This window comes from Halichoerus grypus, chromosome 13, assembly GCF_964656455.1.
Source record: "Halichoerus grypus chromosome 13, mHalGry1.hap1.1, whole genome shotgun sequence".
Taxonomy (NCBI): domain Eukaryota; kingdom Metazoa; phylum Chordata; class Mammalia; order Carnivora; family Phocidae; genus Halichoerus; species Halichoerus grypus.
Window position 1 is genome coordinate 39,822,284 of NC_135724.1, and position 288,358 is coordinate 40,110,641.

Genomic DNA, 288,358 nt, shown 5'->3' on the forward strand with positions numbered 1-288,358 from the left:
ATAAGTTCCAGGTGAGAATATTGTCTCTCTACTACACAATAGTGTTGTACTCATTTGCTAGGGCTGCCGTAATAAAGGATCACAGTGTGGCTCAGAACAAAAGTTTGTTGTCTCACAGTTCTGGAGCTAGTAATCTGAAATCAACGTGTTGGCAGGGTTAGTTCTTTCTGAGGGCCCTGAGGGAAGAATCTGTTCTTGGCCTTTCTCCTTGGTTTGTAGATGGCTGGCTGTCTTTGTGTCACATGGCCTTCTCTCTGTGCATGTACTTGACTTCGAATTGCTCCTTTTTTTAAAAAAAAGATTTTATTTATTTATTTGAGAAGGGAGGAAGAGAGAGAGAGAGAAAGAATGAGCAGGGGGAGGGGCAGCGGGAGAGGCAGAAGCAGACTCCCTGCTGAGCATGGAACCTGATGACATGGGGCTCGATCCCAGGACCCTGGGATCATGACCTGAGCAGAAGGCAGATGCTTAACTGACTGAGCCACCCAGGTGCCCTCCCTTTTTTTTTTTTTTTAAGATTTTATTTAAATTCAAGTTAGTTAACATATAGTATATTATTAGTTTCAGGAGTAGAATTTAGTGATTCGTCAGTTACGTATGACACGCAGTGCTCATTACATCAGGTGCCCTCCTTAGTGCCCATTATGCAATTACCCCCCACTTTCCCTCTAGCAATCCTCAGTTTGTTCCTTATAGTTAAGAGTCTCTTATGGTTTGCCTCCCTCTCTGTTTTTATCTTATTTTATTTTTCCCCTCCCTTCCCCTATATTCATCATTTTGTTTCTTAAATTCCACATATAGAGTGAAATCATATGGTATTTGTCTTTCTCTGACTGACTTATTTCGCTTAGCATAATACACTCTAGCTCCCTCCATGTTGTTGCAAATGGCAAGATTTCATTCTTTTTGATGGCTGAGTAATAAGTCCATTGTGTATATATACCACATCTTCTTTATTCATTTATCAGTCAATGGATGTATGGGCTCTTTCCATATTTTGGTTATTGTGGACATTGCTGCTATAAACACTGAGGTGCATGTGCCCCTTCAAATCACTGTTTTTGTATCCTTTGGATAAATACCTAATAGTGCAATTGCTGAGTCATAGGATAGTTCTATTTTTAACTTTTTGACTAACCTCCATACTGTTTTCCAGAGTGGTTACTTATAAAGACACTGGTCATACTGGATTAGGGCCCAACTTAATGACCTCATTTTAACTTGATTACCTCTGTAAAGACCCTATCTACAAAGCTGACATTCTGAGGTTCCGGGGTTAGGATTTTGACATATAAATGGGGGGGGGGCACAATTCAACTGATAACAAGTGTTATTTTCCAAACTTCCTGAGAACTCTTACAGAGCCCCAAACAAATTATATATATAAAACACACACACACACACACACACACACACACACACATATATATAAAGTTTATGTTTAAAGTGTATAATTTGATGTTTTGACTGTGACATATGTCTACACTCATGAAACTATCACCAAAATCAAGATAATGAACATATCTTTTACCTCCTTCCACCAAGATTGGCCCCATCGTCAATTCTCCTTCCTGTTCCTCCTCAACCCATCTAACCCCAAGGCAACCACTGATCTGTTTTCTGCCGCTGTAATTAGTTTTCATTTCCTATAATGTTATACAAGTGGAATCATAAGTATGTACTCTTGTTTGTCTGGCTTCTTTGACTCGACAGAATTGTACTGATATTCACCCATGTTGTAGTCTGTGTCAGTAGTTCATTTCTTCTTATTGCTGAATCATCTTCCAATTTTTGGATATACTGCAGTTTATCCATTTACCTGTAGATGGACATTTAGGTCATCTCCAGGTTTGGCTATCATAATGTGGGTATCTATTAGCTATGAACTTTTGTGTATAAGTCTTTCTATGGACATACGCTTTCATCTCTTAGTAAAGTGCCTAAGAGGAGAGCGGCTGCATCATAGAGTAGGTATAAATTTAACCACTTAAGAAACTGCCAAAGGGTTTTCCAAAGTGTCTGCGCCATTTTATATTGCCACCAGCAGTGGATGAGAGGTCTGATTCCTTTACATCCTCACCAACACTCAGTATGGACAGTTTTTTAAATTTAACCATTCCGATTGGTGGGGAGTAGTGTACTCGTCATGGATTTAAGTGGTATTTCCTTCATGCATAATGACTTTGAACATCTTTTCAGGTGCCTTTTGGTCATTCATTTAGAAAAGCTGATTATGAAACAAAATTTCTTAGACAAACTCAATCTTGAGTTTATGTTAAAACTCATAAATTTGCTCAGGACAGGGAGACAGTAAAGTTCAAAAGAGAGAGGGAGAGAGAGAGGGAGGGAGAATGGAAGTATTAAATAGGTGGGAAAGAGCATGATTACATACATAGCTAATGTTTTTCAAAGTAAAAAAAAGTCTGCAGTTTCATTTCACATCATGACCCTGTCAGTAGGTACAAAAAAAAGCCTGGGACAATGTGATCCCAGATGCCAGATACGTTGTCTGCCAGACAAGAAGGAAAAACCACCTCCAAGCAAACGATGAAGGTACATCTGTGGTGCTAATCACTGGAATAACAAAATTTCATCCCCCGACGGAGGTGCTGATTAGTCCAATCAACCTGAAAAGGTGAAATGGGGTGAGCCAGAGAGCAGAAGCAGAGCACCAGGGAGTGCAGCTGAATGTGAAACAGGCTATTGCCTGCAATGATTATTTTTCCAGGATCCAAACGAAGCCGCAGAATACGCAGTTCTTCTATTTCCGGATTTGGGGACTATTTTTTTCCCCTTGATGCCATCAAAGAGTATGGGAGAGTTTAATTGTTTTAAATAATCAAGTGAGGGGTGTTGAGTTGCTGTGGATTGTCTGGGGGAAGGATGCCTCCTCTGCAAAGAGAATGGTATTGGGAGAATGAGGCAGGTGAACAACGTGACAAGGTAGCGAAAAGATTTTTAAGAACAGGTCCCGTTTAATTTTTAGCTTTTGGAATTGCTGTCTTGTCAATACCTCTGTCAACCCCAAATGCCAGTAAACTCTGTTATACACACGAATGCCTTGTTTCAGTGTGTGTGTGTGTGTGTGTGTGTGTGTGTGTAAACCACGGGCAAGAAGCTGAATCTGTCATCTAGCCTGGCACACAGGAGGTATTTTTGAGAGTCATGAGTCCTGCCGGAGCAGGAACCATGAGCCAGAATTGCCCACGAGAAGAAAAGCCCTGGAGAATCTGCAGGAACTCTTGGAGACCATTAGACCTCCCACAAATGTGGGCATGTAGATTTCAACTAATTTTGTCTAAATCTTTAAAAACAGAGTGATATTTGGCTTTTATGATTATTGTGCCATGATAGTCTTGTGTTGGTGTCAATTCTTAGTGTGATAAGTTTGTTTTTTTTGTTTTGTTTTGTTTTTTTAATGTAACCGCTCTATGCTCAATGTGGGGCTTGAACTCATGATCCCAAGATCAAGAATCACATGCCGTACCAATGGAGCTAGCCAGGTGCCCCTATTTTAAAGAACATTAAGAAGCATATTGTTGAAGATGCAACTTTTTTGGGCATGTAAATCCTGCAACTGTCATAATCATTAGTCTCTGATTTACTTAAACTCCTGCGCTAGGAAGGGTAGCCCCAGCTTTGGATCATTTTTCCTCCCTCCCCTCCAAGAGCATCCAAGGACCTGGGCTGCGGTCCATCCACTGTGGCTTTCACTGGTCTATTTGGCTGACAGGCTGGCTGCTGTTGGGGCCCCCCTTCTCCCTTGGCCCCATTCTTCTACATTCCTTTGTCCTCAAGCTGAGGACCTACACGTTGACTGACTACCTGACCAGCTTCCTTTCCCTCTCTTACCATCCATTGCTTCTAGGAGAATTAAGGAACAGGTATAGGTTGAAGCGACCTTGACTGATCTGGTTGCTAGGGCTGCATGAAAAGACAAGGTCACTGTGTGATATGTATCAGTCTGAGAAATACTTTGTGATGATTCCATTTATCGTAATGATATTTATTTATTTTTTTTTTTAAAGATTTTATTTATTTGACAGAGCGAGATACACAGTGAGAGAGAGAACACAAGCAGGGGGAGTGGGAGAGGGAGAAGCAGGCCTCCTGCAGAGCAGGAAGCCCGATGCGGGGCTCTATCCCAGGACCCTGGGATCATGACCTGAGCCGAAGGCAGACGCTTAACGACTGAGCCACCCAGGCGCCACCTATCGTAATGATATTTTAAAGAAGTGATAAGGCCACAGTACTGTTCTCTGTACTGCATATGTACAGTCCTTGAAACGTATAGCAGATTAAAACTTCTGTGGGTCATAAAGCATTTGATGACTGTTTATGCTGATTTTACAAAGACAACTATTCCAAGTTGAAAACACTTGATGAGCCTTTGGGTCATTGACTCTGAAATTTGGGAAATAAATAAAATCTTTCTCAAAAACAAGACCAACCATAATGAAAAGACTTGTGTTAAAAAGAAAGAAAGAGGATTTCTGCTTGTAGCTATGTTGGAGTAATTGGTACCAAATTCGCCCCCTTGCTGCAACAAATGATAAAATTGTATGAGGTAACAGTTCTAGGTACTAGGTAAGAGGTGTGCAAGACTCTGATCCCTGAGATAAGGAGAAGTCATGAGGTGAGTCCTATATGCATCTGAGGTCTCTATTCAGGGACAATTTCCAGTCTATGGCCTAGGACGGTGGAGACTTAACAGAGCATAGTGGTCTTGCTGAGTTAAGGAGGCAGAAATCCGAGTCTGGGGGCCACTAATGCAGCAGGAATTGGCAGGGCACGGCACTGGAGAGGACAGAGCTGTGCAGAAGGGGGCCGGAAACGTGTTTGTGGGATCCCTGTGAGTCTGTCTAAAGACAGGGCTGTACATGCACCAGTTGAGAATTGGGAAGGTTTACCAGGGAGTTGCTGGTACACAGTTAAGTTTGGGACAAGGTTGTAAGAAATCAAACATTGGAATTCAGCTCCAGTCAGAGTAGAATGACACCCATCAAGACCATGTCTTAGGAGTGAGGAGCATGTTCTAGAGCAAGGCCTATTCTAGATCACTCTAAAAAAAACCCATAAGGGGAAGGATTATGGGACTGGGGCTTCTCTTCACCTCCACCCTCCGCCCCTAGTCCCCTATCCCTGGGGCTGTTTATTTGAAAAGAATAATAAAAGGATTTAAAAAAAAACCCATAAAACCAAGCCTTGTCAGGGAAGCCTGGCTGGCTTAGTCAGTAGAAGATGTGACTCTTGATCTCAGGGTTATAAGTGTGAGCCCCATATTGGGTGTGGGGATTACTTTAGAGAAAAATCTTAGGGGCACCTGCGTGGCTCAGTCGGTTAAGCGTCTGCCTTCAGTTCAGGTCATGATTCCGGGGTCCTGGGATCGAGCCCCCCATCGGGTTCCCTGCTCAGCAGGGAGTCTGCCTGTCCCTCTCCCTCTGCCCCTCCTTCTGCCCACTTGGCCTCTCTCTCGGTCTTACTCTCTCTCTCAAATAAACAAATATAATCTTTAAAAAAAATCTTAAAAAACAAAACAAAAAGCAAGCCTTGTCAAAATCTACTGGGTAGACAGAGTTTGGCATTTGAATCCTGTGTGGGCATGGTATCTTGGAACTTTCTGCAGATCTGCTCTAACAAAGCCTATACAGTTTCAAGATGGCTAATGATAATTAACAGCCTAATAAAACATACTTTAACATTGTTTGGAGAGTGAGATAACAGAATCCAGAATCTATTAAATGTCTTTCCAATAATATCCACTAGACAACAAAAGAGTTACCAAACATCCAAAGAAACAGGAAAACATGAGTAATAGTTAAGAAAAAATAGGTAATAGAAATGGACCCTGAGATAGTCCAGACATTGGATTTAACAAACACTTTAGAAGCAACTCTACATATATATACAAATATATATTCGGAGACTTAAAGTCTTAATGAATGAACAGAGAAATGGAAATTGCATTAAAAAATACAAATTATAGAATGGAAAAGAACAATAACTGAAATGAAGAATTCACTCAATAGTCTTCAAGATTTTTTTTAAAGATTTATTTATTTTAGAGAGACAAAGAGAGAGCACGAGAGCGCATCAGCTGGGAGAGGGGCAGAAGGAGAGAGAGAATCTCAAGCAGATTCCCTGCTGCATGCAGGGGCCAATGCCGGGTCCGTCTTACGACCCTGAGATCATGACCTGAGCCAAAATCAAGTTCAACTGACTGAGCCACCCAGGCACCCCCACTCAAGAGTCTGAATAGCAGATTAGGGTTGGTAGAAAAAAGGGTCAGTTCATATATTAGTTTTCTCTGCTGCACAGAACTGTTGTGCAACAAATTATCACAAACTTAATAGTGTAGAACAACACCCATTTTATTATCTGTTTCTGTGGGTCAGAAGCCCAGGCATGGCCAGGCTGCATTTTCTGCTCATCATTTCACAAGGCTGTGATCAAGGTGAAGGTCGTGCTGTGGTTCTCAGCTGATGCTCAGGAGCCATTTTCAAGCTCATGCACGTTGTTGGCAGAATTCATTTCCTGTGAGTATTGGACTGAGGTCCCCGTTTTCCTGCTGCCTATTGCCTGGGACTACTCTTAGCTCCCAGAGGCCACCTGCAGTTCCTTGGCATTTGGCCCCCAAACCAGGCTGCTTGTTTTCTTCCCGGTAAACAGGAGCACCTCTCCCTGATTTCAAATATCTCGCTTCCTCTGTCTCTCACCTGTAGATCCATATTTAAAGGGCTCATCCGATTAGGTCAGTCCCACTTAGATAATGTCCTATGTTAAAGTCACTGGTAGACCCTAATGACTACTGCAAAATCCCTTCACTGTAGCACCTGGATTAGTGTTTGACTGAAGGACTGGGAGAAGGTGTGTATACACCAGGCGTTACCATTGCACACTGCAGGAAGAGCTTGTAGCTCTCTTGGTATAATGGTGCCGTGATGAAAATCTTCACTAATGACACTTGATAATTCCCTACAATTTGGAATTTCTTATTTTCTTTTTTTCTTAATTTGGCTTATCCCAGAAAGTGCTGACCTTCCTATAGTTTTTATTAGGAATTACAAATATCCTAGTCATTTCCAACCACTGTTGCTTCTGTTAATATGACGAGAGCAAGCATTGCCGGCAATAATCTAGAAAGATTTCTGTCCATTCTGGAGGGCTGAATCTTGAAATAAATAGTTAGATGGATCTGCCTGCTCCAGATAACTATCTATAATAATATCTGAAGACATTTTATCTTTTATGAAGATCAAAAGAGGATTTCTGAGATTGAAGAACCATAATTCCCTCACCATACATTAATACGTAACTATCATGGATCCAAAGATGCTGCATCTCCCACTTGTATCCAAGAGCTCTCCTCTCAGTGGTCGCCATCTGGATGTACCCTACGTGTGGTTGGAGGAAAAGCAGCTTCTGGCATTACCTGGGAGCTTGTTAGAAATGCAGAATAAAGCCCTACCGAGACCTGCTACATCTCAATCCACATTTCCACAACATTTCCAGGTGATTTATATGCACATTACAGTTTGCAAAGCACTGTTCCAGAATACTGGGAAAGAGGACATTTGATTCATGTGTATTCTTTTTTTTTTTTAAGATTTTATTTATTTATCTATCTATTTATTTATTTATTTATTTATTTATTTGAGAGAGAGAGAGAGAAGCAGACTCTGCACTGAGCATGGAGCCCGACAAGGGGCTCGATCCCATGACCCTGAGATCATGACCTGAGCCAAAATCAAGAGTCGGATGTTTAACCGACTGAGCCACCCAGGTGCCCCGGATTCATTCATACTCTTAAATCATCACCTGCTTTCTCTTGCTTCTGACTATTTTCAGCTCTGCTGTGGCCAAGTTCACTTCCCCACTGGTAACTGCTTGGAGCTCCTGAGCAACAGCTGGAGGAGGCTGTTCCCTCCACACATCCAGAGCTTCGTTGCGTTTTCTCAGTAGTCCAATTGAAAAGTGGAAGAATGTAAATCCATCAAAGGTGGTCTACCTCGTAGAACCCTTCAAATCTTAACATCCCTTACCTGTCCTTGAGTTCACATCCCTTTCTGAAGGGGTCTTCTTAAAAGCCCACACCTTTAAGAAAACCCCAATAGGGACAGATGATTTGGTTCTAAGTTGCCTGCTCCTTCTCATCGACCTCCATCTTGCCATCCAGAGCATACTGTGGGATGTGGTAATCAGCAGCAGAGTTCCCAAGTCAACCTAGTCCCTCTTCAGTGGCACCAGTGATGGGGTGGAGCTGAGGAATTGGAATTTGAGCAACACAAGCCAAGGTATACTCTGCAACTCTCAGCCCCACAGACCCGTCAGCTGTGGGCTTTGCCGCTTCAAGTCCAGTCCCCTCTGTGGTCTGTAAGCCAGTCAGACACTGATAAAATCAGCTCTCCACCCTTCCAATGGGTAACTATGACTAGTTAGTAAAGTTACTAGAGACTAGTAAATATGTCTTTTACACACACACACACACACACACACCCCATGCTCCCAAGAACAAACACTGGTTCTCACAGACTTGCCAGTATGAATCCATACACCTTTCCTATCTACAAAATACTCAGCATGCTTGTTCCAGCCTACACTAGAGTCTGAAGGAGTAAACAATGGAGGCTGCTTCCCTTTGTTCTACTTGTTATTTTTGGACTCTATCTTGGAATATATTCAAGAGCAGAGCACCTAGTTATACTCACTTGTAAGCTCATCAAAGGCCCAGGAGATGCTCTAAAATGAAAGGGTGTTTTTGTTTTCCTATTTTGGGGGTCATGTCAGACGCTCATGCAATTTTTAGGGTCAGCTCTGTAAGAGCAAGAAATCTGGGGTGGGCGTCTATCAACCTCTGGCCCCCAAAGGTGTGGGAGAGGGCTTGATTTTCACCCTCCTGTTGCAAAGTAATTTTAAAGAAATGCAGTTCTAACTGCATTTGGAAACCAACTTCCAATTCCACATCATGAAAACTCTCAGCCATTGTGGCTAAGAAAATGGTCAGTTTTCCATTCTGGTCTGTATTCCTTTTTTTTTTTTTTTTTTAAGATTTTATTTATTTATTTGACAGAGAGAGAGACAGCAAGAGAGGGAACACAAGCAGGGGGGAGTGGGAGAGGGAGAAGCAGGCTTCCCACCAAGCAGGGAGCCCGATGCGGGGCTTGATCCCAGGACCCTGGGACCATGACCTGAGCTGAAGGCAGACGCTTAATGGCTGAGCCACCCAGGCGCCCCCGTATTCCTCTTTTTTGACTCTACTAATATTTTCCTGTTTCCCACATCATTCCCTACTCTCAGCTACACTAATGTATCACTTTCTTGTATTAGGTCTCTTTACTACAGAAGTAAACAATCCACTATCTGTAACTCCAGTCCAAAAAAAAAAACCTCTTAAAATGAAGCCCATTTGGCAGCAAAACTGCCCTATTCTAACCTAATTTGACTGTACAACCATGCTTGAGCACATGGGAAGCTATGCACACTCCTTACCATTTAGTGTGAATATCAGTAATAATTCACAGTAGGAGTTTTAATGTGTTTGATTATGAGCCATTGCTAGGGATCTTATTAGGAATGTTCTATATTAGTTGGGTTTTCACTGTATTCCTTTGTAAAATCTGAAAAATTCTGAATACTGAAACACAACTACCCCAAGAGTTTCAAGTAAGAGATTATGGATTTGTATTTGCAGACAGTTCTTAACCTTGACATCAGCAAATACTAACATTTACTTTAGGAACTGAATCTTTATCTTATTTTTACTAAGAAGTCTTTGCTTCTCTCCAATATGCTTTTCAAAATTCTAGTTATCTGGTTCTATATTTAAGGAGTGACTGACTGCTCAAGGTCAGTCTTCTTGTGCCTACGAACTCTTTCTTCTGCTTCTAAGTCTCATTATATCTTTGTGGGGAAGAATAATTTCTGTCAAGATCTGAGGTATAAGCAGGGTTTCCTGTTATACAAGCCCTAAATATGTCCCTGTAATGCCATTAACCCATTCTCCTAGAGTAGGAGCTGAGAGGTTTACCCTGTTGCATTCACAATGGTGTCAATTCTCAAATCGGGATTCTATTAAAAATGTAAATATTTTCAAGTGTCCATCGACAGATGAATGGATAAAGAAGCTGTGATACACACACACACACACACACACAGGAATATTATTCAGCCATTAAAAAGAACGGAATCTTGCCATTTGCAACAATGTGGATGGAATTAGACAGTCTTATGCTAAGCGAAATAAGTCAGTCAGAGAAAGACAAATACCATATGATTTCACTCATATGTGGAATTTAAGAAAGAAACAAAAAACAACCAAGAAAAAAGAGAAAGAGAGAGAGAGAGACAAACCAAGAAATGGGCTCTTAGCTATAAAGAAAAAACTGATGGTTATCAGAGGGGAGGTGGTGGGGAATTGGTAAAATAGGTGATGGGGATTAAGGAGGGCACTTGTCCTGCTAAGTGTTGGGTGATGTATGGGATTATATTGGGATTTAAAATTAAAAAAAAAAAAAGTAAATATTGACAATCCTAAGGAGGGAGCACCTGGAAATCCAGTTTGAGGGAGACTATTAGTGCTTCAAATAAAATATTACATCATTGATGACTTTGTTTAACATTGAAATTAATTAAAAACATGTTTTTAATTAAATAAATGCCAAGCTGAAGCCATGCTGATGAAGAGGAGCATAATATACCACCCCAAAATATGCCACTTTGGCATATTGATTATTTTAAATTAAAGTTACTTGAGAAACAGCTGGTATAAGAGGGATACTCGGACTCTCCTCTGTCACCCTGACAGCAGGGAATAAATCTCCCATGTGAAGACATTCTCCCTATACCAGGAGGGTGAAAGGCATCCTTATCACCAGAGAGAGGGAATTCAAGGCGAAGGTGGCTGTATAAACAAACCTTGTTACTTTCTCATTAATTTGCTACCCCAAGCCCAAACTTCTTTGTCTTGTCAATCCTTCATAAATATATTATTTCTTTGTCTAAAAGGTATAAAAGCTGCCTGCTTTGGTCACCTCCTTGAGTCTCATATCTTTGGGGCTCCCATACATATGAAATTAAATTCGTTTTTTACCCCTGTGAATCTGTCTTACATCAATTTAATTATTAGACCAACCGAAGAACCTAGAAGGGAAGAAGGAAAAAGTTTTTTCCCCTACAGTCTCGGCACCCAATTGGAGCTGTCCCCTAGCTGGACATGCCTTACTCCAGGGTTACTGTAGCTGCAAGTTCCTGGAACCCCTGACAAGAGCCAGCAGAAGGTAAGAATTGGTACCATGCCAGTCCCCTGGATCTCTGCCTGCAGTCTGATGGATGTGAGAGTGGTGAGGGTGCTTTTCTTTTTCTAAATTTAGATTAGCAGGAGAAAATATTTGTGGGAACTAGTTCTTTGGGTGTAGCAACTCTGGTAAAGATTTGTTATGAGTACTCTTGTTTTTTATTGATCCCTTTCCACCCAGAGAGGGACATTTGTTTTCCTTTGTCTCTGACTGTTGTGTCATTTGTCATAAGGAGGAAAACCATGGGGTAGAACACAGCCATAGATCCTATAAGCCTCTTGTTCAAATTGGCCTCCCAGACGAGTTCATGGTTCTCACCAAACTGGTGTCAGTTTAGGCAAACTTTGCTGTGGGTCCCCTATGTAAAAACCCGGTGGGATTTTCTTTTCATCTGTTTCTGTCCTGAGAATTTGGCTTTGTGACCAGTGAGAACATTCTCTCTGGTTTCCACCATCTGGAAGGTGCATGTACTGGTGTATATCTGGTGGCCAGTTGAATAGACGGAGTTTCTGAGCCACGAAGTCGCAAGCATCATTCTCTTTGGCAGTGCAGCTCTCAGGGAAATTTGTCATAAAGGGTCTCAATCCATAGGGGCCTTTGTTGTCTCAACCTTAGTTGTCTTATTAGTGCTGGAAAAGTTCCATTCCAACAGCACCTGCCTGGTGTCACAGAATAGCAGCTTTGTGACTGGAGGCGTTTCACATTCCTGTGAGAGACAGGACGCACCATTTCCACTACACAATCCTTACCACCGGTGACAATGAAGGCCCTTGTTTCTGAGGCTAAATCTGGGAGTGAACTTTCTGGGTCTTGTGAGGGTGACATCTTGTGTACTCACCTTTGGGGACTCCCCTTAAGTCCACGGTTAAGCTGTAAAAAAGCTTATTGGTTTGAGTCTCTACTGAGATTAATAGATCCTAGTTGTCAATGGCCAGATGATGGATCCTTTCCTTTTCTTTTTTTTTTTTTTTCAAAGACTTTATTTATTTATTTGTCAGAGAGAGAGAGGGAGAGAGCCCAAGCAGGGAGAGTGGCAGGCAGAGGGAAAAGCAGGCTCCCTGCTGAGCAAGGAGCCTGATGCGGTACTCAATCCCAGGACCCTGGGATTATGACCTGAGCCACCCAGGCGTCCCTGATGGATCCTTTCAACTGAAAGAGAGCTCTCATCCTGAACAATTGTCTTATTGGTATCCATGGGAAGACCAAGTTGAAAAGTGGATACAAAGGAATATGATGGCTAGCCTTAGGCACTCTTTGAACAAGGTGAAAGAACAGAAATTAAACTTAGAACAAAAAGGCCCTTGTTTCTGAGGCTAAATCTGGGAGTGAACTTTGATTGAAACTTTGAAGTCCACATCCAACGTAAATTCCCCTTCTTAAAATCTGGCCCATCTCCCCAGCATACTTAACGCTCAGTACTCCTTCACCTTCCCCAGAAAATCCTTTAAACACCCAGCTGCTGGTTCTAACTTCCCTTTCCCTGCAAGATTTACAGAGGATACTCCAGCCTAATCTCTAGGTCCCGGATGTCCGGGTTACTTGTGTAAGTGCTGGAAGCCAAGAAGTGAATTTAGCAGAATCCCCTGAGACAGACAGTAAAGCTGCTTTGCTTCCTTAAGGCCCCTCCTGTTTTCCAGGGCTCTCTGATGGGGCTCTGCTAGCTTCGGGCCTTTCTTTGCAATGTCTTTGCAGATGTATCCTGGGCCCCCACTGCAAACAATTCACATCCCGTGGACAGCAACAGATCTTTTACCTTATAAAGCCCCTTTCTGCCACTTTCAGAAGGCCCTACCAAATTTAAAGAGGACTTAAAATGATGAAAGGCCATTCACAACCCCACTCACAGGGATCTTGTTTGGCTGCTAAAGGCTGTTCTTCCCACCCATGATTATGCTGTAGTTATCAGACAAGCCGGATGACACCCTGGGGTGGGGTGTTGGGGGGGACCCCTCACAATGGAAACGTGGCCAGAAATTCTCCCAGGTCTTCCTGCAAATGACCAGGAAAAGGATCAACTGGAGGCCGATGGAGAGGGGCTATGGGGAACACCAGCAGAGGCTTGCCCTCTAAGGTGCACTGGGCCAAGGTTAAATGGTAGGTGCAGAAAGCAGGAGAGCAGTAAAGGCCTTTGATGAACGCTCTATACAGACTTTTCAGAGGCACACCGCACGACACCCTGAAGCCCCAGAACACAGACATCTTAGAATTTCCGCCTTAGTAGGAAACTTTCTCCTGGATATAAAAAGGCACGTTCAAACTAGTGTGGTTGGGTAGGCGAGTCAATCTCTCAGCATTATAGCATAAGCAGCCACCCAACTCTTAAAAGAGAGCTTGCAAAAATACAAGAATTTGTATTTTTTACAATTCTTTATTTACAACTTCAATCTTTAGAGAAGCAAGAGCCTAACTCTCAGAGCAACTCGAAAGCCACTCAGACCCTTTCCTGTTTGCCTTCAGATCTTTGCAGATATTTAAAATATCAGGACATAAGGAAGTACAATTGTTCTGCACTTACTAAAAAGAAGAAAACATTTAAATAGTAACTACCCTAGACTTTTTTTTTCCTTTCCCCCCACCCACTAGACTTCTGATAATAGACAAATATATCCCCAAACTCCTAGGAGAAAACTTACATTCTTTCCCTGTCCCTTGAAGATGTAAGTCTTACCATGTCTTTAGAATGTAAACACACAGAAAGTAGCTAAAACACTGTCCCCCCTCCCTGCCAGGGACTGGAAAAGAAAAGTCAGGGGGTGGGGGGAGGAGCCTTTTAAAAATACAAACTGCTACAAAATCTCCTTTGCCCAAATTTAGTCCACACCCTCCACGAGATGACTCCTCAAGGACAAACACAAATCTTAAAAGTCTTCTCCAGCAGTATTAGTTAAAATTTTTAGCAGGTAAACTTACTTTGTCTACCAGAGACACACTTAAAAACTAATGGGTTTTGTGTTGTATCTGACTCATGGCTAAAGTTTTAAGATGGAAGCTGTAAGGTCGCTCTTTATGTATCTATGTATGTCTATGGATGTGTTACATATGTGCTATTTTTCTACCTCTGGATGGCCTTACCAAAATTAATTTGTAAAACAGCTCTATTTGTTTGGTTTGAAGGGCAAGCGTTTATATGGACTGGGTATTCCAAAACTCGCAGAAACACAGAAACTAACCCACATGTTATTCAAGTTTGCATGGTCTAGGATACTTTTCAGTAAATAAAAGCTAACATATGTTTGTTGGTTTAATTAATGCAGGCATGTCTTTAGAATTATCAACATTAAGTATAATACATTTATTCTATCTAGATTTACTAAAAGTCAAATAAGGTCATGTTATCTCCGTTACAAAATCTGCCAGCAAGAAAAATAATTTAAAACGATGGCTAACTGCTTTAATGTCTCATGAAATTTTCATGAGGAATCTAAGTATGACTGTTAAGAACAAGTGAATTTGGGGCCCCTGGGTGCCTCAGTCAGTGGAGCATCCTACTCCTGGTTTGGGCTCACATCCTGATCTCAGGGTTGTGGGATTGTGCACCAAGTAGGGCTCTGTGCTCAGCGGGGAGTCTGTTTGTCCCTCCCCCGGCCTCCCCCCGTCCCTCCCCTCTGCTTGTACTCATGTGTATGCACTCTCTGATAAATAAATAAAATGTTTTTTTAAAAAAAACAAGTAAATAAAATAGATGTAAGTAGGATAAGAGTTCTTGGGTGAACTTTTCAGCAATGATTGTTTTATGACATTAAGTAGTTTCCCAAATCTCTTTGTAACTTACACCCTTAGGGTTTTGCTGAGTTAAATTTTGGGGAATTCACTGAATATCTAGATCATTTCCAAATAAGATAAAATACAGAAACATTGTCATTAAACATGAGTTTATCTACTTTTGGCTTCTTATTGCAGAGGAACTAAAGATACTTGGATCTGTCAGTAAACAGGTCTTGTGTCACATTAAAAAAGATGGTGCAGTGAGAAAGTGTATGCTTCTCGAAGTTATGAAATGTATTCATAAATTTGCCAACCTAAAGCACGCTAGCATAACAGTTCACAATTGCTTAGTTTTTACTAGAAATTAAGATTTCTAAGGTTTAAGAACTAATTAATATATGTAATTAAAGCTACTAGAAATAATGAGGGAGACAACTCTGTATGCAAAGAAATAAAATGTGGTTTTCGCTGATAAAAGTTATGAAGTACGGAGATGCATTTTTGTTAAGGGAAAAGAAAGCATTCTTGTCTTAAGAGAAAGCTGGTTATTTCAGAATGGGAAACATGAAAATAAAGGACCAACCATGGACATAGAAAGTTGCGAGAGGGAGAAAATGTTACCTTGTATAATTAAGCTGGCTAAAATGGAATGGTTATAAGGGTTTTAAAAATAAGCTTTAACATCAGTAGTGTACTTACGTAACACTGGAACTTAATTCTCTTTCATTGCTGAAAGGACAAAGCTTTCTTGGACGATTGATCTGCTCCTGATACGATATTTGATTACTTTTAAGTAATCTGCCTAGAAAATGAAGATTCTATGTTTTATCAAAATAATTGCCTTTGCTTCTTTGTCTTTAATAGCTCCTAGATTACTTGGGAAAACTGAGTCTTCTCTATTAAGAGAGCTAAGGTGTTTTGGGTTGTTTTATTTTTTCCCAAATATGTAACTTTCTGTATTTGCCTGAAGTCTTTGTCACTTTGGTTAAATGGGTAACTAAGTATTGTTTCACAGTGACCCATAATCCTATCTAATCAAATGTTTTAAAAACCTTGTTGAGGGGCACCTGGGTGGCTCAGTCGTTAAGCGTCTGCCTTCGGCTCAGGTCATGATCCCAGGGTCCTGGGATTGAGCCCCGCATCGGGCTCCCTGCTCCGCCTGCTTCTCCCTCTCCCACTTCCCCGTTTGTGTTCCCTCTCGCTCTGTCCCTCTCTGTCAAATAAATAAATAAAATCTTAAAAACAAAACAACAACAACAAAAAACCTTTGTTGATATTTTTGACAAATGTTCCCAAATCGAATTCTAATCTTTTTGACCTGGAACTATCCTTAATTGTGAAGACCACAGGTAGTTTGAGATGGCTGGGGCAGGGAGTGCCTTTGGAGATGTGTTGGCAGATAGGCCCAAGGGTCATAAGACCTCAGATCAAGAGGAACCTTTGTCATTCAGGTGGAAAACCATTTAAAGATTTAAACATGGGGGAAAATGTGATCAGATTCCTTAATAAGATAATTGCCTTGGCTCCAGAGAGGAGGACAGACCGAGAAAAGGCAATGTTATCTCCCTCATGGGGCGGTGAGAATCGCTCTTTAATAAATGCTAGAAAAGGCATTGTGTTTTTCACAACATTCCAATTGCCAAAACCTCAACAGAAGGGTTATGGTAAAAGTGAAAAGTCAATATTAGGGAAAAATCAAAGCAAAACAAAAGAAAACAAAATATATCCTTCTAGCCCAAACAGTGCTAATATTTGTAGACAACAAATTTCTAATGAAAGTCAACGCTCTAAGAATCAATCTTAGTCTGATGTTGGAAACTCCTATATCTCTATGAAAAGATTTTATTTCTTTTCACTAAAGCTTAAAGAGGACCTAGGGGTTCATATGATTCATTCAGAAGCAGCTCACTACAGGAATGTTTTAGGGTAATGGAGAGTGAAGCTGTATCATTTGACTCCATTTACAGCAAGCAGCGCACATGGGGAGGGGGGTTACACAGCCTGATGCTGTGACCCACTTTGTAGTGGAAGCGCTCCATTGTCCTGGGAGCAAGGTTATTTTTGTTTCCTCTCATCTCGTAGCGATATACATGGAACACAAGCATCTGCTGCTCCTGAAAACATCCGGACAGTCCTAGGGCAAGAGGGGCTTCAAGGTTATTTAATTTAACCTCTTAAAACCTCAGACACTTCTTTCCCCAAGTCAAATTTCATGAAGTGTACAGAATGTTTTACCTTTTACCCAATTTCTCCTAACCATCACTTTTTTTTTTTTTTTTTTAAAGAAAATAATCCAAAGCCTAAGTGGCTGGCTGGCTTTTGTGTTCCTAGATATAATGTTTGTTTTGTTTTCCTGAAAGATTACACTAAAATATACTTTTTCTTGGGATATGTATGCTAACTTAAAAAAATTATAATTTTAAAAAAGCTTCAATAACATTTCCTTAGGAAAACAACTGGGAGCACATCATCATGGTATCCTTGGAGAAGGTTATGTCCATCCCTTTTAATATCTAGGGATTGGTTGATTTTTAGGATTGCTGGATTAGTCTGGTTTTAATTTTCTCCAGCTCGTTTAGAAGAAGTCACCATGCTTGTTTTTTTTTTTTTTAAAGATTTTATTTATTTGTTCATAAGAGACAGAGAGAGAGAGGCAGAGGGAGAAGCAGGCTCCCCGCTGAGCAGGGAGCCCGATGTGGGACTCGATCCCAGGACCCTGGGATCATGACCTGAGCCGAAGGCAGACGCTTAACCATCTGAGCCACCCAGGCACCCACCATGCTTGTTTTAAAAGGAATCCTTCTCATATCTCAGGCAGTCATCGTGTGGGAGTTTATTCAGATCACTTTTGTGTTTGATTTGACGTGAAGGTCTGTGGTTCATCTAGCAGCATGAGGCTATGCAGCATTGCCTGGTATTTCTGCAGTAGGGAAAGTCTTTTTCTTTCTCTCATAATATGTAGTTAATAATGATAAACTTTACCTGGGTATTTCTATTGATAAGGAAAATCTGTGTCCTAAGATGGCCGACCGAGCCAGCAAAAGAGTCCCAGTCCTTGCCCCGGGGCTCTTCCGGGTCCTTCTCCCTGCCCCGTTTCGCGCATGCGCCAGAAGTGCCACGTATGCGGAAGTAGAAGTGTATAAATTGTCCCCTTTGCGCTTGGGGCTCAGACCTTTGGAGGTCCCTCTCCTCTGAGCCCGCCAGCGTTAAATAAACCTCCTATTCTCCAAGAGGTCTGGGTGCCGCTTGGGGTTCTTCCATTGGGCAATCCAGTCCAGGTTCCGTAACACTATAATAACACACTAAAATAACGGTATAGACCACAAGTAGTAAGGAACAAACTTTAGAACAAGACGCATCCGTGTTCAAATCCTAACTCTACCACCACCAACTTACATGCCATCAGGCAAGTAACCCTTGGGCTTTTCATCTGAAAAATGGTGTGATTTCCGGGGCACCTGGGTGGCTCAGTCATTAAGCATCTGCCTTCGGCTCAGGTCATGATCTGAGGGTCCTGGGATCGAGCCCCGCATCGGGCTCCCTGCTCTGTGAGAAGCCTGCTTCTCCCTCTCCCACTCCGCCGGCTTGTGTTCCCTCGATCGCTGTGTCCCTCTCTGTCAAATAAATAAATAAAATCTTTGGAAGGAAAAAAAAAATGGTGTGATTTCCGCTACGAATGTTTGTTTTGAATTATTAACAAAATAAAATACCAAATGAGGCACCTAGAATGGCATCTACTAATGATAGGATTTCTTTTTAAAAATTTTTTTTAAAGGTTTTACTTATTTATTTGAGAGAGAGAGCATGAGCTGGGGTGGGGGTGGGGGAGGGTCAAAGGGAGAGGGAGAAGCAGATTCCCCACTGCGCAGGGAACCTGACATGGGGTTCAATCCCAGGACCCAGAGATCACAACCTGAGCAGAAGGCAGACGCTTAACCGACTGAGCTACCCAGGCATCCTTCCCAATAACTTTCTAGTTTGCAACTGGATTTTGTCCAACCTTTACAATGTTGATTCTATTTTGATATTTTGGCTACTATTTCCTTTCAAATACTGAGTCCTTCCTTTCTGGTCTTGATCTGTTATTTTGATTTTTCTCTAATGATTTCACTGTTTGGGTATAAGAATCATACTTTATTTCGTCCATTTTATTCTCCCTGCTATTTTAAGTCTCTTTTTCTTCTTCACTGGTTATGCTGATAACTGTGATCAAAGTTTCTAACTTTAGACATCAAATTTCACCACTTTCCCGGTCAGGGCCTCTCAGGGTGAACTTAGAATCAACCACCAGCTTTATTACAAGTGTTCTTTTCTTTTTTTTTTTGGTAAAATATATTTGACCTCACATGTTTTTATTGAAGGATGACTTCGGATGATTTGCAACCTTTACCTTTTTTTTTTTTAACTTTTTATTTTTAATTTTAAAATATTTTTCTGTAGATGTCTTTTTTTTTGGTCGCTCATATTCAGTATGATTGTTTTTCTCGTGTGTTATATTCCCCCCAGCTTTACTGAGGTATAATTGACAAATAAAATGGTCAGATATTTATTTATCTATATATTAAGATTTTATTTATTTATTTATTTAGAGAGAGCGAGAGCAGGGGGATGGGCAGAGGGAGAGGGGGAGAGAGTTTCAAACAGACTCTGTGTGGAACCTGACACAGGGCTTGACCCCACGACCCTGAGATCATGACCTGAGCCAAAACCAAGAGTTGGATGCTTAACCGACTGAGCCACCCAGGCACCCCAACTGTCAGATATTTAAAGCATACAGCGTGATGGTTTGATACACAGCTAGGCTGTGAGAGGATTCTCCCCATCAAATTAATGAACACATCCATCACCTCACGTATTGACTTTTTGGTGAGTACATTTAAGTTCTACTCTCATCAGCATTATCAGCTATAGTCACTATGTTCTACAGTAGATCCTCAGACCTTATCCATCTTGTAACTGAAAGCTTGTACTCTTTTCGAACCTCTGCCTATTCCCCACCCCTCACCGGCCCCCCAACCCCTGGCCACTGTCTTACTCTGTTTCTATGAATCTGACTTTTCTTTTTTAGGTTCCACATATAAGTGATAGGATCCAACATTTGTCTTTGTCTGGCTTTTTCCACTTAGCAAAATGCCCTACAGGTTCATCCATGTTGTTACTGTTTTTAAAAGACAATCACCACCTAAACATTTCCTGGCATCTGGAAATTAGAGCCCAGCAGGTGGGACCTAAATGTCCTGGTCCCTTGTGAGGCCAGTCTCTGAATGGTTATGCATATAAAGGAAACACAAATGGGGCTCTATGCAGGTCTTTACCAAACATCTCTTGAGAATTTGGAAGCAGGAAATTTATATTGTGTTTTAATATAACTGCATTTAATTTTAATATAATTGTATTTAATTTAAATACTAATACTAGCATTTAATTTAAATACTATACTAGTATTTAAATAACTCCCTGCTCCCCAAGTTCCAAGCTCCACATAAGCTCTCCTACTCACTCCCTCCCTTCTCCTTCTCTCTAATCTGTGTGCTACCCCTAGGCCACTAAACTGGTTCTCCCTTTGACTCCCCAGTACCCACTTTGCTAAGCTCTTCCCACTTGCCCATATTTCTCCATGGGTATCTCCACACCCTTGAAGAACTAGGTTTTAGTGCCAGAAAGAGGAGAGGCTCATATGACTATTCTAGGGAGAATGGAATGACCTTAAGAAAAGCATCAAGCTTCAATACATTATGTGACAAATAATTATTAAGTGTACCAGGTACCAACAATAGAAGATGTCTCATCCTTTTTTCTCAAGGTTCATTAAGAGGTGAACATTGTTAGGGATCATTATACTTTTCAAGAAACTTGCAGTCTGATTTCAACTGCATGTCTGTTTTAATTGTTATGGTCTGAAATTACAGCAGGGTTCATGAGAAAGAATTTACAACTAACTCTCTGGCTCCACATTATCGTCCTCTGTGCCATTGAATTATAAAATGTCATAGAGCAATTATTGTGGGATCTAGTAATGAACTTCATTTGTAATGGAGACATTTCTTAATGACTGATATGTTGCAGTCGGTCTTGCTGATGATTCTGGAGGCTTATAAGCCTTGAAAATTACTTGAGAAATAGCATCGACTTACTTTAGATAAAAATATACTTCTCTTCTTGCCTGCACATACAGAATTTATGCTATATTTGCAAAATTGAACTATGGTATGAAATGCTGTATAACATGTTTTTATTATACGAGAACAGACTGCTCTTCTCAGTCACTTACAGACAGAATTTGTGTCTTGTCAGCAGATGATGTGAAATTGATAAAATGTGCTTCAATCATACAACCCAATCAGTGTAAGAGAGATTACTAGATTCCATCTGTTTTATTACACAGATTACTCTGCCAAGAGGAAGGAAAGTAGTGGAGAAATTTGGGGGAGAATGCATACCAGAAAATATTAATTCAAGGACATAGTGTGAAGGCTCTGTAGAGGGAAATGAGGGGGGATAGGTGCACAAGAGGGCAGAAAATATAGCAATCATGCAAATTGGGAAATGTCTGTGCGCTAAAAGAAATAAGTGAAGAAGAGGCAGAGGAGGCCGCTACCCAAGGGAAATAAGACATTATGTCCTAAAGGGAGTTCGCATGGAATAGGGGTGCAGCTCTGAAAAGTAAAGGGAATCCTCTAATCATCAGGCTGATCAAGGGGCAGCCAGGGTGATTGAGACATTGGAGCAGTGCCGGGAATCTACTCTCGCTGGACCAGAGTGGGAGGCCCACAAGATCACAGAGCTCCCCATGGTGACAAAGTCTGAGCAAGTCCTATGCAGTGAGCTGAACTAAGCTATCAGGCACCCAGCCCTCTGATGCAATGGCCAGCTTTAATTCCCATGCTCCATCAGCTTTCTCTCCCTTGAAAATGTCCCTTTTCACTTCTGCAACCAGACATACCCAATCCCCCCAGATCAATTTGCCCCCCAAAGAGTGGTGGATATGGCACCTGGAATTATTCCTTGAGCAACAGATGGTTTTGATAGAGCATGGGCAGGAGGAGGTGAAGAGATTTTAGTGTGATTGGGGAGGTAGTCAGTAAACTCCCAAGCTTCTGGTCACCCTGTAATCTGCAGACTATCAATCCTCACCCCAGCCCTGAGCCCCAAACTATTGCTGATTTGTATCCCTGGGGTGGGGATCAGTGATGGGGTGAGGAGTGAGGTGACTCCTGATGGAATTAGGGAAGGAGCCTACAGATACTGATGGGTCAGAGAGAGGAATAAGGGCCACAGCTGGGATAGGACTGATCCCAATTTGTTGAAGATTAGGTATGGACTGGGGGCCGGGAGTGCTTGGTAAAGTTCTGTACTTAGCATGGAGCAATTTTTTTAAAAAGTGATTTTATGTTTCAGCAGGAACCTCTGATCTGGCAAAATGGCAAAATGTATCCTTTGGCAAAATATCTGCAAGCAAGGTCATATTTTGGGGGCAAATCTTGTGGCAATTTCGAGAGGAACTGAAAGAGGGAAAAGACAGACTCATTAGAAATATCCAGATGTGAAGTGATTGGAGTTGAACTGGAGATCCTACAGACGGTGTGATAATAATGTGTCTAAATGATCATTAAAAATATGAAGATGCAGAAACCAGATCTGGCAACTCCCCAGTGCTGATTCGGGGCTCAGTTGGATCATTGAATAATACAGATTCCTGGGCTCCATACCAGAAATGCTGATTCAGAGGTCTGGGGAGGGGCCTCGCTGGTGGTCCTGATGGATGCTCAAGTTTAGGAGCCAGTTACCAGCAGCTCAGAGGTCCCCACCTTGGCTTCACGTTACAACCACCTGATGAAGTTTAGATGAATGTTGCTGTTGAAACTCCACCCTATACCATTTAAATCAGAATCTCTGGGAGGCGCTCAGGCATGGGTATGTTAAAAAAATATCTCCCAGGTGATTTTAATACATAACCCAGATTGAGAACCATTGCTCTAGACCATAGTGTGGTTGTACTTCAGACTTGATGCTCTGAGAACCTAGGCAAGAGGCAAGAAGAAGCATCCTCCCAAATAATCATCTGGCTGATGATAAGCTACAGTAAAATATCTGGCATTTATTACTATTATTTTTAGGAAGAACATAAAACAGATTGGGAAAAAAAAGTAGTTGAATACCTAATTCAAGATATCAGGGTAGTGACATCTAGTGTTGAATTTAGATGCTTATTCAGAATTTCAATAATCTCCCCTCCCCACCTTGGCTAATATCATTTAAGGGAAAGTACAAAGAAATAATTTCCAGTAGTCTTTTAATCCAATCTTTAGGGCAAAAGTAGATGATTTGGTGATTGAATTGGGGTGGGGGGTGGTGAGTGGGGGTGTGCCGATTCAAGAAATATAATTATTCTTCTTGCCTTCTAGTAAATTGGAAAAAAAAAAAACAAAAAACAAAAACCAAAGCAGATACAGGAATTAATTGAGGCTTACAGAACAATATCAAATAATTATCCCCAAATAATTATCTGGTATGCTGAGTTAGAGTAGGTCTTCTTATACTCGATTTGATGCCAAATCTAGAGCTTTCTCACCTACTGCCCTGACTGAAGGTGTAGATACTCACCTCTGCAGGAAGACAGATTCCCAGCTTGTCACATAACCTGGGGCACTGCAGACCAGAGTTTGTTGGCCCCCAGGCCCTCCTCCAACAGCAGGTCTAAAGCCCTCCCTGGTGCGTTCATTGCTGGCTGTTCATGCTCACCAGTGAACTGAAGGAGAGATAGAGAACCTTCAGGAAGACTGAGAAAGAACCACAGGTGAGCCCATTCTTTGCCCCCACCAATTCCAAATAGGTAAGTCTGTCCTTGTTTCAAGGCAAGCAGGGAATTAGAGGCAGGGGCAGAGGCTAGAAGACTTTTTCAGTACCTTTCTTTTCTCTTTAAGGAAATAAGAGCAGCAAGAAAATACACATTCCCTTTCCCCCAACTGCACTTTATATTTTTCTGAGCAAAAGGTATCATTTCTGAAAAATAATCTCCTTTATACTTAAATGATGAGAAAATAATAAACTCAAACTCTTTTTTGCATTTTTCTGGACTCTCGAAAAGCTGTTGCAAATTGTGGAAATGTGTATAGAGAGTATACAATAGAAGGCCTTAATGAAAATGTATTCTAGGGGCACCCGGGTGGCTCAGTCGGTTCAGCATCTGATTCGTGATTTCGGCTCAGGTCATGATCTCAGGGTGGTGAGATTGAGGACCCCCCACCCCGTGTCTGGCCCCATGTGGGGCATGGAGCCTGCTTAAGATTCTCTCCCCCTCCCTCTGCCTCGCCCAACCCCCAGCTTGTGCGTGCTCTCTCTGTCTCTCTAAAAAAAAAAAAAAAAGTATTCTATTAAACGTGAGATTCCTATAACGGGGCGGGGGGGGGAGGCAATTTGAGAATAAAGGTCCAAGAAGGATCAGCACCATTTCAAGTAGGATGTAGGCTCCCTATTACAGAGAAAGAGTGAGGGCCACATGGAGATTACAGCTTACGGGTAGAAATTTCAAACTTCCAATGGTCTTTATTTTTAACAATGATTGTTTGAGTTGGTGATCAACAAATTCTCCATTTTACTTAACTTGTAACAGAGATAAGCCATCATGAAATAACTTGGATCTTAATTTTTTATGCTGAGGAACAGAACATTTTGCTAATTCTATAATCATATCAACAAACAAATTAGTGTTTATTCAATTTGTTACAAAATTTGGGATCTCACTTGAGCAGCTGGCTGTCTTTGCTTGCCAAATTAATTGTAACGGATGCTCTAATTTCCTAGGTAAATGAATTTGAAAAAAAAATCTTGGATTAAATAGCTTTGTGACTAAGAGGCAGAATTATTAGGTTACCCTGTTTCAGGTACCTGGGAAATCCCATATGGGTACTGGAGCTCCATTAACAAATACCACTTTATAATGAGACCTTCTTTGGTCATCAGTCAGCTCCTAAAATTAGCTGGGTGAGGCAATTTGAGTATATGATAGCAGTTTGAATTTGAGGGCCAATGCCACATTTGATAAGTAAACAAGGGACTGGATTTTCAGTTCCTATTTTTAAAGGATTGGAAGGTTAGGCATGTCCTGGCAGCTCAGGTCCTGAATGCCTGGCCAGCCCACTTCTGATCATATTCAGCTGTTCCCATAAATAAAGAAAGCCCAGTGGCCTTTCTGGGACAGCCTATGGTAATATAACACGGCCATCACACGTGCTACCCTTACCTGTTGAAGAATCGGAACCTACTTATAAGCAAAATAGAAGAAGATATCAAAAGGGCTATTTTTAATAACGATATTAGAAATAAGACTGTCTGATGTCAGTAGTGAACAGAATCTAAGAACCCTCATTTTGGGGCCAAGTTTACTAACAGTTTCAAATCTGCCCGCTCCACGGCCTTTCACTAGCACATGCTGCTCCCAGATAGTCTCTGTAGGCACAAGCTCTCCATCTGAGTCCCAGGTTTGAGGATATAAACCCTTCCCAGGGAGTCCACAGCATGCCTTCCAACCCAGGGCCTCACTATGCCTTCCAGGTAGCAGCCACTCCTTCCAGAAATCCTCAAGGCATATGAAAATGGAGCCTGACCATTTCTTTCCTGTTCTGGCCAGTAACTAGTTCTTTGAGATGAGAACAAATCACTAGCAATGCAACTATTCCATCAGGAGACTTCTAAAAACTGCCGTCTAGGGGGAAAAAGGCAGTGTTGATAGGTGATCAAATAAACATCTTCCCCATGACCACTGAATATCCTCTGAAGAAGCAATAACAGAGCAGAACATTACAGCACAGCTGAAGCTAACAAAGTCCTCAACTGCCCACAGTAAACCACAAAGATTTTCCAGATGAAGTGTGATCTGAACTAAAATGAAAGAAGACTCCAGACAGTAAGTGGAACTAATATTGAAGTCCCAGCTAATTCCTTGAAGCTTAGGGGGCAAGGGCTGGATGCCTGGATAGGTTTTGGCAAAGATAGATAGGAACTCCCCTGAAGTTTTTTTCCCCTTTCCTTTCCTCTTTCTTCTTTCCTTCCTTCCTTCCTTCCTTCCTTCCTTCCTTCCTTCCTTCCTTCCTTCCTTCCTTCCTCCTTCCTTCCTTCTTTCTTTTTCATTTTTGAGAGAGAGAGAGATGGGGGGAGGGAGGGGTGGAGGGAGAGGGAGAGAGAATCTCAAGCAGGCTCCACACTGAGCGTGGATCCTGATGTGGGGCTCGATCTCACAACCTTGAGATCATGACCTGAGCTGAAACCAAAAGTCGGATGCTTAACTGACTGAGCCACCCAGGTGCCCCCTTTCTTTCTCTTCCTTTCTTCCTTTTCTTTTTTCTTTCTTTCTTTCTTTCTTTCTTTCTTTCTTTCTTTCTTTCTTTCTTTCTTTCTTTGGCTCTAGGGTTTATTAAGCTGTGCCTTAGTACAGGCACTGGGGCTTACCCATGGGGCTCTTGGTATTTAAAAAAAATTTTTCCCCTGAAGTTTTCTTCATGACAGATGGCCAAGAATAACAGAGTTGGAAGACAAACATTTTTTCCAGTTTTAATGAGGGATAATTGACAAGTAAAATTATAATAGATTTAATGTATACAATGTGATTTGATATATGTATACACTGTGAAAGGATTTGGAGAGTAAATTTGTCCACCAGACAGTGTTGGAAGTAAAAAGGGCTCCTTAGCCAAGCTAGGTCAATCTTTTCTTTTCCTTTAAACCAAGGCAACAGGGGTGCCTGGGTGGCTCAATCATTAAGCGTCTGCCTTCGGCTCAGGTCATGATCCCAGGGTCCTGGGATCAGGCCCCGCATTGGGCTCCTCGCTCTGTGGGAAACCTGCTTCTCCCTCTCCCACTCCCCCTGCTTGTGTTCCCTCTCTCGCTGTATCTATCTCTGTCAAATGAATAAATAAAATCTTTAAAAAAAAAAAAAAAACCAAGGGAACAGTCAGAAAGAAATGCCCAAAGACTTGAGGAACACCAATCAAAGTCAATAGCCCCCAGAGAATGCTTGGAGTGACCACCTGCAGGGGACAGGTAGTGTGAGAAGAGAAGGGAACAGGGAAAACCAATCTATATGACATCTGAGCAAACCCCCATGAGTTACCAGCACCCTTAGAACTCTTGGTGGTTCTCAAACTCTGTGTCACATGGGAATCATCTGGAGAAACTTTATTTTTTATTTATTTTTTTTTTTTAAATGGTGTTTTTTTTTTTTTTTAAAGATTTTATTTATTTATTTGAGAGAGAGAGAATGAGAGACAGAGAGCATGAGAGGGAGGAGGGTCAGAGGGAGAAGCAGACTCCCTGCCGAGCAGGGAGCCCGATGCGGGACTCGATCCAGGGACTCCAGGATCATGACCTGAGCCGAAGGCAGTTGCTTAACCAACTGAGCCACCCAGGCGCCCTGGAGAAACTTTAAAATACATGTTCCTGGCCCCCATCTGAAGAGGATCTTGATCAATAATGAAGCCTTACAAATATGCTTTTTTGTTTTTTAACCAAGCGCCTGATGTTCTACCAGCCACACTTGGGAAACACTTGACTGTTTATTTATTAAAATGGGCAATACATGAAAAATAATGAGATATTTGAGCAGGACTAGCCATCGGAGGAGATGAAGCTAGACAGAGCCAATGGCCACCAAAGGACCAATTTTGGAATCTAGAAAATGAACAACCCCAAAAGTATGTTTTAAAAGACAGGGAATGGAGACTTTGGGAGGTGAGATAATTTGTTTAAGGTCATAATGCTAGTACTGGGGCCAGAATTCCAGCCAGATTCGTGAATCTGGAGGGGACAGAGATTCCAGTTTTCCTCTGCAGTGGGAGTGAAAGGGATGAGACTGCAAGCAGCAGAGAAGAAGCCGGAATCACCCAAGTCCAGTAGAGAGGGGAGGCATCCAGTCAGCCCCGCTCTGTTGCTGACCCCAGGGGGCACCATTGGCATGGGAGAGGTGCTCCCCACACAGAATGTAATACATGGGGGTGGGGGTGGGGAGGTGGGGGGGGAAGAGGGGTCTGTTTTCAGTAGGAAATTAAGGAGGTGAACTCCTGAATGAGACACCCATGTCTGGTAAGAGATGCTTATATGTCAGATGTTTGTAAGTCAAAAACTGCCTTACAAACTTATACACACACACACACACACACACACTCACAAAGTTCTCCATATATTACTACATATATGTGTATATACATATACTATATATATACTATATATATATTAGAATATAGAGTAGGATTATTTGACTTCATGCTTTTTCATAGACCAAATTGTGTTAGGTCAAGTGATAGTCTCTCCCCAGAAGTGCATTTTGGACCCATCATTCTGGTTTCATTGTGGACAAATGCAGAGAAAGGCAAGCCTGGAGACAGGAAGGATAATTAGGAAGGGGCTGAAACAATGATGTTCAGGCCTGATCTAGGGCTGGAGGATTTGACAATATTTAGGTAGTGAAATAGGACAGACTTGAGACATTGGATATGAAGGCGACAAGGGAGAAGAGTATAGGATGCTTACTGGCATCTGGTTAAGCAGGTGATCGGGAACACTGATGAAGGAAAACTTTTGGAGGAACGATGGTGAGTTCACTGTTAGACATGTTGAATCTGATGCAACCAGGGAAGATCCAGCAAGCCTGGAGGTCAGTGGAGAGCCCAGAGTTGGAGATAGGGACCCAGGTGTCACCAGCATACAGGTGAGACTACACAAGGAGAGTGCAAGGAACCAGTGTTAAGAGTTAATAGAGCACACAGTGTCTAGGAAAGAACCTTGAAGATGAGCAGCCTTTAATGGTCAGATAGAGAAGATCCAGTGACAGTTTATGTACTGGAAAATCAAAGGGTGTGTCTTTCCCTGGATTTACAAAGTACGTAAACCCATCTGCTCCTGGCTACTTAATACTGTTCCATGGTGACTGTACAATGAACATAAAATAAATTGCTTCTTCCTCTTTTAAATCCTTATTGCACTATGTCCTCATGTAATAATTTGTGAAGAATTTAACATCAATCAAAACAGGATTAAATAAATAGTCTTTGGTGACTTTTTAGAGAAAGCTTTTACAGGTTATGAATATTTGCATTGATTTAAAATTTTTTTATTGCACAACAACAAACTTCAGCCAATTTTATTGTTTTAGTTAACCTTAGTAACTTCGTTAAACTTTTCATATTTTGAAATTGTCAATAACGAGAATGCTATCATTTTCTAATGATGCCATCTAATGCCATCATTTTCTAATTTTTTCAGAAAAAAATACATCTTAGTTTTTAAAAAAGAAATTAGTTGGAAGCAAATGTGAAAAATATTATTTTTTTACAGTGATTCCAAACAGTTTAATGTAATTCCAAGATAAAGTGTGATTACATTTCTACACATATACAATATGCATATGTGAGTTTACAAATTTTAATTAATAACTCGTTTCACCTCAGAGACCAAAAAAATGATCAAAAAGGAACTGTGAGTAACAAGCTATAACATAGTTCACCACAATGGGACCCCCCTTTCTCATCCTACAGTTAGTAATATTACAATTAAAATAACTATATTCTTCTATAATTTTTTCTGTTAAAATCATCTCATAAATTTACAATGCTATTATCAGTTTCCAAGACCAATATAAATTCACTCCATTTTTCTACAACGAAAATGATTATTAATTTAGAAGCACACGGCATCGTGATGAAAAACACAAGCATTTTAGTAGCAAGGACATGATCAGTTAAGAATTACTTTTCTTGTAAAACATTCTAAAGCCAAGTAAAATATCCATTCTTATAACATACCTATGAGACTGTGTAGTGGTAGAAACGTGTTTGTTGTATTGTTAAATTATATATTTAAATTTTGAAAAAGTAAAGTTTAAAAAATTGTTTATTTTCCATTTTTCATGATTCAGCTACAGCCTGCAGTAAGAACGTGGGGTTAAAAAGTCCTGTTTGGGTCCATTTTGTGTGTGCCCGAATTTAAAATCCAACCCCATGATTATTATGTAATTGATTTATATGTCAGAGGCTATACTCACAAATATAAATGAATAGTGATTCTACCATTTTATTCTCTAGTTTTCTATCTTTGACCACAATTGAGTAATAAAGTATCAGTGTTTCATTAGTGACTGAAGATCTACTCTCCACTCTGAATATGTGTGAATTGTTTCTGAGCGATCTCAGTACAGCTGTGGTTCGTTCAAGCTCCGACTCTTCCTGCTGAAATAGCCACTGACTATTGCGTTCCAGTGTTGTGGGAACCCCCGCTCCCAGCTGAAGTGAGGGCTTGTGGCCAGGGGAGAACCAGCCTGCCAGCAGCCTTTTCAGGCCTGCGCTGATGATGGAGGTTGGCCGGGGAGGGGTTCACCACTGTCACGACAAGTTCTCCAAGTGGCCTCTAGAGGGCAGAGAAGTCTCAAGCCCGCGAGTAATTCCGGGCAAACAGCGACCCAGGATTCTGCATCTTTTCTTTCATAATGTGTGCCCTTTTATTTCATTTCAAGTTGATTTGTTTTCAGGATCTATGGTACCAAATCGCAGAGTGAGAGAAGGGTAGTCTTATTCCCCAGAAACAGCCAAAAGAACCCTCTATACCCTTCCAGAGATAGTTTATGTGCGTGAGTGCGTGCGTTTACCTGACTTCCTCCCTCCTTTTATCCGAGTGGTAGCATCTGAACACCCTATTCTGTGTCTTGAATTTTTTTCAGTGCATATTATCTTGGTCAAAATCCAATGTAAGAATATAGAGAGCTTTCTTGTTGAGGCTGCAAATTATTCTAGCTATGGGTGTGCCATAATTTTTCAAGCAATACTTTGGTAAAGGGCATTTAGTTGTTTCTGCAGTACGACGGGACCTTGTATGTGCATAATTTCACTTAGGCACTGATTACATCTGTAGGTGAAAAACAGGGATTGCCTCATGCAATTATGGGGGCTGGCAAGTGTGAAATCTGTAAGGCAGGCTGGCGGGCTGGGGACTCAGGCAGTGGCTGATGTTGTAGTTCTGAGTTTGAAATTTGTAGAGTAGGCTGGCAGTCTGGGAACTCAGGAAGGATTTTTAAAAAATTATATGGCTAATTTATTCATACATTCATTATTAATTCAGCCAACAAATAGTTAATATGTTCCAGGCTCTGTGCTAGGCATGGGGTACATAATGTGAACAAACACAGACTTGGGCCCTGTTCTTAAGGAGCTTTCGTATACTTTTGACAAATCTGTCACATTTCTGGTAGTTGCTATGTTTTCCTTCCCTGAATCAAAGAGACACTTGCTTTCTCTCTCCTCATCCTCCTCCACCCTTATGACCCCAAATTGTTTCCCACTGCTTTACTCCGGCCAGCAATCCTCTTCAGAACAGTTTAGGTGTGTGTGTCTCCTTCCCCACCCCCCCTTACTCTATCTCCCCAGCTTTCATAGATGGACAGGGCTGCTGGATGGGTTCTCCACTCAGAGGCCTCTGCCAACAGGAATGCAGTCCGCCAAGATCTGAGTACTGAGTCCCATAAGCCCCGCCCCCTTCTCTGTCTCTATCTCACCCCCAGTGGTCCAGCCCTGCAGATTCCCCCCAGTGATCCTGTGAGGTGAGACCCAAGTGGGCCTCCCGGGAAGGGTCCTGCAATGTTGGCGAAGTTGGATGCCCACCTTGGGCTCCCTTTTTCCCACTGGAGAACATACACTGAGGGGACCCTCTTGGTGTGGCGCTATGCTGGCCTCGGGGAGGGGCCGTATGGTCAAAGTGAAATTGCACCTCTTGCCCTTCTATTATGGTCCTTCTCAGTCTCTGTAGTCCATGGTGGTGCTTCAGCCTCACTCACCCCTGGGTTCTGGGATTTTCACAATGTTGTCTTGCCTATGGGTAGTTGCTGGTTGGGGTTTTTCGTGAGGGGGTCTAAAATCAAGAATGACCTATATTGCCCTCTTGATGACATCACTCCCCAGGAAGGATTTCTATGTTAACAGTCTTGAAGCAGAATTCATTCTACTCTGGAAAACCTCAGTTTTTGCCCTTAAAGTCTTAACTGATTAGATGAATTCCACCCCATTATCAAGGGCAATTTCTTGAAGTCAACTGATTGTAGGTGTTAATCATGTCTACAAAATACCTTCGCTGCAACATCTAGATGAATGTTTGACCAGATAACTGGGCACTGTAGCCTAGCCAAGTTAACACTTAAGATATACGCATCATATCAAGTTACTCTCCACGGAGGCTGAATAGATTTACTCTCCTACCTAGAATATTTGAGAGCAGCATGCCCAAGGTAGCATTAGAAGATATTTATCAAAGCATTTTGAAAGAGGTTCTGGTTTGCTACTTAAACCACCTTGTGCTATTATACTAGTAACAGCAGTAGCTAAATATTATGATAGCTATGATATTGAACTGGAATTTTTTTTTTTTTTTTTTTGGTTCCCTTTAAACTTTAAATTCCCTCTGAAAACAATGTCTTTCTCAAAGAAATCTTTCCCTCGGGGCGCCTGGGTGGCTCAGATGGTTAAGCTTCTGCCTTCGGCTCAGGTGATGACCCCAGGGTCCTGGGATCGAGCCCCACATCAGGCTCCTGGCTCAGCAGGGAGCCTGCTTCTTCCTCTCCTTCTGCCTCTCTCCCTGCTCATGCTCTCTCTCTCTCTCTCTGTATCTCTGTGTCTCAAAATGAATAAATAAAATCTTGAAGAAAAAAAAAAAGAAATCTTTCCCTCTAGGACACTGCTTCCTCTGCAGGCTTCTCAAGGAGAGTGCTAAGTATCTTCTTTGCGGTCCTTTGTTTCTTCAGATGATTTTACCTCCTCCCTAAACACCCACTCTTGAATACCATGTCACCAGGCTTTTCAATCACTTCTCTTCCATGTTGGTGTTCATTACCAACCCCCAGATCGCATTCTCTCATTTCTCTGTGTTTTTCAGTTCCTGGATCACTGTTTGTCTCTTTTATCCTAGTCAACTCTATCTCTGTCTATAGGTCTACATTTTGATATCTACATAGGTGAAGCTTTCACATTCTACTCTGGTTGAACTGGATTTGTAGGGGTAAAGATCCAGGCAAACAAGGTGGGAAAGATCATTTTAGCTAGAAAGAGGAGCTTATATAGAAGCAAGAATGTGAAATTAAGGTTTGTGCATAGAGAACTACCGAGTGAGATTCTAGTTAAGTAGGGGCAAGATTGTGACCGAGCGTAATGATCATAATTTATTTAGACTATTGAGTAGGTGATGAGAGTCATGAAAGATTCTAAGGGTAGGAGTAACAAGCTAAAATGTGTGTTTGTAAAGATAACTCCCATTGTCATGTAGGTAGGTGGGAGGGAACTGTTACCAGAGATTCTATCAGGCTTTAAAAAGGTGTATCTCTTGGTGGCATATTATTTCTTAGATTGTTTATTTGTTCATTGTGCCACATCCTGGATTTGGGAGACGGAGAAAACTCTTCCTGGTTGGCATTGTCACCACTGTCTCCGGGGCTAGAGTTATGCTCCCTGGTGAAACATCTCCAGGGGACCCAAAAGAAGTTAGGTAGGTGAAGTAAAGTAGCTCTGTGGGTCCTCTCCTTTAAACTGAGTAGGACTAGGGGAGAATTTCATTTGAATTAATTTGAAGATAGGGGTTGAAAAATATAATGTAGTGTGTAAGTGTGTAGTTTCGGAGCTGGAAACCCTGCGTTTGAATATGAGGTTTGTTTCTTGTTGGCTGTGTGATCTCGAGGAGCCACTGACTCTCTCTATGCCCTTTTCCTCATATAAAATATAAAAATGGGAATAAACATTGCACCGTTGCCACAGTGTTATCATCTGAAGTACACTTAAAGCAGGGCCCAGCATTTACTAAATATTACTGAGTGCTAGTACTGTTACCTTTGTTTATATTACTTTGTGGTAAGACTAATGCTTTGGGAAAAATCCTTTGTTTAGTATTTCAAACTCCCATTTGTGAAGCATGATTGAAAAAAATCATTTTAGTAGGTTGCTATAAAAATTAAATGAAGAAGAGGTAGAATATAATGTTGCAATAACAAAATCACATTTATATTAGCTTTGTTGCTTTTTAACTTCATATAGAGTAAAATGTTTGTTTCCTTTGTGCGAGTGAGTGTGTGTGTGTGTGCGCGCGCGGCGTGCCAGTAAAATGCATTTTTACTCTAGCTCACATTAAGAAAAATTTTAAAACACTGTTGCAAAAGAAGCAGTGAGGCTAAAAACCCCAGACACTGTCAGAACAGGAGATTCCCAAATGTTGCCACTTGTTTGAGCCAGGGAGGAAGAGGACAATTCTTAACACCTATGTCTCTACCATTTTGCTGTAGGACCTTCCTGGGATCCTTGACTGATAAGCAGAACGTGAAAGGAAGCTCTTTCACTTGCATCGCTATCAGCTCTGTTATTCCCACACCTGAATTCCCAAGAGTTGTACCAGCAGAAAGGCCAGGATTTATCTCCAGCAGATTTGGGAGTCTCAGTGCTTAGAATTTCTAAAAGCCCTCCCTCCTCCTTCTGTCCCCATTCCTGAGCGTCCTATTTCTTGTGGCAGGCTATGCCTTCTGCAGTCCTGGATGTCTGACCTGTCACTCCCCGAGCGCATATGCTCTTTGTTACCTAGCAACTTTGACTGCCAAGCGCAAGACTCGCTGATGACCAGTCAGCAGCATTATTATTATTCTTGGTACAATACCAGAATAAATCCAGTGAGAAATTTTCCTCAAAAGAGAAAACACACTTGCTATATTGTTTCAAGTCCAGTGTATGCTGATTTTGGGGTAAGAACAAATATTTGTTGTTTAAATATTTTATTTTGGTAAGTGTACGTTTGCTACCATAATATGGATCTGGAAAAGAGTCTGGAAGTAGCTTGTGAGGCCATCTGATCTTTAAACCTTTCGTTTCCACGTAACCCTTTTATTTCTATGTCAAATCAGCCAACACATAAGCTCATAGACTCTATTGTTATCAACTCTGATGTCTTTTTAAATGCAAGAGGCTGATGTTTTAAATCTCGTCAAAAGAGTTCCTTGGGGCACCTGGCTGGCTCAGTTGAAGAGTGTGCAACTCTTGATCTTGGGGTTGTGAGTTCAAGTGCCATGTTGGGTATAGAGATGACTAAAAAAATAAACTTAGAAAAAAAAGAATTCCTTGAGAAAATAATTTTTTTACATTGCGTTCCCTGGTCAAATATGGACAATAATGCTTTAAGTTTATTGTGCTTCAAATTCCTGGTATGCTTACAAATTCTCAATCTCATTACCATGAAAGAGTAAAAAAGGAAAGATGATACCAAATCTAAGTATTTGGTGTACTTTTCCATGCAATATAATGGTATTATATATTTTTCAGGAGTACTATTCAAGTGTTTTAGAGATTAATAGAGAAAGTTACTTCCAAAATGATTTTAAATCTGAGTGTCTCTAATGAGAGTCAAATGTCTATGATAATAATTCATTCACCCAGCTATAACCTAATAAGGATGAATTGTTTAGTTATAAGAATATTCATTGATTTACAACATGATGCTGAGCATATGCTCTCATCCTGTGCATCACATGTTGATTGAACATGATATCAAGCCTGAAGTGTCTGAAGTGGGTACCTTTCAATCAACTGTCAGGATTCAGGAATATTATAACGTTCAGTATATTAATAGCTCATAGAAAGGATTAAACATGAGACACGTACTAAAATGGACAGATGGTGCTATAACTCCTCTACTTGTTTTGGAAATTCACTTGAGTAGTTGTTATTTCTTAGAACTGAATGAGTCTCTTCTGGTAGCACACGAACGTTCTACGTAATTGTGGATGTGTGATGGCTTGGGCACCTTCAAGGAATTGCTCTCAATAGCAAAGAACTTAAGGAGCTGGGTGCAGAGGCTCCTCAGCTTCTGCCACCACCTCCTGGCGTTCAGTTGGGGCAGGGTAGCTGTCTCTCCTTGGCAGCCCAACAGCCTAGGTATGTGGTTTCTCCCCACTTCCTCTCCTTCTCCAGCAGTAACCCGTCTCTGACCCTGTTCACTGCATTGCAGCCCTTGGGATCAGATCAAGTGCAGAGCTACTCATTTTTGTTACTGTGAAGAAATTCCAGAGTATGAGCTTGGTGGTTGAGGTAAATTACAGGTATAGTATCTCATTACTCCCAGTTTAACAACAGTTTTGAACACAAAACATTCTTTCAGGCATTCTCTGTCATCACTCTCATTACCAGTCCCAAAGCCAATTTCTGAACTATTTTGGTTCTATCACCCACTTCTGAAGTCTCTCTCAGGCCCCTAAGTATCTGGGGACTTGGGGTTTTTTGAACTCTGGGTCCCAGGTCTGCCCCTTCAGCTTCCTAGTTACTTGGTGGCTTAGAAAGCTGTGAGTCAATAGAGTGGTAATTGGTTAACCATACTTTGGATGAGAAATTCTTAGAAGCTCTTTGTCTCAGTTTCTTTCTTTCTCTTTCTGTCTCTGTCTTATGTTGTTCCCACCCTCTTTCACTTATAGCACTGAACAGTTGAATGAGCATTATAATTGGAACCCAGAAGACCTGAGTTTGGATTCTTAGTTTGCCATTTACTAGCAGGTTGGCCTGGGAAGTTTAAGTCTTTGAGCCTCAGTTTTCTTATTGACAAAATGGGGAGGCTCTTTGCCTTTCTTACTTTATGGGGTTATTGTGAGGATCAAATAGCATAATGAAGGCCACAGTCACGTGTAGCTTGATATTTGCTTTAGGGGACTGTGATTCCATCTAAAAAGACTGTTCTAAAGGTGATGAAGATTTGGCTAAGAACTGAAACACTACCCAGAGGCAGGTGAATTAATTATGATCAATGGTTCCTAAGTCTTAATGAATATTAGAGTTATTGGAGCCAGAGGGGGCCGTCTAGGTGGCTCAGTTGGTTAAGTGTCTGACTCTTGATTTTGGCTCAGGTCATGAACTCAGGGTCAGGAGATCAAGCCCTACATCAGGCTTCACACTCAGTGGGGAGTCTGCTTTTCTCTCTCTCTTTCCCTCTCCCTTTATCTCCCCACTCGAGTTTTTGCTCTCTCTCTCAAATAAATAAATAAATAAATAAATAAATAAATCTTTAAAAAAAAGAATTATTGGAGCCAGAAAAACAGTATTTTTTAAAAAGATTTTATTTGAGAGAGAGAGAGAGGAAGGGGCAAGGGGCAGAGGGAGAGAGAGAACCTCAAACTGACTCCCAACTGTGCAGAGCCCAACGCGGGGCTCAATCTCATGACCCTGAGATCATGACCTGGGCTGAAATCAAGAGTTGGACACTCAACCGACTGAACCACCCAGGCCATAGGTATAGGATTTTCAGATACAATCCATATTGCATGGCATATGGGACATACTTCTGCTAAAAAAATTATTCATTGTTTACCTGAAACTGAAATTTAACTGAGAATTTTGTATTTTTACTTGCTAATACTGGTAGTCCTACACAGGTAATTCTCATGTGCAACTCCTTTAGAAACTACTGACCCAGATCCTGAGTGGGGCCTGCCATTAAATGAGGGAAATGAGCTGACTGCCTATAAGGCAGGATTTTAGATGCTCTAGGGAGATGATGATGGTCTTTTCCTATGAGAATAAGAAATCCTGCCTTACCATCTCTTCTAGGCTTGACATTTCATTCTTAGAATTTTACTTTATTTTATTATCTTATTTTTTAAACAATATTTTATTTATTTATTTGTCAAAGAGAGAGGGAGGGAGAGAGTGAGCACAAGCTGGGGGAGTGGCAGGCAGAGGGAGAAGCAGGCCCTCTGCTGAGCAAGGAACCTGATGTGGGACTGGATCCCAGGACCCTGGGATCATGACCTGAGCCAAAGGCAGATGCTTAATCTACTGAGCCACCCAGGCATCCCTCACTCTTAGAATTTTATACATTATAAATGTAAACATCCTAGGGAAGGATAGAAACTTCAGGTAAGTATCCATTATTTATACGTTACTGTATTTGAACCATCTAACCATAAGTTTTTGAGAGTGAATAAAGAGGATATGAGGCTCTGACCTCTGTGGAAAGGGGAGGATAGTGGCCTGACTTACAGTTCCAGAGCTGGGGTGTGGAAGAGGCTAAGGACACACTTTGCCTACTCCCCAGGCCTGTCCTGGATCTGACTTGTTCTCAGTTACAGTGATGCCCAGCCGGATGAGTGGCCTTTGCGGCCTCTCTCTGTTCAGGTGGATGAGAACTGGTAGAAATGGGCCTGGGGGGAGCAGTTAACTTTAGCACTGCAGTACCAGTTGGTGAATCATGAAAGGTGACAGAAAAATATCCCAGATTTTCCTGTTGTTCTAGTTCAGTGCTGTTCAATAGAACTTTCTAGAATGGAAATGCTCTGCACTGTCCATTACAGTGCCCACAAACTACATGTTCCTACTGAACACTGGAAATGTTGCTAGTTCAACTAAAGAACTGACATTTAAGTTTTATTTTATTTTAATTAAAATTAAAATTAAAATAGCTGCATGTGGCTATTGGCTACCATATTGGACATGTGGTTTATGGGCCAACATCAGCCTATACTATAGTCATTCACCAGCCAGCAGCTTGTGGGCCACATAGACGCATTTAGTTTGCACAGTTAGAAAAACAAAAAGACCTGATTTAGTTGCTAACATTTAATAACTGGCAGATTTTAAGTGAAAACCTAAATTTCTGGCTTCTTTGGAAGATAACAAAAGCCTGGCAAACAAGCCAACAGTCCTCAAGGCACTAATTAACTTGAGCTTATCAGTGGTTATTTTGCTTTTGTTTTACTTTATACACCACCTGCTTTCAATATCTGCCTAGTTGCCACAGGCATTTGATTTTGGGATCCCTGTTTGAAAAACAATGATGAGGGGCGCCTGGGTGGCTCAGCCATTAGGCATCTGCCTTAGGCTCGGGTCATGGTCCCAGGGTCCTGGGATAGAGTCCCACATCGGGTTCCCTGCTCAGCAGGAAGCCTGCTTCTCCCTCTCCCTCTCCCACTGCTTGTGTTCCCTCTCTTGCTGTGTCTTTCTGACAAATAAATAAAATCTTTTAAAAAAAATTAAAAAAAAAAGAAAACAACAATGAAGTTTCACCTTTATGAAAATAAATTAATTAAATTCCTAACTCCGAGATGCTTTTTGAAAATATTAATTAGAAGGTGCCCTGATGAAAGAAGAGGCCCACGTATAGGAAAGTGGGGGCTTCAAACTCTGTCAGAGTAGGACTACATGCTGGAATCATTATGTTCTAAGCAGACAACTTTGGTCCCATCCTTTTGTCTCTGAGAAATTCTGTTTACCCATCTGTAACAAAAGCTAATTATAGTACTTACCTTATAGTATCATTATGTGGCTTTACCACAATGAAGTATATAAAGCACTTAAGATCTATGCTTAGTAATAAATTAAAAGATTTTAAAAATAACACTTTCCTCTGAGTTATAATTTTTATATTTAGATAAGAATGTCAATTTTTAAAGAATCTGGGGAGACCTAAACAGTGCTTGGAAACAATGCACTTTTTTGTTAATAAGTAAAAAATAAAGTTCTGCAGCCTATATAGAGGAAATAAAAGTTTCTTTTTATATGTTTTCAGGCTTAAACTCATTGATCATAATCTAATATACCCTACAAGAAAATAACTGCATTTTGAGCCTGTCAAGATGAAATTGACTCATTAACACACTTTCCCTGCTTAGTGGCATAGTTAATTTGGAATTGGAAAGGAGCCAAAAATAGACAAAGAAATCAAATTTAGATGAAACATAACATCACCAAAAGCCCTTAAAAATAGGGCAATGAGGGGCGCCTGGGTGGCTCAGTCGGTTAAGCGACTGCCTTCGGCTCACGTCATGATCTCAGGGTCCTGGGATCGGGCCCTGCATTGGGCTCCCTGCTCAGCGGGAGGCCTGTTTCTCCCTCTCCCACTCCCCCTGCTTGTGTTCCCTCTCTCGCTGTCTCTCTCTCTGTCAAATAAATAAATAAAATCTTTTAAAATAAAAAAAGTAGGGCAATGAATGCAAATTTGAGTGTAACAAAGGGAATTAGGAAGGAGAAAGGGAACGTGATTTTCCTTAAAGATACTACATCAGGAAAGCAAAAGGAAAGAGGATGTACCATAGAGCTACAAAAACAATGGCAATGCCAAACTATTGCAGAAATCCAATGGTAAATAAGAAAAAGACTTTATGCTATAGTTTATGTCTACATCATCAGTTGAAGTGATGGCCAACAGAAGGTGTATTATGACTTTTAATGTTACTGATTTTGGAAAATGGCAGGAGTTTAAACTTAAGTGACTATAATCCTCTTAGGGTATCTGGTTATGAGAAAAATGCTTAGGAAACAAACATTCCAGCATGGAGAGCTAAATGCAATGGGAACAACCAATCAGGGCTCTGCTCTCAAAGAGTTATCATCAAGTTGGGGAAATGTAGGAGAGAACAGAGGCTAATGTGGGAGATAAATGATGACTGGTAAATTTGGAGATGCATTATATAGTCTTTACTTTTTAATAATCCCATTTCTTTCATTTTGAAATGGGTTTTGAAAGATGACTAGATGAATAAGAGTTTACTTGGTGGACAAGAGGTTCAGAAAGTGATTCTAAGCATAAGGTTCTGCATGTTCAAAGGCTCAGAGACAAAATAGTATAAAAAGATGGAAAAAATTTTATTTTCCAGACTATGGTACACAGAGAGAGTTTGTGGATGGCTTACATCAGTAGCAGAGTTGTATATTAAACATTTTGGAATTTTGGAAAGGAGAGGGTAACATGAGGGAAAAAACTGAACATGACAGTGAAATTGTGCTTTATGTGTGTGATCTTTCCTCTGTACTACCCCCAAACTTTAGTAATCTTCCTAGGCTTAAAGATGCTTGATATTTGGGAATTATTTGTGGATACCAGTCTTGGGGAAGCTGATACCATGGGACCAGGGGCAAGAGGACAGACAAAAAGAACCACCAAGACCACTGCTGATGTTATATCATTTTTGCATGAATTTTAAAAAGATATCTCTTTGGGACTGGGTAGTTCATTTGTGAAAAAAAAAAAAAAAAAGAAGCCTTGCATCACCAAGGCAATTGGGGATCTCCTTTTGATCCTCTCACAGCAGGATGCAAAGCTTTGAGGGCAGAGTGCTGCTGGATTGCAGTCCTCACTTGTACCTCCTTGGCTGGATGACCTGCAATACACAGCCTGCACAACTTGATATGGCAGCCCCAACCATGAGGAACTCTGTATGGGATGGGAATTCACAGGATATATGGGGGGGTGGGGTGGGGCTGACTATTATAGGTCATAAAAGTAGGTTTAGGCCAACATCACCTGATCTCTAAAGGATATGGGGACTATATTATGTGTACATCGTACAGAATGTTCAGAGAAGTCTGAGCAGATTGGTAATTTTGGAAACTACAGTTGACCCTTGAACAACAGGAGTTTGAACTGCACAGGTCCACTTATACATGGATTTCTTTTGATAAATACAGTACCATAAAAATATTTTCTCTTCCTAATGATTTTCTTAATAACATTTTCTTTTCTCTAGCTACTTTATTGTAAGAATACAGTATATAATACATATAACATACACAAGATGTATTAATCGACTGTTATGTTATTAGTAAGGCTTTCAGTCAACAATAGGCTATTAGTTGTTAAGTTCTGGGAGAGTCAAAAGTTATATGCTGATTTTCAACTGCACGGGGGTCCGTATCCCTAACCCCTGTGTTGTTTAAGGGACAGTTGTGTATTTTTATTTTATTTTTTTAGAAGATTTTATTTACTTATTTAGAGACCATGAGTGGGGGATGGGGTGGGGGGAGGGGCAGTAGGAGAGAGAGGGAGAGAATCTCAAGCAGACTCCTTGCTGAGTGTGGAGCCCAACATGGGGTTTGATGATCTCATGATCCCAAGATAATGACCTGAGCTGAAATCAAGAGTTGATGCTTAACCAACTGCACCACCTAGGTGCCCCAACAATTGTGTATTTTTAAAGGAGTGTATTTGTTTCCTAAGGCTGCTGTCACATAATTGTCATAAACTAGATCGTTTAAAACAACAGAAACTTACTCTCTCACAGTTCTGGAGGCCACAAGTCCAGAGGTCTGAAATCAGGGTTCAGCTGGGTTTGTTCCCTGGTGGCTTGGAGGGAGTATGGATACTAGCAATACTTGGATTACAGACATGTTCAATCTTCACTTCACCGTTTCCTCTGTGATAAGCACACTTGTCATTGGATTTAGAACAATGCAGATTACATTTCCAAAAACCTTTTTTGCAAATAGGTCACATTCACAGGTTCTGGGTGGACCTATCTTTTAGGAGCCACCATTCAACCCACTACAAGATGAGTTGTGGTAAGACGTTAAGCCAGTGAGTAGGCAGGAACTTCCCATCTGATATTTTGAGATCACTGCATTGCTTGTTTAGATCAGTTTATTGTTCATTGATATTCAAATATTTGTCACTTACTTGCTGTTTATTTCAGCCTATGCAGTCTTTCCTCATTTTATACTTGTGTGGTTTGGTTTTATCCTGACAAGGCAACTGTTTTAATCAGAAAAGCACACTTTCCATTTACTCATTTCTTATTTCCTAAAGATGAAAAGTCCTTGAGTTGCTGTTGGTAGTCTTTGAGTTTGAGCCTAAATTTTTCTACTTGCCTAGAACTTGTTTTAAATTGTTGGTATCCTAGAGACATCATTTTCCTACTAAAGTCTTTGTGGATTGACTCACATTGAAGTATTAAAACCCTTCTATAATTAATGAATTCTCTTCAGCCCTCTGTGTTTCTGAATAACATATAGTATGTAATGCACCTTCAATGAGAAAGGTTCCAGTGAGATGTGTATTTACTGGCTATAAATGCTCATTGTCACATATCCCAGTGCCCATGGTTTTTAAATTAGAATAAAGAAAAGCTCTTTTCCTGAAATGGGGTTAATTACAAAATGAAATAAATTGTTCTCTCACAGAATTAAAGAATAGTAGAGGTGAAGGTTTCTATAGATTAGTCTTAATCTAGCATACACATTTTATAGGCTAGGAAGCTGATGCAGGAGAAACTGACTAGTCGAAGATCACCCAGCTAGAGAGTAAAGATAGAGAATGAGGTCTAGAGCTGGTCCCATTCACCTTTATTGCTTAAAGTTAAATTTGCAACAGTTTTGAAAATTAAGTACATAGGTAGAAACCCTGATGAAATGAAAAATGTATTTAAAATAGGAGTTCCTATTTCATAATGATGCATCTAGAAGGACAAACCTAGGCTCATCTTTTTTCAGTTGCTTATTCCTAAACCAGAGGATGGCCTCTCTTCTACATTACCATCACCATTTTCCATCTTTCTAATTAAATATATTAATTGAATAAATGCATTCTTTGCTTTATGACATTATTTTGTTTTTCCTTCTGCCAATATTTCCCAGTATCTTCTACTGATCTCCTTTCTTGTCATAGTTTCCTTTAACTTTATTTTTTTCAAAACTCCAATATTTTACTATTTTTCCTTCCATGGAGTAAGTGGGAAAGTCAGAGGCTGGGGTGAAATGAAGAAGAAAGGGTGGGAAGAATAAAGGGAGAGAGAGAAAAATAAGATTATCTCTTTCTTTCAAATTATTTTTTATTTATTAAAAAAATTTTTTTTCTTAAAAACTTTATTTGAAAGAGAGAGAGCAGAGCTAGAGAGAGAGAGAGAGAGAGAGAGAGAGCGCATGGGCTGGGGGGAGGGGCAGAGGAAGAAGCAGACTCCCCTCTGAGCAGGGAGTCCGACACAAGGCTCCATCCCAGGACCCTGGGATCATGACCTGAGCCAAAGGCAGATGCTTAACCGACTGAGCCACCCAAGCGCCCCAGATTATTTCTTCCTAACTTTCTGTTTCTTTTGTTTTCAGGTGTCAATACTTTTACAAGGTTTTGCACACACAAAAAAACAGAACTAAATGTACATCAATAAGAAAATTGTTAACTAAATGGTTCTCAAAATTTGGTCTGTATCAGAATCTCCTCTGAACCCTCTTAAAAATATAGATGTTTGAGACATTGGGGAGGGTATGTGCTATGGTGAGTGCTGTGAATTGTGCAAGACTGTTGAATCACAGACCTGTACCTCTGAAACAAATAATACATTATATGTTAAAAAAAAAAAAAAAGATAGCAGGAAGGGAAAAATGAAGGGGGGAAATCGGAGGGGGAGACGAACCATGAGAGACTATGGACTCTGAGAAACAAACTGAGGGTTCTAGAGGGGAGGAGGGTGGGGGGATGGGTTAGCCTGGTGATGGGTATTAAAGAGGGCATGTTCTGCATGGAGCACTGGGTATTATACGCAAACAACGAATCATGGAACACTACATCAAAAACTAATGATGTAATGTATGGTGACTAATATAATAAAATAAAATTAAAAAAAAATATATATAGATGTTTGAGTCCCATGCTGGGCCTTCTGAATCTAAATATGTATAAGCTGGACATTGACAGCAGGATAATTACTAAACTTCACAAGAGTGTAAGTAATGTAAACTGAAATGGGCTAATTAATGCTTTAAAGTACTTCCTGATGAACCAATGTGAAGGAATGCTATATAGCTATCAAAAAGGATAATAAGGTAGAGCAATATGAATTGACATTGATAAATGTCCATAATCTGTTGAGTGAAAGGTCAGGTTAAAGCATGATCAGGTTTAAGATGATCTCATTTATTTTTTTAATATATATCATATACGCAATGTAACATATGGCACTCTGTAGCATACTTTGTTATGTGTATGCATGTAAGTGTAATATCCGAAAGAACAGTGAACAGCATCCTAAGTTGTGTTAGAGACTTCCACTTCCACTCAATATATTTCTGTTTACAAATTTCTATAATGAGTCTATTATGAACTATGCATAATTGGGGGGAAATATTAAAATAAGAAACTGCCTAGGAGCTCCTGTCCTTAAATGACAATGACAGGGAAGCTTCTGAGGAGGCTTAACTTAATTAATACCATTTAAATAATTTACCACTGTGAAAAATGTTTTATTCATTCCTTTCCCGAGCTTACTCTTTTCAAACATTCTAAATTACAGGCAGAACATGTTTAACTTAGCTCGTAAATTAACCTCTTCATCTAGACAGGGAAGAATACAAAATTCTGTGCCTACCTTTTTCATTGTGGTAAAAGCTGTAACTCTTAGTGAGGCCAGTTGATGAGCATCTATGAATGAGAAAGAAAGAAAACGATCATCTTTCAGCCAGATACCTTGTTTAGGTAGGTGCTAGTGAAATATATTGCTACGTTCTAACACTAGAGTGTCTTGGAACATGAGTGAATATTTTATTAAAGAGGGAAAAAATAGGTTCTGGTTTCCTAGGTGGCATTAAATGTTAAAAAAAATAAATATAAAAATAAATCAATTAACTATTTCTCACAGATAAGGGTGTGGTTAATCGATTTGGGTCCCTTAGTAAAAAGTTCAGAAGAAGTTGACTTTCATATTTTTATTTGCAAGGAAAACAGTTTCCCAGACACTATGCTGTGTAGCCACTCTTATGAAGAGAGAAAAAATATAGACAAACAGTGCCTGTTTATGTTTCTTTGCAGTTTCTTTCTTCCTTGGATCCATCTCCCTTGCATAGACCAGGGCACATGAAGAAATGTCCACTCAAAACAGATGTTTGTTGATAAGCAATTCTTGCACTTTAGGTATATCAACATGGCTAGTGTTTTAGAGTTCTCACGGAATATTCAGTAACCTTCTCTTCACAAATTCTCCGAGTTACCTTTATGATGCTGCTGTTATTTCTTATTCGGTCTGTTTACGTACTTCCAGCTTAGGGATACTAAGCCAAAAACAGGCTTGAGCATATTGTTACTGGTTATTAATATCAACATTTCTAGAAGACATTAATGTCAGTCATAGGAATAAGGAAATATACGGAGATTCTCTTGAAGTTACATAAGGTTTTTGATAGCAAATGTGTTGTGTATAAGATCTATACACCAACATTATACATATAACACATGTACAGATACACATATATATACATCTAATACATTTATATGCACATATGTGTGTATTTCCTCTGTGAACAGTGTTACGTTCATTCTATAAAGTCAGAGGAATTAGGATATGAAACTTAATGAAACCTAATATTTATTGAGCATTTACTATGTTCTAGACTTGTGATTTAACCATCATAACTACCTGTCTAAATATAATTTTTGGGGTGCCTGGGTGGAGCAGCTGGTTGAGTGATCGACTCTTGGTTTCAGCTCAGGTCATGATCTCAGGGTCATGAGATTGAGCCCCGTGTTGGCCTCTCTGCTCAGCCCAGCATCTGCTTAAGACTCTGCCCCTCCCCTCTCCGTGTGCGCTCTCTCTCTCAAATAAATGTCTTTTAAACAAATAAATATAATTTTCAAGAAACTAAAAACATGATTCTCATTCCAATATAGGATGAACATATGCTAAAGATTTATTAACTCATTAATGAACAAATCGGCAACATAATAAAGTGGTTCAAAAAGTATTTTGAGGAACCGGGTGTTTAGAGACACATAAGAGGAATGTTAGAATAAGACTGATCTTGAGGGCAGTAAAAGAACATCACCTTTGGGGCTATTTTTCTACCTGACAGAAATTACGTGCTGTTCCACTGTATCTACCTTCAAGTTAACATGTAACTCCACAAAGCCTAAGATCTTAATTTACGTACAAATCATACACAAAGTTCTGTATGAAAATCAAACAAAGGAATGTTACCCCAGATAATGAAATAATCCGTGAATAGGCTGGTTCAACAATGCCCCAGTATGACATTGAAAGTACACTCTGCACTTTCTCTGCCTTATAGCCAAGTGTTACATACTATCTTTTAACGTACTCTATTGTATAAGTACTTTTATTATTCTCATTAATTTGTTAAGAGTTAAGAAAAAATATCAGATTCATATATGCTAAGTCACATATATTTTACAAGGCAGTAAAAAGATCTGAGTTTGAGGTCAGCTCTACTCTATATTCCCATCTATAAACTGAGAATAGCTATATTCATTTAGCACCATATTTATTACTTGACTTTTGTCTTATTTATCTTATTTGACTGATTTGGCATTATGCTGTATCTGTGATTTTTAAATGACAATTTTATTTTTAAATGACATTTTAAATGACATTAAATGACATTTTAAATTTATGCCAAATTCTTTTGGGAGGTGAACAGAATATTACTATAGTTATAGCTATAAAGATTTAACTTTGAATGCCTATGTACATTTTTCTATACATCTCTTATATCTCTCTCAAATTGTATATTAATCACTAAACATGTGACTCTTTCCAGTCCCCCAAACTCTGGGCTACTCAGCCCAATTGATTATTGTGTGTATTGTACAAATGAGGTCTTTAGAGGTTGCTTAACTTTAATATGAAAAAACTCTTGAATGGCCATGGCCTGCATCCCTAAGCCAACTGGTTAATTCACAAATATCTATTATTGGCTAGGAGAGAGCAAAAAAGCCTACATACATGTCTTCTAAAGATGTAACCCATCATCAGTCTCAGAAAAACAAATCCAGTGTGTTTTCATACATTTTGTCAGTTTTTGTAAATATCCTAAATCCACTTGAAAATGTTTAATTTTTGCATTTATGTGGTCTATATACTTCAATAAAAGCAATTTATTTTTTAAAAAGAAAGGAAAGCAAAGCAAATCCAAATGCCTGTTTATGAGAGTTTATATATTTGGAAAAGACATAACAAAAACTATACTAAGAATAGATACAGGACTTTCTTGAAATGAAAAAGGTGTCCTGTGCTCTTTTGTGAAAGATCTTGGTTTTGCTTAACCAATTCTATTATTCCTATATATCTTGAAGCCCTCTAGGTTCTTCATATTAGTAATTAATTGTAGAATTATTATGAATTATTATTATTATGTGTACCTGACAGTCTGACATATCATTTACCACAAAACTTTTCTAGGACCAGTTTTTTATATTCAGTTTTTGTTGCTGTCATTAATGTTGTTTTTGCTGGAAACAGAGATAACAAAGAAGGATTAAAACTCTGGGCCTGGATACATGATTTATTATGATAGAAAAAGTCTGATTGCCTCTTCTGAATCATAACGCACTGGCTATCAATTCCCAGAATAATATTTAAACCTCTTAACCCTGCTGATATGAAAAAGAGCCAATGCAAAGCAGTTGAGCTCAGAGCTTTACATATTTCTCCATATGAATTCTTAGACATCTGCAGAATACCTGAGTCAGACCTGTCCTTGAATACATTTATTTGCTTCTCCTCGAGTTCTATATATATCACACAGCTCCCCAGGCATCCTTAGAGCTCTAGCTGTTTAGGCTCACTTGTTTCTCAAAACTGGCTTGGTCTCCGACCTCAAATATTGCGAAAATCAGCATCCCTCCTACATTACTGAAGACTTTCTAGGGGCTTATGTTTTCCCAAGTCAGATTCTGCCCCAATTTCTGGTTTAGGATGAAATGCGTTTTTTATGTGTGTGTGTCTGGCTAACTGTAATTCTTCTTTATTCTCAGTCCTAAAATAGCCCAAACAGGAAACAGAGTCCTATCCTTTTAATCTCTCCCACCCGCCCTAACCACATACCATAAGTACAAGCAGTGAATATAGTTGGTTTTTCTGAAGGATTGAGGTAATACAAAACTGGGTATTAAGAGCTTGTTCTTAGAGTTCTGTGTCATTCTGGTCCTTTTTTCTCCTTAGGTCTTAGCTATCCGGCATTTTCTGTGCCCTTTGTATCTCTCCTCAACTTCATCATTTCGTCACTGAGCCAGGCTCAGTCAGTAGAGCATGCACCCTTGATCTCAGGGTTGTGAGTTCGAGACCTACATTGCGGGTAGAGCTTACTTAAAAAAAAGTTCTTCCTGCTTTCTACTCATTCCTGGGTTCCCTTATCCTCTTCAAATTATTCTTAACAGTTTCTTTTTTTTTTTTTTTTAAGATTTTTTTTTTTTTTTATTTGAGAGAGAGAGAGAGAGAAACAGCATGAGAGGGGAGAGGGTCAGAGGGAGAAGCAGGCTCCCCGCTGAGCTGGGAGCCCGATGTGGGACTCGATCCCGGGACTCCGGGACTATGACCTGAGCCGAAGGCAGTCGCTTAACCAACTGCGCCACCCAGGCGCCCTATTCTTAACACTTTCTTTTTCTCTCTCCTCTCTTTCTTCAGCCAGGATGACCTATCAAGATGCTTGCTAAACAAGAGTGTTCTCCCTAAAAGAAATTCTGCCACCAGCTAGTTTTTAAATTGAAAGAATAATATATGCGTAAGGTTACAAAACTGTCAACAGTAAAATAAAGAATGCAGAGAAAACATGATTTTTTTTCCACCTCATACTGCAAAGACCCCATTCCCATGGTTGTCTTTCTCAAAGAACCCTCATACCAGATTCTTGAGTACATAAGTACAAGTATAGTCGCACTTTTCAAAACAAAGTGCTGCATATCTCCCATTTCCCTCTCCAGATCAACTCTCTTTCTTTCCCTGCTCGGAGCTCCATTATGGATTAATCCTCAGACTCGCTCACCTCTGGCTTTGTGTTGGAAGATCTAAGGGGAAGAGAGAGGTGGGGCCATGGCCTGGCATCCTAGGTTCTCCTTGGTGGCTCTTTCCAACTACTTTCATTCCAGTTCTGGTAACTATGACTTTCTGCCATCTCTTCAGGTCTCTTTGTGGTTATAATGCCTTGGATTATCTCTAGAGGTTTCTCCACCACACCCTCCCAAATTTATTAACAGTCTCCTTTGAGAACTCCTCAGGTTATCCAGTTTGAATGTGACCTGGTGGAATCCTAAAGATATAAATGGGACCACCATTTACGCAGTTTTCTGGAGCTTAGATGTCAGGATGTATCAACTCACATGAAATCTACCTTAGGCCTTTATAAGCATAGTATTGAATCACATATCACACTGCTGTAATTTATTTACCTGTCCCTGAATGTTGGCAGTTAGGTTATTTCCTGTTTACGACACGGATGCAAACATATAACCTTGTGTTTATATTTTTGCACTTATGTACAAATAGAACTGCAGAATAATTTTTTAAAAAATAGTAACCGCTGTGCCAAAGCCTATAGGCACTTAAAATATTAGTAAATGCCAACAATTGCCCCCTTAGAGATTTGTATTAGTTTTGTACTGCCTTTGATAATATCTTGCCAATACAGTTAATTCTTTACCAAACCCATTAAGTGAAAGGTGGTATTTCATTGCCATTTTAATTTGCATCTTAAGAATTGTGAGTGAAAGTTTAACAACTTTATATTTAAAATTATTTTTTCCCAGAAAGCTCCTTTCCCCATCTCTTATTGATATATAAGTGCTTTGATTATATATTAAGGAAATTAATTCTTTGTCTCTTTCATGCATTTCAAATACTTGTTTTCAGATTATAATTGATTTTTAACTTTGCTTAGGGAACATTTCCAATGAAGAAAGTTATATTTGCTTAGTAACACTTCTCAACCATTTTTAAAAATGTCTTTGTTAGAAAGACCTTCCCCATCTTGAGACAATTGAAGGATTCTCCTTGTTTTCTTCAGTATTTTTATAGTTTTTACTTTCTATACTTCTATGTTTAAAACTTTGAACTCTGGAAATTTTTAGCATAAAAAATTAAGTAGATCTAGTTCCTTCCAGATGTTAGTATTATTCCTTCTCCTTTTAATGACTAATCTTGCCCACTTCCCATGACTTCAAAAATGCCACCCCAATGCCACTTTTTTCAAGATTTTATTTTTAAGAAACCTCTACAGCCAGTGTGGGGTTTGAACTCACAACCCCAAAATCAAGAGTAGCATGTTCTACTGACTGAGCCAGCCAGGCACCCCAAAAATGCCACTTTTATATATATATTGAATTTCCATATTCATTTGAATTTAATTCTGAATTTCTACTCTGCTTTATTGTTTTGGCAGCTGAGTTTATTAGTTGTAGTAGTCTGTATTGATTCAATGGTCATAGCATTCCTCCACCATCGTTTCTTCATTCAGCTCTTTGCTAGTTGAAGTTCTCTATACAGCAGATTTTTCAAGAAGGGGCTCATGGGAAGCATACTTTTTGACTTCTTCCACATTTGAAAGTATCTGTTGCCTTTATGCTATGGGTATAACAGTTTCTATGGGTATAAAATTATTGCATGACATTTGTCCCCCCTGGTGATTTCTGAAAATTATTATAGAATTCAACAACTCAGTAGAGAAGTCTGGAGCCAGTTAATTTTTTCCCTGTTGTAATGATTTGACCTTTTTTGCTCACATGTCGAGAAGACTCTTTTTTGCTGTTTACTGAGTATACTGATCAATGTTGATTAGTTCGTATTAATTTTTCTTCTGGGACATGGCATGAACTTTGAACATGTTGACTTAAGTCTTCAGCCTCCTTTAAGATGGTAGACTGAGTTCACAAGACAGAGGCATCCCTTCCATTGTAAACACTTTGAAAAAATCAAAAAGAAGACTAGAAAAGCAACGTAATGGCTGAATTGAATATCAGCTGAGGCTCTAACTCAGAATGAAGCAGACTCAGAGATGAAGAGATGGAAAACTGAAAGACAAATTAAAAGACAGGCAGGGGGAATGGGAAGATCCAACATATGCCAAACAGACTTCCTGAAGGAGCACATAGAAAGAACGGGGAAGTAGAATATTCAGGGAGCTAATGACTGCAAATTTTCCAGAACTTAAGAAGGACATCACATACTGAATCCCTAACAGTATAAATAAGAACATATTTCAAACACATAATAATGAAACCACAGAACATCCCCAAAGAGAGAACATTCTAATAGTGATGAAGGGAAAATTATCTACTAAAGAATGATAATCAGTCAAATAGCAACCATAGATACCATAAGACAATAACCAATACCTTCAAAGGCTGAAGGAAGAATCACTGTCAACCTATAATTCTGTGCCAAGCTAGCAATCATTTAGCAAAATAAAGTCACATTTATACACACAATGATTGACAGCTTAATACCACAGACCCTTACTGTAAGGACTCTAAAGGATATATTTAAGCAAGAAGGAACATGGACGAAGATGAAACAGCAGATGCAAGGAGCCATGGTAAGAAGAGAAATGGGTAAAATATCTCAGAAAAAAATATGTAAGTATTAATCCTAAAAACAGCAACAACAATTTCTTTAAAAAAGACATTTGATGGGGTTTAAAACAATGAAAATAAAATGGTAGGCATGGCATGTTATATGGAAAGTAGGCTGTTTAGGGAGAAGTTAAATTGTTCTAGATCTTCGAGAAAGAGACACTGATAATTTTAGAATTACTTAAAAATAATAAAAAATTTAATATGTATGTTGAAAATTTGAAGGTAATCAATAAAGTTATAGAAACAGAATGTAGAAAACAGTAAAGGGGGAAACGTAATGAAATAAAACTTGATTAATCAAAATGCAAGATTTGATAGGAATAAAGAAAGTCAAAAAAAATCTATAATGAATAGAGATATTCTTTCTTTTTAGTTTTTTCATTTATATTTTTGAATTTTTTTCTGTCGCATTTATTCTGTTTTCTTCTTCAGCAACACCAAATGTGCATGTGATGAATTCTATTGCCCATCTTTCATATCTACTTTTCCCTTTATTATTTCACTTTGCTCAGTTTTTTTAAGCTTGTTATCTCACATTTCTGTGTTTTCAGCAATATCTGTTATTCTGTTATTTCTGCCCTCCATATGGATGATTTTTGTGATGGCATTATTCTTCTCTTTCATTTTTCTCCTGAGCTCTGCCAGATTATTTTGCATCTGCTTTCTTGAGCCCTTGTATCTCTCTCTCTATATATATCCCAGATAAATGTGTGTGTATAAAAATTCTTTGGAATTAAAAAAAAATTTATCTTGACCTCATTTATGGTATAATCTTTCTGGTATGCGGTTGTATCTACCTTTCTTACATCATGTTCTTTTTCTTCTTGGTTTTCTTGTGTTTTATGGTGGCCCCTTCTTGGCTATGTCTGTTTGGAATGAAGTTGTTCCCAGTCTGGTAGGTAAGGGCCAGGGAGTGCCCCCGCGGGTCAGCTGCATTATAAGACGTTGCGGATGAAAGCTGTTTTACCACTTTGCCCTGCGGCATAATTCTAATGCAAGTTAGGAGAAGTTGCACTGGTTTTTCATGAACCTCCATGTGATACAATTTTCCACGATATTTACCTTTGACTTAGCTTTCACAACCTTCAACGTATACAAATTGGCAGGTTTTGCTTCCACAGGATACATTGATAGCCTGCTTCTTAGAGAAATGGTGCGCCTGTGCTTTGTTGGTTGAATACTTCCCCTGCCACATGGTCAATAGAGGGGAGAGAAGCTCCTTAGGCAGCCTAGACACCACCTCTCCTTCCAGAGGAGATGGTGACTGTTTTGCTGCTCAGAGGCCCCACCACTGAGGGAACTGGGCGCTCTGAGAGCTGTCCCAATGGACTGAGTAGGGACTCGCTTATAGCATTCTCCGTGACTGACGGACAACATTCCCAGGCTTTCTTCGTATATCATTGTTCAGAATTTTAGGTATTTTCTTGATCATTGAGGCTTTTTCTTGTACTCCTTGTTATTTTCAGTTGATTTCAGGGAGAAGAGGTGGCAGAGCTATTTTTACTTCATTGCTTTAAACTGGAAACCACCTTTTGCCAGCCTCGCTTTTAATAACAAGTCACCTCCTGCTACATGTATACTTTTATTGTTTTAGCCCCTTTCTCTGTAGGAGTGGAGAAGGGCTTACCAGAAAGATTTTTCCTAAAAATAAGGAAAAAGTCACTCCCATCTTACTTTAACGAGACTTCTAATTCACCAGATCAATATTCCCTCTCCACTGTATAGCCTGGTTCTTAACACAGGAGGAAGGCTCCCAAGAGACTTTAATGTTATCTTACAAGCAGACCTGGAACTCAAGCAAGAATATTTAAAGTTAAATATCTTTATTAATCACAATGCAATTCGTATTGGTAAAATTATTCCACTGATAACAGTTTAAAGACATATGGGGTCTAGGGATGATTGGTAAGTCACATGTGGAGGGGTCAAATTTATTTGTTATTTTGTATTATCAGTTTCACATTGAATGCCCATTGTTTTGATAAAGTGGGATTTTAGGTTAAGCTATTTTTATCATACAGCAAAAATAGGGAAATTTTTTATTGAAGTTATTCTAAGAAAACTTACAACAGGACCAGAAACAAAACCAACTCAGTAATAATTGCCAGTTGCTGCAAATGATCTGCATGAACAAAAGTCCTATACATGCTTTTCATTTGACCAGGGGTATAGCCAAGGGCTCTAGGGCTCTGAAATCACTTCACATCCTCTCCTTAGTACCTTGGCTCTCTCAACCCACTGTCGAACCTGGAGAGACTTGAGCAATCATTCCCCACCTAGTATACCATAGTCCTGAGGAGGATGGTGTGTTCAAAGTTGTCCAGTCTTCCCTGGACACATCTATGTTCTGGGTAAGCGAAGGAGTATTACGCTTGGTGCAAGCAATGATGCTTCCACCTAGGAAGGCAAGTGTTGTTTATGAGTGCTGACTTTTTCTACCTCAGACGTTTTAGCGAACTAGTCTAGAAATGCTTCCTGTTTACTTTACCTCTTCCTGAAGGAAAGACTTTCTTTATTTAAGGATAGATTAATCTGTTTTTCTCACCTTGACAGTAACCATATTTTTCATGCCTTGTCAGATGAAGAATACTAGAAATATTAATTGGAAGTGATAATAAATATTATAGTTAGGGAGTTGTCCTTTGCTTTGGAAGCAAATTTACTGCTGTGTGTCCTATCTCAAACCATCTATTTTTGGAATAAGTGATTGTAACTCTCTAACCTGGTCATTCTCCAACATTCATGGTCACAGTCAGGGAGAATCCACATCTTTATAATACTGAATTCCTCTTTCCATTTCTTAAGTCTTCTTTTTGGTCTCCATTTTTCTGGAAGCAAATTTATTTTAATAAAACACTTGATTTTGAATAGGAGTTGCGCTCATTTTCAAATTGGCCCTTATTTTAGAAGCTTTGCTTTTTTGTTTAATTAATTAATTAATTTTTTAAAAAAAATTTTTGAGAGAGAGAGTGCGAGGAGGGAGGGGCAGAGGGAGAGACAGAATCCCAAGCAGGCTCCACACGCAGCGTGGAGCCCAAGGTGGCCCAAACTGAGGACCCTGGGATCATGACCTGAGCCAAAGTCAAAAGTCAGACGCTTAACTGACTGAGCCACCCAGGTGCCCCTTTTGTTTATTTTTTTTAGAACAGTTTCAGGCTCACAGAAAAATTGAAGGGAAGGTACAGAGATTCCACCATATACCCCTGCCCCCACCTGCATAGCTTCTCCCATTGTCAACATCCCCCACCACAGTGGTACATTTGTTACAAGTGATGCACCTACAATTGACACATCATTATCACCCAAAGTCCATAGTTTTTACATTAGGGTTTGCTCTTGGTGTTGCATATTCTATGAGTTCGGGCAAATATATAATGACATATATCCATCATTCTAGCATCATATAGAGTATTTTCACTGCCCTAAAAATCCTCTGTGCTCTGCCTATTCATCCCCTTCCCCCTCCCAACCCCTGGCAAATACTGGTCTTTTTACTATTTTCATAGTTTGGCCTTTCCAGAATAATCATATAATTGGAATCATACAGTCAGTAGCCTTTTCAGATTGGCTCTTTCACAAGGTAATATTCACTTAGTAATGCATTAAGGTTTCTCTATGTCTTTTCATGTTTTGACTGCTCATTTCTTTTCAGTCTGGGATAATATATTCCATTGTCTATGGGCTGGTTTTTGTGTGGACCTGTTTTCAACTCCCTTGGATAAATATCAAGGAGGATGACTACTGGATTGTATGATAGGAGTATGTTTAGTTTTAGTTTTTGCTTTTTAGAGAGGGAGAGAGAGGGGAGGGGGAGGGGCAGAGGGAGAGGGAGAGAGAGAATCTTAAGCAGACTCCACTCCCAGTGCAGAGTCGGACATGGGGCTCAACCTGAGTTAAAATCAAGAGTTGGATGCTCAACCGACTGAGCCACCCAGGTGCCCCTGGATTTTAGCCATTCTGATAGGTGTGTGGTATCTTGTTTTAATTTGCATTTCCGTAATGACATATGCTGTGGAGCATTTTGCATATCCTTATTTGCTATTTGTATATCTTCTTTGGAGAGGTGTCTGCTAAGGTCTTTAGTACATTTTTAAATTGAGTTTTCTGTTTTCATATTATTGAGTTTCAGGAATTCTTTGTATATTTTGGATAACAGTCCTTTATCAGATGTATCTTTTGCAAATATTTTCTCCCAGCCTGTGGCTTGTCTTCTCACTCTCTTGACATTGCCTTTCGCAGTGAAGAAGTTTTTAAATTTTAATGAAGTACAGTTTATCCATTATTTCTTTCATGGATCATGCCCTTAGTGTTCTAAGAAGTCATCACCATACCCAGGGCATCTAGGTTTTCTCCTATGTTATTTTATAGGAGTTTTATAGTTTTGCCTTTTACATTTAGGTCTCTGATCCATTTTGAGTTAATTTTTGTGAAGAGTATAAGGTCTGTGTCTACATTTTTTTTTTTTTTACATGTGTATGTCCACTTGTTCCAGCACCATTTGTTAAATACCATCTTTGCTCCATTCTATTGCCTTTTCTCCTTTGTCAAATATCAGTTGACCATATCTATGTGAGTCTATTTCTGAGCTCTTTATTCTGTTCCACTGATCCAGTTGTCTCTTCTTTTGCCAATATCAAACTGTCTTGATTACTTATGGTAAGTCTTGAAGTTGGGTAGTGTGGGCTTTCCAACTTTCTTCTTCTTCTCCTTTAATATTGTGTTGGCTATTCTGGGTCTTTTACCTCTTCATATAAAGTTTAGAATCAGTTTGCCAATATCCATAAAATAACCTGCTGGGATTTTGACTGGGATTGCACTGAATCTATAGATCAAGTTGGGAACTTGGTAGATCAACTGAGATCTTAGGCTGGATGTGGGTATTTCTCTTCTCCCACGTGGAAGACTAGAGCTGACTGGAGTTGGGAATTTCCTTTCCCCTAGGTCAGTTACGCTCTGATAATGCCCCAGCAAGTTGGGCTGTGGTTAACTCACAGGTTAATATTTGTGTGGGATAAGTTGATTGAATTTTTCCCATTTTGTAATATAATCAGGTACATTACATTTCCCACTTGCTACTTGCCTTTATGATATTTTCAAAGATAGAATATGCTATGTGTATAACAATACATTTATATATTTAATAATCTATCATATTACCCTGTTAATAGGGTTTTTCTCTGGGTGCCATCATATGTTAATAGGGTTATGCTCTGAGTGCCATCATATGTTTAACCCATGAGGTACTAGGGGACTACACTGCTAACAAATGTAACCAGTGAGTGATATCCCAGTCATCCTGAGATGAGTGGTTCTACAATGTACATTGTTTTCTCTGCTCTAGCTTCTCCTGAATTTTGAGTTCTGGTAAATAATTTTGACATAAATCGACTTCCAAAGTTATGGTGCCACAGTGCTTTACCTACTACAAAGGAACAAGGAGGGTCAGAAGCTAAGTTAGAAGACAAATTTTCTGGTCACTTGTGATGATTTCAAGGAAACGCTTGAGGAAGCAGAGAATAAAGAAAATTAGGAGATTGGTAGAAGTCTTTTTTAACATTTTGAAGAATATATATATATATTTTTTAAAGATTTTATTTATTTATTTGACAGAGAGAGACACAGCAAGAGCAGGAACACAAGCAAGGGGAGTGGGAGAGGGAGAAGCAGGCTTCCTGCTGAGCAGGGAGCCTGATGTGGGGCTCGATCCCAGGATCCTGGGATCATGACCTGAGCCGAAGGCAGACGCTTAATGACTGAGCCACCCAGGCGGCCCTTGACGGATATCTTAAACATTGCTAAAAACGGAGAGGATGGAGAAATTGCTTCAGTATGATACTTAAAATACTTCCCCATAGGAACTATAGGACCTCATATAACTAAGTTCAGTTAGAGCTCTGATTCCTAGGCATGTATCTCCAGGCTAAACTGGTTAAGTGTGCGTATATTGTGTTCATTGGCTCTTTATTGATCTTCCCTATTAGATCTAACAGGTTTTCCAGTTAATGCTTTGTTTGGTGGTCACAAAGCTATAAATAGCAATAATTTTTCTCACTTTCTTTTCACTGTTTTTACCTCTTCATATTCTCATCCAAGTGCATTGCCTAATTCTTGCCTGTCCATGTCTTATTCATGATTTGAATGAGGATGATTCTACATTAATCATAAGGATGCCTCCTGGTCTTTAAAAAACAAGAACAGGGGCACTTGGGTGGCTCAGCTGGTTAAATGTCCAATTGATTTCAGCTCAGGTCTTAATCTTGGGGTCCTGAGTTCAAGCCTCATGTTGGACTCCACAGTGGGCAAGGAGCCTACTTAAAAAAAAAAACAACAACCATATCCTCTTATCTCTATTTTATGAAAAGTTTTAACATCAGAAATTGCTTGATTGTATCAAACGCTTTTCTAGCCTTTATAGGAGATATTGTATGCCAATACATTTTGAAAAATTGCTCAATCTTGTTCTTAGTCCTTAGGAAAGTGAATATTAAAACCAAAATGAGACACCACTATATTCAACCTGAAATGCTAATATTAATAGGGTTGATTACACCAAGTGTTGGTGAAAACGTAAGGAACTTGAACCCTCAAACACTACTGTTGGGAGTGTAAGCTGGTAAAACCATTTTGGAGAATTGGTTGCCATTATATTATTTCTGAAATCTGAGCATGCCCATATCATGAAGTCAAGAATTTTGACTAGTAGGCATATAGCCAACAGAAATGCACAAATTTTTGTTTATAATGTGTGCATTATACTAGTTTTATTTGTAACTGGATCAAACTGAAAAGCAATGTCATTAACAAATAACAGGATAGGTAATTAAATTGTAGTATATTTATACAATCACCTACTTGAAAATAAGATACTAAATTTTTTTCTTTCGCCTAATATGTTGGATTATGTTAATAATTTGCCTAATGTTGCTAGGTTCTTGCATTTCTGGGACATTCCTTATTGGTCATGGTGAATTGGTATTATTTGTACTTTTTAGGCTGAAAAGACTGGCTTCCATCTTTCTTTTGGTTAACTCTGACATATTTAAATTTATGTTTTTACGTCCCTTATTACAGTGACTTAAATCCTTCCAGTGACTATGAACTTGTGAATTTTAGTTTAAGTCAGGATGTCAACATTCCCAAATTCCCTTTTCAGACACAGAAGCACTGAAATCCTTTATCAAATTTACCTGAATCTTCTTTCTCACTTCAATATTTAGCCATTTAAACTCTAAAACTAGTTACCCCCCCCCCCCGCCCCGCCCAGGGTAATTTAGTCATTAAAAGAATAGATGGAGAAAATCCTCTGAGCCTTGTGATGTTAAACAGGATAAAAAAAAATGGATAGACAATTACCTACTAATGTCCTTCATTAAAGGTTATTCCGTATTTTAAATTCTATTTTTTTATTGCTTTTGGCTGCCACAGGTATAAGATTCTTGATACGATAGAAGAACACTTTAATAGTACACTAGCTTTTATCTATGCATTTTATCTTCTACTTTTATGATTCATTCACCTATGAAGATGGCTCTTTTGATAAAATGCTCTGGGTAAGTTAAGGTGAACCAACTTGTACTCCTTGTTACACTACCCAGAGGAATATATGTAATTATGTAAAAGGTTAAGAGTGTGTTGATTTATTCATTCAATAATTATTTATTGCCTTGTTTTTATACAAGGTTCTGGGCTACTACTGTGTATCATCAAAATAGAATAATGTTCAGGAAATGATTTTTTCAAAAATTAAATGGCTGAGGATGGGCTATTTTGACTACAAAAAGCAGAATCTTTTTAACTGTGTCAAGTAACAGGAGTGGTTTTCTTTTTTCCTTCTTTTTAACATGGATGTGTGTATCAGTAAGAAAGGTATCTCTCAGAGTTACTCAGGACTGACTGCTGTTTAGAATTCAAGGCAGCTCTGGGGATGTGGCTATTGTTTTGTCTGTTTAGTAGCCAGGTTTAAGGACTCTCTCCAGGGCTGGGTTGCTCAGCTGATATGTACAAAGCCCACATGTCCTATGCATCTGGTTTATATGTGTGCTGATACTTGGATTTCCCTCAGCTTTCAGGGGGCTGCATGGGACCTGGGAGATGGAAACCTCAAGCAGGAAGAGGAGCCTCCTACGTCCACCCTGATGGGTGCTGAAATCACATCCCTTTCCATGGAAGGCACCAGGAGCTACCATGTATGTGACTCAGCTGCTCTTTCAATCTCCTGTCTTGGCTTTTCATTGTCTGTTCCCCAACCTTTAATGTCCGGTTTTCCCAACAGAATCTAATTCCATCTGCCATGGGCAGAGGATTTTCTCCATCTATACTTAGCCTGGGGGCTAAGTCAGGGGCATGGCCTGGAAGCTCAGAGTCTCTTTAAGGCAAAACTAGCCATCTGTTGAATAAATCAACATTATGCTGAGAAAAAGAAGGGATAAAGCAAACACAATCTATTAATTTTTCATTGTGACTTATCAGTTGCTTGAGCCAGAGGGGCTTTAACTTTATGTACCACGTAGTACAATCAATATACTTTGTGACACAGATGTTGGAGACAAAATCAGTAAAGATAGTTTGAAAGATGGAGAGCACCTATTTATTTCTAGAAAACTTTGCCCTAATAGGCAAAGCAATCCCTGTGAAGACGGGAGCTGGTGTGGTTTGTGGAAGGGACACTGGAAGGCTGCTAACATCTCAGCTCTCTTTTCCCAGCTCTGCTGCTACCTCATTACCATGTGAACTCAGGCCACACACTGTACCTGACTGAGCTGTAGTTCCCTCATCACAAGTGACATAATAATACTTGCTAAATGTATGCCAAAGGGATTTTGTGAAAATGATGGGAAGGTGGTTTGAATATGCTATAATGCATTCTTATGATGAGAAAGAATGATTTTGGATTTCAGATGCAAGGGTTATGCAGTCTGAGAGGAGTATGAAATTGGGGCAACTGCTGAAGTAGGGATTCTTATCACTTCAGTGGTTTTCTTTTTAAATTTTAACCACAATACAGTATTATTATAAAGTTTATATTATTTCATATACATATGATTATTAAAGTCTAGCTTTAAAGTGATTATGTTTGCTCTCAAATGTAAGACATTCATTTTAAAGTTTCTTTATTATAACCTAAATAAGATATAGGGACTAATGTTTTTTTCTCAGCAGACCTCTAATTACATTTATCATGGAAATCAGTGGGAAATGGGCTTTATTTAAGGGAAGTTTCTGGGGGCATCTGGGTGGCTCAGTCAGTTAAGCATCTTGATATTAGCTTGATATTAGCTCAGGTCTTGATATCAAGGAGGTGAATTCAAGCCCCATGTTGGGCTCAAAGAAAAAAAAAAGTTTCTGTGCCACAATAATATTTTGGAATATTTATTCCATTTTATAGCTCATGCCACAGTCTAACTCTTATACAATCTACATTTCAATTACGTAAGTAAAAAAAAAATTCAACTGTCTAAGCATAATTCATCAACCCAACAATTTTCTTTAACTGAATCTCAGGTGCTGAGACCCTGTGTTTAAATATATAAAATTACTATATTTAATCAGTGATTGTAATATGGAGGTCTGAACCCTAACTAACCATAAAAGTGAGGTTTAATGTGCTTTCTTTCATTCCTTCCCCCCCCCCATCCAATTTATAGGGAAAAAAACTTACTGATTTTTATACTACCAAGGTTGTGAGCAAATCCAAAACACTTCATGGATATTGTTTATCCTCACTCAGCACGGACCAAGTATAATGTCATCCACCTCATCAAACAAGTACATTTTTCTTTTTTGTTGTAATCACAATCTCAGTAATATATTTCTGATTAATATAAATAGAAAACCATTAGTTAAAACTTAACTTACTCAATTTGATACTGAAATATTCAAGAGCATGGGGGCCTTCGTAGACAGAAAACAGTAAAAGGAATACATGATAGTAATAAATATAGAACACAGCAATTAAATGAAATTCACTTGTGTCTTACTGTTGTATATTTTGTCTTATTATTATAAGTTTAAAGTCTTGTTGATATTATTATTGTTATTTTTTAAAGATTTTATTTATTTGACAGAGAGAGACACAGCGAGAGAGGGAACACAAGCAGGGGGAGTAGGAGCAGGAGAAGCAGGCCTCCCGCGGAGCAGGGAGCCCGATGCGGGGCTCGATCCCAGGACCCTGGGACCATGACCTGAGCTTAAGGCAGATGCTTAACGACTGAGCCACCCAGGCACCCCAGTCTTGTTGATATTATAAAACTAAACTTTGATGTTATAAAATGAAACTTTCTGCAAGGCCATTCCTCTGCTATGGACTTTACCTGGCTCCTGAGGAAGTATCAGTTGATAATCTGGTTTGGAAGGATTTGGTTAGCGTTCCTTGAGCTCTGAGTATTTCATGGATTTTGGCTTTACAAATGGGCTGAGATCCTGAGGCATCCTTCAGACAGCTAGAAACTTCATGGGTGACCCAGTAGGAAATTTGGTTTTTAAACAGAAAGAGACCAGCATCACCCTTACTGTTGGCAGAGTGTGATCTAAAAGAGAGATTAAAAAAAAATTAACAAATATTTGAATTGTGCTTACTAGGTACCAGGCTCCCCCAAACTCTTTAGAGGCATTAACTCATTTAATTTAACCCTTACAACAACCTTAATAGGTAGTATGATTATCTTTGAGGTCACTTGATCAGAGAGTGATTGGGATTCAACCTTAGGCTCCCTGGCACCAAAGGCTTGGCTGCCTCTGACTAGTGATAAGAGTGCTAATGGGTGTACCAACTGAGCTGGTTTTCTGGTACACTGCTTTACTCCAAGGGAGAGCCAACCAGTCTTTTTCTTTTTTCTTTTTTTTTTAATTTGAAAATTTTTTTCTATAATTGATTTTTTTTTTATTGAGGTAGAGTTGATATATAATCTTACATTAGTTTCAGGTGTACAGCATGATTCAATATTTGTATACGCTATGAAATGATGACCACAATAAATCTGGTTACCATCTGTCACCATGCATAGTTACAATTTTTTTTTCTTGTGATGTGACCTTTTAAGATTTACTCTCTTAGCAACCAATTAGTTTTAACAAGTACTGTGGTGAACTTGAGAGAGTAACCATGGCAGTTGTCTCTGCCAGCCAGGCACATCTATACACAGATGTCAGATTTCTTACAATAAGATTAATAATCAATTTCTACGATGTTAATACTTCCCTCTTAGTTACATAATAAACTTTCCTTATAAAAAGCCAGCCTTGCCTGAGACCTGGCCATTGCTAAGCCAGCATGGTGGCTGAACTCATGGGAATAGAGTGATGAAAAGTCAGCAGGGTCTGAGAGGGAAACTCTTTGCTTCCAGACCATTCATGGATTTCTTTCTTTTGTATAGGTATTTTTTTTTTTTAAAGTGTGGTTTATTTTCACTTAAAATTGCTCCATTTATATTTCACATTCCCCTTACGTATCTAAAAATGTTACAGAATAGTGTCATTCCCTTTCACATTAAATATCCCCTCAGCCAGGGAATTCCAAAAAAACTAAATATTAAAAAATGAATTTGAACTTGGCAATTCCATTCAGTCAACTGTCTAATGGGATATGAGGAAATCTCTTATGTGCCAAACATAGTGCTTGGGATTTTACAGTTACCCCATTTAACTCCACACACAGCCTTGCAAGGTGGTCTCACATCCATCATTTGAGGGCCATGTAGAGAGGCTTGCAGAGGGTAGTAGCTTGCCATGAATTTCACAGTTAATAAAAGACCGTAGTGAATTATAAATCCAGGTGTTTCAGCCTCCATGTAACATAGTACTATTTAAGAGACGATCCAAGGTATGGGTATCTTGCTAAGAAAGTACCAGATTTGCTGGCAATCAAATGATGGGTCAACACCACTGCATCTGGAAATACTGAGCAAATAATGGCGGTGGGGGCATCCAGCCACTTCCCACATGATTAGTTGAACCACCTTCACACTCACGTTGGCAAACTGTGAGATAGCTAAACTAGGGCTCCGGACTAATTTATTCAGCTAGCAGGAAGAAGCAGTTTTTGAACAAAGGGGAGACCAAGGCCTAGGAGTGGAATTAAAACAATTTGCCTATTGAAGCTGGTTGGTGCTGCAGTACTGAACGGCCAATTGGCTGCACAGAAGTCTTTTCCGCCCCGCCTGAATGGATAGAGCTACTGTAGGACTACCCAGGGCTCACCTTCAGATGAGAAGGCGAGTCCCATTATAAGGGATATATGTAGATCCGTAACACATCCTGGCAGTATGTTTCTGTAAGAAGTACGGGATGGAAGGTTTCATTAATCTGGGACGAAAAAAAAAATCTTGTTCCCGGAGCGTGTATTTTGGGAGGAAATTACACCATTGAAGTCCCCTCCTCGAGATACCCTTTTCCCTCCAGGTACATCATCCTTCTTTATCGATCCCTAGGAGGGAGTGCGTACCCGGGGCTCAAGACCCGTGCCTCGGCTCCGAGCAGCGCGGCTGGCGCTGGGGTCCCGGGGCTAGCGGGGGCGGCAGTGACGCAGGAGGCGGCCGCGGCCCAGGTCGCGGCGCGGGGAGGTGGTGGGGGGGAAGAGGGGGCAGGTTGCTCGGCGCGGTGCGGCGCCGGCCAATCAGGAGGCGCGGTGTTTGGGGCGAAGGGAGGGGAGAGGGCGGGTGGGGGCCTCCAGGTTTTCTCGGGTGCCCGGGCAGCGCCGCCTGCAGTTTCGAGCACAGGCGCGGAGCCCCGCGGGGGTCTCCGGGCGCGCCCGCCGGTTCCGGTTTTCCGCGGCTCCCCCGCCCTTTCAGGCCCGCCCCCTTCTGCGACCCAGACGCGGCTCCGACGGCGTCCGGCCTCCTCCTCTGCGGACTCCCCGGCTCTGCCCGCAGCGCGAGTCGCCCGGCCGCTCAGCGCTTGGTGTCCGGGGGCGGAGTGGGGGCGGCGCCGGCGGGGGCGCCTCGCCCTGGGCCGGCGGCGGTAATGTTGCTGCGGTTGCCGCCCTTGCGGCCGGGCGGGCAGCTGGCCGTGGCAGGAGCCGGAGTCGGAGCGCGCTCGCCGCTAGCCGGGACGCCGCCCTCGCCTGCGCTCTGCTCCCGCGGCCGCCGCGGGGCGCCGGGGCCCGGCGCGGCATGAGGAGGAGGCTGCGCGCCCGCGAGCGCTCAGCTCCTCGGCCCCCAGGGCCCCCGCGGGCCCCCGCGCGTCGCGCGCGCCGACTGCGGCCCCGGCGCCCACGCTAGCCCCGCGCAGGCACGAGACGCCGCGGCCGGGACGAGGCGGCGGCGCAGGCCTGCCGAGCGCGGGCGGGCCGCCTCCTGAGCGCCGGGGCTTCGCGTCCAGGACCCCGGCGGACTAGGGGAGCCCGGGCGTGCTGCAGTTTGCTGCCCCTCTCCGCAGGGGCGCCGCGGCGCGCAGCCCGCGCCTCTCCCCACCTGCAGCCCCTCCTCCCGCCGCTGCCGGGCGGATAAAAGGCGCGTCCTTGCCCTTCCAGGGCCTCCTCAGGTCCAGCGGTCCCCGGCCCTCCCCTCCCCCCCGCCTTGGCTCCCTTTTCCCTCCTCCACCCCTTCCTCTTCTCCTCCCGCGCCTCCCCTCCCCCGGCTCTCCGGCCTCCCATTCATTCCGTCCGCTCCCTCCCCATTCCTCCTTCCCGCTCTGGCCCTCTCCCCTAGGTCCTCCCCGCGCGGACCCCATTGCAGTCTCGGGGTTCTTAGCACATTCGTGGAAGTTTAGGGCCTGGATGGTGCCCCCAAGTCCGGCTTGAGAGCGCAGCCTGAGCTGCTGGCCGGGAAGAGGAAGATGTCTGTGCTCAAGCGGATGATGCGGGTCTCCAATCGCTCCCTCCTCGCCTTCATCTTCTTCTTCTCCCTCTCCTCGTCCTGCCTCTACTTCGTCTATGTGGCTCCGGGCATCGGTAAGCACCGAGACACACCCTCCCTTCCCACGGTCACACCGAAGGAAATGCAAGATCTTACTTACGGGATTTGGAAGGTGCATAAACAGGGGCCCCGCAGAAAGCATTTTATTTGAATTTCAGACGTGTCAGATAAACTGCTCGGGGCATGGCTTTGGTACGTGAGTTTCGTTTGTGCCGGTTTAAATAACTTAAAAGACTGCATTAAATGGACGTAGCAAAATTAGGTGTGGTGACCCCGGATGTCCTGGTCGCTTTCTTGAGTATTCATGACAGTTTTATTCATTTAATATCACGTCTTTAAGCTTAAACTCGATGCTTAATCGTAGTTTTATTCAAACACCCTCAGATATAATAACTGGTTTAAAAATATGAAGGAGAAACCAACACCAGGGAATGTGATTGAGTTCAAGAATGTATGTATTCTTGTGTTCTAGGTCACTTTTTTAGAATGGGGTCAGTGAACATTTGTGCCACACTTCAGGAATTTTTAGGCGATGAGTTTTCTTGTGAAAACAGTGCTCCATTCTTCAGTCTGCTTTTCAAGGATAGGTAGGCTCTGCTACCTGTTAGGATGATTTCTGAGATAATATAATGATTAAAATGACAGTTACACAGGATAGTTTGTAGTTTAACATTTTAACCTATTTATCATATTTTGGGCCAGATATACTTTTTAAATAATCTACTTGAATTGGTTTATTTAATATTCTAATTACTCAGTCCCCTTTGGTTGAAAAGGTGCCCCTTGGGCATTCTAATGAATAAAAAATAAGAACTTCATATGGATATTAAAACACATCGCATCTCCAAAACTTTTTCTGAGTTTTTCCTGGTTATTATGTGTTTAATGTTAAAATATTTGTGGTATATATTTAATGTTAACGTATTTAGTGTAAAGTGTAAGTTTAATGTTCCCTTAGTAATAGTGTGTATCTCCTGTTATTTCTTTTCAGACACTAGTAGTCTTTTGAGCCAACCATTTCTCCCTGGGTCAGCCAAAAATGTATGGCCTCTTATACAGTGAAAACACGTGCAGAATTTTGAGATGGAATTAGTATCAGGGCATTGTCTTGTGTGATAACAGATTATTGTAATGAATTGCAGGGGAGAAGGAAGATGCAAACCTAGTGGAGACTGTTGCATTTCCTAGAACAGAATTACTATGTGACTTTTTCGTGATTAAATTTTTGGATTCAAGTAAGATGCATAAACTAAGGTAACGATGCTTGAGAAGACATAAATTGTTGAAACCTTGATGTATTCCAGAATAGGAGTTTGACGTTAAAGTTCAAACAAGTATGAATATTTTAAGATACTATTTTTCTTTAATGCAGATTTTTCTTTAGGCAAAATAAAAACCCCTGGAAGCCTGTAGTAGAAATGACAGTGGTAGTTCAGTGGACTTGAGAGCAGTTAGCCAAATTATTTGGGTGGCTTTTCTTAAAGTCCTCTGCAATTTTGGCAGTCTTATAAATTAACTCTTCATTCTACAGCCGTTTTTACTTTGTCAGGTAGCTCTTTAAAGGTTGGAGATCTTTGGGTGATGTTAGTTAATCAGACATTCAACTTTGAAAGGTTTTGCAGAAAAAGGTTTTTTGCAGTTAGGTAACAATGTTTTTACCCTCTTGGTATTTTGGGTAACTTGTTGAAGTTGTGTTACTCAAAAAGTTAACCAAAGGAAATCAGAATTCTGTTACTTGGTAGTCCTCCTTTTTTTTTCTTGGTGCATCAATATATTATCTGTAGATTCTTAAAATTCAGTTGATACGAAATACTAATACGTTTTTCTCACTTATGTATAAGTTTAATGTTTGCCATAGAATAATCACTGATATGTCATAAAAATTTGGCAATTTTCTTATGGCAATTAGGTTGACACGGTTTAAGCTACTGTTTTTGTGGGTCTTAAAATTTATAACTTAAAAAAATTGATTAAAGCCAGTAAGGAGAATGAAAACCAAAACTTATAAAGTGCTATCAATTTGTTAAGCTGTATCTATTTCCCAAAGCCAGTATTATTTAGCAGAAAAAAAAGTCTCCTTATTTCTCTTTTATTGGGAAGCAGTTTTCCAAAAATCACATGTTTGCCTGAAAGCTCAAACTTTATCATTGGCAACAAATACTGTCAGTTTTTGTTTTTTTGTTTTTTTTTTTGAAGTGCCTGGCTCACTTTGTTCATTTTTGGGTAAATGTAGGTCAAATACAGGAGTTTAAATAACCAAATTTGTCAGTTCTTTAAAGTGAAAGTGATAGTTTATGAAAAATACGGCTAGTTCAGCTCATAATGCAAAATCAGTGCACAAGTTGATTTTCAGGATAACCATAGTACATTGGTGTGCTACAGAAATGCTTTATGTACGCTTCCCGTTTCATTACAGATTTCTTCTTCATGAGATATACCCCAAACTAACTAAATTCTTATAACTAATTTACATTAGATGTACAGAGAAACTTCTTGAAAGAATTCATCTTTACATCTTGGGGCAAAACTTTCTTGTGACTAAAATATACGTGGTGTAAGAGAGCACTTTTTATTTATCCTAAATAAATGTTTCAAATGTCTTCTGTTAGAAACTCCATATTATTCCTATCCACATCAACCTGTTGTGTAGACATTAATTTTGTTTTCCTACATTTTCTGTCCAGAGACCTATTTTTGTCATGCACCTTCCCCCAAGCAGTCCTTTTCTCATTTTTAGTCCCTCTTCCTTAGCCTTCTTCACCTGTGTTTCTCTCTCCCTCTCTCTCTCTTCCCTCTGAGCAGGCAGTACCACACAGTTGTAGACAGCGTAGTCTGTTTAGTTTTTAATGTTTTCTCATGTTCAACAGTTTTTTGTCTATTTCGGTGTTACTCTACAATGAGCCCCATCGAACTCAAAGCTCATTATTTTAAGAATAATTTGAAACATTTTCCTTGAAATTTCTAATTCATGCAGGAAACGCAGGGATAGTCTTTATATTATGAACTTTAATAACAAGGGAAACTGGTCTGCAGACACCCACCCCCACAGGAAGGCGGATATTTTTCCCTAGCCCACCTGGTACAGTCAGGAGCCATTAGTTGTTTCTCGTTCTCTTTCACCTTTGTGCATGATTGCAAAAAAATGAGTGCAGTTTCCCCCCAAGGTCTTGACATGGCTGGATTGAGAGTGGAATTCCATTTAGTGTTTAGTTTCCAGTGCAACTTCCAACACAATATATTACGTTTTCCTGCTAAAGCATCATAGGAGAAGATGAACTTATGACTTATGAGTTCATTCAGCAAACACAAGTGGAGTATCACAGATAGGCTGGACATTGAAGATAGATGACTAAGCCACAGTTACTTCCTTCATGCTACAATGGGAGGAGCACCAGGAAAGAGCTGTAGCCAGTCCTTGGAACGCCTGCATTGTGGAGTGAGGGCTGGTTAAGGATTTCCAGAGGGAGCGGGCCATTGAGGATGAAGATTTATCTGGACTAAGCAATGGGACAGCATGGCCAGCATGGTACTTAGAAAATAGGAGTATTTTTGCGGGGCGCCTGGGTGGCTCAGTTGGTTAAGCAACTGCCTTCGGCTCAGGTCATGATCCTGGAGTCCCGGGATCGAGTCCCACATCGGGCTCTCTGCTCAGCAGGGAGTCTGCTTCTCCCTCTGACCCTCCTCCCTCTCGTGCTCTCTCTCATTCTCTCTCTCGCAAATGAATAAAATCTTAAAAAAAAAAAAAAAAGGAAAAGAAAATAGGAGTATTTCCATCTGGCTACCACTTAGGGTATGGGGTGGCAGATCAGCCAGGTTGAGAAAAAGTCTTGGGACTCCCCTGCCCAGCCTAGTGTTTTGGTGTTGAGGTCCCTAAAATTCCTGGCAGAAGCTGGTCTTAACTCACAAAGGTTTATCAAAGCTGTCTATGATTAAGAAAAAAGTTGATGTGCCTCTAATCAACGGGTTAGTATTGTGGAGAAGATTGCACAACTCCATTGGGAGTGGGGTTTCACATCTTTGTGACTCACCAGAGGTTTTGACCTTTCCTAGATGTGCTGACAGACCGTTTTATTCTTTGAGTAGAGGTGGAATCTGGTTGGGGCACTTTGGTCTGGATTCCTATGGGCCCTTTAAGGAATTACCTGGCAAGTGCTTTGTTATTTGGGCCTCTAGGCGGTTTGTGCTCTGCTGGTATTGGTGTAGCTAATGGGTGGTCAGGGTGTGTGGGTATGTGTAAGGGTAGGTGTTAGGGGAGAGGGTGGCTTAGTTAGATCCTTGCTGAGAGTCCCCTGACATTTTGCCTGGGTTTCTCTGGGCTAGCTCAGAAGGTGGCAAGTTGCCCTGCAGCTTTCTTATCATAGCCCTTTAGCCTCCTGGCCCTGGCTGGGTAAGCCTGGTTGTGTTCTTTTTGAGCTGTTACAGTTTGCTTTGTGTTTCAAAGGTCCTTTGGTTTTTTTCCTCACCAAGTTCTCTGACCTACATGGCTCCTTTCAGGGGTTCTTTTGATTTGGGTTTCTTTCCTCTGGGCCTTCCTTTGCCGGTCACTCATCCAATGCTCAAATTTTTGTCCTGGGAGTAGTAGGAAACATCAGAAGTTTTGGAAAGGGGAATGATGCAACCCTTTGTTTTACAGCATTTCTTTTAACATGGAGCATGGTGATAGAGGGCAGAACTAGCGGCAAGGAGACCAGGTAGGAAGTTATTTCAGTAGCTCAGAAGATTAGAACCTGATCAAGGTCATAGTTGGATCTGGGCAGAATTGAGCGGATCGGAGTAGTGACATTGAAGGAAAGGGAGAAGCTATAAGATGATGCTTGTATTCTAGCTTAGACAACCAGGTGGCTGGTCGTAGGGAATAGAGAAAGGCATGTGCTTGGAGGGAACTATTTTGGTTTTAGAGAAATTGAGTTAGGATGCCTGTGGGATATCCAGGAAGAACTTGTCAATAGGTAGGAAGATGGACATAAGGACTTGGAGCCCAGGAGAAATGTCTGACAGGAGAGAGATTTGGCTGTTTTCAGCAGGTAGGTGAATGGTCCTTACTTATTTCTCTCCCAACACACCTGAATGATAAAACTAACTCTGCAAGCAGAAGTGACTCACTGAGTCAGTTACTCTTAACATGGGATGATAGGGGTTAAATCAAAATATAGAGGAGGCCCAAGTATACTTTGAAAAGTTTCCCAGGAGACTCTGTTACCCTTTTCATTCCCCAGTCCCAAATAGGAAGTCATTGTGGTTGTCACCATGGGAATTTTGGGTGGCCACTCAAGGAGAGCTTGTGGAAGTTGAAGAGAAGGTAGCCATGGATGCAATCTAACAGTTTAGGGCAAGTGGAGAAATAGGAACAGGAAAATGAAGGGAAAGTGAGATCATATGAGTGAAGTGAGGCCTTTGTGAATGAATGAATGAAAGAAAAATGATGATTAGCAAGACAAGTGTTGACATGGGTTAATGCTTGGAAGGAGAATTACCAGTTTGGTAAGTAGGAGGTCCATGACAGCTACTCCAAGAGCAATTTTTGTTTTGACTGGTCAGATAGCCTTGAGTTGGGTAGTATGTCAGAGGTCACGTGAAAGTGCCTTATTTAGTGGGAAGTAGGGCAAAGCAGGATCTAAGGAGCCTTACAAGATGGGAAGACCTGAGCTTACAGAAAGGTTTAAGGACTGAGGACAGGGTTTGAAGATTTGAGAAAGGGAACAGATTACGACATGTGATCTATCTAGGAAGACTTCATTTATTTTTTCATACAGCAAATGTTTGTCTGCAGAAAGTGCTATGGTTCAGCATCGAACAGGATCCACATGGTCCCTGTCTTCATAGATCATATGGACAATTAGAAATCCTCACAACTGAAGGATAATATTCTAGAGTAGAGTGAAATACCATTTGCTATGGAGGCGCGGGTTGTGGGGTGGCACTAAACCGGTTTAGGTATTATGGAGAAGATGAAGCTGAAGCTGAGGCCAGAACCTTAAGTTAGGTAATTAAAAGATTGGCTTGGGGGAAAAATATTTTATGCAGGAATGGAAGATTTGAAGGTTAAGAGGTGAGGGAGAAATGGAAAGTTAAACAAACAAACAAACGCAGGGGCTAAAGCATAGAGTGCAGAGGGGAGTGTGGGCTGAAGCCAGAGAGATGAATATGGGTCTAGTCGTAGTGATCCTTGTGAACTGGGTGTGAGAACTTGGATATTAGCCCGAGGACAATGTCAAACCATTGAGCTTAAATTTTAAGTAGGAGAGTGATGCGATCAGATTTTCATTTCAGAAATATTTAGGTGGTTCTGGTATGAATGGATTAAAGGGAACAAGATTGGAATCAGTCAGGGAGAGCAGGTAGAGAGAGTGGGATCAAGTATATAGGTACATTAATTTTGGAGATGGGAGAAGAGGACATGACGATGTTTGCGGTAGCAGGGCGCCTGGATGGCTCAGTCGTTAAGCGTCTGCCTTCAGCTCGGGTCGTGGTCCCAGGGTCCTGGGATCCAGCCCCACATTGGGCTCCCTGCTTGGCGGGAAGCCTGCTTCTTCCTCTCCCACTCCCCCTGCTTGTGTTCCCTCTTTCGCTGTGTCTTTCAATGTCAAATAAATAAATAAAATCTTTTTTATAAAAAGATGTTTGCAGTAGCTAAAATTAGACAAATATGGAGGAGGAGATTGAGGGAATTCATACTTGATTAGGTAGGTATCTGAGTTATCTGTTGAGAGTGAGGGGCTCAGTTTATTTGACCAAATCTTAGTATAGAGTGAACTATTTCCTAACCTAAGTTAAGAGATTTGGTTTCTGCCTTGGTCCACACTAGAGTAAAGAATTGTTGAGTGGCTGAATGTTTCTGATTAAATCACTTCTCTTGGTATGGCAGCTCCTTTGTTCTCTTACCACCTGACTCATCAATACCATTGGGATGTTATATGTTAGATACCTTGGGAGAATATGGAGGGATGGGTTGGGAATTAGAAACCGTAGAGAAAATTGGATTGGTCGGTATATTAGTTATCTGTAACTTTGTGAATTACCCCAAAATGTAGAGGTTTAAAAGAACAAATATATTATCTCATAGATGCGGTGGGCTAGGAATCTGGACATGGTTTGGCTGCATGCCTCTGGTTCAAGGTCTCCCACTAGGTTACAGAGTCTTGAGTGTTGATCAGGGTTGTGGTTCACCCATGTGGATTTGGGCAGGATTCAGTTCCTTGAGGGTTGTTGGACTGAGGGCCTCAGTTCTTTGCAGGTTGATAGTTGGAGGCCTCCCTCACTTCTTGCCACATGGACCTCTCCATAGGGCAGCTCCTGACCCCATCACTTTTGCCATATTTTCTTTTCTTTCTTTCTTTCTTTTTCTTTCTTTCTTTCTTTCTTTCTTTCTTTCTTTCTTTCTTTCTTTCTTTCTTTCTAAGATTTTATTTATTTGAGAGAGAGAGTAGAGCGAGAAAGAGAGCACGAGCAAGGGTGAGGGGCAGAGGGAGAGGGAGAAACAGACTCTCTGCCGAGCAGGGAGCCTGATGCGGGCCTCGATCCCAGGACCCCAGGATCATGACCTGAGCTGAAAGCAGATGCTTTACCGACTGCGCCACCCAGGCATCCCTGCCCTATTTTCTTAGAAAAGAGTCACTCAGTCTAGTCTACATTCAAGGGAATGGGAGGCATTCTTAGAGACTTCTGACCCTAGTCAGATTGCCATTCTTGAGCACCATATGTAACTCAAGCTATATTGGTTCAGTATAAGTGAATCTAAATCCTGTGGACTTGTGGGAAATGCGGTATTTTTGGAGGAAAAATGGATTCATTGAAATCTGACAATGCTAAATACTATTCTTCATGTTATCCTTTCATGAATAAATTTGAGGTCTATTAAACAACATGGCAGAGGGGTGCCTGGGTGGCCCCGATGGTTAAGCATCTGCCTTCAGCTCAGGTTGTGATCTCCAGGTCCTGGGATCGAGCCCCACGTCGGGCTCCTGGCTCAGCAGGGAGTCTGCTGCTCCCTCTGCTTCTTCCTCCTGCTTGTGCTCTCTCTTTCTCAAGTGAATAAGTAAAAAAAATCTTAAAAAAAAAAAACACAACATGGCAGAATACAAAAAGTGATATATGTATTCTGCAGCAGTGTTTATCATACTGCCTTCTAATGTTTATGAAAGGCAAAAATAGCCATGTCTGTGGATACTTTTAAAAGAGAAACCCTTAATCTAGGTTTGTAGTCTCTGTATGGTAGGTGTGGTAGGTATTCCAAACACTAGTTGGAATTTAGCTGGGAACGGAATGGGTTTTTCTGTTGAGGCAGTGTTATATAGGGTGGATAATTTCCTAACCCATCCCGTGGCCAGCCTGTTTATCACAGAATGTACTACAAAGCTTATCAGGGCACTTGGGTTTATAGACCTTCAGCTCTGGTAGTCAGAGCTATGGCTGCCGGTCTCCCCACCAGAGCCTCTAGGTTTGATCCTCTGTTCAAGGGTGCGGGGCCTTGGACACAGAGGCTGTGGTGTCTCTGGAGCCAAAGCAAAGAAGTTCCAGGAGAAAGATTCCAGATGTAGCCCACTGCTTTGTCCACTGTTGGAGCTTCATAGAGTTGTCCCTGCCACACCCCCAAGCCCCATGCTCATGGAATAATAGCCTTGTTGTAAAGAGAGAGAAGGCAAGACAGCCTCCCAACGATTGTCATTTGCCCCAGTCTCACGTGTCGTTGTTGGAAGAGCTGAAGTAGGCAGTTTTTTGGAAGAGCTGAAATGTACACCTTGGGGTAGCTGACTCTTCCACTGTGCCGGAGCTGAAGGCCCTGGTCATTGTTGCCCTGGAAAATGACTCGGGGGAAACATGAGCTCTCCGCTCTTTAGGTTAAAGGAACGCATAGAAGAGAGATGAACCTTTCTTTGGATAGCGTCAGATAGCAGTGAGGGTAGTTACAAAGAGGCAGATTTTAAGAAATCAAACCCTTCTAACTGAGCTATAAACAATGAAATACGTGCCTCAAAGGTGCCTCATCAGGCCGAGGGTAGATGACCACCTGTTAAGGCTGGAGAAGGTGCTCGGGAGACTGGATAGACTTCTGATAGCCTCTTAAACTCAGTGATGCTGTGTTTAACTCGGCAGCACCCTTGCTCACCCAGCCTAGAGGCAGACCTGCTCCTCCACCCCCACCCACACTGCCTTTTGTGACTCCCTTTCCCTTTCAAGCCTGCGTTTCATGTTTGTCTTAACCTCAGTAAGTGGGGAGGTGGGGGGGGGGCTGCACTGAGACAGTGGAAAGGTGCATTGCAGTGATTTGTCTAGAGCTTGGTTTTCCTGGGTCACATTTGGGAGTTCCCAAGAGCATTGATTTCCGCATTTACAGTATTCTCCTGGTCAATTTTCCTGCCGCCTTAGACCAAGCTGGCATGTTGTTAGCATTACCTCTGACTGCAGTCTGCTGGGTTAACCAGAGCAGCCTGCCCCTGTCATCGCTGCCGTCCTTTCCCCCCTCTTTTCCCTCTGATTCTGTTTCTCTCTCTTTTTTTTTCTTTTTAATTTCTGGAGGACACGGTAATTTAGTATTTACAAGACTGTTTCTTTCCATTTCTGCCTTTTGTCAGAATAACAACAAAGAGAATACTATACAGGTAATGTGATTTGAGTTGAAGATGAGGCCAATTCAAGGTTGAAGTAGCTTTTCTAAGGAAAACCTACTTACAAGGCCATTAACATGGCTTTGCAAAATTAAGAGTTTACTCTAGTTAGTACTAGAGATTTTTACTTCATGTCTTGGATTCACTAGAGAATTTCAGGTAACACCCCAATTTTATTTTTCTCTAGTATGTGAATCCTGTGTCGGGCCACCTTGATTTGTACGTTTCGTGAGCATACTTGTTTTCGGTCATACCAGAACTTGGCAAAGTTTGGTTTAAAGCTACAGCAAAAACGCTCCTCAGTTAAAATAGGAAAGCTAGCTTAAAGGATGTTCGTCAGCAGTTATATTTTTGGCTATGTGGCACAGCAAAATGTTTAGGAAAACATACTTAGTAATTTTAAATCTGAAATTTATAATTAACTTTTTTTTCTCCAGAGGCGTAATAAATATGGCTTTTTGCTTTCATCTTTGTTTTCATGATTAATTATTTGAGTTAGTAAAAGTCTTTGGCTCCACCAAATCATTGTGTGATACCATTATAATAGGAGGTAAACATAGATTCTGCTATGTCTGAATGAACTGTGCACAAATTAGAAAGCTGTGTAAAGAGGATTTATTTAATATAAGTTAAACTAATATAAAAGGAAGATTCTACTTTTTTTGCTTGTGACAAATGTTATGTTTAAAGAATTACTACAAGCCGTGTTTTTCAAACATAAATGAGCTTAAGCCTTACTTAAGGTGGTTTGCATAAATAAACTTATTTCCTAGGTTTTATTACCAGAGATGCTAATCTGATTTTGGTTCATTTTTAATACACATCCTAGGTAATTCTGGACCCTGGGAACTTTATTTCTGACAAATACCCCAAATGGTGGGTTAAAAAAAATCAAGTGCTAGATAGGTTTCTTTTTGGAAATTAATCATCTTAGATCATTTGCTCTTTCATAGAAGTAACCTTACTTTTTAAAAACCAGGATTAACTTGTTTGTAGCATCATGTTTTACTGGAGCTAGAGATGGCTGTCATCGTGAAGAATTTTTTTCCTACAGAATAGAAATGGACAGAATGGACAAAACATTCTTTAAGACAACCAGGATCACGTCTTTCTTTGTGAGTGTGCAGTGACTCTGTGATTGAGTTAGAGGTTGATCAGAAACTTGTTAGTGTTTCTAATTATTAGAAAGACACATTGTAATTTACTTAATAAGATCAGTAAAAGTGATTAAAGCATATAGCCCTGCATGTTAGCCAATGATTTAAAAACATTTCCTATAGCATTTGGCTAGAAAAGTCCCTTTGTAATATTGTTACAGGTAAGTAGGTATATGAGATTTGTTACTGTAACCTGTCATCTTGATTGAAATATTGTGTCTTGTTTTTTTGTTTGTTTGTTTGTTTGTTTTAAAGATTATTTGTTTATTTGACAGAGAGAGACACAGTGAGAGAAGGAACATAAGCAGGGGAAGTGGGAGAGGGAGAAGCAGGCTTCCCCGCCGAGCAGGGAGCCCGATGCGGGGCTCGATCCCAGGACCCTGGGATCATGACCTGAGCCGAAGGCAGACGCTTAACGACTGAGCTACCCAGGCGCCCCGTCTTGTTTTATTTTTAAATATTTGAGGCTTGCTAGTGTTAATGTGACTTTACTGAAACCATTATATATATATTGCCTTCCTGATAATTAAGTTAATAGCTCAGAAATTATGACTTCTGCAATTTCCAGTTTGACTCAGAGGAAGAGAAATTGGACTTTATTTTTATTTGAATCAAGAGACTTAAGGCAGAGAATTATAAGGTGCCTTGTTTATTGATTTGAAAATATGCTCTGGCTTTGGAAGTCTTTTTTAAAAATTTTATTTGTTTGAGAGAGAGAGAGCTCGTGCATACAGGGCGGGAGGGCAGAGGGAGAAGGAGAGAAAGGGAGAGAAAGTCTCAAGCAGACTCTGCACGGAGCCCATCGATCTCACAACCCTGAGATCACGACTGGAGCCAAAAGAGTCCGATGCTCAACTGACTGAGCCACCCCTAGCTTTGGAAATCTTTGAAATTAATTTCCCACAGTGTCCCCTTCTCTCCTGCTTATTTTAGAGTCATTTTCCTTTCATAAAATAAATAAGTTGAAATATCAAAAGGTATTTTAATTGTGAAACACAAGAAAATCGGGGATGATTGTAAAACATGTAGTTCATATACCACTTTTTTTCTCATGTTAGAATTCTTAAGAGGATAGAGATTCATTTCACATTCACCTTATGTACTCTGAAATCATTAATTTTCAACAATTTTGTAATGTTTTCTGGGTATGTTTATTTATGGTTTAATCTTTTAGTCTGTAATTTCATTAAGTTTCCTTACTGACTGGCTTTAAGAAAATCTATTTAGTTGCCTGTATTCTTCTTCCTCGATTCCTTCATTTCCTCCTAATTATACCTTTCTACCGTGTGGGGTGTAATGCTTAACTCTTCAAGCTCCTGTCCTGCTTTAAAGAAACAGGTGTTTATTTTAAGGGAATAACAGTGAACTAACACATGACGGAGCAGATCGATATCTTGGGTTAGATAGTGTTTTCATATTGCCAGGTTCGGAGTCTATTTTTAGAATTATCAGCTAAGTGTAAACTAGCCTGAACTGACAGTCTGATTGTTTCGAAAGTACTTCTGACGTTTTAGGCAGTTTATGCTTCTTCAGGATTTTAGTTTTTACAGAGGAACACCCCAGACACCTTAGTTTCTGGTACTGCTCAGCAAACGGTAGGCATTCAGTAAATACCGGTTGAGCAAACACATGTCTCCACCTTGAACGTCTTTAATAAGACTATTGGAAAAGTCCAATTTTATTTAAAAATATTTAATTTTGATCAGTATTCAAACACAAATAATCTCCCAAAAATAAAACTGCTAAACTGCAGAGTGGAAATGGTGAAAGCACCAGTTGTAAAGAATTTCTTGTTAATTTTTAGTGTCTACGTCAGCAAAGCTGTAGCTGTTGGCTAAGATCTGAAACAGATCTATACTGTATATAATCATGGAATTCATTATTCCTTGATAAAATGGGATTCTGAAGGCAGAATTGTTTCATTCTCTTTATTCATCAGTCAGCCCATGACTCACTTGAAAGATGGGGGGGAGGTTATTATAGGTTGGTAATTATTTGCACTACAGATTGCCTTAAGCCCATACCTGGCTTTGAATTATTGTCACCGTGGTCAGATACTCTGCTTTTAAATAGTACTTTGACATAAAGTGAATCGTTTGGTTTACAGCCTGGCACAGCCTAGACATTTGTTATTATTTTGTTTTTAACCCAAGCAGTACTTTGGTCCTAGGCAGAGTGCGAGCAATGTTTCATATATAGTCTGGCCTAATCCTGGGGCTTACAGCATTATTACCAGAGATAATATGTTTAGCTTTACCATCTTGGATGAGTCATTTTTGGGAATTAGATGAACAAGGGATAGATGTGAGTAGAAGAAAACCTTTAGGCATCTGAAACAGATCCTTAGAAGATTATTGTGAGTTCAAGAGATTCAGAGATACGAGATTCAGATATCTATAGTAATATCCAGGGGCATGTATAAGTGGTATTTTGCTTTTTTTCTACATTGTTTCTTTCTTTATATGTTCTGTAGCTGATAAGGGAAACTGCTTTCTCTCCTGTAACCTTTTAGTGCCCCTACTGATTTCCTCCTCCTCCTCTCACCAGTTGAGATCTGGCTTATCCCTCCTTTCTCACTCCCTCATTACTTTTTACAGTGAAGATTTCTCTCTCTCTCTCTCTCTCTTTTTTTCTTTTTTTGCCCCTCCCTCTCCTCTATGACTTCCAACCATTGCTTCTTCCAAATTGTTGCCCCTCAGACATTGGGACCTGTACTTGAATCCCAGTTTTTCTAAATTCTATCTATGCAATTTACTTCTGAGTTTGTTTTCTGATCTTTCAAATGGGGAAAAATTATACCCACACCATGTGGTGGTATACTAGTTTCCTGGGACTGCCATACACATTACCAAACACGGAATGGCTTAAAACAATAGGAATTTATTATCTCGTAGTTCTGGAGGCCAGAAGTCTGAAATCAGGTGTTGTCAGGACTGTGCTCCCTCTGGAGGCTCTCGAGGGGGATCCTTCCTTGCTGTTTCCAGCTTCAGGTGCCTGTTGGCATTCCTTGCCTTTCTAGGCTTGTGGTCACATCACTCCAGTTTCTGCCTCCATCTTTACATTGCTTTCTCCTGTGCCTGTGTGTGTGTGTGTGTGTGTGTGTGTAAAATATCCCTTGCCTGTGTGTGTGTGTGTGTGTGTGTGTAAAATATCCCTTGCCTTTTCTTATCTGAACATTTGTCATTGGATTTAGAGCCCACCCAGATAATCCGGGATGATCTCCTCATCTCAAGATCCTTAATTACATCTGCAAAGACTCCTTTTCCAAATAAGATAACGTTTTCACAGCTTCTGAGGATTAGGATTCACATATTTTCTTTGGGGGGGGGTGGGCCCATTCAACCTGCTACATACAGGTGGTTTAAGAATTAAATGAAATATAATTATATGTATGTGTATTTAAATATATTTATACATGACCAATGTAGGTACTCAATAAATGTTAATTCATTTCCCTTCTCTTTATTTTTTTAAAAAATTTTATTTGTTAGCTCATGCACGCACACATGTGTGCACACACTCAGGGAGGGGCAGAGGGGGAGGGAGAGGGAAAGAATCTCACGTGGACTCTGTGCCGTGCACGGAGCAATGTACAGATGGAGTCAGAGACCGGAGTGATGTGACCACGAGCCCAGGAAGGCAAGAAATGCCAACAGGCACCTGCCCATACAGGGGCTCAATCTCATGACCCTGAGATCATGACTTGAGCTGAAACCAAGAGTCGGACGCTTAGCTGACTGAGCCACCCAGGGGCCCCTCCCTTCTCTTGAGAAGCCTCTGCCTGCCGATATTCTGCATCCCGGCATGATTTTGGCAGTTAGTACAGGCATATCTCATTTTATTATGCTTCACTTTATTGTGCTTTGCAGATAACAAATTTTTTATAAATTGAAAGTTTGTGGCAATCTTCTATTAAGCAAGCCTATTACTGCCATTTCTCCAACAATATCTGCTCACTTCATGTCTCTGTCACATTTGATAATTGTCGTAATATTTCAAACCTTTTCATTATTATTATATATGTTATGGTCATCTGTGTTCTTTGATGTTACTATTGTAATTGTTTTGGGTGTCATGAACTGTGCTCCTATAAGACAGCAAACTTAATCGATAAAAGTGTGTGTTCTGACTGCTTCGCTGACTGACCATTCCCCATCAGTCTCCCTCTCCTTGGGCCTCCCTATATTCCCTGAGACACAACAATATTGAAATTAGGCTAATTAATAATCCTACAGTGGCCTCTAACTGTTCACCTGAAAGGAAGTGTCACATGTCTCTCACTTTATTTATTTTTTTAAAGATTTTATTTATTTATTTGAGAGAGAATGAGAGAGAGCACATGAGAGGGGGGAGGGTCAGAGGGAGAAGCAGACTCCCTGCCGAGCAGGGAGCCCGATGCGGGACTCGATCCAGGGACTCCAGGATCATGACCTGAGCCGAAGGCAGTCGCTTAACCAACTGAGCCACCCAGGCGCCCCACATGTCTCTCACTTTAAATCAAAAGCTAGAAGTGATTATGCTTAATGAGGAAGGGATGTCGAAAGCCGAGATAGGCAAAAGGCTGGGCGTCTTGCATCAAACAGTTAACCAAGATGTGAATGCAGAGGAATGGTTCTTTTTTTTTTTACATTTTATTTATTTGAGAGAAAGACAGCAGGAGCAGAGGGAAAGAGACAAGCAGACTCACTGCTGAGCAGGGAGCCCAATATGGGGCTCGATCCTAGGACCCTGGGATCATGACCTGAGCCGAGGGCAGACGCTTAACCGACTGAGCCACCCAGGCGCCCCTACAGCAATGGTTCTGGAAGGAAATTAAAAGTGCTACTCCAGTGAAGCAAGTGAAAAAATCTTATTGCTGAAGTGGAAAATGTTTTAGTGTTTGGTTAGAAGATCCAACCAGCCACAATTATTTCCTGAAGCCAGAGCCTAATCCAGAGCAAGGCCCTAAATCTCTTCAATTCCATGAAGGCTGAGAGAGGTGAGGAACCTGCAGGAGAAAAGTCTGAAGCTAGCAGAGGATGGTTCATGAGGTTTAAAGAAAGAACATGACAGAGCAAGGTGGAAGCAGCAAGTGCTGATGTAGAAGCTGTAACAAGTGATCCAGAAAGTCTAGTTAATTAATGAAGGTGGCTACACTAAACAACAGATTTCCAATGTAGACAAAATAGTTTTCTGTTGGAAGAAGATGCCATCTAGGACTTTTATAGCTAGAGAAGGGGAGTCAGTGCCTGGTTTCAAAGCTTCAAAGGACAGGTGGACTCTCTTGTTAGGTAGGGGCTAATGTAGCTGGTGACTTTAAGTTGAAGCCATTGCTCATTTGCCATTCCCCAATTCTTAGGACCCTGAAGAATTATGCTAAATCTACTCTGCCTGTGCTCTAGAAATGGAAAAACAAAGCCTTGGTGAGAGCACATTTGTTTACAACATGGTTTACTGAATATTTTAAGCCTACTGTTGAGACCTACTGCTTAGAAAAAAAGGTTTCTTACAAGATATTACTGCTCATTGACAATGTACCTTGTCACTCAAGAGCTCTGATGGAGATACACAATGAGGTTGGTATTTTCATGCCTGCTAAAACCACATCCATGCTGGAGCCCATGGGTCAAGGAATCATTTTGACTTTCAAGTCTTATTTAAGAATACATTTCATAAAGCTTTACCTGCCATACATAGTAATTCCTCTGATGGATCTGGGCAAGGTAAATTGAAAACCTTCTGGAAAGGATTCCCCCTTCTAGATCCCATTAAGAACATTTATGATGGGAAGAGGTCCAAATACCAGCATTACCAAGAGTTTGGAAGAAGTTGATTCCAGCCCTCATGGATGACTTTGAGGGATTCAAGACTTTGTGGAGGATGTCCTGTTGGTGGCCGTCAGGCAGTCTGGTCCTTGTCTTCCATCTTCCCTTGTGTGGCCACGTCAGGTCCTCGTAGTTGTGACCTGCTCTCCCTTGCATCTCTCCAGACCATAGTCTTCTAACCTTATCCTTCTGGCACTTTCTCACTATTGTTAACATTGCCTCTCATCTTCACAAGGACCTCGAGTCCTCTCCCCTCTTTTCTTCTGTTTTTTCACACCATCCATCCACTTAGACCTTTACAAATTATTTTTCACTCCTGCCAAACTCTACTCAAGTCAGATTGTTTACTCCTGGATGTGCTGTGCACCCGTGCACCCCAGAGCCTCTGCTTATGCTGTCCCCTCGGTGGAAGTGTTCTTTTCCATCCTTCCTCCTATTTCTTTCAGTGCCTTAAGTTTAAATTTACTCTTTCTTCCCTCTTCTTAGGCCACAGTCATGCTCAGGTTTCTCCTGTCTAAAAAAAAAACTTCCTTGACCTTGCTGTCACTTCTCTTAAAATTGCTTTTACTTTGTCACTATCCACTTTACTCTTTCCTACTTGCCTTTTGTTTCCATTGCTTTCCAGAAACTCTTCTTTTAAAGATTGACAGTGATCTCCTAACAGTATTTTTAAGAGGCTGCATTGTATGGTGGTAAAGAGCTAGACTGCTGGGGCCAGCCTGCTGGCATTTGAATTCTGACTCCACCACCAACTAATAATAACTATGTGACCTTGAGCAAGCTACTTAACTCCATGTTCCAATTTCTTTATCTGTAAAATGGGGATAATATTAGTACCAACATTATAGGGTTGCTTGTAAGGATTAATTAGGTTAGTATATGTAAAGCTCTTCTAAGGTTGCCTGGCAAAGAGTATGCACCAAGTATTAGTGTTTTATTTTTTTAAGCTCTTATTTTTTAGTCTTTTTAGCCTCCGTGGTGTTTGATATGGTTGACCATTTCCTCTTCTTCACTGTGTTCAAGCTCAGGCTAAATTCATCTTGGGGCATTTTATCTTTGTGACCCTCTTTGTGGTCTCTTTCCATGTATCTGAACTTCACTTTCTTACACCTTTTCTGGATAATTTTTCCTTATGGTAATTCAGCACCATAGTTCCCACTCTTATATGAATGTCACCCCAAATTGTATTTCTTGCCCTTCTTTCTTAGCTCCAGTCCTGCACTTACAATGTACCTATCCAACATAATCTCCCTCTCAAAATCAGCTCCTCGCTGGATTACTTTTTGTTAACGGACCTGCGGCAGTGTATCATAGTATTGGGACCAGGGGGATGTTGTGTCCGAGGCCTTTGAAGCTCAGGAAAGCTTTCTAGATCAGTGCAGACTGGCACATTCTCCTTGTCTAGGATACTTTTTTCACTGAACAAAGCTGGATGTGGAAAGGGATGGGGAGACACAGTACTAGCAAGTGCATTCCTCATTCCTTAGTTTTCTTAAGTGGAGAACGAGGCAAGTTCATAAATCGCTTACCTCACAAACCCGGGTAGGATGCCTAGAAGCTCTTGTAAACTTGATTTTTGAGGGTTGTTTTTTTTTTTTTTTTATAAGTTGTAGGTATCTCCCACCCCCCAAAAGCAGACCTAGGTAAATAAGTTAAATTTATGTCTCACAAAGCAGAGGCGTATAGCAAATTAACTAAATTAGAGAACAGGGCATGATTTTAATTAAGCAGTGGTAGTTTTTAGTGTATTTCTGAGTTGTCTCAGTACCAAAGGGCAAAGCTGAGAAAGATTTCCCTGTTTTCTGAAATGCAGTTTCTTTTACTTGGAATAGAAATTTTAGACAAAGATTTCCTCTAACTTGCTGGCTTGCCAATAAGATGTTACATTTTATATTAATGGTAATTAGCGGTCATATAGTTATTTGAGTGTGGGTTAACAGTTTAGGGTGTTTAGAAATCAGACAGTTGGAACCATTCTCATGCTGGGTTAGTGTGCCTTGCAACACTTGGACACATTGCATTCTTCCTGTTAACAAGGACTCTATTTAAACAAAACAGCTTCGTTCCCTAATGGGTTTTGATCTTTAGGGATTAAACTCATGAGGACCATTAACCTAAGGAGTGTAACTCAATTAGCTGTAAATGATTTAAAATAAACTAATAGATTCTCATTTTGGAGAGCTTGGTGTCTTGCATTCCTTAATTTTATCTCCATCCATCTAATGAATAGTAAATGCATTCTTTTGGTAAATGGTTCACCATCGTCACAGTTGCCATCAGTCATCATTTTTTTTTTTTTTTTTCCTGTAACAGGTTTGTTACCTGATGTTTTGGAAGTTTTTAGGATAATTTGACTTTGATGATTCTTATCTATACCAGATCTTTCTTTGCTGCTTAAATCTGACTTGGCTTCATGATGTCAGACAATATTCTTTATATGAGTAGGTGTGTTAAAAATTCCGTTTCCAGGACACGTGGAAGTGCACTGATGTTCTTACCTAGCAGATCCTTGCTTGGACCAGTATTGTTTCCAGCTGCTTAGTTCTGCTGCCTCATGATAGGTCCTCTCTACGGTTTGGTGCAGAAAAAAATGTTACAAGATATTAGATCACTGAGAACAAATTTCATATATAACTTTAGGATTCAATGATCCAAGGTGTTGTAAAGCAGTAGGCATTAGTTTTCTATTTGATGGTTTTCCCTGCATCATTTCAGTTGAATTTTAGATCTTGGCTTTTGCTAATGTTAGTTGGCTTTTACTGAATGTTTTCCTACATTTTGGGTTGGCTGTTCTTTTTGTTTTCATTTTTCACTTTGTCTCTTTTCTTCTTTCTTTTAAAGTCCACTCAAGAGCAAAAATGTAATAAAAACTTGCATTTGTAGCCCCATGGGTGTAATAAATTTAAACCTAAACAAGTTATATCTAATTATAGGTAGGACTGCTTTCTAGAGAGGATGTAGACACACTCTTAAAAATGATTTGAGGTAAAACTTATTTGCAGCTTGGATTTCTATTTTCTGTTATGGATTGACTGTAAAAGGGGAAGTGTTACTGTACTCTGCTTCTGTATTACTTTTATTTATTCTGTCTTTTGTACTTTGAGCAAGTTAAAATTTATGTAAAAAATGGCAAAGGAGAGGTGTGCCTGAGTGGCTCAGTCAGTTAAGCGGTTAAGCAGTTAAGCATCTGCCTTCAGCTCAGGTTATGATCTTGGGGTTCTGGGGATGGAGCCCCTCATCAGGTTTTCTGCTCAGCGGGGAGCCTGCTTCTCCCTCTCCCTCTGCTCCTCCCCCAGCTCGTGCCTGTGCACGCTCACTCTCCCTCTCTCTCTCTCTCCCTCTCTCTCTCTCTCCCTCAAATAAGGAAATAAAATCTTTTAAAAAATGGGAAAGGTGGTAGTAAACATCACGTTTTGCTTACCTCTGCAGCATCTCAAGGAAGTAGAGCAGGGCCCAGAAAATTAGTTGGCATTTCAGATTTTTTAATTTAGCATTCATTTTTTGAGAGTGTCATTACAGTGTTCAGGGGCAGCTTATTTTAAAATTGAAAGAAGTCATTAACTGAGACTTGCAGTTTTTTGGTTTTGCCATGAAAATGATCTTCCTCCTCTTGAATGAGTGGAGTTTATGATTTTTTGGCTGTATTCTTGGAGAATTGAGAGTAGAAAGGCCTTTAGAGAACATCTAATGCAATACCGACTTTTTAGGTGAGGAAACTGAGATTCAGCGAGCTGTCCAAAGTTATGCATTGTGCTCACAGAATCAGGACCGAGAAAGAAAGGATCTTTTGATTACTTCTGTGCTTCTCTGAGGAGTCCTAGCATCTCAAGAGGCAGAGATGTTTGTCATCTTTGGCAATTTACCAGTTTCTCCCACAGCAAGAAATTAGGGGCCTAGTTTTGAAGCACTTAGCACAAATAATTAAATGTACCAACTTGAAAATGCACATTGATTTTGATTTTGTCTGCTTTTACAATCCTGGTAGGTAGATTTGTGATTGAAAGGGAGTGTAAAACTTCTAAGTAATTAACTCAGTAGAGAGAAATTACCAAAATAGATAGTGATTCTAGGTCATTCTGCCCCCTAACTCTCCTTCCCCAAACACACTGAGAATTTACAAGATCCATTGAAAGATTCATATTCATACTAGATATTATGGTGATTTATGATATATTTACTATTAGATAAGGAATCCTTGCCCTTGTGGAGTTTTGGATTTGAGGGAATTAATGTAGAATTAGAGAAAGTATACTATATGATTGTATATTTGCAATAAAATGCCTTTTTGAAATTTGTAAGTATATTTTATGGTAGAAAATCACTTATGGATAAAGGAATTCATTATGATATTCATTTAGTCTCATTCTATTTGATGGATTTTACTACTTGAATTTTTCATTTTTATTGTTTTAAAAAAGCATTTTTTACAAGTTTGTTTTTTTGGTTTCTTTTTTTTTTTAGATTTTATTTTTTTTTAGGAAATCTCTGCGCCCAGCATGGGGCTCAAACTTGCAACCCCAAGATCAAGAGTTGCATGCTCTTCTGCCTGAGCTCGCCAGGCACCCCTGTTTTTATAAATTTTTGATAATGGGAAATAGTCATTTTATATTTCTGTTTTCCCTTTGGACATGCTAATTGAGTCAGTTTGGGTTTATTGGGCAGTTCCCTAGTCTGAATATTATTTTATTAAATTAAAAAAAAAGCTTACTTAGTTAATGATATTTTCTCTCTTTTCTTTTGTAGCCAACACATATCTCTTTATGGTACAAGCTCGAGGAATAATGTTGAGAGAAAATGTGAAAACAATAGGGCATATGATCAGGCTTTACACAAATAAAAACACTACTCTCAATGGTACAGGTAAGATTGCTTGCTTCTTAAACGTGCTTTGTTTTTACTTCTTTACCTTTGTAGTCAAAAAAGTAAACCAGATCTCTCAAGCTCTGGTTTTGCCTCTGAGACTCCCTCCTGTTAAAGATAAAGGTATCCGCTACTGAGCGTCCTGGGAGATTCGTTCACCGCTCGAGCCAGTGCTTTCCATGTTTTAGGATATGTAAAGGTGTTCTCTCAGAGGTGATGGGGGTTTTGTCCAAAGATACTTAAGTTAATTCTTTATTTTAAAGTTAATTCCTGCAAACATAAAATACAAAAAGCAGCTTGTGCTTTTTTCAATTCACCTGTCGTAGTTAAGAAAAATCAACCACAAAGAGAATAATTTATCCATCTTAGTCATTCTGCCATCTCTCTTTATGCCCATTCTAACTCCTAAAATGTTTTTCCAACTATGTTTAGGAAGTACTTACTGTCTTTAATTATAGAAGATTCTTAATAATTTTATGGCCTTTTTAGGGGGCTTAAGGAGAAATTATATAAAAGTGGAAATCCATAGTTGCTCTTGTCTTTTAAAAATATTATCTGGAAGTAGAGTGTCCATCAGAATCATGTGAGGTTAAAACCAAGTAATAGGCCAAAGTAGTGATTGAATGAAGGCAGAATTGATGCAAAATAGATTGAACTATCATTTAAGAATGCTCAGCCTCCCATGGGGCAGTGTTTCTGCACTGTCTCCTGAAGTGTTATTAGATGTTACTTAAAGGTTTCAGTTAACTGGTTGTCACTTGTTGCATCCTCTCTATTCTTATTTTAAACGGTTAAAGATTTCATTCCTGTCAACAGTTCGCAATTGTGCCACTGTAAATGACAGACAGATACACACACACACACACACACACACACTACTAATGGGAAGTCCCTATCTGCCAACCATAGATACTTTTTCTTAAAATGTATGTTAAGGTGAGTAATAGTTTACCCTTCTAAAAATTCACAACTGTATCAAATTGATTCTTAATTTAATTTCACACATGCTTCTGCAAAATCCGTTCTAGTCATTTGCCTGATTTGTTTTATGATGCCACAAATCAAAACACTCTTGTTTTCTCCCTTTTAAGTTGAAAAAAATTTCTTTTAGAAAGACTGTTATTGTACCTTATATTTTAATAGTATTGTAAAAATTTCATTAATTGGTCTTCTGCTTTAATTGGTCTTCGGAATAGTAGGTCGATGTTAGGAGCAGTTTAAACATTATAAAAGCTTCTTCAGGACTTGTCCTGGTTGAATAAGTTGATTGTGAAAGTGTTCGTTAAAAGTTCACTCAACTGAACAGAAATACTCAGCATCCTTAGATTCCTGTCGTATAAGGGAGTGCGGGACATCTGTGCATAATCGAGTTCCTTTCCTGGGGCATGAATAAGTTTTATGTGGGAACTCAGTTGCACTTGATTAGGAGAATTGATTACTAGGTCAAGACAAACTCTCTCCCCCACCCACACCCCACAACTGGAAGACAAGAAAAAGGGAAATTCTCTTTTCCCCTTGCCAACTCATAGTTTCAATACTGACCACACAACCACTACCTACTTTGATTAGAGTTGGCTTACTTTTATGAACCTTTGAAAACTTTTCTCATGGTTCCTTTACTGGTGGTAAAACTGTTCTCAGGAGATAGTCCATCAGGTAGGAATTGGGTTTGGTTGTAAGAGAGTCCTGGCTGCAGCGGCTTAAGCCCATGAGACTCTATGTTCTAATGTAAAAGAGATCCGGAAGTTGGATGTCTGGGGCCGTGGTGGAGAAAGTCTCCACACGCCTTCCATCTTCTGCTCTGTCACGGAGTTTTATAGTCTTCGAAGGTTGTTGTGGGGCTCCAGTCTTTCTATTTGTACTTGGGTTAGAAAGGAGGAGGAAAGGAAGAGAGAAGAAGAACAGAGGGACCCTTTTAAGGAGACTTCCCAGAAGTTTCACATGGTATTTCTGCTTCCATTGCATTGGCCAGGACTTTGTTGTAGGGACTGTAAATTACAGTCTTTGAGCTGGGTACACTGGTGCTTTGAATGTAATTGGGGTTCTGTTACCTAAGGAGAAAGGGAAAATGGAGTTTGAGTAGGCAACTGTGAGACTCTGCTGTGTTCATGTATATTGAACAATTCATGTAGTCAGTATTCTTACCCAGATACTTGGAGACACAGCATTAAGAAGAACATCCTCCCTTTGTATGAGGATCTCAAGGCTTTGAGAAAGTTGGAAGCATGCATAGTTACTTATAATGCAGTTGTTTATTTCTGCACAGACTTATATAGATATAATCTGTCAACAAGGAGACAATGGCCAAGAAGGTGTACTAAGAGCTAATTGAACTCTAGGGGAGACTTGATTAACATGTACTGGCTCATTTAAAATTTAACACTTGATGGCAATAGGTTGTGATAGTTCTAAGTACATTTGATTTCAAAAAGTGGTTTTTAATCTTGTACCTGACTTTCTGCAGCACCAAGTGTAAATAGATACTACATATAATATTTTTGCAAAGAAATCACATACTCTCATAATCAAATGATTATAGCCTTGTAGCTATGGAGTTAGTCAAATTAAGGAAACAAGATGTAATCAGTGAATAATTACCGAAGCAGATGATAAGGGTCATGCAGTGTTAGAACTGGTAGGTTGGTTAGAAATAGCCGAGCACACTTCCTTGTTTGATGGCCATGTGGTCTGAATCCTCAGACACCGCCAGACAGACACAGCAAGCCAGGGGTGAACAGACTAGAATTCTCACGGAGTTTCTGTACCTGCTTTAAGCTGCCCTTTGCAGGAAGAACAAAGCCCTTGAGAGTCCAATTTGGTGCGATTCTCCTTTTCCTATAAGTGATAAGGTCCAGTGAGAGCTGAGGAGGGGACCTGTCCAGCAGTTTTCATTCTGTTTCTCTTTTCTTCATCTGTGGCTCTAGAAAAGAGGAAGAAGTTCTGGGGATCCCAGAACTCATTGTGTTTTCATCCATCCATTCATTAGATGAAATAATGTCTACATTTTAAAGCAGTTGTGGCAGATCCGTCTCAAATGCATCTATCATGCGTAACCTTTTAAAACTGGGTTTGAAAGCAGTGGTTATACTTGATGGACCCAAACACTTTTGTGGGAATAATGATTTTGTGGGTTTATTACAGTATAGTCTCCAAAAGCTTAAATTATTGTTGGCTGAATGATCAGTTGTGAAGTGTTCATTTACAGTAAGTTTTTACCATGTTGTAGATACTTTGTTAGATACTGGAAATCAAAGGCAATTTGATTTAAAAAAAGAGGTATTCAGACTAGTGGCCGGGGTGGGTGGATAGACTTACACATGATACATTGGGATGACATAAGCAGCACTGGACACAGTACCCAAGGAATGCAGAGACTTTTCTGTAACTCTGGCAGTGAGTTGATCCTTATGATCATTTGTAATGATTTAGCCAAGAATAACACGTTTAGCTCCAAAACTTTGTATTTAAAGGAAGTGAATATACTGTTATTCCATGTCTTTGAGGTTTTTTTTTTTTTTAAATTTAGTCCTTTAAAAACTGATCAAAGTGATACATGGGTTCTCTTGTGAAAGACTCAGTCATTCTAGCACTAAAATAAAAAGTGAAACAGTCCTCTAGGTCTTCTGGTGCCACCAGCCTCCCCAGGGGGAGCTTCCGTTAGCAGTTTGTTTTGCAGAAATATCTAGAGAGCTTACAATTTCTGTGAGTTGGATGTAGATTTATAGAATCATAGCATATGGCTAAGAGAAGGGGCCCAAACATTAATTACAAGAAATAATAAATTATGCAAAATAAGAAAATACTCTTATCTAAAGTTATCTACATGACATTAAGAAATACTTGAGAATTTTGAGAATGTTAATATTTATCTGCCTCAGGATTATAAGAAAATGAATCTTCAGAATACATAAAGGCCAGGGACAACCTTATTTATCTTCTGTTTTTAGATCCTACAAATGCATGGACTATACTAGCTGCCTAGTATAGTAGGAGTCCCCATAAATGCAGAAAAATTTTTTGAATATAACTTGAAATTTGATTTATATCTAGATGTATTTTTAAAAAGCATCTTAAGGAAAGAATCAGAACTTTAATGGACTTACACTTATTTTATGTTCAGTATCTTTAAATCTTTCAGATGTGTATGGGGCCATACAGAGTATGGACTCCTAGAGGGGTCTCTGTGCTCTTGGTGTGTCCCTGGGCTTACAAAGCAGTTACTGTCCACTGAACGCCCCCTCCCCTTTGGCTTGGAGGATTTTCCTATGAAGTGCTTTCTAGGGCTGCTCTGGAGAGAGCTCTTGGGAGGATTCTGTCACTGGGGCTTTCCCACTTTCCCATTTCCTGGAATAGGCCTTAGCGGTTGTACATCATTCGGCCCTACTTATCATCTTGGGGTTTCCTGGCAATAAATACACTTATCTTAAAACCTTCCCCATGCCCTGCCAAATTCATAACTGGGATTTCCGTGCAGTCCTTTGGAATTGGACCTTCTCCTCCAGCTTCTGTCTCCTCGTTGGTACCAGAACCCCTTACCCTCCGCAGAGCAGCCTCTGCAGGGTCCCTTCCAGCAGGTGTGCCTTCGCTCGGCAGTGCCGTCCTAGAGCCCAGGCTGCACCCCCTGTCAAGTCCATTTTGATGATAGTGAATATCTATGTCAGGCAAAAGGTTTGCAGGGTCAGTGTTTAGTGTTCTTTGACTCTTCTCATATACTTCATATTCAATTGCCAGGATTCTACTATCTTTCCCTAGGGAGAGGGTTTAGCTTTTACAGTTTAGTAAGGTGTGTGATTTTTACCTTTCGCCTTTTGCTTGCTGGTCACTGGCAGACAGGCCTCTCTTTCAAGTCATGTGCCTGTTCTCCTCTTTCTTATCTCTGCGTGCAGACCAGTTCAGATAGGAATAACTCCATCAACAGAGCAGATTACCGAGGTTGAAAGGATGTCTTTGCATTTTCCTAAAGTGTCTGCTAGAGCTTCATTTCCTGTGGGTACGTGGTTTATGATCTGGGACACAGACTCTCGTTTAATCAGCTGTTTCCATGTCTTGTCTCTTACTGTACGTTGGTCTCATTCTCTTTGGCTTCCTCTGACATAGAGGAAACTGGCCGGTCATGGTTCTCAGACTTGCATCTCAGAACCTTGTTCCAGAAAGAGCTGAAACATGAGCTTTTTGGTTCCAAGTTCAAAATTTCTAAGGTTCTGAATGTCCCGGGTTAAGTCACGTGCACGGCTCTGAACCAGTCGCTCAGAGCTCCAGCCATTGAATTAGGTATATGGGCCCGGGATTGTTCTAAGCAATTTGTGCATTTCTCTTATGGAAATCTGAAAATGGCTACATGAGGTAGGCAGAGAAGAGAAACTACATCGTCTTGCCCTGTGCCACAAAGCTCGTGCATGTCGGAGCAAGGATTTGAACTCCACATTTCACTGTGGTGCTCTAACCAGTGCCCTCCATGCCGTAAAACTTGCAGTATCTAAAGATGACGGACCTAATGTAATACACAGCTCAGGGCTCCCCAGGGACTGCAGCCTACGAGTTGGGAACTTAAAGATTTAAAATGGACTGTGTTACGGAAGTTGAGTGGGTAAATCTCGTTCTTAAGTGTGGGGTGGTGAGAAAACAATACTCCCACCCCTCAACCCAGTGCTTACTAGAAGCATTGTGCCGTAGCTCTGTGGTCGCCCAGGATACCCTTGGCCATTGATAGTGGAGGGGATTCCCTGGTGTACTTTCCCAGTCCCTTTTGATCTTGCTCAGCCGGGGGGAGGGATGGGAGCAGGTGTTCTCATAGGGTTGCAGATGAGCCTGCTCTGTATGTGTGCACTGATGAGTCCAGGCTGCTCTCTAGACTTGTCCCCGAGTTCCCTTGGGAAATCATGCTGAGAGGTCCTTTCCAGTAGCAGTGAAGGGTGAATGGGAGAGTAGCCACCGCAGCTGTGTTTGCTTTTCTCTGGTTCTTTATAGGTAATTGCTTTTAAGTACCTCTGTAGATTGCATATTGCAGGTCTTCTTACAGTGATAGTGACATATTTCATACTAGGAGCAAAGCAGAAGGCAGTTTTTTGGTTGTAACTTCTTTCCTCTCTCTCCAAGATTATCCTGAAGGCAATAATTCAAGCGATTATCTTGTTCAAACAACAACATATCTTCCGGAAAACTTCACATATTCACCATATCTACCCTGCCCAGAGAAACTGCCTTATATGCGTAAGTGTCATCTAATTTTGACTTAACTCTTTGCTTGTGTTATAATAGAGTAATAAAAACCACATGGTTTGAGCACACCACGCTCAGATCATTACTGTGGGTGCTAATATTCATGTTACGTGGCATGTAACCTCTGTTGTGAGTTTGATATGTATTCTTACAGGTTATTTTAAAATTACTTTTTATACAAATAGATGGTTAGATAGAAAATTATAATGTTGCAAAGGTTTTAAGAATTTATATAAATGGTCTTAAAATTACAATTCTTTCTATAAGTTGCTTGCTTTTTTAAGAACTATCCATGTTGATACATACAGATCTCTATTTTTTTAGCTACTGTATAGTACATCTTTGAATAAATGTACCACATTTCAGTTACCTTTTTCTCTGCTGATGGAAATTTAGGTTATTTCTACTTTTTTGCTATCACAAAGTACTGTTATAGGGAGCAGCAGAGTACAGAGTTCTCTGCATGTGGTGCATATGTGTTTGGGGGTTCAGACTTAGAACTGGAGTTGCTATATAGGCTGGCTTGGTTTAGCACCAAAGCAGCTGGACCAGTTTATATCCCCAACAGCAAAGCTTGAATGTACCGTATTGATATGGATGGACTTTAAAATTTTTGCTAATCTGATAAAAATATTTTTTCTAATCTGTTAGATAAAAAGTGATACCTCGTTGTTTGAATTTTCACCTTTCTTATTACTAGTGGGTTCAAATAACTTTTTTTTTTTTAAGATTTATTTATTTATTTTAGAGAGAGAGAGAGTGAGCAGAGCACAAGTAGGGGGAGGGGTAGAGGGAGAGGGAGAGAGAATCTCCAGTAGACTCCCCACTGAGCGCTGAGCCGGATGCTACGCAGGGGCTCCGTCTCCTGACCCTGAGATCAGGACCTGAGCCGAAATCAAGAGTCAGACACTTAACCCACTGAACCACTCAGGCGCCCCTCCAGTAACTTTTGATGTGTTTGTGAGTGGTTTTGCATTTTCTCTTCTGTGACTCAGTCGTGTGCTTTATCAGTTCCATATTGGTTAATTAGGTTTTCATATTAATTGATGGAAGTTCTTTACATATATTCCAGTAGTGACCTATTGTCTGCTGTATGTGGTGTAACAGCTTTTCAAAGTCCCTGGCTTGTCTTTTCATTTTGTTTATGGAATCTTTTATAGAAGTTTAAGGTTATAATGTTTCCAAGTGTATCAGTGATGTTATTTAAAGTTTCTGCTTTTTGGTCTTAAGAAAGCTTTCCTTATTACTTGAAGGCCGTACAAATAACTCTTATTTCCTTCTAACAGTTTTACCATTTTTTTAAACTTTTTTTTTTTTTAAGATTTTTTTATTTATTTGAGAGAGAGCGAGCACTAGAGAGAGAGCGTGCACGAGTGGGGCAGAGGGAGAGGGAGAAGCGTCAGCAGGGAGCATCAGCAGGGGGAGCAGCAGAGGGAGAGGGAGAAGCAGGCTCCCCGCTGAGCAGGGAGCCCAACATGGGGCTTCATCCCAGGACCCTGAGATCATGACCTGAGCCGAAGGCAGACGCTTACCCGACTGAGCCACCTAGGCGTCCCTGTATTTAACTTTTGTGTATAATATGAGATAGAGATCAAGATAGTGAATTTTAAATGTGTATTTTTTCAAAATTATGAGGACAGTGTGTCCTCATTGAAAAGCCCGCTGTAACTGCTCGGAAGCTGCAGGGCTTGCATTCTGGCATTTTGTCCTTCATATATTCCCTCCCCTAATTTTAAGCACACTCTTTCTATATAAGCTTGTATGTTAATTTTTATATAATTAAAATTTAAATGAACATCCTTGTGAATTGCTTGTTTACCCTTGGGTTCTAAAGTAGTATCTGAATGTGTTTTTTATGTCTTTACACGAGTATTCTTTATTGAGGAAATTAGCCTTCACCTGTCATTTGTAGGATGTTTTTTCAGTTTATTGTTGGTAAGTTGTTGACGTTACATAGCTATAATAAAAAAGAGTCACCTTTCAATGTCATCTAAGGCATGGTTCTCAAATTTTGGGGTACATCAGAATCAGCTGGGTAGTCTTTTAAAATACAAATTGTTGTGCTCCATTGTCAGAGTTTCAGACTCTGTAGATCTCGAGGAGGGTCTGAGAATCTTCATTTCTAATGAGTTCCTAGGTGCTAGTCACCCTTAGGTCACACTTTGAGACCCGCTAATCTAGAATAGATCCTGGTTCTACTGAACCTGGGCAACTTTTATAATTCCTGGTCCCACCCCCTAAGTGATTTTATTAACCTGACAGGGGGCATGGGTATTTAAAAAAAATTCTCAGTGGCTTCTAATCTTGCTGTCTCTTTGCTGTCTTATAGTAGAGAAGGAAGCTGTGATTTTTGTGGCTGTGTATTTGTCATTACTTTGTTATTGTAGCCTTGGTTTTCTAAAAATGAATGTTTTTGTCTGTGTAGGACTGAAACCACTAAGTAAAGTTCTGTTGAAATATTGATTACAATAATTTCATTTTTATAATTTGCATATTCAAGGATTTATAGTTTTAGGAAATCTTTCTGTTCTTGGTGTAGTTGTCATTTTCTTAATTACTGCTTTATGGGTACTAATTAAACTCTGTTTAAAAGCGTCTGCCTGCCAGGCCTTCCTACTAGCCCTGTCCTCCTCCAGGCCCATAACTCGTAATTGCTCCTGTCGTAGTGCTTGAGAGATTGTGTCAGGTCTGCTGGGCGCTGCCTTTTCTCTGAATGTCCTGGTGCTACTCTTCCTTATCACTGCTTCCATCAGTCTTGCGTTCTTCACAAGAGAGAACCACACTGGTTTGGCGAGCCACCTTGTCACCTTGTCACAGAAGGCCTCCTCATGGGCTCCTGGCTTTGGGTCTGGCACCAACCCCAATTAGAAAATCGACCACATACCAATAACTGCTTAGAAAGGAGCTGTGGGTACAGCCAATGTAATGAGACTTCTTCCATCCAGGAGAGCCCCTTCACTTAGTCGTGTGACCTCTGCAAAGTAGAGCTTCACTTGACCTATCTGTAAAATATGGGAGTATAATATCAACATCACAGTGTTGCAAGGATACAAGCTTGAAGCTTGACAGACATTAGTGTGATATTCCCTTTCTTTCTCACTACTTTGAGGGAACCAGACTTTGTAATGATCAAGGGAATGAGAAACCTAGGACAAATGGATGGGGTTGAGGGGTTCTATACTTAGCTCTGCATCCCTAATTTATTTTTAATTAACAGGATTATTTTCCATCCATAATAGAGAACAGCATACTAAAATACCTAGTGTAAAATCTTATTATAATATCATACAAAATAATTGAATACAATACTTCCCTCAATAATAGTTAAAGGAAGTCTGTGTAGGAAGAAGATCTCCTTCGATGAAAACTGTCCAAGTATGAATGATACCTAATTTTCCTATATTCACCAGAAGTGAAGTTAAGGCTTAAAATTGGTGTTTGATTAGCTAGCTATAACTTTTTTTTTTTTTATTTTTCTCTAGTGTAACAATGGGACTAGCAGGACTGGATTGCCATAAAGATAAAGTTGGAACTTTTCCAATTGGAATTCAGATAAAATTGATTTAATGGATTTCAGCAATATTTTACATTCAATCAATTACACTCTAAAATCTATTTTATGTGCGTTATTTTACAATATGAATGACTTCTTTGTCAGTATTAGTATTTATAGATTCTCCAGAGGGCTTAATCCACTTTCAGCTTTTTAAAATTTATGTGAGACTCTGCATGCTAACAAAGTAAAGTAGAAATTTCACTTTATCTAGAGGTTAAAAATAGTAAGTGCTTAGCGTGGATGTTTTGATTTTTCTGTGTAAAGTAGAGCCAGAAAATGTCATTTGTATACTTTGCAGTATAAAGGTAGACTTACCTGGAGTTTTCCTATCTTTTAATTCTTAAATAGAATACATTTGCAGCAATTTTCATGTATTCTGTCCTTACTGTTTGTGGAATAGTTCTCTTTAGGGTTTAAACCTGATAATTGCAATATTGCTAGATTTAGGAACATAACAAAAGCTATAAGGACTTTTTGATATGAGTTTTAATAATTCAAATGAAAATCAGCAAAGAGGGAGAAGGTAAATAAATATACTTAAAGAGAAGCTCAAAGACTGCTTAATGTGACAAAGCATCATGCATGTGTTTTTGTAAAAAGAGAAATGGGAGCCATTTTGGAGTAAACCACATGTAGTGGCCCTGGGTTGTTCCCAGGGACAGGCAGAGGGGAAGCAAAGCTAACTATGATCCTATGTCTACCAGCCAGAGCAGGTAACACACTCAGAGAAAGGCAGTGTGCTCATTGATATGAATGGTTTATTGTGTGATGGAAGGAGTCAGTGGTTCATTCTAGAAGGAGAAGGGAGATGTCAGTGAGAGGGGTGTTGTAATTGGGTCTTGCAAGATCATTCAGTAGGCAGCTGAGGTAGGTGTCAGAGCACGAAGGGTTCTGTGTTTTGAGAACAGAGGGTGGTCTGCTGTGACCAGGGTAGGTGCTTGGTGGGGCGTGTGGGACGTGAGGCTGGACAGGGAGGTGAGGGGCCTTGAGGGCCTTGTGGGTTCTGTGAATCCCTGGGCATCCATGAGATAGGCCTCAGAGGGAGCAGAGCCCCTGAGCCTATATGCCAAGGGTTGATTTATGGCCTCTGTGCATATCTGGAGGGTGAGGGTGCACAGTTTTCAAAGGGTTGGGGACAAAAAAGGCTAAAACAAAAACAAAAACCACTGCTTTAAGCAGATGAATAATGTGACTAAGATGGTATTCAGAAAGATTATTCTGATGAGAAGTTGAAAAATGGATGAGAGTGGGGAAATATTGAAATCTGAAAGCCCAGTGAGGAGCTTTCTGAGGAGGCCAAGAGAAATGACAAGAGCATGTGCCGAAAGCGTGGCATTGGAGGGAGGACGGGGCACCAAGGAGAAGCTCCAGGGGTGCCATTGGCTGGATGTGGTGACCAACTAAGGGATCAGGGTTCATGAGCAGGTTTCTGGCTTGGCAACTGTCACTGAAACAAGTAATGCAGGATAAACATCACATTTGGAGAATGGGGAAGTTAATGAGGAAGTTAGTGTTGGGCCCGTTCTTTTTAAAGCTCAGGAGAGTTGATGTGGGGTCTGAATTTCATCAGAGAGATCCAGGCTGGAAATAGAGGAAGTGAGACAGAATGCTGAGAGTGGGTCCCTGGAGAACATCTGCACTTGCCGGGGGGAAAGGGGTGTCCGTCTGTAGAAGAAGGGAAACCGTCGGGCAGAGAGGAGTCAGAGAACAGTGTCCCAGAGGCTAACGAGAAGAGAGTTTCCAGGAGAGAGTGTTCTGTCTTGTGACATACCTCAAAGCAGGTGGAAGGAAGACCCGTGAAGAGCCATAGAATTTGGCATGAAGAATTTGGCATGAATTTGCCACAGCAAGCACAGTCTCAGTAGAGTAGGATAGGGTAGGGTAAGAGACAACATGTACTGTCTGGAGAAGTGACTCAGGTGTATAAAAACTAGTCGGTTTAAAAAAAAAGTTTGGTGGGAAAAGGAAGCAGAAGGGGGTAAGGTATGTGGAGGAGGTGAGGGCAAGGGAGGAACTCTTTGGAAGATGAGGACTTGAGCGAGTTTTAGGCATTACAGAGAGACAAGAGATGGGAAGTATAAGGGAGCAGGAGGGAAGTATCCACGGAGCCAGATTCTGGAGACATGTACAGGAAACAGAAATATGCTGAGGTCAAGGAATTAGCCTTGGAAAGTAGGAACCGCCTCTCCTCTGAGGCAAGAGTACAGTTCATTTGGAGATGAGGTGGAGAAAGTTAAGGGGGTTCAAGCCTGTTGATTCTGTGTCCTAATGAAGTGGGATGCCACATACATATGAGAGGTTGACCAAGAAGGACTGAGCAGCATGAAAGGGAGAAGTAAATATTTAAAAAGTTGTTGTAGTGGCCCCTGGGTGGCTCAGACAGTTGAGCGTCTGCCTTCAGCTCGGGTCATGATCCCAGGGTCCTGGGGTCGAGCCCCACATCGGGCTCCCTGCTCAGCGGGGAACCTGCTTCTCCCTCTCCCTCTGCCTGCTTCTTCCCCTGCTTGTACACTCTCTCTCTGTCAAAAATAAATAAAATCTTAAAAATAAATAAATAAATAAATAAATAAATAAATAAAATAAAAAGTTGTTGTAGGGAATGAAGAGTGGAGTCAGCTAATCACAAGTTAAAGGTGACTAACTGGTTAGCCAAGAAAGCACCCCCCCCACTAGCCTGGGGGGTCAAAATGCACAAATATTGTGACACTTGTTTTTGTTGAGGGCTTACTGTGTTCGAGGCAATGTATTAGATAACTATCACTTATGATGACATTAGTGTATGTGCTTATGTGATTTTCTTTAGTGGTATTTATTGGTAGAGGATTCAGGCATGGACATTATTGATCAGGTGTGTCAGGTCAGGAAGGGAGGGGAAGTAAAAGTATTTGTGAGTGAATAGGTGTGGCTTAGTCCATTTGGGCTGCTAAAACAAAAATACTCTAGACTGGATGGCTTAAACAGTTAAGTATTTCATAGTCATGGAGGCCAGAGTGTAAAGATTAAAGTGCTATAGCAGATTCAGTGTCTGGTGAAGGGCCTAATTCTTGGTTCACAGATGGCCATCTTCTGACTGTCCCCATGTGGTGGAAAGGGCGAGGGATCTCTCTGGGATCTCTTTTCTAAGGCTCCTAATCCTATTTATGAAGGCTTTGTCCTCATGACCTAATCACCTTCCAAAGGCCCCACCTCCTAGTACCATCATATTGAGGGCTAGGATTTTGAGGGTAGGAATTTTAGAGGACACAAACATTCAGCCCATTACAAGGGTAGAGCTCATGGAGCTATGTTTCTCTAAGCGTGGTCCAGGGATCATCTACACCAGAATCAGCTTGGGATACTGGTTAAAAAATGTCAGCCTCTAAGCCAAACCCCAGATCCATAGAGAAGGTCAGGTTTCCTGGCTGCAAACCCCAGAATACAATTAGGCTTGATTTAAGGGGAAGGGAACCTGTGAAGAAGTATCGGGCAGTCCTCAAAAAACCTGGGTGGCCCAGAGTTAGGGTTAGAGGCTGAGCAGCTACGATGAGGCCCAGACTCCTGTGAGGCATCTCTTTCACTCCGCAGAGGTCACAGTTCCCACCACGGTGCTCAGGTCTAGAGACCAGAGGTGCCCCTAAAGCTGGAAGCTTCTGCCACTGCTTTTACCAAAAGGTAGTTTTGTAAAGTGCCCACGTCCTCCCTGTGTTCTCTTCTGATTTAAATACTCCTGCTGGTGCAGGTGGTCATGTGACTGCTTCTGTCTGCTGGAGAGGATGGGAGAGTAGATTCTAGCTTCTTCCTGTGGGAGGCAGGACTCGGTGGTGAGCAGTTCAAGCACTTGAAACGTGTTCACATAAAGCTGGGTGGCTGCAAACATGATCCAGGGGTGTCTACTGATGAACAGCAGCTTTGAGAATGGGGCCAGTAACCTTCATTCTAAACAGCCATGCCTGCTGATTCTTAGCCATACCACCAAATTTAGTGAGCTGCTTGATTAGAAGCCAGATAGATGGGTGAAAGATGAGGATAGAGCAGAGAGAACTTGAAGCCAGAGCTGACTGGCTTTCAACTCTGACACTGCCCATCATTCTAGGTGACAGTGATGCTTAGGGGGTGAATACAGATCTGGGTTTGTAAGGATGATGGACAGGGAGGAGAGAGTGCCTCCCTATCAGTACACAAGGCTGGATATTAGAAGGTGGTATGATTAACAATCATAAACTCTTTGGGGGTGAATTTATGAAAGAAAGACGTAAGCATTTTTTTGTAAAGTGTAGGTATAAGTCTGCGGAATACCTTCTTTTATCCCTGCCTCCAAGACTGTAGACCTAAGAAAGTGAGCACTTAACACACTTTGAAAGGAAGAACACTTGTTCATTTAAGATGAGGAGTGGGGTGGTCGTTCTAGAAAAAACACTGAGGTGCCACATATGGAAATTTCTTGGTAATGAAATGGTTCCAGAAAACACATTTGCCATCACAAGAGGAGTATATGACATACCATATTTTTTTTCTTTCTTTCTTCCTTTTTTTTTGACATGCCGTATTTTCTTGACAAGACACACCATTAATTTTATAATGGCTCTTTGGGAACAAGGAAGAAGCAGTACATTAAATGCACACATTGTGGGATATGTCCCTATGTCAGGATGCTAAAACATAAATGAGTGCATGTGTCAGAGTTGAGGAAATAAGTAATAGTTGTGGATGGTGACACCAGAAGTGGTTGTCAGCTTCGCAACAGTTGGGGACTAGGAAAACCATTTGGAAGAGTGTGGTAAAGGCTGTGAGACCTTCAGGGCTGGAACAAAGGCTCATTGGGTGGGTTAGAAGGCAAAGGTGGGGACAAAAATGCAGACTGTTACCTGCAGGTTTCAGTTAATCATTCAGAGTCAAGCGGGAGAAAACCATAAGCAAGGGAGGAAATCGGGTGTTAACAACTGTGTGTTGGGGGAGGATTAGGGGATGAGAACTTGGGCTGGCTGAGGGCTCTTATTTTGGGTCATCTACATGGGGGACACCTTTTGCACAAATGTCTTATAGGCGTATTTTAGCACCTGATGGAGCCAGCGGGTGGAGACACAGGTAGAAAGGAAGCAGAAGAAAGAGAGGTGAGACAGAATTTGGACATGGCCGGCTTTGCCCTTCCTACCCATTCATTTATCCGTTCGTTCGTTCATCCATCCAGTGTCCAGGCATTGGTCATGCATGGCTAAAAACCACTCTGTGTTTAGAATACTTAGATTTGGGGGCGCCTGGGCGGCGTTAAGTGTCTGACACTTGGTTTCAGGTCATGATCTCAGCGTCGTGAGATTGAGCCCCGCCTCGGGCTCCATGCTCAGTGAGGAGTCTGCTTGAGAATCTCTCCCTCCCCCTCTGCCCCTCGCCCTGCTTGCACGCTCTCTAAATAAATAAATAAAATCTTTAAAAAAAAAATTCCAGAAGTTGAGAAGCCTAAGTAATTCCCCATTGGGAATAGGCAGTTTCTAGTGTTGGCTCCAAAGGGGGCAGTGGGTGACTGGGGACAAGATGACTGATGTAACCAAATAGCCTCGAGCTGTGCAGCCCAGAGGGTGTGGGAGAGAATGTGCTCTCTTGTCATAAAAGTCATTTTTTGACTTTGGAGTGGAATTCACCCGATGGGATATTTCTTCAGGAAATTCAGGTCTTTCTCAACACTGTCATCAGACTGTTGGGCTGTGCACATTTGAAACCCTGAGGGTGAAGTGGTGATAAAAAGCCAGGGTATCCAGAATTAGGCTTTAGATACCAAAAAATAGATAATAGACCCTAAGCCGAGTGAAGTAGTCATGGAAAGCTGTTGATTTATAGGGAAAACAACTCTCTGGCTAGAGATAATATATGCCTTAAATTTTACTTGAAATGTAAGAAAAAATGTAAATATGGGTAATCCATATGTATTGACTATTCTTTTTTTTTTTTATTGACTATTCTTTTAAGAATTATATTTTAATAGAAAAAGTAATATCCTAAGTCATGTCATGTGATACCTTACAGTGCACACTACCATGAGCCCATGGTTTGGGCCTGCACATACCTAATGGTCCCCAGGCCCATTTAGGTTTCCAAACTGTGTGGCATTATTGCATGTCTTGCTAATTCAGCATTAAGAGATTGTAGTGAATGTCGAATATAACCAATGATGCAACTAAGTTTTTCTCGCACATAAAAGAAAGAGTTTGGCACGCAGGCTTTGTTGCCAGGACTAATGGACTGCTTACACTTGACTTTCATTCTTCCACTTGACCCCAGGTGAGGCCCTGCTCTTTTCTTTCTAATCGCAGTTCCACCTTCCGAACGGTGAAAATCAAAATTTGATGGCACTACTAGATACATTAATTTCAGCAAATATATTTATTTTTCGAGCTTTTAATTTCTAATTGGGGAATGAGCACACGTTCTCATTGGAAGAGCTCTGATTAGCACAGGTGTGGCGTGAAGATTGGGGGTGTTCTGTGGAGCTCAGTGGGTCCTTCCTCCCCAGTTGCCCTTGAAATCTCAGCAAATGAAATAAAGGGGGCTAGCCTGGCTGATTGCTTACTTCTCTACAAGGAAAGAGAGATGTGTCCTCTCCTGGTTTCAAAGCACTGGAATGCTTCTTTGAGTGGGACCTGAAGGGGACATCCAGTACGTAAAGGACGTGAAAGTAGCTTCAGTGGGTGCAGTGAGGGGAGGACCCCCAGTCCTCCCTGACCACAGGCTCACCTTGAGAGGTTTTCTCTCCTGAGGTTTGTTTGGAAACCACATCACCAGTAGCTCATCTGCTCAGTGCCTCTTCTTGGCCATTCTCTGTAATATGCCCCTTTCTCTTCACTTCCTGTGCCTGGGGTCTTTCCCCCAATACCATGTGTTGAGAAGGGGGAGCTGGTGTATTAAGAATATGCAGATTATGACCTGCTGAATGAGGAGGCACAAGCCACCCACATGGGGTTGGCAGCTAGCTCCCTCGGCATCCAGGCTCCCACTTTGGGGAAGTGAAACCCAAACCCATGGGGTCGTTTTGACTGAAGTTACAGTTTTAGTACAGCCCCACAAAGGCAGTCGAGTCACAAGATGTAATTACTTACAGATCCCAGAAGCAAGGGGGTGCAGTGAGCTGGGGGAAGGGCAGTCCTGTGTTCCAGGCGGAGTGAGCAGGAGACAGAGCAGGGGAACCGGCACCTGTCACTTACAGGGTGGCTGGGGCAGAGGTTGCTTCACTTTTCTGTGGGCTTCATTCTAAGTGATTATTTTAAAAGGTGCCCTGGCAAAAGCAAAGCAGGAATTTATGGCGGAAATTCTAAACTCATGTCCTTATCTAAGTGTCCAGATTCTGGGTGTGAGCAGGGTTATCATACTTTGAATTGCCTAGGCAACAATTCAGAAAAACAGAGTTGTTTTTTCAGAAGAACAATAGTTGTTTTTCTCATCACAATTGACCCTGTGATGCCTAGGCATTAATCTTTAGGGAAAATCATAGGCACTATCTGGACAGTGACGATATTAACCACTGGCAGGGTTTTGGTCACCCAGTGCATGAAACACTTGAGCAAAGCAAAAATGCCAGTCAACAATATCAATAGACAAAGAACAATTTGAAATGCTGTCCGTAACCGCCCTCACCATTTGCTGGGATCCAACCAAGAAAATAAACCAAAGCCTCTGGATAAGGTTAAAGTAGGTATTTGATGAAACACTTGGATGAGATTGTGGAATAGTTGTACCTGTTGGGCCATCTTTTGTAAATTTGTCTGAAGTTTTCCAGAATTATTAATATACTTGTAGCAGGTGGGGCCCTTTCCAGCACATACAGCTCCTTCCCTGGCCAGTAGGTAACCTAAAATGGAATGGTTATCCGTTATCCGAACTGTCTGTGCTAGAGAATCATGTTGTTGTATCAGGGCTAGTCTTTGGTGTTACAGCCCCATGTGTTCAGCAGGGTGGCTGACAGGTTGGTATTTGTCTTTACTAATTTGTTGTTGTGTGCCCCGTGTGGTGGCACCTAGCCCAGTTCCAGTGAGGGATAGCAGCAGACCTCGGCTCGGGCTGGATTCTGCATGGTTTTGACATGAGGGAGCAGAGAGATGGTTGCGGGGTATTGTGTTCAGTGATTTGTAAGACTAAAGTACGTTGGTATGACTAGACAGGACTCTGGGGGCTGGCATGGAGGCAAATGCATCGGAGGTTGAGTGAAGAAGTGCATGTAGAGAGAGCCATGTATGTGTGATGGCCCCAGCGCACCGTACCCACGGTGGACACGAACTGCTTAATCAGGGAAGCCAAGATAAGTTGGAGGTTCCTCCTGGATGGTTGGGCCTTAAGGCCCAAGACCATGGGGGTTGTTCTCCTTGGGACGAGGTGGAGATCATACTCATCCATGTGGTGTTGGTGCTTGGGCAGATGGAAGATTACAAAGGGCACTGGGAGGGGCTCCTGCCAAGTATCACATAGTGTACTGCAAAATGTCCTGCATGAGAGCACTTGAGCAGCATAGAGAGAGGCCAGGCAAAGCCATAGGGATGCATGGGGGCGGGCCCTTCTGCTGGTCGAATGGGGACAGGGTTGGTAAATCAGCTTGGTAGGCCAGTAACTCAGGAAACAGCCTTTGTTGAGCCTGGTAACATGCCTAGCAATTATATTGGCCCCCAGAATGAGCTCCAGTTTCTGCCTATTGTATAAAAATATGAAAACTGGGGGCGCCTGGGTGGCTCAGATGGTTAAGCGTCTGCCTTCGGCTCAGGTCATGATCCCAGGGTCCTGGGATCGAGTCCCGCATCGGACTCTCTGCTCCTTGGGAGCCTGCTTCTCCCTCTGCCTCTCTCTCTCTCTCTCTCTCTCTGTCTCTCATGAATAAATAAATAAAATCTTAAAAAAAAAAAAAAAATAAAAATAAATAAATAAAAATATGAAAACTGTTGGAAGGCTTGAATGGAGGACTGTTATGTGTGTCCTAGTGGCTAATTAGAGAAATATATGGGTGATTGTCCCCCAGAAAGAGAGACAAACTCTGGGGAACTGCTGGGTCCCTAGGGCAGTGGCCTTAGCAGCTTCCACTCTTGGAGGTCAGAGTATGGGACCCCAGATCCTGCCACCAGGGCTGGGACATTCTAAGTGGTGATGGCGTTTGCCCTCATGGTGGGCTGGCAGTCTTTTGAAGAGCTCACAGCACCGAGCAAAGGCTTCTGACTTGTATTTGAGTTGTCTCAGAGTAGAGACCCCTGATCTCCAGAGTTGCCCATACGGAGGGGCCTGTTGGTCATCGTATGTGGGAGGGAGCTGAGTCGAGGAGCCACTCCTCCAGGGAGACTAATAAGGGGCTTGGAAGCCTTTATATCTCCTAGGTCCCTGTGTTGGGTTCCTAGCTGAAGGGGCAGAGGGGCCGTTTGCCTTTGCTGGCAAACAAGATTTGGCCTTCGGGAAAATTATCTTTTTCATGTCTAGCTACAGCATTGATGTGGTCTAATGCCTATTACGCTGTAGTGAATTATAACCCCTCAATTATAAGGCGCGGAGGGGAGCTTTAAGAAGAAACCCAAGCTAGGAGAGGCAGAGATGCTTTCTCCTTATCCTGTGGACTCTGGACGCTTGTGGGGGAGGTCTTTTCCTGAGAGTCTCTTCCCTTTTTTGTCTTCATCTCCTGCCTTGGTAGCTCAATTCATTTGGGAGTGCTGTCGCTGTGGTGACAAGTCCGGAGTCTCCTCTAGGGTGTCTCTAATAAAATAGGCCTTCAGTACCTTGAGTGGTTTGGTTTGTTTTTTGTTTTTTGTACAAATTGTGAATTTTGGGGTCTTTGGCCAATCTGGCCAGGTCAGGCATCTCAACTGCTGAAATCAACAGCTCGGAGCCGGTTCCAAAGACCTGTAAGAGCCAATTAGCATCTTTCTCCTCCTCCCCACGGGCAGATTTTTCTAGAAAACCTTGGCATTTCTACCCTGTATAGTTACTTGTCTCTTTCTTTTCACACTGGTGGTTGGACGTTCTGGTTGGAAGGATAGTAACAGGGAGCACCTGGGACTGAGGTTGCCTCTTCCCTGATTCATATGCTGCTACCTCCTGTTCTAGGTTATCCCGACCGACCCTCCAGGTGGTCGGGGTTCACCTCCACCAGTGCGAGATTAGCTGATGTGTCCCGAACCTCAAGAAGGGAGCAGCCGCAATGAGGCGTATGATACGCCCCACAAGCCATTTGAGCAGGGGTCCTGCAAGTGTCTGGTAGTTTTTCCAGCCTCCTCTGGGAACTGGGAAGGAGCTGCTGCCATGTGTTCAGGGGCCTGCCCTTAGTGAGAATTCGTTTTGCTGTACCACGCCACGGGCGGGCTCCTGATACCCCGTGGGGCTGGGGGCCCGTTGGCCGTAGCCGCCGGGAACGAGGCAGCGTGGGAGGTGCACCATGACGCCCCGCGCAGCGCTCCCTGTGTTGTGCGTCAGGGCCGGCTCTGCAGGCTCCACACCCCAGTCCCGACCATGAGCGCCGTAGGCCCAGCAGCCAGCCTCCCCTTGTGGCACTGACCTGAGGGAACTCTCCGTGCTCCCAGGATCTGATAGCCCGCGTCCCCTGTGCCTGCCTGGGGGAAGGAGGCAGAGCCCTGGTGTTCGTGGGTATTAGCTCCTTGGCCCAGTGCTGGGACTTCCGCACACGAGTACTGCCAGTTACCTCCAGACCTGCCACACAGCAGGGGCTTGTTTGGAGACGCGTGGGAAACACACCCACCTCAGACGGGGCCTGCTGGGGGCCGGTCTTGCAGGGGAGTCTGACTTCTACAGCGGCGACAGTTCAGGGTGGGGATGTGCGGCAGCGGGGCAGGGCAGCGCCACAGACTGCCAGCAAGCGGGGGCTCCTTCCAGGGGGACGAGCGGCCTGGGAGAGGAGGTTCGTAAGCCATTTGCAGCCCCGGGGCCTTGTATGGGGACACGCACTGCACCCACAGTCGCATCCTCATTGCCAGTTACCCAGATTGTGACTTGCTGCCACATGGGCTTGGCAGCTAGCTCCCTCGGCATCCGAGCTCCCACTTTGGGGAAGTGAAACCCAAACCCATGGGGTCGTTTTGACTGAAGTTAGTCTCAGTACAGCCCCACAAAGGAAGTCGAGTCACAAGATGTAATTACTTACAGATCCCAGAAGCAGGGGGGTGCAGTGAGCTGGGGGAAGGGCAGTCCTGTGTTCCAGGAGGAGTGAGCAGGAGACAGAGCAGGGGAACCGGCACCTGTCACTTACAGGGTGGCTGGGGCAGAGGTCGCTTCACTTTTTTGTGGCCTTAACTGTAAGTGATTATTTAAAAAGGTGCCCTGGGAGAAGCAAAGCAGGAACTTATGGCAGGAATCCTAAAGTCACATCCTTATCTAAATGTTGGGACTCTGGGTGGGTGTGAGTAGGGTTATCATACTTTGAAATGCCTTGGCAGCAGCTCCGAGAAACATGTGTTTGTCCCATCACACTCCGCCCCACCCCACTAAATCTCTTCTCTCTCTGATCACACTTTCAGTGTTCCCAGTGTGGCAGTCCTGTCTTGGAGGCCTGTCCCCTCCCCCCACACCCCCCAATAGTAATGTTGCTGTGACCCCTGGCATGACAATGTCATGCCACTGGGTCATCTTTGGCCTTCAGCCAGTAAGAGATTGGGATTTCAGAGGAAAGAGCAATTTAAAAAAAAAAAAAACAGGCACATGGGAAGGCTGCTGAGGGACCCTGAGGAATGTGCATGGTGGGGCAGCTGGACGGGAAGTGAACTCTGGGTGCCTCGAGCATTAGAGAAGGCGGTGGCCACCAGAGGCCCTGCCCAGCGAGGAGAGAGGTAGAAGGCTTGCCTAATTTGCCAGTGCATGCGTGTTTGAGATGAGAACTAACCTAAATGAGACTGGAGAGACCTGCTGACCATTATGATCTCCACTGGGCCAGGTCCTGTCAAGCTGGAAAATAGGCAAAGAAATAGGTGTCACGGTGCATGAAGAATCCCGGCTTCGGTGACTTCTGTGAACTGCCTGTAATTTAGCCTAATGACTATCATTTTAGCAATCACACATACCATTAAGTGCATCAGATTTATTTGTGTGAATTTTATTTGATTACGGTGGTAGGTTCTGTTTTTGTCAGCGGAGTCAGTAATTAGGCTGATCAATTTCACGTCGTGACCTGCCCTTTCTCTGCAAGTTCATAGGTTACTCTTTCCTTTAGGTGAATCTTGTCACATGAAAGGCTGGGTATTTGGTTGTAAAAGACCACATTGTCAGGAGAACTGGCAGACATGAGAAGATTGCACATTTTTTCCCAGCGTACCCTTTGAAATGTAGACATTTGTATTTTGAAATACTTCTCTCTGGCATGCCTCAGTGCTTAATGAATTTTTTTTTTTAAAGATTTTATTTATTTATTTGACAGAGACACAGTGAGAGAGGGAACACAAGCAGGGGGAGTGGGAGGGGGAGAAGCAGGCTTCCCGCGGAGCAGGGAGCCCGATGCGGGGCTCGATCCCAGGACCCTGGGATCATGACCTGAGCCGAAGGCAGACGCTTAACGACTGAGCCACCCACGCGCCCCATGGCATGCCTCAGTGCTTGGTGGAAACTGCTGGTATTCTGGCCTACTTGGGAAGAAGGGAGGGATGGAAAGAGAGGCAGCTGTAAAGCCTTAGAATATAGAACAATGGGAGGAAGGAAAAAGGCTCTCTTCCAGAGGAGCTGAGGATTTTATATGTGGAATCAGGGCCACTCAGGCTCAGAGGACTTGAAGTGGGAAACCTCATTTCTTGGTACGTATTTCATGAGATGAACAGCGAGACAGAACTTAGTTCTGTAACTTCTTAGTTCTGTTTTTGATTGAGTTAATGGGAATGGCTTTCAATCCAAGAGTCATTCCTATTTCAGTGGTATACAACAGAGAAGCTACTAGTAGAAACACCTCCAGGAATATATTTGTTAATTCAGAGAGCGAATGCCTAGTAGACCAGGAATATCTTAAAAGCCTATAGTTTTCCAGTTTTGCATATCAAGGGGATACTGGGTAGGTGCTAAAAATATAAATTTATTGAGTTGTGTTTGCAAATTCTCTCAAGAAATATGAGTAAAATAGAGGAGAGTAATAATAGCTAACGTCTATTGAGTGCGTACCTTTGTGGCTGGCGCTGTGCTTGATCCTTCACATGCACTATTTTATCTAGTGGATGTAACCACACTGGGAGGCAGGTATCACCATCTGCTTTTACAGAGAGGGAGGCTGAGGCACAGAGAAGTTCAGTAGTGTCCCTAGTGCACAGAACGTAGGATTCGGCAGCTCCCTGCCAATCTAACTGCTTAATTAACTCTTACGTACTGTGCTCTCATGCTGCCTATGTTGATTATGTTGAAATTAAGAGTAGTTTTAAAAGACTTGAATAAGTTGTAAAATTACAATAATAAGCTAATTTGTAATGACATGCAAACATTTCCCAAAGAATAGTAAAATATTCACTGTAGTACTCAGAGCAAGAGATTTCAACAATTTGATTTACTTTGGCTGATTTACCAAAGAGAGTGGAGTGATGGTATAATGTATCATCCAGACTACAACCAAAAGGGGGTGATACTAACAATTATGTGGTGATAAGAGGAATAAACTGTACCATCCTGGCAACTAAGTTATGCCGTACCCTACTGACTGCTGTTTGTCTTGCTTCATATTAAAACAGTTCTTCACGTGTTTGACCTTCTAGGGGGATTCCTCAATGTCAATGTAAGTGAAATCAGTTTTGATGAAATTCATCAACTCTTCTCCAAGGATTTAGATATTGAGCCAGGAGGTCACTGGAGGCCTAAAGACTGTAAACCCAGATGGAAGGTGAGGTAAATTTTTTCATAAGTAATGTAATTGTTACTATGCATCTGAGTGAGGAGAAGTGTGCTTGATTCAGAATATAAGTGAAATGTATTTGTCTCTTGAAAATGTAAGACCTCAGAAGTTTTGTATTTAATGTGTAGATATCACAGTTCAAGTATGATTTAATAGTGTGACTTGTGAAGACTCTAAGCATACCTATGTGTTTACAAAATATGAGCTCGTGTGCTGTCTCTTGGAGATCCTGCTAATAAGTACCTCATTTGAGATTGGCTTGGAAAACAGATTTTTTTTTCCTGTTTTCCTGTTTCCTTCTTTCTCTGTCTTCTGCTGCTATCCCTAACAATTACCGTCACCCGCCGGCCTAGCCCCACCAAGTCCTGGAACTGTGATTTCCAGGTGGGTCTCACATTGGCTTTCCTCAAAGTCCCAGAATCTTAAAAGAGGTGCTCAGAGTTCCCTGTGGGACACAAAAAGGAAAACTTTGGGTCCTTCACCTCTGTTTCAGAAGGCAGAGCACTAGCTTTTTATCTTTTTGACACATGTCAGAGTTTTAATTAATATCTTATTTGAAAAACTAGAAGGGAATGGGTCTGCCTCTGCTGCTTAAAATAAATTGAAAACCGTGAATTAAATCAGAGTTGCTCACAGTACTGTGAAATTGGCTAGTGAGTGCATATTCCTGTAAGGTGGTTATGTTTGAGTAGGGAGTAGCATTCACATAATTCAAGTGAAAAGTACATATGATTAAATCAAACGTTCTATCTTCAAGGATTGTCATATAGCCTTAACTTGGAAAGAGTTTTCAATTCCTCTCTTCAGTATTAGTATTTTTCTAAAATATTTGTCTTTTCGTACACAAAAATCACTGCTGAGAAGGAGAATTTAGATAAAAGCCCGCTGACTTAATTGGCCTTGAACTCTTTGTGTTTGGGGGAGTGTGTTATTTATATCTGCATCCCTAATGCAGAGCATATTATCTTGTCTAAAGTAAGCACTAAACCCAGTTTTGTTGAATTGAGGTTATGAGATAAATAAATGCCTTGTGACAAATTATTAAATAAATGTTTGGTTTTTTGCCTCAAACAAGTTGTAAGGCTGCTTAAATGGATTCCAGTACAAATTTTGGCAAATACATTTATTTTACAGTTGTCAGATTCTGTTAATAAGTGAATCTTCATATTTCATGATTGATTTTTCTCACACTTGTAGATAAAACAGGGCCTAATTTACACAATTCTAACTTTAAAAAATGTCCCGGGCAAATAAATGATTTTTCTTACTTGGGTGATGAGTGTATATTGAATGCTAATGGAAGAAAAAAAGCATAATTAATCACAATAGCTGTGGGGTAGCATTGGAGGTTGGTCCTCAGAAGTATTTATGTGGGCACTGCTCAGGTGTGCCCGGTGTGGTAATATGAAATAATTTGGGATTGAAAAAATTAAGTATTCTTGTTCTTTCTTCATTGGTCTGTATCAGACACTGGATTTTAAATTTTCTGGTTTGTTTCCTTCTTCTCATTTTCTGGGAGAAAGGTATATCACACACAGAAGTAGTTCCTGTTTAAAGATTTTAGTAGACCGTAAACTCCATGTGAATGACTAAGTAACAGTATTGGAAGTGGAGTTCCCAGGAGCAAGCTAATTCAAGGATCTAAAAATAAGCTTATTTTATTTAGGAACCATATGGTAATGCTGCTCTTATTTCAACTTGACGCAAGCCCTTCTCAGAATGCAGTTTCTAGTTCTGAGCTATGCAGCTAAAGGTAGGAGAGGAAATTTGGACATCATTCAGAGGTGACTTGAACTTGCCATATTTAACTAATTAATAATTAAGTAAGGACTCTTCCCTTCCTCTCCCTGCCCGCAACCTGTTTACATTCTCCTCATGTCCCATTCCAGTCTTGGAACAGAGCTGAGAGGAAGAGAAACATGTTATGTTAAACATGTGCTACCCACTTGATTCTTATTATTTGAGGTTCATTTTCTTTAAAAAAAAAAAAAAAAACCAACTGAGTTCATTGGTGGCCAATTAATTGGAATAGAGATCTTCTAAATCTAGTGATTTCAGCAATTCTCAGGTATTTTTCAACACTGGAGGTTCAAGTGGAAAATTCAGCCCACCTTGGAGGCCTTATGGAGGTTGGAAAGGGGAGTTGGAAGGGGAAGATAGTGATGCTTTTCCTAACATTAAAAGTGAAGTGTTCACATTGCCTTTCCATTCTGGGGGGTGGGGCTGGGAGGGTCTGAACCTCTTCCGTCTAAAACCTAAAGGCTTAAAGAACCAGGCAGCCGCCCGCGGCGCGTTCCGTTTCTCATCCCCGATGGCTCAGAGACGAGTCTTAGCCACCCGTGCAGAACCACCCGGGGTGTTTGGTAAAAATGACGATTCTTGAACGTAGTGCTCAGACATTCCGATGCTTTTGGTGGGAAGGGACAAGAACCTGCCTTTTTTATCAAGTGCCTCCTGTTTGAGAAGCTTCTGTAGACACTGGAAATGGGGAGGCTGAGGAAGAGGGAGCCGGAAACCCTGCAGGAGAATGAGAGCACAGCGGCTTCTGCTGTGTCCGTCCTCGGCAGTGGCAGAGACCAGTGTGCCCTGGCTGGAGGCAAAGTGTGACGTCGGGTCACTTAGGGACACCGGAGCTGCTGGTGTGCTCGAAGTTTGAAAGTAGGACAAGTACTTGGTGGGGAGAATGTATGTAGTAAACACTTTTCTTGCTAATCTCCTCATGGTGAGTATAAGAGAAAATAAGCAAGTGAGAAAAATAGGTGCATAAATTCAGCAAGATTAGTGATTTAAAGTGAGTGCAAACTGAATGGGATAATTTTGCTTGAATAGGAGGTGGTGAGGAGAGATTCATGAAGATGAAGTGTTATTTTGCAGAAGATAATGACCAGATGTTGTGTGTCTCCCCTGGAAATGCATCAACAAGAGAATGGCTCAAACAGCAAATTAGGGTACACATAAGAAATGTCCTGAAAAAGAGGTTATTAACCCTCGAAATAGATTATTGCAGAACACTGAGATCTTCATTTTATAGATAATAAATTGTAAACTGTTAAGAATGTCATTCCACAGCCACAAGAAGGGACATGCCAAATGAATTTTTACGATACCGTTTAGCTTTATTTTAATAAAAACTTTGCTTTAGGCATAGTCAAGATATTTGATAGCCGTCTCATTAAAATATGGACATTTATTTGCTATTAAGACAACAGTTTAGCTTATTTTGAATTTGCCAAGACACTGGTAATTTCTTTTCTAATATTCTCAGTTTCTTTATAAGATTACAAAAGAAAACCAGCTCTTGATATTTTAAATGCTTCATTGAACAAATGACTGAATTAGGGACTATGACTTTGTCTTTGTTTATTCTTATATGTTCAACTCATCACTCAGTGTAATTGTATTTAAATAATGTGGACTCGGCAGCCGTTTAGTAGCTTCTTTCCTTAAATATCTATAATTCTCCTTAACTGCTTTTATGGCCCATTTACATTATGTCCTAGGTGGCTCACTTGTGGCCAGATTCAAAATGAGGAAGCGCAAGCTTGATGCTTATTTCTGCGGAAGTTATCACGCTGTTCGCTTCACGTAAGGCCGGTGGTAGGGATCCGATCTCGCTCGCCATCTGACTCCCTTCTCTCCTTTGACTTTTCATAGCAGTTCGCTCTCCTGAGAGTGAACCTAGGGGTCCCTAATGGGTTTGGGAGTGGTATTGATCTGGGCATAGTGTGGGCTGCACCAGCAGCAGACACCGACTCCCACCAGCAGTCCCCAGTCACTGGGGGGGTGGAAGCAGCTCTCAGATGCGGGGTAGCTTTGCTCTGGGAGCCTCTCAGTTCAAGAGGTGCCTTACGGGAGAGCCAGACAGGAATGGGATCCGGAGTGGGGCTGACAGAGGCACCAGAGCCTCTGAGTTCCTACCAACAGACCGAAGATGAAACAGTGTGAACCTGAGGAGAACAGCGTCATAGCGGCCCTTTTGCTTTTGCCTTCCTGCTACCTCATCAGCATTTAAGGGAAAATTAGTGGTGGCGTTTCTAGATTAGACATTCTCAGTTTTGCTAAACTATCTTTTGTGGGCTTTTTAAAAATAAAACTATTTTAATAACTGAAAAATTTCTCTCATTTATGATCCTGGTAATGTAAAATACACAAGTGAATGCTACTGTTTTCTGTTGACTATATCTAATGTCATGTCCTGATTTTACAAATAGGATTAGGTCCTAAACCTACGCCTTTTCAATTATTTGCATTTATTCATTCACTGGTAAAAATTATTTGATGTAAGTGAAATTTCAGGAAGTCCCAGATTTAATGTTCCTACAAGATTTTCTGTTATAACCAGGTTGACTGTATTTTAAAATTGGAATATAGAGTGACACATTGATATTGTAATTTAAGTATATTTTTACTGTTATGTTCTTCGAAAATCCAATAGGGATTTGGGGATTTATAATCTGTATAAAACATTTAATTTCAACTTGTATTAGAAAATTGACAATTACAATAAACAGCTTAGCTCAGAAATTGCTAAGAAAAGTCATGTTTAGAAAACATTTCATCTTTTTAAAGGGCAAATCTAAATTGTAGGGCAACTTAGCTTGTATGTCAAAGTTTGGATCCAGGAAATAGAGGATTTGAATATGTGATGATTGATAATATTCATTTATTCTTATTTTATATGAACACATTTTATATAGATGTTGTGTTTTAATCTTGATTTTCAGAGTCCCAATACATTTTTTTTCCTATTAGAAGAAACATGGATTTACTGAGAAACCATTTAATTTCCATATATGTGTTTTTTCTTTTGTTCTTTAGATTATGTAAGAAACACATTTCTTTGGCTGTTTATAAAGGATAAATTTCTCTCTTTGCTGATGCTTACAGTACTTTTTTTGTTAAGCTTAACATTTTAATGTAATTTTATTATCAATTTCATTTTAAACTCAGTATTATCCTACAACTGAAATAAACATGACATGTATCAAAAATTTAATTGTGCATTTTGATTAAATGAAAGATGTTAATATAATTGTGAAACTTCTATGATATATCCCTTATATTTCTCAAATATAACTCTAGGCCAGATAAACCACGTGTAGGATAATAGATATTCAATTGGAATCTCTTTTAAATTTAGTTTAAAAACCAGGAATTTATTATTTATGATCTACTTTAAAACCTAGAAGTTACTCTTGACACATCCCTTCCTCTGACTTCTTCTATCTAATCCATAAACCAGTCCTGTTAATTTACTTCTTAAATGTTTCAAAAATTCATGTACCTCTCCTCTTCTCCACCTTCCCCTTAGTTCTAACTACCATTGCCTCTTCACTAATTGCATTAATGTCCTAACCAGCTCCTTGAATCTATTTTGGGGTTTCTCCAGTCTACTCTCCATGGTAGTCTTTGCCCATCCCCAAATGGGATTTTATCACTCTTAATGAATCTTTCCAAGATTTCCCATGGTGTTGCTAGAATAAAGACCACAATCTAAGGAGTGGCCCTCAGAGCCCACTTATACCTCCCCAGGTTCATAGGAGCCTAAGTGGCACAAAGGCAAGGGCCATGTCTGTGTTTTCTCACTGTTGATCTCTGGTGAGAAAATCCATAAAGATAGGACTTTTAAACCTTCAGAAATTTTTTTTTTTTTAAAGATTTTATTTATTTATTTGACAGAGAGAGAGACAGCAAAAGAGGGAACACAAGCAGGGGGAATGGGAGAGGGAGAAGCAGGCCTCTCGCAGAGCAGGGAGCCCGATGTGGGGCTCGATCCCAGGGACCATGACCCGAGCCGAAGGCAGACGCTCAACAACTGAGCCACTCAGGCGCCCTTAAACCTTCAGAAATTTTTAAGGATCAGTTTTTATCTTTACCTCTAGGGCTTGCTGCTCTATTTATTTACATATGTGACTATTTTGTTTTTAAAGGTGGCAGTTCTCATTCCTTTCCGTAATCGCCATGAACATCTTCCGATTTTTTTCTTGCATCTGATTCCAATGCTCCAGAAGCAGAGGCTAGAATTTGCCTTTTATGTCATTGAACAGGTGAGAATATTTTTTTTCTTTTTAATTTAAAAAAATTTTTTTAATTTTATTTATTTTTTTTAGAACGAGAGAGCATGTGCATGAGTGGGGGGGAGGGGTAGAGAGCGAGAGAGAGAGAATCTCATGTGGACTCCATGCTCAGTGCAGAGCCTGATGTGGGGCTCGATCTCACGACCATGAGATCATGACCTGGGCTGAAATCAAGAGTCGGACACTTAACCAACTGAGCAACCCAGGCTCCTCTAGATGAGAATATTTTTCAAAATGGTAACTGAGTATACTGGAACTTAATAAACTCTTAGATATGGTGGGATTAAAAATGTTTAGCTTAAGGTGAATCTTTGGTTTTATATTTGGGTAAATTCTTATTTGGGATTGAGCATGTTACATATACCACATTTTGTTAATCCATTTATCAGTTGATGTGCTCCTGTAATTTTTAATCATCATGTCTTACCTATTAAAATGAAGCATTGTTTTTGAATTATTCTTTATATTATCAGCTGATTTTTTCTCTATAATTATTTTTCATGTCTCAGTATTCCATATATACAATTTCTTTTAGTCTTACTTGAGACCTTTGAGGATATTTACCATACTTTTGGTTTTTTCCACTTCTGTCATTACCTAGTTTTATACTTAAAGTATCATCTTGGATTTCTTTCCTCATCTTTCCACTACCCCACCTCCCAAGCACTAGGGTACTTGCTGAATTTTATCAGTGATTTTTAGGTAGCATTTCTAAAATGGTGCATTTTGTTTGTGTTTCAAATATATTGTAATTTGGGTACTTTTGGTTTTGACATTGATAACCTCATTTTGTCCTGATAGTCCTTCTTTTTACTCACACTAAACCTGACTAAAAATGGATTTCCTTACTTATCAGTACACAGAAAGTGACCAGGCTTGTATTATTAGATGCTTCTGTGGTATTTTTTTTTTGTTTTTTGTTTTTGTTTTTTGTGGAACATACTCAAATTTTGTTCCTAAGATTATTATATATAATATGTTTTCCCAGTTCCTTTGTGGCTTATTCTAGATCGGCTCTTAGCTTTTTGCCTCTATTTTTTCCCCTGGAAATACTCGGTATTTATTACAACGTTTACTTCTCTGTATGTAAATCACCCTTTGAGGTGATTTGTTCCTGCACAATGATACCTGTAGTGCAGTGCAGATGTACTTTTTAATGTAACAACCTATACTATGAAAATCAATTTTTTTTTTACCTGATAACAAATCAAAATTTTTAGCTTCTTTCATGTAGCCATAGTTAAAAAACCTCTAAGTCAGAGTTACCAACTTCTAGCTTCCTTTTTTGAAACTTCAGTCTCCTCATGTGCTGGGAGGTCAGCTGTCTGCGTCTGTTTTTACAGTCCTCCTCTCTACCAGCTGAGCTATGGAAGAGGGCACTGTGTTTGTGTTTTTGAAGGCATATTCTTCTGAGAGTCCAGCACCACTGAATTATTTTGTGTACGTGATGAAGCAACCTTTACAAAGCAGCTAAGATCCATATTTTACAAACGTCTTAAGTCTAAATCTCAGCCTTGATCAATATTAATTCAGGCCCATGTATTTAATAGTGGGTGGTTTTGAGGTGGTAACGTTTTTACCACATATGAAATAGAAGAGTGATTTTTCTGCTGGACTGGTGCCCAGAGTGCTAAGCAATTGAAGAAAGGCTTAGAACTCCTAGTTAAATATAGAAGATTGTACACATATTTACCACTTCTCCTTTTCAAACTCCTAAAAACGAGAGTGAAAGAAAAAAACTTAAAAAAAAAGTTTTTAAGCCAGAAGGACAAAGAGATGGTCGTTGAGGGAGTTCAGCACATTTCTGGAAGCCAGGAAGCAGATGGGGCACTAATGAGTCCCTTCATAGAGCAGAGGGTGTTCAAACCCACGTGCTCGTTGAGGGTACCTGTGACAAGCATTGTGTCAGTTTGCTGGACAAAGTCCTGTGGATCTTAGCAGTTGAAAGATGTCACAGATGGACTGAATTACTGGGCTAAAGTAACAGGATTGTTTAAAAGTTCGACTACAAAACAATCAAATTCCCAGTTCCTCATCTTTGCTTATGTTGCCAGGTGATTACTCCATTGTGTCTTGTAAAAAACGAAAGTTTAAGTTTATCCTCTGGAGAAACCACACCAGAGAAAGTCCTGACTGTGCTGGCCCAGCTCAGCTGGAGGGCCTCAGAACAGAGAGGTTAAGTAAGTTTGCACGCTGACCCTAGGGACCCTCGGGCCTTTTCTCTGGTTTTTTGAAGCCAGCAGTTAGGTATGAATCCCCCCAACCCCTCCAACTGAGGCAGGGCATGAGTAGTGTCTTTGTTAGAAACAGATTAGCCCCAGGGAAAAGGTGCCTAATCTAATATTTAGAAATTTCCAAAGGAAGAGACCAGCTCGTTGCTTTATCACCTCCGTGAAGCCCTTTCCTTCATTCAACACGGGATACAGCAGTGAGCACAACAAGGCAAGGCCCCTCGTCCTGGTGAGGAGAGATGGACAGTTTGCCATATGTCAGGAGGTGCTCGGGGCTAGAAGGGCAGAGAGAGCAGTAAAGGCAGGGAGCTGTGCTCTTTTATACAGAGTGTTCAGGGAAGGCCTCCTGGAGGAGGTGAAGTTGGGGCAGCCCTGAGTCATGTGATGGGATGTGGATTCCAGGCAAGTGCGTGGTGTGTTTGTGCAGAGGTCATCTGGACGTTGCTGGAGCGATGGGTGGGGGACAGTGTTGGGGAGGAGAGGGCGTGTGAAGCAGAATATGGAGGGCCCAACAGGCCAGGGTGAGGACCTGGATTATCACACATGAGGCTGGAAGACACCGGAGGGTTTTGAGGAGAGCAATGACATGATCTAACTGAGGCTTTGGAAAGAGGACTGTGGTGAGAGCAGACGGAGTGGGGCAAGGGCATAGACGAGGGTGGCTACGGCGCCTTGCAGATGTCCAGGCAGGAGGAGACGTGGGCTTGCACTGCTCTGGTGGTGGAGCAGGGGCTGAGCTCTGGTGGGGTTTGGCTGGCTGCATTGGGTTGGAAGGTAATATTACTGCTGATGAATCGGATGTGCATTGTGAGTGATGGAGAGTTGTCGGCAGTGCCAGGGTATGTGTCTTGAACAAGGGTGTTGCCATTTTCTGGGCTATGAACGTGGAGGACGGGAGAGGAATGGGGCTTTTGGTTTCTTATTTTAGTTTGGTTTAGGGATTTGCTTGTGCACATGTGTGTGCGTGTGTGGTGTATGTGTTTGAGTCAAGAGTGGGATGCCACAGTCCTCCTCGCACACCTACGTGGAGACTCTCCCCAGCTTTTTAGTGCCTCACTCTCAAGCACGAATGCCAAGGCTTCTCAGATTTTGAAGAAAGCTTGCACAAGAGGAGACAAAACCAATCCAACAAGAGGGAGTATAGAGAACAGAGACAATGAAGGAAACAGAGAACATCTTAAAAGAGCAACAAAAGCTCATAATCAATATCCACAGAGAGTAAAGATAATGAATCTGCAAAAATAGGACATCATAAAGGAAGAGTGGTCAGAATAAGGATGTTATTGTAAAAGAAAATGCCCTAACTAAAACAAAACTTTGAATAGAATGGCTGGAAGATAAACTTAAGAAAATAACTCCTAAAATAGAACCAAAACATAAGAAATTAAGAAGCTCAGTCAGTACCAGTATGTCACGGGGGTAACCGCTTCCAAGATGGCCTGCAAGGATTTTTGCCACTGTGTAACCAGGCCCCTGTGTGGTCTCTTCCTGCAATGAATATGGGCTGACTTGCAGGGGCAACCAAACTGGAAGAACGACAGCATGTGACTTTGAGGGCAGGCCATGAAAGACCTTGCTGCTTCTGCCTTGGTCTCTTGGATCCCTCACTGTCAGGGAAGCCAGCTCCCAGGTCATGAGGACATTCAGGCAGCCCTGTGGAGGGGAAACCAGCTTGGCAGCAGCATCTTGCTGACTGTGTGAGCGAGCCCCCTTGGGAGCGGATCCTCCAGCCGAGGCCCTGACGTCCCGGAGCAGAGAGAAGGCTTCTGTGCGGTGCTGTCACAATTCCCTGCTCACAATTAGCAGTAGACTTGCTACTCCGAGTTCTTGAAAAGTAGAGCGAAAAAAATTGAGGAGGGAGTGGGGGGAGAAATGACCAAAGAAATAATACAAGGAAATTTCCCAGAAGGAAAGACATGTCTTCAGATTGAAGGAACTCACATGTACACGTGAATAAAATATAGATCCACTGTGAAGCATGTTATTTTGAAATTGTAGAATACAAATTAAAAAGAAGATATCAAGAAGGTTCTGTAGGAAGAATTTCCAGTGATTATATATCAGGATCATAGGAACCTTCTTAGTAATGCTGATAGCTGGAAGATTGTGGAGCCATGCCTTTATAATTCTAGGGGAGGGGCGCCTGGGTGGCTCAGTCGGTTAAGCGTCCACCTTCAGCTCAGGTCATGATCCCAGGGTCCTGGGGTCGAGTCCCACCTTGGGCTCCTTGCTCAGCAGGGAGCCTACTTTTCTCTCTCTTCCTCTGTCTGCCGCTCCCCCTGCTTATGTACTCTCTCTCTCACAAATAAATAAAATAAAATAAATTCTAGGGGAAAGTGATTTTTAATCTAGAAATTTTTACCCAGCCAAAATGTCCATCAGGTATGAGGGTAGACTGATTGCATTTTCCAGCATTCATTGACTAAAAATATATATATATTTTTTTCCATGGACCCTTACTTAGGAAGCTGCTGAAGGACATGCCTCAGCAAATGGAGAAAGCCAAGTCAGGGACAGGGGTGATGCTAGGGAATGAAGAAGTCCTAGGATGAGAGGTGCCAATGGTCAGACCAGTCCAGACTGGAGCAAGAATCCAGGGCAGTGGGACTGGGAATTGGGCTTGAGGGGGTGGAAAAGGAATTGATAGATGATGTGATGTGTTTGAATTACATCAATTATTAGTAAGTAGAAGGTATATCTATTGGGGCTTTTATACAGAGTAATAATAGTTAGAAAACTAAGAAAACAGAAGCTGGTTATTAATCCTAGTTTGAAAAAGAAAACAGAATCATAATTCACTTGGCACTCAAGAAAAATATATATATTTTAAAGATTTTATTTATTTATTTGAGAGAGAAGAGGGGAGAACAGAAAGGGAGAGTGAGAAGGAGAAGCAGACACCCTGTTGAGTGGAGAGCCCGATGTGCGGCTTGATCCCAGTACCTGAGATGATGACCCGAGCCAAAGGCAGATGCCCAACCAACTGAGCCACCCAGGCACCCCTGCACTGAAGAAATATTTATGCAGTCCTAATGATGTAAACACTATTGGTTAAGCCAAAAATTATGATACAACTATATTGGGAAAATGGATGGAGGGGCAGTGAGTGTGGTGGTGGGAATCCTCAGTGACCATGGTATGAAGTCAGGAGACCATGTCTAATGTTAATGAAGCCAGGAAATGTCTGAACTCTCATTACCTTGCAATATGGAGAGAAGTACTGGAATAAACTACTAGAGGAGGTGAGATGCTCTGCTTTTGGAAGATGAAGATGGGTTAGACATGGAACTTACTATTTTGATTATAAACCATAAAATATTCTGTCCACATTTAATAAAAAACAGTTTTTAAAACCTTAAAGGGAAGGAGTTTGTTCACACTGATGTTGATGTGCCCGTATGACACATGACACTATAATTTAACTCCCTTTCTTTTTTATTCTCTTTTTCATTGGTGAAGAAGGAAGCTGTAAAAAGTAAAGTGATTTCTGTTACCTCAAGTTAGTGCAGGACTCGGGACTAAAAATTAGTCATTTCTCAATCCTGAGGCAGCCCTCTGGTGATGACTGTGTTGTGTATCTCATTTGCTTCTGTCATCATCCTGTTTTGTTGTCTAGTTTGGAAATGATTTTGAGAAATACTGCCAAGGCGTGGGTAATTGCTCTTTAATTTCCTTCAGATACAGAATGAAGTGATTTAATTGCCAGTGCACCTTCATATCATTTCCCTCATAAATGAAGGGAAGTGGACATTTCATAGGAGGTTGGGTTCTGTGTAATAAGTTCCCATCTTCTCGTCCCTTAAAGTGCTTTTGGTCTGTATCATAAGCAAGAATAATAAAAATAGGAAGTGTTTGTTGCCCGGGCACTTTACTAGATTTTTCTTAATAATAAAGGAAAATGGTTGTAATAAAGGAAGTTGGGTTTTGTGTAATAAGTTCCATTTGTTTTTGTCTCTAAAAGTGTTTGTCTTTATTGTAAGCATTAACAGTACAGAGTTCGCTCTCGCTGGCCTTGTTCCATAAGCAGAGGCCTACGGGCTTGTCCAGTCCCAGTGAACTTCATGCTTCTCTTAGCCTTGACACATAGGGAAAGCTTCACTAAAAAATACAACCTATATTATTTTTAATTGTTTTATTTTTTTCTCCCGGTCATAAATGATCTGTATCCTGATGTATTTGAAGTAAAACAGAAACGTTCTGTGAATGCACTAGATAACAGTGTTTTCTTATATGTAACCAAAGTACAAAAAAATGGAGTAAGTAAATCTAAACAGTATATTTGAAGATCCTGACGTGTGTTTTTTTATGTTATCTAGTTGATTTGGATGTATTTACTATTGTTATTTGACCATGCTTCAACAAGTTTAGAAAACCATAGAGAAAAGTCAGATGACAAAGCCTGACTACATTTCTGTTTTCCTTTGTGAAGACTGGCACACAGCCTTTTAACCGTGCAATGCTCTTCAATGTGGGCTTCAAAGAGGCCATGAAAGACAGTGTCTGGGACTGCGTCATCTTCCATGATGTGGATCATCTACCCGAAAATGACCGAAACTATTATGGTTGTGGAGAAATGCCACGTCATTTTGCAGCAAAGCTGGATAAATACATGTATATGTGAGTAATATGCATTCCTCCTGATAGCAGACAGCATACTTACAAAATCGTGTCATTGAAGTGGTAGCTCTCTTAATGTGGCTGGATCTGAGAGGGCCTAAAAGCCTAAGAGTATCTTTCACTCCACTTGGTCCTCACAGGGAGCCAGGATGTAGAGTCACCTGCCCGCCATGTAGGTGCTTCCTCCCGCAGAGGTTTGCATGTGGGTTGATGGGAAAAGAGAACCTGGGTTCTGTGTCAAGCAAATGTAGACTTAACTTTCTGGTTGCACGCTTACCAGTGATAGGACTTGGTTAATTCCTTCTGTCTCTGCGTGTTGGTTTTCTTGTTCGTCCGTCGGAGTAATAGAGTCCGTCCCTAGGGCTGTAGGAGATCACACATGCTGGACCTGCCCTGCGTAGGTGCAGGTAGCACATGGGGGCTCCCTTCTTTTTTTCTTTTAAGATTTTATTTATTCATTTGAGAGAGAGATAGCAACAGAGAGCATGAGCAGGGAGCATGAGCGGAGAGGGCGAAGCAGGTTCCCGGCTGAGCAGGGAGCCCCACGCGGGGCTCGATCCCAGGACCCTGGGATCATGACCCGCGCCGAAGGCAGATGCCCAACGACTGAGCCACCCAGGCGCCCTGTGGCGGCTCCCTCCTGCTTCCCCTTCTCCAGTGACTTGTTTTAGTGTGGAGGAGGCCCTTTCTCTGCAGTGTGTCTTCTTTCTAAGTTATAGGTTCTTGTCTTGCCTTTAATAATAAGAGGCAGATCTTTCTTGCTCTCTGACTGCACCTACCTTGAAACGTAAACAGTCATTGGAGCTCTGATGGTAACTTAAGTTGACATTGAAGCATGCACGTCATCACAGTTCTCATTGGCTGATGGAAGTGGAGAGAAGACAGAACAGCCTGGAGCAGGGGAGATGTTACCTACATCACAGTTTTGTCTGCTGCCCGACCTACAGAGTAGGGGGAGGCAAAAAGTCTCAAGGACATGGCCAGGTGAATCAGCACTAGAACAGGAAAGGAATGATTTTTTTTCCTTCTTCTTCTTCTTTTTTTTTTTTTGCTGGTCATTATCATGAGAAAACCTTTTCTTAATTATTACAGTATCTGAACTCCCAAGTCCAGTGTTACCACGGGCTTGGGGAAGATCATCCAAGTTCAGAATCTGGGTTTTAGCCCTGGTTCTTGGAAACTCAGTTTTGGTTAGCCCCCACTAGAGTTAAATTAGATTCAGAGTAACTGATTTTCACTAAAAAGCGTCATATAGGTCATATAAACTAAGAATTCTAAATTAATTTCTCTTACTTGAAAACATTAAGTATTAATGTATATGATACTTATATCTACCTAGACTGATCCCAGAGTTAGTAGGGTGTCTTGGAAGTTTGAGTAGAAATTAGAATGTAGCTTAGGGAGAATGTCAGCAGATGAAGGAGTAGTGCCGGTAGTGGGTAGACTTCGGGCCATGGGTGAAGCCTGATGGAGCATCCCTGCCCCATAATGGCACCCACACTATGGTGGCTGTGGACCAGAAAGCTCCAGTCCCCAGATTAGTGACTCTCTCCCCTGGGTCAGTGTGAGAGAAATCCTACTGGATTTTTTGTTGAGCTTCTGTTTTCTCTTCTTTAGTTTGTTACGCCTTCCTTTTACCTAATCTTTCTTCATTCTGGGTATAGTGCAGTCGGTTGTTTGCACTTAAGCAGAACAATAAATGGAATTAATGTGCTTGCCAATTTATACACATTAATGAAAACACACACACACACACACACATACACACATTTATCCATATCTACCTATCTACTAATCTCAGGTTTCTCCCAAACCACTAGCCTAGGGAAGAATAATCTAGCTGGCATGGGAAACCCAACAGTGCCACGAATCCTTATCAGCCCTACTGAACCCCAACTGGTGCTATAACTAGAATCCTTCCTTCCCAAATGTAAGCCTCGTGCCGTCTCCTGGGACACTGTGATTGTCTTTGGGTGCCTTTGGCCAGTGGGGCCAAGATCGCTTTCTTGTGCACCCTGTGAGTTCCATGCAGGAGCTGCTTCTCCCGTCTTCTGTGACCACACCGGACCTCAGCTGACACCCGGCACTTCTTCCCTACAGGGAGTGAGAGGAGAGTCCTCCCACAAAAACAATGAGATCTGCTCTCTCCCCTTCTCTGAGGCAGCTCTGCCATCGTCCTGGCCAGGATTCCCTTAGCTTGGTTTCTGGATGCTGTGCATGGTCATGTTTTCCCTGTTGGCCTCCCACATTGACCTGGCCTCTGTAGGGGCCCTGGCTTGCCGCTTCCCATTAGCACGTTTGGGGGCACAGGAATTTATTCAGAACTAAGTCTAGGGATGCTACCTTGAGATCAGAAAACCAATCTATATCTAAAGGAACAAATTAGTTTGACAAATTCCTTGGAGTATGAGTTAGGGAAAGGTAAGGAAAATAAATCCAGATTTGAAAATGTAGTCATTTCTCAAAGAGAGACAAATACTGTATGACCTCATTTATATGTGGAATCTAAAACAAACAAACAAACTCATAGATGCAGAGGACAGATTGGTGGTTGCCAAAAGTGGTGGGTGGGGATGGGGAGGGTGGCTGAAAGGGGTTAAAAGGTACACAGGTCACTTGTAAGATAAATAAGCCCTGGGGATGTAATGTACAGCATGGTGATTAGAGTTAATGATACTCTACTATATATTTGAAAGTTGCTAAGAGAATAGGTCTTAAAAGCTCTCATCACAAGAAAATGAAGAATTTTGTAACTGTGTGTGGTGATGGATATTAACTAGATTTATTGTGGTAATCATTTTGCTATATATATGTGTGTGTGAAATCATTATGTTGTACACCTAAAATGAATACAATGTTATAAGTTTATTATATCTCAATCAAAAAGTCATTTATCTAAATATTAGTACATCAAAAATAATATATTTGTAAATATCCATGAGTATTATGGTATCATACCAAACAGGTATGATTATTACAGGAACAGGCAGCTAATCATTTCAAAATTAAATGCTAGAGTTATATTTACTAATTTATATTTATCCTGGTCTACATAATAAATAACACATTTATAATTCAATTAATTTAGAACACTTTATTAGCTTAACAGCATCTAACATTGCATTGACAACTATTGGTGTATTTAATCAAGTTTACTTTGGTATGGAAGTCTTACCAATTTTTGAACACTGGGTTGTGAGTCTTACAAAGTAACAATACTGAATATTAAATTTCATTTATCACAAGTGTTTTACTTTGTGTTTTACCTAACACATTTAGATGTTTTGCTAGACTGTGAAAATGTTTTCTTTCTTGGTGTACTTTACATTTCCCAGAAAATGATTTAATCAGAACAATTGTTTATATGGAAAATAAGAATATATTTTGCAAAGCACATATAAAACTGAAAACTTGATTTCAGATGGCAAACTGTTTTGATTTCATTTTTAGAATGCTGTCTTTCTTTTTAGTCTTCCATATAAAGAGTTTTTTGGTGGTGTAAGTGGACTGACAGTGGAACAATTTAGAAAGATCAATGGTTTTCCTAATGCCTTCTGGGGATGGGGAGGAGAAGATGATGACCTTTGGAACAGGTATGTTGAGGTACAAATTGCCTAATAATAGAATTTGTATAAATTTCCTTTCTATTAGTTAGATTGCACTTTGCTATTCCAAGAAAAGATTTTTTGGGATGGAAAATTTTTGAGGTTTCTAAATCCTACTTTGTGTTTCTGCCTTTCTTCATTAAGAGTGCCTTCTGAAATTCTTGACCTCTTTCTAATGATAACATTCTTTTGCATTTCAAGTTGAACTCATGTAATCAATTTTTAGTCACAGTTTATTCCTTTATATTTTTATTTCCATGTATTGTAGAGTTCACTATGCTGGATATAATGTAACAAGACCAGAGGGAGACTTGGGAAAATACAAGTCTATTCCTCATCACCATCGAGGTGAAGTCCAGTTTTTAGGACGGTAAGTTCACTATCACCTTCAGATAACAAGGTTTCAGAATTATTTGATGTATGAAAGATTTGTTAAAAAAAAACATTGCAGCCCCAAAAAAATCTTCTGCAGGGAATTTTCTCTTGATCTTATTTTTCTTTATAGAAGTAAAATATTTTTGTGCTTGTTTCGAAGAGCAATACATGTGTATTTATGTTATATTAGAGAACCTGGTTAACTATTTACATAAAAAGTGTTTCCCTAACATAAAATGTATTATTTCATAAAACATTTTATTTCTTAAGGATGTCCAAGTTGTAAGTGCACAAAATAATTTTTTCAGGAGGCATTTTAAGACTAGTAAAAATGCTAATTTAGATAATGGTTTAAAAGATTTTTAATTATGTATGAAAAGTAAAAATTGAAAAAGCTTTAAATAAGAACGACCTTGAGCATATTTGTTGTCAGTTTTTCTTTTTGAACGTGTTGCTGTTATTTTTCATTTTTTTCTCTGACACCATAGGTATAAATTACTAAGATATTCAAAAGAGCGTCAGTACATTGATGGGTTGAACAATTTAATATATACGCCAAAAATACTGGTTGATAGGTTGTATACAAATATATCTGTAAACCTCATGCCAGAGTTAGCTCCAATTGAAGACTACTAAAAGAAGTAGCTCTCATGGCAAGATAGACTGCAATGCTGGATCATCAACTGGGAGTCTACTCTTATTGGAGGTCAGTGAATGGATGTGTCATGGTGCCCTGCTGCGTGAGAAGAGCCAGCAGCCCTTGTTTACAGTGTGAGGTTAGAGACCATCACCCATCCTCTTCTCTGAGACACACCCCCACGGCGAGCCCTGCAGACACCCGATGCCCTTGCTGAAATCCGGAAGTTAAGAGAGCTCCCTACAAAGAGAAAATTTTTATACTAAAATATATAATTTAATTCAAGAGAATGCTTTATTTCTGTTTAAACATGTTTTGTATATATGTGATGTAAATTAACGTGTTCAAATTGTTGAAAAAGATGATGTGTTGCAGTTTTGCATGTAATTGGTTATGCCTTTATCGGACTTTTATAGACATTTTTTATTTGCATGGAAGAAAACAATGCAAATTTATGTCACTAAACAAAGGTTAACCCTTGTGTGAAATGAAGGAACTGTCAATAATTGACAGCCAACTCCTACAGTAAACTGTTATATACTAGTTTTGAGCTTTAGACCTTCAGCCTTTTGTGTGGAAGAAGTCACAGCTTTCTTAGGGTTTTACAGGGTAAGAAGAAAGGACTTAGACCACTTTTCTTCCTACCAGGATTACCTGTTTTTTTCCTTGCTTGCAATCTCATCAGATTTTGCTAAATCACAACCATATTGTTTATGCACATTGCATGAGTATTACCAAGAAAATCTTAAACGTTGTGACGTAACATGATATAAAGGACCTCTTTATGTTAATTAACTGTCTTTCACGTATCTTTGGTGTAATTGTCAGGGATTTTGTGCCTCAAAAAATCTTCCCGAGGTTGTGTGTATTTGTACACTCTATTTTTTTTTCTTAATTCATAGTGAACAGCACTTTCATTATTTCTAGTTCAGAAGAGCCAGAAAACAATTTTCATTTAAAAAAAATCAAAACAATTTTTTTTTTAAAGAATGAGCTATGGAAAACCCAGTAGTACTTATAATATACAAATGAATTATACTATTAGATAAGAAATTAAATGTTCTATTTTTATGAAGATAAATGCTTAGTAGATAAAGACAAATTTTAAGTTTAATTCTCAGACTCATAGAATTTGAAGTTTTTGAAGGGAACCTTTAATGTCGGCCAGGTTTATTAGAACTATATATTTTTTTTTCACTTTTAAGAAATTACATTTCTGGTATTCTTAAAATTGCCTCACTGAAATGATTTAATAGAATTATATTAAAATATATAATCAGTTATTTAAATGCATTGATGTTCTAGGACACTTCTCTGAGAACAGGTCTCACTACCTGACATCCAGTATATTACTTGATCTTAAATTTGGATGAAGTTTTCATGGCAAAACCAAACAATATCCTTACTTAGAAAATTATCAACTATAGTTAACCAAAGATTCTAGAAAATATCTTAATATTTTCACAAATTTAAAACAAAAAATTATCTATAGAGTGAATCTTCAAAAACAATGAAGAACAATAGAAATCTATCTATGAGGGATGTTGGGATAATATTTGCCTCATGGATTGTTCACCTAAAACAGAAATATGGTTATTTATCTCAGGTTTAAGTTTAATTTTGAAGTATCATCTTTTATGGCAATATTAGTAATACAGATGACCACAAACCAAATCATAACGTAATTGAAATTCTTATACTTTGAAAAAATTGATCACTCTCCCTTATGATAGCAAACAGAATTTTCCATATTTATTTCTCTAGCAATATTTCCAAGATACTTATCTTCCATTTTTTGGTGGTACTCAAAATCACAAAAAAATCAAACCTTCTGAAAAGTAAGAGATTTGTTCTGAATTTGTATATCTGTTCATTTTGGTCTCATAGCCAATGCAGTTTTTTTAATTTGGTGAAATGAAAGTTGGTTGGGAATGTTAACATTTGTGATCACTAACAAGATAGTAGGGGCATAAGAGCATAATTAACCCAATAATACTTAAATATTTTTTTAATACATATTTTAACTGTGGGGAAAATTAGGGCTGTTTCTGAGTCTTACTCGTAAAACATATTTTTTGCTTTTTAATGTGGAGCTGCCCACATTTGGAATCCTCATTTTGATACACATTTTACAGTTTCAGGAGAACTCAGTTCTACTAGAATCTGCCTTATTTTCTTGGATTAAGTCTAATAGCCATTTTTGTTTTATGAGTGAGCCATGTTATTTTGCTCTCTTTAGTTTTGAATACGGTATGTCATCCTGTGAAAATCATCTCATTAGTTTGTTTTTTGCTTTCCCCCCTTTTTTTTGTTTTGTTTTGCTTTTTAAGTGCATACCTAAAATTTGTTTTTTGCCTATAAAGAATGACTTACATGTTTCCAGAAGAGTGATAGTTTTGCTCAGTTATCTTCATCTTATGAAAATCTGTTCCATAAAAATTAACAAATACATTGCAAATGGAAATTCTTTTTATCATTATGTTTGGTGGATTTCTTAGGGAACACGTATTGATTGCCTATTCTGTATCAAGTGCAATGCGAGGTATGCCAACAGAAGAAGTATTTTATTTCTGAACAAATCAAATCAAGCAAGTTGAAACCTTTCTAAAATTATAAAGACATCCTCTGATAACTTATCTGTTGTATTTCTTAGTTTCAAAGTCAAGAAACACATATATGTGGACATGGAGCTATTATGAGGTCCTTATGGCACTAACCGGGAATGTTACGTTGTGCCTTTCACCTCGAGAGAGAAGTAATGATTAATGAGCCTGTTTGTAGAAAAGAGAGGGAAAAGTGTACACATGAGTATTTTTTTAAAATCCGCATTTAAATTTGCTCGTATTTTGTGAAAACCTGTTCGATCAGAAAGCTTATTTACAGTATTATGCAAATACATAATTACGTGTTAAAAACTTGCTTAGACTCCTTTTACAACCAAAATATTGATATCCATTTTAAAGTAAAATGGAAAAATAACCGATACAGTATTGTCCTTCTTTTGGAGGCTTCCTACAAGTGAAAGCAGATTTTGTGTCATTTTATTTGGCCTCTGCTTGTATCTGTTATATTTCTCTGTGTACTTTTCAGACAAATATTAGTACTCTAGATTTGTTGCCTTGTATTTACAAGTATGCCAATTGAGAGATCTAAAAGGGCCATAGTGTTGTTTATCAGAAAGAGGAAGTGTACTTAAGATTATTTTATTTATTAGATCTGAAAGGCTTCTACATAAATGCACTGAAATAAATGCTAGTAATTTCTTGTACTCTCATTTTTTTTTTTTTTTTTTTGCTTCTCATGGAAATGTTTGTACTTTTTTATCATTGTCTTTTATGAAATATAATGTTCTAAAGACTCTGTGTGACACTGTAATTATTTTTGCTCAGGAACTTTTTGGGGGTTATCTGGGTTTTTTGTTGTGTTTGTTTTCCTAATTTTGAGGCGAACTGTTCATGAATACCTTGGTGGCACAAGAATGGCAGCAGAAGCATAAAGCGACCACTGCATCTGCCTTTGCAGCAGTTTAAATACATTTAGTGATCTCATAGTTTTTAACTCAGAAAAGACACAGTAATATTTAAATATTTTTCATCAGTACAGTTAGTAATCTACTGTAGCAAGAAGGATATTTAAGGAGTCGGTTTTTGTTTTTTTGTGTGTGTTTTTTTTAAGATTTATTTATTTATTTATTTGACAGAGAGAGACCCAGCGAGAGAGGGAACACAAGCAGGGGGAGTGGGAGAGGGAGAAGCAGGCTTCCCGCTGATCAGGGAGCCCAATGCGGGGCTCAATCCCAGGACCCTGAGATCATGACCTGAGCCGAAGGCAGACGCTTAACGACTGAGCCACCCAGGCGCCCCAGGAGTCGTTTTTAACATTTCTTCTGCCTGCAAACTTGAGTGAACTAAGCTGGTGTGTTGGTGGTCAATCCCCTTCTTGTTTTCTAGGTATCAAGTAGTATTGAAGATCTTTAAGGCAGATAATATCTAGGGACTAGATTTGTATCTGGGCCTGGAATGTGAGATCATGAATTTTGTCAACTTAAATTATTTGTGTAATGAATTATTATTAATTTTTATGCATAGTATGAGCTACCGGGGTGGTGACACTTATGTCACAAAGAAAGCCAATCGTGGAATCAATCTCTTAGTCATTTAAATAATGCAGAGCCGTAAAATTGAGTTGGCTTAGTCTGGCCCAGGTTCCTACCTATGGTACTAATGTGTCCTCTGATGAAACATGCCAACTCAGTTTAATGATCTTATATATGTATTTTTTTTGTCCTGTCTTAAACACATGGATTTAAGGTTGTGGAGATATTCTGGACCCAAATTGTTTTATTTAGAGAAGGCTGTTCTTGAGGAGCATATACTGTATTGCTCTTAATTTAAGTGACTTCAGAGAACATAGTGCTATGTCACTCAAAATTATACCACAATTAAAAGAAAAATATATAGGTTGTAAAAATAAAACTTGTATCTTTCTCAACACATTCCTATAACATATTTTGGTGGACCTGAATTCTGTTGCTAATTTCATCCTCCTAACTCCATCAGTTGAAGTCTTTGATCTCCGAGAAGTATCAGACATTACCTACACTAGTGGAATTTACTGTCTTCTGTGAGTAAAACAGTCATGGAAACAACTGAAAAACCTACGTACTATGAAATGAGGTGCTCAATTGTGTCCTCTGCAAACATTGGTTTTATATTTTACTAAGGCAGTATTAGGCCAATAGAACATCTTTGTAGGAGAAGCTTTTCCCAAGGCACAGAATGTTTCTTAGCTGTATACCCTATGCATCAGAAGGATAGTTGAGATCATTGTTTGTCTACAATGAATCTTGAGGATTTACAGTTAACTTTTAATAGGACTGTGTGGAAGGCAGTGGTTATAAGCAAAGACGCTGGAATCAGACTGACCTGAGTTTGAATTCAGAGATCCCCCCTTGTTTACTGTGACATTTTAGCAAAATTTTAAACCCCCGTGGTCTTCAGTTTCCTGATCTTACAGTTGAGGATGATAGGAACTACCCAAGGATTGCTGAAGAACTTAAATAAGCTAATCCTAACAGAACTGAGCCCAGCACCTGACATGCTGAGCAAAAACTTGGCTTATAATTAAGTCAGTTTTCAGCTCAAGAGTAACAGGCTTTTCTTTCATGCAAGGTATCTTGGATCATATTTTAAAAATAATATTGCATTCTTTGATTCCATTAGGAAATGAAGTTAGTGATTACCCTATCTATACATGATAATGCATGTAAACAATTAGTAAAACTGGCAAAGGTGCCAAAATTAAATTTTAGCAGTAATAGTCATGAGGAGAAATGTAACAAGTGGGAATCAGGCTCCGTTTGCTCAGAGGCTTGTGTGATTTTAGGTAGACAGCGTGGGAAGCACCTGTTACGATACTTTGCTTATGGAAGGCATTCAGTAACATGTAGCTTCTCTCAGTATTGTGACTGAGAAAATTAAATGCCATGTGGACCTCTACTGCTTTTTCTATCCTACCTTGGCTTTTGGGCTTGGCTTTTTCACCTATTTTCTTCCCAGTTTCCTTGGAAGACCCTTCTTCCTCTGCTTTCCATTCTTTCTCCCTTCTCTCTGATCAGTAACTCAGTTTCTAGGACCACTGGCTTACACTGTCTGGTGGAATGTTTTAGAATGATGGAAAGGTTCTGGGACTGTGCTGTCCAGTATGGTAGCCTCTAGCCACATGTGGTTGTTGAGCACTTGAAATGTGGCTGGCGTGAGCCAGGAACTGGATTTTGTTAAATCTTAGATAAATGTAAACAGCCACATACAGCAGGTGATCTCTTATACTCGCAGAACTTTAACCTCATGGTGTCCCTAAGTTCAAGCAGGAGGCTCTCAAGCCAAATGTCCAGCTGAGAATTCTTAGCTGCTGACCCACATTATCAACTTATGGGTCATCTCGACCTGCTTGTTCACAGAAACTCAAAACCCAGTATGTCCTAAGCTGAATTTATCATATCCATCTTCAAAACCTGGTCTTCCTCTTGTTTTACCATCCACTTAGGAACTCAAGGCCAAATCTGAGTCACCCTCGCCTTTCTCCTCCGTACAATCAAGGTGTTAGCTCCACCTCTGAAGTCCCTCTTCAATCTGTAGGGTCTTTTGTTTCTGCAACAAGTGCGTGGATCCTCCCAGTCTTACTGCAAAGGTATGCCTTCTGTTTTTAATATGTCTTCCATCTTGACACACAAAACTCTCTTTTGAAATACTACTGTGCTTTAAATCTTTCAGTGGCTCCCCATTGCCTACTTCTAGAAAAATGTCCAAATATTTCTGCTGCTCAGACCAGGGCCTGAATGATCTGTCTTCTGCTGGCCTCTGCAGGACCAACACCTCCCTGCCCATCCCTCTCGCACCCCGTTTCATTCTCCAGTTGCCCGTGAACTACTCCCATTGACCTTTTCTACCCTCATCCACCAGAGGGTCTCCTACCTATCTCTTAAAGACTCAAGCTCTTGGGGCACCTGGGTGGCTCAGTTGGTTGGGTGTCCAACTCTTGATTTTGGCTTGGGTCTTGATCTCAGGGCCATGAGTTCAAGCCCCACATTGGGCTCCACACTGGGTTTGGAGCCTGCTTAAAAAAAAAAAAAAAAAGACAAGCTCCTCTGGAAGCTGTCTCTGGCCGACCCAAGTAAAATTTGCCCCTTCCTCTCCTGCACTCCTGCCCTACATGGAGTACTGCACTATTAAAGCATGTCTTACGCTATTAAATTTGTTTATGCATTTTCTTTTTCTCTCAAAGACTGTTAGCTCTTTGAGGGCAGTGGTCGGTGCCATTTGGGTTTGTATACCCAGCATCCTGCACAGCGCTCAGTGAATGACCATCCTGTCAGGGCAACACTGTTTGCCATCTGTTAGGGCAGAACACTCCATAGCATTCTAAATTACACTATTACTCCGTATGTCATACCTACTCAGAGCCGTGTTCAGCAGGATCAGTGCCTTAAATAGGACTATTAAGTGCCATCATCAAGATGCATTTCGACCTTCCTATAAATCTATCTGAATAGGGAGCCAGGCCCATCTTTTTACTCAACACATTTTTAAAATTTAAAGGTACTAAGCTTTAGAAAATTAATGTAGGGGCACCTGGGTAGCTCAGTTGGTTAAGTGTCTGACTCTTGATTTTGGCTCAGGTCATGATCTCAGGGTCATGGGACGAGTTCCAGGTCGTTGGGCTCCACGCTCAGCAGGGAGTCCACTTGACATTCTCTCCCTCTGCCTCTGCCTCCCCCCCCACTCTTTCTCTCTCAAATAATAAATCTTTATTTTTTTAAATTTTACTTAAATTAACATAGTATATTAGTTGGAGGTAGAGAATAAATCTTTTTAAAAAATTATTATAGATTAGCGTATAAAAGAAATAGAATAGTGAAGAATTCACTGCTAAAATTTTTATTAAATTTAAAAAAAAACCTGGAAAGTGAAAGTCATCCTTCCCATAAAATAAATGTCACAAGACACTACTGTGTTGAAGAAAGAATGAGAGTAGCTGCTAGAAACACCTGTTTGACTTCATACCAGAGAGAAGGTGTTAATTTACCTGTGGAACATAATTTCTATCTGAGGCACTTTTTAAAATGCATTTAGTTGATTTCCAAGGACTTTATTTTACACAGTTATCCCTCCTCCTCCCTTTCTTCACCTGTTTTTCCTTCTTTCTTCTCTTCCACCACCACTGTTGTTAGAATCAGGAAAAAATCATGGCAGCAATTTGTTTCCCTCGAGTCCTTATGAAATCCTGTGAGTGCTTTTGTTCAGACAGAACAGGGTCACCATGGTAACCAGACTTCCCCTTCATTATTCTCTTACCCCTTGACCTTGTATAAATGTCATTTTGCATAGAGTAATTAACCAGTCTTCTAACCTGCTTGGCAACTTCTGGCAGCCTTGTTTCTGGTCTCTCCAAGCCCAGTACGTCCAGTTACTAAGCACCTGCTGTGACGTCAGGCACTGTGCTGTGCTGAGGACACGAGAGCGAATAAGGCAGTTCCTTCCCCCATGTAGGCCACAGCCAAGCAAGGGAAATGCTTGCCAAGGGCTTCTCACGGGGGCCACCCCTTTGCCTCTAAATATTTTACAACCTTCTTGGAAACCCAATAGAAAAATGGAGGAAGTCTTGGACAGGTCATATAGAAGTGGGGAGTTCCCAAAGAGTTGCATCCACAGGCTCCGTGAGGGAGAGCCTCACCTCTACCATGGAAAAGGTGGAGGTGGGGAGTGGAGGGGACATGATTGCCGGTTTCAGATGGAGAGGGTCCTGTCTTTTCTGGTAGAATAGACCGGTATGTTGGAAAGGTGTCTGCCTGATGGCCTGTGCTCTTCTAGGCTCTTGGGCTACAGAGAACAGGCTTTGCTTGGGTGGGGGTGGGGGGGTCTGCTATCAGCATTTCTGGGCTGCAGACCTATCTAGCACCCAGGCTGGGATACTGAGAGGGCAAGAAAAAAAACCTCCCAGAACTCACACCTGGGTTGTTTCTCATCAAGTCCCCACGTCCCCTGGGAGTTTGCCTTCTTTATTCCACCTTTCAGTCTTCTGGTGGGGTTTCGTTGTTGTTTGGTGATTAGTGGGAGAAGTCAGTGGAATGCATTTACCCCATCTTGTCCAACTCCTAGGAATGTCCCCTACCAAGAAAGGTCAGGAACTGTTGTGTATCTTGACTGTGGGTCAGTATGGTAGCTGTGACATGGCATTATAACTGCATGCAGGACAGGGGAAAGGGTCCGGGGTCTCTCTGTGTCATTTCTTACAACTGCATGTGAGTCTCCGATGACCTCAAAGTTAAGAATTTTATTACCAAAGAGGTAAAGTACCCTATATGAAAGATGATCGACTCCACTCACAGTAAGAGAGATGCAAATGAAAATTACGTGGAAGTACCAGTTCTGACCTATCCGATTGGCAAAAATCCAGAAGTTTCACCAACACGATTGGTGAGGCCGTGGCGAGCCAAGTGCTCTCATACATCGGATGCAAAGTGTCACAAGCCCTGTGGAGGGGGATTCAGCAATATCCAGCAAAATTACTAAAGCCTTTACCCTTTGTCCCAGAAAGCTTTTTTTAGGCATCTATTCTAAAGATACATCTCTACAGATATGAAATAACGTGTACAAGTTTATTCGTGGAGGTGTTACTTAGAATAGCAAAAGATGGAAGCTAAGCAGTTAGTCACCCACACACTGAAGCACTTTGCAGCCAAAAAAGAGGGGGCCTAAATTCTATGTTCTGATTGTACTGGTTTCCAGGCCGATGGTGTCCTGTGGGGGAAAATAAAATAAGGTTCACACACTATATAAAATGCTGCCTTTTGTGAATGAAAGAAGGGGAGCTAAAAATATATGTGTGTGCTTGCTTCTCTTTTACGAGAGAGTCACTGGCAGGATAACAAAAATGGTGGTCTGTGTAGGGGAGGGGAACAGTGGGGTGAAGGCCACGGGGTTGGCAGTGAGACTGATTCTTCCAGTGTGATTTTATATAGTTAGGAACTGGCATTGTATCAATATTTTTGCAAAATTAAAAAAAAAAGAATTTACAGCAAACCCTAAAATTGATTTTCAACAGAAACAAATTTAAAAATGTATTGGGGCAGGGGCGCCTGGGTGGCTCAGTTGTTAAGTGTCTGCCTTCGGCTCAGGTCACAATCCCAGGGTCCTGGGATCGAGCCCCGCATCGGGCTCCCTGCTCAGCGAGAATTCTGCTTCTCCCTCTCCCTGCCGCTCCCCCTGCTTGTGCTCTCTCTCTCTCTGTCAAATAAATAAATAAAATCTTTTTAAAAAATGTATTGGGGCAAAGCAGAACAAATGTTGTCTAGTGAGTTTGTTCTTCATTAGCTAATGATTAACCTTAGCAAGTATAAAGAAAACAATTCTTGTTTGATCATGGCTGCATTATGTAAGTGTCGCTAATACCATGTTTGCATGTTTTATAGGCTTAACTTTTATTCTTCCCATTTTTACTGTGCATTTTTCTTTTTTGTAGACAGTTTAGTTTGTATTGTTAATGCGACAAATATAACTTCTCCTCTGTGGCCATGTCAGTGGGTTTAGCGGCCCCGCTCATGGTCCTTGCCCAGAAAACCCGCCTCAACCACCTCCTCAAAGGGGGAGTTCCACACCCCCTCTAGCTTTGCTCACCACTGCTCACTGGACAAAGGGTGGATAGAGCCTTGCCCAGAGAAAGCACAATAATACACAAACCAAGCCAACCAGATTCTCAGAAATTTGAAGGGACACAGGGACTGAGGCAGTTAATTTGGGGGTGGGGACTGAGTCCAAATTTCCTTCCATGTGGTGAGGTGAGCAGAGAAGCTGGTCTGCATCGAGAAGGAAGAAGACCTATATTGGGAATCATGCACCTCAAAAATAGATAAAAAGGTAGTTACTTTAGTTCCTGATGGCTTTCCAGACCCAGTCCCTGGTGAGGCCCAGCTGTGTCCGTTCCATTTGTGTTCCGTGAGATACATATGAATCCTTAAATAAATCCCTCGTCATTCAAGATAGCTGGGCTGAGTTTGTGTTTCTTAAATGAACCCCTTGTTGAGACACTTCATTTCTCTTTTAGAAAGGGTTTTGACCTCATTAAAATCAAGTTTGATTACCTTGATCAGAGTGACAAGCTATTCATAATCAAGGGTATTCAAACCTACATAAAAATAGCCCCACTGGAGTGAGATGTCTTTGAAGACAACCATTTCTTTTTCATCTTTACCTGGCACTCCTCATGGGTGTTCAATAAATACGTGCTAAGCGACACTTTTTTCAGTTACGGCCCTTAGAGCATGGATTCAGTTTGTTTGGTTTTTTTCCAAACAACTTTTCCAAAGACAACAGAATGTAGACTCTTTCAAGTACAGCTTCAGTTTGAGTTGGATTTCAGGAGCTATGGATACTCTGGAACAATCACCCAGATATCTGGGCCCCATCGGTCCTTTTCTAGGGAGTCCTGGGAAGCTGAGGCAGGGATTTCCCATGGTTTGGGAACTGTTTACATGGACGATACTCTCAGCTGGTGGGTCTCAAAACTGACTGACATTACAGTTGATTGGGGAGTTTTTTAAACTGTAATCACACTTGGGCACCACCTCCAGAGAGTTGATTTAATTGGTCTGGGTTGGGGCCTGGGTATGGGTATGCTTCAAAATATTCCCAAGTGACTCAAAAATGCAGCTGGGATTGAAAACCATGGCAGTAAATCCTAAGTCATTAATGGGACCTTGCTGTTGATGTACTCACGGGACTTTTCACACCGATGTAGACCTTGGTCCAGGCTGATGGGTGTTGAAGTTTGGGAACCACTGCTTGAGGCCAGAACAGGCTCAGGAAGAACCTGTGGGGGTGCCTTGGCCCATGGCCCTCCCTCTCTCCTTTTGGGCCATAAATTATTATTATTTCTGAAGAAAGATGCTGGAGACTTATGACAGATTATTTATGTTAAAGAGAGAGAGAGAGGCACCTGGGTGGCTCAGTCGTTGAGCGTCTGCCTTCGGCTCAGGTCATGATCCCAGGGTCCTGGGATCGAGTCCCACATCGGGCTCCCTGCTCGGCGGGAAGCCTGCTTCTCCCTCTCCCACTCCCCCTGCTTGTGTTCCCTCTCTCGCTGTCTCTCTCTCTGTCAAATAAATAAATAAAATCTTTAAAAAAATAAAAGAGAGAGAGAGAGAGAAAGCATGTGCGTGAGCGGGAGGAGGGGCAGAGGAGAGGGAGAGTGAGAATCCCAAGCAGACTGTGCTGAGCGTGAAGCCCAACGACACAAGGCTCAATCCCACGATCCTGAAATCATGACCTGAGCCAAAAACAGTCATGCACTCAACCAACTGAGCCACCCAGGCGCTCCATTATGAGAGACTATTTAATGAGACCATTATCTTGACAAGTTTTTGACTATTTCATAGGATAATGTGCTCAGTTTCCACAAAGTTCATGTAGATAATATTTCACACACTACATGTTTACAATGCCCAGGTACTTTCTAAGCCTGTTTCAGGTCATACCTCGTTACTGGTCCTCACAACCACCCTGAACGAGTAAAAGTAGGGATCTGTTGAGAAGTCACAGGAAAGAGATTCAGTGGCAGAAGAGCAAAAGTTAAATGCTGCCCTTTCGAGATAAATCAGAACATGGAAGTGGTTAAAGGAAATTGGAAGGTCTAAAGAAGTAGAATAAGAAGTGGATGAGAAATTTTACAAACCCCAGAAATTTACATGCCTTATGAAAACCTTTCTAGAAATTAATTCATGACTCTAGAATTCAACCTTAAAGTCCAACAATTTATTAAAATTAAGAAGAAAAAGAACAACAAACATTGTTTTTCTGAGTCTGTGGTCTGAAGGGTTTTGCTGCTCTTAGGTTATAAGGAATATGGTATTGCTTTTATAGTGTGCTTTTGTAAGGAAATAAAATCTATCCAAAGGCTTTGGAGTATACATCGGGGGAAATAATTGAGTAATTTTTTAATAACACTTTCTAGTAGCTACTTATCTAAAAACTTCTTTTGTAAGTCCTGGGAGTAAATGTAATTTTTTTACTCTAGGCCTAGTAGCTAAAGTATTGTAATTACCAGTCCCATGGGGAGAACAAATTGAATAGGGATTGTGATACCACAGAACTTTAGGTCAGGAAGGAACTTTAACATCATCCAGTTCATTTCTTTTCCTTTCTAGTTATTGTATTAGGTACCCATTAAAACAAAAAGAAAGATAAATGGGATTTACCACTCCTCCACCAGGCAATTGTAAGGTTCCCGTCATTCAGTCTATCCCAGCCATGGACGGATTAAAGCACTGATCAAATCAGTTTATTGCCTGTTTTTACGTTGACACCAGCTTCCCCTTTACCCACAGGTTCTTTAACTTCTTAGCATAGGCCATCCGTCCTCTGCTACTCGGTATGAAATAGCCTGCCTCGAATGAAGCCAAGTTGCTTGCCTTTGTCGCACTGTTTAATGTCCTCGCACATCTCTATCCCTCTGCAGTTCAGTCTCCTCCCCAGGAAGGGCTTTTCCCTCACTTGCCTGGTGTCTCCTACTTAGCTGCTAAGGACAAGCTCAGTTGTCCCCTCTTCTGTGATGCCTCTGGGCCCCCAGGAATCCGGGCAGGTTTTTCTGTTAGGCTGCCATAGCATTTCAATCTTTTTACCGAAGTGCTGACTTTCTTTCCCTCTCTCTACTTTCCTTCCTCCCTCCCTCCCTCCTTCCTCCTGTCTTTCTCTCTTTCTCTCCGTTCTTCTTTCATGCCCATCTCCACTGGTAATAACATGAGTTCCCTGAAAACAGATTTGGTGTCTTATTTCATCCCTCTGGCTCCAGCACCCAGGACAGGTGCTCAACACGTGTGTGTGTGTGTGTGTGTGTGTGTGTGTGTGTGTAAGAACCAATACATGTGTGTTGTCATAGATTGAATAATGCACCCCACCTGCCCCCAAAGATATCCACGTGCTAGTTCCCAGAATCTGTGCAAGGAACTCTGCAGATGTGATTAAATTTAGGATCTTGAGATGGAGAAATTATCCTGGATTATCTAAGTGACCCAATATAATACAAGGCTCCTTGTAAGAAAGGGCCATGAGCCAAGGAGGCAAGTGGCCTCTAGAAGCTTAAAAAGGCAAGGAGAACCACTCTTTGAGGCCAAGCATCCAGAAGGAACACAGCCCTGCCAACATCTTGATTTTAGACTTCTGGCTTCCGGAAGTGTAAGAGAATAAATCTGGATTGTTTTAAGCCACTGAATTTGTGGTAATTTGTTCCAGCGACAATACATTAATACACTAATACACATGCCTAAATGAATCAACGAGTCAGACCTTTCAGACTATTAGATATATTTTAAAAAATGGTTTATTAAATGGAATAGATCATACACATTAAAAATAAAATAAATACAGGGGTGCCTGGGTGGCTCAGTCGGTTAAGTGTCTGACTCTTGATTTCGGCTCAGGACATGATCTCAGGGTCATGAGATTGAGCCCAGTGTTGGGCTTCGAGGTGGGTGTGGAATCTGCTTGACATTCTCTGACCTTCTCCCTCTGCCCCTCCTGCTTGTGCTCTCTCTCTCTTTAAAATAAATAAACAGGGGCGCCTGGGTGGCTCAGTCGTTAAGCGTCTGCCTTCGGCTCAGGTCATGATCCTAGGGTCCTGGGATCGAGCCCCGCATCGGGCTCCCTGCTCGGCGGGAAGCCTGCTTCTCCCTCTCCCACTCCCCCTGCTTGTGTTCCCTCTCTCGCTGTGTCTCTCTCTGTCAAATAAATAAAATCTTTAAAAAATAATAATAATAATAATAAAATAAATAAACAAATCTTTAAAAAAAAATAAATACAAGATAAATGTTCATCTTTTGTAGTCAAAAAATAAAAATTCAAGCAATCATGAGACATAATGATCTATCTGCTAAAGTGGTAAAACATTTCTAATAAGCAGAACTGTAAGGCTTCAGTGTTATAGAATTTTTTACATTAATATGTTCATTCTCCAATATTATTCCAAATAATATATCATAGTTCTTGAGAACTTAATATATTCTGTGGATTGTTTTAAACCTTTTTACATGTATTATGACAATTGGTCTTTAAAATAACTCTTTGGAAATGGTGCTGTGATTATTCCCATTTTACAAATGAAAAAAACCAAGGCATAGAAAGCTGATGTAATCTGTTCAAGATCAAACAGCTTGTAATGGTGAAGCCAAGACTACTTCCCAGGCAGTTTGATGACCAAGGCTCCCTGTCATCTAAGAGTTAGATACTTCTAGAAAATGTTAGGTCACTCAATTCAACAGAAGCAAAAAGCTGTATGCTTCATAAAGAGTTCATTGTAGCACTAACTACAAGTCCTCAAAATTGAGACTAAGTATATTACATTATGAAAGTGCTATAAATTTTTCAAAAATAAAAATTATAATTATAAAGATTATATGGAAATATGAGAAATTGTTCGCGATAACATAATTAAAGCATGAAAATAAAATGGGGCACCCGGGTGGCTCAGGCGGTTAAGCAGCTGCCTTCGGCTCAGGTCATGATCCTGGGGTCCTGGGATCGAGCCCCACATCCGGCTCCCTGCTCAGCGGAGAGCTTGCTTCTCTTCTCCCTCTGCCTGCCACTCTGCCTACTTGTGATCTCTCTCTATCTCTCTGTCAAATAAATAAATAAAATCTTAAAAAAAATAATTTTACATTATGATTGCAAAGTTATATAAATATGTTTATAGCATTCTATTAATAAGAACATTCTATTGCGGTACAACTATGTGTTGCTATAATTTTAGTTTCTTGAACATTATTAAATTCTTTTCAATAAAAGTATAATAAAATAATTATCTTTGAAAAAACTCTGCTAACTTTTTTCTCAATAAATCATGGGATTGAATCTTTCAATTTAATAATATGTATGAGAAAGCCTATTTTGGAACCATTACTGATTTTTTTGGTACATGTTTTTCTCTTACCAAGAGAAGATGGGTATTTCTACAGCTGTATCATTTGAGACATTCTTTAAAAAAAAAAAGATTTTATTTATTTGAGAGAGAGAGCATGGGTGAGGGGAAGGACAGAGGGAGAGGGAGAAGCAAACTCCCCACTGAGCAGGGAGCCATACATGGGGCTCAATCCCAGGGCCCTGAGATCATGACCTGAGCCAAAGGCAGATACTTAACTGACTGAGCCACCCAGGCACCCCTTGAGACATTCTTGGTCACAAGTAGCAAAATAAATAAATCAGTAAATCCAAAATTGTTCTAAAATTCAAAGTTTATTTTAAAAAAAAACTTTTTAAAAAGTATATATAATTTTTAAAAAGCTATTTTTATAAATAAAGAAAAATTGATTTTAAAAACCCTGATTCAAACACAATTAAAAAATAAAGTATTGGTTAATGCCAGTGAAAATTCAAGAAATATTAAATGCTTCAGCTGTGCCAACATGTCACCAAGCCTCGCTTTCTGCCTTTCTGGAACCGGCTCCCTCTTGAAGATCACCCCTCATAGGACGCCTACCAGCACCTCCCGGGCTCTTCCAGGGGAGACGTCACATTCTTATCTCACTGTGAAAGAGAAGTCCCGGGTTTCCCTCTGATCGGACTACGTTAGGTCCCTGAGCACCCCTACACTAAACATGGGGGCAAAGATGATGAGACTGATTTAGACAGATAAACTCCTTGCTCCCACTCCCTTCTCCGGGAGCATTTGCATTGCTCTTCAAAGGAAGCAGAATGGATGGAATGGCTGCTGGAATATCCGTTACAGAACTCTCATGGACTTTCCTGGGTATTTGCCCCTGTACAGAGGGACCCCAAGCAGGAAGGGCCTTGACTCCTGACAAGATGCCAGATAGTTATGCAGGATCCTGACTCTTGATTTCGGCTCAGGTCCTGATCTCAGGCTCATGAGCTCGAGCTCTGAGTCGGGCTCACCCCCTGTGCAGGGCCCTGACCCCCCACGATGCAGGGCTCCCACCCCACGATGCCTCTCTGTGGGCTGGCCTGGAACGGCTGTGGCTCTCTGCCTTTCAGGATGCTGAAGCAAAACCCACTCAATAATAGTCTTTAGTTATAATTTGAATGAAGGGACACTTTTGTTCTTTTGGCCCTGGCCCTAGGCAGAAGAACATTTTAAACAGACTGTTTTCTATTTTTAAACGTTCCCAGTGACTAAGTTCTTGAAATCAGTTCAAGGATGCAGAACCTTGGCACTCAGGATTTGAACCAGGAGCTGGTAGTCTTTTAGTGTTTCCCAACAAACTGGTCCGTTTCTTGTAGATTGATAGGTCATGGTGCCATGTCTCACGTGTCCGTATGAGAGGAAAACACATCCAGGTAAAACCCCGAGACCTTGTAAGGGCTCACAGGAGAACTGTTTGCCCACTCAGAGTCAAGCCGTTCACTTATCCTGCAGCAAATATTTATTTATTTATTTATTTATTTATTTATTTATTAAAGATTTTATTTATTTGACAGAGAGACACACCGAGAGAGGGAACACAAGCAGGAGGAGTGAGAGAGGGAGAAGCGGGCTTCCCGTGGATGCGGGGCTCGATCCCAGGACCCCGGGATCATGACCGGGGCAGAAGGCAGACGCCCAACGACTGAGCCAGCCAGGCGCCCCTGTCCTGCAGCAAACATTTACTGAACACTGACTGTGTGCTGGACCCTCTCTGCAGATACTTCAGAATACATTCCAGTGTCTTTTCCGAAAACACTTTGCCAGGGAAAACTGTGGAGCAGTGTTCATTCAGCTCAGCGCGGGTCATCTAGGAGCTGCCGGGGGCTCTGAGGCCAGCCCCAGGGTTCTCTCCCTCAGCCCGCCACCGCTTTCCACAGCAGGCTTGACACCCGGTTGCACAGCCTCTGGCCTCCTGGGGAGTGACCTTAGTGGCCGGGCCAGCAGGTGGGTGACTGCTGAGCCTGGAGGGAAGCGCCGCCTGTCCGGCGTTTATGTAAGCAGGCTGCATGGAGCCCCTCTCCCCTGCTAGCTGCAGGCGGTTCCAGAACAGACCTTCAGCATTTGCACTGATTGCCAAAGATGAATTGCCATCTGCCTTGGCTTTAAATTAACTGGGGCCGTTCTAACCCACAGTGAATGGGAAGCTGGGAAATGGAATTGATGGGGAGCTTATTTCCATTTTGAGAGGCAGTAAGAAGGAATGGGGCTAAGGGAGGGGTGTGTTCTACAAACTGGGAAGTAGAAGGAAGGAATGGCTGTAAAAACTGAGGGTTTTAAACAGACTGTGTGTTCTAGAGGGGAGGGGAGTGGGGAGATGGGTTAGCCTGGTGATGGGTATTAAGGAGGGCACGTTCTGCATGGAGCACTGGGGGTTATACGCAAACAATGAATCATGGAACACTACATCAAAAACTAATGATGTAATGTATGGTGATTAACGTAACAAAATAAAATAAAATTTAAAAAAGAATGACGGTTTGGATGAGGTACAGAATTCCTAGGAAGCGCTGTCTCTGCAGACAAAATGTAGTTTAAGGCATAAATACCCTAAATGTCCCTGTTGGACAGGTGCTATCTGAATGTTTCTGGAGTTATTTTAATATTGGCAATTTTTGTTTTCTGCTTATATGTGTGCGCACAATGCCAACTCCCAAGGTATGAGATTAAAAAGTGGCTTGGTTACTTGAGGCTCAGCATGGTTGAAATTGAACTCACCATCTCTGCCTACGAATCTGCTCTTCTGCCCATATTCCTGAGCTTGGTTGCTGGCTCATCCACTCAATCTGCTAGCCATTGATGGGTGCCCGAGAAGTCACAGACTCCTCTAATTCTCCCCATTCCCACAACGAAGCCAGCATTGCTACCTGCTGATTTTCTATTCTAAATACCTCTATAGACATGGAGGTAAAGCGGGGGGAGGGGTGGGGAAGCAGCTCACGCGTGGAGGAACTGGCCTCAGTGTTATCACAAGCTAGTCTGGGGCTCACCACAGGGCAGTGGTCCGTTGGCCATGACAATATCACAGAGCATCAGCATCATCAAGGTCGCTCTGAGACCATGACAAAGACAAAAACCAAAATCACCGTGAAACCCACAAAGCACCAAACCTCCCCTCTATTGAAAGGAGTCACTGCTTCTGCTTTATTACCAATTACAGTTCTTCCTCTTCTCTGCTCTGCCCTCCCTACAGATAAACCTCTGTGACCCATAGAATTGCCCTCACTTTCAGACAGCGTCCAATCTCGATGAAGTCCTACTTCCTTAGACTCTTTCTCAACTCATCCAATTAAAGCCCAAATCCTATACTAGTTCTTTCCAACACTCTCAGTGAGACACTCTATGGTTCCCCATGGTGCGTGTTCTCTCTGGCTAGAAGGAGTAATAAACACAAGGGGTTCAACTACATCAAAGTGCTCCTGGTGGATTTGGGCAGGAGGCAGAGACTGGAGACACACCGCTGCAAGCCAAGGACCCCAAAGATTACTAGCAAGTCACCAGAAGCTAGAGGGGAGGCAAGGAAGGATCCTATCCTTCAGATTTCAGAAGGCACAGGGCCCTGCCAATGTCTTGATTTTGGACTTCTCAGCCCCAGAACTGCGAGACAATAAATTTCTGTTGTTTTAAGCCGCCTGGTTTATGGTACTTTACAGCAGCCCCAGGAATCTAATACAGCCAGAAAAGACCGAGAAACTGTTACAGGTCGGATGCCACTAGCAAACCTTATATCCGTGTTGTTTTCCCAGTTTTGATAATTGTACTATGATCATGTATGACGTTAGCATTAGAATTTGGGTAAGGAGCTCTATATACTATTTTTCCAACTTTTCTTCTCTGAGGCGAAAATTAATTCAAAATGAGAAGTTAAAACAACAGGGCATACATAACGACGTTTTTCTAGGTATGTCTCCTGAGGCAAGGAAAACAAAAGCAAAAATAAACTATTGAGACTACATCAAAATAAAAAGTTCCTGCACAGCAGAGGAAACAATCAACAAAACTAAAAGACAACCTATAGAATGGGAGAGGATATTTACAAATGACATATCTGATAAAGGGTTATTATCTAAAATATATAAAGAACTTATACAACTCAAAAAACCCCAAATAATGTAATTGAAAAATGGGCAGAAGACATGAACAGACATTTCTCCAAAGAAGACATCCAGATGGCAAAGAGACCCATGAAAAGATGCTCAACATCACTCATCCTCAGGGAAATGCAAATCAAAACCACAATGAGATATCACCTCACACTTGTCACACTGACTGAAATCAAAAACACAAGAAACCAACAAGTGTTGGCAAGGATGTGGACAAAAAGGAACCCTCATGCACTGTAGATGGGAATGCAAACTGGTGCAGCCACTGTGGAAAACAGTATGGAGGTTCCTCAAAAAATTACAAATAGAACTACCACATGATTCAGTAATTCCATTACTGGGTATTTACCCAATGAATATGAAAACACTAATTTGAAAAGATATATACACCCCTATGTTTATTGCAGCTTTATTTACAATAGTCAAATTATGGTCCACTGATAGATGAATAGATAAAGAAAAAATGGTACACACACACACACACACACACACACACACACACAAAAGTCACAAATGGAATATTATTCAGCCATAAAGAAGAATGAAATCTTGCCATTTGCAACAACATAGATGGACCTAGAGGCGATAATGCTAAGTGAAATAAGTGAGTCAGAGAAAGACAAATACCATATGATTTTAATCATATGTGGAATTTAAGAAACAAAAACAAACAAAAAAAGAGACAAATAAAAAAATAGACTCTTAGATGCCTGGATGGCTCAGGTCATGATCTCAGTGTCCTGGGATCAAGCCCCAGCATCGGACTCCCTGCTCAGCGGTGCTTCTCCCTCTGCATCCCCCCCGCCCCCAGCTCGTGCTTTCTCTCTCTTTCATAAATAAATAAAACCTTTACAAAAAAACCAAACAGACTCTTAACTATAGAGAACAAGCAGATGGTTAGCAGAGGGGAGGGGGGCGGGGGATGGGTGAAACAGGGGACGGGGATGAAGAGTACACTTACCATGAGGAGCACTGAGCTCAGTTACGGAAGTGTTGAATCACTATGTTGTACACCTGAAACTCACGTAACACTTTATGTTAACTATACTAGAATTAAACACACACACACACAAACACACACACACACACAATAGGGCATAGACTTTTTTTTCTTAAATGAGAAACAATAATCTGGCATTCCAATTTAATCATGCCACTTCTCTGCTTAACACCCGGCATTGGGATGAGATGAACAAGTCCTCTGTGCTTGTTTGCACTGAAGATTACTTGGGGTGGCACGGAAGGAGCCTCGCACGCCAGCTGTTGTCCGTCAGGCTGGCCTCCCTGCTCTGGTCTTTGTTCTCCAGCGATATTAACCTCACTGGGCTCATGTCCACAGCTCTCGCCTTCCCACTGTGGGAAGTTATACGAACCCATTCATTCGTTATCTCTTCTCTGATCCTTCCCTTCTTGTCCTCAGGCTGCATCAATCCTCAACCGTGTCCTCATGTTGCAGAGCACGGCCCTGGGCCCCGAGGAGGAGAGGATGCCGAGAGACACAAACACGCGTTGAGGGAGCGCAGTGAATATTCCGTTTCTCTTCTCGGTTTATATTGGAAACCGCTGGAAAAGTATGCCTTTTCTCCTATGCCCCTCAAAGTGCCGAGTGGCTGGTCTTACCCTAGAGAAGAGTCTCCTGGTTTTAGCAGTGTAGCATCCTGACACATCAGAAAGGTTAAATGGGGGGTGGAAATGTACTAATCAATTCATCTATATGGGACCAGATTAATAATTTTTACCTGTGAAGTCTGGCTTCAAAGGCTCAGGACATCTCATTGATTTTAATGGTAATCTCTGGTTCCCTGAAGGTATGATACATGGCCCAGGGAAGTCTTTAAATAGAGGTAATCTTGAAATAGATTGTTGCACATAAACGTCTCATTCAAATTATGTTCATTTGAATATGCTTTATGTGGAGAGCATAGCAGTATTTTTTTCTATTTTTAAAAAGGGTGGGTACATTTTATGAGAATGAATACCTTGCCTTTAAATGACACTGTTGTTTACATTTACCCTCCACCCATTCACACACATCAACTTTTTTCATGTCATCCCCCTGGTCCAGACCCTACAAGGCCTCCTTATTACCATACACAGGCTTTTCAAAAGATGGATGGTGGTATAGTCCCTATATTAGTCAGGGTTCTCCAGAGAAATATAAATAAGTATAAATATAAATTTAACACATTTATATTTAATATAAAATTCCATTATATTTACATTTAAATATACATATATATCTAGAGAGAAAACGATTCACTTTAAGGAATTGGCTCACGTGATTGTGGGAGCTGGCAAGTCTGAAATTTGCAAGGCAGGCCAGCAGGCTAGAGGTCCAGGGAAGAGTTGATGTTACCATCTTGAGTCTAAAGGCAGTCTGCAGGCAGAATTCCTTCTTTCTCTAGGGGCCTATTTTTAAGACCATCAACTGATTGGATGAGGCCCACCCACATTATGGAGGACTATCTGCTTTGCTCAAAATCCACTGAGTTAAATGTTAATCATGTCTAAGGTAGTCATAGGGTACAAACTTCCCGTTATGAGATGAGTAAGTTCTGGGGGTGTAATGTACAGCATGGTAACTAGAGTTAACAATACTGTATCATATACTTGAAAGTCGTTAAGAGAGTACATCTTAAAAGTTCTCATCACACACGTGCACACAAGAGGTCACCATGTGAAGTGAGGAATGTGTTAACTAACCTCCTGGTGGTAATCTTTTTGCAGGATCTATGTTTATCAATCCTCATGTTTTACATTTAAACTTATATGATTTTTTTTTAAAAGATTTTATTTATTTATTTGACAGAGAGAGACACAGCGAGAGAGGGAACACAAGCAGGGGGAATGGGGGAGGGAGAAGCAGGCTTCCCGCCGAGCAGGGAGCCCGATGCGGAACTCGATCCCAGGATCCTGGGATCATGACCTGAGCGGAAGGCGGACGCCCAACGACTGAGCCACCCAGGCGCCCGAAACTTATATGATGTTATATGTCGATTATATCCCAATGAAGCTGGAGGGAAAAAAATGTTAATTATGTCAAAGAATACCTTCACAGCAACATCTAGAATGGTGTTTGACCAAAAACTGGGTATCGTAGCCTAACCAAGTTGACACATAAAGTTAATCATCATGGTGCTCCTCCTCTACTTTACCCATCCTATCTTTGGCCACATCCTTATTTCTGAGGTTATTGGGAAACTGATACAACATGATGAAGATCCTTTTAGTTTTAGGGAAGTAAGAGATGTGTGTGTTTCTGATGAGTGCGAAAGGCCATGAGTGGAATTAATTAAGATACTCTTATCTCTTGGGTATTTTTATGGGAAAGAGAGTAGGGCTGATGGGAGTCCACCAAGGTTGATATGTTAGAAGCACATATTATTGCTAATGTGGATTTTGGCAGGATTTTCTTATTAGCATTCACTGCTATTTCAAGGGTTTGGGTGAGCAGCTCCTCACGGTTGGAATTAATCAGGAACCCACGGACTACTGTGACAAATCTCTCTCTCTGCCTTTCAGGGCTTTCCAAAGCTCTCTGCATGGCTTTGGGCAAATTACTTAACCTTCTGTAGCTCAGCTTTCTTGTCCCAAAAAGACTTCTAAAACCTAGCATTCAGTGATTCTATAACTTGAACTTAGCCACCCAATGATCCCCCATGATTCTTCATCTCTCTGCTTGTGACGACCCAGTTCCCACCCTCCTCTTTGCAATTATCACACCCACTTCCATCAGGGTATCTCAGCTGATGTGGTTTTCTACAACTTAGATAACTATTCCTCTGTCTGTCACACTACTTTTCAAATACAACTTGTAATATCTTTCAAATATACAGTGCTTTTATAAATCAATACTGACTAAACAGACCCCCTGCATAATATGGTAAATGATGTGGACATGCAGTTCACAAGAGGTTTGAATGGCCAATGAGCACAAGACAATATGTTCAGCATCACTAAGGAAAAAAAAAATCTAAAGAAATATTAAGTGTAAATTTTGACTTTCAGAATGACATAGTTCACTGATTACAAACCCAGGATAAAATTTGGAAGAATACCATACATAAGAGGCTATATTAGTTTCCCAGGGATGTAAAGTGAGTGGCTTAAAATAACAGGAATTTGTTGTCTCACAGTTCTGGAGGTCAGAAGTCCGAAATCAAGGTGTCAGCTGGGCCACACTTCTTCCGAAACTTGTAGGGGAGAAGACTTCTGTCGATGGCAATCAATCCTTGGTGTCCTTGGCTTATGGCTGGTCGTCACTCCATTCTCTGCCTCTGTACTCTATTTCCAAATAAGGTCACATTCACAGGGCCTGGGTGTTAGGACTTCAACATATCTTTTTAAGGGGGCACAATTCAACCCATAACTGTGGCCGTGAAAGATACTAACACATAACAAAGAGCAGAGGAAGAAAGTATTATTTCAGTGGATGCAGCTGGGACAGAGGACCCTCAGGGACCAGACAACACACTCCGTTTTATGCCAAGATGCTACATAGCTTCTGGAAGATAGATGACATTCAGAAAGGAAGAAGGCTGAATGTTAAACTGGAAGTCAAATTGAGTTGATTTCATTGGGCAAGATTCAATTTGTTGATGCCAAGAAGAAATGAGGCAGGAACATTAAAAAGTTAAATTCAATTCAGAGATATATATATGACAGATTCATATTTTCAATCTGCTTGGGCTATAAAAATCCATAGCTATTTAACAGTGGCCAAATTGAAATGTAGCATTTTATTAACAGGCAGGTCAGTGACCAATACAATCATTTTAAGTATTAGATTGAATCTTACAAAATTGCCAATATTTGACCGTTTAATCTATAAAAATGGCAATTTGATGTGGATTAGCCTAATATACATAGAAAAAGGACTTGCTAATCTCATTAACAGAATTAGGGGCATTGATTTTACCACATGGATTTGGGGTAAAGCTTAATGAATGCATGTTAAAAAGTCCAAGCCTACAATCCACTTTCTTTAAATTTCTTCCTCCTTCTACCCAGCCAGCTAGAGCACGGCAAGATTTTAGATTTGAATTTGGTGGAAAACAGAATGGCTGCTTAGGGATGTTTAGGCCTAAACCTTGGGTCAGACCCAGGTTGTCCTGGGGAACCCTGGTTGGAGATTGTGCCCCAGAAGTAACTATCTCTGCCCCAGCCACATGGGGGACACCTGGTGACAAGTTTCCCAGCTTGGATCCATATTGTCTGGATGAATTTGCAGCTCTAGCAGGTGGCATCTAGAGCCTGCTTTCGCTCCAGTCTCCTTTCCCTCTGGTCCTAACCTTACTGTGGCAGAGATGGATCTTGACCAACACAGATTAGTGCTTTTCTCCAGAATGTGGTCATTCTGGGAAATGACTCCCAGCCAGGAACTAGATCGCTCGGTGTGTCTAAGTGAGACCATGTGACAAATTCTGGCCAGGGAAATGACAGTGAGAATCCTGTGTGTCACTGCAACATGGGGGGATGAAGACCATACTTTCTCTCTTCCTCCAGTCTACCGACTGGGTGTCCCTTGAAGCCACAAGATAAGCAAACCTGGGCCCTGAGTCACCATTTGGAGGAAAACCACCCTGGAGGTCAGCAGATGAAGAATTCCCTCATCGGACTTGGTGTGAGTGAGAAATAAACTGTGGTTTTGTGAAGTCCCGGAGATTGAGATTGTTATTATGACAGCACAACCTCGCCCACCTTACTACCTCCTACCCGTCAACATCCTCAACCTCCATCTATTCCCTCCACTTACCGCGTTGTTTCACCTTGTCTGGGCCTTGCAATCTCTGCTCTCTCGACCTGGAATAACCCCTCCCTTTCCTGGCTGGTAAACCGCCAAGATTCAGAAGTGAAATTTATTCGGTGTCCTTGTGTGACTTCTCCCGGCTGTTTGCTACGCCCTCTTTCCTCCCCTCGCTGAGCCTTGTACCCGAGCCTTGGTGAAATCACATTGACATCGTCATCTTCTCCAAAGTCTGTGAGCTCTTGAAATGCGGGCACTAGATCTCTTTCTTTATGTTCAGGGCACCTAAAATAGCACTTGGCATGTAGGGTTTCTCAGTACATGAATTTTGGATGAGTCTAAGTGAATTGGGGGTGTGAGGGTTCTCTGATTACATCTTCCAGTCAGTTGGCTGTGGGCTGCCGTTGGTCAGAACCGGATTGGAGAGCTTGAGTCACTGCAGGTCTGGCCCTGCACAGCTGGGCGCTGACCTCAAGATCATTTAAGCACTTAAAGGGAATGCACAGAATACAGAAGTGGGTCCTCAGAATTTGTCTTTTGCTATTCACCGAAGGTTAGAGGACACGAAAGCTTTTTCCTTTTCAGAATGTGTGTTTTTAATGGCTGCGGACCATGTCGACTACGTGCTTAGCTTGAAAGACATTGAGAACTGGGACTTCCCTCCAGAATTCAGCCAGAGACTTTTTTGAGTTCCTTTGCTTCTCTCTTAAATTCAATTTTTTTTTTTTTTTTTTGAGAGGACAACACGGGAATAAAAAAGCGAGTTCAAATGAAATGAGAAGTGCTTTAATAGGAATGTTTTATTGTCTCTGCCCGAGTTTCTAGCATAGCTTATAAAGTGAAAACACTGCTTTAATAAAAAAGGAATACTACTGGTTACACAAAATCCTGTCCTTTCTCCTTCAGATCCACCCAAGGAGGGGTCCCTCATTATTTGGGGTTGCTGACGAGGGCTGTGGTGGAGTAGGAATAGGGGCTGAGCAGGGCCGCAATGGTGTAGTGGCGGAAGCCAGAGTCGTTTGCTGTGAACACGACCTACGAGAGAGCACAGACAGGGTCCGTTTCTATCAGAGCCTAGAAATGTGAGTCACCGAGAGGGAGACTACTGGAAGTCCAGTGCCAAGTTAATTCATTTTATCTTATGGTTTCTTTTTCTGGAACAGATTGAACAAAAGGCAAAAATCCAAATATGCTGGTAAGACTCCATGGGAGACTGGTGCAACCCCTGGAACAAGATTTCTTTCCTACAGCCCTGTATAATCAGGTCTCTCTCTGTCTCTCTCTCTGTCTCTCTCTCATTTTTGTTTGTTTTTGCCAATTCACACTAAAAATCTGGGTGGCGCTAGCCTGACTGAGGGAAATCACAGAGAGCCTAAATGCTCTTGTCGATTTTCTTGGTAGAAAAAGGAAGTGGAGAGGTAGTAACTGGCATTCGGTGGCCTGAAGACCGGAGATCAGTGACTGCAATTCTTACCACACATCAGAGACCTGGAATTGTAGAGCTGGCAGGAATATTCTTCCCATTTTAGAGGTAAGTCATCCAGACCTCTGAGTTAGTATTTGGCCCAAGTTTATACAGGACGGAGCCAGGTTAGAAGTTAAGGCTTCTGTCTCCAAACCCAGAGGTTTTTCTCCCTCTATTCCTTTGCATTTTCTAACACGAAGAACAAGAATGTGTGTGTATGTGTAACAAGCAATGAAATATGGAGTAAAAGCAGTATCTTGTTCTAGTTACGATAGCAGAGTGTGGAAGGTCACGTGGGAATTCTGAAATAGACACATGGGTTGGAGCTCGTTTGAGCTTCCTAATTGGACAAATTATTGACCAAAGTGTTGTTCCAGTTAGTCATGTACTTCAGGCGGGTTTAGTAGAGCTTCTGAGGCTCAGGGCCTGCGATAGTCTAGGTGCCAGAGTGAGACAAGTAGGAGGAATTTGGTTCAGGAGAGAGATGGGGGATGGTGAGGAGGTTTTTAATTTTACTTATTTTGTATATAGGCCTTGGATTGAGCTTTGGACACATCCTGGGTAAATGTGTTTTTTTTCCTAATATGGCAAAAGGAAGCCTTGGTTGTTTGGGGACAGGAGAAAAAAAAATCTGATTGAACCATACTGAAAATAAAAATAGCATTGAGGGCAAGAGGAGGTAAGAATCACCTAAGAATCTCTGAAGGAGAAAAAGCATTCCTTAAAGGCCAAGTGTCTGGCATCACCCAGGAAAAGCTTCTTCCCTCTAACACTGACATTGGCCTCCAGCTCCCCTTGATTCTTCCTCAAAACTGTAAATGGCGTAATCGGTGCTCAAAATCCCATGAAGTGAAGAGGACTCCTAGTTCCACAGGCCATTTCCTAACTCTCTCTGTGAGTGTAACAGGGCCACCTGGGGCCCCGGGCGAGGGAGGAGGTGGCTGATGCGGAAGAACAGCATTTGTCTGGGGGTCTTGGTCAGAAGAGGTTGGCAGGGGAGGGACTCATGGCTGAACCCGTCAGCACCAACCACCGAGGGGAGGCCCCGGGACTCGCGCTTGCCTACCTGCTCTCTCTCACTCCCCGTATCCATTGGGCTGATGGTCCTACCTAGTATGCCTGACATCAGTCCCTCTCCTTCCACCCCCAGAGCAGGCGTGTGTTTTCACTTATGAATTGCTAGCATTTAGCAGAGTGTTGGACACATAGAAGGCTTTTATTTTCCAAATGTTGGCTGAATGAACACTTAGAAAGTGTAACAGACAAGGAAGCTAACATCTAATGACTAGGAGCAACGCATCGTGGACACTATGGCCGTGAATCTTCTCATTAGGCTGAGCCCAGGGCAGACAAGGGTTCCAAAGGGCCTGATCCTGTGTTCTAGGGTAGAGGCTGAGAGTCTAGGGGAGAATGTTTTGTGGTGGGCACCTCTAAACCCTGTACCATCTAAACTAGGCTCTTTGTCTTGCTGCCCCACTTAGGAGGAGCAGCCAAAGGCAAGCTTCTTGGTAGATGGGGAGCCCCAGAAGTCAGGCCCTTATGGTTTTCCTGGCAACACCATTGCCCCAAAGAACCATCTGATGTCAATTGAAGCAGAGAGGATGCTTCCCTTTCACGCTGAACTATTTTTGATGCGATTATTTGATCTTTAACTCTGACCAGAGTTCTGGATTCTCTTTCCATGACAGCCATCTGTTTTAAATGACTTAAGGAATTACAGAGAAGGAGGAGGCCCCAAGATAGGGCCTGTGGATCACTTGGAGGTTCCTACTACCTCATAAGCAAAACTTAGAGTGTGAACCAAGGGTTACAAAGGTGGCTTTATTATTATTGTTTTTAGCCTGACTTCTTACAGGAAGAAAGCTGAGGTACCCCTGAGGCTAAGCCCAGCCTGGGCCCTGTTGGTCATTATTTCTGCTCATCCCTTTACTAGACTTTGGGCGAGTTATTTCACTGCCCGGTGCCTCAAGTTCTTCCTCTGTAAAATGAGGATAATAATAACAACTCCAATGGGCTGTGGAGGAGGACTGAGTAGGTTAAATATAGAAAAGACAGCAGTCTGGCACGTGGTGTATGCTCGACCCATGTTATCTCTTGTGTTGCTGTTATTATCTTGAATTTGCTGTCTGTATATACATTACCCCAAAACACTTCTCCAGACCTCTGGGAGCCAGATGTGTTTTGGAATGAAGTGTTTTTTTGTTTTGTTCTTTTTTTTTTCCTTCAGATTTTAGAGAAGTAAAATGGCGCATCTATGTTTCATTACAGAGCAGCCTAGGTAGGGTCTGGAGGGCTGCTAGTCATCCAACATATTAACAGTTCTTCGGCAAGCAAATATTCCTAGTCAGGGGAACTAAAGAAGATAATTAGGAGCCTCATGTCAATTCAGGTCATGTTACTAAATGAGTTTCCACCAAACTTAGAAATAAACTTTGCTTTTCAGAGTTCTATAGCTTTCTGGCTGTAGAAATAGGAAAGGGAATCTGTGCCAGTTCGGTGCTTTCCTTACGACATTTCCATGGCATGTGACTGCAGACTGGGCATTGCCTGGGATCGACGACAGCAACAAAACAAAGAAGATACTAAAAAGCAACTCGAGTGTCTCTACGCTCTCACCTCTGCATATTCGTGGAACGGGGAAATGCCGAGTGACTTCCAGTACGACTTGGTGTCTAATTCCACCTTGTATACCCCTTCTACAAACTTCTCAGCAGTTGTGAGCCCATGGAGCTCTCCAAATTCACTGGTTTTCCTAGAAGGTAAAAGTTACAGGTTAAGTTAGACATTAGGGGAATGAATACCATGGCAAGGTGATACCACACACACACACACACTACACATGTGCAGTGTGTGTATGTGGGGGGAAATACATTTATATAAATATACATATTCAGGAAAAGGAGAAGGAAGGGAAGGTGAAATTCTAGTAACTGAAATTGACAGGAAATTTGTCAGAAAGATTTCAAAAAGCTTATTCTAGATTTTTCTTAGGAGAACAGAAGGTATAGGTATGTTTCAGCTCAAAAAGGGTCATTTCAATTCAGGGTTGGTGTTTGGGTGAAGGTTCGTAACTCCCCCTTGGACTTGGCCGTGGGCCTCTTGGACTCTGTGGTCCCCATCACACCGGGGTCTTACCCCTTTCCCTCCTGGCGTGAGGGTGTCTTTCAGAGTCCGTATCACTTGAACACACAGGGGGAACCCCAAAGTATAATAAGGCACCTGTACCTGAAATTATTTATATATTTAATCTCTTTGGTCACCCTTTGCTAACAACAAATACAAGGCAACTCCTTTTAAAAAAATAACGAGGCAACTTCTGTTTCTGTAGAGGTACCAGCTCCATTGCTAGAGTTAGAAATTGCCCTCCATTAGACCTCAAAAACTGACAGATAAAAATGGAAATTGTCTTTACTAACTCTGATCATTGCCTTTCCACCTTTCTTCTTTTCTAAGAAGAAAATATTTTATTTTTTTTTATTTATCTTGTCAGAAGAAAAAAAGATTCACATGAACATCTGAATATGTTTGGTGCTCATTCTATCTCTTGCTGAGAATATTCTCTTAAGTACTTTCCACATTGTGCTTGGCATTTTAGATAAACATAAATGAATTCACAAATAAAAACTCAATTGAAACCACACCAACGAAAACGGTCTTCCCGGTGATGGGTGACGAATCCCAGTGCGGTTCTTGGGATTCAGTTAAAACCCACAGAAATTTTCCGTCGTGGAGACAGAAGCACTTAGCAGTATCGTTTGGTGCTGAGGGTTTCTTGGCTGCTCATTCGTTCAGTGAGTTGGTTTAGGTTTACGAATGCGCATTTTCTTTGAAATTCTTGCTAAGGGAGGTGGGTAAACACTATGAAAATTGTGCAGTGCTCGAGGGAGGTGAAAAGTCACTGTCGTACCTGACGTTGGGTGATCGGTCCGTGGCTGTGCTTTGCTTATGTATCTTTCTTGTCTGTGTCCTTTTGTTACTGAGTGCACCAGCCTCCAGCCTGGCACGGAGTGGGTGTTCCACGAGTGCTGCTTAGACACAAGCACTGGGTTCTGGAGGATCCAGATAAACTAGACGCATGCCTTGTCAGGGCTGTCCCTCAATTCCTTTCCTTTCATTAATAAAGTAACACAAATTGTACATCTTGCCTAAAATTCCAAGCCAAGGACACTCAGCTTGAGTGTTTTGCAAGGGCACCGGGGAATCTGTGATACTCTTGAAATTGTATATACATATGGGTGTGTGTGTGTGTGTGTGTGTGTGTGTGTGTGTGTGGTTGTGTGATTTTTCTGGGCATGGAGAACATAGTTTTCCTTACCTTCTTAAAGTGGTCTGTGACCTGAGAAGGCAGTGGATCACTGCTGGCTCCTTCTTTTCCCTTTATGGCCTGTCCCTTCTGGGCACTCCCGGTGAAGCAAAGCAAGAGGAGGGCATCCTTCCCACGGCCTACTTGACCCCCACCTGCATTCTCAATCTACTCGAAGATTCTTCCGTGAATGGTGTGAGGCAATCTCTCTAACAAGTGGCGGGAGAATGAGCAGCTAGACCGAGGTCCCGGGTCTGGGCTTGTTGGGCAGCTTACCCGGAGGCGAAGGGCTCCCAGCTCTCGTCAGCAGCCTTTTTGAACACTTTCACGGCCACGTTGACAGCAGGGCTGCCTCGGACGGCGTCTAGGACCTTGACCATCAGAGGGCACTTGGATTCGCCAGTGCCCTGGGCATAGAGAAGGCCAGTGAGAGGTCAACAAAACTGGTAAGAGTGAAAGAATCTATTCTTTTTCTTATTTTAAGATTTTCTTTATTTATTTGAAAGAGAGAGAGCACGAGCAGGGGGAGCAGCAGGCAGAGGGAGAAGCAGGCTTCCTGCGGAGCAGGGAGCCCGATGCGGGGCTCGATCCCAGGGCCCTGGGATCATGACCTGAGCCAAAGGCAGACACTTTACCGACTGAGCCCCCCAGGCGCCCCTGAAAGGATCTATCCTTGATGGTGTTCGAAATCTGGAACAAGGCAAGACGTACACGCCAATTCCATTTCCAGCAATATAAGTGTTGAGAGGGAATGAGCTCCCCTTCTCAGTGTAGCCCGGACCCGATTGCTCCCAAAGCAAGGCTGGCTTCTGCCTCCGGACATGCTGCGATCGACCGGGGACGGGGCTAATGAGTTTTGAGGGAGAAAATCGGCCCTCTGAGAACAGTTGCTTTGTGAAGCCTCGCTATTGCAGTGGAATTACTGAAAAGACGTAATGTGCCACAGGCCCGAAGAGTTAGTGTCTCCCCGAGAGCACTTTAGTCGGCTGTTGCTGTAGTCATTCCCTCTTACGAGTCGTAAAATCACGTCAGCCCATCTCATGACCCATTTAATAGCATTAGTTAATTCTTCTAGAGGACTTAAGAATTTGGCATTTGACTAGAATGTTGTCCGCCAAGCCTTTCAAAAATTAATCAATAAAGACATTTTGATTAGCAGAAGGGAAATAAACCTTATAAAAGGATGCATTTCTGAAAACGTGATATTGGTCGCTTCGTGAATATCACGTCTTTATTTCTACCATCTATCTGGAAGGACATTGAGTGGAGGAACCAGGCCCCGTAACCCCCAGTGCACCAAAGCAATAGTGGGGCGCACCCAGGGTCCCAGCCCGGGGTCAGTGAGCTCTGCCGAACTCGACTCATTTTGAAGTTTGAATCAATGACATTTAAAAGTCGATGCGGGGTGCCCTTGTCCCAGGGACGAAAGGCGGCGGGCAGAGCTGAAAGAAGTCACTTCTACTTCGTCTAGTGGACCTAAGGGTCTGCATAAAAGGACTTGGCAGAATCAAACACTCACCGCAGGGCCGGCCTTAGACACAAGTACCAGTCCGGCGAGGCAAAGCAGGAGCAGGTGATGAGAAGCCATCCTGCCGAGAGCGCGAGGGCCTGCGTGGGGGCCGCCCTCCGCCTGGGGCTTTTATACTCACTTCTCCCAAGCCATGCTGCTGATCCCTGCCAACTGACTCCAAACCTGCTGATTCTGATTATTGACTTAGTCAACAAAGAGAGAATAAGTAACTCGCACAAATATGAACCTTGCCTAGAGAGATTAGAGTGTAGGAACATTAGCTCTATGAAATATTCTTATGCTTAACAGGTCACTGACCAGCTAAATCACCAAAACAAAACACACAAAACCAAACAAACATACTCTTCTCCCTGCTTGGCGGGAGGCAGCAACATTCTTGGGACTTTTTTTTTTTTTTCTCTCCCTTACAGATTTCTCTGCATGTTTTTTTTTTTTTTTTTTCCACTTTCTATACATTTTGTCTTTCGTTTTAGATGCTAGATGCAAGTTGTAATAATTTATTTCACACGGAATGATGTTTGGCCTCAGGGGGTTAAATACAGTGCATTAGAAAACATCCAGTGCCCTTGTTATATGTCCAGGAGTCAAGAGGAAAAACCCTTTGCAGTGTTTATATTTTAAAAAGCCTACATTTTAGCCAAACTAAGTCATCTGGAAGCTTTGCTTACTCAGCAATTTCTCCACTGGTTTTTGTGTTCTTCCCAGACTAGGTTCATCTCAACCCAAGAAATAATGATATATTTCAAACTGGCATTGAAAAGCCTGAAATACAGAGAACCAGATATTCTTTTTTAAAAATACTTATTTATTTATTTATTTTAGAGAGAGAGAACAGCATAAGTGGAAGGGGCAAAGGGAGAGAGAGAGAGAGAATCTCAAGTAGACTCCGCACTGAGCAAGGAGTCCAACACTGGGCTCGATCTCACGACCTTCAGATCATGACCTGAGCTGAAACCAAGAGTCAGTTGCTTCACTGACTGCGTCACCCAGGCACCCAGAGAACCAGATATTCTCACTGCTTCTCCTGCATTGATGTGTAGAAACAAGGCTACCCAGCTGGCTTTTAAATCTCAAGAATCATAATCCAGGGCACCTGACTGACTCGGTGAAGCATGCGACTCTTGATCTTGGGGTTGTGAGTTTGGGCCCTATGTTGGGCTTAGAGCGTATTTAAAAAAAAGAATCACAATCAAATTTCTTGAAGGGAGTAGAGAAGACTGTAAGAACTAGAAGTTATGGTCAATAGCATAATCTCTTCCTCCTCCCAATTTACACACCCAGAAATTATCACTCTTCGATGATTCATTGATCAAGTATCAACTCGGGTATATGAATGCACATATATGTGTTTGTGGCTTTGTTCATTGATTCATTAGGACAGGTTCGTCCTTACAGAGACATGCAGAAGATAGACAATTTTGGACAAATACATGTCAAGGATAGGTCCAGTTTGGAGCAGCGAGGGCTGGGAGAGCATTTCCATAGCTGACAGAATTCAGGCTGAAAGAAAGGTGACAAGTGATCATGAAGGACAACGGCTTTCAGGGAATAGTGGAAGGACAGGGAGGCATTTCAGGAATATGGAAATGTGCAGAAGACCTGGGGAGGGTGGGGTGATCACAGGAAAGGAACAATGAGCAAATCTGTTTCGGAGCATAACTAGAAATGGAATCTTTAGAGCCTTAGAGTCTGACTCTGAAGTGGTGCTGGAAAGAGTTTTGAGTTTGGAGATAGAAAACCTGAATCATCCAATTCCTACTTCTACAGCCCCATTTCCAGGATGACCTTCTCTGAGTTATTTAATACTTCAGATACTCAGCTATGCATTTGTAAAATGGAAATATCTAATATTTTACTTCGAAGGACCTTTCTAGTAACTTTTAATATGAGATGATATAAAAACTCTTTGTAAACTGTAAACCACTGCTCTGGGGTCAAGGATAGTTATAACAATTTGGTTCAACATTTCTGCTAAGGAGAAGACCCTTTCTCTAACATCTCTTAAATATTGTCATCCGATTTTCTCTTCACTTGTTTCTGTTGCTCAGAACTTAGATGGAGGGCCTGTTTCCTGACTATGAACATATTTGAAAATTCTCTCATATCCCAAGTCCATCTTCCATCTCAGCACTACGTTCTGTTGAAACCTAGAACTGTCTCCTGCAGACACTGTGAACTGGCCGTCCCAGGCTGTCAGCCGCCCGTAAGACATGGTATGGATGGGCTGTGCAATGTTTCTTTAAATATTCTGAAATAGTTGCTAAAATTAAAAGTTGAGACATATTGCATAAAAATTTGTGTTTCTGGCTTCTCTTGAAAAATCAGGAAAGATGGCAGCTCTAGGCCCACATTCACACATGACAGTGGGCTCTCCCTCTCAGACATCACAGCTCCCTCGGCCTCCCTCCATTCCAAGGCTAGGTGATACTTCTAGTGGTACTATCAGGCTCGAGCTTGGTTCTTTCCTTACACATGCCCTTGTTTGTCTCATCTATGTTCCTACCTGGCCTCTTGGCAACTTGGGTTAGCCATTGCTGGTCTTCCAACAGCCATTTGGATAGTGAATGACAGCTCGTTTTTTTGTTTTTGTTTTCCCAAACAGATATCCTCACTTCTTTGAATGATTCCTCTTCAGAAACAGTTATGGAACCCTTATCACCCAGGACTTCCCCCTCTGACATACTCCCACTGGCCACTGTTTCTCTTCAAATGGGTTGCTCTGATGGGGACACATGACCCGGATGGGATCAGGCCAAAACACGGGACACTGAGACCCTTATTTGCCTTGGCAAAGGGGCTCCACTGCCAAGGGGGCACCCTGAGAGCATTTGTACCGTAGTAACTACGACCACCCCCCTCATCATAACACTACCCATTGTGACCTGTTCGTCACAATGATCTAAAATCACCATATATTATCCATCGCCTTATGCTTTTATCATGTATAAATTTTATTTTATTTGTTTTTCAGCTTTATGGAGATATACTTGACAAGTTGTAAGGTATTTAAAGTGTACGCTGTGGTGATTTGATACATGCACACAATGTGGAAGGATTTCCCACCATCTAGTTAATTCATACATCCATCACCTCACATATTTACGTTTTTTTAAAAAGATTCTATTTATTTATTTGAGAGTGAGAGAGAGAGCGAGGACACAAGTGGGGGGAGGGGCAGAGGGAGAAGCGGACTCCCCACTGAGCATGGAGCAGAACGCGGGGCTTGACGAGGAGCTCCACCCCAGGACCCCGAAATCATGACCTGCGCCAAAGTCAGATGCCTAACAGACTGAGCCACCCAGGTGCCCTTTATCTTTTTTATGTGTGAGAACATTTAAGTTCTACTGTCTTAGCAAATTTCAGTTACATAGTACACTGTTATCAACTAAAATTCCCATGTTTTACATTAGGTCCTTAGACTTTATTCATCTTATAGCTGAAATTTGTCCTTTATCAACCTCTTATTTCCCCCACCTCCCAGCCCTGGCAACCACTTTTCTACATTCTGTTTCTGAGTTTGACTTTTTTTTCCTTTTCTTTTTAATTTAGATTCCACATATAAGAAATACAATGTAGTGTTTGTCTTTCTCTGTCTGGCTTATTTTGCTTAGCGTAATGCCCTCAAGGTCCATCCATGCTATTACAAATGGCAGGATTTCCTTCTTTCTCCTGGCAGAATAATAATCCAGTGTATTTACATACCAACCTTATTTATCCATTCATTTGTCAACTGGCACTTGTGTTGTGTCTGTATGTTGGCTATTGTGAATAATGTGGCAGTGAACATGGAAATGCAGATATCTCTTTGAGATCAGATTTTCATTTCCTTGAGATATGTATCCAAAAATGGAATTGCTGGATCATATGGTAATTCTATTTTTAAATTTTTGCGAAACCTCTGTACTATTTCCTCTAGTAGCCGAACCAATTTACATTCCCACTAACAGTGTACAAGGGTTCTCTTTTCTCCACATTGTGGCTCACACTATGTCTTTTCTTCTTGATGATCGTCATTCTAGCAGGTATGATGTGCTATCCCATTGTGGTTATCATTTATAAATTTTAACCTAAATATGGGAACCTGTATTTATGTCTTATCATCTCATCCTGTTCTGTCTTCCACTCTATTGACACCATTTAATAGTCGATTCTGTCATTCACTGCATTAGTGTGCCCTCCAATCTTGTCCTTGGCCACATGGACTTGCTTGCCTTCTGAACTGTCATTGATCTGGAAGTCATTAATAAAATTCGAATTTGAATAAGACAAGGAGGTGGACGGAAAGTGGAGTCATGCAGAGTACAAGGAGCAGCCTGCATTTGATTGTTGAACCATCAGTAAATTTACAGAGATGGAGGTTATTTTTAACATAAAAAGAAAAATGTTGGCAGAGACCTACAGATCAAAGGGAGATGGTCTAAAGGAAACATAAGAGAGTTCAGGAGAAGGAGCTTACAGTGCCTTTTAGGTGAGAGAAGAGCAGGAGGAAGGAAAACAGAGAAGAGGAGTGGAAATGCATTCTCGGTCAAAGGAACGCTTGTTGGAACAAGTGGCAATGACAAATACAAGAAAAATCCAGTGTTTCCTGCCTGAGAGGCAATCTGTGAGGATGACTGAGGGTTACATGGATAAACACAGGCGCCCTACGATAAGGGGGCCTGCCTTTCCCGTGTTGGTTTGAGTTTGTGAGAGCTCTTTTAGAAAGGTGGTTACAGGGGATCCACCAAGAGGGATGAGTTAAGGTCGAAGGTCACCACATTCCTGGAGTCCTAAGTGGTTGCTGCAGAAACAGTGCTCTAGGGAGAATATTAGCAGCAATAAGGATCCATTGCCAGAAAACAAAAGGTGCATTATTGACACATTTATGCTTCAGTTGTGTCTTTTCTTAGCCATATACGGTTTTTCCTCACATTCTGACCGTTGGACTATGGTGTAGATGTTTAATTGAGGTAAAATAGACTAATTTGATGACAACAGCCCTCCTCCTACTATAGAATATGCAGTGGTTAATAAACAACTCAGGCCTGCTCTTAATTTAAGGCTCTTCTGCTCTCTCCCTTATAATGAACAAACTTATTTATTAATATTTTTAAAGTACAGTAGATTAACTCTTCTTTTCTTCATTTAGTTTCTGAGGGTGCCTGTGAACTGCTAGCCAGGGATCCGTTGACCCTGAAATACTTATTAATATTATTGCAAGTAAGCTGATTAGCCAGAGTGGAGAGTTGGCTGGCCAAGTACTTGGACTGGGTCTCAGGGGAAGGAGTGGGGCTGGGGCGGGGCCCTGGATCTTTGCAGGGGTAGAGAATTCAATGCTGTTAGCTCCTTTCAAGGTGAATAAGCCCTGTGGGTTTGATTAAAGGTAAGCAAATCATAAAAGACTCATTTTAAAACCATAATACCAATTTAATTAATAGTCAGATGGTTGCTGAGTAAGCAAGGAATTACAGCAAAGGAACTTGACTAATTTTTTTGAAAACATTTTATCCAAACTACTGACGAGCCTAGAAAAGTTTCCTTACTTCACCATAGAGTATACTTTTCTGGTGCTCCAACTGCTTGTGTCCACCTTATCTGCCATGTCTTTCCTCAGGGATTGCCGAATAAACACTAAAAAGCCTTTTCCCTTGTCTTCCCTTCTTCCATTGTCCATGTGGACCATCATGTAGGCCAAGGCAAACATTAGCTAGGTTACATTAATCAGACCACATTTTATTTTTTATTAATTGTAATTTTAGTTTCATGGTTGAATCTCAGTGCCCAACCTAGTTGGGAAAAACAGTTGGGAACTCCCCAGTATAAGAATCTTACACAGCTCTTATCCTGCCTGCTGCCGTATTTCAGGACTGTATCATCAAAAGCAGCACCCACGGCCCCACACCAAGTTCAAGAACTGACCCCGTCTCTATCTGGGGGACTTTAATTTACCTTATGTCAGTAGCTCTGATGATTCGAAGTCAAGACACCCATGCCTGGGTCCAAGTTCCTATCTGCCTCAGCAATCACACATTTGTTAAGGATTTTACCCAGAGGTAGTTATTAGATGAAGTTAGAGTTTTGGTTTCTAGAGCCACTCAAATTTCACCCAACCCTACTTACGATGGAGAGAGGTATAGACAGGAGAGATTCCAGGCTCTAATCTAGCTGGCAGTTCTCTTTGTGTTTCCCTGTTTTTCTCTGCAGCTCTCACGCAGCTGGTGTAGCAAAACAGGCCTGAGGTTGCATGCCCCTTGGATGGGCCTATATGGCCACATCCTGTGAAAGAGAAGCAAGAATCAGGGTATGGCTTGTTGGAAAGATAGTATGGAAGAGACTACTTTCTTCTCCAAACATGTCTTTGTGATTTCCTGATAGCTTAGTTCAGTTCACCAAGAGACTGCCGTGGGGTTTGGGTCCATTGTACCAGCTAGAATTAATAAAGATTTATTCAACTGATTTTATCTCTTACCCATATCACCTTTAGAATCAGCTTAGAGCCATCATCCAGGATCCATGGCTCAGGATCCATATTTTGGTGACTTTTATGTATCTTTCAATTTTGGAAATATGACTAATATAGGGATATTTTATATTCAACTGATTAAAAAACAAACAACTATTGGGCATCTTCTGAATGTGTGCCATATGCTAGTCATCACCACGAGAAATATCAAGAAGCATATGTTTCAAAGTTGCTTATAATTTATTTTTATTTTTTAATTTTTTTAAAGATGTTATTTATTTATTTGAGAGAGAGAGACAGTACTGGGGGGAGAGAGGCAGAGAGACAGACTCCCTGCTGAGTGAGGAACTGGATGTGACATGGGACTCCATCCCAGGACCCTGAGATCACCACTTGAGCTCAAGCCAGATGCTTAACTGACTGAACCACCCAAGCACCCCCTCAAAGTTGCTTATAATTTAATTATTAAGAAAATATATTTCCCATTCAATGGGAAACAGTTGATGAGGTAGGTAATTATTCAGAGAAGAAGGAAGTCACTTTCAGGCTCATGGAAAGCTTCTGTAAGAAGTGAGATTTAAGCTTATCATCAAAGATAAATATAATCTAGGTAGGAGAAAAGGAGCAGTGTGTGTGATTTCTTTCCCATACAAGTAAGGAAGCATTTGAGGGGCAGATGCTGGATGGGGCAGAAGGAGAAGTTAGTGGCATGCATACTGTGGTACATGGAATAGAGGAAAATTTGAAATCCAGGATTAGGGACTGAGCATAGAATTTGAGGGAAGCATCAGTTTTAAAGGGCTAGACAGAAAGGTTAAGACCAGGAAAGAGACAATGGAACAGCAAAGGAGACAACAGAGCAAGCAGGTCAGGAGGGGTAGGAAGAATTCCAGAGCCTGAAGTCTGATGGAGTCTGGACTGGAGAGGATTCTGATGCTGTGCTTCCCCCAGTTTTCGACTCCTGTAAGAATGATAAGATCAGTAACAGCACTTAGGGTAAATGGAAAAGTCTACTCCATTGGAGGTGATGAGCCTAGTGAATCCAGCTCCCCAGGCCCTACCTGGCAACTCCAAGGGCAGAGGGGACCATCACTATGCATCCTGTATACTCCATTTGTTACACATGGATTGGGAATTTCAGCCATGACATATTGAAACCTAGTTATAAGTGTCTGGTTATATTTGTTGTTGCTATTATCGATTCTATTGGGCCCCTGGAGCCTACTTTGTGAAGGAAAAGGGAGCTGGTCTGAGCACTGAGCTGTTAGGACTAAGCCCCATGGAAACCAGAGTGAGCCAAAGTGCAGCAGTGGAAGAGTATCAGGTACGGCCTGAGAACGAAGAGTAGAGCAGTATCTAATGTATGGATGATGGATTGTAGAAGCCTAAGCCGATGAGCCAGAAACACAGTTCGGAGTTAGATTGTGCAAGCTCTTCAGTGCCTTCCTGAGAAGTCTGAGTTTTACTTATAAGCAAGAACGTAAACCTTCCTGATAATTTTTGAAAATCTTTATAATGATGCTGTTTCCCATCAAATGGGCAAATATATAAATACATATATATATTTTAAGATTATTTATTTATTTATTTATTTGAGAGAGACAGAGATAGTGACAGAGATAGCATGAGAGAGCACGAGCGGGGAGGAGAGGGAGAAGCGATGCGGGTCTCGATCCCAGGACCCTGGGATCATGACCTGAACCAAAGGCAGACACTTAACAGACTGAGCCACCTGGGCATCCCAAATATATTTTTTTAGTAACTAAATTATAAGCAACTTTAAGGTATATGATTTTGATATCTCCCTCTGTGATGGGACCCCTTGGCTCACCTTCAGAAGATTTTTGATTATAGTGAGCTTGGAGCACTCTGCCTCATGAGGTCAGAGGGCTCATTGCCACTAGGAGGTCCATGTGAAAACTCACTGGTCATTGGTCACGAGTATCATTTCGATGTCATTGACTTCCTCTATATGTAATTTTATGCACAATGAGGTCAAGAACCCAGGCAAAGAGACAGAATGAGTCCCAGTCCAGCACCGCTTGGCTGTAATCTAATGGAGTCCACTGGCATACACGGAGAAAGAGAATAGCAGTCATCCCTGGGATTGGTTAGTTGTGGAAGGAAATTGTAATGTTGGCTGTTTGGATGGAATATTTGTAGTTTTATGGACAGGACTTTCCCTGGGGTAAAGAAGAGTGCTCTGGAGACCCCCCATGAAGATAGAAGACATGTTAGTCATTAGTCATCCTGACCTGTGTGACCGTTGAGTTTGTTATGGAATATCACTACACTGAAATGTTTATTTATACTTCAGCATTTGTGAGCTTGGTCACCAAAAGTCCCATCTCTGAGATTTTAGATGAAACAGCATTTCTGAGCTTACACAGTTGACTCTGGACGTTGGTTGGCCCACGTGAATTGCAAATCCACCCAGGTAATGCCCCTGAGGGAGAAGGCCAGCTGGGCTTCAAGTGGAGAACTGACCTCCTACAATGCTATAAGAGTAATCAGGCTGGTGTGGTGTCACTGGTTTAGAAGGAAGGGACACTGTTCAACAGACAGAGTTAAGCAGGAGGATACCAGAGGGACAGGGTGTTGAGGAAGATGGAGGGGTAAAAATGATTTTCCATTTTAGAACTTAAGAAGATTAGAGGGTGTCTCTCTGACAGAAAAGACATAAGGCAGTGAATAAAAACAACAGTGTAGTAAACCAAAGGTCTTATTTATGGAACAAGAGCATTTGCATATCTAAAGGCAGAGGGCAAAGAGCCAGTTCAAGTTTAACCCTACTCAGATGGTCTGCAACAACATCACTGCTCATCCATTTTCCATGGACTCTTTTCTATAAGCTCCTGCCAAACTAATCTTCTTAATGCATACCTCTGATTACATCACATCTCTCTTCAAAAGCTTTCTCTCACTCCCCATGGCCAGCCAAATAAAGTCCAATGTCCTTTGCGTGGCATTCAGAGATGGCCAAGTCTTAGCTCTTCTCCATTTTCATTTATTGCTGTGGTTCTTCAAACGCCAGCTGAGCACTGGACAGTTCCTGTGACCTGTCACCCTGTGCCCTTCTACCCCCTCCTTGTCCATTCTCCTGCAGACTGCTAACTGCCTGAGGGGGCAAACAAAGCTCCCAGAGGCTTTTTAGTGTGTGAAAGACAACCCTATATGGAGGGTGAGGCTTGAGGCAGAAGTTTTCAGAGAAGAGGGAGCTTTGTGAACCTAGCAAAGTGCTGGTGAAGGCCATGGTCATAGAGAGAAAAAGCCAGACGAGACAGTTATGAAAGTAGAAATAAGAGATTCTGGTGCCATTAGGAATGGAAAATGAATGAGAAGGAAGAGTCAAGGATGACTGGAGTACTTTAGCTTGGGAGGCTATTTAGTCGATCAAATTCTTCACTATTACAGCTAGAAATATGAAAGAAAGTGAATCTAGTTTGGGGCATGTTGAGTTTCAGGGGTTCAGAGCCATACGTCCACGTCCAGGTGGTGGTTGGGAATAGCCTGGGAGATGGGGCTTGGTGAGGGTGGGAATCAGGCTGGTGCTGGAGATTCAGAGTCATGAGCATTCGGATTGGATTCCAACATTTGGAGGTCACTGATAGCCATTAACAATGAGAGGTTCAAGAATGGAACTCTGGGGTCAACTAACATTCAGTCAGTGATAAAAGCAAGAAAAGTCTGAAACAGAGGTTTTTCCCAGGCAGAAGTTTACTTCTGTCCTGGGAAGTGCTTTCTACCTCTCTTGAACATTTATGACATTTGTCAGACTTGTTGGTACTCAGTTTCTCTGTCCAGAAACAACAGTGCCTTAAAAGAAGAGGCAATGCCTTCTTACTCTTTGCATCTGCAGTCCCTCGTGCGGGACGTGCACACAGGAAATGCCTAATAAACGCTTCTCAAATGATTCCATAAACGGACGAGGTCACCTCCAGCTGCAGCTAGGTTTTGCTTTCTCTCTTAGTGAATCAACACTTACATTGCCTCCTATAACTGACTTTCGCCATTTCTGATCTTGGCCAAACAATCTAACTGCCATTTGCCTATGTTCTTGGCTGCACGTGTCAGACGGAGCCAGGCTGAGTCTGAGCTCCCGTGCTCCTGGTTGCATCCCCTGACCCGTACCTTTGTTTCCCTGCCTGCTTGCCTGGGCCCATCTTCACCCAGGGGATTTTCCATGGACCTCTAACTAGCTTCTGTATTTGCCTGAGGATTCATTTCTTCATCTTTGATGATGGACTCAGATCCAAAACTTCTTTACTATGGTTCAGCAGGACAGGCTGCTCCCTTGAGATTGGATTGCTTCTAGAACACGCACTCTAGAAGACAGTTTCACCTCACTTTTTACTTAGCTCAGAACAGATTTGGAAATGGGAGCAAACTGCTTTATTCTGAGTTGTTAGAGAAATCTTTTGTGTCTTCGGGGTCAGAGGAGAAACTTCTTCCCTACCACACATCCTGGATCAGTGTTTCCTAAAGTGTTGGGCCTCAGACCAAGAGTGTCAGCATTCCCTGGGAACTTGTTAAAATGTAAATTTTAGAGAGTCACCCCGAACATACTGAATCAGAAACTCTGGGGGTGGGGCCCAACCATCTGTTTTAACAAGATCTCCAGGTGGTTATGATGTGTTCTGAAGTTTCACGTTCAGGAGTGAGGTTGGGCCTTGGAATCCAGAGTCCGGTTTCTTTAACAGCTCTGCCACCCCCTAGGTGGGTAATCTTGGCCAAGTCCTTTAATCTTTCCAGACTTCAGGGTTTTTTTCTTTATAAGATAAAATTTTTGAGTCAGTTGATCACACGTTGGAGTCATAGTACTCTATGGCTCTTTGAACACCACAACGACAACACCACAAATTCTCACGGTGTCAGTTAACAGGGGAAAGCTTCAGGGCTGACTCGGTACATTAAAAGGGCTAGGCTGGGCGGTGACCAGGTACCTGCTGCCTTTAATGACCTCCAAACTTGTTGAGAAACAAATCCATTTAGCCAGGTGTCAATGAGGCAAATAAGAACCTCTTTGCCAAAGTTTTGTGTTGAGAGAGGTTAAGCAAATAATCTATGACATATGGGTTCTATTGAGTCAGGGTGTCTTAACACCGGTATAGAAAGAATTATTTGCAGATATTAGTAGCTTAGGGAGACTGATGCATGAACAATGATCAACCCACATTTCAACAGGCAAAAGAATGACCCAGATAGTGGCTTAGTGCTGCTTGCTGTTGTGTTTTAGTTACTTATGAATTCAGCAGAGGAGCTTGTTCATTGTGTTCTCAATTTAAAGAGTTTAAACTACAAGGTCACTCTGAAAATGAGTGCTGATTCTTCTAGAGAAGTAAAGCATGTCATTAGCTGCCTGTATGGTCGATACAATTCCCTTGGAACACAACTCAGCTTCTATTCTTTTAATGCATATTCATGCCAACACTATAATTCTTCAGTTGGGACAAATGTCTGCATAGAAAAACAAAATGAATATATCCACAGCTTTACTGGAGTCAGGTGTAACTGCAGTTGGCCTTCTTCCCACTGTTTAGCTCTGAGACCCGCTCCGAAGTCCTGATGAAGATAAGTCGGCTGTGGCTGGTGGGTTTGGATTAGCAGCTTTCCCAACAACACTGTTGCAGCCGGGCCCCAGCACCTGCAATCTCTTATCCCCATTCCTGCAGGTGCTGTGGGGCTGAAACCGGCTCCTGAGACGGGTTAGCTGCCCCATCTGGCATCACGCCCATCCCCCAGAGTCCCTCACTCACTTAGCTTCCACCCGGAGACCTCAAGGCCTGTCCACATGGCATCTGTGAACTCACTGCCCATTTTGTGAGACATGCCTGCTCCTGGTTGATTTTTGAAACCTTTTGCTTGGCCATGCCAGCTGAGGGGATATTGATGAAAAACTCAGCAGGGGCTCTTGTGCAAAGGAGGCAGCTTGAATTTTTGGTGCTACCACTTTTTTTAAGCCGTCCAGGTATCTCCCCACTTCCCTATGCTAGGGCCATCCTCAACTCCGTCCAGACCCACCGTGGCTGTGAGGGCTGCTAGGCAAAGAAGTATTTCTCTTGAGAGGCAGCAGAGTTATGGGCACACAGTAATTCACGATGTTGGCCTAGTTGGTAGAGGTGGATGGGGAGACTGGCATGTTTGCCTTATCTTTTGTTTAAGCGATTCAATCTTTGGCTCTGTTTGTTGTGGATACTCTACAGAGGAAGTTGCAAGCCTGTGGCTGTTTCCAGGTCCAGGTCCCAGCTTTTTGCGTAGGAATCACTCTATTGCAACTCAGTTTAAGACCCATTTCATTTTTGCCCTGAATGCCATCCCTGTCATCATCAAATATGGAGGTCCTATCAGAACTTGGAGTATTAGTTACCTCGGTAATTGCCTCTTGGGTTACGACACATGTAGAAGTGTAAGTAGGTATCAGGGCATTCGAGTGGTGTCCGTTTATTTCAGTGGGGCTCACTATGCTGCATGGCTATCATTCCCCATGGTCTGTGGAAATAAAGAGAGTGAATCAAGGAAGGAGAGGAGCCCTACTGTTTCTGTTAATGCAGGAAATACGATGAAGCTTGATGGTCTCCTGCCAGCCATGCAAGGAGGGGCCTCTGAATAATCAGCATTGTGGAGGGACAGTGATTGGAACTGCGCCTTGCTGTTTATTGTAAGCTAAAATAGAACTGTTAAATCGTATTGCTTAAGATCACCGCTCCCAGCAAATGGGTCAAGGGTGACAGTTGCATCAGTAGCATTTAAACTTTGTTCTAGGCTTTGAGCTTCTATGATTTCAGAAGCTTCTGTTTGGCAGGCTCAAAAATATCCATTCAAAGGAACTGACTCTGCAGCAGGTTGAGCTCAGAAATGGGGAATCTGGACCCTGGGCTCTAGTTGGGAGAATGTTGCCTGACTGAATGGGGAGAAAAGCAGCATCTGGCATGTGGTTCAGTGATCAGAACCTTTTTTAATATGACATAGAAATTCTTTTTTTTTTTTTTTGATGTAAAAAAATTTCTTGCACCTGGACCTCTATTTAGGGAAAAAAAAAAATCTATGACAAAAGGTTAATAAAAAGGCAGCATTGCCTTGAAAGGACTTCGTATTTTATAAATCAAATGTGCATGTGTTTTTGTGACAAATGGTAACCCATTTCTAGATGACATAACAACTTCAATCACCTTTAGTAGTTTGTGCCAAGGATTGGCAGGTCCTTTGCCTGATCTATGAGGCCCACAGTGGGTGGTCTTAAGCGGGGGGACTCTTGAGGTTTCTTCTGCTAATGCCTGCCCCCCTCCATCAAGGACAGAGCGCGGGTGGAAGGAGTTCAGTGAACGATGCAGATCTTGCGGCAAAGCTGCGGACGAAGTTTCAAACATAACCTTGCTCTCAAGCATCTAAAACCTCTTGCCGGCAGAGTGTGTTAGGAACCAGGTCCACACACTAGAAACCAGAAGCAGGTATAAAGAACTCGGCTGGCAGTTCACACTAAAATTGCCCAACATGCTTGGGAAAAAGAGAGGTGCTGATGTTGGGTTGTGGGCTTGAAGAAGACTCTGTGGAGGAAAGCTTTTTGGTGGGGGGCTGGAGTAAAAGAGAAGATCTGAAGATCCAGAAAAGACAGAGGACTGAGAGGGGAATTTCCATGAATCTTTGCCTCTCTAGACCCCATCTTCACCTTCTCAACGTTCCCCTCCTAGCTCTCCCCTCTTCCCTTATGCCCCCATTTCATCCATCCTCTTAGTTTGGTGTCTCTTGTTCTGTGGCTTGCTAATATTCCGGCAGAGAATGAGGAGGGTCACTCTTCTACAAAAGGGTATACTGAGTCAGCCCCAATATGCCGCTCCCCCCCCCCCCCCCCCCCGCTTAGCTAGGAGGCCGATCAAGATGGGATCCTGGGAAGAAGGGTCCTGTGGACCATCCAGGGTCCAAAGTCCCCAGGCTCACTGCGCAGGATTTAGGACCCTCAGTCACAGTTGCTCTGAACCCACCCTGGCTTTCTCTTGCTGCTTATTTCCTGGTTTTGCCCCACAGTTGTGCTAGATGCTTCCCCCTGCCCCCCCAAGTGCAGCTTTTAGAGCCGGGTCAGAGATTAAGACCCAAACCTCTGAGGTGGCCAGTCTGCTCTGGGCTGGGCTCACGGGAGGGGGCGGCTCCTGCTTGAAAGTGGCTTCCTTGCTCCTTCTGGGGCTTTCTGCACAGGCCCGTGACTTTCTGAAGAGGAATGGGCTTGGCGGTTGGGAGCAGCTGGGAGCTGGGGAGCAGGGGACATCCTTGGAGCCCCGGTACCACGTTTGGTTGGATTCTTGGCTGAGATTTGATATTCAAAGCCATTAACTTTACTTTGCTTGTTCTTTCAATTTAGAGCTTGAACTTTCTGGGAAAGCAGGATAAAAAAATGGTTTATCTGGGGATTTTGACAATGGTTGATTTCCTTTGAGAAGGATAATCTGGATGTGAATGTGTAAGGGTTGCAATTTCAAGTCCCCGGGGGGCCAACTAGGTGAGTGAAAGCACGGGGTGGGGGGGCTACGAGGAAAATGATGTATGCACAAAAGGAGGCATGTCTCACCATTCGAGTTCAGGAAGATTGGTCTTCTCGTCCCAGCTTCCTCCTGCCTCTAGGGCTGGAATCGCTGGATCAGCAGGGAATGGGGAGTGAGAGGTGCTCAGAAAACACTCCTCAGAAAAGACAGAGCAGACGCTCATTCAGTGCTGTCTTGCTGGGGCATCAGCTGTGAACTCTGGATATTTGTATCTGTATTTACCTTAGGGATGGCTCTTATTTGTGAGCAGGATTCATTATGCTCTGTTCTTGCAGAGAACATCTCGGTAGGCAGTCACATGTTATTGTGAAGTCGTTCCCAGGATCTCCATGCCTCTTCCTACCCCAAGTGGAAGACAAGCTGGGGTCTCCCCAAAGTAGATAACGGTAGCATGGTGTAGAGGAAAGAACATGAGCTTTGGGTCAGATAGCCCTGTGTTCAAACCCTGCCCTTACTACCTCCTGGGTGAGTGCAGAAGTTTCCAGTTCCTCTTCAGGGAAAGAGAGTTAATAGGGGATTGGTAAGGATTGGAGGAAGCAAGATGTGGAAAGTACCGGTTTAACGAAGAACTGGCTCTCGGTAAATATCTATCCCTTCCTTTTTTTTTTTTTTCCCACTTGAATGGCTGCTCATAATACCTAGTTTCAGTGTGTTGCCTTCATTCAGCCAGCCTTTGTTCTTTAGCTGCTCCATTATGGAAACCTAGAATGGCTGGCCTGGAAGTTACCTCAGTAGTCTCCCTTACAACTTCCCACTTTACATATTCGAAAACTGAGCTCCAGAGAGTGCAGCAGCTTGCATAGTGTAGTACCCAGCAAGCATCAGTGGAGGGCTTGCTAGGTGCTAGGCATTGTGCCTTTTATCCTTACAATAGTCTTGTTTTTTAATTTACATTTTACAGATGACAAATGGAGAAAGATTTGGGCAATTAACCTGCCCTCTACCAGTCAAGGCCACATAAACCTTCAGTGAGGAAACCAGAGCTGTGACTGAAACAGATTCTCCGGGCTCCACCTTCTTCTACTCAAGGATGCCTTTCCAACACCTGAATGGGACGGTCCACATCAAGGTTTTTATGTGTTCTCTGAGGTCAGGAAAGGTCCTTAATTAAATCTATGAGAGGATCAACCACAGAGAAACATCTAGAAATTAAAAAAAAAAATTTTTTTTATATGAATAGACTCTATTTTTTTTTAAATTTTATTATGTTATGTTAGTGACTATACAATACATCATTAGTTTTTGATGTGGTGATCCACGATCCATTGTTTTCGTATAACACCCAGTGCTCCATGCAGTACGTGCCCTCCTTAATACCCATCACCAGGCTAACCCATCCTCCCACCACCCTCCCCTCTAGAACCCTGTTTGTTTCTCAGAGTCCATAGTCTCTCATGGTTCATCTCTCCCTCCGATTTCCCTCCCTTCATTTTTCCCTTCTTTCTCCTAATGACCTCCATGCTATTCCTTATGTTCCACAAATAAGTGAAACCATATGATAACTGACTTTCTCTGCTTGACTTATTTCACTTAGCATGATCTCCTCCAGTCCCATCCATGTTGATGTAAAAGTTGGGTATTCATCCTTTCTGATGGCTGAATAATATTCCATTGTATATATGGACCACATCTTCTTTATCCATTCATCTGTTGAAGGGCATCTCAGCTCTTTCCACAGCTTGGCTATTGCGGACATTGCTGCTATGAACATTGGGGAGCATATGGCCCTTCTTTTCACTACATCTGTGTCTTTGGGGTAAATACCTAGGAGTGTAATTGCTGGGTCATAGGGTAGGTCTATTTTTAAATTTTTGAGGAACCTCCACACTGTTTTCCAAAGTGGCCGTACCAACTTGCATTCCCACCAACAGTGTAAGAGGGTTCCCCTTTCTCCACAACCTCTCCAACATTTGTTGTTTCTTTCCCTGTCCATTTTTGCCATTCTAACTGGTGTAAGGTGGTATCTCAATGTGGTTTTGATTTGAATTTCCCTGATGGCTAATGATGATGGACATTTTTTCATGTGTCTGTTAGCCATTTGTATGTCATCTTCAGAGAAGTGTCTTTTCATATCTTCCGCCCATTTTTTGACTTGATTATTTGTTTTTTGGGTGTTGAGTTTGAGAAGTTCTTTATAGATCTTGGATACCAGCCCTTTATCTGTAGTGTCATTTGCAAATATCTTCTCCCATTCTGTGGGTTGCCTCTTTGTTTTGTTGACTGTTTCCTTTGCTGTGCAGAAGCTTTTTATCTTGATGAAGTCCCAATAGTTCATTTTTGCTTTTGTTTCCCTAGCTTTTGGAGATGTATCTTGAAAGAAGTTGCTGTGGCCGATGTCAAAGAGGTTACTGCCTATGTTCTCCTCTAGGATTTTGATGGATTCCTGTCTTACATTGAGGTCTTTCATCTATTTTGAGTTTATCTTTGTGTATGGTGTTAGAGAATGGTCGAGTTTCATTCTTCTGCATGTGGCTGTCCAATTTTCCCAGCACCATTTATTGAAGAGACTGTCTTTTTTCCATTGCATGTTTTTTCCTGCTTTGTCAAAGATTATTTGACCATAGAGTTGAGGGTCCATATTTTTTTTTTTATTAAAGATTTTTTTAAAATTTATTTGACAGGGAGATAAAGACCACAAATAGAGCGGCAGGCAGAGGGAAAGGGAGAAGCAGGCTCTCTGCTGAGCAGAGAGCCCGATGCGAGGCTTGATCCCAGGACCCCGGGATCATGACCTGAGCCGAAGGCAGCCGCTTAACCAACTGAGCCACCCAGGCGCCCCTAGACTCTATTTTTTTAGAGCAGTTTCAGGTTTATAGAAAAATGAGTGGAGAGTATAGAGAATTTCCATACATCCCCCTCAAATGCCCCACCCCACAACTCATGAGTGGGTACATTTATTACAATTGATGAGCCAACACTGATACGTTATTATTAACTAAAACCCATAGTTTACATTAAAGTTTGTTCTTTGTGTTGTACATTTTGTGGTTTTGACGAAGGTATAATGACATGTATCGATACACCATTGTAGTGTCACACGGAAAGAATTTACTGCCATAAAAATCCTCTGTGCTCCTCCTATTCATCCGTCTCTCCCTGCCAACCCTTAGCTACATTGATCTTTTACTGTTTCCATAGTTTTGCCTTTTCTAGAGTGGCATACAGTTAGAATGTTACTATATGTAGCCTTTTCGGATTGCATTCTTTCCCTTAGCAATAGGCATTTCAAGTTCCTCCATGTCTTTTTGTGACTTGATAGCTCATTTCCCTTTATGGCTAAATGATATTCCAGTGTCTGGATGTGTTACAGTTTGTTTATCCATTCACCTACTGAAGGACATCTTGGTTGCTTCCGAGTTGTTGCAGATTTTTGTATAAAAGAAACGGTTTTCGACTTGGCAGCTAGAATGACTGGCCTAGCTTTAAGAATAATCTCAACTTCTCCAATTACATTTATTTATTTCAATCCTGGTTTGCTTCCCTCATCACACACAAGGATTCCTCATTTCTCCGAGCACATGCCCCTTTATTGAAAGAGGAACAATCTATATCATATAACTGGCAGAACTCTGGGGCTTGGGAACCTCTCAGGGCCGAGGTTCACACAATGTCCCCTTGGACCCTCGGGCTTGATTAGATTTAGGGGAACTTAGACTCAACAACAGTCAGCGGCCATGGAGTCTTAATCCAAAGAAAAATCTCGCATGGAAGATTCTGACACATTGCTGGCCATTCAGGGCGCTTTGGGCATAGGCAAGGTTCTTAGTAACTTTCAATCCCATTGTTCCTTCTCCTAAAGTTGGCTCAGAAAAGGACAATTTCTCAACAGCTAATGCTCTCCAGAGCACAATGGGGAGCAAATGAAGAATGTGAGGCAACGATGTGTGTGTGTGTGTGTGTGCGTGTGTGTGCGTGCGTGTGTGTGTGTGTAAGTGTGGGGGCTGCGGCCGGAGGTAGGTAGGCAGAGGGACATACTCCACATGTAGACCAGGTGGAATAAATTCCTGAATTTTAATGTTTTGTTACTACTTTGGCAATGGGGCTGTGGAAACCGTCACGTTTCCCAATCACCCTGGGGGCTCAGTCGTCCCTTTCTTTTACTGAAGAGCTGAGACTTGCATGCTTCCCGGGTTCTACTTGCTCCTATTTTTATGCAGCTGTTTCTCTTCTCACTGAAGATTTAACTTCTCTTCGCCTCTGTAAGAACCCTGCTTGGAAGAACTGCCCTGGACAGCCATGCTGGTGAGGGCAATATGTTGGGTTTCAGACTTTGTTTCGTTAGGCTTCTCATTTTATTATGATTTGACAATCTTTCCAATAATCTAGTCAACTTTAAATGAAAATAAAAATATATTCCTGTGGCCTTTTGGGAATGATTTCCTTGGGCGATCAAATCAAAATACCCCTTTCTTTAGTTGTTACTATTGGAAATAAGGGAAGGAATTGAGAGAAGGCAGAAATAAAAGGAGGCAGACATTTTTTTCTAGTGTCATCGGTGAAAGAGCCCTGCACACATATTTGAATAAGCTGTGTGTAAAAATACACTCATATATGTGTCTACATTGAGAAGCCTGGGTGGCTTGTCATACTTGGAAATGACCCAATCAGAGATGGGGTGGTGGGTGGGTCCGAGGGATCTCTGGAAGGTGTGGGGGTGGGCCTGGGGGATGGGGCCACACTTAGAGCGGCTGGATGTGGATACCTGGGTCAGAGAGGTGAAACTGTACACCTTGGCAGACCTACCTGTCCAGGCTGCCACCATGCATGAAGGCCAAGTTCAGGAGCCTAGGTAAGGCTGTCAGGATGATTGGTGTGCAAGTGTATTTGATGCCAGGCTGAAGCCAAGACTAAAATCCCCAACCAAGAAGGATGATTTACACAATTCATGCACCAAGGTCCTGCTTACTTCTTATGGTGAAGTATACTTATGCATAACTCAAGGCCATTTGGATACCTTAATTATAACTCAGAAATATTTTTAAAAATAATGACCGAATTAGTGTTTATCTTTGAAAAAGATGGCGGTAAAATTCCGACCTGTGCCCACAGTGGAAATCCAACTATATTCTCCATGTTGATAATGCAGCCTCTAACATGTAGTGGGATAAAAATAATTTTGTTGGATGCATTATCCATTGACAGGTGTAAGTATTGCTATAGTAATTACTGCAAAAGACCTCCACGCAAACACATACAAAACTACAATTGATAGAAGAATGTCTAGGACTCTGAAGAGTTTGGTATTATTCCTTCTCTGGGCCTTGATTTCTTCTTAGTACTGTGTCTGATTTTCAAAGTTCCCCCTTTTATGGTGTATAGACATTCAACTCTAAGGAATCACAGAGGGGACAGTATGCTGTAAATCAAGAACAGTTCCCATGAGGCTGTCCTACATATAATCTGGACAAAACCCCATGTGCGCCCATTTTATCCTTTTTCTGCCCAAAAGCAGGAGCGAGTGGGCCAGGTTTGGACAGCATGGGATGGGCCCAGCCTGGCAGTATCAGGCCTGGGGCATGAGCTTATCTAGGGTGCAGGCTGAGCTGAACAGGAGATGGAAGTCATCTCCTGAAGGAGAACAAAGGTCAAAGTTGTATTACTACATCCAAGGTCTGATGATCAATGTAAAAGTCTAGGTGGCTAGCCCAAGCCAATTCTTCGGCAAGGTCAAGCAGCCAACCAGGAGCCGGCTGACTCTGACAGGGAGAATGAGAGGGGGCCTGAGGAAATCCAGGAGGTCGCGTGCAGACCGTCCAGGTTCTTGTGTGTGGCCGTTGGGTAGGCTTGCTCAGATAAGGGGCTGTGAAGGGGCAGTGAATTCCTTGCAAAACTGGAAATGTGAATATCGTACCGAGCTTAAGTGTAAGTCTGCGTGTAACTGAACACCTAGGCAAGAGTGGCTTGAGCAACGGGTGCTCAAGGGGTGTCACAGCTGCGGGTCCAGCTTCTCTGTGATTCTCTTGGCTTTCCCCATGGGCTTTCAAGGAAGCCATACCACCTGTCCCCATCGTGTCTTTCTACAGAAGCAGCATGAGGCCCAAGGGCATCTCTGCTTCTCAAGGAGAAAAATCTTTGCTCAATTTTTCCCTCTGAGCCTGTTAGCCAGGATTGGGCCACAAACCCAGGTCCTGGCTACAAGGGAGGGGAATATAAAGCCAGTGTCTGGTATTTTTCACGTTTTAATGTCCTGGGATCTTTAAGGTCTTGTTCAGAAAATATAAACTTCAACCTCATTGCTGTTTCACATCTCAGCTCCCCTTTCAGATTGTTCTTTGTCCGGGTGGAAAGAACAGTTGTGGATGCAGCAGAACTACTCCTGAAAACCCTAAATGTGAGACAAACAGGAAGCTGGTGTTTCCTAGCCTGTCATTGCCCATATCCTGTTGCTGTTGGTGACGTAACTGCAGATGGCAGGTTGTGATGGAGAACTCTGCGCTAAGGAAGAAGGAAGGTTCGGGGGGAAATGTTGGTATCAGTAATGGAATGTGCAGGTCATAAACTATTACTGCTCAAGGAATCTGTCACATGCCAGGTACCGTATGACAAATATACAAGCTATGGAATGAATTTTAAGATCAGGTCCCACTCTCAGATTCAACTTTTCCCATGGCTTTCTCTGAACTCAGCTGACTTTATTTGGCACTGCTATGTGTGCACGTGTCTAATAATAATCCTGTAGCAGGACCACAATTTATATGCATGTGCTGGATTGTTCTGTATCCAGCTTGGTTACTTGAAGAACTATGTGTTCCAGCATCCCCCGATCCCTCTGTGGTTCAGATTTAGAGGTGGCCAACAGAGACACTGGCGCGAGGTTTGAGAGGCAGAGGGAGTGGTGGCCATTTTTCTCTGAAGCTCTTTGCAGGCTGATATGGTGGTAGCAGGATGGGTGACGCCCGGAAAGTTCCAGCCGGTCCTTGTGGCTCCTCCACTGTCCAGCTCTTCTTCCTCTCTCTTCCTTCTTTCCTTCCTTCCTCCCTCCCTCCCTCCCTCCCTCTCTCTCTCTTTCTCTCTCTTCCTTCCTTCCTCCCTCCCTCTCTCCCTCCCTCCCTCTCTCTCTCTTTCTCCCTTCCTTCCTTCCTTCCTTCTTTCCTTCCAGGGAGTGAGAGCATGAGGAGGGAGGGTGGGCAGAGGGAAAGGAACAGGAAGATAATCTCAAGCAGACTCCCTGCTGAGCACAGAGCCCGACATGGGGCTCGATCTCAGGACCCTGAGATCACGACCTGAGCTGAAATCAAGAGTCGACCGCTTAACGGACTGAGCCACCCAGGCGTCCCTGTCCCTCTCTTCCTTCTGATTGTTGGCACAGCGGACACAGTTCCATCGCCAGCTGCATGGTTGTGGCTAATGCCCCCTCCCCTCCTCCCCTCCCTCACCCAAAAGCGACCCTATTGTCATCGGCCTCAGGGAGGGAACAGCACCCGGCTTTCCTGTTTCCCAGCTAGCTCTGATCAGTTCACGTGGTTAGTGCTTCAGGAGGACTAGACTGCGAGTATTCTGATTCTCTCACTTCCCCTTCCAGATTTTCCTTTCCAGACTCCTCCCAGCATTGTGTCAGGTCTAACCCCACACTAAATCTCATCCCACGGTACTCACGACAGCTCTCCTTTCCTGAGCACAACCTGACTGAGAGATATGGCTCCTCAAACATACATAAAGCCAGCCTTCAGTTATTTTCTCTAATCCATGTTTAAAACCCCTATTTCTACCAATGATAAGATGCGGTAGGATGCGATTTACACCTGCCAAAGTAAGGAAATTCTGTCTCTTGTAGTTCAAAGCAATCATTTCTGGGTTAACTTACACTGTTTGGCATTTCCCTCCTTCCTCTTCTTTCTAGGGGCAGTGTTCCTGGGTGTAAGGGGAAACGTTTCCATCCCCCTCATGGGGCCGCACTCCCCTGCACGGCTCTCTCTTGAGATGTGGCGACTTCCACGTGGTCCTTCGGGCCAGTGTGCTGGGACCTGCTGCTGAAGTCCAAGGCCCCTGACATTTGCCTCCACTGACCAGGTGGCCTTCCACTCTGGCCTCATCTCCCGACCCCACATCTCCACCGGCTTACCTGTCCTCCCAGCATCTCCACATCCCTCCACTGGGGCACTCCTGTGTTCCTGAATTCCATCGCAAGGCTGTGTGCGAGGCAGGGTGCCATGTCAGAACCATTTTGGAGGCTTATACAAGGTTAGGGGGAAGCCACAAGCAGGGAGGAAAAGGTTCCTAGAAGTCTCCAGAAGGTTGAAGAGAAGATGTTGTGGGAATGGAGACGTGCCCTGGGAAAGCAGGGAACCGAGGTCGAGGTTTCCGAGGTGGAGCAGTGCCAGGAGCTGCCAGGCTCAGGGGTGTTCCCCGGGAGAAAGAGCATGACAGGGCGGAAATGGAGTTCAGGGGAAGTCACCTTCCTTAGTGCAATCTGACCTTGTTGAGTGTGCTTGGGAGCGGGTTCAAGGAGAGCAGCCCGGAAGCCCTAGGGCTTGGGGAAAAGCAGAAGGAAGCCCAGGAGAATAAAATAATCATGGATTTTGTTAGCCAACCTCCTGAGTTTAAACCTGCATATCTAAGGGTGGAAGGTCGATCCTTTCTTTGAGCTTTGCTTTCCTCAGGTGCTAAATGGGGACAGTGATAACCCTCCTGCAGGATGATTGTGAAATATTCAGTATACAGCAAGGTGCTTGGTGCACAGTAATCCAGCATTAGGCACGTTTGTTACTCGTCACTACCTGTCAGTTGCTAGAAAGTGAAATAGTTAAAAACTGTATTTCCTCAAGATGCCCTGCACTTCCTCTTGGATTTCTAGAATCCAGAGGAGATTATATATATATACATATATATTTTAGTATATGTGCTGCCGAAGCGAGCACGTATATATATACATATATATATATATATCTCCTACTTTTTGGCCTTTTTGTTCTCTTATCAAAGCAATGGTGCATCTTATAATTTATAGTACCTTAAATCCAGGAAATCCATTATTTGCTTCCACTCCAAAGGGATAACGTTTGGTGTTCTTGCTTTTTACCTCATTTTGCCACTAGATGGCGCGTCCATTCTGCTCTTGCTTCCCCCTACCCCCTGCCACTTAGTGATAAAGATATAGCTAACACTTTGAAGTGGAAAAATTAAGGTAGTTTTGAATGGACAGTCATCAAAACACCAAGTTTCAAAAACAGAGAAGTCCCGAACTTCACACATCACACTCTGCTGCCATTATTTCTTTAAATATCTGCTTCACCCTATGAAACCGTAAGTTCCTCGCCAGCAAGGAATGTGTCATAATGATTTTTGTATGCCCAGGACTTTCTGTCTAGTGTCAGGCCCAGTAAACATCATTCTAGTGAGTGATTTAAAAGCTGAGCCTGGAGAAGGGAAAGGTCCGCATGAATTCCTGATGCATGTGAAGTTAATGAAAGATTAAGAGAAATCTGAAGAAAGATAGATGCTTCTGTTATGAAGAGTACAAGAAGAGAGTAGCTTGCAACAGTAGCATGCGGTATTCCAGTGAGACTCAAGGAAGAACTTTCTGACACAGAAGCTGTGAATGGGAATAACAAAGAATTATAGTGGCTCCCCTCTTTTCAAAGGTCGGTAGGTGCCCCTGAATGGGAGGATAGAGCTAGCTGACCTTCCAAGCTTGATTCAGCTCTGAGACTTTTTTTTTTTTTTGAGTGGTTTTTCTCACTTATTGGTAATCATTGCTGTTTTCTCCACTCGTGAAAGCTAGCCTTGGCAATATTTTTGTAGTCTTCAGAGCATTTCACAGCTGATCTTCAGGATGCTGGGCTGGTATGGATGTCTGCAGGGGTTCAGAGACTGAGCGAGCTGGGATCTCCTCCTCCCCCTCCCCCCCCCCACAACAGTCCAGAATCTGGTCTCTTTCAAAGATCTACATGAGTTTTAGAAACCAAACAAAGAAAACTTGTTTGGCGCTGAAGGAAAATACCAAACCAAAGCAAGAACAACTTTGCCCGACCTTTAAAACCCCTTTAAGCCTGAGGGCAGTTGGCTGTACCTTGTAAAAACTCTGATCTTTTGACTAAAAAAGAATGCTAATCAGCCCGTCTTTGCCAACCTCCATTTGTTGCCCGTTGCTAAGTGATAGCTAAAGGAGATTAGCGATCATAGATCGCTAATCTCCTTTAGCTATCATAGATCATAGGTGAATGGAAATTTCTGCCCTGCGCTTTTGTTTGCAGTGATGAAAAATAGTTTAGGGTATTTGAGGGGAAAAACCCTCTTCTACGTCTTTGGCTTTTGAATTGTTTTTAAAGAGCCCCTCTCTGTCCCAACAGACTCAAAGACCGGAGGAAGCATTAAATGGTTTTCTGCGTTCCTGAGCACCCCTCACTCTTGGCTTTTCTCCTGCCTGTTATCATTTCTTTAGCTCCATGTCTGATGATGGAGAAGGCACGAGATAGATCATCCAGCGGGCCATATTACATACCTGCTCTCACCCTTAGCTTACCACCTCCGTAAAATGGGAGAAAATAATACGATGTATCTCTAAGATGGCTGTGAGGAGAAAAATCAGACAATAGTAGGAGAAATGCTCAGTTAGCCTAGTGCCCGCCAATCGAAAGTGCCCCGTACATAACGCTTAATATTCTTATTACCACCACTGTTATCACAAGTCAGTGTCTCTGTGTGGCTCCGGAGTAGTGTTAGTCCAAAGTGAAATGCACATTTATTTTCCGCTCTTAAAGACTGCCTGCAGTTACAATTTTTGACCGGAGTGAGAACCACTGAGTAATGAAAGGCCTGGCGGATCTGAAAGCTTTACCTTCCGGGTGAGCCCAGGAGCTGCACGGCTAGGAGCTCCACCTTGGGTTGCTTGTCCGGAAAGTGGGCCATTAAGCCTCCTGTAGCTGATAGACGCGGTGAGGAAGGGCTGCGGAGTGGTAAAGACCTGTCCCAGGCTCCCTTGTATCCTTGCAATTACTGAAAGTAAATTAGGAGCGCCTCTGTCCTGTCGCTTTAAATTACAGTTTTTATGCGATAACCAGCACTGGGATGAACATCCTTATACATACATCTTGTCATAATTGGAAGATCATCTCTTGAGGTAAAATTGTAGAAGCCGAGCTGCAGAATCTGATTACCTTTTGATGGGTTGTTAGAATTATCAGAGGATGCATCTGGTAGCAGACGTTCTTCATCTCCCATTACCGGGGCCATGTGAGAGTTGGGGAAAGAGCTAGAGAATTTGTTTGCCTCCATGCTCAGAAAGAACACTAATTTTAACTTTCTGATTTTTACTTATAGCCAAATATTATTTGAGAAAGAGAGGGAGAATATTCTTTTTAATCATTACCTAACTTCATTTCTATTTCATCCTTGCTTTTGACTGTGAACTGGGTAGATAGGTTGCTAAACCATCTTTCTAATTTTTAAGACTAAATCCTGCACTAGTAACAACATAGTGGATTACACTACCCTTCCTGAGGATGGTCCAGGTTGTGTGGGAATTTTATTTCTCTTCACTTGCAAGGGAAGCTCCTGGATGGACAAGCTCATCCCTTGGAAAAGCAAGAATCCCCATGTACCTCTTTAACCACCAATTTAGGGGCTCTCAAAGAAATCTGAAGAGAGAATTCTTTGTTTGTGTGTCTTTTTCCTTCTGCATTCACCTCTAACTAAAAGCCCCTTTCTAGTGTCTCCATTTCAATTCTCAGAGAAAGGAATGACCTGGACCAGGTATTCACCATCATTCTGTTGTGGGCAGATCTTTGAACTTGTCTATCTCTTGGGCTTCTAGGAACCCTATAAATGACTACTCTTGGGTCAAGCATCACTCTCTCTAATCAGTTTGTGTGTGTGTGTGTGTGTGTGTATGTGTGTGTTGTCCTAGGCCATTTGGGCTGCTGCTTCGCCCTCCTAACCTAATCACCTCCCAAAGGCCCCCACCTCTTAACATAATCTTGAGCTCTAGTTAAAGATACGGACATGACATGTTTAGAGCGAAGTGTAATTATGGCAATTATGTAATTTGAAATTCATAAAAAATAAGATGGATTGATGGATGGATAGAGAAATGGGTAGGTGGATAGATATGTGATAAAGCAAGAACAGTAAAATGTTTAATGGTGGAATCTAGATGATGGAATGTGAGTATTCATCAAAATTCTTCCAAATTTGCTGTGAGTGTGAAGTTTCCTAATAGTGTTTTGGGAAAAATACCTAGCAATGCAAAATACACCATCCAATTAATTTCAATACTACTTAGTCTAATTTAAGGGCAGTTCAACAGCAACTGATAATAACTGAGCATCTGCCATAATATAATATATGTTATATTATATACTGAGGATATAAGAATAAATACAGACTAAGTTCTTGGCTCAGAAAGCTTACAATTTCATAAGGGAGACCAAAGTGAAATCAAATTACCATGAAAAAAACCATATGTCAGCCGTTTTCTGGAACAGTCTAATTTCAAATATATTATTTTTAAATGTTAAGGGATTCATTAAGTAAATGACCGATGTTACTTTGATTGCTTAACACTGCAAGACTTTTTATGTAAGTAAAATCACGAATCAGAAAAAAAGTCTCTTGTCAAATGCTGGATTCTAATTTTGTTTAGTACAACTTTTTTTTGCTATAACTGTATCCTACTTCTCTGTTGGTTCTGTGACCTTGTTGACATAACATTTAAAATTTATGGCGCGCCTGGGTGGCTCAGTCGGTTGAGCATTGGACTCTTGGTTTCGGATCAGGTCATGATCTCAGGGTCATGGGATCCATCCAGCCCCACCTCCAGCTCTGTGCTCAGTGGGGAGTGTGCTTGAAATTCTCTCCCCCTCCCCCTGCCCTCCCCTTCCCTCTTACGCCCCACTGCTCTCTCTCAAATAAATAAATAAATCTTTAAAGGAAAACATGCAAGGAAAGAGGCACTGAGAATACCTAGAAAATTCAATGGAAGTCAGGAAAAAAAAAAAAGAAGTTAATATTTAACATTCACATGGATTGGAATTATCAATTTCCCCACCCTCTTCCTTTGATATCTCCCATCTGCAGCCTATCTTTTTCTATAGTCTGAGGGCTCTTCGATCTTTCGATTGTCTTGCTCAGAAATTTTCTGTGGCTCTCTACTGCATAAGGTCGTCTTACAGCCTTTGCCTGTGGTCTACCTGCCTTTTCATCCTTATCTTCTGCGGGGCCCACTACATGTCATTTTCCAGACACTAACCACCCTCCCTGGTGTGAGGTGAGCCTTTGATCCAGCTGATCCCTGTTTATGTATCTTCACTTTTCATGAAAAGTCCATCTCTCTAAGAAGGCCTCTTAGATATTCCCACCCCAACCTCACAGAGCAATTAATCTCTGGAATTTTCTCTTTATCTCTGATGGCTTGTTTATTGCAGGTTGACTTGATTTGCAGAAGAAGGTGTTTGTAACTACCACCTCCACTATGGTGTGGGCCCTTGGAGGGCAAGGGCTGGGCCTTACTCATCTTTGGATGAACTTAAAGCCACTAAACAGTGCTCAACAGCAAGTATTGTTTATTAACCCACACCAGGCAGAGTGTATTATTTGTAAATGCATTGGCCAGCATCATTTCCTCCAAAGTGCAGCCTTTCTTTCTCTCTTTTTTTTTAAAAGATTTATTTATTTATTTATTTGAGAGAGAGCGAGAGAGAGAGAGCACGCAAGCACATGTGTGAGTGGGTGTGGAGGGGCAGAGGGAGAGGGAGAGAGAATACCGAACAGACTTCCTGCTGAGTGAGCAGCCCGTAGGAGGGGCTCCATCTCATGATCCTGAGATCATGACCTGCACTGAAACCAACAGTCAGACGCTCCACTGACTTAGCCACCCCACCCAGGCATACCGAAAGTGCAGCCTTTCTTTTTTTTTTTTTTAAAGATTTTATTTATTTATTTGACAGAGAGAGAGAGAGCGAGAGCAGGAACACAAGCGGGGGAGTGGGAGAGGGAGAAGCAGGTCCCCCGCCGAGCAGGGAGCCCTATGTGGGACTCGATTCCAGGACGCCGGGATCATGACCCGAGCCGAAGGCAGACACTTAACGACTGAGCCACCCAGGCACCCAAGTGCAGCCTTTCTAATAGAACCAAAGGCTCAGGACTGACCTTCAGGGAGACATTTTGTATTTTACCACCAAATGAGCCATATGGATTCTATTATGGGTTCTGTAAGTCTGGGCCTAGTTTCCCAGGCAATCCTGAAACATACATTTTATCTGGGAGGAGCACAGTTAGCAAAGACAGGTATTGGCCTTTGTGAGTTTGCATTGCTTAACAACTTATTAAATTGCTTAATTCTTTTTTCTTCTAAGCTTTGACACGATTGACTTTGCTTCTTTTGCTGCGTGCATAGTGCCATCTTGTGGCCAGGGAGCATATAACACTCATTTACTCCAAAAGCGCGTGAGACAGTGGCTTTCGGATGGGCACAGGCTTGGATAATTGTGCTTCTGTTATTCCATCTGCTTCTGTAGTCCAGAGGGCCTCCAGGTGGAGAAACATGTGAATTATTACTAGGTGAATGTATACATAGTTTAGGGCTAAGCCAACTCAACATGGACTTTATCTAGTAGGAGTATATTTAGAAGCACTCATGAAGTTTGTATTTTGTGCACTTCCTCGCTTCCTTCATTGTTTTTCCCCAAGGGCTGTTTTCCCCTCAACCCAGTTTTTGTTCTTTGTGAGAAAGCCCTGTAAACTGGGGCCACGGCACCAGTTGTTCTTGGAGGGGTAGGGAGCGGCAAATCTCCAGCAGGATTCAGCTCAAGACGGTTGTTAAGACTAAACTTTCTGCTAGAGGAAGCAGCCCATGAAAGGGGGAGGGATGTGTGGGTTCCATCCTAACGTCGGCCCTGGGTAAAAGGGCAGAATAATAAAACAAATAATACACGGAGTAAAATTTCTGGCAGTCCAAGCAATCAGCACGTAGAAAGAAACTCTGGAAGAAACGTAAGAGTCTTTGAGCCACTGCAAATAATTCCCGCTACGCACTAAAATCTCATAGTTTTCTTCACACCAAAACCCCTCAAACCCTTCTCAGAGTCCACCGATTAAGACTTTACAAGGAGAACAAAACTTGGGTTTGGGATGCAGCCAATAAGAGGTTGCAAATTAAATGAAGGATGGACAGGTGGGACGCTGACATCATCCATCACACACAGGCTTAGGAAATTCATTTTAAAAACTTCATTGGATTTTCAAAATTCCCAGTTGTCCTGTTTGGGTGTATCACGAGGAGACAAAGATCAAAAGGGTCCATTCCGGTCTTCAGTGATCTCAGTTTCTAGGGGGGCAGGGGGATTTGAAGCAAGAATAATACATGAAGCAATTAGAGAAATAGAGAAAATCATTTGCTTTTTCTTCTTTCATCTGTATTTTGCTTTTTTCCAAAAAAGTACATGTAATTCAACAAAATATTTTGGTAAAATATCACTTTAAAAGGAAAAATTGGAGCAAAATAAAGAAAGGGTTGATCCCAGGCAATACATCTTCCAAGGAAAATAATTAGTCTCATTGCTAATTTTCCTAAGCCCTCTGATCGTTGAGCCAATGACAATTTAAAAAAATTAAAATATTGATAATTTCTGCTAGTTAGGGATAGATAGGGGGCTATACTAGTGGTTTATTATAAAGCAAGCAAATGTTAAACCAATTCCACAAAATGTATAAATATTTATGAGCAGACAGGCACAAACAGTCATATAAACAGATATTGTAGCTCAGGGCATATCCACTCTCTGCCCTTGTCCCTTCTGACCAGCAGTTGATGAAAGGTCCCTTTTGAGGTGGATGGAGTTGTGTTCAGATGGCAGGAGGAACCGGCATTGTTGGTTGGTCAGACGGCAGCATTCTCCAGGAGGGGGAAGGACACAGGACTGATGAGAGACTCTAGACCACAAGTGCTTCACGGAAGTTGTTAGCCTCGGCCCTGCCGTGTTCTCATGCCTCATTCATGGAAGAGCAGTGGGGGTTGTGCCCGATGCCTCAACAATCCCCAGTTGCAAAACCACTCATTTCACCAATGAAAAATCACTTCTATCCCTTATATTAATTAACAAACTCTCTGATGGTGGATTTTAATAATGATATTCTAAGGGCTAAGTAACCACCCCTGGAATTTCAATTTCTGATTAAGATTCTTCAAACACCACTTGTGTTAAGTGGGAATAAATTAGAATTAATCTGTACACAGGTTTATCGCATACCTGATACTGAAGTATTTTGCCCATGAATTACCTCATGGACATGATAACAGAAGTCATAATGAAGAAGCCGATCAATATATTTTATTTTAAGGTCTTTGTATCCACATTTTTTTAACTAGGAGGAAAGACAGAGAAAGAATAATTTGTACCTACTTAAATTTAGAATATAAAAGAAAACCAGGAAAGGCCACTGTGCTATGTATAGAAGCCTCAGAAGCAAGTAAGAAAAAAAAAAAATTAATCCTTAGAATGAGTTCCAGGGGAAAGGATCATTATGCTTCCCTTAGCTTATTTGGAGTCATTGGTGGTACATGTACTGCAAATATCTGAGGAAATTGAAAAGCAATGCAGGGGCGCCTGGGTGGCTCAGTTGTTAAGCGTCTGCCTTCGGCTCAGGTCATGATCTCAGGGTCCTGGGATCGAGCCCCACATCGGGCTCCCTGTTCAGCGGGAAGCCTGCTTCTCCCTCTCCCACGCCCCCTGCTTGTGTTCCCTCTCTCTCTGTGTCTCTCTCTGTCAAATCAATAGAATCTTTAAAAAAAAAAAAAATCTTTAAAAAAAAAAGAAAAGCAATGCAAAGCACGTGGCCAGGGCCACCAAGCTGGGGATGTTAGCTGCTGTCAACAATACTTAGGTCCATGGCTTAGGACAACCGGATGTGTTTTTGCTTTGATTACCTTTGAAATTTCTCTGAAGGCTCAATAGATACTGTGCAGTCTCCTCATTTAGGCTGCTTTCAACCCAGGTTTCAACTTTATTACTGTGACAAGCAATTTTTATTAATAATTAACCAAAGAGTGGGATGAAGAAATTCATGCCTTTCCTGGGAAAAAATAGTACAGCTTTTCAAGTGAAGCCTGTTTGTTCACCAGGTCTTACCGGCTGAGTTGTGTTCCCTCAAAATTCATACGTTGAAATCCTAACCACCAATACCTCAGGATGTGGTTATATTTGGAGATAAGGTCTTTATAGAGGTAATGAAGTTAAAAAGAGGTCATCAGGATCGTCCTAATTCAATATGACTGTTGTCCGTATAAGAAGGGGAAGTTTGGACATAGATATGGAAAACACAGGCAAGTGGCAGAGAAGACCACCATCGACAAGCCAAGGAACGAGACCTTGGAAAAAACAGACCCTGCCGACACCTTGATCTTGGACTCCTAGCCTCCAGAATTGTGAGAAAATAAATGTCTGTAGTTTAAGTCCCCCCAGGCTGTGGGACTTCGTTATGGTAGCCCAGGCAGACGAATACAACAGGATTTTTACTGTGTCACTGATGGTCCCAGGGGGAAGCAGACAGACGTGTGGGGAGTCTAGTGGGTCACATACATGCAGCGAGGCAGGAGAGGAAAACCTCAAGGCACAGTCCAGGGCCCTGAATCTGATACAATTGAGGAGGGAGCTATCACCACCAACAGGCCTCAAGCAGCAAGGAGAGGGAGTGGGTCCAGGAATCCAGAAAAGGAGTTTCTGTACAGAGAGATGCCTGACAGGTGCTTCTCTTTCTGGCCGCTCTCCAGCCAGTGCTTCCCACTGACCACACCCAACTCATAGGCAGAGGGCAAGGATGCCTGTCGAAGCATCCGGAAAGGACAAGCTCCTGGGCCTCAGAGCAAGGTGAAAAAGAAGGGTAGAGAGTGGACATAAAGAGGCAATGGAAAATGTCCAGCCAGGGGTGTATCTGGATTTTTAACAGAGGCACATCTTCCTCATCTCATTGTCTTTACTGGGCTCATGGGTTGGTGGAAGTTCTGTAATCTCTGGAATAATGAGTCCATTTTCATTCACTAATGGACTTGATGCGGGTTTCAGAATATTCTGAATATAATGCACAGGGGTATGGAGGAAGGTGTGGGGGACAGGAGGCAACAGTTGAAGGTCAGAGATCTAGTGACATAGCAAGATTCACAAAGTGAAAGTTCAAAGCTTATGTACATTGTCTATGAAGTGGTAGAATAGTTGAAGGTAGACTATGATAAATTAAAGATACATACTATAATTTCTAGAGTTATGCTGCCCAAAAAAACCTTTCCATAGTGATAGGAACAGTCTAAATTTGTGCTATCCGATTGGTAGCCACTTGCCACATGGATCATAGCCCTGAAGTGTGAGGATAAGAACAAATCTAAGAAAGAAAAATTAAATTTTTCTTGGTACAAAAAGGGAGACTTGCCCTCCCCGTTCCTCTTCCTCAGAGCATTTACTTTAGAAAACTTATCATTGCTAATTCTTTCTTTGCCCTTTTCAGATAATATAGAAGTCTTTTTAAAACTAAATGAGCTTTGGGGCGCCTGGGTGGCTCAGTCCTTAAGCATCTGCCTTTGGCTCAGGTCATGATCCCAGGGTCCTGGGATAGAGCCCTGCATCGGGCTCCCTGCTCAGCGGGAAGCCTGCTTCTCCCTCTTCCACTCCCCCTGCTTGTGTTCCCTCTCTCCCTGTGTCTCTGTCAAATAAATAAATAAAATCTTTAAAAAAAAATAAAATAAAACTAAACGAGCTTTTTGTCAGCTTTACAAGCAGCCATGTCTTTCTCTAAGGCCTGGGACTCATCTCTTTGAACATCAAAGATGAGAACATCAAGGAAGATAGTATCTCAATCTCCTCCATGGGCATCTGGATCCAGACTGTGACTAATTACCCATCATAGAGATATTAGAAGCCTTATTATTTCTTTGGATAAAGGCAATCAGCAACACGATGGCCACCTCAATTGCCAGGTGAATTTAAGATGAACTGTGTATGACCGATGGTGCTGGCAAGTCTTGCTTGAGGGCAAGTTCTCATTATGTTGTGAACATGCATGTAATGGGTTGTGTCTGCCGGGCTATATAAAAAAGTGAGATTTCTGTCTTTGCAATTTCTTTTTTTTTAAGATTTTATTTATTTATTTGACAGAGAGAGAGACAGCGAGAGAGGGAACACAAGCAGGGGGAGTGGGAGAGGGAGAAGCAGGCTTCCCGTGGAGAAGGGAGCCCGATGCAGGGCTTGATCCCAGGACCCTGGGATCATGACTTGAGCCGAAGGCAGAAGCTTAACGACTGAGCCACCCAGGCGCCCCTGTCTTTGCGGTTTCTTTATGGCTTGCTGTGATGCACATCCTATTCCGGCATAATGCTTATTCAGTAATAACACTATTTTCTTTCTCTTCTGCTCTTGTGGAGAGTTTTTTTTGGGGGGGGGGTTGGCAGGAGATTTTTAAAAATTGGATTTCCACAAGAGGAACCAGTTAAAAGGTTGATAGAGGAGCCACGGTGGAATCCCAGAACATTCAACACACAAAGGAAGGCAGGAAAGGAGCAAATGAAAAACAAACAAACAGATGGGACGAAGAGAAAACAAATACCAAGATGGCAGACTTAAGCTCATCAGTATGAATATTTGCTACAAGTAGACTAACCCCCCCCCCATTCAAAGTTAGGAAGTGTTCAAATGGATAAGCAAGCAAGACCCATCTCTATATTTATAAGACATACATTATAAAGTTGAGAGTAAAAAGATCCAAGATATAAACTATGCAAACACTAAGCACAATAAAGCCAGCGAGGCAATATTAATGTGAGGCAAAGCAGATTTCAGGACAAAGAATATAATCAGAGACAAAAGAGAGATATTCCATAAGGATAAAAGGGCCAATTCTTTGAAGAGACACGATCATGCTAAATACATCTGTACCCATTAACACGGGTCTAACAAGTTTCATGACACAGGTAGCAAAACTAGAAAAAAATTAAACGAGGAGTAGGCAGAGCCACAATCCGCCGGAGATTTTAATATCCCTCTCTCAGCAACTAATAGAAACAGTAGTCCAAAAAATCAGCAATGATAAAGAGGACTTGAGCTCCACTAAAATACCGAAGCCAAGAAATTGTGTTATGGTAAAGAGGTAAGATTTGATCACCTTAACCTGTCTTTGGAAGCACCTCATTTCCAGGTGTTACTTGATAAGCGACATCCGCCTGTAGACATTTCGATGTGGTGGTGATTGGGCTATGGTCTGTAGAGACCAACTAAAAATTGCTCCCATGCGCCACTTGGGGTGGGAGCCTTGAGGTCACAGAAGTACTACACGGTCTTTATGCTTTAGGACGTCTTGATGTGCCAGTGTTGGAAGTATTTATTAATGTGACATTATAGCATAGGCAGAAAGAAACTCTGACCTTTTCTCTTGTGAACTATAACAAGTAACTAAAGCAGCTTAACACTGAGTGATTTCATCTCTTTGGGTTAGATGCGCGAGCTTTCTTTAGCCGAACCCAACAGCTTCCTCCAATGTTACTTTGTGGGCAGAAAGCAAACTCCAGTCCCTTAGGAACAAGGTTGCCAGACTTGGCAAAGAGAAATACGGAGTGCCCAGCTAAATTTGAATTTCAGATAAACAACAGAGATTTTTTTACTTTGGGACATATTTACACTAAAATATATCTGAAATTAAAATTTCAGCAGGCCTTCTGGAAATGATGTTTTCGTGTAAACAGTTCTTTTTTTTTTTTTTTAAAGATTATTTATTTATTTATTTGACAGAGAGAGAGAGAGACAGTGAGAGTGGGAACACGAGCAGGGGGAGTGGGAGAGGGAGAAGCAGGCTTCCCGCCGAGCAAGGAGCCTGATGCGGGCCTCAATCCCAGGACCCTGGGATCATGACCTGAGCCGAAGGCAGACGCTTAACCGACTGAGCCACCCAGGCACCCCAATGTAAGCAGTTCTAATTCAAATACCAAAGTCAAACAAACGCCTGTTTTCAGGGGAGATCTCTCCTCTGATGCAAAACTATAGTCCTTGTAAAATATGACGGAACAATAAAAAGATGATGGAAAAGGGTCACTCTAAAGGTCATCTTTTTATTTAAATATTTCATCATGATGCATGTACAAATATAATCTCCCAAGGAACAAATGTAAAACCTAATACAAATCACCATTTCAGGTACAAAAAAACCATTTAGAAAATGTGATTATGCTACATACAAGAGAGACAGGTTAGGTTTTCTGAGTCTGTCCAAGGAGGACGGTTAAGACCAAGTTTGGATTTTTGGAGTCTGCAGATCATATTCACATTTCACACAGTAGTGAAATTCCTGTTGCATTCATAGCAAAATATAACTACTAAGTATATAATGGGGGGGGCAAGCAACAATTACTAAGTAGAGTAAAAAACTTAGATCATGGAAGACTGACCTTCACCTTGGCCACACACTTAATGATATTTAAAAATATATGCCTTTTGCCCATATCCAGTCAGTAGGGGAAAAACATATCAATCTTTTGTATAACATAATTCAAGTAAAAAACACGTCTAAAAAAAGAATTTTTAAAGATTCATTTCCCTAGCAAAATACCTTGAAAAATCAAAAAATTACATAGTCTTTAATTTTGTTGTGGGAAATATTCACATCAACTGTTACTGATAAGCACGCATGCTTTGAAACTTTAAATGAACTATTTTTTCAAGGAGCAATGAAAGCGTAATCTACCGAGAAGCCAAAATACCCAAATAACTTTTCAAAATGAAAGGCAAAAGGATGTTGTACAATTTCAGGCCAATTGTTCAACTGAATGATCTTTAATATTTAATATTCACGTAGTAAGTGAGGACTGGGCAGTCAGCGACTTTGAGATGTAGAATAAAATCATTTCAAACTCACAATTACTGACAGTATAGGGTTTTTCAGTATTTTTTGCAACTGTAAACAAAAAAGGATGGTTTCTAAAATTTGGTTTGATGCCACAGTATTTATTTGGCACTGTGTCATGTACTGAGGATACATAGCTGTGAAACAGGCAGGTTCTTACCACGGCGGAGAAGAAGCCAATCTGGTGGTTAAGTTAGCTGTACAGAATTAGAAGATAATGTATCCTGAGTTTGTAAAAATAGTATATTACTCTAAAAAGTAAAGTGATTTTATATTTATGAATTTTGCCCTGGATTATTCAACTGAATTTGAAGTGTTCATTATTTTCATGATTTTGGGGAGACACAGGGAAGCAATAATGTTATTTTTATGGTCATACAACACACACGCACAGAGACCTACAACGTGTGCTCTTTACTGTGTCAATGTCCCCAAATTCAATCATCCTAAAACAGATTAAAAGGCCAGGCCTCTAGTCTTCAAACAGTCGTCCAGACTGTGCACGTGGTTTTGGAGAAACGAGGTGTTGATAACCTGCTGGGGGCTGTCAAGTATGGGATACAGAACGGCAACATTCAAGGTGAAGGCAGTAGGCCAAAAGGCCCAGTCAGCTTCATGGGTGGCCGGACTGCACAGCGGAAGCCCTGGCTACTCTGTGTCCATTTGGTGAACTCCTGGAAGCTGGACTGACTCTCTAATTTGCTTTGTGAATATTGTTCGGCCATAACTCACTAAAAGGCACTTAAGACATCGCATCGTCCTTATGCCTTCAGCAAACCCTGGAGCATTTCTGAAGCCCACCCCCGGAGGCTAGGACGGCGAGGCTGGTTGTGTATTAGTGACTGAGAAGAGTTTTAAGCCCGATGTGTGTGTCTCGTAAGTCTACAGGCTCATCAGAAGACAGGCCTGTCGAAACCGTGAAATGGGACTCCGGTCAGACCGCGGCGGACTACGGTTCAGGAGTAAGAATGCTGCACGATGCTGTGCTTGGAGACCCTGGTAGACGTGGTGCGAGTAGAATTAGAATGACCAGACTCCTCTAAACTGAAATTTGGCAGGGGGCCATGGACTGCGGCTCCAGAAACCTCTGTCTTTCTGGCCATCACCGAGGTTTTGGCAGGAAATTGGTAACTGGAGGCGGGGATTCGCTCCCTTTCTGTCACTGTCAGGTTCGGTCCCACTGCCACAGCGGCCGCAGCGGCCGCCGCCAGGGGGGGCTGCAGCCCTGAACTGGGGGCAAGGAAGCGCTCTCTCTCCCTCACCATAACGTAATGCGCATCTGGCAGATGCTGAGAGCCTTCCAGAGGACCAGGTAGGCCCCCGTTAGGCTGAATGATTCTCTCAGTAACCACAACACTACTGTCATTAGCATAATGCTGCTCTGCGAAGGGAGGGGCCGGTGCGTACGTCCGCTCCGTCACAATAAGGGCCTGGGACGGGCCAGGACCCAGGATCACGGGGCTTGGTGGCATCGTGGGGCCTGTGACGTAGGAAGTTTCTGTCACTACAACGTTACCAGAAGCCAATGGATCAGGGAGCAGCGTAGCTACCTTTTGACTCTGCCTAGAAGATACGGAGCTTTCAGTGACTATTTCCTGAGTTACTTTCTCTGCATTTGCTTCATGCAAAGGTTTTGGAACCTGAAAGCTATTACCAGAGAAGTAGGCATTCTCCGAATTAATCCTGGTTTGCTCACTGAATGAATGTGAAGCTGCCTTCATACTTGACGCTCCCACAGGTTTTTGCCTCTGCTCAGTTTCCCCATCCATATCTATTTTTTGACCCAAGCAAATTTCAGCTAGTGTCCTGAATTTAAACCCTAAATCATCTAGAAAGCGATCATCGAGTTCTCCTTCAATAAAACTGCAGCAGCCAATGGAACCATGGAGAGACGCAGTGTCTTCCTGAGAATAAACCAGAAGGCAATCTTTGCCTATGTGAATGTCATCTTCTTCAGTGCAAGAGGCTGCTTTCTAAAATGGAAATAAAACACAGAGGTGTAGAATTAGTGACACAACTTCATTTAAGAATAAGACTATGTTCTTGCCCCAAATGCATAACCTGAGTCTCCTTATGAGAAAACATCAGAGAAACACAAATGGAAGGACATCCTACAACACGGCTGGCACGTATTCTTAAAAAAAAAAATTCATATTGTGAAAGATAAGAAAGGCAGGACTCTGAATTAGGTCTTGGACGGGATAAACAATGGCTACAAAAAGACATTATTGGGATAATTGGCGAAATTGAAATATGGAATATGGCACTATTAAATCTCTAAATTTGTTCACTGTATTATATTAAGAAAATGTACGTGTGTGTGAGAGAGAGGGGGAGAGATTAAGAAAGCAAATAGCAAATAGCAAAGGGTTAATAATTGGGTAGTCTGGGTAAAGAATATACAGGAGTTCAAAATTTCTATTGTTCTTGGAAATTTTCTCGTAAGTGTGAAATGATTTCTGAATAAAAAATTGCTCACATACACACACAGCCAAGTCTGACTGGAGCAGGATTCGAGTGGAGAGGGAAAACTATCAAAATGAAACTAACAGGGCACCCCAGACTGGAGCTTGGCAGTGAGACAGAAAGAGGATGAGAAGTGGTTTTCCTGACATGGACCGCATCACCATCTTCCCGTCAAGCTAACAGGTGGGCAGATGGTCTGAAAGAAAACGCGGGGGGTAGGAGACAGGAAGAGCAAAAGCACTCCGGTAATTGGTTATCATGTAGAGAGGGGACAGAAATAAACTGGCCTCCTTAGAAGCCCATCCCTTCACTCATCTCAAGTGTCCTTCAGATGCCCAACGCTCTGACTCTGCCCATCCCTGTGTGGGACACATGGGTCTTCTTCTCAAGAAAGGTACCCAGCCCTGCTTCTAATTCCTCATTCCAGGCATAAGCTTTCTGACTACATCCCATCATCTTTCCTACACCTCTCCTCCTGATATTTTAAGAACTTCCTCAATAGTGAGGCCAAGTAGACAAAATGTAAACGCACATAATAGATTGTGATTGTTAGGTCACGTATTCTCTCTGCTCCCCGCGCGCTCATCCCTATCAGGTCTGCTCTGGCAGAGGAACTGTACTCTTGAGCCACTGACAGCTGGCTTCGTCACGTGACTCGCTCTGACCAGTGAAATGTGAGCCCCCCTAAAAGGTAGCTGTTTGAGGAGCCGGTCGTCGCCTGGTTCTGCGTGGCTCTGTTCCCCTGTTCCCCTGCAGAGGATTGCACCTGCCCAGTCCAATCTGCTCTCTCTGAGTGCATCTTAGAATGAAGGCAACACGGAGAAGAGCAGAGTTGTGTCAACTGACAAAAACAGGCATGTGAGAAATAAGCTTCTGCAAGAAGTGAGATTGTGGGGTCATTCTCTTAAAAGCATTCTCTTAAAAAACGACCCAGTCCTATTTAGATCCAAGGCAATGATTACCTGACTAATACCACATTCACATATAAATGTCCCCTGCACCAGCACCTATAAAAACCAACCCTTACCTCAATGAAATAACTTCTCAAGAATTCTTCGTTGGCTGCAACAGCAGCTGCTCGAGCTCCGGCCAGGTCTCTGGAAGACCCTGTGACTTTTGTGATCCTTGTCATTTCAGCGCCTACGTTGGCTCCTGTTGTCCCTGTCACTTCGGTAACTCCACCAGAAATCAGGCTTCTGTGTTCTTCCCATCTTCCATCCACCTCAGCCATCTCATGATGCCCTTTGATGAAGGCACAGCTACTTTCTTTTGTGGTTTCCTTGGTTGTTATACTTCCCACTCTCACGTCGACGGCTACACCCTCTCCATGATCTGCTGTCACGTGCAAAGGCACCACCTATGACAGCAAATACAGTGGAGGGGTGAGAAGGATGGAGGGTCAGTACAGGCGGTAGAAGGATCTGAGCTGAGCAGGCAGGTGAAGGGAATAAGCTATTTCCACAGAGGCAAACTAGGAAAAATATTTTGGGTTGAATAACTTGTATTTGAGTCTTCTGAAGATCTCCATTCCACCTTCTTGTTTTGTTAGCTGATTATAACCCAAGGGGAAAACAAAAATTATTTAAATATGGTCTCAGCTCATTTACTCTATTGGCATCAATGGCATTTCAACTTTCCTCTAGGGTTTAATGCCTCCTTCTATAGTTATTAAATTTTTTTTTTTCTTAGCTGGACATATGGTTGCTCCAAATAAAGACTATCTTTCCAAGCCTCCACTGCTACTCAGAAGGGCTACCTGACTAAGTTCTGGTTAATGTGATTTCAAGCAGAAATGGGGTAGGCAACTTTTGGGAAGTGTTCTTTAAGAACATTTCTCCCAATCTGCTTTTTGGAACGTGGAGACAGCAGCTAGTGTCTGGAGCATGAAGACAGCATGGGAATGGAACTCATCCACGGAGGAACAACAAGGAAGGAGGAGCCGGGACCATACTGTAGAGGAATCATCATGCTGGTCCTTGACTGCCCACATTCATATTTAAGCCTCTGTTATTCTGAGTTCTCTGATGCTTGATGCTAAATGGTGTCCTATTGAACACAATGCTTATTGCAGATGGTGATGACAGGCCCGGGGTGAAGACGCAACAGACAATGGGATCTCCTCCTGTCTATTAAGTAGGGAGGAGAGGAGATTTTGCAAAATCTTATAATTGTTCCGGGGGTGGTGGGTTTACCTCTCCCAACCCTATGTATTGAGAGGAACGGAAATGGAGAAGCACATCCTTCATTCCCTGACCCTTTCTTAACATTCTCTGTAACATAGGACCTATCACAGTAGAATAAGACCACTTCAACTCTGCCCTGGCAACCAACACAAAATATGTGGTCATTTGAACTCTTTGTTTTAACAAAGATATGTGAATGAAATCTATAATGACTACGTTACTCTCTCATGACTTAAAATGTTAGAAACAGTTCCCAAAGGCCCTTAAATGGGGAAAGAAGACAAGTTCCACTGATATCTGATTGTCTGACCTTGTCTTCAGGTGGCGCCCCTTCATTATTCCAAGGATGCAGCATCTCTATAGTGCCAGGAATGGGGGTGAAGCCTTTGACGCCTTCTCCACAATGGCACCTCAGCAGTAAAAGTGGTACAACTGGACAGAAACAAAATTGAGTCCAGAGAAGGTTAGTCCCGACATATTTCTAAATTTATATTGCCTAATTTTGGAATTTGCATTTTGCTTCTTAGAGTTCAGTCTTCACTTATTTACAGCCCTATTTTTGCATTTTTCTTTTCTTCACTCTGATCCAGCCTCACCAAGCTTGTTTTGGGGAATCATATCAAAGCCTAAAGGCAGCATGAGGGAGTCCTCATTCATCACAAAAAGGCTGTGTGTGCTTGCTGGATGGAGCACCAAGGCTGGATTCCATAGCATACAAATCATCAAAGCCAATTTAGAGACTTAAATCTTCTGTTGTTCTTTTAAATCACTTTTTTAATATAAGAAAATTCACTATCCAAAAAAAATATATATGTTAAAAAGATCAAACGCTCCGAGGGGTAGGAAAATGTTAATATGTTCAAATATTCTAGAACATTGGAACTTCTAAAATACTTTGCCACTTCATCCTGGAGTAGAATTTAGCAGAAGGCATGGCGAACTGAGGATCAAATTAACATTTGAATTATCTGAGGATTATTTTCGAGAATGACTCTACATTAAAAGCCCTTAAAATACATATAACATTTCATCACGAATTCAATAAGATTTCAGAGCTCCCTCCTTAAATTTTATTCTACCTCAGGGAGGAAGTGAAAGCCAAAGTTGTCTTCTTGATCAATGTAGTCAAGAATTAATTACACCTGAGGACAGTCCTTCTCCAATTAGCTTTTACTGCCACTTCCATCTGGCAGCTTCCAGTGATGAACTGACTACTTCCTAGATTCCCTTTTGTGTGAAATAGCTGACAGCTCAGTAAATATAGCCACTGTGAGTAGCTGCACTGTGAGTAAAAAACTGGAATTAGCCAGTCCAACTCAACCATTTCAACAGATTTAACAAATGCTTACCAAGTGTCTACCACGAGCCAAGCAACACACTGGGCCCCGGGGAGTCTGAGATGAGAAGGCAATGCAAGGGGTCTCTGGGTAAAAGATAGAGTCCCAGCTCCAGCACCTGGTGACAGACCTGGGAGCTGAGACAAGTCATTTCTCCACCTACGTCTGTATTTTTACCCGTAAAACAGAGACGACGGTATAAACGTACACTGTAAACTGTTGAGTGCTGTGCATTCAGTTGCACATCTAACACTGGCTTTGACAAGCCCCTCCTTCATCACTGAGATCACTGGGGGTGCCTGAGAGGTGGCCCTCGTTCGGGGGCAAGTGGAGTGGGATTCCACATGACCCCAAGCTGCAGTACTTTGCTCTTTCATGAAAGGAAACCGGAGGTCTTCGGAGGCCATGCAGGGAAGGCAGGACTGGTTGTCATCGTCAGAAAGCACAGCAGTGCTCAGAGGTGGGGCTGCTGTTGGCGCAGGGGAAGGGGCAAGCAAAGCAGAGGGTATGAGGAGGCCGAGCCCCGACAAGTTGAAGGTGCAAAGCAAGAACTGATGGCAACAGGAGGAGTCCGTAAAATATCTTTGTATCCATCACCCAAATTTACCCAACAAATCTTTTCTTTGAGAGCCTACCGTGTGCAAGGCACTGTTCTAAGCAAAGGTGTGGAAGAACAGACAACGTCCCTCATCACAGAGCTTATCACCAACCAGGCTGTCTAGTAACCTTGGTTATTTAAATCGGGAAATGACATGTTTTTATAAAACAAAAATTCATTTTTATGAGATAAAATTCTGCGGAGGGCTAGAATAATCTTTGGTGAATTTATTAACGGTCACTTATTGTTTCCCTAATCACCGTTGGAAGTGTTCCCTTGTGGTGAAAGACTCACTGTGAAGAAATCAATGACTACTACCGCAGCAAAACACTGGTGGGGCACTGAAAGGACGAGATGAGCTAAAGAGTGGCTTTTAAAATACTTACGTAGCAAGAGCAGGAGGGCAAAAATTATTAGTGCAATGGCTGCAGGTCCCAGGCCAACGTAGGAGTCACTCAGCTTTTCCACGCAACCGCCACCATTCAGACACTTACAGATTGTGAGTTTAAGCACCTGCTTTTCAGGGCAACTGAAGCCCTGGCTATCCGAAATCAGAAACTGAATTTCACATCTCCCAAGCTTTTGTTCCTTTTGTTGCAGTAGTACACTGGTACCTACAAGGGGAGAGGAGGGCAAAAGGAAACAGAAATGAGTGATTACCAAGGAAGGGGTGAACGGAAACATTCTTTAATTACTGATAATATTTAGCTCCAGTGAGAAGCTTTATTCTTGCTTAGCTTCTCTACTGAATTCACATCATGGGCTTGTTAAAATTAGTCCAGATCCCCCCAAGAGGCAGGTTGATAGCAAAGAATTGGATTTGGACACATCTTCCTTTTATGATGATTAATTTTAACAAATATGTGTGATGTCTACCAAATGCTAGAAACTGTTCTACGTACTAGGAATACAGTAACAAACAAGTGGCAAGTTAAATGACATTTCCATTGAATGACCTTTATTTTACCATCTTGAAAAAACTTTGTTAAGGCAATTTTCAAACAGACAATAATAGAAGAGTGTAGTTAACACTTCCCCAGCTTTAGTAACTTTCAACAATGGGCCAATCTCATTTTATCTAGTCTCTTCCTTTTTGTTCCTGATACTGTATCACTATAGATTCAAAATTTTGAAAAATTTCAAATCTACAGAAAAATTATAAGAATATTACAATGAATACCCTTACCCTTTGTGACTTGTTTACATTTTATAACAATATTTTCTATCCACTCACTTTTTTCTGAACTATTTGCAAGGAAGTTGCAGATATTATGGTACACAGATCAGCATGTACCTTCTAAGACCAAGGGACATTAGCCCTCTCAAAAAATTTAGTATTGATATAACTCATAGTCAAACTTTTCAATTGTTGCAATAATGCCCTTTATAGTTCTCGTTCTTTCTGGTTTTTTTTTTCCTTGATCCTGCATTCAGTCAAGAATTATGCATTGCTTTTAGTTGTCACCCTAATCTCTATGAATGGTCTAGGTCAGTCCCACCCTTTTTTTTGGCCATCAAGACCTTGCATTTTTGAAGGCCACCTGTTTCAAAGGATGCTCTGCAGTTTGAATTTGTCTGATTATTTCCTCATGATTGGATTCAGGTTACACATTTCTGGCAAGAACATGACACAAAGTGTTGTATGAATGAACTTCTATCTTATTATTTTTTTAATGTGACTGATGATTATTTTCAAATTTTTCTTTCACATGAATAAAAATAATCACCAGTTTTCATGTGAGTAAAAATAATGATCAGGTACAAGAGCTTAAAAATTATTTTGACATATTCATAACATTTATTTAAAAATAATAAACTTGCAAGACATGTAAACCCGGATGAACACAAAGATAAAAATGAGGTGTTTAGGGTTTGTTTTGTTTTGTTTATTTTTAGAAGTAAAAAACAGCCTCTTTTCATTTTAAGGTCCAAATTTTATGGAATTTGATCTGCATAGCTAGAATATAGTTGTTATTAAATCATCCTCAAAGCTTTGGAGAAGGGAGAAAAGCATCTAGTCATTTAAAGGAGTAAAAACTCATGAAACAAAAAATCCATGAAAACATGGCCTGGAAGAAGAACATAATTAAATTTGTGATTGGCTCTGAGGGGGCAAGTTGAGAGGGGAGAAAAGGCAAAAAGAGGACCTCTATTTTATCCATTATCATAAAAAAAAGAGGTCTCATTCAAATATAAGAAATTGTTAATATTTCTTAAATTCTAGGTGGTAGGTACAAAGATGTCTGCCATATTGGTCGCTGGAATTTTCTGTGCTTTAAAATTTTCCCAAATAAATAAAAGTAGATAAGAGCTATTTATTCTCATGACAGCCAGCCGATCACCTTATTATGTAACCAAGGAGAAAAAATTGGTTTACAGAATCCTCTCTCTCTAAATTGTCTAGGTATACAAAGTATAAATCTCAGTGACTTCCTCTTATAACACTCCAACATGCATATCCTTAAGAGTTTTGTGGTTCCTGAGACTATAAAAAATTCAAGGACCCATCAAATTCAAACATCTTGATCTTTAGATAGAAAACGTATTTATGTATCCAGAAAGATTCCAGAGCTGGACTGCTTGGGTTCAAATCCTAGTTCCAGCTTTTAACTAGCTGTGACCTTGAGAATGGATTTTTTTTTTTTTTAAGATTCTATTTATTTATTTGAGAGAGAGAGAGAGAGCGAGCGCAACTGAGCAGGGGCAGAGGGAAGAGAAGCAGACTCCCCTGCTGAGCAGGGAGCCCGACTCGGGACTCGATCCCAGGAGCCTGGGATCATGACCTAAGCTGAAGGCAGACGCTTAACCCACTGCACCACCCAGGTGCCCCTGACCTTGAGAATGTTAAGAAAACTCTCTGTGCCCTTGTTTCTTCAACTGTAAAATGTTGACAACAGTAGGGCCAAACTTGTAAGGTGGTTAACATTAGTAGAGTGCTTAGGACAATGCCTGGCATCTCCCAAACATCATATGTTTCTTAGATAAAATAAGTAAGAGTTGGAAACCCAGGAAGTTCAATGCAAAACATGTTTACACATCTTAGTAAAACAAAGGCCAGCTCCAATTAAGCATTCGACCTGGGTGGGAGTCCCAGGCTTCTGTGAGTACAGAATTAGACGCTGAACAGGGAGACCAGCCACTTTTCAAGTTTTGAGGCCTGTGACTTAATTACCCTAAGAGGAATCATCTGGATGTCTGCCACCCAGGGCTCATGCTAGCTGAAAACTTGATCTTAAGTAATTGGTAATCTGGAGGTGACAGTCGTCCTCAGAGGGGAGGCAACTTGAGTTAACTAAAAGCATAACGTATCTTCTGCCAGTGAGTACATAAACCCTAAGAAGATTTAAAATTAGTTATAGGATATTTAAGCAAATTAAAGACATGGTTTTAATATTTTTGTATCATGGGAATTATTTGTAATTGTTACTGTGTTTTTATACTTGCATCATTTTTAGGAAAATTAGCCCTATTAACGTGACAGCTTTGTACTCCAATTTAAAATATGTGGTTATGTTACTGATTTGGTCTTGTAGCTGTAGGTTGAAATATCACTGGTTTGTTCAGTATTAGACCACTGAAGAGGATTTCAGGTTCAGTGTATTTATAAGTCACATTTATTGGAATTTTAGAGTATAGGGATCACAAGAAGCGAGAATAATGCATTTGATTTATTAATTCAGATCACTGAAATACACAGGCAAAATCCAAAATATACTAAATTTATAAACGTAGTTTGAGATGTTGAAGGTGTTTGTTTACTCTGTAAATTGGATCAAACATTTTCCCAAAGCTTCTAAAAATGGCTATAAAAATCTGTTAGACTTAAAATAACAATAAATTTGTTAATTAAGAAAAGCTTGGGTCTTATATTTGAAACTTTTCTAAAATGAACACTAATTATTTAAAACAAAATAGTCTCCTGGATAGTTTGTGGTATTCAAAACCACCCTGGAGAACATGCAGAAGCTCACATCAACAAGGGGGTATGTCTAAGACACGATATACACACAGGGCCACCTTGAATGGGGGCGGGGGTCAGACAGACCCTTCTTCATGCTGTGTTCATCACTGACCAGCTTTGTGACTTTGAACAGCTACTTAATTCTAGGTAAGCCAAGATTTCTCAGCTGTAATCAGGGAATCATGTTATAAAGGATTAAATGAGGTAATGCCTATGAAGCGCCAGCAGAGGGCCTCGTACACAGTAAGTCATTCATAAATATTATTTTAATGGAACTGTTACCATAGCTTAAGAATTCAGAAGGCATCTACTCTGATTGCTGTGCTTAGACAGGCCAACCACTCCTCGTAAGACAAAACAACTATTTCAGGAGTGACTTAGGGAATACCCAGGTATCTTTAAGACACCAGGTTATTTTTCTTCTCTCCATCTTCTGTGACTCCAAATGGGGCATCTACTATAGGCCTACGATTGAAAGACACTATCTCTGAATTCCACAACCTCATTTTATCAACTTCTGTACAAAATTGTATCGGAAATATAATTTATGAAAAAAAACAGCCTATGTTATAACGATTTTAGATTTCTCTCAGGTTTAATATTTAAATATGTAGTCCAGTGATTTTGCTTACTTTCTTGGTGTACTATTTGCCATTTTTCTGCCATTCCGGCTGGTTTGTCGATGATGGAGAAACTGAAAGGCCCGCTGTATGGGGGTCCATCCAGGTCCTCTGCGGTCACATTCACGTACTGCACGTCATCACAGAGAGTCTGCACTGGGTCGACCAGCGTGGGACAATTGTCATTGATGTCCTCCACTGTGATAACAATAGTGCCCGTGATGGTTTTGCTTGGATAACCTTAAAAATGAGAAAGAAGAAATACGTATATGCTGCTCATAGTGCTGACAACAGACACAGTTTGAATTCTCCTTCCGGTTTGGTAAGGAGAAGGTACTAACAAATTACGGCACTTTCCATCCTAGATGCATTTTAATATTCAGATCAAGTCATGTTTTTTAATTCACTAAATGAGTAGAAATGTGAAGGTTTGTCCATTGGAGAGATTTGGTTTTCCTCCAAGAACAAAATGAACGTCTCAGGTGTTCCAAAATAATATTTAGATACACATAACCAAGAAAAATACATTTGTAATAACTTACTTTCGGATATTGCCAAAATCTTTGCAGTGTATGTACCATTTTGGACATATCTGGATTCAAAATCAGGAATTTTTACAAGCTTAATTTCAGATGTAACAGAATCCACAGAAATCCAGTTGTCTATATCTTCCAATTTGGCATATCTGTTATAAAACAAACATAAAAATAATTTTCACTTCTGGATAAATTGATAATCTCTAATAATCTACAACTCTCTCAAGCTTAATTTTTGGTTCATTATCTATGTTCTTGTTATAGGCATTAGTTTGAAATGTTTTTAATTTCTTGAAACTCTCCTAAAAGGCCCCTCTCTTTACTGCATATCACCCTTATTTGGAACCTTCCCTATTTCTGTAATATACTCAAGACATATGCAAAGGCGATCCTTTCTTGCCTACAAACCCAGGAAGTTTGCAAGTTGTTCTGCAGTCTGTCCTACAGCTTTTGGTCTAGTCTCCCTTAAATTTGGGGTAAACCTCTGGAGAGTAACTTAGTTACCCAACAACAGCTGGTGGAGAAAATGTATTTGCTACTTTCTTGCCTCTAATACTTTCAGGAAATAAGACAAGTTTAGACAGAATATAAGACAGGAAGTTTCTTTCTGAACTTTCTCTTTGTTGCTTTTCAGCTTTCTCTAGCCAGAATTACTTGGAGGTGAAGCACCCAGCCTCTGCTGCACACTCAATTGGTGGAGGGAAGGTGGTCTGGGGTGGGGGGGTGGATTTCTCCCTGATTCTCAGGTGCAGGTACAACTCTGGATAATTTAATTTCCAGACCTTGGGATTGTAATGCTGGGAGGAAAGGAATAAAGTGTTCATATTTCATTAAGATTTTTTGAAGACAGGCATTTAAAGTAATTTAAAATAAGGAAATATATTCATAACTATCTCTTACTTCACACGGGCTACTTGTCCAGTGTCTTCGTCAAAAGCTTGAAATTTTCCAATTATTTGGCTTTGGCTTGATTTATCCATGCTCTCGCTAACATGAACTGAGACTGTGCTGCTTTTAAAATGAATGCCTTCTTTCACATTTTTCACCTTTACTTTGAAGGGAATGGATATAGGCTTATATTTATTCTTAACTGATTTGTGAAAAGCTGCTTTGTTGGTGACAGTAATGCTGAAATCAAGATTCTTTATTTCTTCATAATCTACTTCCTAGGAAGACAAAATCAAAGGGAATTCTTTCAAAAGAGAAAACAACTAGAACACACATAGAGCATACATATACACACATATAGTTTTAATGTTAGATATAACAATTTAACATATGGGGAATACATTAGCACTCAGTATTCTAACTCATACTGATACCAAGCAATTAAAAAATCTGTTAGTTTGGATATTCATCAATGTTAAGGATGATTTAGGGCGCAGCCCCAATTTATCTTTTTAAAGTTCAAATTATTTAAAATATATTATACAGATAAACATACATGTATATTTAAGAATCCAAAGTGATTCTTTTACTTTACTGAAAAAAGTTAATGGACATGCAATATAATATTCCTTAAAATGTATTCTATATGTTTGTTCTGGTGAAAAGGGATACGTGCCTAGTGGTAGCAGCCAGCTGTCCCCCTAGTATAGACCTTCACTGCACATGAGCATACCAAAAAGCTGAGACCTCCTGGTTTAACCTGCCTAAACCCAAGGGTTTTCAAATTTATTTAAACAAAGAACCTATCCCCCTCTTTATAGCATAACGTCTATTAATATCTGGCTTGCTATTAATTCCATAAAAGATTAACTTTCCTACAAATATTGGTCTTCGTGAATTGTGAAATTTATAAAGTACACTTGATATAATTAGTGTATCACTATACATATTCTATGTTCCAATTTGTTTATTTTCTTTTTATAAACATTTCTACAGTATTCTACTATTTAGATATATTTATTTTACTTAGCCATTTGATTATTAGGCATTTGGACTATATGTAATGTTTAAATATAATTAATACTGCTGTGAACATTTTTACACAAATTATTTTTCCTCTGTTGAGCTATATCCCACTATGAAAAGAAATACCTAGTCAAAGGTTATTTAGATCCTGTTGATTTTTATTTCTAGTGGTCCTGACCATTTAGAGTCACGGGCCATTTTTGCTTGTTTCTTCAGTATAACATTAAATGTATTACATGTGTTTACATGAATTACTGCAAAGCTGTTCACTTTGTTTTTCGATGATTTATTACAAAATCATGTTCCTCTCTGTAGGGTTCTGGATGGGTAACAGCTTCTGCCCTCTTTTTAAAATGGGCCACTAGGGTGTTGAGACAAGGACTCAACAGCAAATGACTAGAGAAAATATATGCTTTGTGACTGCAGAATCCTTTTGAAAGTTATTTTCTTTTTTAAGCTGCTGTTGCACTTGACATGCTTGTTTTAGTAGCACGACGTACGCTGGATGCAAAATAAAATATTCCAGCCAGATGTCATTAGTATTCACAGACCATGGAAGGCCACAACAATGTTAAAAAATGAGCTAGGTACTAGGGCCATAGAAACTGTTTCATGGTGTTTATGATAAATAGCCATACTTCTCCAAAGAGAAAGAAAAAAATTTTCAGCATCATGAACAATGAATGAGGGCAAATACCTCTGTTTTTAAAACTGTCAATATATTTTATCATTTCCAGTTTTGCTACTTTTAATAGCATTAAAGATTTTAAATGTATTTGTGAAATTGTTAACAAAGCTGTGGCTTTTTCTCATATGATGAAATATCAGTATCTGTATTTCCACAGTTTAAAGTGTCTGTTCTCGGGGTGCCTGGGTGGCTCAGTCTGTTAAGCGTCTGCCTTCGGCTCAGGTCATGATCCCAGGGTGCTGGGATCGAGCCCCACATCAGGCAACCTGCTCAGCGGAGAGCCTGCTTCTCCCTCTCCCTCTGCCTGCTGCTCCCCCTGCTTGTGCTCTCTCTCTGTCAAATAAATAAAATCTTAAAAAAAATAAAGTATCTGTTCTCCTTTTGACAGCTTTATTGAGGTATAATTTACATAGAATAAAATTCACCCATTTGAAGTGTACAATATGATGATTTTTAGCAAACCCGTAGTTTTGCCAATGTCACTACCATCCAGTTTGAGAACATGTTCATCACCCCAAGAAGTTCCTTTTTGCCTGTTTGTAGTCAATCATTACTCACAGCCCCAGCCCTGAGCAATCAATGTCTATATCCATTGTTTTGCTTTTCTAGAAATTTCACAAAGATAAAATCATACAATATGTAGTATTTTGTGTCTGGCTTCTTAAACAAAGCATGATTTTGAGATTCATCCATGCTGTAGTAAGTATGAGTACTCCATTCCCTTTTATTAACCAGTAGTGTTCCATTATGTGGATATACTGCATTTTATCTGTTCATCAGCTGATGGGCATTTTTATTGTTACCAGCTTTCGACTATTATGAATAAAAGCTGCTTATAAACATTTTGTATAGATATATTTCTTTCTTTCTGGACATGCAAATGTTTTATTAGTCTTAAGTGTACAACACAGTGATTTGACAATTCTACACATTATGCAATGTTCACCATGATAAGTGGTTACCACTGACATCTACAAGTTATTACAATACATGCTTTTATTTTTCATGGGTGGATACCTAGGGCTAAATCTTTGGGTCACTGAGTAACTACCTGGTGTTTAATGTTTTAAAAAACTGCCAAACTAGCTGTATCATTTTATGTTTCCACCAGCAAGAGATAGGAGCTCAGTTTCTGCATAATGTTGCCGACTGCTGGTGTTGTCAGTCTTTTTGACTATAGCCACTCAAGTAGATGCACTGTGCTATCTCTTATAGCTTTAATTTTCATCTTCCCTAAGACTAATGCTGTTGAGCATCCTTTATGTGCATATTTGCTATCTGTATATCTTCTTTGTCTAACTTCCTTTGAATGGAGTCTGACTATTGCTCTTAAAATTTGGAAGCAATTCTTTATATAATTGAGAGAGTAAATTTATAATTTTCTCAACCTGCTGTTGTCACTCTAATGCTAATTTTACTATTTTTTGCTATGCCCCCTTTGGTAGAAAGAGCTATATCCCTTTTTGTGCTACCATGGTAGAGTGAGAATATTTCTAGAACTTCCATCATTCATCACTGACTTTCTCCTTATGTATTATTGGCTTTTTGTCTTAAGCATCTAGCAAGGTTGTACTCATATTCTATGACTAAGAGGATTGCTTACTTCTATATAAGTAGGCAAATCTATTTGTCTCTGATGCCATTATCCACTTCTTGCATAATCATAAAATGGGTCTTCCCTTTAAACATGAGGTAATCTTATTCTATTTTCCTTTGCTTTACAGGTGGTAGTCTAAGTGCATACAATAGCCTATTAATAAATGGTGCACATAATTATTACCATGAAAATTCAAGTGAATATTTCTCTATTCTGTTATCATTATTCCTCTCCCTATGGTTGGACTTTACCTACTCTGTCATATATTAAGTTTTTGTAAAAGTTTAGAAACTTCTGGAATCAACTTTGTGTGTGATTAATGGAATAGTATTTTGAAAGCTGTAAGCCATTTAAAAATACATTGACATTCTTCCTTACTTATAATGTTAGATAAAAAATCTATCCTATAATTTTTGTTTAAAAAATTCTGTGGGGGTAGGGGCATCTGGGTGGCTCAGTGGTTAAGCATCTGCCTTCGGCTCAGGTCATGATCCCAGGGTCCTGGGATCGAGCCCCGCATCAGGCTCCCTGCTGGGCGGGAAGCCTGCTTCTCCCTCTCCCACTCCCTCTGCTTGTGATCCTGCTCTTGCTATTTCTCTCTCTGTCAAATAAACAAATAAAATCTTTAAAAAAAAATTCTGTGGGGGTAATAAATTTCAAATGTATAAGACCCATATGCTTAATAAGATTATTTTTCTTTCACTGATTCAATTAAGCACAAGAAGTTAGACCACTGTGTTTCAAAATGTGACCCTCATACTACTTACATTAGAATCACAAGTGGATTCCTGTTATAAAGGCATGTTCCTGAGCTCCACCCCATAGACTTGATCAGGGGGCCCAGGAATATGCATTTGGGGCATATAACTTTACAAGGTGACTCTTAGGCATAGTTAAGTATGAAGACAAATGGATTCAAACTTTGTCAAGTTATTACAGCTTTTGTTTTTAGATGCTATTAGTGAGGTCTGGCTTTATGTTAAGTTGATCAAATAAGAGATAATAAATTGGGGATAATTAGTAGAGGCAAGAGGTCATGATGTAAGGATGCCCTAGTCAGACACAGGTTGCAAGAAAGACAGGAAGTGTGCTGAGCAATAATGATGCTGGTATCATGTTGTCAGATTAGGATTCGAGTTCCCTGATCTGAATTTGGACTGTAGTGTGACCATTTGCTAACTACAGAACTGGGGCAAATAGCGAGGTCTCCAATCTCAATTGTGGTGTCGGTTGAGTATATAAAGCACTCTTAAGTGTTTGAGGTTTAAAATACAATCATTTCTTTCTCTGCACCAACTTTTCCCATTCCAATTTTGAACACTAAGTGCTTACCTTAATAAGGGTCACGATTCCTTCATTTGTTTGAGTATCAGTTTCTATGTGGAAATAACCCATTTCATTTCCCGATACAAATGTAAAATTTGCTAACCAATTATCAGAGCCTATTTCATCTGCATCGAACACTTTTATGCGCACAACTTCTACATTGGCTTGATTTTCTTCAACTACCCATTCAGTCTGCAAAACATGAACATAGGGTTTTTATTTTAATGTAGCACAAACTAAGTGATATATTTTTAGGTAGGACTAAAATATGAGAAAGAAGATACATCTGTTATAAAAATAATAGTTACCATTCCATTTTTGACTACAGGTATATTGTCATTGACATCCAAAATACGAATCTGAACTTGAGCTTGTTTTACTGGTTTATCTGTAATTTGTCCATTGCCGTCTCTTGCTTCTACCGTCAAAGTATAGCTGCTGTGTTCCTGCAAGGCAATGAAAAATATCCATCTGGGGTGAAAATTGATCACTCCCAAATCTGTCTTTCTAGTTCCTTTCATCATCAAGAGAATGAACCACAGCCTATTTTATTCATAAATATGTTTTACGATCTATTATTCATGTGAAGATGCTGTTTATTTGCCGTCAGAGCATTTCTAGAAGCCAGAAAAAGCCTAGAGAATTTGTTGGTAGTCAAATTCTTAAATATGTCATTGGTGACATTATCAGGAAATGAGTCCCTCCTTAAAATAGTCTGTGCACAAAGAAGTGCCATTCAAAATGTAGTTTGCTCTACAGGGAAGTGATGCGGGGGGGGGGGGTGGGGTGACTATAGGAATTGGTTCTCTCTTCATTTTTAGCTAAGAATTAAGCAAGGAAAACCTAGTCCCCAAGAAAACTTGGCTGCTGAGGAAAAAATGTGGTTGACTTTGTCCAAACATTCTGAGAGAGATGATTCTTAGAGAACCTGTCCTGGAGAATGACGTCTCACATGCTATTCCGAAGTGAGCCCTTCTCTTCCACACGGTCCCCTTATGGGGGCTCCATTTGGTAATGCTGGAGTGTAAGAAAAAGCGGGGGCAGCCAGTGCCAATGCATGGGGGTCCTGTGTGGGACGGAACAGCTCAGTGCGAGTCAGGACAACTAAGGCCCTGGAGCCAGTTGCTTGGATTCCATTCTGTCTTTGTCACTTGCTGTGCTGGATATACCCTTAATCCTTTTGACCCTTGGCTTCCTTCTGTGTAAAACGGGGATAATAACTGGATTTGCATCACAGAGTTTTTAGCTGGATTAAATGGGTTAATCTATGTAAAAAGCTTCGAATAGCACTTGGCACATGGTTGATACCCAATAAGTGACAGACATCGGTATTGGCTACACTTGCCCTACTTCATAGACAGCAGCTTGTCACAAATCAGGATAGTTAAAAATAATACTTTTCCATTGTAATTTTATGTGGAAAGGTACAGAGTAGAATTTTAGGGAGTAATAACATTCTTTAGTTTTACAGAGATCCTGTTAGCGATGTTGGGCACAATCTTCTCCCTCTCTGGGCAAAATGAAATCATTTTCCCAAGTAATACAAAATATAATGACTGCACCTGGATGATGACTTATGTTTGATGACAATACAGTGTTCTTAGGAACATCCACATTTTCCTCGTGCACACTGTTAAAACCTTCTATTTCCTGTTTTCATCTAAAACTTTCCCTTTGAGTTAGAAATAAAAAAGTGAAATGTTTGAGAATAGCTTGCTCAGGAATCCCACTGAAATTTTCCTCCAGTTTGGGATTTACAACGATTCTTTCCTTTACGAATATTTCTATTATCCTGAGTAGGACTCTTACGTCAGTCTCTGTTCCTCCCTCTATGTCTGTATTAGTGGTAGAGGAGACTCCTGATGTTTCATTACAGAAGGACAAATTATGGAACATTGCTTTAGGATGCTCTAGCAAACAGAATCCTGACTGGAAAGGCCCTAGAACAGAGCTGTCCTCATGTTAAGTTTTCTAAGAGTCAAATTTTAAAAAGTTAAAAAAAGGTGATACTACTAATTTTAAACAAATACATTTTATTTAACCCATGGTATCTTGACTATTATTGTGTCAACATGCAATCAATAGAATATTACTAAGGTGATACGTTACATTTTTTAATTCATGCTAAGTTTTTCCAAGCTGGTGACTTTTTTACATTTATAGCACATCTCAATTTGGACAAATCACACTTCAAGTGCTCAATGGCCACATATGGCTAATGCTACCATACTGGACTGCACATCACTAGAAGAGGGTATTTCTAGGAGTTATCCTATAAATGAAGAATAGCTAAGAAAGTAAGAAAATTTAAAAAGAAATAAAGAGAAAGGAAAACCTGAAAAGATAAAGAAGAGTTTAAAAGATGAGCAACATAAAATACTAATTTACCTCTCTGTCCAAGGTGAAACTGGTTGTATAAATCTCCCCTGTGTCTTTATTTAGGTGGAACACTGGAGGATAAGCAGGCTCCTGAGATACGATTCTATAGGAAATTTTAGAATTCAAGGTATTGGGCTCATCTGCATCTGTTGCGCTGATTTTCATCACAAGGGTATCTGGCATTAGAAACAAAGGTGTCCAAGGTGAAGCTCAACTTTAAGCACAAGTTATGTACGTTATTATTCTCTTATAATTTCAGCGTGTTCACAAAAGCATTTCAAGTGCTTATCAAAATCACAGTTTACCAAGATGAAAACCTTTAATTGGATGAGAAAGTAAGTGTGAATGGGGTGCAGAAATAGGAAAGATAAGAAGAGGGCAAGGCTGCAAATTTATTTATAATAGTTCTAATAATCAACACAAAGAAAGAAGGATGAACAGGTACAAATACATGGTTAGTAAAATACAAACAATTCAGGAGAAGCATAGCAGTTCTTTATATTATGATCAAAGAGAAATCTCTCCTGCAAGTCTTCACATGGACCACTGCATTGGACCATGTTGTCAATAAACCCGACAATAGGAATAATGTAAGTCAAAGGTCAGCGAACTACGGCCAGTGGGCCAAAGCCAAAGCCAGCCATCTGTTTCTGTAAATAACATTTTATGGGAACACAGCCACACCCATTTGTTCACAGGTTGTCAATGGCTACTTTCCAGCTACAAGGCGTCATAGTTGTTACAGAGACCTAACCCATCCCATTGATCTGCCATGTCTGTTCTTTTTTTTTTTAAAGATTTTATTTATTTATTTGACAGAGAGAGACACAGAGAGAGCAGGAACACACGCAGGTAGAGTGGGAGAGGGAGAAGCAGACTTCCTGCTGAGCAGGGAGCCCGATGCAAGGCTCGATCCCAGGGCCCCGGGATCATGACCTGAGCCAAAGGTTTAACGACTGAGCCACCCAGGTGTCCCTGCCATGTCTGTTCTGAGGGTAAAAAAAAGATGTCACGTAAAGCCTTCAGAATTTATCACAGAAAAAGCAGTTCCAAACCTAGAGGGATAGGTTTATTACCATTTGTCCTGTGGTAGTACTTAGCCTCCATCAAGATACAGGATTTAGCGTTCAGTTACATAATGGGGTTAATATGACTGGTGGTACTCATTCATAAAATTAACAAACTCTGACCTGCGGCACTCAGCTCTTCAATAGACCCAGCAAAGACGTCCTGTGTGAACACTGGCTCATTGTCATTGATATCAAGAACTTTAATGCGGAGTTCTAATGGTTTCTCCAGGTTGTTTCCTCTTTCATCCAAAGCATAACCAACTAGCTGAAATCATGACATAAATAATAGAAGAGATTAAATGTAAGCTAAAGTAATTAAATTACCACAATATAAAAACAAATCATAACTATTACCAAAGAAAAACTGCAAACTAATTAATGTAAAACTGTTCTCCTTACCAGAAAACTCGGCGTTTCTTCTCGATCAAGAATCCTGGTGACGTTCAATTCTCCCGTGTTTTCATTAAAGACAAACACACCAAACGGTGACTCTGTGATCCCTTTTCCAGTGTATTTGTATGTAATTTTTATTCCTCTTTCTATTGCAATATCAGAATGTATCTAACATAAAAATAACAGAAGAACGCCCCAAGTTAAACTCTGTAACTTACATGCACATATTTTTAATGGAAAATTTCCTTCTGAAGTTGTCATAATGTTGATAGGAGGGAGGGGGGAGGACACAAGCACTCAAGAGAAGATGTGCTGATGTCAGAGAACCTGGGTTCAAATCCTGTCTCAGCCACTCACTGGTTATGTGATACTAAGAGTTACTTAACCTCTCTGTGCCTCAGTGTTCCTATCAGTAGAGTGGAGAGACACTACTGCCTACCTCTTATGGTTGCTATGAAACTAAGATATCATTAGGGGTATATCTTGGGAGGACAGATTTCAAATTTAGCACATGAGGAGGGGCGCCTGGGTGGCTTAGTCAGTTAAGCATCAGACTCTTGATTCTGGCTCTGGACATGATCTCAGGGTCATGAGATTGAGCCCAGTGTGTCTGGCTTCACGATGGGTGTGGAATCTGCTTGAGATTCTCTCTCCCTCTCTCTCTGCCCCTCCCCCCACTCTCCCTCTCTCTCTAAAAAATAAAAAATAAATAAAATAAAGTTTATAATTAACACATGAAGAAAAAATTGCAGTGTCAAAATCACCTCTATAAATCCATTCAATCATCTGGAAAGTCTGAATAAAGCATCCTTCTATAGAAGGATTAAAAAAGTCAAGCACCTTCCCTGCTTGGAATGCCTCAGGAAATTCATGCATCTAACCCATTTCTAATGTCTTTGGTAGTCGTCTTTTTTTTTTCTATAAATAATTTCATTCGTGTCTGTAATTCTTCATTAGTAAATGTGTCTCTGTGGTCCCCTATTGGTTCCTTAATATTCTTCTTCAGACATCTTAGAAGCCATGGCCACTCACCTACCTGATCACTTCTTTGTCCTGAAACCTGGGGATTAGTTACACTTCCTTCCTCAGGATTAGTTACACTTCCTTCCTATAGGTTTCCCAACATGCACTGGGGGTGGGGAACCGCTGTCGAGAATGACCAAGGAGACAGCAGATGGGGGCCTCCAACCTCCTGCTACACCACACCAGCTCTGCTCCTGGAGTGGAACGGTGAACCTGGGGCAGTCCATGATTACCTTTCACTGAGCTTCTGTCTCCATCTATTTGCCTTTCTCTTTCTCTTGTGCTTCTGTCTGTCTCTGTTTTTTGCCAAGTATATGCATATATATACAAACATGTATGTGTGTGTGTGTGTGTGTGTGTGTGTGTGTGTGTGTGTGTGTAGTATTTCTAAAGAGTTCTAGATCTTCATGTACTAATTATATATTACATCATGCTATTTAGGGTAAAAATAACCTAAATGAAACTGAGTGTGGACATAACTGTTGGTTTGTTTATATTTATGTATATACATAAGAGTATCTAAGTATACACATACTTATGAATTTCTTAAGATTTAGAGGATACTACACTGTTGACAGTATTACCTTTACAAAGAGAATTTGGAAAGTTGGGGAAATTCAACAAGATCTTTTACTTCTTATGTAAATTTTACATATGTAACAACTTTTTATGTAAATTTTACATATGTAACAACTCATGTAACATAAATGTAATATAAATGTAAAATTACTAAGAACAACTAATGCTTACTGAATCCCAAAGAATCAATGCATTTTGGAGAAACCTATTGAAAAAAATGTATGAATGACTCAAACACCTCAGACAACCAAACCAAACCAGCAAATATAATTGCTTGTATACATACTATTATGTAAAGCCATAATTAAAAATTTGAATTTTAGAAGGCTTTTATGAAAAAAATATGTTCCTAGACAGAGGAAATCATTGTCTTCTGTTCTGTAGCTGCTCTTCCTTTGAAGGAGCTCGTTTACAATTTGGAAAGATAAAGATAATACTTGGATATGAACATGTATTCATTCACACATGTCTCATGAGCCCCCACTGGATGTTGGCATTGCTTGGGGGTACAGGGCATGAGCTGTGAGCCTAAGAACTAAGCCCCTGCCCCCAGGGAGCTTACACTCTACTAAGGACGCCGGACAACAAGCAAGCAATGTATGGCATGTCATGTAGTGGAATGCACTATACCCAGGCTGAAATGGGGGGGAAAGGGATAGAGAGAGATGGGGTGAGGCAGAAAAGGGAACTCTTTTAGGGGATGACACTTGGGTAAAGGCTTGATGCTGTGAGATACTGCAAGTATCTATGGGGAGGGGATTCCAGGCACAGGGAATAGCAAGGGCAAAGGGTGAGGAGCTGGGAAGAATTTGTGTTGGTTTAGGGATGTAGGAGAGTGAGAGACGGCGGCGGGTTGGGTTGTTAGGAGCTGAAGTTAGAGAGGGGGTCTTGTATTAGAGCTCTACAGGTCAGAGTAAAGAATATTCCTTCCACTGCAGCAGGAAGGTTGAACATTGGGGGTGAACACTGAAAGCCCTTCATAAGGGGGTGAACATGCTTTGATTTGTCTTTTTAAAAGATCACTCTGGCTGCTTTCTGGGGAATGGACTGTGGCAGGGTGGGGGATGGCAAGAGCAAAGCAGGCAGACAAGGTCAGGGGCTCTTTTGCTAGCTCAGGTCAGAGATGACACTGACTTGGACGATGGGGGTGGCAGTGGAGAGAAGTGAGCAGATCTGGAATATATTCTGGAGGTAGAACTAATAGTGTCTGCTACATTTTTGAAAAACTGGGTAGAATTATAGTGTCATTGACTGAAATGGGTAGAAATGATGGAGGACAGCTTCAGGGGACAAATTAAGGGCTCAGGTGTGCACATGCTAAGTCCGAGATACATACTAGCAGGATTACCATCTAATTTATCAAAAATAGGACACTTTGAGAGTGAAAGGGGGTTATCAATTATTAGGTCAGGACAATGGGTATACACCAAGGATGTATAGTCACCCTCCCGATTAGATACCAGTTCTTTTCATTTTGAAAATTACTTTTTATGTGTAGAGGCAGAATATGCCATCCCCAAATATGTCACTTTGGTGTAGTATTAATTTGAGCTGAAAGCAATTGAAAAGCAGATTCAAGAAAAGTTCTCTGCCCTTCCCCTATGTGCCTAAAAGGAGGCCATAAATTTGTAAAGGTGTCCTCCCTCCCTTCTCTACCAGGAAGGACAAAATTTAATCATCAGAGACAACTTTAGACCCTTATCAGCTTAGAGAAGGCACCAAGCATCCACATAACGAACTGTATTAACTAGCCTATCTCTATCACTGGTTCCCCATATATTGACCTTCCCACGATTTTCCATCCCTAGAGATTCAAGGACCTTTTCCTTTGTCTTGTCACGTCTCTAAAGTTTACTGTTGCTTTGCTAAGATGCTTTATAAGCCCCAATTCCAACCAAACCTTTGAATTATTCATCTCTGGGTACTCCCATGTGTTATAGGAGCAATACACACATTAATAAACTTGTTTGTTATTCTGCTAATCTGTCTTTTGTCAGTCCAATTTATAGGGCACCAGCCAGAGAACGTAGGGGGGATAGCAGGAAAAAGAATCTTTCCTCCTCTACATATAATATCCTCTTTTGAGTATTGTAGCCCTCTCAATTAAACGAAGATTCAACCAGTGTCAGATCCTTGACTCTTAGGTGAATCAAAGCCCCAAATTCTATAATACATATAGAATATTAAAAGACTCATTAAGTACATTATATTATTCTCTTTAAATTTAAATGAACATAAAAGTCTTCTCCCACTATATTTCAATAATATACATATATTTCCTATTTCTCTGTAGAAGGTACCTTGGCAATCGGATTCCTTTTGGACAGATCCTCTCCTTCCCGAAGAGCCACAGGGGCAGTGATCCAGGTACGCTTTTGCCGCACTAAATGAGTGTGTTTAGGAAGCAGAGTATTTTCATTTCTTGTGTTTAAAACCTACAACAATAAAATATTGTCAAAAAATTATTAAGTATCCTAAAACATTAGTATGGTATTCTGTAATTTACTAAAACTTTAAAAATAGTTAGGCAAATCTTAAGGTATAAATTTCATATTTTTTAACAGGGTTCATTTTCAAAGGGGAAGTATATACACTCTAACAAACTCCACAGGCATTCAAGAAATTGTCTCTAAACCAGTAGAACAGTATAGTTTTGTTTTTATCAGTAACAATAGATTTCCCAGAGTGAAGAGTTACAAAGGCTTATTAAAGTGTCCAGACTAAGGCCTAAGATGGAGTCGCCCATGCTAAGCCCCACATCAATACATTGGAACCTAACTAAATTTCTGTGTTTGGATCTCCCAGAAAAGGAAGGCCTAGGCCAAGCAGTCAGCCCTGCCCTGCTCAGGACCTTATCTTATCTGCCCCAGCTCCAAAGTGACTCTGCTCTAATCAATCAGCAAATACCCAGTGTATAACTTCCTATTCTTGCTGGCTTTGGTCTATAAAACCCTCTTACTTTGTATAACTCTTTTCTAGACTGGATGCTTCCCTATTCATGATCACTGAATAAAGCCAACCAGATCTTTTCAAGATTTATGATCACTGGGTTGTTCTTTTAACAGCCTAGAGTAATTGAGTGACCATAAAAATTGGCAAATTAAAAAATAATATAGTGTGTCAAAAATTCTTTCCTTACCGAAAATGAAGTTTCATTTTTCTGTGGTGGCTTATAGTTTAAAAATGAATTATTAAATGTTTTAAAACTAAATCTTAGTAACTAACCTGTGGCATCAATTTAACTGAAATCTAGTGAAACTGTCAGTTAATGAATTTATTGTTTAAAGGATGAGGTAAAGGATTAAACTGTCCATCTTTTGTTTTCAGAACCTTAAGTAGAAAAGATTTATTCTATATATTTTCAGTTGGGCTTTAATGGACAAACATTTTATGCAAGGAAAATTTCAATACAGCTGACCTAGTATATTAAGATCAGAAATGATTATTATACTAGGTTTATCATCTTACTTATTGTGTTGCTCTATATAACATGTATTTTTTTCAGAATATACTGGTTATCACTAGGTCATTGATTTTTTAAATTTTTAGTTGAAAAAATTTTTCTAGGACTTAAAAAATTAAATTATGTAACAAAAGAGCAAAATAACATTACAGTTCAGAATGTAAAATACAAAACTTTATTCTACTTTTTCTCTTACACTTCAGAGTATTCACTGTTTACTGCTTGATGATCTTGTCTTATGACCTTACAGTTGCACATGTTTAAAGCTCTTTGTCCTATAAAAATGGAATTACATCATACATCTTATTCTGCCCCTTGATTTTTCACTCAGTACCTCATCATGGACATTCTTCATGTACCATAAGTTGTTTTACCATCTATCAATGCACATTTAGATTGTCACAAAATGCTGCATTGAACATCCCTGGATATATGTTCCGTGCACTTGACTGAGTGGGAATGGCTACTCTAAGGGACTGTGCATTTTTATCTGGTAAGGCATAGCCAAACTGCCTTCCATGACATTAAGCCTCTGAGTCCAAAACACAGAAATGATCCTCTTGGTTCCTTACCTCTAAATGGAGTCCATTTCCAAAGTTAAAGCAGATCTGGAAAATAAAATTATTTATTTGTTGTTTGATATAATTTATCACTCAGTTCAGTTTAAATACTTGTTGATAACTTACCACGTAAAATAGTATAGATATTTAAAAAAGGTTTAACCACCACCATTACTATCCTCAGCCTCTTGACTTTCTAATATTCCTGCCTCACTTTTCCCCCCAACCCTGTGAGCCTGTTGCTCTCTTTGACTCTGGCACTGTAGTGGCAACAATGCTAGACAGGGCCATAGAGGCTGAATGGACCCGTCACATCCATTCACTTTCTAACAGCTGCTCCCTCCACAGAGGTGGTGACTCCTTTCTAGGGTGACCATGTGTTTACTTTTGCCCAGGAGAATCTCGATGACACCTGCTGTGCAGGCTTCCCGTCTGTATAACCCATTCATTCTCAAAAGTGTGCTCATTCAGACCATAAATTATATAGTTACCTTATCTTTGTATAGTAGCCCTATCATACCATTCCACACTTCAGGAGACAACCCCAATCACACGGATCACACCTCTGAACCCACTCACTCTTAGATGACCCCACTTTTTATCTGATTGAGATTGTATCTTCAATCCTCCTCTCCTTCCCTGCCTTCTCCAAGACAGAGGTGTCTTGATTCCCTTCCAAAGTTAACCATCATCTGTATGCTTTATCTTCAACTTTCTACTTATGCCCCCACATTTACCTTCTCAAGAACCTTGTTCCTTCCACTAACTTTTAAAAAAAATTTTTTTATTGTTATGTTAATCCCCATACATTACATCATTAGTTTTAGATGTAGTGTTCCATGATTCATTGTTTGTGCACAACACCCAGTGCTCCATGCAGAACGTGCCCTCCTCAATACCCATCACCAGGCTAACCCATCCTCCCACCCCCCTCCCCTCTAGAACCCTCAGTTTGTTTTTCAGAGTCCATCATCTCTCATGGTTCGTCTCCCCCTCCGATTTCCCCCCCTTCATTCTTCCCCTCCTGCTATCTTCTTCTTTTTTTTTTTCTTAACATATATTGCATTATTTGTTTCAGAGGTACAGATCTGAGATTCAACAGTCTTGCACAATTCACAGCGCTCACCAGAGCACATACCCTCCCCAGTGTCTATCACCCAGTCAGCCCATCCCTCCCACCCCACCCCCCACTCCAGCAACCCTCACTTTGTTTCCTGAGATTAAGAATTCCTCATATCAGTGAGGTCATATGATACATGTCTTTCTCTGATTGACTTATTTCGCTCAGCATAATACCCTCCAGTTCCATCCACGTCGTTGCAAATGGCAAGATCTCATTCCTTTTGATGGCTGCATAATATTCCATTGTATATATATACCACACCTTCTTTATCCATTCATCTGTCGATGGACATCTTGGCTCTTTCCACAGTTTGGCTATTGTGGACATTGCTGCTATAAACATCGGGGTGCATGTACCCTTTCTGATCCCTACTTTTGTATCTTTGGGGTAAATACCCAGTAGTGCAATTGCTGGATCGTATGGTAGCTCTATTTTCAACTTTTTGAGGAACCTCCATACTGTTTTCCAGAGTGGCTGCACCAGCTTGCATTCCCACCAACAGTGTAGGAGGGTTCCCCTTTCTCCGCATCCCCGCCAACATCTGTCATTTCCTGACTTGTTAATTTTAGCCATTCTGACTGGTGTGAGGTGGTATCTCGTTGAGGTTTTGATTTGGATTTCCCTGATGCCGAGTGATGTTGAGCACTTTTTCATGTGTCTGTTGGCCATTTGGATGTCTTCTTTGGAAAAATGTCTGTTCATGTCTTCTGCCCATTTCTTGATTGGATTCTTTGTTCTTTGGGTGTTGAGTTTGGTAAGTTCTTTATAGATTTTGGATACTAGCCCTTTATCTGATATGTCATTTGCACATATCTTCTCCCATTCTGTCGGCTGTCTTTTGGTTTTGTTGGCTGTTTCTTTTGCTGTGCAAAAGCTTTTTATCTTGATGAAGTCCCAATAGTTCATTTTTGCCCTTGCTTCCCTTGCCTTTGGCGATGTTTCTAGGAAGAAGTTGCTGCGGCTGAGGTCAAAGAGGTTGCTGCCTGTGTTCTCCTTTAGGATTTGGATGGACTCCTGTCTCACATTTAGGTCTTTCAACCATTTGGAGTCTATTTTTGTGTGTGGTGTAAGGAAATGGTCCAGTTTCATTCTTCTGCATGTGGCTATCCAGTTTTCCCAACACCATTTGTTGAAGAGACTGTCTTTTTTCCATTAGACATTCTTTCCTGCTTTGTCAAAGATGAGTTGACCATAGAGTTGAGGGTCCATTTCTGGGCTCTCTATTCTGTTCCATTGATCTACGTGTCTGTTTTTGTGCCAGTACCATACTGTCTTGATGATGACAGTTTTGTAATATAGCTGGAAGTCCGGAATTGTGATGCCACCAGCTTTGCTTTTCTTTTTCAACATTCCTCTGGCTATGCGGGGTCTTTTCTGGTTCCATACAAATTTTAGGATTCTTTGTTCCATTTCTTTGAAGAAAGTGGATGGTATTTTGATGGGGATTGCATTGAATGTGTAGATTGCTCTAGGTAGCATTGACATCTTCACAATATTTGTTCTTCCAATCCATGAGCATGGAACGTTTTTCCATTTCTTTGTGTCTTTCTCAATTTCTTTCATGAGTATTTTATAGTTTTCTGAGTACAGATCCTTTGCCTCTTTGGTTAGATTTATTCCTAGGTATCTTATGGTTTTGGGTGCAATTGTAAATGGGATCAACTCCTTAATTTCTCTTTCTTCTGTCTTGTTGTTGGTGTATAGGAATGCCACTGACTTCTGTGCATTGATTTTATATCCTGCCACTTTACTGAATTCCTGTATGAGTTCTAGCAGTTTTGGGGTGGAGTCTTTGGGGTTTTCCACATAAAGTATCATATCATCTGCAAAGAGTGAGAGTTTGACTTCTTCTTTGCTGATTTGGATGCCTTTGATTTCTTTTTGTTGTCTGATTGCTGCTTCCACTAACTTTTTATCTTTACTCACCACTGGCTAATTAAACATGTTTATTTCCTTTCCATTGGCTAACCAAATATATTAAGATCTTCCCTACCTTAAAAACAAACAAACCTTCCCCATTTCTGCGAACATTTAATCCGCACGTATTCTTTTTTTTTACTATGACTCCAGACTGAAATTGTCTATATTTATTGCCTTCACTTTCCCACCTTTTATTTGTGTATTAATTTATTATAATCTGCCTTAAATTTGGATTTTCTGTCTTGTTTGCCTTTTCTCACCTACAATCCCTATGAAGGTTCTATGAAGCCCTCGCTGATAAGTCATGGAAAATAAGGCTTTCTAAAATGTCTAAGTCTCTTTCACCTATCCACTTCTCTTTGAAGGCTTCTTGCAGGGTGTGTTCTACATGTGGATCCTTCACCTTTCTCTTTCCTCTACCTTGTTCATATTCTTATCTCTACCCCTGCAAAGAGAAACTCAAGGATAGTGGATGTTCAGTCTCTAGTTTGAGCCTCTATGGGGCAGACAAATGACCATGGCTCATTTTCTATTGTATGGCCAGATACATTATTTCTTCTGCACCTCATCCTCTTTATTATTGGCTAAAAATGCCAGAGGTATCTTTAGCCAAAGTTGTGCTCCCCAAATTCATGTATTTTCAAAGATGGCATGGTATGAAAAACAAGTGAAAGCAATGATGAATAGATTACTTCTCCCTGCATGTCTCTCTGGTGGGAATTTTTGAAAGGAAAGAGTAGTGACTGGATCCAACATTCCTCACTGTTACATCATCAGGAAACACTCTTAAAATGTAATATATTTCTTGCCTACCCATTTCTTTAGTTTGTACTGGCCATATTGAGGAATTGGCTAGATCAAATATTTACCACATTTATTCTTCCCTAAAATCTTACTTGGCCTAGCAAAAAAGGTATAATAATTACATGGTATTTTATTAAATGTTATCATCCTGACTAAATATCATGTTTCCTTAGTACATAAATAAAAGGGGGCAGTTTATAGTTCCCTATTCAAATGCAAATTCTTTATCAGAGTATCTCCATTGATTTTTTTCCCCCCTGGAATATCCTTTCTAGATGTTATTTGTTAAGAAACACAGACAATCATATGGTTACAAACAGTGCTTCCTAAACTTGAATGTGCATTTTGCTCACTGGGGATCTTGTTTAAAAATAAAGATTTCAATTCAGTAGGTGTGCAGTTTAGCCTTCCACTCTGCTTTTCTAACCAGCTCTTAGGGGATGCTGACATTGCCAGTTCTTGAGTAGCAAGGTTGTAGAATATGATGGAATATCAGTTGTTCGCCTATGGTTAAAGACAATGAAGTTCACCTTATTCATTACAGTCTCAGTTCTTAACACATGAAACTTTGTCATTCTTAATTACTAATATCTTGAATGCAGAGAATCTTATATTTCATGCATTTAACATTAACAAATTTTAACTGCAAATATATACCAAAGTAGAGTGAATGAACATCCACTAAACAACACCTAGTTTCAATCATCTAGCACCCACTTTCTTTAAAAATAGATTTTTTTGTTTTAAATTTATTTATTTGAGAGAAGGAGAGAGAGAGAGCATGAGAGGGGGGAGGGTCAGAGGGAGAAGCAGGCTTCCCACCAAACTAGGAGTCTGATGCGGGACTCGATCCTGGGACTCCAAGATCATGACCTGAGCCGAAGGCAGTTGGTTAACCAACTGAGCCACCCAGGAGCCCCTCATCTTAAAATTTCTGCAATTTGAATTCATTCATGCCTTCAATTTCCTGAGCTCCTACAATATGCTACTAGAATGTTCTTATCCTCTTGGATTCTTACTTGATGGAGAGATAGACAAAAATAGGTTGGGATAGCTGTAAAGAAAACTAAAGCAGGGACAGGGTGGTGGAGAGTGATGAGGACTGTGAGGAGGCTCTCAGAAGAGGTTTTATCTTCACAGAGACTGGACAGAATGGGGGAACAAGTCAGGCAGACTTTCCTGCGAAGGGAAGAGCCAGGCATGAGGTGGGAATGGTACCGGTGATCCAGGCTGGTGCTGTAAGGGGGGGGTGGGGAAGTGAGTCAGTGGAGATGATGTCAGGGCTTTTGGGGTGCTGGTAACCTTGTTTCTTGATCCGGTTGCTGGTCACACGCTGTGTTCAGTTTGTGAAAACTCAGTAATACAGTACACTTGTGATATCTACACTTTTCCACGTGTTACACTAAAAAGTTACAGAAATTGATGTGCATCTTAAAGCCAAGCACATGACAATTTTCTGTCATCAAGTTCCTGTGGAGGGCAGAGAGGTTGTCAAACCAGGGTGAGCTGCTACTTGCACTTAGTGGGTAGAGAGCAAAGATGTAGCTCAACATCCTATAATGCACAGGACAGTTCTCCCAACAAAGCATTGTCTGGCTCCAAATGACAAAGTGCTGAGGTTCAGAAACCCTGATTTCGAACTTGCATCTCTGATTGGAAGTTACCATAATAACTAGAGTCAAGAAAGTCATACAAATTGCAGAGGACCGTGGATTTATGTAAACTTCCAAATGGGTAGCATATTGCAGACAATGTAAGTGGAATAACTGACATTTTCTGACTTCTGTCCTCCATCCCCACTCCTTCCCACTTCCCTTTGAACATTTCCAGCTCTGTAAGTTTGAGTGATGGCCTGTAGGGATGTTGTAAAAGGGTTTCAAACATTGGAAGAATGTCTGGACATGATGACCATTATGGTTTCACCCGAGTATGAAATCTATAGCTTTTTTTCTCACAGGACTTGGTGACAGAAGTCATGTGCAACATGCCTTTAAGACTGAAGAGGAAAAATAAACTTCTAGTCTCTCTAACCAAAGAAGTAATGTTTTTAGATGAAACAGACAAATCTTTCAATCCAATTTACTGAAGTTAAAAACAAGTTTTTGTTTTTACCATTGGATCCTATGCATCTTGTCAAAACTGGCCTTCCCAGTAACTGGCAAGAAAATAATTTTTCTTTTGGCAGAGGCATTAGGGAAAGTCATCACTGCAAAAATACTATCAATCAATGTACTGTTTGTTCTCAAGGTTGGCACTTTTAGAAAAAAGACTTCCTGTTCTGAAGTCACCTTGATGATTTAATAAGCAGAATCCAGGAGGCCTTATGAGTCACCCAATGACAGCTTCTCCTGATTCTGAATTTGAATTTTAGGTAGTTAAACTACATACTTTAAGTCTGAATGCAATAAATTACATGATTTGTCATAATCGTTTACCTGCTTTTCCAATGTTTGGGCTAATCTTAACGTAACAAATAGGATGCAGAGTAAGTCATATTGAAGCTAGCTTTAAAGAGGAAGATATTTTCATTGGCAACATTTATTGTCTCAAAAAATTTTTAAATATGGATTTGGCAATGTGTGCTATCCTTGAGTTGTTAGGTCACATGGTGAATTCTTATTTCAAGTTGAGTTTTGTGTAATCATAGACAGCTCCTATTTCTTCCTTGATATAGACAAAGAAACTGAAGGTCCAGGAAAGTCAATGTTATTTTATTTAGTGTACATTTTTTGGCCTTTAAAACATTTTTTTTTTTTTTAAGATCAAGACCTGAGCTGAGATCAGAGTTGGATGCTTAACTGACTGAGCCACCCAGGCGCTTTAAAAAAATCAAGAGTTGCTAACAAGTGATTAAATGTAAGCTTTTAAAATATTTAATCTTTTCTCTTCCTGACTATTTTCTAATAGGGATGTTAGCAGTGCTTCTCAAGCTTGAGTGGCATCAGAATCACCTTGTTAAAACATGGACTGCTGAGCTCCACCAGTTTCCGATTATCGATTATCGATTATCAGGGGGCGTAAGAATTTGTATTCTAACAAGTTTCCTGGTGATGCTGATGCTGCTGGTCTGGGATCACACTTGAAAACCACTGTATAAAAGCAGAGTAGCAAAGGAAAAGGAAGAGAGCCTGGATAATTCATACACTGGATAATAAATCCTCAACTACAAAGATGTGTGAAACAACAGATTCTAAATTAGGAAATTCAGTAACTGAGTGATTTCTATCCCAAGAAGATTTTTCACTTCAGAAGTAATAATATAATAGGATTACTTGAAATAGGGTTTTCCACCGCTTTAAACCTTTTCTAGTTTAAGTTTTACTGATCTTGAGCATTTATTATTTGTGAAATATTTTACCATTTTATTGGTATTTGTTTTCTGTAACTGCTATGAATGCTTTTGGAATCAGGCAAAATATTAGTAAATATATATAATACATCTCACATTTTGATAGACAAAAATGATGGGTTGTTTCTACCTTTTTCCTGCAATACAGTCCTGAAAATTACACTTAAAAAAAAAAATGAAGAAAACCAGATTCCCACCCACACTCCCCAGAAGTTTAAGAAAACCAAGAGCTTCAGATTGCCCCTTTTCACCATTTGATGGCACTGGTCTGTGAGTGGGGCAACAGTGGACTCCAAGGTTCAAAGTGGAAAATAGGCATTTTCAACTGGCCTCAAATAAATGGAGGCAAAATGTAAAAAAGTGAAAATCAAGGGCTTTAGAAAGTTGTATGAATCTTTTTTAGGGGGACTATTATCTGTGAAATTAGGCAAATCTTAATTTACATTTCCTCTCTCTTTTCTTTCCTTTTTTGAATAATTCTAACTTGTAATGAAACTAAACCAATGATCTAGAAGTTCAGGCCAGACTGATGACTAACTGGGCAGTAAACATTTCTTTTAAACAAATGAAATTCAGGTTATTCTTCCAGCTTTCCCAAACATAGGACGAGACTTTGACTCTTGGGTTTTTAAAGAATACTTCTGTGTCCCAGACAGTTAGCTAGTACATAGACAAGTGACATGTAGATTCTGCTCTGAAGCTTACAGTTTAGTAGGAGAGATAAAAAGTATATAAATTACTATAACATAAGGTAGAAAAATTTAACTGTAGGAATGACAGCTGCAAAAACAGCTCTGGGGAACTGGGGAGCTCAGAAAGGCAGAGATCCCTTTCTGCTAGGGAAATCAGGAGAGGTGTAGGGTAAGAAGTGGCACGGGGCTTGGCCTTGAGAGGGAGCAGAATCCATGTCTGTGCAGATTGGAGGTGGAAGGAAATGATCCATATCAAAGGCAGCATGTACCAGAACATGGAGATCGAGGGCAATGAACAAGAAGTTTGGCAGTTTGGCACCTAGACTATGTTATGGTGGCAAGTAGAAAAAAACGGGACAAAAATTATGCTAAGATAATTCACTGACAGCTTCTGATTAGGGATGCTGTAACACTAGAGCTCCAGAAAGTTTTCTGGCAGTACTGTGTAAGATGAAAGGCAGGTGACGGTTTGAGCATAAGTAATAAGCCAGAGGAGATGGAATGAAGACCAGCATAGGGTAATGGCACGAGGATGGATGGGTGAAGCCGAACCTTTCAGAGGACCCAACTAATCCTTGGCAATGCCCTGTGTGCGGAGGATAGGGGAAGGGGTCAGAGATACTGAAATTGTAAGTCTGAGTGGCTAGAAGGATGCAATTCTCAGAGCACAGCTTGTAGACATGCTAAGCTTAGGTCCTGGGGAAAGATATTAGACAATAAAGAGTACGGCACTGCGGCTCAAAGGGAGGCAGGGGTTGCACGCACTGTCCTCTCCCAGCCCCGGATGTCACCACGCACTCTGCACCTCCTCTGCCGCCCACTCATATCTGATATGTCTCCCGGTGGTGTGTGTACAGCATACTCTTCTACTGTGCTGGGCTGGAAAAGGAGGTGAGAACCACTGCAGCTTGCTAGAGGTGAAAGGACTCTCAGTAGAATATTATGGAAGCAAAGGAAGGAGGTATTTGGAGAAGAGATGATTAACAGTATTAAAACATGATGACTGACCTAGGTGTCTTGCCCAGTTTCTCAGCTAGAACTTTTGGGGTCTAAGGAGAGTAGATCTCTAAGATGAGAGAGTGGGTAAGGGCAATTTAATTTAATGTAATATTTTTATTTTTAAGTTTTTAACTATTTTTCACTGAAGAATAATGGATATATAATATTGTATTGGTTTCAAATGTACAACATAGTGATTTGATATTTACATACATTATGAAATGATCATCACAAGTCTAGGCAGTTAGGAGCTCTCATCATACGAGTTGTTACAATATATTTGTATATTTTGTAACTGGAGGATTATACCTCTTAATCCTCCCCTCACCTATTTCGCCTAACCTCCTAGCCCCCTTTGGCAACCATATCTATGAGTGCTTCTGTTTTGTTTTTTAGATTCCACATGTAAATGAGACCGTATGGTATTTTGTCTTAACCTGTCTGACTTACTTCCATTAGCATAATATCCTCTAAGGTCCATCCATGTTGTTGCAAATGGCAGTATTTCATTTTTTTACAGCTGAGTAATATTTCATCACACACATACACACACACACACACACACCCCACATCCATTTATCGATGGACATTTAGGTTGCCTCCATTCTTGGCTTGCAATGAACATAGGAGTGCATATGTTATTTTTGGATAAATACCTAGAAGAGGAATCGCTGGATCATATGGTATTTCTATTTTTAATATTTGAGGAACCTCCATACTGTTTTCCATAGTGGCTGTACCAATTTGCATTCTCAGTCTTGGAAGACTGTATGTTTCTAGGAATTTATCCATTTCTTCTAGGTTGTCAATTTGTTGGCATATGAATTGTTCATAGTAGTCTCTTATGATCATTTGTATTTCTGTGGTATTGGTTTTAACTTCTCTTTCATTTCTGATTCTATTTGGGCCCTTTTTCTTTTTCTCTTGATGAGTCTGGCTGAAAGTTTATGAATTTTGTTTATCTTTTCAAAGAACCAGCTCTTGGTTTCTTTTCTATTTTTTTTTTTTAAATCTCTATTTTATTTGTTTCTGCTCTGATCCTTATTTCCTTCCTTCTACTAGCTTTGGGCTCTTCTTTTTCTACTTCCCTTTTTTTTTTTTTTAGATTTATTTATTTATTTGAGGAGGGGGGGCAGAGGGAGACAGAAAATCTCAAGCTGACTCCACGCCCAGCTCAGAGCCTGATGTGGGGCCTGATCAGGACCTAAGATCATGACCTGAGCCGAAATCAAAAGTCAGACATTTAACGGACTGAGCCACTCAGGCGCCCCTTTTTCTAGTTCCTTTAGGTGTAAGGTTAAATTATCTATTTGAAATTTCTCTGGTTTCCTCAGGTGGGCCTCGATTGTTATAAAATTCCCTCTTAGAACTGCTTTTGCTGCATCCCATAGATTTTGGAACATTGTGTTTTCACTTTCATTTGTCTCAAGGTACTTTTTGATTTCCTCTTTGATTTCTTCATTGGCCCAATGGTTGTTGAGTAACATGTTTTAGTCTCTATGTGTTTGTGTTTTTTCCAGTTTTCTTCTTGTGGTTGATTTCTAGTTTCACACCACTGTGGTCAGAAAAACATGCTTGATAGGATTTCAACATTAAATTTATTGAGACTTGTTTTGTGGCATAACATTTCCACCCTGGAAATGTACCATGTGCACTTGAGAAGAACATGTATTCAGCTGTTTTTGGATGGAATGTTCTGTAATAATCTATTAAGTCCATCTGGTCTAATGTGTCATTCAAGGTCAATGTTTCCTTATTAATTTTGGGTCTAGATGATCTATCCATTGATGTAAGTGGGGTGTTAAAGTCCCCTACTATTATTCTATTACCGTCAATTTCTCCCTCTGTGTCTGTTAATATTTGCTTTATATATGTAGGTGCTCCTGTGCTGGGTGCATAAATATTTACAAGTGGTATATCTTCTTGTTGAATTGACCCCTTTATCATTATGTGATGCCCTTCTTTCTCTCTTGTTACACCTTTTGTTTTAAAGTCTATTTTGTCTGATATAAGCTACCTCAGCTTTCTTTCTGCTTCCATTTATAAGGAATATGTTTTTCTATCTTTTCACTTTCAGTCTGTGTGTGTCTTTAGATCTGAAATGAGTCTCTTGTAGGCAGCATACAGGCAGGTCTTGGTGTTTTTTATCCATTTAGCCACTCTGTGTCTTTGGATTGGAGCATTTAGTCCATTTACACTGAAGGTAATTATTGATAGGTATGTATTTATTGCCATTTTGTTAATTGTTTTCTCATTGTTTTTGTAGTTCTTTGTTCCTTTCTTCTTTTCTTGTTCTCTTCTCTTGTGATTTGTGACTTTCTTTAGTGTTGTTTGGAATCCTTTATTTTTTGTGTATCTATTATGGGTTTTGGTTTGTGGTTACTAGGAGGTTCATATATAACAACCTATATATATAGCCATCTATTTTAAGTTGGTGGTCACTTAAGTTTGAATGCTTTCTAAAAGCACAACATTTTTGCCCCTGCCCCTCACGTTTTATGTTTTTGATGTGATATTTATACATCTTATTTTGTGAATTCCTTAACAAATTATTATAGATATGGTTGATTTTACTAGTGTTATCCTCTTCTACCTATCTTGTTGCTGTTCCTTTTTGTGGAGGCTCTGTTGACCTAATTTCTAGGTCCCCTTCACAGGGAATTATTCTATATACAGTTGTAGATTTGTTGTGTCTGTGGAAGGAGGTGATATCAGGATCTTCCTACACTGCCATCTGAACCCTCCTCCTAGTTTTATTTTATTTTTTAGTTTGCAGAGTAGGGAACTTGAAAGAATAATGGGTAGTTTAGAATAGGGGGAATTTGAACTCTCTTCTCATCTCATCTCTACCCAAATCTACCCTCTCATTCTCCAATCAGCCAGGTAGCACCAACTTGAATGATGAAAATAATTCCCATGAAGGTATAATTTTGATGTGAGACCTAGAAGTGTTCAGCACAGAGTAGGAGCTCAATAATATTAGTTGAATGAATGAACGCATAAAGGCTTAATCAACCAGAGAGATATTTGCAATTTCAAAAGAATAGAGATAAGTAAGATGAATCCCTAATCAGAACTTCTCACTATTCGTCTATCACCGTTTCTCAATAGGGGTGCTACTGGCATTTCCAATAAGAAAAAAATATTAATGCGTGGCCAATTCTTCTTGAAGGTTCTGAAGAATGCTGGAGGCTTACCATCCCTGGATTTGAGGTATTAAATACCAGCATAATCCCAGGCCTTGTGACAACCAAAGCGTACCTTTCAAACCCCGGCCCCCCAACATTTTCTTGAGAACCATTGCTCCCAAACCAACCCTCCTGCTGGGCTGCACCCTCCCTCCCCTGTACTCTCTGTACTTTTCTGCCTGTCTTTGATCACAACATCCCAAATTCTGGAACATCTCCTTCTAAAAAAAAAAAAAAAAAAAAAAAAAAGAGGAAAAAACTGTTCCTAATCGGTCAACTACTATCACTTCTTTCTTGACCCTTTCCTGACCAACTCAACCAAAATTCATCTTTTTATTTTCTTAATGATTCGAACACCTCCCTAAAAATGCTTACTTGTTAATTAGCCTTTTGTGGCTTCCATTGGTATCAAGAAGGCTGCACTCATCTTTCTCCATGGATTTTGTCTCACATTCTATGTTCCAGCTACAATGAAGTCCTTCACTTCTTCCAAAGAACCACACACCCTTGTTTTCAGGCCTTTGCATATACTCTTTTCTCTACCTAGAACATTCTTCTCCCTCCTTCTCTTCATATCATCTTCTCACTAATTTATAATTATTCTCAGATCTTGGCTGGGATGTTCAGTGTTGGAGCTCCTTCTGTAGGCTCCATAGTATTATTTGTTCTTTTATCATTACTCTTCTTACTATAACCCAATTGGAATTTAGACATTTACTTGTTTACTAGACCATAAACACCATGAGGGCAGAACATGTCAGGCTTTTTCATGGTCTCCCAATGTCTAGTACGTTGTTTAGAATTGAGCAAGGCATTACTAAACAGTGGTCCTATATGGTTAGTTTCTACATAGTTTTTCTTGTGAGCATCACCATATTACCATTAGATTATGGTATAAATCCTGCTGTTCTAGCTTCTTTTACTTTAGTCACTAAGCTTTGCCTATAATAAAAATCTCAATAATTTTTAATAATTTGAAATAAACAAAAATAGTACAATGTCATATGTGGTATACATTTGATAGTTTAAGATAAACTTAACTAAGAAAACAATCTCTTATATATGGACTATATGTTTGAAAAGTGTTATTCAGCTTTTAAAATCTGTGGCACTTTGAAAAAGTTGTGATTAAGAAATGCTCAATTTGATCTAAAGCTCATTTATGATTTCAATTAAGGTTTCTGATTTTTCTATAATTTGGCGGTTTAAAAAATACCAATCCCTATTCAATGTGTAATTTTTTTCCATATAAATATTTGTATGCTTCATTCATGAATACACTGTTTTGTAAAATTTAAACCAGTAATTCTCACTCTTATAGCTGTCTGATAATTAGATTAACTGCAAAGTTTCTATCAGTACACATTTCTGGACCTCAACCATGGGGATTTTATTTTATTTTATTTTATTATTTATTTATTTATTTATTAAAGATTTTATTTATTTGACAGAGAGAGACACAGCTAGAGAGGGAACACAAGCAGGGGGAGTGGGAGAGGGAGAAGCAGGCTTCCCGCAGAGCAGGGAGCCCGATGCGGGGCTCGATCCTAGGACCCTGGGATCATGACCTGAGCCGGAGCAGACGCTTAACGACTGAGCCACCCAGGCGCCCCAACCGTGGGGATTTTAATTTAGCTCATTAAGTATGTCTAGGATTGGGGAGAATTTAGCCCAAATGAATGTGCATACCTTTTTGTACAGTACTTCCTTCTAAGTTTCTTATTAAAGAAACTTGTTAAGAGTTGACATTTTCCCATAACCTATTAATTTTTAGAAAGAAAAGCAAATGTGAAAGCACATGTTTCTAAAATCCCTGCATATAACTGATTACTGTTATAAGCTTCAATATTTATCATCTAATTTATGCTTGAATTTACTCTAAATTCTATTATCCAGTTGTATATTAAAACATCAAGCATAACTCCAATGTTATTGATAATTTGTAGATAGTTGAACCTATTTGTTAGGGGTTGAACTGTGTCTCCCAAAAGAAGATATGATGAAGTCTTAACCCCCAATATCTCAGAATGTAACCTTATTTGGAAATAGGGTCTTTGTGGATTTAACCAAGTTGAGGCCATTAGTGTGAGCCCTAATCCATTATGACCAGTGTCTTTATAAAAAGGGGAAATTTGGACATAGACTCAGGCATGTGCAGAGGTAAAATGATAAGAAGAGATTTAGGAAGAATGTGATGTGAAGTTGGAGGATAGCAGTGAGGCATCTAAAAAGCAAGGAATGCCAGAAATAGTTGGCAAACCACCAAACACTAGGAAGAAGCAAGGAAGGAAACCTACAGATTTCAGAGGGAATATATAGCCCTGCTGACACCTTGATTTCAGACTTCTAACATCTAGAACTGTGAGACAATAAATTTCTACTGTTTCAAGCCACCCAATTTTTGGTACTTTGTTACAGCAGCCCTAGCAAACTAATACACCAGTAGATGTAACTGTTCATAATACAATTTGTTATCACTGAATCCTTAAAATGTAGTTTGGTTTTTAAAAACAAGCTTACTTAGTCAAAGGCAAAACGGAGGCAACCATCAGAAAATCTACCCCCCCCCCCCCCCCCCCGCCAAGTGCCCTCTTTAGCAGTCTGGTGGAGCCTATGGACCCTTTCTCAAAATAATATTTTGAAATTTATAAAAGAAAAAAAAACATTGGATTATGAATGAATTCCAATACAATGAAATAGTCAGGATTTAAGAAACACCAATTTGTGATGTAGTGATATCATGTACTTCATTATCAACACATTAATAATAAGATTTAGAAGTCTATTAGTGATGAGAACAAATGGTATTTTCAGATAACTGTAGTATGATGTGACAACATTTGTGACAAAGTCACAGGTACTGCTAATGCTAAGGCAGTGTCTTTCTTACACTCAGAATTTAAAGAAATGCTAAATTTCAGATAGAGATTAGTAAACATAGATATGTAATTTATTCCCAGCCATGTCTAAGGACCCTCTGAATTCTATCTGTGGAGCATTTGGTAGTTGGTGGATCCCAGGTAAAAAACTTTTGAAGAGGAAAGACTGTCATGAAATTGTTTCTATTTTCCATTTTGTGTGGGTGCCACTCAGTATCTCCTTTCTTGTATGTCTCCCCGAACTGCGGAGGAAAGCTAAAGACCACAGGTCATAGACTCCCTTGCAGCTAAAGTTCTAACCGTGATTTAGGTTCAATCAATCAGCATTTACATAAGTTCTGAAAGAAGGAAGTGAAGTAGAAGCTATATGTATGCTGGCGAGCCTAGTATGTAGGACGCAGTTGGGTTTTTGCAGCAATCTTATTACTGTTTTAGTGTCCACCACTAGATTACTGGGTGCCAAGAGGCAGGGTCCTGGTACATTTAGTTGGCAGGCATCCTAGTAAATGTGGCATGGTTCTGGACCTGGCAGCAAAAGTAGCATCCAGATCATGGCAATTTCTACATTGTGGGATTGGCAGTGTGGGTTTCTGATCGCCCTAAGTGCTTGGGTTTGGCTGTGTGGCTTGGAAGTCATTACTGACAACTCAAAATGAAGTCTGTTTCCTCAATCCTTCCTATAGTTATGCAATCAACTTAATGCCCTGAAATATATCCCTTCTTGCTTTAACTAGCTAGAATGAATTCTGTTATCTGCAACTGAACTCTGACCCGTGCAGAATACAGTTTATATTCCCTTCTATAAAAGACCCATTTCCTCAAGAACTCCTTCTGACAGATGAGTTGCTTTCCATTCTTTACCAAAGAGTATACTTTCAACTTCAAACACCCGGGGGGTGGGGGGTGGGCAAAATGGTAAACTGTCCACTGTTCTTTGACCAAAGATAAACATACTCAAATTTATATCACAAAAAGCATAACAGAAAATACAAAGAATAGCCTAGAATCTGTTCCAGTTCGGTTAGTTATAATCACCTCATAAAGAAGTCAGTTATTGCCTGATAGAGTAAAAATACTGGATTGCTAAAATAGAAGATATGCATAAATTATTAGCTATTTCTCCATAAATATAAGTGACTTGGCCTGCTTGTTATACCATTTGAGAATTAAGAGATTCTTTTCCTATGTGAAAAGAATTTAATATTTAACCCTCAAAGTAAGCCAGGTGCTGTTAGCTTGGTATTCAACTCAGCCAGGAGGTATCACAATGACGGAATAGTTGCTCTATTATTTTGGAGGCCAAAAAGAAAATCCTAAATTGTCATAGAAAAGTTTTATTAACAAAATGAACTTGACTGAAAATACCTCAATGACTTCAGCAAAATGAAATCGATAAACAGAGCATGAAAATGAACTGGTGTACCAAAGGTCTGGAGGTCTTAATTATGCTATTCCAAGTGAGCGTTCACTAAAATCCCTAGATTGGATCAGTCATTTTTTTTTCCTGTGATATACACACATACACAAAACAGGAAAAAATATATATTAACATAATTAACTACTATTACTACTATGTAAATATGTTAATATAAAAATAGATATGTATTTTTTCCCCTCCTCCATTGCAACTCTGGGAGAGAGAAGGTACTCTTCCGGAAGTTAGAGCTTTTATTATTTATTTATTTATTTTTAAAAGATTTTATTTATTTATTTGAGAGAGAGCGGGGAGAGAGAGAGAGTGTGAGAGTATGAGCAGGGGGAGCGGCAGGAAGCGGGAGAAGCAGACTCCCCGCTCAGCAGGAAGCCCGACTAGGGCGTCGATCCCAGGGTCTTGGGATCAACACCCGAGCCCAAGGCGGACGCTTAACCCACCGAGTCACGCAGGCGTCCGGGAAGTTATAACTTTTAATATAGGGAACGAGCTTGTGTGGTTTTTAAAAAAATTTTACCATTATATAAGAAAACTGAGTATGATTTTGTATCTAATCTCTCTGAACATATGTTTAAGTCTCAGGAAGGTGAACCCGCACTTACATCAGGATAACTGTCACTTTATCAAAACCCATTTAGCAAAACCCCATAAGCCAGATACATTTCTTAATCATGTGCAATTCCTTTACCAAACAGAAAGCAAAGATACTTAAAATCCAATCCGAGCACTGAAACCAAGAGTAAGAAATGTAGCTTTAGAGACCCAACATTATTTTCTAGCGGTTCAAGCCCTTTTCGTTAATAACGTCTGAAAAGCCAATTTGACTGTGGCTCCGCACTTTTTCTGTCACCTTTTAAAATGAAAAAAATCTTCAAACTATCACACATTTCATTATCTTTAACACCCGGAAACAGCTTTAGAACACCAATTTTGTGAACTTTAAGTTAAAACTATCTTTATGTGGGTGATTTTGATAGTAATGTGGCTTTAACACACAAAAAAGTAAACTCTGTAAAATTTTTACTTTTTTTTTTTTTAAACCCTATTTTTAGCCCTTTGCTGCCGTCTAGGAATAAAGGCGTTTCTCCGGTTTCTCCGGTTCACTGCCGCGGACCGGATCGTGGAGAACTGCCCCGAACCTGCAGGAAGGCACGGCCGCTGCCTCTCCCGCCTCCATGTTGCCGGTCGCAGGGAGAAGGCAACAAACAAAGCCCCGATCTCCAGGAAAGGTGCTCCGCGCTCCGGGCCCACGACACCCACGGATCACAGCCAGAAAAGGCGCTAGGGCCGGAGCGTGGCGGCCGAAGAGCAGCACCGCAGGCAGGTTCCCACACGCCCGCCAGCGGGCTTTTCCGAAGCCTCGGGGCTCGAGCTCGCCACAGCCTGCCCAGCCCTTCCCCACCTCGCGGCTCAAAGAAGGAGCGCCCCGCGCGGGGCTCTGTTCAGGCGGGTGCGGGCAGGTCGCCGCGCGAGCCCGGCTCCCGCCCGCGCCCGCGCCTGCCCGGGCTTCGCGTCCTCGCTGCCCGCACTTACCAGGAGAAGCAGCGCGGCACCCTCCGCGCTCCGCGCCATCGCGCCCCCGCCGCCGCCGCGCCCTCGCCTCGGGCCGCTAGCCCTGCTCGGCACCCCAGCTCCCCCGCGTCCCCGCCAGCGCGCGCCCCCGGCCCCGCCCCGGAGCACCCGCCCCGAGGGCCACTCTCCGCGGCCGCCGCGCCGCCCTGCCCAGGGGCGCGGTGCCAGGTGCGGCCGCCGCGAGAAAAATGGAACCGGAAGCCCGCCCGCTGAGGTGGGAATTCCTCGCAGGAGGGAGGCGCGCGGTGGACTCCCGCCCCTCGTCGCTCACGCACCTGGGACCGTGACGTCCCTGGGCTGGGGAGTTGGGGTGGCAGGCCCCGCCCCACCGTCCTCTCCTTCCCCGTCCCCTCCTCTCAGGAGAGCGGCCGGGACTAGGGAGCTTCTGGGTCACCCGGCGGGGACTCGGCCTGAGCGGCGCGGGCCGCCGGGCCCCGGCCCAAGGGCAAAGCTCAACCTCCGCAGCGAGACCTGCGGTGTCCAGCGAGCGCCCGCCCCGGCCGCCCGAGGCCGCTCAGGGGTCCAGCGCTTTGTGAATGTGCGCGGGCCCGGAGCTCAGGTGGCGCCGAGGAGACTGTGGCGCGGGCACCTGAGTCCTCAGTGCAGCCAGGGCTGCCTGGGGCCTGCTTTCAGGGAGCTCAGGTTCTGGAGCAGGATTTAGGTGGCTGGCTCTGTGAAGGCTTCTTGCTTCTCCCCAGTGCCTCTTCATTGCTTTCAACAGGTTTGCAGTTTATCTGGTTAAGGGAGAAAACAGAAAAATCACAGATGATCTAAAGGGACAGTCCTTTGACTCCTTGTTAACTAGACACAGCTAGGAGAATATTCTAGGGGTGTTAAGGGGAAGATAGACTCTTCGGTATGATATACAAAATCTCTTACACAAAGAATAGCTAGAGGTCAGAATCCTTGCTCCAGTAGTTACTAGCGGTGTGACCTGGACAACCTTTCTGTGCCTTAGTTCCAGATCTGTTTAATGGGATTAATAGCACCCAACACATAAGGCTGTTGTGAAAATTAAACCAGAAAATCCATGTGAAGCCTTCTGTGGTGTTTAGTACATCAGGTTCAATAAATGTAGTTGTTAGTAGTATAATTATTATTGCAAGTGTAAATGTTAAGTTGAACTCTTCTTGAAAAACGGAGAGATTGGAATCAGCACCAGGTTAGGAAACGTCTAAGAAAGGTTAACTATTGATGTTGGAGTAGTGGAAGAGCCTATAAAGTATAAAGGGTTGGTATGCTGCTAGAAAGAGAAGTTTAGCATTCAATTTGAACACAATAGCGGAGTTCCTTCTGTGGTCAAAAGGGCCCTCTTGTTCCTCTCCCAGTTTATCCTACCCTTCTCTCCCCAGCTCTGATCTTGCCAGTTTTTCAGATCCAGTACAGTTGGCATCTCCTCTTTAGTCCCTTTCTTCCCCAGCTGCCAAGGACCGCTCCCTCTTTGAGTGGAGAGAACCACATTCTCCTCTATTTGGTTAGGGCTTAACTGCTGAGTGACTTGTCTTCATAGTATTATTTAAGTGTTAGTGATTAAGTTAGCAGAGGACTAAGTATCTAGGAAGAGTGTTTAGTTGTCTGCTGTGTTTCCAGTGCCTAGAACAGTGCTGAGTACCAGGGAGGCTCTTAAGCGTTGGATGCATAATTAAATCAGGAGAGAAGTTTGTCTTCTAGTTTCCATTCCTTTCTCTTGAGCTAGATGTGGATGGTAGCACCATGGTGATAATTCTCATTCCCCATCACTCTGGGAAAACTCCTAAATGAACAAGGCAGGCTTTACCAAAACACTTTTACAAATCAACCCTGGAGACTGTATATAAATCCTACCTAAAATTAGTGCTCTTGCACCTGAGACCTATAGGCAAGTATTTATGCCTCATTATCAAGAGTTTGGTTTCCGTTTAGTAATGAACATAATTGTAGCTTCCAGAATGAGAAATAGCTAAGGCAAATTTTATTTCTGTTGGATTGTTCATCTCCCCCAGAGGCTGACAAAGTCAGTTTCAGTATTGTATTCTTTTGTAAGACATTTATTCCAAGGCTTTGAGAGAAGGTATCAATACCTGCATTATCCAGGACTATAGTATGTCATTCTTGAAATCATTCCCCTTTAAAAATTCTGAAACTTATGACTCAGTAAGTTGAAGGCACTTGTTGAGAGTCAGATGAAACACAGCTAGTTCTCTAGCTCCTGACTTCTTTCTCCTGGCATGAGAGTAAATCTATTTCATAAATCTCTGTACACAGGAACAAACACCGTTACCAACGAAGCACTTGATTGCCTTAAAATGAACTGAGTGTTAACAAGATGTGAAAGATTTCACGTACAGGGTTTTCCCCCTAAATTAGTTGAACATTATGGTAAATGTACTTTTCTTAAAACATGCACTTATAAAAAACAAAAACAAAAACAAAAACAAAAACATGTACTTACAATGTATCAGTTTGAATTATACTTTGTGCAAATAATTAGCTTTAATGTCTAGATATATTCAAAATACCTACCTGAGTTATGTTTCCCACAATACTTTGCTTTACACATACACACAGACACGAATAAGCTTCAAGTGATTGGCTTATTAGAGTCATCTCTTAATATTATCTACAACATAGAAATTTTGTAAAAACAAAAATTAATGTGTCCTTTATTTACTATTCCCGACACATTCCAGCATCAAATAACACTTTATGCATCAACAGTTCTTGGAAAATAGTTTGATAGATGACTGACCCTTTAAATCCATTGAAAATCCCAATGACTGTATGAGAATGTCAAAGAGATGAGAGCTAAATCAGGTGATTTCTGATTTCTAAATCATAATGTATGGCCATTCCAACATAAAAAATGGTCATTATGGTCAAGAGGCTTACTTATAGAACATCTTAGATAAAGGGTATGGAGGTAAGGAAAAAATATGAGATACTTCTACATAATGTGAAAAGGGCAGTAAAAGAAGGAATCTCTTCTGGTGTAGCTCCACTCACTTATTCCTTCATTTATTCAACATTTAATTTGTCCTTGTTCACCAAACATTTCATTTGCATTTTGTTGGGAATACAAAGATAAATAAGTATTTCTTCATCCCAAGAAACAAAAATAGGTACTCATGAAATAATATAACTACAGAACTTATAAAGTATTATAAACACAGTGGTAGAACTATATGCAGGGTATAATGAAAACCTAGGATTTGCAGAGTCCCTAATTCACACTGAAGACCATGATATTAGAGAAGGCTTTCAGTAGGGACTATGGGGGTGGTGTGGTGACCTGATTCTTAAAAGATGAGTAATTGTGAAGGAGACACTGAACCCACCAGGACAGAGTAACTCAAAACATAGACACTGTTGGTGGAGAGTCAGGGGCTTCAGATTTCTGTGAAGAAAGCACTATTTTAATCACATTAACACAAACAGGGGAGTCAGAAGTAAAAGCTTTTTTTTTTTTTCCCCAGTGAAAATTGTATTGAGATATTAGAGCAATATCCAATTAGAAAAGTCTAGCAAGTAGTTTGAAATGAGAAGGAAAACGCAATTGCAGGTAGTGTGATTCATTTCAACATTCTGATTTCTAAATCTAGTTTTAAAATGCGATAGGACTATAATAATGCTGTTAAATGCTTATGGCTTTTGAGTTCTTTCCTTTCCTTCTTTTCTTCTTACTTGGTACTGAGATGATTCTATGGGCACTCTCTTAGTGCAAGCTTTCTCTCCTGAGCTTCAAACATGGGAATATTACCATTTGGATATTTCACGGGGACCTCAAAGTACCATAATAATTTTGTAGGGATGTCAAACTAACATACTGACAAAAAAGAGTTCTGCAATCCCTCTACACCTGCCCAATTCAAGCTTACAGCTTCCTCATATGCCTCTCACATGCCTTGTCAACTTGGCCACCCAAGCCAAGAACATGAGAGTCATTCTCAATTCAACTTTTTCCATACTCTCCATCTCCAATTAGTTACCTTTCCCTTCATTCTCTGTGGTTCTGTTTGAAATGATTCATACAACCTTTGTAGCAGCAATCACATTGTGGCTAATGGTGATTTCATCCATGTCTGCTACTCCACCCATTTCTCTTTCTCAAGACTGTTAGTACTTAGAAAGCAGAGACCATATCATATTTATAGTGGGCCCAGCCCCTCGTATCCAGCAAATATTTGATGATCAATAAAGATTTGTTGAACTGAGCCCACACACTAGAAGGAACTGATTATAAGTAAAAAGCAGTATTATAAGGGAAGGTGTTTGAAATATGCCCTGTGGATGAATTAATGATGGATCTGGTCAGAAAATGTTGATCTGGGATTTTTTTTGTGTGTGTGTGTGTGTGTATGTGTGTGTGTGTGATGCACATGTGTACATGCATGCACACATATACATACACATGTGTTTCCCCTAACCACACTGCAACTCAAGAACAGGAGAAGGATGGCTTACGGTGATGTGAGTTAGGGTTGCAGAGTGGCCTGGCTGATAGTTAAGAGGTGTGTCAGTATACACGTAGAACTGAGTGTGGCACGAGGGGATGGACAGGATGAAGCTGGAGGAGTTTAGGGGCCAGTTGAGAAGACAGTGTATTACATTGGGTATGGAGAAATAGGAGCTGGGGAAGGAGCCCTGGTCCTTTTCCATGGAAGCCAAGGCATCTTGGCACTAGAGTCGGGATGTTGAGATTCTCATGGACTTTCCAGTTAGATGGATCAAGAGCCACCTCCACCTTGGGCAGTGAGAGAGGAGAACTGGCTGACTTGGGGTGGAGGATGGCTTCACTGCCTTCCTGAACTAGAACTTACAGAGTAATAATCCAAGCCTAGCAGACTGCAAGCCCTGTGGTCTAGCCCAGAGGAGCCAGCACGTCCTTAATGAACACTCACCACACTGAGGCAGTAGCAGTCAGCCCTGGGAGGACAGCTGCAACACCCACACCCCAAGAGAGCAAGGGAGCCCCATGCAGTGAGTCACAGTGTCTAGCTGAGCTGTTCCCCACAGGCTCCTCCTTGTGAGTCAATATACGGGGACTGGCTGTTTGGATGCAAAGTCCCCGAACCAAATGGCTGAAGGAGAGCCTTACCATTGTTCACAGGGCAGAGGAGAATCAGTGGGAGGATGCTACAATCGCAAAATACTATTTGGCTCAGCCCAGAAACCAAAATTGTCTACTCTTGGGTCTAAGTAGAGTACTGATGACATCTTAAGAGATTTTTTTTTTTTTTTTTGAAATGAATCACACTAGTTTTAAAATGTAGTAGGACTATAATAATGCTGGATCGCAGGGCCAAAGCAGCAGGGTCTGGCCTCAGCAAGCCTCTGGGGTCCCATCAGATGCCCCTTCCTCCCAATGACTAATGTCTGGAATCCTTTAGCTGAAGGTCCCCTTAGCTGTTACATGCATCGTACTGGGAGGGTGGCATGTTAATCTCTTACCAGTCATTTACGCCACAGCAGATACCACAGATTGGCCAGGCATGCTCCACCTCGGAGCCTTTGTGCTCTCTGTTCCTTTTCCCTAGAAGGTTCTGTTCTAGACATGTACAATGTTTACTCCCTCACTCTTCATTTTTGTGCCCCTCAAATATTACCTTATCAGTGAGGCCTTCTCTGAACACTCATTTACAAATCAAATTACTCCCACCCCCAGAGCTTCCCATGTCCCTTCCTTGTTTCATTTTTCTTCCTGGCACATCACAATCTAAAAGATTATGCCTTTATGTATTACCTGTTGTCATTTACTAGAATGTAAACTTCATGAGGGCTGGGGGTTTTCTCTGTGAACTGCTGTGTACCCAGCACCTAGAACTTTGCCTGAGCCTTTGTAGGTCTTCAGTAAATATTAGTTGAATGCATGAATGAATGAGTAAGTGAATACATCTTCAAGGATATTTTGGAGGCTAGGGTGTGGGTGTGCGCACGCGTGTGTGGGTGCGCCTTTAAAGTGAGAGTAAAGGGGAACGAACAAGAGACAATTATATTCCTGGAAGGATGTCAGTAAATGTCTCCACACTAAGGTGGACAAAAATCACTTTCCCTCACCCTTTCATTAAGGATGGGCCTTGCTAAGGCTGGCTGAACAGCGTAAAGTGGAGTTCAGAGGCCAGTGGAGAACATTGCTGTGTTAAGACTCCCTTTCTTGCAGGGGGGACAAAGTGTAAAACCATAAACCAAATGGAAAGTCTCTTTCCTTCTGGAGGTGAACAAAGCAAGCATTCATTACCAGGAGTGTGACACTTAGGAATGTTGATTTTATCTGCCCAACTACATTTTCTGGTTTTTTTAAGTTGGCTCCACACCCAATGTGGGGCTTGACCTCAGAACCTTGAGATCAAGAGTTGCATGCTCTACCGACTGAGCCAGCCAGGTGCCCCCCAGCTACAGTTTCTGGAAAAAAAAAAAAAATTCAGAATAAGTTTCTGGCCTTGGTTTTTACCCCAGGATTTATTTATGGGAATTCTTGGAAAGATAAGGAAAATAGCAGTGGCTGGGGACGGTCGGAGGAGAGTATTTGGTTGTTAACAAGAACTCTGGACTGGAATCCATCCCCAGCATGACAGGACTTGCCGGGCTTACACGCAGGCATGGGAGTGTTTACTGAGGGTGTCAGGCAGAAACCATCACGCTGACTCAATGTGACTAATGAGCCTACGGAGATACACAGAAAAAACCCTCAGAAGACAAAAAAGGAGTTTTGGTTTCTTGGCAGTTGTTTCATTCATGCGCATGTAGACAAGGGATGTTCTTAAGTGTAAGGAAAAACTGAAAGAGAAGCGATTCAATAGTTTTGGAGAGCAAACTTGGAAGTGTAACAATGGTTGTTAAAGATCTTTCAAAATAATTTGGAGTGATAATTATAAATACTTTAGTAGAGAGAAGCAGAATCTCAAAAACAGTGAACAATTTTCATTTTAAAGAAAAAGCAAGGATTCGAGGAAATGAAATCACTCATTTTAGTTACCTTTCAGAATTCATCTTGGTGGTGGTGGTTTCTTATTTCAGTACCATACGGGTCGATGTAGTAATCTGTTAATAATCAAGCTCTGTAATTTGTGAGTGGTTTACTTGTTAAAATGATTAGAGCACATTTAAAGTTATTCGGTAATGATGTTACTTACTTGCATTTTGACATCCATCTCCGGTGGAGAGAGTTGATTCCAGCTGGGAAGGCCAGTGCAGCCTCAAGGTGATCTTGTCCAGGATGTGAGCTTGTGAATGTCGTCTGTCACACGTGTCATGGAGAAAAAAAATATGGGGAAACCACTATTTTGGAACACGTTTATGTGAGCTGTGCTGACTAAAAGTTATAATGTTGTTAATTCTTGAGTCCCAAATTAGATATTGTGAATGGCAGATTATATGCGTGTAGTAACTTTACTTTTGTAACAAAAATAATTGAAAATCTCTTAATATGATAAATAATAATTTAGTTAACTTAGTTACATCTATTACACACCCAGGGAATTGGAGAGTTGAAGCAGTCTTTCAGATATAAGAAAAGAGATTCAAAATGTCTCTAGTGCCTGAGCATTTTAGGAAGATGTTTGTTTTTAAACCTGTTTTGTTTGAGCTGTACATTTTTTGTTTGTTTGTTTTTGTTTTTGTTTTGGCAGTGGACCGAATTTGAATTTCATCTCCCTCTCTAGTTCCCACTTAGAGATTTTATTAGACAGAAATATGTTCAAATGCTAAGCAAACCAGTTAAGCAAAACGTTGATACAAAGAAGGCAATGGGAAAAAAAATTGCTCTTGATAATTTAGCTTTATTTTTTTTCTCATTAACCTATGTTTTATTTTGAGTAAATTCATTATTCATTATTTCACATTATAAAAATATTATAATTTAGCTTTAAATATCACAGTAACCCTTACTAGCTTCTCTAAGGACATTTGTGGTTAAAGATATTTTTTTAATTCATAATGATCATTATGAACATTAATATATACCTTGAAAGCAGACCTCTTGTTTGACTAGGCAATTGTCTGCTAATTTACTATGACATTTTTTTTTTTTCAGGTGGACCTCTCAACTTTTACTGAAACAATATCTGAATGATGTCATACCTTCGGGGGAAGTCACACCCATTTCATGTAAAATCAGCTACAATAGAGGTAAGTCAGTCAACAAAGACTTCTTGTGACTAATACTTCTATGGGTATGAAAGAGGAAGAGAGTGTATCATCATAGTTCTTTCTTAATTTTAGAATTAGAGCATTCATCTGAAGTCATCAGGACATTTGATGACAAGTCAACAAATTAAGCAGAGCAGTATTACAGGGAAGACTTAGAGGTGAACAAAGTAAAACCCATGTGAAAGCTCATGTAAAGAATTGCTTTATGGTTCATAAAAGTGCCATTGTGAGTTGCCATTGTTTGGCACTGTGGGAGAATCAGTCTACATGTTAGAATTTTCAATAGTTGGAATCTTAAGTCTACAGAGTATGGTTTATGTTCTTTATACCTTAGATTTTTCACCTCAGGAGTATGGATAAGCTGTCTGAAACAAACAAAAAAATCAGAGGAAGGCTGTGGCTTCTAGGTTTTCAGGAATAATAAGATGGTGGGACTTCTATGGAGCATGTCATTTACTTTTATTTCTTAGAGACTGGATGCATTAGGTCAGTTCATCAGAACGTGAAACCCGAGTCCCAGGTATGTTCTGTGGCTCTACATGGACAGATACCAAATATGTGATTTGAGGGACATTGGAAAGTGTCTATGCTTAAAACACCTCACCTCCTGACCTGTGACCTAATGATAATGGACTATCACTTTGTTTTCTAAGTGAACAGATAACCTAAGTATTGAAGATATATACTCCAAGGAGGAATAATAAAGTGCTTCTGTGATTTATACTTTATCTTGAATTAACTTATCAAAACAATTTAAAAACCTATGAACTCGTTATGTTCAGCTTTTTAAAGAAAGCAGGAAGCATATCGTGTTCTAGAAATAAGGTAAAAAAAAAATGCAAAGGAAAAGAAAAATTTCATTTCCTTCCATTTTATGTTGGGTCAGCTAGTTTTTGCAAATAAATCTCTTTTTCACGTGGCTAGCAACTTGGCACCATATATCATAGAAACTGAATGTTTCTATTGGCATTACCTAAATGGATACCACCCGAGGTTGGGTTAGGAGCATCATTCCTTTCATGCTAATTTTCAAGTAACTTATTTTCCCCAAAGCCACCTGGCTGCCCTATTCTACTTGGTGGAAATGATGTAATTAGAACTCTTAGGGGGTGCCTGGGGGGCTCAGTCATTTAAGCATCCAACTCTTGATCTCAGCTCAGGTCTTGATCTCAGGGTCAAGCCCGTTGGGCTCCGTGCTGGGTGTGGCAACTACTTAAAAAAAAATAGAACTCTTAGGGAAAAAAGCCCTCCACTCTGCCTTTTTCCAAGGAGGCTCAACTGAAAAATTATAATCATCTGGTGATCCTCATCATTTTGGCTACATAAGATAACAATTTGATATGAATGGATTCATCTCTCTTTGCTTGTGTGTTCAGAGGAGTTTCAGTGTGGAGTGGCCTAGACAGGACAAGCCTTGTCAATGAGGCAGAAGATTAGTGAAAAAGAAATATTATAGTGGCAGTTTGGAGTTGCAGGAAGAGAATTAACCTAGTCAATTCCTCACTCTACCTTTGATCAACAAGTTGCTTGTCAGCCTGTTTGAACATCTGCAAAGCAAGGCTTAAAATCAGATAATATAGATATTTTGAGTTTGTATGGTTTCAATACTTTGTATGTCAGTACTCTTAACTTTGAGTTCATTTTGAAGATTTAAATTATAATGATAAAAGCAGTAAAAAATAACAATCTTCATGAGCACTTACTATGTCCTAAGTGCATGCTTGTAACCTCTTTTAAGAAACCTCATGATATAGGTAGGGACTGTTATTTCCATAATAATAGTCCAGAGAGGTGCAAAGAGGTTAAGTAACTTGCCCAAGGACACACAGCTAGTAAGTGGTGAAGCTGGGGTTTGAACTCAACTAGTTTGTCTTCAAAGCTTGAACTCTTAACTGTTAACTTAAAACACACAATTAAAAAACAAACCACATTAAAAAATTCAAATTTATCTTTTGTTAATCATTAAAACATAATACAATTATTTTGATTGACTAATAGATGGAATGACATTTTATAATTTTCTCCTAGGCCCTCGAGTAGTAGCTTTGATTTTGTGCAAAGTTTAGCAGGTTTTCTTTGTCCGACAACTCGATGCTTCCTATCAAAATATTCAACAACATCTCCTGACTTGTTCTTTCAGTGGAGACATCCTTTCCTAGCCAGAATTGGCAGAAGTAGCAATAGCATGCATTGGCTTGTTCTGGAGGCTCGGGTGTGAAATAGGGTTGTATAGAGTAGAAGAGCTTCTATCATCTTGGCAGCAAATGTCTTTGTTGTTGGTTTGTCTCTTTGAAAGAATTTCCAAAGACCAGTACAACAGACCCTTCTGTTGCAGGGTCCAAGAAAATGTAAGGAGGAAGAGTGGCAAGTTAGAAAATCAACTTCTGTTTCAACTGTAGCAGCCATAACTTATGAGGAAAAATTCATAGCAATTTATAACAGCTGAGAGGAAGAGGGAAGACGCAGGAAGAAATATTGTCAGAACTTATTAGGCTGAGTGTTTATCACATACTAATTTTTTTTTGTCATATAAGAAGTTGTACATAATGAATGTGTATAACTTGATGAGTTTGGAGGTAAGTATACACCTATGAAACCATCACCACAGTCTATGCCATGAACCTATTCATCCCCTCCAAAAGTTTTCTCCCTCTCTCTTATTATTATGATTATTAGTGACAAGAACACTTAACATAAGATTTACCCTCTTAGCAAAGTTTAGGTATACAATGCAGTATTGCTAACTATCAGTTCTGTGCTATACAGTAGATCTCTAGGACTTATTCATCTTGTCTAAATGAAACGTTGTGCTCTTTGACTAATCCTTCCATTTCCTATGACACAGTTTTCCACTGATCTAAAGTTGTGGATGTCAGCCCTGGATGAGAATAATTAAGAGTTTGGTCAAACAAGGTCTTTTCATTATGCCTTACTGAAGAAAATTGGGTGGAAAATCTAGGTGAGTCTGTTCTTTTTGATAATAAATCTAGAGAGCAGACTCTGCATGCAGAAACTTTGTATCTGCAACATAAACCAAGCATCAGCGTCTGGTCCATGGGTCTGAAAGACACTCCTTCAGCTACACCAAGCTACTTGCTTACCTGAGGTGCGCACACACGTGTACGTGCATGTGTGTGTGTGTGTGTGTGTGCGTTTTACCTCCAGGTTAGGGCCACATAAATCTTACTATCAACTTAGTCAGTTGGACATGGGGAGACATGACTGAAGTTAATCTCACTTTTTGTGTTTAAATACTCATTTTTGACTTAGTGACAATGCCTTTTTGCAGAAGTAGAAACCATATCATTATCCCATTTAAATAAATACTAGATTACCTGATTCTGTGCTGCTTTATAATTAAGAGAGTTCTTTGCAATCCTCTCTTGGTTATGAAAGAATATAAATACTTCCTCTGCCTTCAGAAGAAATGAGGACATACATATTCTTTCAATCTCAGTGTTTGCTTATATTAGAATTTGCCGCTCTGTGTTTTCACACAACTTTTACTGTTTGCTAATTTAATAAGGACAAATTCAGCACACAGAAAACATCAGAGATGTTCCAAGGCATAAATTTAAAAATATGATGGCACTTCATGGAATAAAAGTGGAGAGGGAGATAGTGTTGAGGAGTAAAATAGTTGTAGTTGTTCAAATGTGTTGTTTTCCACAAATCATGGAAACACTGAGGTGGAAGGACCCATTTAAAGTTATCATTTAAAAAATATGAAACGGAATAAAACAAAAATCAGGGTCTTAGATACAGAGAACAGACTGGTGATTGCCAAAGGTGGGGCATGGGAGCTGGGGAAAATGGGTGAAAGGGGTCAAAAGGTACAAACTTACAGTTATAAATAAGTCATGGGGATATAATGTACAACACGGTCACTATAGTTAATAATACTGAATTGCATATTTGAAAGTTGTGAAGAGGGTAGATATTACAAGTCCTTATCACAAGAAAAATTTTTTTTTTTGTAACTATCTATGATGGTGGATGTTACCTAGACTTACTGTGGTGATCATTTCACAATATATATCAATATTGAATCAAAATCTCTCTATATAAAGTTATTTTTATATCTAGCTACATGTCACACATAACTTCTTTTAAATAGTGTGCTATCAAAGTAATCCTTAAGGAGTTTACCAGAAAAGAGATTCCATGACTTTCGGGTAGTTTGTTTTTCTTATTAAATGTGGAAGAGATGCCATTGTGCCCTGAAAAATAACCTCACATATACTTCAAAATAGCAGCAAATCATGTATTTGCATTCTTTCTATCTATTCCTCTGTCTCTACCTTTTTATCTCTCTCTACCCCCTAATCTTAGATATATATAGAAATATATAGATTGCCCTGTCCTCTATGCCCAAATAGATATATTTGCCTACAATGTACTGCTTCTTTAATCTTTAGAATTATATCTAGATTTCTAGTCTTTTAAAAATTATTCTCATTGTTTTCTTTGTATTCCTTCCAATTTTTCATGCTCTACTCAAGTCTTGGAGCTGAAAGCAAGCAGATTATTTTGACAGAGTAATAATATGTATTATTATTACTGAATACCTATAGATAAACCTTTACATTTGTGTCACTTTACTGAATGACCTTGAGGAAGTAATTTGCTTCTTGGGTCTCTGTTTTCCTGACTATAATCAGGGTTACTGTAAGAATTAAATTAGAATATGTAATGAACTGTCTTGGCCACTGGTAGGGCTTTACCAGTGTCTAGTTTCTTCCTGCTCTGGTAACTGTATCCATTTGCGCTTGTTCTTTTAGACCATCATTTTCTTGAGTTTTAATTGTATCTCCATTATATTTAGATTTTTCTGTTTTGCATTTGTTAAAAAGAAAGTCTATGTATAAAAGAAAAAGAAAGTAAAGGCACCAACCTTGAAGGGCCCATGTCTTTGTCACGGAGGGATCAGGCAGAGCAGAAGGAATCTCAGTATTCACTGTGGAAAACGTGTTGCTTCTGGCACCTGGAAATCAAACAGTTATCTTCTTTTCTTTATCAGTTATCCCCCTTACTTAAAAATGATCTCAGACTGTGCTGTCCAACAAGTATTAAACCATATAATCTCTGATTCAGAGTTACTTTTTGTAGACCCAGTAAAGGAGTGCAGAAAAAGCTGAATTGCCAATAACAAGAAGGGAAAATCCTTAACGTTTACATGCTTCTTAATTGTTAGTTGCATTGAAGCTTGTCAGTTGAGTGTGTTTTTTTCACACTCTTCCTTGATTTTTGAAAGTTAAGGTACATTGATCTTGCTGTTTTTATTCTTCAAACTTTCTGTAAATTGGAGGATCAGGTGATATTTTTGGAATTTACCTACAGGGGCTTCATATTTCCTGGAATTGATTTGGAACATCAGAGTCAAGCCTCCCACTTTTCTTCACTCAACATCCACTCTAATCCAGTTTCTGCTCCTCATACAGCAGATCCAAGTTGAATTGTACAGATTAAAGAATGAGGAAGGTCAACCAAGGCAAGATTTGAAGTTCCAAAGGGACTTTTTGTGGCATCCCTTTAAAGGAAGACATAAAAAAAAAGACATTTACTGGGAGACAGACCCAGGCTAGGGGCTGATAACTGTTACCAGAGCCATGGTACATTTTTCATCATGTTAGGCTAGCAACCTCACCTTCTCTTTACTCCAGCTTTGCTCTCTGAGGCATCATAGCATGTCAGAACTTTTGCCTGAAAGATCATTCCAAACTACCAAACAAATAATAAACGAGTTAAAGCATCTAGTTAATAAAAGCCTGCCCTGACCTCATCTAGCACCTCATCCAACACTATTCCACCTGAAGAAGAGATCTGGAGTCCCCAGGTATTTCCTTCCTTTCTGGGAGGATGGACAAAGGGTATCGGCTGGAAAAAAATGTAAAATACTGATAAAAATACATATGTAAGTCAGTTTCCTACCTTATATTTCTTAGTAACTATTAATTATAGAGAGTAGTTCACCTTTTACTAAATGGTTAAGGAAGTACTCATAAGTTTGTTGCCAAACAGTTTTATTACAACAGTGTTACACTGTTAAAGTTTTAGTGTATACTGTTTAAAATTTATAATACATCCAGTAAAAAGACCGTTTTAAACCTTTTTTTTTTTTTTGCTTAAAACAATTTTTATTTTTGGTGAAAAAATACAGATACATTTTTGCTTTGAATTTACTTTTACATGGCAAATCAATTTGAGGTCCTCCTAGACAAGATGAATCTATTTTCATTTTAAAACACATTTAATTTCAGTTTTTCCCTTACAGAGCCTTCACTGCGATGACATAGTTTCCTCTGTAGTTTGGCAAGGCAGAAAATTCCCATTTCATGATAAGTTGGGTTTTAAGAGTCAACGCCAAAATACTTTGAGGATCCTGAAGACACTTTTGAACTTGAAATAAGGATTATTATGATTATTAATGTAATTCTCATGCATCATAGAGACACAAATCAACCATGTGTGATCCAGACCCCGGAGCAAGCTTCCACTAAGGAGAGGTCTCAGTGGTAATAGCAAGGCAACTTCCTCAGGACCTGGTAGCTGTTTCCTGGGGTCTAATTCCCCTCACCTCAAGCTGGGCACACTGCAGGTGTTGTTGAAACAGTGGGCTTGTCTTGAAAGAACAGATTGCCTGCACTTCTTGGCCATCCTAGTACATACCTTCCTGGTAGTCATGGCGCCAGGGAGAGGGAAGGATGTTAGATGTAGGGATATTTAGGAGGTGTCTTCCCCCCCCGCCCCGGGATCCTTAGGACTTTTATCCTTCTGTGTTAAAACACACTTTATTACTTTGCATTCCATCTGGAAAAACAAATAGGTTTTGAATATGGCAACAAAACAAAACAAAACAGAGAGGAGTATGTTATATACAATTAGAGATAATGGAGTTGGACAATGCCTTGTAAAGACTCAGCTAAGACAAGAATGTTGATAAGAAGGTAGGGTGTTCTCTAGGGGCTAAAGGCTGAAGGTCTGGAATGAATGACCACAGATGATTTGAAGAACTGCGTTGCTATTAGGGCAACATGCATGAAGTAATAAATTTGGAATCTTCATTGTTATGCTAGAGAATTAAGTTGCTGTAGCTATTTCAAAGGAGTGAGGCTTAATAAAATAATAGAGGTTACTGATAATCCCTTTCCATCTCCCTTTTTGACTTGAAATGGGGCTTATAATACATATTCAAAAATGTCACCATATGTTAATCTAGTCAGAGGCATCTTTTACTTATGAGAAAAACCAGGTTTTGTATTCTCACAAAGTCTGTAGACATTGTTAGCATAATAAACATCACTATATGTCATATGCAAGTTACATCTACCCACTGACATTTAAAAAATAGAGAGTAATTTTTGAGAACGATTAACACAGGTTTTGTACTGAGAAGTGTGTAGGAAGGAGCTCAGTGTAAGATATTTTCTTTGGATAGATCCTTTCAAAGTAATTTAGAAAAACACAAAATATTATTTACACCATACTAAACTTTCCTAAATGTTCTATGATATTTTCTTACCAAACTGTCTTATTTTGAGAATTGAGGAATATAGATATAGCAAGTTTAATGCATAAGCCAATAGCCCTTAACTTGTGCAAAAGATGCACTTAGGGTCTCCCAACACCAAGAAGATGGCAAAAACTCAGCTGCAACTACTTCCTTTTTCTAAGCAGCTCAAAATGCTTTAGCAAAGACCTTATGACTCTTACATCATTATTAGTGACATAAGAAAAGGTGACAGGGACAAGAACTGGGGCTCTTGACTCCAAGTGCTTAATCCACTAAAACATGCTGCATTTTATTTAAAGTGACAAATAGCTTTCTTTGGTACTGCAAAAACAGAAGTTTTAAAGTTGTTAATTATTAATTGAAAATTTCCCACTGGATATGATCTTAAGATTTTTTTTTTGAAAAACATCAAGATTTACTACCACTTGAATGGTATTTGAGAAGTGAGAGTGATAACATATCCAGTTTGGGGATATCAACTAGAAAATTAAAAGAATCAAGCTCAGTTTAGGAGAGTACCAAATAAGTGCCCAATTAGACAAGTACTGTGAGCTTTTTTATGCTCCTTTTAACAATTTGGTCTAAATTATATTCAACCAATATATTATTCCAGTTCATTCTGGTCATATTAGATGGGAACAAGGATCTTCTGTACAGATCCTATTATGTGACCCCCGTAGCTCCATCGGAGTTTGTAGGTTGCCAGGAGCATTGGAAATGGGACAAATCACCCTCTCTGTCACTGTTACATTTTGCGTGAGAAGTGGCTCAGAGACTGTAGTGGAAGGTTGCACGAGAGAACCAGAGGCCGAGTAAGTCTCTGTTACCAAATAACTACCACGCTGCAAAGTGTCAGGGATGGAAATGGCTGGTTGGAGAACAGAGCCGGAAGCAGACAAAGCAGAAGTTCCTTGACTGCCTGACAAAGTCTGACCCCTAACAGATTCTGGCTGTTGGACTCCTAGGGAGTAGCCACAGGATTCAATCCCAAAATGGCTGTCTTTGGAAGGCGGCTGAGATTGTTTGGCTTCATCATCGATCCCGAGGCTTATCTCTGCAAGTTTTTTAAATTTGGGGCCGAGCGAGTCCAAGAAGCTGTCATCCAGCTCATCGGCAATAAAACTGCAACAACCCAAGGAGCCCACAGGAGAACTGGGAGCACCCATTCCTTCGTTATCATAGATCAGCAAGCAGTCATTTGCTTCCTGGGCATCGTCTTCCTCTGCACAGGCAAATGCTTTCTAAAGATGGAGAAAAGTGGAAAAAATGAATTTAGAAGAGTCTCAGTTGAAGAATACAATACTGTTCATAGAACTCGAGGACTGATCATGAATGCATAATTTAGGTAATCCATAGAAGTAAAGGCATACTCTGTGTATCAATAATCTTGTTACAGAAATTATCGGGTGTTTGGAGAACAGTGTAGTTGACGTTCCTTCAAAACTGAGTCCGGCCTAGGCTCACGTTTTAAGTCTGGGTTTTGAGGGCACTTACATGGATTTAGACCTACAAAACCAATGTGTTCAAAGCTTGGAGGTTACTCACTGGGCCAAGTGTGGGGGTCCCTGTGTGTGCTTGTGTTTATGCTTGTCTTTGTGTTTGTGGGGGGGGGGCAGGCATCCTACTTGCACCATCTAAGCCAGCTCTCAGCCAGTCTGGGGCCTTTGCCTAGACTCCCCAACCCATGCGGGAGCCTGACCCATAACTAAGGCCCACACCACACTTCAGAATATCCCAAGAGTCCTCATCCCAAACAGGCTCTCCCTGCCAATCAGTGTGAGGCTCCACCTTCTCAGCAACAGGTCCGATCCTGGAACTTACCAGCTCTCACACCAAAACTCTGTATGAAATCTGTTCTAATGATGCACCAACCAAGAGGCAAGACCTGCCTCTTAAAGTCTTCTCTGTTCTTAAACCCTTGTTCCTTTCAGTTCTCTGCTTCCTGACACTCCATCTGATCTTTGATCACATCCCTTTTCTCCCCACTTTTATTTTTGGGTAATTAATTACATGGTTCTTCAGCATTTTGGGCATGACTCCTTTGAAAATGTGAAGAGTACTATAAGCCTGTCTCAGAAAAACATGCACATTTGACATACTTTATGGTGTAGGAAACACAAAATAAGCTGCTTTGTATTTCTAAAGAGGATGCTGCTGATCCTGACATGCAAAAGATTTTGCTTTCCATTGTTATTTCAGTCAGAAGGAAGAGGTTCCACTTGCTGTATTATCTCCCTTTGTGTCTACCTACCATTTTTCCTTTTGACTAGTAGCCCAATTTTGGCAGCCATCTTAGGTTATCTGCATTATTTCGGCAAAGAACCCTATTTTTTTCTTACATTTTAACAAGCTGTAAGTACAACAACAACAATGAATTGCAAAACTGAAGTAAAGTCAAGTAAAAAGATCTCTGATGTACATAAGATAACAAAGCCACAGAGCTTTCCAACAAATTACCTGAGAAAAATAGGAGTCCAGGAAATTCATGCTTACTGCTCCTTCACCATAGTCTTTAATGGTTCCTCCAGTGGAATGCCTTGTTCTCATCGTTCCGGACTGTCCTGCAGAACCAATGCCAAGTCCAGTGGCTGCTCCAAATCCTGCAGCAGCTCCAGATCCTGTAGCTGCTCCAAGCTTGGTGGTCAGTTCCATTCCCGAGGCTCCTTCCACCACTGTCCCTCCAGCATAGGTATTTGTACAAACTTCTAAAAACAGGGGAGAAAATTCTGTAGCATCTTATGCTGTAATTTTTTTTTTTTTTTTACTGTTTTTTGATATCGATAGGTAAACACCAAGTAAAGCAAATAAGTGGGAGAAATTACAATTATATGACTGGAGATAATAAGAACATCCTATGGTCTGTTAATGAGAGAGTAACAGAGCAGATGAGGCTGTAACAGAGGGTCTTAGCAGATGGAACAGCTCTGGAAACATACAAATTAAAAAATATACACAGGAAATAGATTTTCAGTGACAACAGCCAGAAATAGAAAAGTAGAAACAGAATATTCAGCACACAGCCGCGGAAAGCTTCTAGTGCAATGCTTATTTGTTTTCAGGAAAAAAGAAATTAAAATTAAGCTATCATATTGCTTTCAATATGGAAACCAAAGAGGAAACATACATAATGTAATCATGCAAATTAGCAGATGCTAATTTAGTGTCTTGGTGCCTGAAGAAAATTTAAAGAGTTATGACTGTTCTCCCTATTACCTTTACATTACACTTTCATGGAAAGTTAATTTTTTTCTAGAGAATTCTGAATATAGTTTTTGCTATGTAATTATAATGGGAAAAGCAGGTGAGGATGGGGTAGCTGATAAAGGCAGACATTTTGGGGTGATCTCATGCAGATTTTGCAGGCTAGACATTTAAAAACAATCTATTGCTAAGTATGGAATTAATATAAATTTTAATATTAGGCATTAGGTCTTATTGTTTCTCTAGTTTATGCCTTAATTGTGGCACTGAGACAATATGAATAAAACAGTCCTTTGGCAAACCAAAGAAATAATTTCATCTATATGAGAACATAAACAATCTTGTCCCATTATGACTGAATTAAAATTGGTAATTGAACTCAAATTAGGGTATTGTTAGTTCTGGGGAAGGAAGAAGGGCAGTAGGATAGAGGATGTGCACACAGGAGGTTTAACTGCAAATATTACCAAAGTTAAGAATAAAGTTGAGTGGTAGGTACATAGTATTTGGGATATCTTCCTTTACATTTTTCTACATGTGTGAAATCTTTTCTAATTAAAAAATTAGTAATTGACTGAGAGCTATATACTTCAGTTTGTTAAAGTTTGGAAAATGTATAACAAATCTTTGGATATTAAAAATGGTGGCATCAGTGGGCAATGAATTTCAATGAACTTACGGAAACCCAAGCTTGGCCCTGGAATTGACTAATATACTAATAGTAAATCATTTCATTGAAACCCTATTTCAGTGGTAACATCTCCCAGCATGTGTACATATATGCCAATTATTAAGAGAATGATTTAGAACACTTATTATTTTTCAGTATTTCTTATTTAACCCAGTATTGCCTTCAAAAATCCATTTGATGTTCACTTACCAGAATTTTCCATGAAATCGGCTTCATTGGCAGTGGTAGGTGGCACGCGAATATTTGTGATTTCCTGCAAACCGTGTTCAAAAAATAAATACGTTTCAAAATGAACCAGATTTCATGGTACAATGGGTGAAATGTGGCTCTTTGCAAAAGGTGACTTTAGGAGAAGGCCAAATTCTTGCAGGAGTAACCATTTTTATGATTAGACATCTGAAGAGCTATGATTCTAAAAGGCTCCATTTATTTCAGTACTGACTCACAAAGGTCTTTAAAGGTCAAGGAGTGTCTTATTTTTATACCCCATTACCCCATTTCCTATCTGAATATAAATCTAATTTTGCTCTATATGATTGAAATAAATGTTTTAGAAACTGGGTCCTCACCTTGTCTTCAGGATGGGCTCCTTCGATTCCCCACTGATGAATTGTTCCTTCTGAACCATCAGGAACTGGCATAAATCCTCCTGTCACTCCCCCGATAGGACCCACCCCGCAGTCACAGGTCAGCAGGAGAAGGGGGGCCACTAGTTATAAAGGAAAATAAAATATCGGAACATTTGAATCATTTGGAAGCAATGAGACATGACAATTGTCTGAAACATTAGGAAGAAAATACAGTATTTTCAGGACTCAGGAAAATCTAATAGAAAGCAAAATTAGTTTCTACAAAATAAAATGTAAACTAAGCATCCTAAAATTTCATACAATTATGAAACTGGAGGAGACTGATCGGATCATTCTTGTGATATGTATATTTTCTTAAAATAGTCAGTTTGAATGATAAAGATGATTGTTCAGTTGTTCAGGTCCTCAATCCTTTTCTGTAATATATATTATATATATAAATAAATATATATATTTATTGCATTTATTTGTCCATTTTGAGGCAATGTATGTTATGTCAGGTGAATACACACCTGGATGGTCAGGATTTAGGTGGGCAGGATAATGTTTCTGTAATCTGGACTCTACTCATCTCTTAGTAAATAGCAATTAACCAGCAAACTCCCTCAGCAACTAGAGTGATGAGCTAATACCATTGCACTCTTAATTGTGACTTAAGAATCCCTAGCTTGGAGGGGCTTTCTTGTCAGGGTAATTTTCATTCTTTCTGTGCATATCCGTCACATCTCAGCAATCTTTAGATTAACATCATTCTCATGCTAATGGACCAAGAGCTAAATACTAAACTCTCTCTTGAAAGGAAGTTCTGGCAAGCTAGGTAGTTAGTGACCCCACCCCCACCTCTGGCCTCTCAATTGAATCCTCATGTTTGAATTCTGCCCGCCTAGAGGTAGTTTAGTGAGGGCTTGTAGGGTTTGAACTTTGGCTCCACCTCTCACCAGCTGGGTAAGTTTATCATCTTTCTTGCCTCTAGTAACTCATACAGAGAATGGGAGAATAAATATTATCTACATCACAGGTAGTTGTGAGGATTAATTGAGTTAGCAGTATAAGTAAAGGACCTTAGTGAGTGCTATGAGGATTTGCTAGTATTTTCTGGAAGGGCTACATCAGTTATGCGAATTAGGTTGGTCCCATATTATAAATAAAATAGGTTGGACATAATGTATTTTCTTAAAATTTAATATAATATTCGTATAAATGATACGTCTACAGGCTTTTTTTATTTATTGCCATTCTCAATTCTATGACTTTGTTAAGTGTGTGGGAAGAATTGAATATTGTTAGTTGACAAATTAGTTTTTAAGGTGATGAATGTACACCTGAATGGTGAGTATTTTTAGGTGGGCATAAATTGTCTTTTAGAGATCTTGCTTATCATAGTTATCTGCAATATATATTTGGTTTTTATATATGTATCCAGAAAAAGTTTTTCGAAGTGTTGAGTGCATTTCTACAGACTGAAAAATGTATGTTTTATCCTGCACAAAAATCAAAACATGGCATGTTTTCAAATGGTAGGAGCACAGGAAGCAAATATGATTGTGGGAATATAACATGGTGTACTTTCTCTGATTGCCATCCTGAGCCACAATCCCAAATGTACAATGGCTTGCCTCTGGGATATATCTACACCCTATCAGTCAGTATTTCAAAATGAAACTCATCACTGCCACCCTGTGTATCTGTGCTTCATCTAATGTTTTCAATTTCATTTAATGGTTTAAGTGACAACGGAATTCAATGGTTCATCTGGATTTCTTATCCACTCTTCATATTCCTTAGTCTCCAAATTTTCTCCATGTAATGCCTCACACACTTATCCTTTCCTTTCCGGTCTCATGTCTAAATCTGGCTTTTATCTCTCTTTGAAACTAGTAGAAGAACCTCCTAACTGTTATTTCCTTTCTAATTTACAGTACACAGCGCTGCCGATGTTCTTTCTAAAACACAAATATGAACATGCGAGGCTTTTATTTAGATACTTTCAGCAACTCTTTTTTCTCATAGCTTAAAGCACAAATACCATAACATATGTACGTAAGCCCTTTCAAATTGGTACCAGTTTCATCTCCTTGACTGTCCACAATCTCCCTGCATTAGCAGGGAGGTGTGATTCCTAAAACATGCAAAGCATTTTCTGGGTTTGGCTCATGCTGTCACCCTTTGGCAACACATTTCCCTTTTTTTTGTACTTTCTATATCCTACTCATTTTCCAAGGCTCAAATTGATGATTGATTCTCTTACTCCACAAAGTCTCCATAATACCCCTTTGTATTCATTTCTATTATAGCTGCATCATGGTATAGTTTTTTTTCCATAGAGTTAGACACGCATAAATCTGTGAACTAATGAAAACCAGAATCAGGTTCCCTTCCCAGCTGGCTGCTTGCGTCAAGACTCACATCTATGTACTTGAAAAATCTTTTGGTTTTGAAATTGACTAATAAGATACTGAAAAACTGAAAAGTGAGTCGATTTCAAGCTGTGAAATGGAATGATGCATGTTAACTGCAGAATAGTAAACACTTTTGGGGAAGGCAGAAGAAGAATATATGGCATGTGTGGGAGGCCACTAAATGTATGGATATCAACTTCTTTTTTTATAAAAAGAGATCTGAAAAGATATGGCAAATATTAAGATCTGTTAAATCTGAGTGATGGTTATATGTGTGCTTGTCATGTAATTTTATGCACTTTGTGGTTTAAAAATATTTCGCAGATTTTAAAAAAATTTAAGTGAAGGGGCTGGAGTAGACTTGTTTATCATGAACAATCATTTTAATTCTAAAAGCCTACAGTTCTATAATAAATTTGGGAAATGAATGTGAATTTATCAAGGATTTTTCTTATTTATATAAGAATTTGCCATGAATTTCCTTTAAATAGAGACCTATTACATTAAAAATACTATTTGATTCACAAGATTTTAATTTAATTGAAACTTTTTAGAAACCTATCCATTGAATAAATTTTACTTTTATTGAAAAATACAACATGTGTGTAGTTTCCCTAAATGTGCTCAATAAGCTTAATCTTATTAAGTGAAAGCCTTTAAGAGGGTGTATATATAGTGGTCAGCTATTTTCAGAAAGTGCTGGATTAAGCAATAACTTTTCAGAGCCTATGATGTATTAATGTTCATTATAAAGCTCAAAGGCTATATATCCTCTATATTTTTCCCTAGATTTATTTGGCAGGGGTTCTTTTTCTATTTTATGTCTGTGGACTTCTTTATGGGTAAAGGCATTATTTTGATGATGAACATCACTGGCAGTATATAGAAAGTGTTCATGCTTTAACTTTTTTCTTGTTGATTCTCCTGTGCTGTTTTCTAACTGTCTAACATATATATGACTTGCTTTGTTGTATTATGAATAGATTGCTGGCAAGTGACACATTAACTTTCAACATGTCCAGTTCTTCCTGAAAATGTTACCCCCACCTTTGCCCATAACACAGTTAAGGAATGGTTGTACATTACAAAGATAGCATTGCCCATGCAACCTGAAGGCCCCCACAAAGGCTGATTCCCATCAGAAACAGAAGTTAGTTTTGGCATACTCACATAGCAACAGCAAAAGACCAAGGAGTAGCAGGCCGATGGCGGCAGGCCCCAGCCTCACTGATGATCTCTTTCCATCTATGCGATCAGGGTCTTCATTATCACTAGGAGTTCTACAGGTGTCCCTGTTGTCACACTGGCAGACTTCCAGAGTCAGGCTCTCTGGTGTCTCGCACTGTCTGTCCTGACTGTCAGTAACAGTGAGGGCGATGCTGTGCGTTCCAAGAGATAGGGGCTGCGGGGCATTTAGGAGTGCGGAAGTAGCTGAAGACAAACAATCACACAAATCAACAGCAGGACAAGGTGTCTTTTGCTCTTAAAACTACTTATTTTTGTTAACAGACCCAGGGTTGCCTTAAGCATCATTGTCACAGATAGGGAGGCTGATAGTAGGGTGAGGTTGGAGCAGTTCTGAGAGTGATAAGGGGTTCAGTTGGGTAAATCAGGTTGCATTTCCTCCTTGTCCTTCTTTCTGCCCCAGATGGGCCTGTTATTGCTTCCCATGAAGACTCAGTCCTACCCTGATTTTCCCCTGAAGGATAATGGGAGGCAGGTAACATTTCAATATCAGCCCCCCTCCCTCTCCTGGGGCTTAACCAATCTCCTCTATGTCTACACCGACTCCCTGGACTCTCATGTGGCCCTCTGGACGTATGCCTTCCCTCTGAATCCATGTTTTTTTGCCTGACTTATCAAGACTGAATTTCTGCTTTGGCTTCCACTACCTCAGCTGTTGCTGATAGCATTCATTCCATGTGCCCAAAAGCCAGTTGTATGGGATTCTCTGAGGTGAGGGCCTGTTGTCTATCTAACTCACGAACATTGATCATTCTCCATTGCTATGTTGTCCCTTTCTAAGTGGACTCCAGTAGCAGCTCTTGTAAGCTGCAGAGTTGTGTCAACTGAATCACTCTTGACCCTGCTCTTTGATATTATGCCTGATCCACTCAGTCCAACCACTGTTGCCTTGTCCAGCCTCACTCAAGCAGGTATGTCTAGTGCTGGGTCCTGTCTCTCTCTGATGTTTCTTTTGCAAACTTTTCATTGTCCATGTGCTGGTAAACCCATTTGGATCCAAAAGCTACATGAATACTTTGGAACTAGGGACTTACACCAAGATCAATAAGGCCCTCGGAAAGAAGGCCGTGGAGGACAAGATCCCTTTGGTGACTCTCGCAATGGCTGATACCTATGACTAGAGAACCATAGAGCACATTCATGGAGGGAAGCAAGATTGGTTCAGCAAAGAACCAGAGAAAAGTGAGAAGATTCTTATTAAGCCCAATGGTTATTTCTAGGAGACTACTAGAAAACATAAAAAATGTAAAATTAGCATGATAAAGGTTAGAAGAAAAGGAAGGATGGATGAACTCTTTCCCACTGGCTAATGAGCTAATGGGAATTTTAGTCCACCATGCTGTCAAGATTCCTAACTAGTGACAGACTAAGTACCACTTCCTATGAGCCTTGAACGGGCAACCCATCCAGTACTTCATATCTGTTCACAGTCTGCCCAGTTAGGAGAAGTTTATATATTTAGAAATTTAAACAGCTCTGCAATAAAATTGATGGCTGACTCTATTCTTTTTATGGTGTGTTGTGGAGGTAGAAATAAGACACTAAAAATACAAAACAATTAGATTGCACATAAAAAACAAAATATTAAATAGTACAAACATATCATATCATTCCTCTTGTGAAGAGAGAAGAAATTCATGAGGCTAGGACCACATCTTCATTGCCTTTAAAGAGTTTTTTCAGTTATTCTTGGAAGAGACTTGTTCCCAAATGAGCCCTTTTATCTCTCTGGAAATATAAAGAAGCAGCAACTTTTTCATTTACGGAAGCAAGTTTACCATTACTCACCATTGAGTGTTGTGATACTCCACACAACTGGTAATTTTAGCGGTTGGTCCTCCAGAGAAAATGTGTAGGGGCCAGTATATTTATTGTCCAGTGCTCTAGCTGAGACTACCACAGAAGGCTGTGAACTACAAATTGTTTTCTTTTCAAGGACGATTGTTGGACAATTTTCATTAAAACCAGGTACTTTAACATATATGGTGCCTGTAGAAGTTTTACCTGTGTTTTCTGTAAGAATAACATTTTAGAATTAAAGAAATACACAGAATATGTTGTACCCCCCCCAAAACGGACCCAGATCAAGAGTTGCATGCTCTACTGAGTGAGCCAGCCAGACACCCCATTTTGAAATATTTTTCTTACCATCTATGGCCAGAACCTCAGCTGTGATTGTCTTGTTAACTATGAAAGTAGAATCCCGATCGATGTTTTTGACAAATTTGATTTGAGCAGTTTTTGAATCAACTGCATGGGGCACCTGGGTGGCTCAGTCATTAAGTGTCTGCCTTTTTTGCATGGGGCACCTGGGTGGCTCAGTCATTAAGTGTCTGCCTTTGGCTCAGGTCATGATCCCAGGGTCCTGGGATCAAGCCCCGCCATCGGGCTCCCTGCTCCCCTGGAAGCCTGCTTCTCCCTCTCCCACCTCCCCTGCTTGTGTTCCCTCTCTCACTGTGTCTCTCTCTGTCAAATAAATAAATAAAATCTTTAAAAAAAAAAAAGTCTCTTGCATGCAGCCAACTTAGTGTGTCTTCTCATGAGAAATTATATTTGTTATTCTTACAAGTAAAAAGATGTCGTTTAATTTCCACATCTTGTAAAAAGCAAATTTAAATTTGCCAACTTGGCTGGTGTCTATAATTAGTAGCATTAGCTATTAGTTTAATATGCTTGGAACCAAGACCAAGGTGATGAATTCACTGATGAATTCACTGATTACAAATGAAATCAACATAAAAACAATAGTTTTCTTAAATGTATCCTACTGTATGAACCCAGCACTGTGTGAAAGATTTTTGCTTCTAAAGCTTGAGCCAAAGTATTTGGAATAAACAATGATTGATTTTTACTATCCAGGATACAAAAGTTTACTGAAGAAAATTTTTTCAATGTTGACAATTAAAAACAATAAAGAAATAAAGTAAAAATTTCTCTGTGGTAGGATTATGAATACTTTCTGTTGTTTCCCTTAGTGCTTTTTGCTCTTCTCCCGGGTGATACGATTTTTGGTGTTTATTCTTTTGTTTTATTTTCTTGTTTACTTATTGCCTGAGCATAAATTAATTTATACTTGATGAAACACAAAGCACCCAAAGAATATTATTTTTGAAACATTCCAAAAGATTTTATTGTTCAATGATCTGGTCGCATGAGGTCTCTGTAAGTGACTCACTTTGTAAGTAACTCACCAAGGCACCTCGCATTTGAGTTGAGCTTTCCTGACAGGCCTTCTGTATCAATTTTTATCCATCCTCTCAAACACAGAAATTCCTGTGGGTCTCAAAATTTCTCCCTCAACACAGCAGACCACAGGGACTGAACACAGAATTCACTGGTACTACAAACTCCATGAGAAGTTGGAATGCTCAGTCTTCTGGGTTCAGCTGCCTCAGATTTGAGACCCAAGGCCCCAAGATAAGTAACTTTATGTAGTGATAAAGGTAATATGTTAAATAATCAGAATCTATTCATAAAAAAATGCCAATTGGAATTAACATTTCTCTAAAAATGATTGAAATATATTTTTTAAAGATTTTTATTTATTTATTTATTATTTATTTATTTATTTATTTGACAGAGAAAGAGAGAACAAGCAAGGGGAGCGACAGGCAGAGGGAGAGGGAGAAGCAGGCTCCTCCCTGCAGGGATCCTGATTCAGGGCTTGATCCCAGGACCTGGGATGATGACCTGAGCCGAAAGCAGATGCCCAACCGACTGAGCCACCCAGGCACCCCTAAGATTTTTATTTTTTAAGTAATCTCTGTGCCCAGTGTGGGACTCGAACTCACGGACCCAGATCAAGAGTTGCATGCTCTACTGAGTGAGCCAGCCAGACACCCCATTTTGAAATATTTTTCTTACCATCTATGGCCAGAACCTCAGCTGTGATTGTCTTGTTAACTATGAAAGTAGAATCCCGATCGATGTTTTTGACAAATTTGATTTGAGCAGTTTTTGAATCAATGAATAGTAAACCACCATCATTACGTCCCATGATATACCTGTTTTATGACAGAAAAAATAAAATTTTCTTTCAAATATGGAATGTTTACCTATATAATGAAAATAACTCATTTTATATTTAATGTATTTATAGTTAATTTAAGACATCAAAATATACTCTTATAAACAATGGCAAAAAATTAGCATATTAGCACAGACAGGCAGTATTTCATAATCCTTAAGTATTAGCCTGCTTTTTTAATTTTCTACTTTGTGCAATAAAATAATTGTTTTCTTGCTCTTACAGCATCTACATTGCATGGTGTTCTTATATTTTGGGGCATATATGTTTTGTATGTGCTGTCTTATCTGATTGGTCTTCTGCTGAACTACTCTTTTTAAACTTAACTGAAAGTTTCTGTGAGATCTTTTCCTGATTTCTCTCCATAGGCTAAGGCATTCTTCTCTTAGTTTCCACTTTAACTTACGCTTATGTTATCTTCGCTCATAGCCCAATATGTTCCAATGATTTGGCTATAAGTCTCTTATTGAGTTAGACATTCCTTGAGTTGGCCACTTTGTGTCTCTTTGTATTCTTGGCATACAATAGTTTAGGTATTATTTTGTAGTAGCTTATAAATTAAAACCACATCAAGGAATAATATAAAAACAGTCTTACTTGACATATGAGGCAGCTTTGTTAGTATCCTCATCGATAGCTGGGTATGTTCCCAGAACATAATTGACCAGTTTTTTACTACTTATGCCTTTCTGCACAGTAAATGTCTTGGAAGCAGGACGGAATGCAATTCCTTCTCTCACGTTGACTACTTGAATCGTGACTGGGGTTGACTGCACTCGATACTGAGAAATTACTGATTGGTGAAATTCAGCTTTGTTTTTGACAGCAATACCAAGTTGTACATTTTGTAGTTGTTCATAATCTAGAGCCTAGAGTAAAAAAATAAAATAAAATTGGAAGGAAAGAAGTATCACAGAGATACAATCCAGCAAACCCAGAACAGGACAAGAGAACTCTATGTCCCATGCTATGAATGGCCCCTTTTATTTCTATATAGCAAGACAGCTTCAGAAATCATTGTAATGATGAGGTGGAGAAACCATTAAAATTCTTAACTCATAAGACCTCAGTTTGGGGGGCGCCTGGGTGGCTCAGTCGTTAAGCGTCTGCCTTCGGCTCAGGTCATGATCCCAGGGTCCTGGGATCGGGTCCCGCATCGGGCTCCCTGCTCAGCGGGGAATCTGCTTCTCTCTCTCCCACTCCCCCTGCTTGTGTTCCCTCTCTTGCTGTCTCTCTCTGTGAAATAAAAAAAAAAAAAAGACCTCAGCTTGGTAACTGATATTTACAAAAGAGCAGACCTCTCTTTAGACTACTAAAACATCATTATAGTGTCTTTAGGCTGTATGGTACAATGGAAAGAATCCCAAGTTTGCTATGGTAGCGTGGCTTGAATCCTGGTTCTGCTGCCTAGTAGCTTGTGTGACTCATGGCACAATATTTAATTTCTCTGATTCTCAAATTTTCACTTCCGAAAAAAACCACAAAACTTTACCTCATCAGATCATGGTGAGGACTGCACAAATTTAGTCCCATAGTATATTCAGTTAGGAAACCTTCTGAGAGCTTTCAAGTGAGCTGAGTGTCTAAGGATGAGGAGGAGTTTTTCAGGCAAAGGTGAAACATTTGCAAATGCCCAGAGTTACAGAAGGTAACAGGGCGCTGGCTGCAGATGGTGAGAGGCCTAGTCTATAGTTCTGAGGAGACTGAAGGTCATCTTCAAGGCCAGCAGCTGGTCATCAATCCTGGCTGCAATTAGAGCTCTCTGTGGAGCCATTAAGACCTGCCATTGCCTGGACTTCCCCACAGACCAACTGAACCAATAGTTCCTATATTCCCACTGGTGAGGAAAAGTTGCTGGGGATGCAAATGAGCAATAAGACTGGAGGGCCACTTTCACAGCCAATGGAGAACAAGGAAAGGTTTTAAAGAACAGAGTAATCCACACTGGTTTTAAGAAAAACATGGCCGTAGCCTGGTGGCAGTAGGAGGATGTAGGGAAGTAGGAAGAGGAGGTAAGGACAGCCATCAGGAGGGGATTATAGTCATCAAGGAGCAAGGAGGCAAGGCCCAGTAGATCACAGGCCAGAGGAAGGAAGACCAGGGCCAGACTTTAAGGACAGTTTCCAGGGCAGAATTGGATGACTGTTGTGAGGAAATATTATGATTGAAGGATAAGGCCCGGGTTGCTAGTTTGGAAGACTAGATGACACCAAGACAGGAGAGAGGGAAGGCTTCATTTTCAGGGATTGCTGGGAGTTTGTAACACACCCTTGCAAGTGATGGTTATAGCCTTCTCTCTGAAAAGCAGAGTAATAGGAACAATAGGAACTGCTCACATAGCTCCAGCAACTGGGGATTCCAGCAATTTCCTTGTTAAGGGGATATTATGGGTCTGTCACTCTACTGGACTCAAAGAAATAAAGAAAGAAGGTTACGTTTGGTCCAGTGTCCTGTGCCAAAGAATGTCTTCAAATAGTGGTTATTTTTTCTAGTCTATACAGGGTCCAGGCAGAAATATCCTGTTATTCCAGATAGGATTCTGTGTATGGGGGGGTGTCTGTTATAGTCATGCATGTTAAACGCAAGGATTACTCAATTACTGTTTGTTATATTGCAGATTTTTTTTTTTAAGATTTTTATTTATTTGACAGAGACACACACAGCTAGAGAGGGAACACAAGCAGGGGGAGTGGGAGAGGGAGAAGCAGGCTCCCCGCTGAGCAGGGAGCCCGATGCGGGGCTCGATCCCAGGACCCTGGGATCATGACCTGAGCCGAAGGCAGACACTTAACGACTGAGCCACCCAGGCGCCCCTTATATGGCAGATTTAATTATACATTCCCATTTTCAAAAAGTTGCATTCCCCCCCTTATGACTGTAACTAAATTCACTTAAAGCAAGTTGACAAATTCACAAGCCGCAATATTATGTATTCTTATCTTTTCCTAACTTCAGTTGTAGGGAGTAAATGAGATTAAGAAATGTGTTTTACATTCTTGTGCTTAAAGCAAGCACACCTATAAATATATGTATATTAGTGTATTTGTGTTTACTATAGAAAGTAGGGTAGCTTGGAAGGAAATAAATCAACATGTTTAAAAAAGCTGTCCTTAGGTAGTGGGGCTATGTGTGTGTCTTTAAAAAATTCTATCTACTTCTATGTATTTTCTAAGTTTTCTGTAAAGAAGTGGTATTATTATTAATAAGTGAATAAAGTTTATTTGTAGAAATGATAGTTTGGGCTAATATGGAATATTTTTACCATGGAAGGGAAATAGGCTTTACCTTAACCACCTTCAGGATGCCTTCATTAGTTCTGGGATCAGTTTGTATTTCAAACCAATTCCCTTCATTTCCAGAGGTAAAGAAATACACTGCAAGCCAATTATCTGTGAATTCTTCGTCCCAATCTATAACTTGAAATCGTAGCAACTCAGAATTTAAAGTATTTTCCTCAATATGTGCTGAATACTAAAAAGGAAAGAAGCAGAATTTGAGAGTTATTGTCAGGTTTTATCTAAAGAGATTATATTTTATTCTGAATAGCATTAACCATTAATTCTCAAATTATGTGTTGCCTCTTGCTGGTTACTAAATTCTTATATTTGACAAAAGCTTATTTTTTTTTAAGAAAAGTGCAGAGAACTTAAATAGAAGCCAGGAACAGGCAAATACTGAATTAGATTGGCAAAATATAAGCTAAATATATATATATATATATATATATATAAATTATTCTTCAAGGAGGGCAAGGTATACCTGAGATTCTCTGAACATTGGGAAATTATCATTAACATCTTTCACTTTGATACTACATTCACATTGAGTTGATAGTCCTTCTCCATCTTTGTCGGCACCACTCACAACCAGACGATAGCTGCTAACTTGCTAAATTTGGAGAAAAATAAAGAAAAATAATTAATCTCCAGTGCCAGGAATACAAATAACAACTACCTGCTTCCTATGGGTAAAGAGGTGAAAATATTCTTCTCTAGAAGGATCATATGAGCTGTTCCATTGTCCAGCCTAGAGGAGGCATCTGGGGTCCTGGATAGTTGGACAAGTTTTTATGGGGCTAGACCAGGTTTCTTTTTTGTGAGCTTCTTAGGGCAAGAAAGTACACTTGGAGCAAAAACGGGCTGTGAGGATGATGGGATGCTTATTTGAGGGAAGTTTACTTACAGAGCTTTCCTATTGGTCTTTTTGGAGAATCATTTGCATAGAAGTAATATAAAGTCTGACAGGGTATTGTATGGTGATAAAATGGTGGTGGTGGTGATGGTAGTTATGGTGGTAGGACGATGGGGAAGAGAAAAAGGGGATTCTTTAGTGTTCTGGAAGCAAGGGTGACATTAAAACTAGTTAGTAGAAAAAGTGTAACATCAGAGAAGGCTTTATTCCAGAGAGAAATTTCTTCCATTGTCTGAGAAATTTCCTTTTCCTCCACCAAATAAGGAATTAGTCACAGTTCAGTCTTTGTCTATGTATGCCTCAATGCCTTCTTTTACCTTCCACTTGACCTCCCACTGATATGCTGATACTTGTTTGTTTAGGGTACAATTGATTGTACAGTTCTTAGGTACACATCTCACCCCACCAGGATCATATTGAAATGCAAACAATTTCCCTAGATTGGCCCAGTTGAGTATGGAGAACTTCTTTTCCTTTCTCCTTTCATTCTCAGGTAAAATGGGGTCACCTCTCTCGGCTTTGTTACAATCAGATCTTATTATTGAATGTGCCCAAGTGCCTTGCTTTACCTCTCGATCAAGAGAATTGGTTAAAGTACGGACTTCCCCAGTGTGTCTGCTTAGGAGGAACATGGGTGTGCCTGCAGGTTCCTGAGAGACAATTTTGAAGGCAATTTTAGAGTTCAAGTGGTTTGGTTCATCTGCGTCTGTGGCATTTAATATCATCACCAGTGAGTCTAGGAATACAGAAGAAGCTCATTAAAGAATATGTAAGAATTGACATTCTTTTCACATTAAATATTCAACACAATTTCAAATTGACCTTTATTTTTTAAAATCTTAAATCTGTTATGCACAAAAACAAATTACATGTCATTTGCAGTATCTCTTACTGTCCCTCTTAATCAGGTGGAACTGTGCTGCCTTCTGTAAAAATCTTTCTGTTGTCCTTAAGCCTTGGTTGTGTTGGAGTTGAGACTATTTTCTGTCTTTATTTCTTCCCTTGATGGGTGGCATTGTCACTCTCCCCTTCCCCCAAATTATCTAAGTAATTGAGTGTGTCTCTGTCCTTTATAATCTAAAAAAGTCTAGCTGATGCATCCAGGCTACCTAAGGCCACCCCTTTAGTTTTATGACTACCAGGTACTCATGTGACTTACATATAGAGAGTAAGATACTATTGACTTGATAACAGGACCACGACCTAGAAATACAGTGGCAGTGGATAATTAGCTCAAGTACAAATATTAGAAAGGAAGACCCAGGATATTTGGATGAATTTTTCTGCAAAACTACTGATAAAACTAGGAGAATAAATTAGCTTATAAAAATGATATACTATAGTGATACCTGTATTTTAAAATTAAAAAAAATTAAAAGTGGTAGATAATGTAAAAGACTTACTTGAAGCACTATTTTCTTCAATTTCACCCATGAATATACTTTGTGAAAATACTGGAGGATTGTCATTGACATCTAAAATTTTAACTGTTAATACAAGTGGTTTCTCTACATTCTGTCCTAGGGCATTTAGAGCATAACACGTGATCTAGAAAAAGGAGGGAATTGTTACTTATTACTCTACAAACTCAGTTTGCATACTACTAAAACTTGTAGAAATAAAGCTCTACTAGCATGTACAGACTTTTTGTGCACAGAAGGAAAATGTTTCCCCAAAAAGTACATAAAGGAAGAAAAGGTGCCCACACTGGGCAGGCCTGTTAGGCAAGCTGCCCCTTCTTCCAGGCTGGTACTGTCTTATGGTACAAAGAGGGTGATGCTCTTTGCAGGATGCATGTTGGATTTCAATGCCTACTCCTGCACCCTCCTGGTATATTCCTTCAGGGGCACAACTGTAAGTGAAGGCTCTTTAAAAGAGTGACGAAAATTGTTATTTATTGGTGGATTGATTCGTGCACTGATCTTTCTTCTAAATTAACCAGTAGAAGAGTATCACATTGTAAAGCCACCGGGCACAAACAAGGGTGCCCAATCGTGAGGACACAAACTTACCAGGAAGCTTGGAGTTTCCTCACGATCAACTATGGCTGTTATGTTAATTTCTCCAGTGTTTTTGTCAACAACAAAGATTCCAAAAGGGGGTTGATCAATTCCCATTCCAGAAATTCGGTAGGTAATTTTCTGGGTTGCTTGGAAATCTGAAGTAATCTGCAGCCCCAAATACCCAAAATGTGAATGTGATCAGCAATCAGACCTTTTCCTTCCCCTTTTCTCTACCTTCATAGTCTTAAGTCTTCTGTTTATTTTATTCACTCTTTCTGACCCTGTGATGGTTACTTTTGCCTTAATGAATACTGGGAATGTGAGATATTTCAAACTGTTGTTTCTATTGACCAGCATGGACCAATATGCATGAATCATTTGGCTCTAGAATGTTTGCCCAGATTATGGCCACCATGGTGATGTTAAAAGGTTGAGAGAAAGTCATGGATACTTAATATTGACAAGACTACTTCTGAATGCTCCTTTCCTTAACAGAGAACATTTTTTTGAAAAAGACATTTATTTTAGTTTAAATAGGGGGAGCTGGAGAGAAAAAGGGGAAAGGGATTATACAGTAAGTGTTAAAAATATTTATTAAAATAAATTGCTTATTATTATTTATTATTTTATTTTTTATTATTATAATTTTCAAGCTTTTTAATATGGAAAATTTCAAATATATATAAAGTTAGGTTAGTAATGAACCTGGTATATCTCATCACCCAGTTTTAATCATTATGAATACATGGACCCCCAACCACTTATCTTATTGTCTTATCCATATATTTTTTTCTATTTGTTTGCTAGAATCCAGATCTAAATAAGGCATATTCATTGAAGTTGGTCCACCTGTCTCTTAATTATTTTTTATTACTCTAGAAGCCATAGTTCCTTCATCTCCCTCCCTATTGTATTTTTTTGGTTGAAGATCCCAGGTTATTTGTTCTGTGCACTCCCCAGTCTACATTTTGATAAATGGAGTTGCCATATTATTTTAATTTACATCTATTACATTTATTCTAAAACCTCACATTGCCCCTGCTGATATGACTTACTTTGGCAATCGGATTTCTTTTCGAGTTGTCTTCTCTTTCTCTGCAGGGTTTTGCAAATTTCACCCATTCACGCTTGTATCTCCTTTTGCCTTGTACTGCAGTATCATCTTCTCCGTGTTGGCCCTTTGTCTTATGTGAAAAGGTATCCCATTTTATTATGCGCATTGTTGGAAATTTTTGCTTTGAGTATTGCTTATCAACACCTAGGTTCAGAGGCCCCTGTGTTTCATGGTATCTAGGACTGTTGAATGTCTACTTTGCTTGACCTCACACTTTGTCAAGCAAAGAAGGAACATTAAATATCTAAAATAATTACAGAACCATATGATTTTTAATATTGGCATTGAATCATATTTTATATTTCCTTTATATATTCCATAATATCTCACTGCTCTAGGCACATAGGACCTGTTTACTAAAAAGCTGTTGATTTGTTTAAAATAAGAAAGAATGCATGAGATAAAGTGTAATAATGACATTTATACATTCTTGGTATTTAAAATTGGGTTAGTTTTAATTTTATTTTCACAATTATTTAATAGTTTTAAACATTAAAAAAATATTTATTTTTCCCCAATACAATTTTAATTTTTTGAACTGAACTATCATTTTAGTTACAAAAAACTTTTTCATACTTTACCTCTATTCGCAGTTCTCCATGAACCAATATGAGCACCTGTAGACATTTAAATACAGTCAAGTTAAAAGCGAATTCTTCAAATAAGTAATTGCATAAGATAATCCTGTTCATATTGTAGCTTGTTTCTATTTCAAAAGAAGTGAATTTGGGGAAGCAGTATTCAAAGGGTAAAATCCTCTCAGGAAAAAGAAAATACTCTCAATATAAACAAGTTCTTCCAGTTTTTTAATCTGACTACAGAGTTTTAATGGTATACAAAAGAATCTACTGAATTATGCAAAACCGTGCCTAACAGCCAGTTGCAGCAACCAGACATATTTTACTTGGCTGTTCCATAAAGACTTTCTAAGAACCATGGGAGATATTGCTTTAGGAAACAGTGGTGAGCATCATTGTGATAAGCTATTAGTTACCTGCACTTTCTTAGTTGTCTGACAGTGGAGAGGATAGAATAGAACTAGTCAGGTTTAGAGAGTGGAACATAAAAGTTGGGGATACGCTATTCTAATCACAAGTACTGTTTATGTGGGACGTGGACCTGCTAATCCCTACCCTGTTATTTCACCTTAAATGTTGAGCTTAATTTTCACACTGATCTGAAAAAATTAAATGAGGATAAATGAAGTCAGGCAGTCTAGGTTCTTTACTTTCTCAAGAACATATGGGATCTTCATTTGTGTCGCTTTCCATCTTGTTTCCTACCTGGAATGCATTTTTTTTTTTTTTTTTTTTTAATTTGAGTATAGTTGACACACAATGTTATATTAGTTTCAGGTGTACAACTTAGTGATTTGACAAGTTTATACATTATGCTATGTTCACCAAAAGTGTAGCTGCCATGTGTCTTGTTGCATTGCTATTACAATATTACTGACTATTCCTTATGCTGTGCCTTCTATTCCTGTGACTTATTCATTCCATACCTGGAAGCCTGTATCTTCCACCCCCCCTTCACTCATTTTGCTCAACCCCCCGCCATTCTCCCCTCTGGCAACCATCAGTTTGTTCCCTGTATTGATAGGTCTGATTCTACTTTTTGTTTGTCCTTTCTTTTCCTTTCCTTTCCTTTCCTTTCCTTTCCTTTCCTTTCCTTTCCTTTTCCTTTTCTATTGGATTCCACTTATGAGTGGAATCATATGGTATTGGGCTTTTTCAGTCTGACTTATTTCGCTTAGCATAATACCTTCTAGGTCCATCCATGTTGTCTCAGATGTCATGATCTCAGCCTTTTTATGGCTGCATAATATTCCATTACATCTTCCTTATCCATTCATCTGTAGATGGACACTTAGGTTGCTTCCATGTCTTGGCTATTATAAACAATGCTGAAGTAAGTATAGGGATGCATGATCATGTTCTGTTTTCTTTGGGTAAGTATCCAATAATGGAATTATTGGATCATATGGTAATTTTGTTTTAAATTTTTTGAGGAACCTCCATACTGTTTTCTGCAGAGGCTGTACCAATTTCAATTCCCACCAACAGTGTACAAGGGTTTTTCCCCCCACATCTTTGCCAACACTTTTTATTTCTTGTCATTTTGATTTTAGCCATTCTAACTGGTAAGGTGATATCTCCCCTTTACCCACTTAAATATTGCTCATCTTTTATAATCAGTTCAAGTTCCAACAATTGCCACGAAACTGTCCTTACTGGTGTCTTCTCTTCTGAGTTTTTTCAACACGTATTTTGTACCATGCAGTTTAACCCATAAGAGTTTGCCATGATTTACTATTTCTCATTGCTTTATGTACATTATGATGTTAAGCCAAGAGAACTGTAAACTTTCTGGATCAGTGTTTCTGTTATTTTTTTCTTGCAATTGTTATAACTTTTTCCTCAGCAGATATTTAATAAATATTTGCTGACCTGCTGATTATCTGATGTGAAGAGAATCTGGTAGGGAAAGGATTGTGAAAAATAAATCAGAAGAAAAAGAATTAGATCAATATTACTAGTTAAAGTTTATTATGGTTTTTGTGTCAGTTGCTATTTATAGATCTTTATATTTATTATCTCATTTAATACTTATAGTAGCCAGCTGATGGAGATACTATTATTATACTCTATTTTGTGGATGAAGAAATGGAGCCAGGAGACAATGAGTACTTTGCCTCCCCCAACAGCCCTAGTTGAGCCAGGATTTGAACCTCTGCAGCCTGACTCCAAAGTCACACACACAATGATGATGTGTACATCATCATTAGATTTTAGCCAAAGTTGGCATAAATAAATAGAAAAAACTAGTGGTAGAAAGAAAGTCATATGATAGTCAATTTAGATTTCTTCCTGGCAATGGTGGAGGTTACTGCTGAAACAATGTAGATTTATTACATTGTTTACTTTGGAAGGCTATAATAAAGAGGCAGGTGGAACTCTGAACCAAAGAAGTAACTACAACAGACATAGGATGCCAGGACGCTTGCATTCTAAAAATTTCATTGAAATCCTTATTTCAAAGGGTCTGCAAATTGTCGTGAAAAGGGACCATTGCATATGGTTATAACATGTCTCAAAGTGATTTTACAGCTTTGCTTCTCTTTATTAAACATTGTCATGAGTTACTTGGGAGGGGAGGCCCGAGCACTGTCGTAATTGCACTAATTTCTCACTTCATAAGGACGACTCAGCTATATGTGAGGGGAGGGTTGGGCCAGGCACCCTTCCCTTTACAGGAAAACTGGAAAGAGTCATCCCAAAAATATGAATCATGTTTGCACTAGCCCCACAGAGAAGGATTCTTCTAATAGACATTAAGGCATAATTTCTGTTTTCCTGGGAAGCAAAGAAAGGACAAATTCTAAACTATGGAGAATGAACATATTCTCTTTCTAATATTCTCAACAAATTGGATATTCTCAAATGCTTATTTTAAATGCTGTGTAGGATACAGTCAAGTGTAGTAATACAAAATTGGACACCAGATCTTGAATCTTGAATTTATATCCCAGTCTCACCATTTACTGGTTGCCTAACTTGGGAACATTACTTAATCTTTCAATTTTCTCATCTGTGAAATAGGGATAATAATTCTACTTACTTTATAGGTTTATTGTGAGGATTAAATGTGTCTAAAGCACATAGATGAGCCCTAGTCCACAGTAAGTGCTTACCAAGTGTTAATCATTTCTGTCACCTGACTTTAATATATGTGCTGCCGAAGCGAGCACAATCACCAAACTTTAATAAAAGGTGTAAGAGAGTCATTTTACTATGAAGTGACCTTTTATTATTATTCACGTCAAGGCACATAAGAACTTTCTCTTTCTTGAGCATCAGGAAGAGTCAAGAACCAGTGTTCCACTGTACAGTTGTGTGGGTTCCTCCTTGCACAACGTCAGGGGGAACTGTTCACATTGTAGTTTATGTGAATGTGTCTCCTGGAGTTGTGCAGTGTTTAGCCTAGCCAACTGTGCAGTGGCCAAAGTAAGAAAAGTGTGCATATTAGATGGATTAAATTATTTATAGTGTAATTATGGATAGTAACCAGTTGCCCATATAAATTTCTTGTGATGAACTTCCCAAAACAAACCCTTACCTTAGGCTATCAGATTGACTCTTAACTGGAAAGGAAGAGCCAAAGGCTAAGAGGTTTATGAGAAACCACATGGGACACTAAGTATTCTGGCTCCAAATGGAAACCAGTTTCAGGTATTAAGCAAGTGGGAGTGGTAATTGGTAGATGTAATTACATCTTTCCTGACATTTGCTCAAGTCAGGCAGAACTGGCCAGAATTGTTTGGCAAGTTTATTCTGAATTTAGAATCTTAACTTTTGGAGAGGTTATTTAGGAGCAAATTTATTTTCATATATTTATTAGCACTCGAAACCGGATTGTTTCATCAATTAAGAGAAGGAAAGATACCTCAAAGATGTTCCTTCTGTTAAAAATTTGGGCCACTTACATTTTTCACAGAACTAGAACAAAGAATCCTGGAATTTCTATGGAACCACAAAAGACCCCAAATAGCCAAAGCAATCTTGAGGGAAAAGAACAAAGCTGAAGGTATTATACTCCCTGATTTCAAACTGTACTACCAAACTATAGTAAACAGTATGGTATGAGCATAAAAACAGACACATAGATCAATTGAATAGAGCCCAGAAACAAACCCACGCATATATGTTCAATTAATCCATAATGAAGGAGGCAAGAATATACAATGTGGAAAAGACAGTGTCTTTCAAAAATGGTGTGGGGAAAATTGGACAGCTATATGCAAAAGAATGAAACTGGACCACCAATTTACATCGTATACAAAAATAAATTCAAATAGATTAAAGACTTGAATGTGAGAACTGAAAACATAAAACTCCTGGAAGAAAACATAGGCAGTGAGCTCTTTGACATTGGTCTTAGCAATATTTTTTTGGAGCAGTCTCCTCAGGCCAGGGCAACAAAAACTAAAATAAGTGGGACTACATCAAACTAAAAAGCTTTTGCACAGCAAAGGAAACCACCAGTGAAACAAAAAGTCAGCTTACTGGGTGCAGGAGGACATTTGCAAGTCATGTATCTGATAAGGGGTTAATACAAAAAATATATAAAGAACGGACTCAACTTAGTATAAGATAAAACCCAATTAAAAAACATGAAGATTTGAATAGACATTTTCCAAGAAGACATCCAGATAGCCAACAGGCATGAAAAGATGCTCAACATCACTAATCATCAGGGAGATGCATGAGATATCATCTCACACCTCACACACATCAGACTGGCTGTAATCAAAAAGACAAAAAATGACAAGAGTTGGCAAGGATGTAGGGAAAAGGAAACCCTCATGTTGGTGGGAATATAAATTGGTACAACTACTATGGAAAACAGTGTGGACATTTCTCAAAAAATTAAAAATAGAGCTACTGTATGATCCAGCAATTCCATTTCTGTATATTTATCCAAGGAAAATGAAAACATCAGTTTGAAGAGATAAATGCACTTCTATATTCATTGCAGCATTATTTATAATAACCAAGATATAGAATCAACCTAAGTGTCCATCAATAGATGAATGGATAAAGAAGATGTGATATATACATATATAACGTATATATTACACACACACACACACGCACACGCAATGGAATATTACTCAGCCATAAAAAGAATGAAATCTTGCTATTTGTGACAACATAGATGGACCTAGAAGGTATTATGCTAAGTGAAATAAGTCAGACAAAGACAAATACCACATGATTTCACTTATATGTGGAATCTAAAAAGCAAAACAAATAAAGAGACAAAATAAAACTGAAAGAGACTTATAGATACAGAAAACAACCTGTTGATTACCAGAGAGAGGAGGGGTTGGGAGACAGGTGAAACAGATGAAGGATATTAAGAGGTATAGACTTCCGGTTATAAAATGAATATGTCATGGGAATGTAATGTACAGCATAAGGAATATAGTCAATTATGTTGTAACAACTTCGTATGGTACTAAGACTCATCATGGAGATCATTTTGTAATGCATAAAAATATTGAATCACTATGAGGTACACCTGAAGCTAATAGGATATTGTATGTCAATTACATTTCAATAGAAAAAATTTGGGTCATTTACTTACAATTATTTTTTCTAAAATTTTACTTTTTATATGTTCTATAGAAGAAGGTTGTTGAAGATAGTTCTGCTATGTTTAGAACACATTCTAATGCAGAACTTGATATTTAAACTACTCTCTTTTTCTCCATACCAACACTACTAATTTCTTTAAAACTTTGTGCTTTAAAAATCTTTGGATTTCCAACATTGATGTTAGCTTTGTAGTGAGTAAATTTTTACATAATATAATAAGTATGAAATTAAATAGCTTACTGTCCAGGTACTAATAGAAGTGTTATATGACAAACTGTGTTGCAGATTTTGTGGACTATAAAACACTGAACAATGGTCTCCTTGGAGGATAGACATTATTTTAAAAAGGTTAAATCTCCAAAGATAAGTATTTTCCAATCACAAATTTTCCCCCCAAATGTTTATTTTGTGTTTGTGAAATGGATCAAACATGCACAGGAAACTTATACCTATTAAATTTTTCTTTGACTATAGGCAGATGTTCCCCATGCCTTCACCTCTCAAGTAATTAAAAGACTGGACAGTTGAAATTTTGAGTAATGCTCCAAGTTTGAAAATGTTGTTTTCTCACACCCACTATTATACAAATGTAAGATATAGTTTGATATGCTCTTTCACTCAAGAAAAATGTAGGTCCTTTCTTGACTTATCAAAACTGGTGTTGGTTGTCATTTAAAATAGTAAGGCAGACTTCTAAGAAGTTATCAAGAATCACTTGTATTAGTAATGTAAACATTGCAAATGATAGGAGTCTTACAAAGAAGCACTTTATATTTTCCAGAGCACTTGTTTGCACATGTTGCTGCCTTTTTTAGTAAGTGATTTATTTATCTATTTGAGAGAGAGAATGGGAGCATGGGGAGGGGCAGAGGGAAAGGGAGAGAAGCAGACTTCCCACTGCCCGGGGAGTCCGATGCTGGGCTCGATCTCATGAACCTGAGATCATGACCTGAGCTGAAACCAAGAGTCAGATGCTTAACTGACTGAGCCACTCAGGTGCCCCAACATACATGTTGCTGCTTTATTCTTACTGTGGCAGAGTACTGTGATTATTGTCATATGACAGTTGAGGAAACAAAGCCTGGAGTGAGTCAGTCATACAGGCATAGACAGAAGCCTGTGACTTTGCTATCATATCTCACTTCTCTAGGCAACCTCCTATGGTCATAGGATGGTGGAATTAATTCAACACCTCCAATTATGTCTTCCAACTTTCAGACCTCACCCTTCAACAACAAAAGATGTACATTCCCACTCCACAATGCTTTTAAAAACTTTGTTTTTTTTTTTCCCTTACCACACTATTTCAAAACTTGGGGTGGCTCCCTGCTTCTAAAAGGATTCCATTAGCCTTCATGGAGTATGCTTTTCAATCTGACCCTCACCTACCTTTCCAACTCATGTCCAATGCAAACTGTCATTCTAGCAAAACCAGTATGTCCATTGCCCCTAGGTAAATGCCGTAATTGCGCTTTCCTTTGCTCGTGCTGGTCTGACAACTGAGGATATAGGCTATCCCCCTTTGGCCCATCTATACTAATCAAAAAACAGCTCAAATCTCACCTAGTCCATGGAGCCTTGTTTTCTGACCTCACTCTTGACTGATACTGCATTCCACTAACAGCATTAATAATAGACAAGCACTGTTTGATAGAAATATAATGAGAACCACAAATGCGAGCCAAATATATAATTTTAAATGTTCTAATATTCATATATATATTTATGTATTTAAAGATTTTATTTATTTGTCAGAGAAAGAGAGAGAGCATAAGCAGGGGAAGCTATAGGCCGAGGGAGAAGCAGGGTCCTCACTGAGCAAGGAGCCCGATGCAGGACTAGATCCCAGGACCCTGGGATCATGACTTGAGCCGAAGGCAGATGCTTAACTGACTGAGCCACCCAGGCGTCCCCTAATATTCATATATTTAAAAAGCTTAAAAAGGTGAAATTAATTTCAACAATATATCTTTTATCCAATATATCCAAAATACTGTAATTTTAATTGTAGTCAGCATAAAAGTTGACGTTTTACATTCTTTTTTTCATACAAAGTCTTCAAAAATATGATGTATATTTTATACTTAACAACACATCTCAGTTCAGACCAACCACATTTTAAGTGGTTATTAGCCACATGTGGCCAGTGGCTGCCATATTGGACAGAGCACATCTGGACCATTCAGCTTAATAATTATCTGTGAAGTTATACTGTTGTTTAAATAGCTTGTGTGTGTGTGTGTAAAATTTTTCTAAGGGGAAGAAGATGTCTTACTTTTCATAATTTCCTTCATGACCAGCATTATAGAGGCACTGTGGGAAGTCAGAGTTTAGAGAGGCCTTGTTTAATTGTTCATCTATTTATTTTTCCAACAACTGTGTGTCCACTGTAAGAGAGATATTATAGGGGCACTAGGGATATAAAGATGAATGAAACAGCCCTTAGTATAACGATCTTAACTTAAACAGCCCTTAGTAGAACCCGAGGGGTACTTGAGAATGGTCTATGTCAAAGCAGGGAAAAGAGCTCCCCTACGCTTGTGGTCTTCCAATTCTGTGCTCTTATGACACCTTCTGACACCCTCTGCCACCTTTCCTGAGTTGGTCATTGGCTTGGACATGTGGATTATCAGGCTACCTGAGGTTTAGTCTGGAAATGACCATCTGGGAAGGTGGGAACATCATACAACTATCTCATTTCTCTTGACAACATTCTTGGGTCAAATAAACTCATTAGATAACCAAAGCAATTTGTTACATTGTTTAATAAAAATAGACTCTAGTAGAAGGGAAGATAACAATTTTCTGTTTGGACATTGTGCTGAGAGGGGAAGCTGGGAAACTCTGGCTCATAAGGCAGCCTATTCTAATTTTAGACACCTTTAATTTTTAGAAAGTTCTTTCTAAAGATCTATCTCCCTGAAACTTCTTGAAATCCAATTATCATCTCAATTTTTTTAGTTGAGGAGGTGAGGGAAACTGGTGCCTAGGCCAACTCAGTTTATTATGACGTGGGAATTAGTATTAGGAATTTTTTTTAATATTCATTTATGGTATATGTCACTATTTTGATATCCTAATGTAACTGATAAAATTGTGGCTTTTTTTTTTTTTCCCTTCACTGAAACAACATAGTTAAGGAACAAACTAGTCTGTAACATTCTGGCTAGTGCTTAGCTCTTCAGGTCCCACTTCTCTTTTAGATAACATTATATAAATCTTTCTCAACCAACAGAAGTATTATTCTCCTGAATAAAAAAAAAAAATGGCTTCTAAAATGTCGTATGTCTTTTTCCCCCCAAAGTTGGGATATTTTTTGCACATAATGGCTAAACATAGTTTTCTTAATAACTCTTTCAACTTCTCTAGAGTCAAACATTGCTTTGATTTTAATTCAACAGTCTGTCTATTTTAAAAGCATGTCAGGTATCAAGACCAGGCACGTACAGTTCTTAGCATATGCTTAAGAGATATGTAACCTTGGAAAATAGACCTGGTTCTCTTTCATGTGTTTTAGTTTGTGTATTGGAAAGATGAGTAAAAGCACTACTTTGAAGAAAGTGAAGGTGTTGTGGAAAATAGATCTAAGATCAGGATTATTTAATTCATTAACTAAAGAAATGCTAAATGTCTACTTTCAAATTCTATTTCTCTCTGATTTATTTTTCAATGTAAAATACAACATTTAAAAACCACCCAAGGGGCGCCTGGGTGGCTCGGTCATTAAGCATCTCCCTTCGGCTCAGGTCATGATCCCAGGGTTCTGGGATCAAGCCCCACATCCGGCTCCCTGCTAGGCGGGAAGCCTGCTTCTCCCTCTCCCACTTCCCCTGCTTGTGTTCCCTCTCTCGCTGTCTCTCTCTGTCAAATAAATAAATAAAATCTTTAAAAAAAAAAATAAAAACCACCCAAAGGAGGAAATTGGTAATCTTTATGATTTTATTCCAAAATGTTTATTTCCACTTCACTCCTTTTAGAATTTATAAGAGGGATTCAGCAATCAAATAGAGTATTATCAAACAAGGAAGGAAACAGGGAAAGTTGCAATTATTTGAAAAAAAATTGGACTTACCATTAAAATAGCCAGAGCTCCTGATGTTCTGAAAAGGAGCCAAGTCATTTTCTCTGATTTCCCTGGTGGACAAATCCAAGGAAGCTGCTGCTTCAGTCCTTCCAACTGTCTGCATATGATGTCTAAGAAAAGCCCTTTGGTAGCGTCTCTGCTTCCTGGAGTCTACAGATAGTCTGTTATGCAGCTCTTCCCCACCCTAAACCAAGGATTGGTCTCACCAGAAATGCTTGCATCATTTTTGCTCCCAGGTAAAAACTTAGACACACCTCAATTCCAAAAGCAATGAAATCCTTTGTTGGAGGCTGAAAGAAAAGTCCACAGGCTGAAGACAAGGTTTAATAGGAAGGTCCCAGATGAATAATAAATTAATCATGGTGTGGAAGTGCAAAGCTAGTCCTGACTACACTGAAAAAGAATCTAGTTGGCTTTTCTTCGGGGTTACAATTAAAACTGAGAAGCAAAACAAAACATACA

At 40.6% G+C, this 288,358-nt stretch overlaps 4 protein-coding genes and 3 long non-coding RNA genes across 8 annotated transcripts; 2 read left to right on the top strand and 5 right to left on the bottom strand.

Annotated features, from left to right (window-relative positions):
* Window positions 1–28,624: 28,624 nt before the first annotated feature.
* On the bottom strand, window positions 28,625–64,616 carry LOC144379779 (uncharacterized). The gene is made up of 4 exons (XR_013443157.1): window positions 64,299–64,616; window positions 62,414–62,629; window positions 45,115–45,167; window positions 28,625–28,707 (listed from the first exon to the last, which is right to left on the bottom strand). It is a non-coding gene; the product is annotated as an uncharacterized LOC144379779 (long non-coding RNA).
* Window positions 64,617–64,812: 196 nt separating this feature from the next.
* Window positions 64,813–131,857, top strand: B4GALT6 (beta-1,4-galactosyltransferase 6). 2 transcript variants are annotated; one of them, XM_036096691.2, is made up of 9 exons: window positions 64,813–65,988; window positions 87,263–87,379; window positions 93,476–93,589; window positions 110,822–110,946; window positions 116,889–117,005; window positions 123,696–123,883; window positions 127,354–127,476; window positions 127,757–127,858; window positions 128,352–131,857. In XM_036096691.2, exons 1-9 carry the CDS (start codon window positions 65,874–65,876, stop codon window positions 128,497–128,499), a joined length of 1,149 nt encoding a protein of 382 aa, XP_035952584.1. In that variant the 5' UTR covers window positions 64,813–65,873; the 3' UTR covers window positions 128,500–131,857. The 2 variants fall into 2 exon arrangements, with proteins under 2 accessions (XP_035952584.1, XP_035952588.1); XM_036096695.2 differs by lacking the exon at window positions 110,822–110,946 and having other exon boundaries at window positions 65,966–65,988.
* Window positions 131,858–150,958: 19,101 nt separating this feature from the next.
* LOC144379780 (uncharacterized) lies at window positions 150,959–153,861 on the bottom strand. Its single transcript, XR_013443158.1, has 3 exons — window positions 153,824–153,861; window positions 152,203–152,352; window positions 150,959–151,081 (listed from the first exon to the last, which is right to left on the bottom strand). It is a non-coding gene; the product is annotated as an uncharacterized LOC144379780 (long non-coding RNA).
* A 735-nt stretch (window positions 153,862–154,596) lies between these two features.
* Window positions 154,597–161,241, bottom strand: TTR (transthyretin). The gene is made up of 4 exons (XM_036096697.2): window positions 161,102–161,241; window positions 159,859–159,989; window positions 157,896–158,031; window positions 154,597–154,849 (listed from the first exon to the last, which is right to left on the bottom strand). Exons 1-4 carry the CDS (start codon window positions 161,168–161,170, stop codon window positions 154,745–154,747), a joined length of 441 nt encoding a protein of 146 aa, XP_035952590.1. The 5' UTR covers window positions 161,171–161,241; the 3' UTR covers window positions 154,597–154,744.
* Window positions 161,242–197,091: 35,850 nt separating this feature from the next.
* On the bottom strand, window positions 197,092–242,629 carry DSG2 (desmoglein 2). Its single transcript, XM_036096698.2, has 15 exons — window positions 242,515–242,629; window positions 224,608–224,643; window positions 222,873–223,007; window positions 218,977–219,138; window positions 218,698–218,842; window positions 217,517–217,683; window positions 215,437–215,574; window positions 215,135–215,320; window positions 210,504–210,769; window positions 209,610–209,752; window positions 209,080–209,307; window positions 204,873–205,100; window positions 202,862–202,983; window positions 201,396–201,725; window positions 197,092–199,875 (listed from the first exon to the last, which is right to left on the bottom strand). Exons 1-15 carry the CDS (start codon window positions 242,551–242,553, stop codon window positions 198,859–198,861), a joined length of 3,342 nt encoding a protein of 1,113 aa, XP_035952591.1. The 5' UTR covers window positions 242,554–242,629; the 3' UTR covers window positions 197,092–198,858.
* A 7,930-nt stretch (window positions 242,630–250,559) lies between these two features.
* Window positions 250,560–256,601, top strand: LOC144379858 (uncharacterized). The gene is made up of 3 exons (XR_013443344.1): window positions 250,560–250,656; window positions 253,523–253,636; window positions 256,018–256,601. It is a non-coding gene; the product is annotated as an uncharacterized LOC144379858 (long non-coding RNA).
* An 82-nt stretch (window positions 256,602–256,683) lies between these two features.
* DSG3 (desmoglein 3) lies at window positions 256,684–288,034 on the bottom strand. Its single transcript, XM_078060470.1, has 16 exons — window positions 287,885–288,034; window positions 278,233–278,268; window positions 277,593–277,721; window positions 276,547–276,702; window positions 275,938–276,082; window positions 275,104–275,270; window positions 274,103–274,231; window positions 273,629–273,814; window positions 270,941–271,212; window positions 270,181–270,320; window positions 268,105–268,329; window positions 266,242–266,502; window positions 262,652–262,791; window positions 262,272–262,335; window positions 260,648–260,895; window positions 256,684–259,431 (listed from the first exon to the last, which is right to left on the bottom strand). The coding sequence occupies exons 1-16, from the start codon at window positions 287,930–287,932 to the stop codon at window positions 258,814–258,816; spliced, it is 2,964 nt and encodes a 987-aa protein (XP_077916596.1). The 5' UTR covers window positions 287,933–288,034; the 3' UTR covers window positions 256,684–258,813.
* Between the last annotated feature and the right edge of the window lie 324 nt (window positions 288,035–288,358).

Bases quoted from the DNA above. Each gene is read 5' to 3' on its own strand.
- TTR (XM_036096697.2), bottom strand. From the start codon at position 161,170: ATGGCTTCTCATCACCTGCTCCTGCTTTGCCTCGCCGGACTGGTACTT. The intron at 158,032-159,858 runs GTAAGCTGCCCA...TTTACCTTCTAG, and splicing joins TGGGAGCCCTTCGCCTCCGG to GAAAACCAGTGAATTTGGAG. The intron at 154,850-157,895 runs GTGAGAGCGTAG...GCTCTCTCGTAG, and splicing joins CGTTCCACGAATATGCAGAG to GTCGTGTTCACAGCAAACGA.
- DSG3 (XM_078060470.1), bottom strand. From the start codon at position 287,932: ATGACTTGGCTCCTTTTCAGAACATCAGGAGCTCTGGCTATTTTAATG. The intron at 276,703-277,592 runs GTAAGTCATATC...TTGGGGCTGCAG, and splicing joins AAAGAAATCCGATTGCCAAA to ATTACTTCAGATTTCCAAGC. The intron at 262,792-266,241 runs GTGAGTATGCCA...CTTTATAACTAG, and splicing joins TGGTCTTTTGCTGTTGCTAT to TGGCCCCCCTTCTCCTGCTG.
- B4GALT6 (XM_036096691.2), top strand. From the start codon at position 65,874: ATGTCTGTGCTCAAGCGGATGATGCGGGTCTCCAATCGCTCCCTCCTC. The intron at 87,380-93,475 runs GTAAGATTGCTT...TCTCTCTCCAAG, and splicing joins CACTACTCTCAATGGTACAG to ATTATCCTGAAGGCAATAAT. The intron at 123,884-127,353 runs GTGAGTAATATG...CTTTCTTTTTAG, and splicing joins CTGGATAAATACATGTATAT to TCTTCCATATAAAGAGTTTT.
- DSG2 (XM_036096698.2), bottom strand. From the start codon at position 242,553: ATGGCGCGGAGCGCGGAGGGTGCCGCGCTGCTTCTCCTG. The intron at 223,008-224,607 runs GTAAGGAACCAA...TTATTGTTGTAG, and splicing joins GAAATGGACTCCATTTAGAG to GTTTTAAACACAAGAAATGA. The intron at 209,308-209,609 runs GTAAGTTATTAC...CTCATTTTTAAG, and splicing joins GATTTTGGCAATATCCGAAA to GTTATCCAAGCAAAACCATC.